The following is a 288,358-nucleotide window of genomic DNA, read 5'->3' on the forward strand; positions in this document are numbered from 1 at the left end:
CAGGACTTTCGCCAGGATTTTAGGCTCCGCATTGAGCAGTGAAATAGGCCGGTAGGAGGTACAGCGGTCACGAGGCTTGCCCTCCTTGGGAATAACGACTATAGTGGCCAAGCGCTGGTCGGCAGGAAGGGAACCCGCCGCAAGAGAGTCGCGGAACATGCGGCCGAGGAAGGGCGCAAGCTTCTCAGGACGCAATTTGTATAGTTCAATGGGCAGACCGTTAGGACCCATAGCCTTGCCCGAGCGAAGGGAACGAATCGCGGTCGCTATTTCATCCGACGATAAGGGGGCGTCCAACCGCTCCCGGTCCTCAACGGACAGGCCGGGCAGAGCAATATCTCTCAGTAGGAGGCGAGAGTCATCCTCGTCCCTGTCAGTCACCGGGGAGTACACCGCCCGGAGGTGATCAGCGAAGCATTCCACAATCTCATCCGGCTCAGTCACACACACACCATCCGTAGCACGCAACTCGGGGACCACACGATTCACTCTCTCTTTTTTGTCCAGCCACGCAATCAACTTACCCGCCTTGTCCCCCGCGTCATACAATCGGCCCTGCCGCTCCCTATACATAGTTTTGGCCGCGTCAGTGACCAGGGACCTATATTCGAACTGTTTCAGGCTAAGGGCATGTAGTCCGTCCGGAGTAACATTCGCCTCCAGGGCCGACTCCAGCCCCGAGATGTCAGTCTCCAGCTTTACCACCGCCTCGCTCCTAACCTTCTTGGCCACCACTATCTGGGCGAGGGCGTGTCCGCGTAGCACAGTTTTAAAGGCTTCCCAAAGGGACAACGCAGACGACACCGACCCCTCGTTTTCACTAAAGTATTGGTCCATGGCCTTAACCAGGCTGTCCCGAGTCACAGGGTCCCGCAGGTACCAGGGGTTAATGGGAGCTATCCGACCTGCGGACCGCGACCCGGTGTCAAAGAGAAGCCACAGCGGAGAATGGTCGGAGATACCACGCGCCAGGTGTCTGACCTCTCGAATCCGACCAGTCTGCGCCGCGGGCATGAGAAAGTAGTCTAACCTGGAGAGACTCCCATGCGCCCCTGAATGAAAGGTGAACTGGCACTGGGTCGGATGCAATAGTCTCCAACTATCCACCAAGCCGAAGGTCTCCAACATCCCACCCAGCCATGACTGGGCAGCGGGGAGGGTCCTAGGTGGGTGACGATCCAGTTCACCCGAAACCACAGAATTAAAGTCCCCGCCCATGAGCAGGAGGCCGTCCGGAAGGTCAAGCAGCATTCGACCCAAGTCAGTGAAGGTGGAGTTCTGGAGGCCCGGGGGGACGTAGACTGAAACCAGGGTAAGGGGCTGCCCCTCCCACCTCCCAGTCAAACACACATAGCGCCCCCTGTCATCAGAGACTATCCTCGTGATCTCCACCGGAAGGGAGGTTCGCAGGAGAATGCCCACCCCCCTGGAGCCAGTTGTGAAACCAGAATGGGCTACGAGGCGGTATCCCCCCCTGTTCATCGCATGGCAGACATTGCCGACCAAATGCGTCTCCTGGAGAAACACCACATCAGGAGTCAAACGACGCAAATATTGCAGTACAACACCCCGCTTAATACGGTCCCCCAACCCATTGACGTTCCATGACATAATCCTCAACCCGTCTCCCCCCATCCCATCCAATAGCTCAAGAAGCCCCCAGCCCGCAGCACCGCTCCCAAATATGGATAAAAATCAATACCTCGCCCTGTAAACAAAAAACACACAACTAAACAACCCCTATTCCCCCCCAACCCCACCCCAAGTCCAGCGCCCCCCACCCTGCACCCCTGCGGGCCAAAGACCCCCCCCAACTTGCAGTGTGCCTGTCGCCCCATTAACCCCATTCTACAAAAAGACCCCGGAGGAGGAAAGGGACCCGTACCCGCCCGCACCCCTCACGGGTCCTGGTAAAGCACAGTATGCAAAAGAAGTAAGACCCAACTGTACAGTGCCAAGCCGCAGAAAGTAAAGACCAAAGGTCAGTCTAAGGGGACCCGTCACCTGCGGTGCCCCCAGAGGGCCCGGGCCGGCCACCCCCGTCCGGCAGCGAGTCCAGCCAGTTACTTGCGGCCACAGGAGAGTCAAAAAAGGCTGTCCGCTCTCCATGCTCCACTCGAAGTTTCGCCGGGTAGATCATTGAGTACTTCAGGCCTAGCTCGCGGAGACGGCGCTTCACCCCTTGGAATCCCATCCGCTGTTTCTGGACCAGTTGCGTGAAGTCCGGATAAAAGTTGATGGTCGAGTTCTCGTAGCGGACCGGGCCACGGGTCCGTGAAGCCTGCAGAATAGCATCGCGGTCCCTGTAGTGGAACAGTTTAGCCACGATAGGCCTCGGGGGGGCCCCCGGCCGCGGCCGGCCGCCCGGAACTCGATGGGCCCGCTCCACAGCGAAGAATTTGCTTAGGCCAACCGGGGACAGCTGTTGCAGGATAAGTTCCTCGACCACGAGGTCCACCGGGCGGCTGTCGGAGGACTCCGGTACCCCAATGATGCGGATATTGTTGCGTCGGGCCCGTCCCTCGAAGTCCTCAAGTCGCCGGGCCATATGGTCGTTGACCACTCTAATGTCCCCAAGCGCGGCCCGCAGATCCGACACCTCCGCACCCAGGGTGGAGGTCCGTGCATCAAGGGCCTGGACCTTCTCGTTGGTTTTAGAGAGGTCGGCCCGAATCAAGGTGACGTCGATCGCGACAGTGTCGATCTTACGGGCCAGGGCCTCATATTGCGTCGCGATAGTTTCCCTGATGCCCTCGATGGCGCCCATAATGTCCTGCAGGGAAGGTTCCGCAGCAACGGTCGTGCCTCCCCCTGCAGCATCCGGGGAGAGGCCAGCAGCGCCAGGGGACCTCCTGCCCTGGGTATAGCGGTCCATGTTGTTGCTCTGGACCGCTCCCCCGCGCAGTGAAGCCTTGGTCTTGCGCCCCTCCGGACCCCCTTTGCCCGCCATATGAGCACAGTCACTTAATGGGACCTCCGATCAAGGGGTGCGCGGGTGCCAGCGAAAGGACCACAAACCGTCGGTGTAGGGGCCGGAGGCGTCAGACCCGCCAGTAGCAGATGAAAGCAAACCTCGGGCAGAGGCCCAGGAGGCACCTCGCCACCTTGAGCACGCACGCCAGCTGATCTCCTGAAGGCCAAAACCGAAACCGAAAGTGCTGAATCGGTAACTGGCACCGCGCTGAGGCCGCTGTTGTTCAATTGCAGCCCGGCCCCACGGGTCACCTTCACCCCGGCCACCTCCGTCGGGTGGGTCCCAAAAGTTCCGGCGACAATAACTCAGGAGCCCCAGGTCCGATTAGAGTTTTGAAAAGAGATATATGATCAGCTGGTCTTCATCTCCCAGATTCCATACACCAAATCAGGATAGTCTCAGGATATATTCCGAGGAGCAGAAAGGGTCCGGGGAGCCCTGTGCTCACGCGACCATCTTGGATGCGCGCTAAGCTCCTCCTTCTGTGCTGAGAAGTTTGATACCAAACTTCCCAGTCTTTAGTGTTGCCATTATGGTGCTGTGGAGCTCGTGTTTGACGAGCTCTCAGCACCACGTACTCTTAAATGGCAGCACTGCACTTACAGTGCCCAGGAATGGACCTGGGCACTGTAGGGGCACAGGGATCCTGCTCCTGTGCCCACACCATGGGCATAAGGCACCCAGCCAGAGGGGTGGCTGATATATGCCATGGCAGTGTAGGTGATGGGCATGGCACACAGAGATGTGTGTCATGTCGACTCTTCATTTTGTCCTGCACCCAGACACTCAGCCTGCAAAGGCAGTGTGTGTGTGTTAGGGTACAGGGCCTCTAAGGGTGGCACACGGAGTGCTGCAGCCCTCAGAGGCCTTCCCTGGTCACAAGGCCCTGGGTACCTAGGGTACCATTTACTAGGGGCTGACATGTGGCCAGGGTTTGCCAATTTGGAGTTTGTGTGGTTTAAGGAAGGAACATAGGCTCTGGGCACCTGGTTGGCAGGAGTCCAGCGTACACTCAGTAAAAGTACATTCAGCAATTTAGCAAAAAGTGGGGGCATACCATGCAAGAAAGATTGCACTTTCTCACACACACATAAGCTTAGCATAGTGTCCAGCCCGACTGGTATTTTGCTGCTTCTATCATTGCATCCAGATATATAAGACCACTAGTAACATTACACCTACAACATGCCTTAACTATTGGCTTTGTCAATGGTTGTTAGTTGCCTAAGATAAATAAACAACAACTATGGCTTCATTGTATAGAACATTGAAAATGCTTCAGTTTTGAAATGATGAGATTGAAAGAACTACAAAAAGTCTCTTTAAAGTAACCTCAGAGTCAGTGAAGGGTGGTACTGCTGCAGAGTTGAGATTTTGTTTTCCACCCTCAGGATGAGGGCAAAAATGAAGAGCCCGAAAGGGACCCGTCTGGGCACCTGCTTTTTAGAACTGCGGCGCTGAGCACTGGCAGGACCCGGGCCACTTAAAGCCCTGAGTCTATCTCAATACAAGAAGGAACTGGTTCAAGACAGCGGTGATAAAGAGATACAGCCGCTCCAAGGCTCTGCAGCGGCGCAATCCACTATTATCCCTACTATCACTCATGCAGTCTCTAACTCCATTGTGGCGACTTGTAGGTTTGATGCAGGAGTATGTTGGTACTTAAATAATGGGCTCGGTTATGTTTCTATTTTGTATAGGCCAGGTTTAAATAAGGCAAAACGGATTTTTCCCTAGTTTTGGGTTATGGTTTAATTAATGTTTTATCTGAAGGCGATTTATTTGTTTTACTCAATTGTTTCATATTGTGGCATTCCTGTATTAGTTTAACTTTTAATTTTTTTTTAATTTAAATTCTTCACATTTTTTTGTGCTCTTGTTAATGGTTTGACACCCGAAAAAGATTGAACCACCATTGACAAATCAAATTGGTTTGCATGGACGAAGAGGCACACAACGTGCATGCCCACATACATAAACATGCCAGAAATGTACTTCATAGCAGAACAATATACCTAGACACCCATGCACATCTAACAGCAGACACGTGCTCATGCACACAGACCAACATAGACAGACACGTATGTACACAAACCGACAAAAATAAAGGCACGCAGGTATAGGGAGGAACAAGTGTAAAGGCACTGATGATGCAGGGAGGCCAAAAGACAGACAGGCACTAATCCAATAAAGCAGACAATGGGCACACATTCACAAAGACTAAAACAAATAGATCTGGGTGAAATTCACATTCTCTCCTTTGCGGAAATTGCAGGAAATGCACAAACAACTACGGAAATTACACAGTATTATGCATTATGCCAGCTTTGTCACGTTGCACTATATTTTAAAGCAAAATGCATGTTTGTGATTATATATGGCATGAGGTTGGATTGTGCACTAAAAAATAGCACAAAAACATGCTTGATGCAAACAACAGCTACTCGCATTCGCTTTGTTTGGGTTCTTCCCATGCTCTCACAATAGGATTCATACCCGTCTCATTTAGACTACATGGCGTGAGCTCAGGTATTTTACATAACAATTGGAATGCACAATGGTGGAAATTAACGCCAGATTATGCCGGCTGGAAAGATTTTTTTACCCAAGCTGCCTAAAAGCACATACTCATGAAGGCACAGAAAATATAAATTCAAGGAACGGGAGTCCTAAGACAACACATGCTGTCAGTCTAAGGTTCCCACCGGTAGAGTCACAGAAGGCTCCACCAGCAGAAACATGATTGTTTGCATAACTCAAAATACAGCAGGTGAAATGAGAATTTGGTGGACAGGATTCTCCATATCCTATCTCCCATACTCAAATAAGACCATGGATGTTTTCTATCTGCCAACTGTAAGAAATTGGATTATTATTTGGGGGGGGGGGGGGGGGGAGGGTGTGACTACCTACCTCAAGGAATAATCACGACTCTTTTCAGGATGAGCCCTAAAAGTCACTGAATTATCCTCAGCTCACCCTCTGGATGCTATGGCACGGAGCAGACAGGCATATTTTTGAGCAATGTGTAAAGTATTTATGAAGTACCAAAACAGTAATAAAGTTGAAATGCAACACAATAAAAATCCAAAACCAAATTTGAAAAATAGAGTGCGATTTAACAAAGAATATGAAACCAGAATGACAAAAATCCAATGAGGGAAACCATAGATAAGAATGTTTTAAGTTCTAAGTAGGAATATCGCCAAGAAGCATACACTGCCAATGATGGCCAATGGTCACAGTAGACCGGGACCTAGGCGCAATTTGATGCTGGCCACAACGATTTTACCTTCTAACTTTAGCCTTTTAAGCCTCAATCTACCACAGGGCTTCACTTCTGAACCCCATCAGGACCTCAGGGAGGCACTTAGATACTGACAGTGTCCGGCAGAGGACAACAGCAGGGTCCAGTTAATCTCTAGTTGACACTGATCAGCTGGAGAGTTGCGTTGCAGAAAAGGCCTCTTATAGCTTGTTATCTTATAGCTTGTTGTATTCCTGTAGGTTGAACAGTAGGGAAGCCTTATGCCCCTTGGAATCCACTTCTTTGTCCTAGATACAAGAGAGAGCAGGTCCAGTCCTTCAGGGCTCTCCTCAGGCTGCAGAAAGCAGGTCCAGTCCTTCAGGGCTCTCGTCAGGCTGCAGAAAGCAGGTTCAGTCCTCTTCTGATCTTTTTCAGGTCCATGAATGTTCTGAAGTGGACGCCTGGAGATGCCATATTTATGCCTGGCACAAGCTAGTAGGTGAGAATGACAGCTGGGCACACCCTAATCACTTTGGTAAAGGTTTCCACGGCTAACCCTATCCACTTTGGGCATTTTCAAAATGGCAAAAGTCTTTGGCCACACTAAACTTGGGCTCTGGATATATATATATTCCATTGGTAAATCACGCTGTGTCCATAGCGTGACAGCAAGCCACTCCAACCAAATGATTTCAACCAGAAGATTTATTCCACAGGCAGAAAGACACAGCATAACGCGTTTCGATCCTGTTGGATCTTAATCATATGCAACAATGAGGGCGCATAGCACCTGAATGATTTTAAATACAGGTTATCAAAACAAATGAAGGACTACAACATATAAAGTTCTTTTTTAGTTCTTCTTTCAAAGTGCTGTACTTATTTTTCAACAGCACCAAACATATTTATATACATCAGATACTCTTGATAATATTGTGCAAATGTACTCCCGCAAAATGTCTGAGTTCTCAGTTAGGGTCTGCACTGTTTACCATTACTGGACTTCAATGTCCATCATGCATTGCAATAGTTCGTTAAAGTAAAGTCCTTCATTGTAAGTTATTTCAGACGTTATTCTTTTACAGCTTTAGTCAGTATAAACGAAACATTCACAGCCTCAGCACGCCTCAAAGGATCTAGTTATATATATATATATATATATATATATATATATATATATATATATATAATATTTATCACAGTCAAGCTACAATGGTAAAGCGTGAAGCCATGTTTTAACACTGTCGTGGATGCCACAATAGGTGCTGCACCCAGCTAGTGATGTTTAACTTCCAGGCCCCTGGTAGACCTTGTACCATGGGATATATAGGTTAGTTAAATGTACCAATTTGGAGTATGCCAATTCGAGCATGTTTAGAGAGGGAGCACAGGCATTTTATTACTGGTTAGCTAGGGTAATAAAAATATATGATACAGCTAAAGGTGAGAAATCCGGGGTGTCCACGCAAGAAAGGCTGGTTTTCTATATGAACCCTAGTTATAAAACACTCTGCAAGCCTTGGCACATTCTAAAATTACAGTCCCCGAGTTAATTCTCTGTGAAAATATAAATTAGCTTTTTATGATGTTGGTATATTTACTTATTTCAATTTTTCCTACTTTCAAAATAATTAAATGTTTCCTTTGTTATCATCTTGCAACAGAGTGAATAGAAAAAAACAAATGTGCAACATTGTTTGCCAGACTGCCTCAGTTTCATCACTGTGTTTACGTTTCCTTGGGAACATGAAGGATCCCTTGAGGTGTGAAGGCTCCCAAAGGAGAAACTATCTACCGAGGCCTAGTGGAATTTGTGACCTATTCCAGTCCTTCGGCACAGCGCAAACCATGTAAACAATTGGATCAAATGCCTGACCCTGAAATAGATTTCGTGAAACACAACAGTGATTTACCAAATTTACCAGCAGAGCCATAAAACAAAGCTCATGGCACGTTACATTGGTTCAAAGGGGATGTATGACGTTACAACGCACACTTTTACAACGCATGCACTTACAACGCATTTTTTACAACGCATAATCCATTACAACGCATGACATTACAACGCATGACACTACAACGCATTTTTAAAAACTACCTTTACAACACATTTCCATTACAACGCATACTACCTTTACAACGCATACCATTACAACGCATAATATTAAATTGCATTTAAGGTAAGTATTAGATAGTATAGGGGTAAAAGTTACTTTTCTAACTCCAGGGGGTGCAACAGTAGGGTAAGTGTGGGATAGTATAGGGGTAAAAATTACTATTCTAACTCCAGGGGGTGCAACAGTAGGGTAAGTGTTGGATAGTATAGGGGTAAAAATTACTATTCTAACTCCAGGGGGTGCAACAGTGGGGTAAGTGTTGGATAGTATAGGGGTAAAAATTACTATTCTAACTCCAGGGGGTGCATCAGTAGGGTAAGTGTTGGATAGTATAGGGGTAAAAATTACTATTCTAACTCCAGGGGTTGCAACAGTAGGGTAAGTGTTGGACAGTATAGGGGTAAAAATTACTATTCTAACTCCAGGGGGTGCAACAGTAGGGTAAGTGTTGGATAGTATAGGGGTAAAAATTACTATTCTAACTCCAGGGGGTGCAACAGTAGGGTAAGTGTTGGATAGTATAGGGGTAAAAATTACTATTCTAACTCCAGGGGGTGCAACAGTAGGGTAAGTGTTGGATAGTATAGGGGTAAAAATTACTATTCTAACTCCAGGGGGTGCAACAGTAGGGTAAGTGTTGGATAGAATAGGGGTAAAAATTACTATTCTAACTCCAGGGGGTGCAACAGTAGGGTAAGTGTTGGATAGTATAGGGGTAAAAATTACTATTCTAACTCCAGGGGGTGCAACAGTAGGGTAAGTGTTGGACAGTATAGGGGTAAAAATTACTATTCTAACTCCAGGGGGTGCAACAGTAGGGTAAGTGTTGGATAGTATAGGGGTAAAAATTACTATTCTAACTCCAGGGGGTGCAACAGTAGGGTAAGTGTTGGATAGTATAGGGGTAAAAATTACTATTCTAACTCCAGGGGGTGCAACAGTAGGGTAAGTGTTGGATAGTATAGGGGTAAAAATTACTATTCTAACTCCAGGGGGTGCAACAGTAGGGTAAGTGTTGGATAGAATAGGGGTAAAAATTACTATTCTAACTCCAGGGGGTGCAACAGTAGGGTAAGTGTTGGATAGTATAGGGGTAAAAATTACTATTCTAACTCCAGGGGGTGCAACAGTAGGGTAAGTGTTGGATAGTGTAGTGTAATATTATGCGTTGTAATGGTATGCGTTGTAATGGTAGTATGCGTTGTAATGGAATGCGTTGTAAAGGTAGTTTTTAAAAATGCGTTGTAGTGTCATGCGTTGTAATGTCATGCGTTGTAATGGATTATGCGTTGTAAAAAATGCGTTGTAAAGGTAGTGCGTTGTAAAAGTTGCGTTGTAAAGGTTGTTCCCCGTTCAAAGGCTAAACCTCACTCCCAAAGGATGACAGCGGCACATTTCTCTCGCAGAACCATCAACAAATGAAAGCCCACATGTGCACATACCAGACTCCGCTCCTTTCTTTTTCTTGCATATGCAGTGAATTTGTCATGGACGGTGCAAAAGCGCAGTAATCCTTAACTTTTAAATGCGCGCTGCTGCAGCATGGAGCTAAAGCTTTGCTGTATCAAATGCCTAAAATAATAAAATAGATTTAATTAGGTGCCCGGCACAGTCTGATGTGGGCGAGACAGTCTTACAAAAACAGAATGCTGATGGGAATAATATAACTGGGCAAGTTCCAGAGAACACTATACTGTTTTTTTTAAACGTATTTACTTTACACATTTACAGTTTGAGGCAGGAGGACACGAGACCTTTTTGGTCAAATGTTGAAGTCAGAATTAGACTCAGTTTGTTGGCTATGCCAGGGCTTAGCCACTCTATTGCTGCGCAGTGTGTTTTTGTTGCGTACAGCTTACTTTCGGACTTTTTTTTTTTTTTGGGTGCGTAGTTGGACAGTTTCATCCTTGCCATTCTTTTCGTCACTGAAAACCATTGCTCTGAAGCAGTTATGTTAGAGCATTACAAATACCCCCTTACATGGATGAGGGTGCTGAGTGATGAATCTAGAGAGGGGGGTGGGTGTATCGCATGAAGTATCTGGGGTTGGTTGACAGCTCTGGGTGATGTTTCTGGAGATGGGTGATGTAACTAGTGTTGGTGACTTATTGGTGTTGCTGTTTTTTCTTTGGTGGGACCGTTGAGCTGCTTCCTGCGCCGGTCTGCTGATCCTGACTACAAGCCCCAGGATACCCAGGGGCAGGACGCATCATCTCCCCGCACCAGGAGGCGCTTAAAGCCCGCCTGGTCCCTCGTCCCGCGAGGACGCGCGCGGGACGTGCTGGGCTAAGCCCGGGCAAAGGGCGGGCCATCAGTGGCCATCAGGGGCCAGAAGAGGCCAGGCTGGGCCAGCCCTTTGACATTTCCAGCAGGACTCAGGGCTTAAATATTCGCTAAGTGAGCCACAACGTATTGATTGACTCGACCAGTTGTCTAGTGCTAATAATTTGTTGACTATAGTGTGGCAGGATTCTCTTCCTACCAATAGTAACCTTCTTCCCGCCACATGGCCAAATGTATTGTTAATTCTAAAGGGGGGGGCGGGGCAGGGGGTGTTGGAACATTGGATGTTTTTCTTAAACGGGCAGAAACAGTTGTGGCCAAGGAGATAGAACTAGTAGAGAGGAGGTTATCACTTGATCCACTTGGCCACAACCCAAATCAGATACCTAATATAGAATTAATAGGGGGCATCCAGATTCCCCTCCAATCCCTACAAGTCCCAATTACACCCTCTAGTGATGTCTTGACATCAGTGTTACATACAACAAACATTTCCTGTTCATTTATATCCAGTCCCCCCCCCCCTTCACCTCCCAATACACGCACTAGGCAGTCACGGGCTGTACTTGACATTAGAGCTAAAGATCTGCTGGGGAAACGGAAGGCGAATAGTGCTTTAAAGGGAAGTAGGCAAAATGCGAAACAAGCTAGGAAAAAAAATCCTACATTTGGGCTGGGTAGTCAAACAGAAAGTTTAACGAATCAGGAAAACCACCCCAAGACTCAAGGAGGGGGTAATTTAATGACATCTGTAACAGATAAGTCTATGGAGGGTAATAAATTGTCAGAATTTATAGGGAATTTGGAGGAGCGCCTAAAGGCACTTATCAACCCAGTGATGGACAAACTCGACTCAATCGATTGTAGACTAAAAGTCCTTGAAAGACACGTATTAAGCCAACAGGGGCCCAGGATTGGGACAAAACTGACAGAAGCACGCTCCGCCAGTGCCCCCACGCCCATACTTACAGCCACTAGCTCAAGTGAATCCAAAGAACCTATAGTCGCTCAGGCGACACAACCACCAAACATTCCAACTTCAGTTAGTGGAGTAAAGTTTGGTTGTGGGGGTCCTAGGGGTAGTGTACATCATATAGATTACATTCCCCTGAAAGAAATAAGTCTCCACCTTCCCCCAGAGGCGTGCCCGTATTCCATCATTTTGGCAAATGTCCCCAAAACTTTTGATGGTAAAGAGGAACATTGGTCCACACTTAAAAATAAAGTACTCCATTTTTTGAACACAAGAACAGTGTTAGGTGAACATCTTTTTAACAACTTTAAGATGGTAAGAAGGGTGGACTGGGTGGGAAAGACTAGGAAGGGTATGGAGGGAGATTGTGTTGTTGTGAGTTTTGGTTCCCCCCAATTGGTAGATCACATTCTGAGGCAGGCAGGATTATTAAGGATACATCAAGATCGTATCAATATACTACCATTGGGGTATTTTTACCCACCTAGTAATACTGCCGCCATTAGCAGGAGAGACCATGTCATTCGGGTTGACCCTTATATTAGTTTTACACCAGTGAGTAATAGATTTGAGGTTCTTAGCTCACTGGACACTAATGACTGACTTTTACACGGACAAGATCAGGACCTACGAGGAATCAACACAGTTAACCCCCATAGTCTAGCTTCTGGAATAGGTCCACATGAAACAACTCCCCCTGTACTGACAGATAAAGCTCTGACAAGTGGACTAACCAATATCAATAGCCCGATGCAAGAGGTTTTCCAATTAGGGGGAAAAGTAAGTGGAGGCCCACAGGATGTTGAATTAAATGGTACCCAAAATAGGGATGTTGATTCTGCTTTCTCATTACTGGTCTCTTGGAATGTGGCAGGGTTTAGAAATAAGGCAGTGTCACCAGACTGGTCAACCTTTCTTGATAGCAGGGACCTAATACTATTCCAGGAAAACCTGGTTGAATGCACCAGAATTTAGACCAGGATACCTTAGTTTTAATGTTCCTGCTATTCCTAGCCTCCGTGGTAGAGCAAAGGGGGGACTCTTAACATGGGTGTGAGAAGTTGGCCTGGTATATGATGCTCACTAGTTAAAGTGATCACCTTGTACCATGCCAAGCAACCCTTATGGTGTGGTTGTAAGTCAACCTTTTCGGACTAGCTGCCCTAGTGGTAGCGTAGGCTAAGCAGTCTTTGAGGCTAAACTCGTGAAGCGTGTTAAGCCAGCTGTTTTACCAAATGTAACCCCCTTTTATACCAATGAAAGGACACCACACAGATATATATTCAAAATATATATATATTTATTTCTCAAAGTAACCCCTAGTCTCTTTATGAGCACAGGAGCACAAATCGTCAAACAAGATTATCACAGAATACACAGAAGTTGCACGTTATATGGATAGGCCCTGGTGGCCACTCAAACCATATACTAAAATAGTGGTATAAGTACCACGAACAGAAAAGGGAAAAGGCCTAGGGCCTCTAGAATCGCTGGGCCTACAAGGAGCTAACGTCAGTTAGTGACCAGGAGGTCCACGGGTGGCGTGTGCAGAGCAAATAGTCACACGCGTGCTCCCATAGGTTTCAATGGGTGCGTAAAAAGTACAAAGTTACTGCAAAGGAGATCTTCCGGGTTGACTAGGAACTTAAGATTTGGAACACAGGCACTAGAGATGTATTACTACACATGGGCACCGGAGTACCAGCTTTACCTCACCCACAGGAAGCGGGTGCATAGGCCTCAAAGTGCGTTGGGTTTCTTCTATCTGTTCCGTGGAGCTTGAAGACAAAGATGCTGCAGGCGGTCGGTCCGGGAGAGATGCAGTGGATCCAAGAGTGGATCGGAGATGTTGAAGACCTGTAAGCAGAGGGGACAGTGTTCACAGTCACTAGCCAGTGACCAGCGTGGCACCAGGTGGGTACCAGGCGAGGTCGGGTGCAAACAGGTGATGAGGGGTAGCTTGTCTCCGCAGCCACGTGGTCCCTGAAGGTCGACGACGTCCAGGAGTCGGCTCACGAGCTGTCCCACGCAGGCTCTCGCTGTCGGCGGTGTCGGCGACTTGATCGAAGCAAACAAGCCTTGGCAAAAGCAATTGCAGGAGGATTCGGAAATCAGCTGTTGGTTCTGACCAGCAAGGTCAGAGGGATTGCTCCTTTGGAGGGGAGCAAGGGCCAGTCTGGAGCAACCAGACCAGCGGTGTTTGTCGTAGATTTCGTCGCCAAGATGGCCACTAGCCAGCGGCCAGCAACCGGTTAGGCGCGTCGAGTGGCAAAATGCAGAAGGGCCCCACGCAGATCGTGGAGATGCTGGAGGGCTCACCTTTGGTGCAGATGCTGCTCGAGGGTTGGGCTTCTCAGGACCCAAAGCACAACTTGGAGGGAGCCTCGGTTGTTGCACTTGTCAGCTTGTTGTAGTCGTTCCAAGATGGCTGGCTCCACGTGTCTCGGTGCCTCCACGGGTCTCCTCTTTTCAGGGACTGTGGATCGGGCGGTGAGAGGTCTGGAGGTCCAGGTCTTGTCAGTCTCTGGGCTCGGGCTCCGGCGGGAGGCGGCGGCAAAGCGGACATTGATTCGCTGGATGGTGCTTGCGTTAGCAAGGTGGTCACTCCCTGACCACAGGGGAGATTTTCTTCAGTCTTCTGTGCAGCAGAATGTCGAAGTTCCCGTCTTCTTCTTAGTTTCAAGTTGATTCCAGGATGTCTGAAGTCTTAGGACACAGCTCCTACCTTTAAACGGATTCTAGGGGCCGGACTACCTGCTAGGTCCCTCCCTATGGGTGGGACCAGGAAGGGGGGTGGTTACACCCCCAATCCTTTGTCCAGCTTGCCCCAGGCCCGGGACTGGTGTGCCCCAGGACCGGTTTGAACTGGCATATGCACCGAGGCTCCTTGTGAGCCACAGGCATGTCTGGTTTCTTTCAAGCCCTACCTGACCAATACACAAAATCCTGTCTGGGGTGGTGCACGCACCTCCCCTGGCAGGAGACCCTTTGTCCACACCTCCCAAGCTGGAAGGACTCCCAGCAGCAGGAGGGCAGACTTGTGTCTGTGGTGGCAGCATCCATTTTGTGGAGCTGAGGCTATGTCTGATTTTACCCGGGTTTCAGGTACTGTACATGTCGTGTCCCTCTAGAAGGGTGGAATGCTAACCCCGTCGCCAGAATTGGCGAGGGGTTAGTATTCCAATTCGTATGACACCTTACTCGACATGTTTTGATAACGCCAAACCAAAGATAGCATTTAACCGCGAGGTTCATAATGCACTTAAGAGTATATGGTATGACGATATCTGGAAACAGTAGAAGGAAGTTGTTCCGACCACTGCAGACAGGCTCAGCTCATGCCAGAGCACCATCTCACATGGAACCAAGCACTCTGCCTTCAGGATTGTTAAGGCCTGCCATAGGAGTGACTTATAGGTTACCAGGTGTCCCATTTAAGGTTAGGTATAGGTATACTACACCTAAGTAAGAGGTGGTTACACCAACTTACCCCAGCTGAGTGATCAGCCAGTTGTGTCAGATTGTTAGGCCAAGCCTGGGGTGGCATAATACATGCTGCAGCCCTTGGCAGGCCTTGGGTACACCAATGCCCTGGGTACCTAGTGTACACTGGTACAGGGGCTGACAGGGTGATCCACTTCCAATTGGTTATGCACCTAGGGTGCATAGTTTTAATTTAGTAGAGAGAACAGCAGGCTGGGGGTCTGATTGGCAGGCCCACAGCCTCAATATGTCAAAAACCAGTGAAGCAAAAAGCAAAAATTTGGGGTGACCATAGGATAGCAGACCCTACTCTCCTACACAACCCCCCCCCCAAACGCTGGGACATTAAACTAGCCTTGACCAGTCTCGTCTTCATGTCCTAAGTGGAAGTACCTGGAGAGACCATCTGCATTCCCATGGTCAGTACCTGGCCGGTGCTCCACTGTAAAGTCCATCCCCTGTAGGGAAATGGACCACCTAAGCAGTTTGGGGTTTTCACCCTTCATCTGATTTAGCCACAAGAGGGGCTTATGGTCGGTCTGAATCTTGAAGTGAGTGCCAAACAAGTATGGCCTCAGCTTCTTCAGGGCCCACACCACAGCAAAGGCCTCCCTCTCAATAGCTGACCAATTCTTCTCTCTGGGGGTCAACCTTCTGCTAATAAAAGCAATGGGTTGGTCTTGACCATCTACATTAAGTTGTGACAGCACAGCTCCCACACCCAACTCAGAAGCATCTGTTTGGACAATAAACTCTTTGGAGTAGTCAGGACTTTTCAGGATAGGTGCAGAGCACATGGCCTTCTTCAGGTCATCAAATGCCTTTTGACAGCTTACTGTCCACTGAACCTTTTTGGGCATCTTCTTGGATGTCAGATCATTAAGAGGAGTCACAATGGACCCATAGTTCTTAACAAACTTCCTGTAGTACCCAGTCAAGCCCAAGAAAGCTCGAACTTGAGTCTGGGTGGTTGGAGGGGACCAGTCCTTGATGGATTGTATCTTACTCTCCAGTGGTTGAACTTGGCCTCCACCTACAAGGTGGCCCAAATATACAACCTTACTCTGCCCTATCTGGCACTTAGTAGCCTTGATAGTGAGGCCTGCCCTCTGCAGGGCCTCAAGAGCCTTCTTCAGGTGGATCAGGTGATCCTCCCAGGTGGAGCTAAAGACAGCAATGTCATCAAGATATGCTGCACAAAAGTCATCCAACCCAGTAAGGACTTGGTTCACCAGCCTTTGGAAGGTGGCAGGTGCATTCTTCAGACCAAAGGGCATCACCACAAACTGATAATGCCCACCTGGGGTTGAGAATGCTGTTTTGGCCTTAGACTCCTCAGCTAATCTGATTTGCCAATAGCCAGCTGTTAAGTCAAATGTGCTCAAAAACTTTGCAGAAGCTAGTTTGTCTATGAGCTCATCTGCCCTTGGAATAGGGTGTGCATCTGTCCTGGTGACAGCATTGAGTCCTCTGTAATCCACACAGAACCTCATCTCTCTCTTGCCATCTTTGGTGTGAGGTTTGGGGACCAGAACCACTGGGCTAGCCCAGGGGCTCTCTGAGGGTTCAATGACACCTAATTCCAGCATTTTATGTACCTCAGCCTTTATACAGTCCCTGACGTGGTCAGGTTGTCTGTAAAGTTTGTTCTTTACAGGCAGACTGTCACCAGTGTCCACAACATGGGTACACCAGTCAGTTTGACTAGGTATCAAGGAAAACATATGTGAAAATGATTGTAGAACCTGTCTACATTCAGTCTGCTGATGGGCAGTGAGGTTGCCTCCAAGGGTCACTCCTTCAACTGAGCCATCTTCAGGGTTCTGAGACAACAGGTCTGGGAGAGGGTCACTCTCTTCCTCCTGTCCCTCATCTGTAGCCATGAGCAAGCCCATGTCTGCCCTGTCAACATATGCTTTAAGCCTGTTAACATGGAGTACCCGGTGGGGACTCCTGGGAGTTCCTAGGTCCACCAAGTAGGTGACCTCTCCCTTCTTTTCCAGGATTGTATGGGGTCCAGACCATTTGTCTTGGAGTGCTGCTGGGGCCACTGGCTCCAACACCCATACCTTCTGTCCTGGCTGAAACTCAACCAAGACAGCCTTTTGGTCATGCCAAGCTTTCTGTAAGGCCTGGCTTGCCTCAAGGTTTTTGGATGCCTTCTCCATATACTCAGCCATCCTGGAGCGGAGACCAAGTACATAGTCCACTATGTCTAGCTTAGGCTTTTTGAGAGGTAACTCCCATCCTTCCTTCACCAAACACAGTGGGCCTCTCACAGGGTGCCCAAACAACAATTCAAAGGGGCTGTAGCCAACTCCTTTTTGTGGGACCTCTCTGTAAGCAAACAGAAGGCAGGGTAGAAGGATGTCCCATCTTCGCCTGAGCTTTTCAGGTAATCCTTTGATCATACCCTTTAGGGTCTTGTTGACTCTCTCAACAAGCCCATTGCATTGTGGGTGATAAGGGGTGGTGAACTTGTAGTTGACACCACATTCCTTCCACATAGCTGTCAAGTATCCTGACATAAAGTTGGTACCTCTGTCAGATACTACCTCCTTAGGAAACCCCACTCTGGAGAATACTCCCAGCAGGGCCCTGGCCACAACAGGAGCTGTAGTGGTCCTAAGGGGAATTGCCTCTGGATACCTGGTGGCATGATCCACTACCACCAGTATAAATCTGTGCCCAGATGCAGTGGGAGGATCCATGGGACCCACTATGTCTATTCCCACTCTTTCAAAGGGGACCCCCACCACAGGTAGTGGTATTAGGGGGGCCTTTGTTGTGCCACCTGATTTGCCACTGGCTTGGCAGGTGACACAGGAGCGACAAAACTCCTTTGTATCTTCATTCATATGAGGCCAGTGAAAGTGAGGGACAAGCCTGTCCCAAGTCTTGTTCTGGCCTAAGTGTCCTGCTAAAGGAATGTCATGGGCCAAGGTAAGAAGGAAGCCCCTAAATTGCAGAGGTATGACCAACCTCCTGGTTGCACCAGGCTTGGGGTCTCTAGCCTCTGAATAAAGGAGCCCTTCATCCCAATACACTTTATGGGTACCTTGAGCATTCCCAGCAGCCTCAGCAGCAGCCAGCTGTCTGAGGGGTTCAAGAGAGGGACAGGATAACTGAGCCTGCCTCAAGTCAGCCCTTGAAGGTCCCCCTGTCCCCAGAAACTCAACCTGATCAGGTTCAAGCTCTTCAGGGACAGTTCCTTCAGGGTCCTCTAGATCAGCTTCCTGGGAAGGCTGATCATCACTCTGAGGCAGGGGGGAAGGCACAGCCTTGACCCTCCTGTTCTTCTTCTTGGTAGGTGCTTGGTCCATTGTTCCAGGATCCAAGACCTGTGGTTCAGTGAGGCACTTTTTGGCCTGTGACCTGGTCACAGCAAGGACATGTGATGATATACCTAACATCTCTGCATGAGTCCTGTACTCCACTTCTGACCATAGAGAACTCTCTAGGTCATTGCCCAACAAACATTCTACTGGGAGGTCTGCACTAACCACAACCCTTTTGAGGCCAGTTACCCCTCCCCATGAGAAGTTAACAACTGCCACACTATGTGAAGTAGTGGCATTGCTGGCATTGGTCACCAGGTAGTTCTCACCTGGTATGTACTGTCCAGGGTCCACAAAGCCTGGTGTCACCATAGTGACACTGGCACATGTGTCCCTGTAGGCTTGAGCCACTTTGTCATTAATTAAAGGAGTCTGTCTGTACTTGCCCAGGTTACTGGGGCTCACAGTCAGGGACAAATCAATGTCCCCATCACAGATCAAGACTGCCTGTGTAAGGGTTCTGTCTAAGTCAGAATCTCCTTCAGTTCCCATAGTGATTCCCACTACACCCTTTGTCTGGGGACCAACCCTGCTAACAGTAGTACTGGGAGCAGGTGCCTTAGGGGCAACAGTGTTGGGGGCTCCACCCTTTTTGCAATCACTAGTCCAGTGAGTTGTATTTTTACAATGATTGCACCAGGGTTTCTTCTGACCTTCTTTCTTCTTCTTGGACTGTTGGGACCCACCCTCCTTAGCAGTAGTTTGGGGCCCTGTTGAAGACTTCTGGTCTTTAGGTTTCTGATCTCCACCCTTTTGGTCTGTTTTCTTCTGATCACCCCCTTGGCCCTGGTTCTGGTTCTTTTGCTTAACCCTGGTTCTGACCCATTTGTCTGCCTTCTTTCCCAATTCTTGGGGAGAGGTCAGATCAGAGTCAACCAAGTGTTGATGCAGTTGCTGGTTTTGACAGTTATTTAAAATCTGTTCTCTCATCATCAAATTATACAATCCTGTAAAATCAGATACCTTACTTCCCAGCAACCAACCCTCCAAAGCCTTAGTGGCACATTCAACATATTCAGACCAGTCCTGAGTCTGTGTCTTTTGGGTGTCTCTGAACATTAACCTGTACTGTTCAGTGGTTAAGCCTAACCCATCTACCAGAACACTCTTCAGGACTCTGTAGTTTCTGACATCCTCTTCCCTAACAGTGAGGAGTCTGTCTCTGCCTCTTCCTTCAAAGGAGAGCCAGAGGATTGCTGCCCACTGGTCTTCAGGAACCTGCTGTACTTTGCAGGCTCTCTCAAGAGCAGTTATCCATTTGTGGATGTCATCCCCACTTTTGTAGGGGGGCACAACCTTAGACAGGTTCCTATTGTCAAAGACCCTATCTTTGTCCTTAGGGACAATGCTGCCACCAGTGGGTATAGACCCACTCTCTCTAGGTTGCCTAGCCTTGTTCAGTTTTTCTTCCATCATGGCTACTTCTAGCTCCTGCTTCCTGATCCTCAGCTGGGCTTCCTGCATTCTGGCCTCATGTTCCCTCCTCTGAGGGGTGGTCATCCTTTTCCTGGAGTGACCTTGAGAGCCTCTAGAGCCATGAGAAGCATTGGAGTCACCTGAGCGATTCCTTTGCCTCCCAAACCCTGTGTTAAGTCCACTGGGGAGATCCAATGGGGTGAACCCATTGTCAGTCCCCAATAGCCTTAGTTTAGCTGGGCCAAGTATAATACTTGGCACTGGGCTAGTTCTCCCTTCATCATCACTACTTTCTGTATCCTCACCACTTTCCTCCCCTGTAGTATGGTTCTCATCTAAGGGATGGCTATTGGAACTGGGTACCTCTGTAGTATCTTCAGAAGGGGGGCCTCCTGTTCCTGACCCTAAGGGGGCTAACTGGGAAGCTTTCTTGAGTGCTCTCTGATTCTCATCATTCTGTAAGAGCTCTCTGAGCTCAGCAGAGTTTGGGTTCTTGGGCTGTTTAAGGCCTCTAAGAGTTGCCAAATGCCTGAGCTCATTCTGATTAAGGGTAGCAAAGCTGGATGGTGCCCTCTGGGGGTCACTCTCAACAGAGATGGGTACAGTGGACCCCTCTGCCCCGGCCATTGCTCTTAAGTGTGGGTGGATGTGTTGCAATCTACCTACACTTGTGTTTACCTACTAAACCTATCTAGTAGTTGTAGTCAGGGTGTGCTACTCCCTTTGCTCTACAACAACTAAGTTCAGTAGAACTTATGTATATCTAATCTTGTTTTATATGTACCTACAGGTACCTATGTGATCTTTCAATTGGTAACCAAGAGATTACAATGGTAAAACACAGCAAGCTCAAATCCAACCGCTGCTCACCAATGTGAGAAGTTGGCCTGGTATATGATGCTCACTAGTTAAAGTGATCACCTTGTACCATGCCAAGCAACCCTTATGGTGTGGTTGTAAGTCAACCTTTTCGGACTAGCTGCCCTAGTGGTAGCGTAGGCTAAGCAGTCTTTGAGGCTAAACTCGTGAAGCGTGTTAAGCCAGCTGTTTTACCAAATGTAACCCCCTTTTATACCAATGAAAGGACACCACACAGATATATATTCAAAATATATATATATTTATTTCTCAAAGTAACCCCTAGTCTCTTTATGAGCACAGGAGCACAAATCGTCAAACAAGATTATCACAGAATACACAGAAGTTGCACGTTATATGGATAGGCCCTGGTGGCCACTCAAACCATATACTAAAATAGTGGTATAAGTACCACGAACAGAAAAGGGAAAAGGCCTAGGGCCTCTAGAATCGCTGGGCCTACAAGGAGCTAACGTCAGTTAGTGACCAGGAGGTCCACGGGTGGCGTGTGCAGAGCAAATAGTCACACGCGTGCTCCCATAGGTTTCAATGGGTGCGTAAAAAGTACAAAGTTACTGCAAAGGAGATCTTCCGGGTTGACTAGGAACTTAAGATTTGGAACACAGGCACTAGAGATGTATTACTACACATGGGCACCGGAGTACCAGCTTTACCTCACCCACAGGAAGCGGGTGCATAGGCCTCAAAGTGCGTCGGGTTTCTTCTATCTGTTCCGTGGAGCTTGAAGACAAAGATGCTGCAGGCGGTCGGTCCGGGAGAGATGCAGTGGATCCAAGAGTGGATCGGAGATGTTGAAGACCTGTAAGCAGAGGGGACAGTGTTCACAGTCACTAGCCAGTGACCAGCGTGGCACCAGGTGGGTACCAGGCGAGGTCGGGTGCAAACAGGTGATGAGGGGTAGCTTGTCTCCGCAGCCACGTGGTCCCTGAAGGTCGACGACGTCCAGGAGTCGGCTCACGAGCTGTCCTACGCAGGCTCTCGCTGTCGGCTGTATCGGCGACTTGATCGAAGCAAACAAGCCTTGGCAAAAGCAATTGCAGGAGGATTCGGAAATCAGCTGTTGGTTCTGACCAGCAAGGTCAGAGGGATTGCTCCTTTGGAGGGGAGCAAGGGCCAGTCTGGAGCAACCAGACCAGCGGTGTTTGTCGTAGATTTCGTCGCCAAGATGGCCACTAGCCAGCGGCCAGCAACCGGTTAGGCGCGTCGAGTGGCAAAATGCAGAAGGGCCCCACGCAGATCATGGAGATGCTGGAGGGCTCACCTTTGGTGCAGATGCTGCTCGAGGGTTGGGCTTCTCAGGACCCAAAGCACAACTTGGAGGGAGCCTCGGTTGTTGCACTTGTCAGCTTGTCGTAGTCGTTCCAAGATGGCTGGCTCCACGTGTCTCGGTGCCTCCACGGGTCTCCTCTTTTCAGGGACTGTGGATCGGGCGGTGAGAGGTCTGGAGGTCCAGGTCTTGTCAGTCTCTGGGCTCGGGCTCCGGCGGGAGGCGGCGGCAAAGCGGACGTTGATTCGCTGGATGGTGCTTGCGTTAGCAAGGTGGTCACTCCCTGACCACAGGGGAGATTTTCTTCAGTCTTCTGTGCAGCAGAATGTCGAAGTTCCCGTCTTCTTCTTAGTTTCAAGTTGATTCCAGGATGTCTGAAGTCTTAGGACACAGCTCCTACCTTTAAACGGATTCTAGGGGCCGGACTACCTGCTAGGTCCCTCCCTATGGGTGGGACCAGGAAGGGGGGTGGTTACACCCCCAATCCTTTGTCCAGCTTGCCCCAGGCCCGGGACTGGTGTGCCCCAGGACCGGTTTGAACTGGCATATGCACCGAGGCTCCTTGTGAGCCACAGGCATGTCTGGTTTCTTTCAAGCCCTACCTGACCAATACACAAAATCCTGTCTGGGGTGGTGCACGCACCTCCCCTGGCAGGAGACCCTTTGTCCACACCTCCCAAGCTGGAAGGACTCCCAGCAGCAGGAGGGCAGACTTGTGTCTGTGGTGGCAGCATCCATTTTGTGGAGCTGAGGCTATGTCTGATTTTACCCGGGTTTCAGGTACTGTACATGTCGTGTCCCTCTAGAAGGGTGGAATGCTAACCCCGTCGCCAGAATTGGCGAGGGGTTAGTATTCCAATTCGTATGACACCTTACTCGACATGTTTTGATAACGCCAAACCAAAGATAGCATTTAACCGCGAGGTTCATAATGCACTTAAGAGTATATGGTATGACGATATCTGGAAACAGTAGAAGGAAGTTGTTCCGACCACTGCAGACAGGCTCAGCTCATGCCAGAGCACCATCTCACATGGAACCAAGCACTCTGCCTTCAGGATTGTTAAGGCCTGCCATAGGAGTGACTTATAGGTTACCAGGTGTCCCATTTAAGGTTAGGTATAGGTATACTACACCTAAGTAAGAGGTGGTTACACCAACTTACCCCAGCTGAGTGATCAGCCAGTTGTGTCAGATTGTTAGGCCAAGCCTGGGGTGGCATAATACATGCTGCAGCCCTTGGCAGGCCTTGGGTACACCAATGCCCTGGGTACCTAGTGTACACTGGTACAGGGGCTGACAGGGTGATCCACTTCCAATTGGTTATGCACCTAGGGTGCATAGTTTTAATTTAGTAGAGAGAACAGCAGGCTGGGGGTCTGATTGGCAGGCCCACAGCCTCAATATGTCAAAAACCAGTGAAGCAAAAAGCAAAAATTTGGGGTGACCATAGGATAGCAGACCCTACTCTCCTACAATGGGTCAGACAAGATAGCAGGTATAATGTTAATCAATTGGATTCAAAAAGCAGCGACATATTATTAATTCAAGTTCAGTGTCCTGGATCGAAGGACCTTTTTGTTTTTAATGTTTATGCAAGAGGGATGCCGGGGGGCAAGTCTTCAAACACTGTTGAAGAATTAGATGTACTCCTCGAGATATATTGCAAAAAAGGTAATATTATAGTTGCGGGCGATTTTAATTGCTGTTTCGAACCACTAGACAGTAATGATGTTGATCTTACCCTAGAAGAAGACCGTACATGGAATATTCCCCAGCTGACACTTTTGCCTATTAAAAAATGGACAGAGGCCGCACTCCAGTTAAAGGTCCTATGTGTCGGACAGGGGCTACGAGCAATCAATGGTAGATCTGCTTCTGATAAACATGGGGCTTTTACGTTTAATAATGGTCTACGAAAAAGCCGCATTGACTACATACTTGCCAATAAAGAGAACTGGCCCAGTATCAAGGACATGATGGTAGTGGAAAGGGTTGGAAGTGATCATGACCCCTTACTTCTATCATTTAAGTTATTTAAATCTCACTGTCAGGAGGATTCTCCTGTAAAGGTTGACATTGTCCTATCAAATGATACAAGACGTATTAAATGGGCAAACTGTTTAAGGAATGAGAGTCAGATAATAACCATGAGGGATTTGACCATCACGGCGACAATTGCCTTACAAAATTGTATTACTCAAGAGGAGGTTATTGCAAATGTAAACCCGATTCATACAATTTTTTTTAATCAACTTAGGGTCTTTTTTTTACGAAAAAGGCTTATACCAAACCTAAAAGGCCACTCAGAAAGGAGGATCAATGGAACTGGAAGTCGTGTACGGCTGCGTACCAGGCCTTGACCGAGGCAGTGAAAACTAAAGATAGAGACCGTGTCGCCTACAAAAAAGCCCAATACGATGCTAAACATGCTTGGGACAAGGATTATTGGAGGGACCTTCACTCTGCTAGCAAAGAACGAACAATGTGCACCTTTGGGATATGGTTAAGTGGGGCAGGGGGATACAAAGGGAAAAACCAATAAACTATGTCTCGCCTAACCTCTGGGTTTCGCATTACGCGTCCCAGTTTGCATCTTTTGAAACGGTTGGCGAGATTAGTAAAGATCCCACCCCTTTAATAAGGATATAATCCCCTTAAACTTCGAGATAATCGAGGTGAGAAAGGCACTGAATACCATCCCCAGGGGTAGGGCACCAGGACTGGACTCTGTCCCAGCTGATTTGTTTATGCACGATAAGGAGCTTTGGGCACCATACATTCAATGTCTGCCTAACGGTATCGCCAATGGATCACCTATACCGAATACCTGGAAGGGCGCTGAGATCATACCAATCTATAAAAAGGGGGAGCGCTCAGATCCAGGAAACTATAGGCCCATAAGTTTGATAGACTGCATACAGAAGGTGGTCGCAAGGCTTGTCCTGCAGAGAATCCAAGGGTGGATTGAGGAGGAGGAAGTATTGTCACCACTTCAGGCAGGATTCCGCAGTCACACAAGCACTATAGACCAAGTTTTTAGGTTTCTTTTAATTTATTGGCGGGTGGTTTTGTTGGGGGAGGGTACGTTATTTGCGGCTTTCGTTGACCTCAAATCAGCGTTTAATTTGGTTCCACGAGCAAAAATGTGGACAGTTTTCGAAGATCAAGGCATGCCACTTGACATCTTGACCTTTTTAATGAAGCTCCACGAGGACAACTTTGCCCAAGTTAGATGGAACCAATCGGGCAGTGTAACAGATAAGTTTCCCATCGCTAGGGGAGTACGCCAAGGGTGCGTACTAGCCCGACCCATTTCTCATTATACATCAACAGGGTGATCAACTACTTCGAGCAACACCCCACCGACGCTCCCAAGCTGGATGGTAAGTTGATCCCCCTGTTGATGTTTGCAGATGATTCTCTATTAATCTCAAAGACACAACAGGGTTTACAAAAAGCCATTGATGTATTCGAGGTTTTCTGCAAGGACCATGGGCTTATAGTAAATGTAAGTAAGACCAAGTTCATGGTCCTTCACAAGTCTAAATATATAAGAGGAAATGTGCAAATGAACGGGGTCAAATTAGAACAGACTAAGGTTTTTTCGTACCTGGGTATAACCCTTGCATCAAAGCTAGATTGGAAACCGCACACTACCCAGCTGGTTACAAAGCACACACAGCTAATTGGAGCACTAATAAAAGAGCTTCACCTCTCCTATACCAGGCCAATAATACCAGCACTCAAAATTTACGATGCAAAGATAGGAACAGCAATTCTTTACGGGGCGGAATTGTGGTGATTCAGTAACCTCACCCTGCTGACTTGGGCCCAAAATAAGTTTTTACGAGTAATCACAGGTCTTCCTGTATCAACCCCGCTGATCCCCCTTTTCTATGACCTAGGAGTCCAACGTTTGGAGGATATGGCCCGATACAGACCAGTGGCATACTGGAGCAGACTGTGGGTTACCCCAGATCTCGCACAGTATGCTCGGGCATTTATGGATGTCAGAGGAGCAGACAAGGCGCAAAAAATTCCCTGGATGCGGGAGGTTAAGGTAATTTACTCTGCCATGGGCCTAGCCAGTCTATGGGAAGACCCAACAGCACATACCTTCCCCCCTAGGAAAACCTTAAGAGATCTATACTGTCACGATTCCAAATTCTCCTCAGGATCTGGGCGATGCTCAAAGTGGTCCACCTCCTGACATCCCCAAACTCTGACTATATAATCTCCAGAGTGTTGAGGCGATCAAGCGAGGGAAGGGTAGAGTAGGTGCAGCGTGGGAAAGGGATACCTGAAATGAAGAGAACATATGATTAACATCCAATATCTCTCTAACTACTCTCATATATTCTCGCTTTTTCTTCTCCCATACCTGCCAAGGTATTCCCTGATGATAATTCCTCTATCAAGTAAGATGTGTCTCTCACTTCTCGGAATGCTGCGCAACCATCTACATAAAAGACCAACAAACACCGGTGGTTAGAGTATTCTCACCTTTCCATTCATACCCTACTCCCAACCAACCTCCTCGCCCTCATACGTACCGACACCACACACCCTTGAAAACATTAGAAAGAAACAAGAACAGCTCCAAACAGTTAGTGGGAGACTCCTCCTCTAGTGGGGTTCATAAAGTCACGAAGCTCAAGTGTCTTTAAACCCTTCCTTTCAGGGCCTCCACCTAGCACGATAATGTTCCCACTTCCACTTTAGAAACGAAAACTCCTTCCCTTGTTAGTTCCAAGCAAAAGCACCGAAGTTCCAAATAATAGCACAGAAAACGAGATGTGACCCTATCCGTCTGTTCACGGCCGGCTCCACCCAATGGCTGCCGAGTTGGCCTTTTTAGTCACATAACGAACATAGTACATACATGAAAGAAAACCCAGGCAGCCGTTTAGACTTCCACGGCTTACCTGACCGGACTCATTAGCCTCTGGGAAAGTTCTCCTTCCCTCTCCGTATCTCTGGTCCGCCTCCAGATCGGCTACCGGCAAAGTCTCGCACAGCGGTGACTGCGTGGTCTCGTCGCACCGCGTCCTTCAGAAACCTCCCAAGATTCCTCCCCAATGGCCTCTCGCCGGAGGACCAAAGGCGGTCAAGTGGAACGCGGTAACAGTCTAGAGGCACACCTCGGAACAGCCGCTGAGAAGCGGAGCAGCCTCTCTGCCTCCTGAAATCCTCCCGTTACCAGAATCACGTACAACGCCCCCTTACGTTGTACGTGGTTATATCAAGGTTGATTCCTCCCCTCGCCCGAGCTTTCTGGGAATTGTAGTTCCGTTGTGCTCCGTGTATGGAACTACGTAGGCGCACTGTAGGTTCAAACCCTGACAGTACGCCCCCCTCCCATGCGCCTCCTTGAACCCGGTTTCTCTGGATTGCGGGAATGAAATGGACGCACTGCCCGAGGGGCGTGAACACCCGTGCATGGCTCCCAAGAGTCGTCTTCGGACGGGTACCCCTTCCAGGAGATCAGATACCATAGTCGACCGTGGCAATATTGGGAGTCCAAGATGCTTTTTACCTCGTATTCCAGCTGGCCGTCTCTGACGACCGGTGGGATGGCTCTGCGCCTTGCGCTCTTTGCAGGCTTCATAAGTCCACAGTGAAACACTGGATAGATCCGTAGAGAAGCAGGTAATTTCAGTTTATATGCCACGGGGTTGATTCTGCGAATGATGGTGTAAGGATCTATGAACCGGGGGTGGAAGATGCTGCGCCAACGGAAGCGGATGTTCTTCGTGGATAGCCATACGCGATCCCCCACCTGGTACACTGGCCCTTCTTGTCGGTGTCGATCGGCCCATTTCTTGTATTGTCTTTTGGCTTGAACAAGGTTGGCTTGTATCCTTTTATGGATCTTCAAAAGGGTTCCGACCTGTGCCATCACTGTCGGATGGTTTTGCACTTCTCTTGGAATAACCAGGGGCAGCGTAGTGGCGCGAAAGCCGTGATTAGCTCTGAACGGCGTTTCCTTAATAGAGCTATGCCAAGTATTGTTGTAAGACAGCTCAGCCAACCACAACAAAGAGACCCAGGATTCGGTGGCTTCCTCCGAATAGCAGCGGAAGACTTTTTTCAGAGTTTGATTTAATCGCTCCGTTTGTCCATCGGTCTGCGGATGGAAGCTGGTGGACAGCACGGTGTTTACGTGGAGGGCCTTGCACCACATACGCCAGAATCGGGCAACGAATTGGGATCCCCTGTCGGAAACGATAACTCTCGGAAGTCCGTGCAACCTTACTACATGTGACAACAGCATCTAAGCAGTTTGCCCCGCCGTGGGAAGGTTCTTACACGGAATAAAATGTCCCATCTTCGTAAGGCTGTCTACGACAACCAGTATAGCGGAATACCCCTGGTCCTTGGGTAGTCCGAGGACGAAATCCAAACTGATTGTGTGCCATGGTTGGGAAGGTGTGGGCAAAGGCTGCAATCTTCCCCTCGCTTTGCCGTGTTCTCCTTTGGCCCTAGCACACGTCTCACATTGTGACACCCATTGTTCTACGTCCTTTGACATTCCATCCCACCAGAAATGTCGCCGAGCCAGATGGAGCGTTTTCTGGTTACCGGGGTGTCCGGCCAACACCGCATTATGACACCAATTGAAAGCCTGTAATCGAAGCTCATGGGTGGGCAGGTACAACTTGTTGTCGTGCAACGGAACTCCATGTTTGAGGACACGAAGGGGCTCTTGCTCTGCCCATCGCTGCCACCGTATTTGGGACCGATTGTGTCTGACCTGGTCTATGAACTATTCCACTGTAATCACACACAGGACCTTCTCGGGATTCACGATCGCCTCCAGTTGTTGTTGTTGAGTTGTTTCGCTCTCTCCGAGTCTCGACAAAGAATCGGCTTTCCTGTTGTCTGAGCCAGGACGGAAGGTGATGATAAAATCATATTCTGCGAAAAACAGCATCCATCGCATCTGTCTTTGCGAAAGGAACCGAGCTGTCTTCATGAATTGTAGATTCTTGTGGTCTGAGTACACAGTGATGGAATGGTGGGCCCCCCACAAGTAGTGTCTCCACTCCTGGAAGGCCTTCTTGATGGCCAACAATTCTTTTTCTGCAACGGAGTAGTTGATTTCGGCAGGGCTCAACTTTTTGGACAGGAAGGCCACTGGATGTAACTGTCCGGAAAGTTTGTCTCGTTGAGACAGCACCACCCCAATCGCGATATCGGAGGCATCTGCGTCTACGATGAACGGGACGTCGATTTGTGGGTGTCGTAGGATGGGAGCGGTACAGAAAGCCCTTTTAAGTTGTATGAATGCGTCCATTGCTTCGGGAGTCCAATGGAAAGGCGCTCCTTTTCTCAACAACCTAGTAATGGGAGCAGCTAATTGAGAAAAATGAGAGATGAATCTCCGATAGTAGTTGGAGAACCCCAGAAAGCACTGCACAGCTCACACAGCGTGGCACCGGCCATTCCTTTACTGCCTCCACTTTCCTCTCCTAAAACCCCGAGGACTCAAGATCACTCCCAGGAACTCAACCTCCGTGACACTAAACTCGCACTTACTGATCTTACAGTATAATCGATGTTCTTGCTGTTTTTTAAGGATCATTAGTACATGACTCACGTGTTGTTTCGTGGAGCCGGAAAAGACCAAGATGTCATCTATGTACACAATGACGAATTTGTCGATGTATTCTTTCAAGACATCATTCAGGAAATATTGGAACGCCGCCGGGGCGTTACATAACCCGAACGGCATAACCATGTATTCAAATAACCCGTATCGGGTCTTGAAAGCGGTTTTCCACTCATCCCCCTTGCGGATGCGAACCAAGTGATAGGCCCCTCGTAGATCGAGTCTGGTGTAAATGCTGGCCTCCCTCACTTGGTCCAGCAACACTGGGATGAGCGGCAATGGGTACCGATTTCTCACTGTGTTCTTATTTAGCATGCGATAATCGATACACATTCTGAGCGCGCCATTGGCCTTCGCTATAAAGAAGAGCGGAGAAGCGGCTGGAGAGCGGGAAGGACGTATAAATCCCAGGGCACAAATTTTTCCAGATAATCCCGCAGGTGTTTAGTTTCGGGTTCTGATAACGCGTAAACTCAGCAGGAGGGAATTACAGCTCCATCCACCAAGTCTATGCGACAATCGTATTAGCGATGAGGAGGCAGGGTCTCGGCCTTGATCTCACTGAATACCTCCCGATACAAGGTGTATTCTGGGGGCAGCTTGGTCTCCTTTTCGACTGCAGTGGCCACCTGATAAACCTGTGCTAAGGCAATGACGTGTGGAACTGAGACCCTATCTTTCATGCACTTCACCCGGCATTCTGTGGAGTTGAAACTAATCGTTTTGTCTCTCCAATCCATGGTAGGATTGTGTTGCCATAGCCAGGGCATTCCCAGAATAACTTCGTATTGAGGGGCGTCAATAATATTTAGCGTGATGTCCTCCACATGGTCTTGTGGATCGCCCTGGAGAACCAATTCCACTACCTCCGTATGTTCAGTGATGGGACCGTTAAAGGTGTGCCATCCACTGCTAATACTGTCTCGGGCTTGCTAATAGGTACCCGACGCAATCCCAAACGTTGGACCAAGCCGCAATCTATAAAGTTGTCTGTGGCTCCTGAATCAATCATGGTGCGAACCTGATGTGAGTGCAGTCCTGTCTTAAGAAACATGGACAGTACTATATGGGATTCTGTAGTTTTTCTCTCGAGGACCGCCAAAGACGGCAGCCTCCATTCATTCTCAGTCTTTTCTATCTCCTGTATTTCAGTATGGGGGCGTCTCCGCTATCCACGGTTTCTACTGTCGTGATAGCCACACGCTTCCCCGCAAAAAAGGTTGTTCTTTTCTTGGGTTTCAGTGGACACTCCCTCACGTAGTGTCCCTTCTTCCCACAGTACATACAGAGTCCCTGGGCCCTGCGACTCTCCCTCTCTGTCTTCGATAACGGGGGTCTAATTGCTCCCACGTCCATAGGCTCCGGACCAGTGTCTCTTGAAGAGTGCATGGCACGACTCTCTAGTTCTGCACCGACCATTGACCTCTCGCCCTTTTTTCGGTCCCCACCCCACTCCGTAAGTCTGTGGTGTAAACGTAACGTTAGGTTGATTAAGTCAGTGCAGGTTGTGGGTTGGGGATCTATCTGGGCCAGCACATCTTTGAGCTCATCCCTCAAACCTTGGTAATACAAGGACATTCTTTTTTCCTCGGGCCAAGCTGTCTCGACCACCAATCGGTTAAACGCTGTCATGTAGGTGACTAGATCTTTCTTTCCCTGTCGCAATTCCAGCAACTCTCTATCTGCACTGAGGGTGGTGGCCCTGCGGTCGAACACCCTTTCGAATTCTTTCCTAAATGCACTCCAATCGGTAAGCAATGGGTCGTCGTTTCTGACCAAAGGGACCGCCCAATTGGCGGCGTCCCCGGTTAGATAGGATATGGCGAAAGCCACCCTAGAAAGATTGGTAGGGAACGACGACGGGCGACAGGAAAAATGAAGAGTAATCTGGGTAAGAAATGTCTGGATTTTTAGGGGATCGCCAGCATATTTCTCGGGACTGGCCAACGGAATGGGTGGGGGAACCGTCACCTGTATCTGAGGAGGAACTGCAGCGGCGTCAAAAGGGTTCCTAGCCTGTCTATCCACTCTCTCTCGTAGCGCCGCCGTCTCTGCTCGAGACGCAACCAACTCTTGCTGAACAACAGCCAATGCCTGCAAAACATCGTCTAGTGTCGCCATCTTTGCGAAGGGCCCAGACCGGGAGGAGAGGCTTTCGTGGGTACGTGATTCTGTCACGATTCCAAATTCTCCTCAGGATCTGGGCGATGCTCAAAGTGGTCCACCTCCTGATATCCCCAAACTCTGACTATATAATCTCCAGAGTGTTGAGGCGATCAAGCGAGGGAAGGGTAGGGTAGGTGCAGCGTGGGAAAGGGATACCTGAAATGAAGAGAACATATGATTAACATCCAATATCTCTCTAACTACTCTCATATATTCTCGCTTTTTCTTCTCCCATACCTGCCAAGGTATTCCCTGATGATAATTCCTCTATCAAGTAAGATGCGTCTCTCACTTCTCGGAATGCTGCGCAACCATCTACATAAAAGAACAACAAGCACTGGTGGTTAGAGTATTCTCACCTTTCCATTCATACCCTACTACCAACCAACCTCCTCGCCCTCATATGTACCGACACCACACACCCTCGAAAACATTAGAAAGAAACAAGAACAGCTCCAAACAGTTGGTGGGAGACTCCTCCTCTAGTGGGGTTCATATAGTCACGAAGCTCAAGTGTCTTTAAACCCTTCCTTTCAGGGCCTCCACCTAGCACGATAATGTTCCCACTTCCACCTTAGAAATGAAAACTCCTTCCCTTGTTAGTTCCAAGCAAAAGCACCGAAGTTCCAAATAATAGCACAGAAATCGAGATGTGACCCTATCCGTCTGTTCATGGCCGACTCCACCCAATGACTGCCGAGTTGGCCTTTTTAGTCACATAACAAACATAGTACATACATGAAAGAAAACCCAGGCAGCCGTTTAGACTTCCACGGCTTACCTGACCGGACTCATTAGCCTCTGGGAAAGTTCTCCTTCCCTCTCCGTATCTCTGGTCCGCCTCCAGATCGGCTACCGGCAAAGTCTCGCACAGCGGTGACTGCGTGGTCTCGTCGCACCGCTTCCTTCGGAAACCTCCCAAGATTCCTCCCCAATGGCCTCTCGCCGGAGGACCAAAGGCGGTCAAGTGGAACGCGGTAAAAGTCTAGAGGCACACCTCGGAACAGCCGCTGAGAAGCGGAGCAGCCTCTCTGCCTCCCGAAATCCTCCCGTTACCAGAATCACGTACAACACCCCTTACGTTGTACGTGGTTATATCAAGGTTGATTCCTCCCCTCGCCCGAGCTTTCTGGGAATTGTCGTTCCGTTGTGCTCCGTGTATGGAACTACGTAGGCGCACTGTAGGTTCAAACCCTGACATATACTGGAGTATGGTCTCAGTGAAAAGATTTGGTTCATGTATTGGTCCATCACTAACTGCGGATTTTATAGAAATTAAAGACTCGCCTGTATTTGAAAGCTATTGGGACTGTATTACTGTTGTTGAGAACAGAAAGAGATACCATCAATTTAGGGTGGGCACACTACCTATTAATTCCTTTGTTGCCAAATGGAGAGAAGGCCTTGACCCTAGTTGTCCTTTCTGTCCTACACAACAGGAAAGTATTGGGCATATTTTATTTATTTGTCCAGAGTATAAAGATCCTAGGCGGTCCTGGCTTAAACCTATTTGTTTACAGCTGGGCCTTCGGGCAGGTGGTGAGGCTTTACGGTTTCTTAAAACTAACACCTCCCAACCTGTGACTATTGCTGTTGCAAAATTCCTTCATTGGATGTGGATAATCCGTGCACGTAAATTACGCTTTTTTTGAATATTTTAGATTCCATTTGTATAGCCCCTTTCTATATCATAAGCCTTTTAAACGTTTTACTTATAATGGGATGTGTACTTATAACTGAAGTTAATAAGCATGTTACACTCCATAATGGATTAAAAAAAAATGTATTTTTTTTTTCTTCTTATCATATGGGTCAGTTTAGAATTTTGTAATACAGTTCTGGTGTGGCTTTTAAACAATGTTATGAAATCTTTTATATTATATCCCTCCTGAAAGAACCCCTTTTTCTCCTTTAAAATTGTTAAATATTTTATTGATGTCTTTTATGATTGAAAATCGAAATAAAGACTTTGAATTGAATTGAACTATTGGATGATGTATATAGAGGTGGGTGCCCTCACTGTGTGAGGTATCTGGAGGTAGTGATTGAACTGTGGTGTGTGTGGTTTTGGTGACTTCACCAGGGGATGTATTTGTAATAGAGGTGACTGCACATTGTGATATATCTGGTGGTGGGTCACTGCGCTGGGTTATTCATCTGAAGATGGGTGATGTAACTTGTGTTGGTGACTTATTGGATGATGCATATACAAGTGGGAGCCCTCGTATGATGTATCTGGAGGTAGTGACTGAACTATGTGATGTATCTGGTGGTCGTGATTGAACTGTGTGATGTATCAGGTGTTGGTGCCTGCACTGTGTGATGCATCTGTAATGGAGGTGACTGTGCTGTGTGATATATCTGGAGGTGGGTCACTGCACTGGGTTATTTATCTGAAGATGGGTGATGTAACTGGCGTTGGTGACTTATTGGATGATGCATATACAAGTGAGAGCCCTCGTTGTGTGATGTATCTAGAGATAGATTGAATTGCCTAATGTATCTGCAGGTAGTGATTGGACTGTGTGATGTATCTGGTGTTGGTGCCTGCACTGTGTGATGTATCTGTAATGGAGGTGACTGTGCTGCGTAATATATCTGGAGGTGGGTCACTATGCTGGGTGATTTATCTGGAGATGGGTGATGTAACTGGTGTTGGTGGCTTATTGAATGACTTATTTGGAGATGGGTGGCTGCAATGGGTGATGTATCTACAGGTGGATTAATGCACTAGGGGTTATAACTGGTGTTGGTGACTTATTGGATTATGTATCTGGAAATGGGAGCCGTACTGTGTGATGTATCTGGAGGTAGTGATTGAACTGTATGATATGTCTGGTGTTGGTGACTGCACTGTGTGATGTACCTGTAATTGAGGTGACTGCTCTTTGTGATATATCTGGAGGTGGGTCACAGCGCTGGGTGATTTATCTGAAGATGGGAGATGTAACTGAGGTTGGTGGCTTATTGATGACTTATTTGGAGATGGGTGGTTGCAATGGTGATATTATACCGGTGGATTAATGCACTAGGGAATATAATTGGTGTTGGTGACTGGCCCTTTTGTTTACTTTTAACCTTAACAATATGGTGGCAATTAATGGGGCTTTAATTTATTGTGCACCAGGCCCAAGAGATAGCTTTGCAAAGTCCATTCAGACTTTCATGGAGTCTTGTATGGACTCTCCAAGTTTCACTTTGATGGGTGATTTTAATTGTTACCTGGACCTTAAGGAAAATATTGAAACTGAGCACTTGGTTGACTGCCTTAGCTGCTTTTATCTAAGGCATATAGTAAGTGAACCCAAGCGTAAGGCTAGTCATACCCTTGACAAAATGTTTACCAAAAACACAGAAATTAGTTTCGATAAAGTCCTTCCTCTGATTTGGATGGATCATAGTGCGATGTGTTTTAAGATAGCTGTCCCAGAGGAAAAACCAAGTCCTGAAAACCTGAGAAAATCCATTAAAACACGTCCCTGGCAAAAAATTAATAACTCTGAGCTGGAGCTTGCTCTACACAGTCACAGCCCACTAGTAGATGCTGATAATAATATTGCCGCCTCCAATTTCTCAAACGGGATTGACTCTGTGATTACTCAGCTCCCCCTGCAAAAAACAAGAATAAACTACAGGAAAAGTCCATCAGCCCCATGGCATTTAGCGGAACTAAGAAAACTTAAAATAAAATAAAGGGCGCAAGAAAGAAGGTGAAGGAAAAAACATAGTATAGAAGAGAAGAAGTACAAACTTATTCTTGTAGAATACAAAGCTGTGACTATTTCTGCAAAAAATAAAAATTGGTTTGGATGAAAATTCCACCAGGGAACTCTTTAAAATGGTCATCGTACTTTCCAATTTTGACCAGAGCAAACAGTTTATTTCAGATCAAGTATTTTGTAATAAAATTGCGGAGTTTTTCAATCGAAAGTAAACAGTGTCTATGAGGGATTCTCAGCTAATCAAAAGGTGAATCACATGTCTGATTTAGCTTGCCCTTCTTTTGCTAAGCCAGACTGTGGCGAAGCACAGTTTGCTGACCCATCCTCCTTTGCCCCGTTGTCCGATCAGATGCCGCCTTACCTATCGCCCTGTCCCCTCATTTATTTTCAGACTCCCGCTCCGGAGGCCCGCTGTCCCTTTAAATCTTCGCTTTTCCCGGCCTCTGGCTCTGATCATGTGACATGGTCAGGTGACCTGTTCCCCTTCAAGACGGAAGAGACACAGGGACTGGCGTTCTCGCCTTGGACTCGCCTGCCGGCATTGGAGGATCCAGAGCCTGAAGTCAGGACCTTCCTTGTGGCGCCAGGATTGGGAGGACTGCGTAGCCCTGCTGAGCCGGAATCCGAAGTCCAGCGGAAAAAAGGACCGTCGGTTGAGGAACCAGAAAAGAGGGAGCCGGACCCACTCCGGCAAAACACGGACACCCGCCACGGCCCAGGAGGGTCGTGGCTTTAAAAGGTACGGGGCCTGCTGGGGGCCGTGTGGGACAAGGGGAAGACGGGAGGAAAGGAAGCACCGCCCGCTAAACCAGTGTAGGTTGGGGTAGTAGCAGCAGCTAAATTTCACGGTGCGTAAACATTCTTACAGAGGAAGAAGCGCGTTACTGGTGTCGGACGGGTGCTCATTTCCTCACTCCCTTTCCCCGATGTTATTGGTCCACAAAACAACGTTCCCCTTACAAGGTCTTTCTTTTCTCTTCTTTTTTTTTTTGTCGCTTCTGGAATGGATCATGGAGTGGTGGAAGCTACCGGATGGAATCCCTCCCACATTTGATATGAAGCCAATAGAGCCTCCCACCTACATCAAACTCTCTGGTGAAAAGAGAGTGAGGACTGTGTTAAGGGACCGCGGCCTGCTATATGATTTATGACCTGTGCCTAGGGAATTTAACAAAGAAAATAAAACCCTTGTTTTTTTTGCCAATCAACTCCCTGTCTCCTTGGCTTCTTCTCCACTGCGCCACACTTGGTGTCAGAAGTGGGATTTGAGGCGCCTACTCCAGCTGTCAGGATGGAAAGCCTCATCCAACAGCTCATACGTGGCCAGGAGAAGCTTGAGTGGCCCGTAGAAAAACAGATGACTTCCACCCAGGCGGATAGGGATCTGTTCAGGGACACTATCACTAACCAAGGAGAAAGGCTGCAGGAAGACACGAATGACCACCTTCAGTTGACAAACCAATTACAAAACCGCGCTGGGGCAGACCCCAATGTCTCATTGCAAAAATATACAGCGGGGGAGGATCCCGATGTGTTCCTTCTAAATTTTGAAAGAGCAGCCCGAGCGTCTGGATGGCCAGAGGTCAAATGGCCATTCTTTTTGGCTCCTCTCCTTACTGGAGAGGCCCAAGCAGCCTACCAGGTGGCCAACGCAAATGGACATACCCCATACCAAGAAATAAAAATGATCATTTTGGACCATCTTGGTATGGACGCAGAGGCCTAGCGAGTCAGATTTTGAAAAGAGAGAGGAACGCCAGCAGATAATCCGAAAACCCTTTTTTTAAAACTCAAAACAGCACCAGATAAATGGCTCAAACCCCAAACAAGCACCAAGGAAGAGATTATGTTGCATATTTATTTAGAACGATACATAGAAGCACTACCTTATCCTATACAACGCTGGCTCAAACAACATAACCAATTAACAGTTGAACAAGCCGTTGAAATGGCAACATCCTTCTACAGGGCACAGCCTCATACATTGCCCTGGGATCCTGAAAAACCTGTGCACTCTTCGTTTTCTGCTGGAAAACCGGAAAGAAAGCCAATCAAGTCTCTTGTAGAGCCCCTGAAATCGCAACAGTATCGTCCAGAGCCCATATCCATAAAGGGGCCCCAGTGCTTCGAATGCAGAGACTGGGATCATATTGCCAGGAACTGTCACAGAAAGAAAGTTCCTGAAGAACCGATGGACATAGGTTGCGTTCCTCGATCCATATTATACTCAGAGGAAATGGGACCGAGCTTCCATGTAAGTGTACTTGTGGGTGGGGTCCCTGTGAAAGCCCTATTAGACTCTGGTTGCAGACAGACTGTCATTTGCCAATCCTTGGTGCAGCCCCCTTACCCTAAAACCAGACAAGAGGTTCATATCCGGTGTGTGCATGGGGATGTTAAGCTGTACACCTTGGTCTCACTTACGGTCTCTCTTCCAACTGGGGTGGTCCTCGAAGCCAAGCTCGGGGTTCTCCCTTCTGTTCCTGAAGAAGCAATCCTGGGCAGGGACTAAGGAACACTCTCACAGTTAGGGAAACACACACCTCACCACGCCCCTCCTTCCCTACCCAGGCTCTCTGGCTGTCTGATAAAAGCTTTCGCTATTCTCAGCATAATGACCCCACTCTCCAACCCGCATGGGATCAAGCCCGACGAACACCTCCTTCCCAGAACCCAACATACCCTTTATTTCGCATACAGAAGGAGCAACTCTGCAGGGTAGTGAAGGAGGGCAACACACCACAACTTGTAGTGCCCCAGGCTTTTAGAGAACAGGTTCTTTTTTTTTTTTGCGTATTCCCACCTGCTAGCGGCTCACAGGGGGGCCCAGAAAACCATAGAAATACTGTTACGCCACTTCTATTGGCCTGGAATATTCACTCATGTCACCCAGTTCTGCCAGGAGTGCGAGATATGCCAAAAGGGGATCCATACAAGCCACCTCCCGTCCCATTGCAACCCCTTCCCATTGTCGGGACACCGTTTGAGAGAATAGGCATGGACCTTATAGGTCCATTCCCACGAACCAAGAAGGGTAACCTGTATGCGCTAGTTGGGGTGGATTATGCCACACGCGACCCTGAAGCCTTCCCCCTACAGGCCCCCACCAGTCAAATCATCAGTGACAAACTCCTGGAACTGTTTTCTCGGGTCGGGCTCGCCAGAGAGAACCTCACGGATCAAGGGACTCCCTTCTTGTCTAAAATAATGCGAGATGTCTGTAAATCTCTTGACATCTCGCACATAAAACTTCTGTGTACCACCCCCAGACAGATGGCCTATGCGAGCGCTATAACGCCACCCTGAAACTAACCTTAAAGAAACTATTGGGCGTGGAGGGAAAAAAACAGGATGAGTTCCTCCCGTTAGCGCTATATGTGGTTCGAAGCCAGACTCAGTCCAGTCTGGTCTGTTCCCCCTTTCAACTCCTCTATGGCAGAGAACCCCGTAGCCTGCTAGAGATAACCAAGGAGTATTGGGAACAGGAAAAAGAGGAAGAAACAAAATCCTTTTTGGAATACACTCATGACCGACGCACTCGCCTACGGAAATTGAGGGAGTTCGCGGATGCGAATCTAGAGAAGGCCCAGACAGCAGACATTATACAACAAGGGCAAAAAATGGCGACATTTGAAAGTAGGTGATTGGGTGTTAGTCCTCACCCCCTCCAGTATACAGAAAATAAGATCAGGATGGCAGGATCCCTTTCGAATCGTGCAAAAGGTCGGACTCACTTCATACCAGATTCAAGTCACCCCCAAAAGAACCCAACTATACCACATAAATCTCTTAAAGAAATGGCTGGGTCCTGTCCCCAAAGATCTCCATGTGGTAGACACCAAAACAGAAAGTGAGAGTACACTACCCTTTCTCATAGTCAATCAGACCTCACAGAGGAGCAGAAAAGTACATTACAAGACGCTCTCTTGCCATATGCCTCTTTGTTTTCCGACCTTCCGGGCCGTACCACTATGGCCGAACATTCCATACAGACCCAACCCGGCAAGGTCGTCAAACAAAAACCATATTGTATCCCTGCTGCCTGACGAGAGGCCATAGACAAAGAAGTCAAAAGCATGCTGGCCTTAGGGGTGATACGACCGTCCCAGAGTGAGTGGTCCTCACCGATTGTATTAGTACCAAAACCGGACGGATCCGTCCGGTTTTGCATTGACTTTAGGGCTGTCAACGTGGTTTCCAAATGCGATTCCTACCCTCTCCCACGTGTGCACGAGCTGATTGAAAGGCTTGGTGACGCCCAGTACATCACAACCCTTGATCTTACAAAGGGATACTGGCAGGTGCCTCTGAAACCCCAAGATCAAGAAAAGATAGCCTTTTCCACTCCATCTGGCTTGTTTGAGTTTACTGTCTTACCTTTTGGGTTGCATGGGGCTCCTGCCACGTTTTAATGCCTCATGAATAGAGTACTGGCGGAACACCAAGCCTATTTATCGGCATACCTAGACAATATCGTCATCTATAGTCCCACGTGGGATTCCCATCTTCACCATTGTCAGTTAGTCTTCCAAGCCCTTCAGGCTGCTGGTTTACATATCAACGCCAAAAAAATAGAGGGCTGGGTTTCAGAAAGTCAAGTACCTGGGGTATGTCTTAGGGAACTGCCACATCGAACCTCAGGAGGAGAAAGTCAAAGCAATATCCCAGGCCCCTTTCCCCACCACCAAAAAGGAAATTAGGGCTTTCCTGGGCCTCCTCGGATATTATCGCCGTTTCATACCTCAATACTCTGAATTGTCCTTGCCTCTCACCGATCTCCTCAGAAAAAGCATAAAACCCAAAGACCTCCTCCAACCACCCCCTGAAGCCCTACAAGCCTACTAGAGGCTAAAAAAAAGCCATCACATCAGGTCCCATCCTTCGATCCCCTATTTATCCAGACCCTTTTTACCCCAGACCGATGCTTCTGAGAATGGGTTGGGGGCGGTTCTCTCCCAAGTGTCGTCTGAGGGATTAGAACACCTTATCCTCTTCCTTAGCCGTAAACTATTCCCCAGGGAGCATGGATACCCCATCATAGAGAAGGAATGCCTGGCTATCAAGTGGGCGGTGGACAAGTTACGGTATTACCTTAAGGGTTCCCATTTCCTCCTATAGACGGATCATGCCCGCTCCTTTGGATGTGCCGGAACAAGGGGAACAACCAGCGTGTCCTTCTCTGGTTCCTGGCTCTGCAGCCCTTCTCTTTTGAGGTTCGCCATCGTAGTGGTTCTCAGAACGGGAACGCGGACTTCCATTCCCAGCTCACCCTGCTCCCCGATTGGGAACAGGCTGGGGAGGGGGGGTGTGGCGAAGCGCAGCTTACTGACCAATCCTCCTTCGCCCCGTTGTCCAATCAGATGCCGCCTTACCTATCGCCCTGTCCCCTCCTTTATTTTCAGACTTCCGTTCCTGAGGCCCGCTGTCCCTTTAAATCTTCGCTTTCCCCAGCCTTTGGCTCCGATCATGTGACCTGGTCAGGTGACCTGTTCCTCTTCAAGACGGAAAAGACGCAGGAACTGGCGTTCTCGCCTTGGACTCGCCTGCCGGATTCGGAAGAACCAGTGCCTGAAGTCAGGACCTTCCTTGTGGCGCCAGGATTGGGAGGACTGCGAAGCCCTGCTGAGCCGGAATCCGAAGTCCAGCGGACAAAGGACCGTCGGTCGAGAAACCAGAAAAGAGGGAGCCGGTCCCACTCCGGCAAAACGCGGAAGCCCGCCACGGCTCAGGAGGGTCGTGGCTTCAAAAGGTATGGGGCCAGCAGGGGGCTGTGTGGGACAAGGGGACGACGGGAGGAAAGGAAGTGCCGCCCGCTAAACCAGTATAGGTTGGGGTCGTAGCAGCAGCTAAATCTCATGGCGCGTAAACATTCTTAGAGAGGAAGAAGCGCGTCACTGGTGTCGGACTGGTGCTCATTTCCTCACTCCCTTTCCCCGGTGTTATTGGTCCACAAAACAACGTTCCCCCTATAAGGTCTTTCTTTTCTCTTCTTTTTTTTCCGCTTCTGGAATGGATCACGGAGTGGTGGAAGCTACCGATGGAATCGCTCCCACATTTGATATGAAGCCATAGAGCCTCCCGCCTACATCAAACTCTCTGGTGAAAATCGAGTGAGGACTGTGTTAAGGGACCTCGGCCTGCTATATGATTTATGACCTGTGCCTGGGGAATTTAACAAAGAAAATAAAACCCTTGTTTTTTTTGCTAATCAACTCCCTGTCTCCTTGGCTTCTTTTCCACTGCTAACACACAGACAACAATCTGAATAACACATTTAATGGATTGGACAGTTTTCTTCCGCTAACGGAGAAAAGAGTAATAAGACTGTTGGAAACCATTAAAACTGGTTCCCCCACTGATCCATGCCCGCCATTTTTATTGCAAATGGTTCCTGACACAATTGCTGCTCATCTTGTTTAGATTTTAAATTGTGTGCTTATCTCAGGGCATTTTCCAATAGAATGTAAAAAAGCATTGGTGCAATCTATTTTAAAAAGAAGGCTTCCCAAGATCCTGCCGAGGTCAAGAATTATTGGCCTATATTTTGTCTACTGCTCCCTTCAAAGATCTTGGAAAAGGCCGTAAATGAAGATCTGATGGCCTTTGTGGAGACTAATGACCTTTTGGATCCTTCACAACAGGGATTCAGGCCGCAGTACTGCACAGAATCAGCTTTAGTCATTGCTGCTGAGGAGATTAGAATTCAGGTGGACAAGGGAGGGAGGGCTGCGCTCATCCTGCTGGATCTCTTAGTCGTGTTTGATACGGTTAACCCTCAAGTGCTAGTCAACCAGCTGGAGACAGTGGGAATAAGAGATGCATCTCTGACTCTACTCTCTACTTTTCTATCAAATAGAGAACAGACTGTGATGTTTGGAGGGTACACTTCTAATCCCTTTTCTCTTCCTTGTGGGGTGCCTCAAGGATCTTCATTATCCCCAATACTATTCAACATCTAGGTCACCCCCTTGGCAAAACTTATTTGATCTCATGGTTTTTCGGCAATATTCTACGCTGATGGTACGCAGATAGTCGTATCTATTACATCTGATGTGAATGATGTGGCCAAACAATTTAACTAAGAAAACTACCAGAAGGTGCAAAGTCCATTAATGGAGAACAGCAAACAATTTAACAACTATCTAGCACATATCACTAGCTGGATGCAGGAGAACTGCCTTAAGTTAAACATGGAGAAAACATAGGTGATACTGTTTGGAAACTGCATCTCTTTCTGGAATGATTCTTGGTGGCCTGTTGATTCCAGTCTTTGTCCATCCCCAGCCCGACAAGTGAAAAATCTTGGGGTCATGGTTGAAGACCAACTCTGTTTCTCTGAACAGATCAACCATATCAAATCTTCATGCTTCTACCTTTCGAAGATACTAAAAAGGTTTTTTCCATTCATCCCATTTGATACGCAATTGTAATAATTGCCTTGGTTCTGTTGAAGATAGACTATTGTTACTCTCTCTATTTAGGAATAGATAAATGTCTTCAATCAAAGTGTCAGTCTCTGCAGAACGCAGCAGCTAGGCTGCTTTTAAAAATACCAAAATGTGGCTCTATATTGAACAGCATTAGGGACCTCCACTGGTTCCATGTGCAGAACAGGGTGACATTTAAGGCATTGTGTACAAGGCACGGCATGGATTCGGATCTCTGGTCTTTCAGAAAATCTTTGCCTGGCACGCCCCTTAACGTGATTAAAGATCTTCCAATGCTCGGCTGGTGGTTATCCCTAGGGCAAAGAAAGCTACGTGGGGTGGCAGAAGTCTCTCCTGCTTGGCGGGAAAGCTATGGAACTCCTTGCCTTTTTCCCTTAGGTCTCAAATGAACATGCTGTTTTTCAGAAAATCTCTGAAGACCTGGCTTTTTGTCCCCCGTGTCAAGTAAGTTTCCTTATCTACCGGATCGGTGGCAGCATGTTAGCGCTAAGACCCCTCGGCATTCACACAGTTTAGAAATACATTACATACATATTGGATTATGTATCTGGAAATGGTGTTGGTGACTGCACTGAGTGATGTATCTGGAGATGGGTGCTATAACTGTTGTTGATAATAATCGGATGATCTATATACAGGTGGCTGCACCACTGTGTGATGTATTTGGGGATAGTGATTGGATTTGGAGGTAGTTTTTTAAATTTTAATTTAATCAGCGTTTCCTATAGCACGAATATGACCCAAAAACTTGGGTGTCAGAGCCCTTTACAATTCAACCGCATACAAGTTCAGATGATAACCCATTCTTTAACACATACTACAGGGGATAGGTAACTTATCCCAGTGGTGTATTCTGAAAGTTGCAATAGTACACGGTTAATAATGCAAGCCATCTGAAATACAATTGACTTCGCACTTAATTTCCCACCAAAACAACTACTGAAAATTACTAGTCCTCCACAATGGTGGAAGTATTGCATGACAAGACAAGAAAAGGAACCTGACATTAGTCCTCCGGATTGCCAAAAAGCCGCTGAATTGTTATGTGAGGAATTTACTAATCAGAAAGGACTTAGTCTCCTTCTTGAATCGAGTGATTTAGCTGTGTGATGTATCTGGAGGCAGTGATTGATCTGGAGGTAGTGATTGAAGTGTGTGATGTATCTGGAGGTAGCGACTGAACTGTGTGATGTGTCTGGTGTTGGTGACTGCACTGAGTGATGTTTCTGGAGATAGATGATGTCACTTCTGCTGATGGCTTATTGGATGATCTATATATAGGTGGGTGGCTGCACCACTGTGTGATGTATCTGGAGGTAGTAATTGGATATGGTGTTGGTGACTGCACTGTGTTGTATCTGTAGGGCTGACCTCTGTGTGAAATATATGGAGGTAAGTCACTGGGTGATTTATCTGGAGATAGGTAATGTAATTGGTGTTGGAGGCTTATTGGATGACTTTTTTGGAGATGGGTGGCTGTAATGGGTGATTAATCTATAGGTGGATTACTGCAGTAGGGGATATACCTGGTGTGGGTGACTTATTGGGCGATGTATCTAGTGATGGGTAGCTGTAACAGGTGATGTATCTGGTGTTGGTGGCTGAAATGGATGATATATCTGTAGGTGGTTGACTTATTGGGCAATGCCCGGAGATGGGCGTATCACCTGGGGGATGTATCTGAGCGTGGGTGGGTACACTAGGCTGTGGATCTGTAGATAGGGATGGTAGAGCTTCCAGCATTCCACAGAATTATGAAATGTGCATCTAATGCTCAAGTTCCCTCATCTATCACGCTGCCAGCCCTACGTCCCATAACATGGTCATTACACCTCAGTGATTTATTTATATAATCTGTTTATTGGCATTTATCAAGGTTTACAGCACACATTGAAGCCAGAGCAACTTAAAGCAATATCGATATCAACGGCATTAACCCAAGCAGATACACTTGAAGTATCGGAAGGTAGGCATATGTCCAGGTCTCATATCGATATTCAAGGCGTCTCAGCTGCGGGGGAACTATAAGGCCCCTGTCAAGTTCTTGCCGCCGAGAGACCTTCCTCCCATAGGGGCCTGTCAACGTTCCAGCCACCTTCCCCAGATGCCTTTCCATAAACAGTTAGCGAACCAAGACATAATGGGGTAGAACTTCAGATACCCAAGCAAAAACAACAACAGCCCCCGCAACATCTGGCGTATGTTCTAGCATCACTTAACTCAGTCCCCCGATCCGTCCCCCCCATCTCGATGCCCCTTATATAACTACTCTATTGGCAATGTCATATTCGCTTTGCGCCCCACCTGTGTGACTAGGCCCTCATCACAGCACTGTCCACCTCATCCCTGGGTTGGCCACTATCCGGCAGCTCTAGGGGGGTGCCCACCCCGCGCCCGTGACCGATCCCCATACACTCCCTGTCTAGTCTCACCATGGCCTGCAATAGTGCCTCCCACTGATGTGCTATAGGCATCTTCCTGAGGCCCAGTGTTTCCTCCCTTGAAAGGGCAATACCCTCCGCCTTGGCCCACACCAGGAATGATCACCGCCATGCCCGCGCATGAGGTGGGTCAGCTGCTTTCCATCGCTTAGTGAGCAGCCGCTTCGCTACCACCATCCCCAGATCGATAAACCGAGAGGCGGTCTTCGTGGAGGGAGTCCTGCGGAAAAGGTGCAGCAGGTAGGTATGCCATTCGAACGGGATGTTATGTCCTGTGCATGTGTAGAGTGCCTCGTGCACCACCTGCCAGTACGAGCACAGCGCGGTACAGCTCCATAACATGTGAACCAATCCGGCATCTAGTTCTGCACAGCGAGGACAATCCGCGTCCGCACGATGGAAATATCTGTTAATGGATTCGGGCGTAAGGTACGCTCTATGTAGAATACAAAATTGTATATGGCGGAAGCGCATGTTCCGGGGAATCTTCATCGGGCCCTGCAACACTCTGTCCCATTCTTTATCAGCCATGGGTCGGGCTAGATCCGCCTCCCACTTACAACGCAGTGGAGTCAGACTGATCGCTGCATGCGTGCGCAGGGAGGCCGCGAACCATCGGACCAGGTGCCTCCCTTGCCCCATCACATGAAGGTATTGCATCGTGAGATGCTGTTCTGGTTCCTCCCGAAGATCTCCCCATCGGCACGCGAGCGTCGCCACCAGAGACCGGTGGCGAAGGAAGTGGCCAGGCGGAAGCCCTGTCTCCTCCGCCAGAGAGGCGAACGGGAGGAGAACACCATCTCGGTAAAGGTCCCCCATCGTTTGTATATCTGCCGCAGTCCAGTCCGCCAGCTCTGAGGCACTAAGCACTCCCAGTCCGCTAGGGGAGCCCTCAATCGGGATAGCCGGGGCATAAGGGGTCCGAGCCCGAGTAAGGTAGAGAGCGCGACGGTAGCACTTGTAGGCCACCACCATAAGGAGGGGCACAGGTCTCACTACTTTCGCAGCTGGGTGGAATAGGTTGAGGAGACCAGCTAGGGGGACGGGGTGTGCCGTGGTCGCCGTCCCGCTCTCTGTCCGCCAACCAGCGGGCTAGCCATTGCAGCTGCGCGGCCAGGTAATAATGCTCGAAACACGGCATCGCAAGGCCTCCCTGGTCAGTGGGGAGATATAGCTTGGACAACGCGACTCTGTGACGGGCGTTACCCCATATAAAGTCCCGAAGGGACCGTGTAAGGGTTGTAAAAAAGGAGGCCGGGATATAGGTGGGCAAATTAGCGAAGTAGTACAGGAGCCGGGGTAGAATCACCATTTTGACTAAGGCGATTCGCCCCGTGACCGCCAAGGGGAGGGTGCCCCAGAACCGCATCTAGGTCCTGACCGCTGTCACAGCTCTGCCCAGGTTGCCCTCCACTAGGTCTGTTGGTTGTCTATATATCTGGATACCCAGATAACGGAAGGTGTCCGGCTGCCATTTGACCTGCACGCCTCCGAGTTGGTAGCTCAGGTCCTGGGTGTCTGCTCGAAAGGCGTAGAGGCATGACTTAGTAGCATTCACCCTGAGGCCCGAAAGAGCGGCAAAGTCGAGCAGAATGCGCTCCAGTTCAGGCGGGATGTGTGCCACATCCCTGACGAAGACCAGTAGATCGTCCGCATAAAGCGATACCTGGTGCGTCGCATCCCCCAATGGGATTCCATCAGCCAGCACCTTGCGAAGTGTGGCGGCAAGGGGTTCTATTGCCAGCGCGAACAGGAGGGGTGAGAGCGAGCACCCCTGCCTGGTGCCACGACATATCGGAATGGCGTCAGATATATATGGCCCTGTTCTTACCCTCACCGTGGAGTCCTTGTACAATAGGGCCGCCATTTGGAGAAACCCAAGGCCCAGCCCATATTGCGACAGCGCCGCTACCAAGTATCCCCACTCTAGGCAATCAAAGGCTTTCTCAAGATCTAGGACCAGACAGCCCGCCCTAGGCCATTGCTGCACACTGTCATAGGCCACCCGGAAAAACCGTCGCAGATTAAGAGAGGTACTAAGCTTGGGTACAAAACCGTTTTGGTCCCCATGTATTAGCACCGACACCGTTGGGGCCAGCCGCTCCGCTAGCACCTTAGCCAAAATGTTATAATCCGCATTAAGTAGAGCGAGAGGACGATATGACCCCAGGTTGGTGGGATCCCGTCCAGGTTTGAGCAGGGACACCAAGTGGGCCTCTCGCATAGAGGCGGGCAAGGTGCACTCCTCAAGGGCCGTAATGTAAAGAGCGTGCAACCTGGGCACAAGTGACTCCCGATAGGCCTTGTAGTATTCTGCTGATAGCCCGTCCTGCCCCGGCGCCTTCCCAGAGGCCAAAGAGGACACCGCGTCTCCGATCTCCTCCTCGGTGAGGGGGTATTCAAGCGTTTCCTGATGCTCCTCTGGGATCGTGGGCCAACAGGCAGCCTCCAAAAACCTATCCAGGTCCTGCGCCTGCCGGCGCCCTGTCGAACGATATAGGGCCGCATAATGTTCCGTCATTACCTGATGTATTTCCCACTGTGTGTGCACGAGCGACCCGTCGGGCCTACTAAGTGCGTCTATCGGCGCGTGAGCGGCTTCCCGTCTGAGCAGCCAGGCCAGCAACCGTCCTGCCCTGTCAGACGTGGCGTGAACGCGAGCTGAATGAGCCGCGTAATTGTGGCAGCGCAAGCGCTCCAGCAACTCAGCATGGCGTGCTCTAAGCCGCGTCAGCCGTACCGAGTCACGACCCCCACCCTCGCCATGAAGCTCACAAGAGAGAAGGCACGACTCCAGGCCCGCAAGCGACAGCGCGAGCCGCCTTCGTATATTCCACGTCGCACCCAGACAGTGTCCCCTGATAGTGGATTTATGAGCGTCCCACTCTACTAATTCATTACTTGCCATTCCCTCGTTCGGATCAAAGAATTGTTCGATCGCTGTGCCTAGGGAGGCGCGAAATTCAGCGTCCTCCAAAGCCGCCGGTTGAAGCCGCCACATAGGGACAGGGGGCCAACCGGAGTCCCATGCGAGACGCAACCTAAGAGGGTTGTGGTCTGAATGGGTCCGACCCAGATACTCCGCTTGGCCCAACAGGGGAGTCAAAGAGTGGGAGCCCACCACCCTGTCTATACGAACGTATAGGTCATGCACCACTGAATAATACGAGTAGATGCGATCGTCCGGGTGTAAAGTGCACCACAGATCGCATAATGCCCAACGCGACAGCCTGTCGGTGAGGGTCCGCGCATTAGAGACCGCCTGTGTGTTGCGGAGTGGCGGAAAGGACCTATCTAGTCATGTGTCAAGGACAGAGTTAAAGTCCCCACCCAGTAGCCAGGGAAGACCCGCATATGGCGCTAGCACTGTGGACAAGTGGGCCAAAAACGACGGTTGGTCGACATTCGGGGCGTATACTGAACCTAGTAACATATGTTGGCCGTTCAGTTTCCCACGAACCAGTGTGTATCGCCCTGCTGTGTCAGCTACTACCTCTGTGCATGCAAACGGAGTGCCCGCCCTCACCCAGATTAATGTACCACGGGCATGTGCAGAGTACGTGGTCCCAAATAGCTGGCCCCTCCAACGAGCGCGTAGCCTGTCGAGCTCAGGCTGCGTCATGTGAGTCTCTTGGAGAAGGGCGATGGCCGCCTTATGCCGCTGCAGGTAAGCGAAAATGGAGTATCGTCGTGCAGGCGTGTGCATTCCCCGTATATTCCATGTGATTACGTCAGTTGCAGCCATCTAGAGCGAATGAGATCTACAGCGGCCACTGGGGCAGGGGCGAATTGGTTGGAGGGGTGAATATAGACTCTGTATGTCATGCCAGTGTGTTGTAACAGAAACCCCCCTAACAAAAGAACATTTACGTACTGCTGAGTACATGTAATAAAGAACAATAACAGTGTAACTACCAGGGCAAACCCCCAACTAGGCCTTCGTCCAAACTGCAAGCTAAACGCTTATTGAGTAACGCTAAGCCAGGTAATGACTAACGGGTGCGCGATGTGGCTGTAGCTGACGCAACCTGCACTTTCCCTGCGCTACTCCTGTGGTAAATAATTTAATTACCGGAACTTAATTTGATGCGGAATATCTATAATAATAGCTCAGTAAAATAAGAGGCAGAATCCGTGGTATTAGAGGTTCGGAACGGGCTTTATTCCAAAATCAATTCGAATTGAGGACTCCATATTCCATCACCACGAAGGTTCAGGAAGTGAAGAACAAACTTTATTGATAAGTAATCATTTTTATACAATAGGCATTACAGTGAACCAGATGCAGGAGGCGTAACAGTTGATAACAAAGATAAGAACATACATGCGTAACTAAAGTGGGTGTAACTGGGCGTAACTTAAAAAACGTCATTGGATATGATGTCATAAATGGGTGGTTCCACGGAAGAATTTCGCAATGTCAGCAGAAATGCTTGGCATAGATGCGCGCGCAGCAGCATGACGTGTGATTGACGTGCAACTAGGGGGTGAAGGGGACTTGACATTTAGCTCTATATGTGGAGACAGAAGTCTGGGGTTATGTCAACCTAATCCCAAATCATATCTAATATCCTATGTTTAAAGAACTGTGTTATCCAAAAAGAAAGGTCTCTTAGGATAGAATCTTATTCTATACTGACTATACTGACTGTTAGTGCGTGTACAAGCGTCTAAGTGTCTACACTAGATGCGAGGGCAGAAATCTTCCCTAGTAACAGGGCTATGAATTACTTGCATAAAGACAGAGAAGACGGGCCTTTTTGCTCGGTAGCTGAAAGAATGTTTACTTAAACTACTAGACAGGAATGCATTGGATGAGGAACGGAGCGGAGCAGATAATCTTGAAGGTGAAATACAGTTTTTGGCAAGCAGACAAATCGAGTCAGGCACCGTTAGCCGCGCAGGGAGTAGGACAAAGTTCATGGGTACAGATGCGAGCTCAGACTGGAGCTTTCAGAGGCAGAAGGCAAAAAAAAAGGCTTGATGGCAGAATCAGGGCCTACTCGCCTGGACTGTAAAATGGCATAAATGAACCATATAAAGCCGGTGGCCTTTCATACTTAGGAATGGAATATCCAACCCATACATGGCGGATCTGAAAGAGGACATGTTGACAGTGGACACACATGTGTTTGCGTCTTCATAACTGGAACTGGAGGGAACATACATATACTTATGATTTATACATGAAACCGTTGGGGTCCAAGATAGGGGACATAACTGACCATAAAAATCCATATTTCCACACTCCTACATACGCCAGGTGTGCCTCTGATATCACAAGTGGTGCTAAGCATGCGCGGTGGTCCCACCGCACCTCCCTACACCGCCCGCCACCGAACCCCCCCAAAACTCAGGCCCCCCCCCCTCGAGCAGGGGCTCCCCCCTCCACCCCATCCACCTAGCAGGAGCCAGCAGACTTGTGCATGCCCATATCCGACACTGCACCACATCTTACAGGGGAATAGGGAGAGACCCCTCCAGCTGTCCTCGCAACATCTTGTCCAAGTCATGTCGGCCCTCGTTTCAGCAGTTGCCACAACCCCAAAACCCTGGGCTCATACAATGTGGTCAGCAGTTTGGGGCATCACCAGCGGGAGGACTTGATCATCTGAAAGTACGGTGGACGGGGAAGACGACCTGCTAGTTTCAGGGTCACTATGTTCATGAACAGCTGTTGCACCTTGGCTGCTCGTGGACCCCAGGGTTACCACCGCCTCCAGGGCTTCCTGACGCTCTTGCCGCATCCTTTCAGGGCTGGGCGGCACAGCAGGGCTCGGCCCCGCGGGCCTCCTTCCGTCGTCGCCGTCTCGGTCTCTTCTCCTGGCGTCCGTTAGCTCCCGGGTCCAGAGGTCTCCGGCCTCCGCTCAACCCTGCCTCCTCCAGCCAATCCCAGACGTCAGATGGGGCATCGAAGAACCGGGTCCCTTCCTTCGTAATCACTCTGAGGCGCGACGGGAACAGCAGGGAATATGGGATCCCCAGGTCCCGCAACTGGCGCTTCACCGCCAGATAGTTACTTCTCCGCTTTTGGACTGTAGCAGTATAATCCGGAGAAAGCATCACCTGTCCTCTGCCTACTGTGATGGTGTCCAGTTTCCTGGCCTCACGAAGCACCACATCCCTGTCTCGGAAGTTGAGGAGTCTGAAGAGAAAGGGGCGCGGTCGTGCCCCGGGCTGAGGCTTCCGCGCCGGGACCCGGTGCGCGCGCTCCACCACAAACTGCTGAGAGAGCATCCCCGGGGGGAGGAGGTCGCGAATCCACCCGTCAACAAACTGCTCCGGGTTCAGTCCCTCCTCACCTTCCGGTAGACCCACCACTCGGACGTTATTGCGCCGAGAGCGCTCTTCCGCGTCCTCAGCACGGTCCTCCAAGGCATGGACACGGTCGATCAGGTCATGCAGGGCCGCGGTGTGGTGGCGCACCACAGGGTGGACCTCCTGGAGCGTTTGGCGTTGCTGAGTGACAGAATCCGCCAACTTACGATGGTCCGCGTGAAGGAGGGTGAAGTCCACCGTGACTGTCTATCCGGGACTCCAAGGAGGCCTTAGTCTGTTCCAGTGTAGTACCCAGTCGCTCCACCGCCGCCAATACTGTGTCCATTTTCGCCTCGAGCGCTGTCGCCGGAAGTTCCATATGGCCATCATGACGCCCGGGTGTGGTGCCCAGCTTCTCCGTCTGTGACCGGCCCACAGGCAGCTTGTTCCGTAGCCGGCCCGTGGCCAGCTGCTGTGCGGAGGGCATTCGATGTCAACTCCCGTCCCTTACGTGCATTCCAGCCTCCCTTTTCTGCCTTGCCAAGTTGCGACAGAATGAACACCACGTTCTCCTTGCTGGCGTGGGGGAAGGAAAGGAGGGCGGGGGGAAGGCAGAGACCCCTCCTGGGACGGCGTGGGCACCTTCTATCCAAGGCCCACTGCTCGGTATCCACCGGGCTCCGGGGTCGCCGGTACCGTCTCACACTGCCCACACAATGTATTGGTGTTCCCGGCCTGGCACCGCTCCTCCACCACAGCGTCCGTGTCCCGCAACTGCCAGGCTAGACACTATGCCACCTCTGCCTCCAATACCCACTACGCCTGGGTCACTAGTGAACTGGCCACCCTTCCTTTGCCGCCGGTTGCGCATATATAGCGGTGCAGTCCGGCCAGGGCTTCGGGTGTTGTCCAAGGCCGGGTCCCCTACACAGTTGCCCCCAGCTGGAATGCCCCCTGTGCGCACTGGGTACACAGGGGCGCAAATCTCTCCTCAGTGTGCCAGCTTCGTAGGGGTGCACACCGAATACTGTCACTGGTCTCGTTTTGGGGCCGAGCAGCCCCCCTCTGCCTTCTCAGCCATGTACCACTTGGGCTGTGTGTAGTGGCCTGGGCACCAGTCACAAGTCCCGTAGGCCCCGGGTCCCCGATGGTGTGTCCGCTATGGGTGGGGCATTCCGACACTCCCCAACCAGTCGCAGCAGTCGCCACCAGGCCTCCCACGGTGCCGCAGCCTTCAGGGAGACCCACCTCGCTCCCGGGCCTCCCCGCCGCACCCTACGTCCACACTGGCGTGCTGGGGTCAGGTCCGCACAACTCACCCGGGCAGTTCTGGTGGGGGGGGCATCCAGGTCACTCCTCGAGGTCCTCTGGGCCAGGGTCGTGCATAGGACCTCAGGGGCAGCCTCACCAACTCGCTCCGTGGCGGCGCTTCGCCAGCGCGGGACCTGCTAGGCCGACAGTGAGCTGCCGCCTCTCTCGTGCTTGCACCACCTTCGTTGCCGTGTCAGCCCTGCAGTCTGGGTCCCCGTAACGGCAGGCAGTCACCAGGGTCGTCGCTGCCCACCTCCGCTGGCACCGGCCTCCGTGCCCCGGGCGGCCGGCCGCCGCCTCGTCTTCACTGCCGGAAGCACTGCCCCTGCGGCCCAGCTGCCTCGTGGCGAGCCGCGGGCAGGAGTAGTTCCCGCGGCCGGCCGAGGTCTAGGTCCCGCTCCGCACCTCCTGCCGGCTCCAGACTCAGCGCGGCTCGGCTTGGGGCTGCAGGCTATCTCCGGCTCTGAGTACCTCCGTGAGGTTGCGGGAGGTCCTTGGTCCGCGGCCGGCGACGTCTGCCTCGGCCACCCGCGCCACAGGCAAGAGAATTCCCAGGATTATGGCACCAGATGGCAGGAGCTTCACGCTCCGGCGTCCATCTTGTCAGCGCGCCACCTAGCGCCCCCATTACACCTCAGTGATGATCGAGCCTAATGAACACTTCCCACATCGGCTCAAAACAAAGACAACCACACACCCGGCCCAATGTTGTTTGCCACTCAGGCACCTAAGTAATTCAGTGCCCCACACAGGTGTAGTGAGAGCTACACCGATTTTGTAAAACCATACAGTAATTAAATCAGGGCTGCAAGTCCCAGAATTCAAAGAAAAATCAGCTGGATGAGCTGCACATGCATGGGTCTATGCGAGGTATTGAGAACTGTCCAGACAGGAACAAGTGGTTAGGAATGTCCCCGTACCATCTTCTCCTTCATGCTCAGTCCTCGGGTCTGAACATCTGCGGCTTCATTGTATCCATTAGTGCAGACGGTTCACTCTCGACCAGTGGTTAATTTGTAAAACAAAATAAGTGCCTGGGCTCTCAACAGGAGGCAGCTTGCAACAGCCCATTTCTCCTGTTAGCTCCGCCTAAAACAGAACCAACTACTAACCATGTAAGTGGGGAGATGTGGCGTAGCAGCCAGAGCTGCCGAATTAACGTCTCTTCAGCGCAACATCCTGTGATTCTGGGCTAATCACTTAGTCTTCCCGTAAATGAATGTGTCTTTAACTAGTGCTCATGAAAAGCACCTGTGTTGATGATTAAGAAACCACCGGCTCAAATTAAGCACTGCTTTCGACCTCTACTACACTATGCTTATAGAGTGATGAAGCATCTTTCCTTCAGATTAGCTCTAGTCAAAGGGGATCAAAGCCACATCATCATATGGACCCGAATTTATTTTGCTTTCCCTCAACAAACTAATGCATTCTGGGAGCTGTAGCTCTGGTTCACTTAATGTGATTCAACTGAAAGTACACACCTGAAGACCATTATCTGTAAAAGAAAGGTCCATGGCCAGTGCACCGTGTCATTGGTAAGTGGAGTCGTCTGGTCACCATACCTATAAATGAGATTCACTCTTGGAAACATTAAAGAGATTGCTCTCCAGAGGCTGAAGTGGATGAATTAGAACTGGGTAGGAAAGCTGGAGGCCATGATGGAACAGACTCACCTGGATAAGCTTATCTACAGAAGAGATTCTCAGCTGCATGGTCACAAGATAGTGACACATACATGTGACTAACATTCAAACCGACTCTTGGTGTCCACGCACTTGTGATCACGATGTGCTGACACACAGTGTGCTTCTGAGCAAGCAAGAGGGTTTTGCTTTTCCTCAGCCTGATTCAGAGCGCTCAATTCCATATGAAAATAACTTATCAAACCCAGTTTTATTTCTTTGCATGTTGAGTCTTGTAGCCTTTGTTGTACACTGGATAAAGCAGGACTAAACGTCCCACGAGGCAAAGTGAAAACCCTGGACAGGATAATGCATGGACCGGGGGAAAAACGAGAGCTCTGTAGGGTCTATTCACAAAGCCATCTTCAAGTGCGTCTATATTTTATGTACTTTTATATGCCTTTGTGAATTAGCACTAGAACATCTAAAATGGTAATATTTGGGGAAACATAATTACTACAGATTGAAAGGTCTGTGCCCCTTTGCACTTTTACTACTGGGGGTTTGAAGTTTGAGGCTGGTCCACAAAGAGTTGTAAGGAAATTTAGTTTTACTTTCCATACCGGTCAGGTTTCCCAAGGCCATGTGTAGCTAGGTAGTCCAGTCAAGCTTCCCTCGCTAGAGTACGTGCACTTGTAAGAACAAAAGTCCCAAATCCTCAGGGGTAAAACGGACTAGTCTAACGAGTCACGCATGGTCCTGGGAAACCTGTCAGACATGACTTTCTGTACTCGTAATGACTTTTGTGAACCTACCCGCGAGTCTTTACGGGTAACTGGGAGGTTTGCACTGAGTGGTGAATGTGCTGGGTGTCTGTTCTCGGACTGATACCCAGCTGTGAGTGTCGGGAGGCGCTTCACTCGTGAGATGTCATCAGCCAGCCCAGTGTGTTCTGGGAATTGTAGTCATAGCGGCTGCCATTTAACTAATTAACACACCTGCTGACTGCGAGCGGTTTAACTATTCGTGGCAGAAAGGCCCAGGGCTGGAGACGATTCCGATGTACAGTGAGTGGGGGTCTGGGGCGCACGGGGTGATGCTGGGTTTGGAGACAGGAAATACGAGTACCGGCTGCGGTGTGGAGAGAGCAGTACTTTGGGGACAGACTGGGCGCCATAAACAAATTATAGGAGCGAGTACACCCTGTTTGGCGCCAACTTCAAACCGAGTCCCACTCCCTTGTAATTGGTTCGATGAAATTCCGATTCGATTAATAGTGTGGTGCGACTGGCCGAGCCCTGCCCTACCCCGGGCAAACACCTCACCCTGCCCTCCGTAGCCGGTGCATGCCACTGCCCACCTCATACAGAGGTTGCCACTGTCCTCCGTAGCAGGTGCTTGACACTGCCCACCTCATGCAGAGGTTGCCACTGTCCTCTGTAGCCGGTGCTTGACACTGCCCACCTCATGCAGAGGTTGCCACTGTCCTCCGTAGCAGGTGCTTGACACTGCCCACCTCATGCAGAGGTTGCCACTGTCCTCCGTAGCCGGTGCTTGACACTGCCCACCTCATGCAGAGGTTGCCACTGTCCTCCGTAGCCGGCGCTTGACACTGCCCACCTCATACAGAGGTTGCCACTGTCCTCCGTAGCAGGTGCTTGACACTGCCCACATCATGCAGAGGTTGCCACTGTCCTCCGTAGCCGGTGCTTGACACTGCCCACCTCATGCAGAGGTTGCCACTGTCCTCCGTAGCCGGTGCTTGACACTGCCCACCTCATGCAGAGGTTGCCACTGTCCTCCGTAGCAGGTGCTTGACACTGCCCACCTCATACAGAGGTTGCCACTGTCCTCCGTAGCAGGTGCTTGACACTGCCCACATCATGCAGAGGTTGCCACTGTCCTCTGTAGCCGGTGCTTGACACTGCCCACCTCATGCAGAGGTTGCCACTGTCCTCCGTAGCAGGTGCTTGACACTGCCCACCTCATACAGAGTTTGCCACTGTCCTCCGTAGCCGGCGCTTGACACTGCCCACCTCATACAGAGGTTGCCACTGTCCTCCGTAGCCGGCGCTTGACATTGGCGCACTAGAGCGTGACTTTGCCAACCACTGTCCGAGACCGTCCTCAAACGTCAGCAGGCGGCACTGCCCTCTAGAGCCAGCCGCTAACTCTGCCCATCGACAAGACCACCCGACAGCGCCAACCAGTGCCTTTAACAGCCCACCGGATAGAGTAGCTCACACTACCCTGCAGAGCTAGCGTCGGATACTGCCCACCCGCGCCTGACTCTGTCCTACCCAGCCAGCACCCGATACTGCCCCCAGCGCTTGACTGCCCTGCTATGCGAGTGCCTGAGGTGTAAAATGCAGGGTTTAGGATAAGACGTGAGCACAGACAGGCGAAAGAGGGAAGTGAGACAAGTGGGGAGTGACTGCTGGGTGGGAGGTCAGAAGGAGGGTGTGTCTCTGCACCCTCAGGGCAGGGCAGGGCAGGCTCCTCTCGTTCTTCTTTCCTCAGCTGCTCTGGCGCCCAGACTTCTGCAGGGAGACGGGTGAGTGAGTGCCTGGCACGGGAGAGAGGAGACCCTGGGGGCTCTCAGTGACAGGCCGGTGGCGCCGGGGCAGAGTCACTCACATCAGGACAGCTCCTCTCCCCGGCGGCCCTGCGGGGGCATTCGAGAGGCCGGTAGGACTTTGAGAGAGGGTCACGTGCAGACCAGTGCCGGTGGAAAGTAGGTAGGGCGGGCCCTGGTATGTTCGCTCCTTTATATATGTGTATGTGTGCGTGATGTGAAGGATCATTGGAACACAATGCAAATTCCTGCCATTGGTATCTGGGGTACTGCTTTGTAAACCGAACAATTGGGTTCTGTGTGAAGGTCACGTGCCATTCCGTCATCTGCTCTGACTGTCTGTAGGTGAGCCCGCTACAATCTGCTCACTCAGCACGCGAGATATTTATTGCACAGGCTGTGGTGAGTTTGGGAGGGTGTTCTGAGGAGGTGTACAGTGGGTAAGGCTGTGAGTTTCTCCTTTATTGAAACAAATGGTCGTTACTTTTAGCCGTGGTGTGACCTTATTCTGCGGCAACCTTGATATCACAGTGGGTTTTTGTAGTGTATAGATTCCGTTTAGTTGACTTTGAGAGTTATGATGTAGTGACTGGTGCAGGGGCGTAACACAGGCCCCCGCAACCCCCGCGGTGCGGGGGGTCTCGGAACAGTACCTATGCTTGAGCGCTCCAGAATAAATCCGGAGATGGGGGCCCCCGTGTATATTGCAGGGGGTCCCCTTGAACATTCGTTTCGCTACTAGACTGGTGGTGAGCATGTCTACTTCTCTTGTGGCAAGCCTGTGAGCTTCTGATAAAGAGAACTAGCGAGCTTTTGCTGTGATGAAATTGCACGCTTGTACTTTGTAATTGCATTTATATAGCGCTTACTACCCCTGACGAGGCGTCAAAGTGCTTTTTTGTCGAGTAGCACGCTACTCCGGGACCCATAAAGGATTAGGGGTGAATTAGTACAGTGAAATATGAAAGTAATTTGAGTGGTGGAAATGTTATTCAGTTATTTGGATTGAGAAGGATAGTGGAGGGTTAGAAGAGGGGGGAAAAGGGTTTGCATGTATATAGTGCTTGCTACCCCTGACGAGGTGTTATAGTGAATTTCAGTGATGAGCTTGTGAATTCTGCAGCGGTGATCGTGTAAACTTCAACTGTCGTTGACTTGTAGGGTTTTTGCAATGACCGGCTTCTGCTGTTTTGTGTTTATAAACGTCTGTGGTGAGCTTCTATGTTTTTTAAGCCTGTAAGCTTGTTGTTTGGCAAACTTCTGCTATAATAAGTTACTGCTTACTGTGGTGAATTTGTGAACGTCTGTTGTGGCAAGCTTGTACTTCGGTAAGCATGTGAGCGAGCTTCTGATCTGCTGAGTTTCTGCTGTGATGAGCTTCTGCTCCATTTATCTCGTGAATTGTTGCCGTGGTGATCTTGTGGACGTTTGTTGTGGTGAGATTGTGAGCTTCTGCTGTAGAGACCTTTTCCTGTGGAGAGTTGGTCATCTCCTGAGATTCTGCAGTGGTGATCATGTGAGATTCTCCAGCAAAGACCTCACAAGCTTCTTGTACTATGAACTTGTGAGCTAATGCTCTGGTGAACCCAACATCTATTGACGAGCTTGGTAGAGCACCATGTATCTCAGAATGGGCTGAATGCTCTTAAGTCCACGACATTTGGCTCGCTTCTTCTGTGATCACCTTATGAGGCTTTTAAGAATTCAGTCAATGCAGCTGTCAACAAGAGGTGACATGCTGATGACCGGACTCATCCATATGAATATATGAAGATGTATATAATACTGCACCTTCTGTGAGGCTCCAAGGGATGGAATCATTTGATAGCACCTCTTCACGGGTGAAAGGAGTCTGGGATAATTACTGTATGAAATTCCACTTTTAGGTTAGAAACCTAGACACGTAATTCTATAGTAAATAACATGATAAACTCAATGACTAGCATGTGCTATATAACTTGTAAGGCAGATAGGACTTTTATTAGCATGCAAGTAAAAATATCAGTTAAATAAAGTATTTACATACCAAGCGGAGAGGGATAGTACTTGCTGAACCGGTTATTACAAAAGGCTTTCGTAGCCTTTGCATGCTAGGCTCTACCCTTTCTAGATAACATTGAGCCCTTCCGTCAGTCATCTTGTGGGAAGCTGTTCAAAGAAGAACCGGCAGTAGTGAAGAAGCTGTTGAGCGTTGAGGGCTTGTGAACTCTGGTCATGTTGGAATTTAGATGTTTTTCTACTGTGAGCCTTGCTTCTTCTGTGGCGAGCTTGTGGTCTTATGCTTTGAGTTATGAACGTCTGCTCTGGTAACCTTCACACTGTTCTTGTAGTGTGCTTGTGAGCTATGGTGCTATTGTGAACATCTTCTGTTTTAAGCTTCTGCAATAGTGAGTTGTGAGTTTCTGTGGTGTGGTGTTAGGTAAGGTTCTGCTGAAAGCTTGTGCTATGATGAGCCTCTGATCTTCTGCTTTGGTGGAATTAAGAGCCAGTGCGTCAGTGAGCTTGCGAGCCGCTATGCTGAGCTTATGGTATGGAGAGGTTTTTCTATGGTAAGGTTCTGTTCTGGTGAGCTTCTGTGCTCAGGAGTCTAAATGCTTGCACCATGTCGAGTTTGAGTGCTTCATCTCTGAACTTAATTTATGGTTGCTTCTGATCATCCACTACTTGTGATTTCCTTTAGGGTGAGGTTATAAACCTCTGCTCTGATGGGTTTCTGCTACCATAAGCCTGAGAACCTTTTCTGTTCTAAGCTTGATACCTGTTATGTTGAGCTTGAGAATGTCTGCTGCGTGGAAAATGTAAATAAATTAAATGTAAATTTGATACTTGTATAGTGCACTACTCACCCGCAAGGGTCTCAAGTCGCTTGTACGAATACCGCTGGAGTTTCTTACCGTGGAGTTTCTTATCTGCTGATACAGTTTAGATTATAAACTTCTGCTTTGATCCTATTGTGTGTTTGTGTTGTGGCGAGGTTAGCAGTGATAGCTGCTCTCTTGGGTAGTAGCCTACCACCCCAAGAGTCGTCCTAGTAACTGATTGTACACGCCGCACATAATGGTGGGCACTTTGTGTTGGTAAGAGAAGACTTTTGAGATTTCTACTGAATAGCTAGTAATCCTCTTGGGTGTAGCTGATCAATGTGAGGTGAAAGAGGACCTCCCTTCAGCCGTCTGATTACTGAGCTTTGAAGGCACAGCATGAGGGCGCCGGCGGCACAGTGTAGGAACTGGCACAGTGGACTGTACATTGGGGCTTGAATACTTGTACAGCTGCGCTGGAGCTAAACCGCTTGGGAGACCCACTCATGCGCTATTCGCATATTCCGCTCCAGGTATGATCAGAGTAATGCTGCCGGTGACGCGGGTAAAAGTCAGCACGGGTCCCATTTACCTGGTCAGCCTAAGAAGGAAAATAACTGTCTTAAAGGTGTGAGGAGTGAGGTCTTGTCCTGATTACTTTCTGGTAATCTTCATTACACTGTGTCTTAGATTTTGTAATCCCAGTCCTCACATACAGGTCAAAGGGAAGACGGATGAGGAGGTAAGAGATCTTCTTTGATGCGTAGCCCCAGGTTCCTGACCAGTTTGGCCAAAAGTGGACAATGACCCCACTAGCATGAAGAGATCGCCTAAAGTCAGGCGATAACAGCATTGGTGACCCGAAGTGAAGCTGGACTTCACCCACATGAAGAAGTTTTTAAAAACATCTCTAAGTTTAACTTTAAATAAGTAGTCTTTGCAGGAGAAATATACTCACAGCATCTATGTTTCGTAGCATAACTCTCCTGTAAATCATAAGATATGAGAGAATTCTACTGCAAAATTTTTTTTTTTTTGGCTGAAATATTGCCGGCGGGCAAAGTTATGCAAATTTGACAAATTCTGCAATTTCACAGAACTGCAACACTGTCAACCCTGAATAACTTTAGAGCGAGATTTTGGATGCTTTCTTCTCAAGCCAGTTTGTGGCTGTGTAGTGATCTGTGGCTGGACGGCAAAGTCAGATGAAGGACTTCATATGGAAATTAATTGGAAGTCAGTATTGTAACTGTACATTAACGTACAAGTTAGGCCGATGGGAGAAGATGAAAAATGAAAACACCGGTGAAAGGGCAGAGCCCAGGAGACGCTAAAAGCTCACTTAGCTCATGTAGGACACCTGAAATGGGATACCTCGAAATCCTCCTTGCTATTGGTCAAACAGTCCTCTAGCCAAGAGATACTCAGACTGGCATTTAGCCTGCATGCAGCAATTAAAGTTTGCCCCCCAAATTGTGGAACTCCTTACCTGCCTTGATGAGATCTTGAAAATCTCTTCATGCGTTTCGGTAACTCTTGAAGACCTGGCTTTTTTAACTTTCTCTGTATTGTCTTTGGTATTTATCTAGCACTGGGAAACCCTGTTGGGTAGCCATGCGCTTTATAAAACGATATAGTAATAATTAGGCGTTTAATAACACCTGTAACAGAGCACGAGTATTGTGTTCACCCTAAACGCCAGCATAAAACCATTCCGGCCATACCAACAATATACTGGTTGAATTGTGTTCCCGCAGCTCCCTGACTATACGAAGTGTCTCTAGGCAGGACCACTCAAATTATGCATGAGTGGAAGACCAAGTTATGCAGCAGGGTTGACTTTTTTATGGATCAAGAAAAGGCAAATTATGCAACCTAATGTAGCACTTTTTTATGGAAGTATTTGCTATTTTGTCATTTTAACACAAACTGGTACTGAGCAAAGGTTCGACCTTATTAGCACAGCATTTGGTAGCTACAAAGGGACCAATTAACCTTTGCTAAGGGGTCTGCTGCGGTGCTACACAGTACGTGGCACTTTTAAAATAACCTTTGATCCGTAACCTTTGAAACATTTTGTTGTTGTTGAAATTCGCACATTAATTTGCAGATTTAGAAATATGTGGCAAGTGTGATAACTCTATAAGTACGTGCAAAACACCAGTCACTGTCTATTAATACGCTGACAGTAACTATTGTAGAGTGGTACTAATGAGGTTAAGCCTTTGCCCAGATAGTGTTGACAGTGCAACAATGCCAAAATAATGCGGTTACACTTGCGCAAAATGTGCCGCTTTTTGCCGTTTCTTGCTCCATAATTTAGTCACCCTTCCGCATAATTTGGCCCACCCCTTCTACTTAATTTAAGTGCCATTGATTATAGTCCAGTTTGTGGGATTTATTTTCTTTTGCCTGGGTCCATAAGTGATGTGACCAAAGGTTTCGTGCAGAGCCTCTGAAGCTACCTGAGATGTGACACCCGTTGGGTGAGGTATGCTATGCAAGCTTGCTTATTCAGAACATTGGAACTAATTTTTTTTTATTTAAAAAAAAAAAAATATATATATATATGAGCAACACATCTCGTGTCTCTATCCTCCCCCAAAGCAAACACTCCCTTGAACTTGTCACTTCCTTTGTGTTTCGCGGAAAAGTGCTGTGCAACATGGAAGTCATTCACTGCAGTTCAATATACAGTTGATTTCATGATTTGGAAAAAAAAAGGCACCATCACTGTTAAGTCTCCCGAGAACTCGCGTGATTTTACAGCACACGGGGTAGAACTGCGAGATTTCGCTTCGAAGGCTTCAAAGCTGAAACGGGCGGCTGCTACTTCCGTTTCATTCATTCCTCATCTCCGATATGAAACCCCGGTACAGGCCGCACGCGCTTCTCGGCGCGGAGGCCTAACTGTCACTTCCGGCCATCCTGTGGTCCGAATATGTCGGGCGGACAACTTTTCGTGATCGCCTCGCAGGACTTTCTACGTCTGCGGACACACCAGAAGACTTCTGTTGGGGTCCATGGGTTAAGTCACGGGAGAGTTTTGAAGTTTCATTTTATAACCACCTCCTCTAGATTAGGCCTTTTGAAAGATATAAACCACCCCAGTGGTGATCTAGTGGGTTAGTTGGTAAGTGTGGAACGAGAAGACATGACTTTTAATCCCAGTCTCCCCGTTTGGCTAAACTGTGTGCTCTTCAGTGCTTAATTCGTAAAATAAGAAGTGCAGGTGCTCAAATGTTTTCGTAGGAGGCCAACACCCACTTTTCTGGCTCCACCCATATCCACCATTGGCTCCACCCACTTCCACCACTGGCTCCACCCACTTCCACCATTGGCTCCAGTGATATGTACCCCATAATGTGGCCTAGATATTGACTGATGGAGCAACATAGGCTAATAAGGCTAAGTCAAAGGCAAGAGAAATGTTTGTGCAGCGCACATCCTGAACTCATGTTTTTTGAAGGAGCGCTCAAAGTGAAACTGAACAAAAAGGTGTTTTGCTCCATGAAGTAAAGAATTTGCCTATGATTACAACATTTGGTCAAGCATGAAAGCCAGATTCTCCACTTTCAAGCTCTGCAATTCACCAATTATAATTAGATGTGTATTTTGCATTGACATCAAAGGTTAACACTTTGTCCTTAATCTATGGGGACATAAAATTAGCGCAGGGGGGAAAAGCCGAACCACATTTTATTTTTTGCAGGTTTACATGGTGCGAACCCTGACATGGACAGACAAAGGAGCACTTCACAACAGGCAGACGCAGTTTGCGTTACACTTTTTTTACCATGCACATCCAGATTTGCCAGAATTCAAAGCTGAGCCCATGGATTCGAACCTGCTTCCATATGTCTCATCCTTTGCCTTCGCCTCACGTGCAAGCTCCTCAGACTTTCAGCATCTCACCCACGTCTATCGCAAGCCCATGCACAAAAATAAGCAGCAAGAACCCAGCGCCGACAATGGTCTCTCTCTTTGCCTAAGATCACATGATTCGGTTTAGCAGGAAAGCTGGGAATCATCCCCAGAATGATTCTACTGTTTTGCACTATGCAATTCAGCCGGAATGACTAGATGGGCACATCTTTCGGACTTCAAGGGTTAATGCTTTGTCCTTAATTCATGGGGAAAGAGATTTGAAATGTAAAAGTGTTTAAGAGTTGTGCTGTGTTGGAAATCCTGAATTGATGAGCTGATGACCTCCATTTAAAAAAAAATTTGTGCCAGTAGAGACTTCTTACGCATAGTAATTCATGTGGGGGCGCGCTGCTATTGAGCATTCTATACATTAGCAGCAGCACAAATGAGGTCCACAAAAGGGCCATACAAGGAGACACTGGAGAATAGTGATTTCAACAACAAGACTGAGCTAAATATGCTATACAGACTCCGGCATATCATATAACAATTTGGGATCCAGTGCACAAAATTATCTTACATTAGGGGAGCAATCATTTAATCTCAGGGATCATTTTTTCAAGGTCTTCAAGTTCAAATAACTATATCTTTATTTTCGTAGTAAGCCCTTTACATGGGTCTTTGATGCTTGCGCTCCACATAATAAAGCCTGAAGACTAGAGCACCGAAAATGGCCCTGATGCAGGACTTAATGGATACCAATTTAAGTAATGAGAGTAATGAGAGGCATGGGAAGGCTGTTCACATACGCCCCAACCAGCTCCAGAAGAAATTAAGACGAAGCAACAAAAAATAATATCCTGCTTTTCTCTTCACCAGCAGAAAAGTTTGCCTACACCTCCCCGTATTTCGTCTTCTAGTGCTTAGTATAAAAGTGACATCACAGCTGAAGAATTCCATGTTAATAACAACTCAAATAAGTTCAGTTCAGTTTCAGTTAATGAACCAGTTTCCGGTAGGGAAGAAGTTTTGGAATACAACCTAACCTCCACTACCACCAGAAGCACCCACATAGACACAGGCAACTATTATGCAACCTCGATTTAATCAAAGAATTAAAGGCTATGGTTGTGACTTGGATTCGATTACTGACCCAGTCCAGATAAAGAGTTAGACTCAGTTTCAGACGCAGGCACAGCCCCTGGCATCAAAACCTAAAGTACTTTTACTAACACCATGCGTCTACACTAAATAATGTACATATTCACGTGCCTCCAACTTACCCAGTTCTTGCAGCAATAAGCAAAACATTAACTAAAATGTCAGACACATTGATTGAAAAATCTGTCATTGGTCAATCAGACAGCATTGATAAAATAATTTTCTCCTAGCATGCAGATAATAATCACTCGACTCTGTTACTGTTAGGCAGGCTGCTGCGCAGATTCATTAACTGATCAGGCCCTGGCCTGCCTGCCTAGCTCTCACACTGGTGCGTGCTGCTTAGGCTGCGCACCTTTATTTATTTTAACTCATGATTAGTCCTACCACCAGGCCGTGCCTCACCTGGTGGTGTGCTGCCTGTTGTAAGTAATTAGGTAGTGGTAACCAACGTCGTCAAGATCGCGCTCGCCCCTCACTAGCCAGAGCAGCCGGTTGAAGAACCCAGTCCACGATGAGTCGGTGAGGTGCTGTCCGTGCGGGTATGCTGGGGCGTGGTGGCAAAAAGCAGCGAATGCGCGCGCATTCCAACCTAAAAAATATCTGCGCACGCTGCCTGCTGCCGCGCACAGCCCCAACCCCCGCAGAGACCGTCACCAAAGCCCTGCCCAATTCAGTGTTCCGCCCACCGGGCCGGCAACACTGAGCCACAGCCGCTGCATTCAAGAGATTCAGATCAATGAGATCATACTAGAAAAACAAAGTAAGTGAGAACTAACTTGAACGTGTGACTCGTGTGGAGTGACTGAGTCGTGAAGCAGTACATAACAAACGTAACACTAACAGTAACAGCAACTTACGGTAGCGCAGCAGTGCAGCACTCACGCTGTGCCACGTAATTACTATAAAATCAATTACGTGCACTAAACGTGTGTAGACCCGGCCCTGATAATTAAGTGCCGGTGCTAAGCACCGGCAAGCACCGGCACAAATTAAGCACTGGTGCTCTTGGGCAATCACTTTTTGAATGTACTCCCCTACTGTAATTTTTGCTAAGCTTGGAAGTCTTTAGAATTTTTTTTTTAAAAAGCTGTTGCGGTTACAATAAAAACTGGCCTGGATATTTCCTTCGGGTGAAGTGGGGATGGGGCTAGGTTGTACCTGGTTTCAAGGTCTGTTCCCCAAAATGTAATACTGTGATAAAGTTATATCATTTCCAGAAAGCAGTACTGCTGTATGCGCGTGTGCCTTACTTTCACAAAATGTAAGATCTTAGTGTGACAATAGTGAGCATCCTGAATTAGCTGATGAAAGAAATAAACACCAAGGGTATATTTCCAGGACAGGAGAAACCCTCAGAAAACAAGATGGTGGCTACCCCACACATCTGCTGCGAGAGATGTTTGCCTCCATGCTTGTGGCGAGTCTTTGGCTTGGCTGTTATATTTCTCTCTCCTGTGGAAGTGACTGCTACCTCCACTCTTATTTCCCCAGCCCTGCTGTGAGATCACAAGGTCTCCTTCTTACCCCCAGCACCTCAGTGTGTGAGGCTCATTCACTTGCTTCTTATTCCATGGCTTTCCTTCCTCTTATTGTGGCTGTCGCTCTCCTGAAGCAAAGTTTGTTTGCAACATTTGATGGCTTGAACACTCCATAGAAGGGCATGTGTTTTCTTGCTCTCTCCCTCATAGTTTGTTCCCCACAGCACCCCCCCCCCCCCCCATCCCTGCTTTCTTTGTGTTTACCTCAACAACTCCCGGCACGTTCATGAAGTACAGCAACAGGTGTATATATATTTTTTTTGTTGCAAAGGTTTAATGTTTTTTTTATAACCCACTTTCTTTCGTTTATGGATACAGCGAGAGTCATCCATACGCTACAAATATTGAAACGGGAGAAAGAGAAACAATGTGGCTGTTCAGCTCTGCAATAAAATAGATAGCGGCCCATGCAAGGGTCAGCCCACTCATAGAGATAGACCGCGATAAGCCCACCGTATTCCCCATACCATCTCACGCTTTTGAGGATATCCTTGGCCCTTATAAATGGGCTTTTCTTGCTGTGCACACCAATCTACTCGAGTGCACCAGGTTGATAGTGAGGGAGGCGTAGACTGTTTTAACAAACAAGCTATGTCTCGTTTGGCCACTAAGCAGGCCATACCTATGAAAAGTTGTTCCACACGGGGGCCTCCCAGCTCCTCTACCAGTTTCAGCAAGGTTATCTTGGGGGTCAGTTCAATTGGGTGTCCCTGTACCACCGCAATCACCCATCCCAGAAGGGTCTGAGTCTGGGACAGTTCCACGCCATATGGAAAAGATCGGCAGCTGGTAGTCTACAGCGCAATCATAGAGGATGGGCATCAAGGAACATCTGCTGTATACATGAGGGGAATAAACAGGTCGCATGGAAGTAGTTCACCTCTAACATACGCAGCTATTGCAAGCTCCCTGGGGGCCACGCAGGCCTCTTTCCAGTCATCGTCGGCAAAGGTTACATTTAAGAGTGGATTTTTATCAACCTGTGTTTAAAAAAATAAATAAATAAATAAATCTTTCATCCCCTGTAAAAGCCCAAACTAATGGTACTGGGAGAAGGGGGCTGCTGCACTCTCCTCAGCTTGATGATTTTTTTTTTTAAAGCAAAAATGTGAATTTAGTGTGACTGGACAGGAGATGTCTCTTCTACTGCAGGCACATACATTTTCTCCCTGGGCTGCTATAGAGCGCCCAATAACTGGAACATTTATTCCAGTCCAAGTTGACAACTGAAAGCATTTTCTTATAAACTCTCACAACTACTCACAAACTTAAACAGCTCATATGTTCTTTTGAGCATCTGCATCTAATCCTCCTGGTTTAAGTCTGAATCGCTTACAATAGGTTGTTTACATTCTGTTTTATAATTTCCTGCATGAAAAGTGCTTGAAAAACAAACCTTGCAGTTTATAAAGATTCAAGATATTGAATTTGATGTTCAGTTTTAAGATACTTAAGATATGTATTTGTTTTTCTTCCAGCATTTAAAAGTGTATAGCGATAGAACACTTCTTGTACCCTATCTTTACTCTTTCTCTCCTATCTTCTCTCTTTTTACTATCCTGTCTCTAAATCTCCAGCAACTCAACGTAGAGGGGCTCAGCTGAACGTGTACATCACAGTACCTGTAATTTACTGCAACACCAACTACGTTTATCTGGAACCCCATAATGAAAATGCGAATGTACTTGTTTGTAAAAATTAATAAAATACTTTGAAATAAAAGTTTTTCTCTTTTACTTTTCTAAACAATGCTTTACAAACAACCACTGGCAAAGCCAATAGCTTGGCACTCGTGTAATAAAGGCGAAGGCTATTGGCTTCGCCAATGTTTCGCTGTCTTAAGGCACATCAAAACACCCATGTGTGGGAGATGAGGCTACTGCAGTCCTCATTGTGCTTGCTGTATTGATGACTTATCAGTTAGCACTCTTTGTCAGGTGTTATATTGAATAATACAAATTCATGGCACTTAGAGGAAGAGGGGCTGAAGATCAGCCGAGTCTCCATGAGCTGACCTCAGATAAGAAAGCAATATATACGAGTAGAAAAAGAAATGGCAGAAATTGCTAAAGATGCGCTGCATCCGGTCTTCGGAACAAGGAAGGAAATGAAGGTGTGTCATGAAGGCACAGTATATCTAATGCATTGTAGGTCTAGGTCAGTGGTCTTGAACCTTTTTAGGTTTTGACCTCAGACAGCCTGTGGCGGTCTGTTTGTGAATACCTCTTTTGGACCATAGAAAAGCTCATGTTGGGCTTTGTGCCAGCCCATTGCTTGCCCCTGTTTGGGTTTCTTGTCTCTGTCATTCGCTTGCTTGCCTATTCATTTGCATTCCTTCCTCCGCTTCTGTTTGTCCCTCCCCTGGAGAATAGCTTCTTTACCATTCTTTTGATTGGATGACTTGCATCCTACCAATGCACGTATTCGGGCAACAACTTTTTAGGTCTTGTCTTTGAGTACTGTGTTCTTAAAAAAAATAATGTAGAATATACATACGTGGAGAGGCGTTTCGTCAGCAGGCTTCATACACTGGTCTGTTAAATTGACATTTACTTTTTTTTCCTCACGCCGTAGCATGAAGAACGGAGCAATGGGTCAGCCCACTTTGCCCATAGGCTCTCTTCACTTTGAGTGACCACACAAAGTTGTTGTTGGTTATTCACATCTGTCTAAAAATAGTTCCTTTCTTCTCAGTGACAAAGCTGGTTCAAATTTTATTTTAATTAAGTCCTTTATTTTGCCTGCACTTTGGGTGCCAGGTTGGATGGTATTTATTTTCTGTGTGCCTTTTAAAGTTGCTGTTTGTGGCATTGCGAGATCATTTAGTTTCGTCTTCTTCACAAGAACAATATGAATAAAATACATGGCACAACTGAAACACTTTTGCTTAAGAAAAGAAAAATGTTAAAACAGCCACATCAACGAATATTTTTGTTAATTTACCAATTCAATAAAAAAAAAAAAAAGTGCTTTATTCGAGTGTTACTCATAAAAGCAAACATACAAACATATAATAAAAAACAATTAAATCTGAGATGTCATATTGACATACGCACTTTTCTAAAAAGAATACAAATTATTTTCAGAAAAGAAATATACATAATCACAGGAATAAAATTCATTAATATTGATAATGCAATTAAGTACAGTTTATAAAATCTTTGTACTAATAAAAGAACCATTTAGAATTTCATTTCACAGGTGTAAAGTTCATTGATGTTGATGATACAATTAAGTATAATTTGTAAAATCTTTATACTAAAAAAGAATCGTTTAAAATTTTTTCCAGATGACACGATAAATTACACTGAACAGAGAATAGACAGTACTCTAGCAGTCTCTGAGCGTCTAGGCAGAGAGTAGTCACCGGACTAGCAATCTCTGCCTGATTATCCATGCCCACCCCAGATACTTAGCGGTGGCAATTATGATCCAAGTTAATGTAGTCGATATAACTATGCGCAAAGCCACCATACTACTTTTAGTACCCAGGTTCCTACACATAGGTGCCAACCAAACACGCCTTGGAGTAGAGTATGGTTTGCAGGAGAACAAAAAATGTCCAAGTGTTTCATTACCTACCTCACAAGCTGGGCATGTTGCTGGACCTCCTTCCCTCCACTTAGATGTTAGGTTACGAAGAGGAAGAGAGCCCGCCCTTAGTTGAAAAAGCAGTTTCCTATCCAAAGGTTTGGATATATAATCCCAATACAGTTCATACATGGGGTACAGTTTAACCTCAAGAAAACTAGCAGTCATGGACCCACAGTTGATACTGAGCAAACTTTTATTAGCAACATTTTCCCCAAAAATATTTTTTAGGGTTGTCTTATTAGGAAATGATGCCCCAGCTGGGTCGGACCATAGTGCATTCAGGCCTAGTTCAGATAGTGCAAGTTTTAATAATTTGAACCATCTAATTCTATTAAAGCAATCTGCTTTAATAACGTCAGTGAACCCGGCCGCATAGTGAGTGAGCTCAGGTGTGGTCCATAACCTACGCCAATATAAAATTGGTCGTAGTTTGCCCATTTCCGAGATTTCTTTCCTGCCGAGCTCGTATCTCAGAGGCAATAACGGACTACTCTGTGGAGTACCCGTTAGTTTCCTAAAATTTTTAAATGTTAATTTACCATCTTTATTGCAATTATGTGGTGGCCATGTTTAGGAGAAAGCATGTTTTATTTTCTGTTTTCATTATAATTTTGTGGCTTACGTTTGAAATAACGCATTCAAAAAGTAACCATTGCAATGCTCGTCTTGGCCAGACCTATGGGTATATTAAAGTCTGGCGACTTCTATTGAAGACAAAGGTTCTTCCACGCAGGTCTCACTCGAGGTATTGCATTGCGTGACAGCATCCACGCTCACTAATGTGGGTCACTTTCATAGGCCCCCCTGCAGTTGATGCTGAATGGACTAGTGCTTCTTTCCTTCTCCCAATCGCCCCCACTTCTAGACGCTGTTCCTTGGGGTGTTTTATCTCTCCGCTATGATATGTAAAGAGTACCTTACTTTTTTCTTTAATACCAAATGTGTGCAGGTTCGTATCCTTGGTTGTCGATCACGTCTTTCTTTGAGATGAATGGAAAATCCTGCAAGTCAGAGATGGCCACTAAGTCAGAGATGGTAGCTATGTTCATCAATAGCTTTGCGCACTTTTGTCAACTGCCTGCCACATCAAAGCTTGCCTCACAAACCCTACAGACTACTACAGGAAACGACCTAAAAGACATTCACGTTGACAATGACAATAGCTCGGACATTGCCAAAACCTGTTGCTGTTGCCAATGCTTGTTCTTTTTCTTTGAACACGTGCTTTGAACACGTACTTTCTTGCCCTCCCACACTGTCTTTTCCTCCCTCACATCCGTGCCTCTGCGCTTTTTGTGTTTCTCCCAACCCATCCCAGCGCATTCATAAAAACACAGCTCTCTATCCTTCTCTCTCCCCCCCCCTCTCTCTCTCTCCTACTACTCTCTCCCCCGTTATTTTACTTGCAAATTGTACCTCAATTTTGCAGTTTACAAACAATATTAAAAGGTTTGTAAACTTGTACGTTCCACATTAGAATCTCAGCAAGATAACTCGGCGGGTTTATGCATGTTGTCATGACTTATTAGCTGGGCACAGAATCTAATCCTGAAAATTAATTGGCCTAAACGCCTGCGGTAAAGATGTGCTTGTGGCCTACTAAGTTTAAGATTAGACTTTTGCAGAGCAGCAATTTGTTAAGCGGCGGAAATGATTCAGTTGGTTTTGTGTGCTCTGAAAAATAGTTTTGGGGTATCCAAACCATCTACGTTATGCGATACACTGATTTACATGCATTTTGTTTTGCCTGACAAAGTAAGGATATAACTGCTGTTGCTTTTCACAACTTTTTCATTTACCTGTTGAACATGTGGTATGAAAGAGAGCACATCTTGATTTTTATGACGAAGCCCATCAGACAGTGCAGCTGTCTGGTTTGCCAATGACATTTTGGGTGCATTCGGAAAGCTTCCCTGGGAAAGCATTCCGCCCAATGCTTACCATTAGCTTTGTGGTTTGTAACTCATATTTACTAGCTCTATTTGTTTTAGGCTGTCCAGCTTGAGGTCACCTCTTCCCTTCCCCAAATCCCATGTAATGTATTCGTCCACTAGTACCTGAATTCTGTAAACAGGCCTTTAAATCTTGTTCTTATCTCATCACATTTGCTGTGCATTCAAAGTCAGAAGTCAAATATCCGACTGTCTTCCAGGGAGCTTGGTGTTTACTTCTTTCTCCTGAGTTCATAGTGAGAGGATTTATGTGACAATTATGCTGGTTGGGGGAGTGGGGGCTGGTGCTTGAAGAAGGCTGTACTATGTTATATTATTTTATAGTTCACAACAACATTTAAATATCTGTAAATGAATTGAGAAGTCACTTCAGAATATTTCAGAATTAGAAAAACACAAATGAGTCATATTTTTGGGTAATTCTTAAGTGTGGTGGAAACGAATATTTCAATAGTATCAAAAGAACTCAATACACTAAGTGCTGACATTTCAACACATTATCGTTTGTGCACTGTACAATTATTTTTATATCAGTAAATCTGTATGTCTGTGCAAATGTAATGGTCATTTCAATTGAAGATGTGTTGCCTGTAGTGGCAGTGTGCTACCACACCATGCAGATGCCACTCCACTCTTCACCACTCCACACTATGCCTCTCCACTCTACGTCACTGCACTCTACTCTGCACCACTCAACACTTTGCCACTTCACTCTACATCTCTCTATTCTGCACCACTCTACTCTATGCCAATGCACTCTAACCCACACTACTCTACTATGCACCACTGCACTCTACATTACTCCAGTCTGAGCCACTCCACTCTATGCATCTCTACTCTGCAACAATGCACTGTAGGCCAATGCACTATACGCCAATGCACTCTACTCTGTACCACTGCACTCTGTCAATCCACTCTATGCTACTCTAATCTACTCTGTACTCTACTCTGAAACAATCTACCCTACGCCACTGCACTCAGCGCTATTGCACTCTATGCCGCTCTACATCACTGCACTTTAGGCCGATGCACTCTACACTACTTTACTCAAAACCAATGCATTCTATGCCACTGCACTCTACGCCAATCTACTTTGCACCTCTACACTCTATGCCACTGTAATCTACTCTGCAATACTTTACTCCACTGCACTCTACGCCAATGCACTAACCACCACTTTACTGAAAATCAATGCACTCTACACTACTGCACTCTACGCCAACTACTCTGCACCACTGCACTTGATGCCACTATATTCTACTCTTCAATGCTACGCCACGACACAACACTGGTTTCTAAGCCACTCTAGACTACTATGCTCCGCTGCTCTATGCACCACTCTACTTTTCGCTACTCTACAACACTACTCTGCCACTGAACTTCATGCCACTCTACTCTGCACCACTGCACTTTACGCCACTGCACGCTATGCCAATCTCTACCACTGCGCTCTGCGCCACTCTGTGCCACTCTACGTCACTGCACTGTACTCTGCACAGTTCAACTCTGTGCCACTCTACACCCTGCATCACTACATGCCACTCTAATCTATTTTGCATCACTGCACTCCATGCTACTGCACTGTACACCACTCTACCCTGAACCACTCCACTCTACACTATAGCAATCTGCTCTACACCACTGCAGTCTACCCTGCACCATTCTACTCTGCCACTGCACTCTGCGTCACTCTACTTTGTCACTGCACTTTACACCAACGCCCTCTACACCACTTTACTCAACCAATTGAATGTCACTGCACTCTCCGCCAATTTACACTTTACTATATGCCACTTAACTCCAGGCCACACTACTCAACTCTACTCTATGGTGCTCCACTCTACGATGCTCCACTCTGATGCTGTACTCCACTGTGACACTCTACTTCACTCGGTCACTCTACATCGCTACTCCACGGTGCTCTACGCAACTACCTCTATGCCACTTCGTGCCACTTTACTCCACTCTATTCTACAAGACACTACTCTTCTCTGTGCCACTTCACTCCACTCTGCCTCTCCACTGTACGCCACTCAACTCTACAACCTCATCTCCACTCTAGGCCATTCCACTCTCCTACACTAGTCCATTCTATGCCAATGCTCGACAATCTACTACACTCTACTCCACTCATCACCCTCTACCCCACTATGCTCTACACCACCCCACAGCACTCCATACCCCTCCACTGTACATCCTTCCACCATACCACACTCTACTGACTCCACGCCACTCAACTTTACGCCACTCCATAACACTCCACTCTACACCACTTTACGACACTCCACCCCTTTCCACTATCCTTTAACCCTGCTAGCCTTTAGCCATGCGGAACAGCAGCCACACTGATGTACAACATGGCTAAAACATTTTGACAAAGCCAATAACTCTTGCATAAGCGAGACCTGTTGTCCTAGCTAATGCTTGTTAGTGGATGAGTGGCTGAACTTGAAGGTCACAGGCTGAACTCTCATTGAGGCTAGCGCATATTTTCAACCTTTGGCGGTTGAAAGATGGGCAATGAGACCTATTATTAACAGTACTCCTTTACCGTATGACTGTAGTAAGAAGTTCCATAAAAAAACAAGCATTAGCAAAGCCAATATGTCTGGCTTGCATTTGGAGCTCTGAATAAAGTATTTAAAAAAAAAAATGCTTTCTATACGCAGTGCATTTAGTAGATTGCAATTTAATGTGTGATAGTTCCATGCCCTTTTGAGATTTAAAATAGTCCACACACATCATAAGGGTTCAGCAACGATCACAAATATTGCCTTTAGTCTACACCGAGATCTCTCTGGGAAAAGCCGGGCCCTCACTGCCATCGAGACGTGGCATGCTTCATCATCGGGATTCCTACACCCTGGACGCGAATGAGTGCAGGGTGAGCTCTACCATACAGAGAGTGGGATCAAGGGTTTTAAGTTTTTTAGAAAATAATTTAAATTGAAGTATACTCCACGTCAACCAGAGATGTAGGAAAAAAAGAGGTTAAAACTACCTAGAGCTATCCTAACCTATTATTTTATTAATGGGTGCACTGATAGGATTAAAAAATAAACGGGGGATTTAAACCGGGGAAATTAGTAACCCTGTCATCCCATCATAGTCAGCATGTTTTGGCAGTCCTACATCTGCCTAACAAGGTCAGCGGTCTTCTTCAGGACCTAAAGTCTGTGGTCAATTAATTAACAAAACCCGCCACTAGGAGGTAATGTGCCAATCGTCCTGCTGTCCTCTATGCAACCCAATGGCACTGGCTGTTAAACCCTACATTTAAAAAAAATTAAACTTGCAAGATAATTACAACAGTTCCTCATGCATTGTAAAGCAAGCACTGCATAGGAGGTGGAATGATGCACCAAACTACCAAAAGCATTAGGTGGAGGAGGAATAGTCCTCTGGGAAGAGCCAAAGCCCATTCTATGTATAATATTAAATAATTAGGGAAAAACAGGACCAGCAGACAACTCTCCTGTCAAGCCAGACCTAATACAAGTATAAAATGGGCTGTGCATGCCTGTATTTACTGTGTTAATATGTGTGCTAGAAAGGGGCTAGTCGCTTGTTTACAGGACTAGTGCTTAGTGTCTGGATTCAAAGGTAATATGTAAATACTAGGTGTCCAGAATCTGAGCGCATTGTACTATTTAGAGTTTACACGTGAAATGGCAAAGGAATTGTTGTTATCGGCCCATGATAAGGATGCTATACAAGGAATTAAATATCTCATTTATTACTGATTTCAGTTATTCTCCTTGTGAAGGAATACTCTGTTTATAAACTCCTTGGGCAAACAAATCTAGTCCACATGTCTTAGGCTACACTCTTCGTTCCATAGGCCACACCTCATGTAAAGGATTCTTCAGTTTGCCTCTGATTTGCTCACGATTGCGTGTCTGTTAATGAGATTATTATGATTGTTAAAAAAATAAAAAACTATAATAACCTGGTGCTCCAGTGGTAACATAGGATCCAAGTTTACCACAGGTATGTTCTTGTTGGAATGGTGGAGAACTCGATTGTGAAACACATGTACATCAGAGAGTTTTTGGACCCAACTACATTCATTCAGTTGCATTTCCATTCAAAGCCAATCTATCACAGACCATCCAAGACTTGATTGATAGACATGGTCATTTAGGATTTCTGTATGTTTGGTGTAGTTAAATATGAAGATGAGTACTTGGCGATCAACCACTTACTAATGAAAACACACACCACTGTCCACCAGTAAATCATGTAGGTGAACTGTGGTGTGGGGGCATAGCCATCATAACCCACTACACCCAAGTGACTATTTTCTACTCTCAAACAAATGTATGAGGTACAGAATTACCTTGCCTGCAGTAGGACCCTTACTATGTCACCTTGGTGGCATCCCACAAGATGTAGGACACAGACATACTATCAAACTGTCCAACTTTAAATGGTCAATGGCAACCACTTTACGCTTTGTCTACAGTACCTATGGTCTCTCTAAATCTCTAAGGCAAAGTAACACGAGGCCGATGGGCCAATACAAGAAAGATTTGATTGGTCAGGTCTATCTCTGCCAATATCTGGTCTTTAACTTTGCCCGAGCAGTGTTGGTCCCTCCTAATGTGGACAGGACCACGATTGCTAATGTTTAACTCCATTCTTTTCCAAGATGAGCCAATTTGTGCTGATGCGGCTCCCTCCATTACTTTGGCAAGAAAGAGGATTTTGCAATGGGTCTATAGCAACCAAAGTTTGTTTTGCAGAGTACAATGTGCATTCCCCGAGTTTTTTAAATTTTAGTTTTTATTAAGGTTTTTGAATAATCTAAAATTAACAGATTACACAATGTACTAATGTACATAAATATAAACTGGAAGGTAGTGTAGATACATTCTTTAAATGTAGCTAAAATAAAGATCCAGTTGCTTAGGGCGGTAGGCTTGGTGAATGATTCATTTTATAACTTTTGCAATTATGGTGACTTTGTCAATGAGTATTTTAGCTGGAATGGAACCTCCTTTTCCACTGCAGGCTCAGTTCCTTTGATAATTGTTTTAGCTCATCCACCCCTCACCGCAGTTGAACGATTTTAAACTGAATCTGAAATCCCACAACAAGTTATTTTTTTAAACTGCGGTAGACTTACAATTGACCAGATTGATATTTAGCTATTATTCTTTTGTGTGACATGATGATCCACTGGATCACTGCATGGTTACTTCACTTTTGGTTAGTAATGTAAACAATAACCAGCATTGGCCAAGCCAATAGATTTAGTGAAGACTGCCAGCCTTTTGGCAATGTTTTTATTTGTTTTGTCATGGATTTTGCAAAAATGTATTGTTCAGGAAGCTGCTGGGCCCTCATTAAATCTAAAGAAAAACATTGGGTAAATGCAACCGTGTTATTCTGGTGTTACAAATGTACATATTACCATGTATACCATGCACTGAAGGGAACTACCATGTGTGTGAATGTACTTCTTTTGAAAAGGCAGCATGCCGTAACTCATAGTGAAGTCAGTCAATGCCTGAAGTGGGCTAACATTGCCCTTTAATGCATGCTGTAGTGGGTGGAAGAAAAGGTTGAATGACACAATCACAGACTAATGGATGAAATCTGGCTGAAAACCCCTATAATTAACTATTTTATACATACTTTCAGTAAAATCAAAATGTCTTGGCTAACATAGATCTAAAAAAGCCATTGGTCTGGAAGGAAGCCAGGGAAGGAAGGAAAAAAGCAGGGAAGGCAGACGAAGGAAGGAACGGAGGGAGGCAAAAAGGAAATGAAAGCAAAAGTGAAGAAAGGAGGGAAGTAAGCAAATAGGCAAAAATGAAGAATGAAAGAAGGCAAGCAAGAAAGGAAGACAGAAGGAAAACAAAACTGAACGAAACGGGGAAATGAACAAGGAAAGAAGGCAAAAACAAAGGAACAAGGGTAAGAAAGAAAAAAGGCAAATAGAAGGCAAGAAAGAAAGAAGAAAACAAGTAAAGCATAGAAATAAAGATACAAAGAAGGAATGACAAAAGGAAAGTAGCCAAAAAATAAAGTGGGGAAAAAGGAAAGCAGTCAGAAAAGGAAAGTAAGAAAAAATGGAGGAAAAAAGGAAATACAAAAAATAATGAAAGAATGACAATTGTATATTATTTTAGTAAAATCAAAATGTCTTGGCTGACGCCAAACCTGTTAGTATGCAGGTCAACTAGCAATCAGTCCTGTTAGTGGCAGTCACAGTGAGCACCCTAAAGTTTGTAGATGTTTAAGTATAATGTCTTGCTTTTTATAACGCCCCCCCGCATTAAAATCTCCTGAGATTGTGCTCTTATTAGATACCTCTAGCATCTTACTCCTAGCATAAGCACCAAACACTTGACCTTAAATTGCTGTTTTTAGGTCTTGCCCACTAGACAGCACTTGCGATGTTGGTTAAAAAATATATTGTTAGCTGAGAGTGGGCTTAGAGCCGCCAACTGCTTACCATTGATTGGCTTTATTGTCACTCTCATTTGCTTGCTTATCATTCTGCATCTTGTGTGGCCTTTCCATCCGCTTCTTGTTTGCCCCTCCCATGGAGCATAAGCACATTACTTGTGCCCTTAAACTGCTTGCTTTCCAAGCACTCCTTTTTACATTTTGTTTAAACTGTCCACGCAAGGTCATGTGTGTTCATGCTTTCTCCCATGTGTACACCCACTACCCGGTGTAGCGCTTAGTGTTCCCTATACCTCGCTTGGGTGCTTCTCCCCACCAGCTCCAATTTGCTTTCCTCCCACCCACACCCTATGGTTGTTTCTGCATCCTGTTGCTTTTTCTTTTGCTCCCACCCCCTCACCTCTACACTCAGTATTGCTTCTGCCCCCATCCAGGCCCCCATGTTGCTTCCAGCTCTGTTGCTTCTGACACTTCAGTGTTGCTCCCCACCACCCACTTAGACATGCTTTCACGTTTTTTTTTCTTTTTAGTTAACGATCTAACTTTAGTAACAAAAAGGTGCATTATTTTGTAGGCTCAGGCCTCTGGCTGGGTCAAATACTTTATTGTTTTCATTTATTATTATTATTATTATTATTATTATTATTTAGACATGCATCATGTATTTTGTGCAGCTTTGCTAAAAACCACTGTCAAAGATAATCGGTCCCAAATGTAAGGCAGGTTGGCTTTGCCAATGCTTGTTGATTTTAGGAAGCATATAGAATAACTGAAAAACAATCCTGGTAAAGATGGGAACTTTCACGGCACTGCAGGATGGGTTAGAAACCTGTTTTTATAGGTATAGTATTTGTTCTACCAAAGCTCTTTTACTGGAATGACCTTGAATATCAGTTATTCACGTTGTGGGGACACTACTGTAAAGCATTGTGGTTTTTGTAGTTCACGCCCAATACCAATGAGCTTCATTTATGGCAGGTGTATGCATATGATTTTCATGATGCATTTCATTTGTTGGCAATTCATTTTGTTAATGTGGATTTGTATGTATATTGTGAGATAATAGAGTTAACAAGATCTTGACATATCTAGGTGAAACAATGGTGTGTTGGTGGTTCACTGACATGAAACTTCTGCTGCAAACTTTATGCACTAAATAGCGGGTTACATCTGTCTTTGATATGCATTGATTACATTTTTTTTTACTTGGATCTTGGAGGAATAATGTTAGAATAATGTTTTTCCTTACACTGGTAGAAGAGCTGGGAGTGAAGCAGCTTTTTGTGATATATGTAAAGTTTTTGTGCCTGCATGGCGCTCCATTGCACTGTTAAGAATATGAATGAATGAATAAAGTGAGTACTTGTAGAGCGCACTGCCTCTAACACGGAGTATCCTGGCGCTAAAAGATACTGATAATCTCAAAGCTAAACTTAGATGAGGGACTGGGATAGTGCATCGGGGGCTAAGAAGAGCCAAGTCATTAACTGCTTCTTAACCCCTTGTGTGCCCCGCCCTTTCCCCGCCCTGTACCGGCCCTTTCATTAGCGGGCGGGGTTCATGACGAGATAGTCTCGTCATGGGCACAGCGCAACCGCGCTCCATGACGAGACTATCTCGTCATGGGCACTGAAGGAGTTAAAGAGAGCTTCAGATTCTATGAACCGAAGAGAAATTAGGACTGGATTCCATGCATTAGACCCCAGTACTGAAAAGGATTTGCACCACGCGTTTTGAGTCTAAATGAAGGGGCCTTAAGAACGTTCATGCGTGAGTATAATGTCCTGCCATTTTTATTATGATACCCCCACATGTTAAAATATCCCATGATATTTTTTTTAATATCTGTGGTATCTTTCTCCTGACATCTCAATGGTTTACCCCCAATTTGCTCATTTTGGTTTTCGGTAGCGTAATAGCTTTTTAGTTGAAATCAATGTAAGGGCGAGCTAGAGACCCTATTAATTTTTATGCGAAACATATAAATAAGGCTCCCTGTTTTCTGTTTTACCGATTTGTACAGATAAATACAGACAGAAAACCATTTATTTTCTTGTCTGTATTTATTTTTGAATGTGGGTAAAAACAGAAATTCTGTTTTTGAGTGATTCTAAATGCTGTCAATCATGACTGTCAGGTCAATAGCTGTGCAGATGGACAGGCAAGGGGATTACAGAAATATAGGGATTTTAGTAAAGAGCCTTAAACGGCAGTAGATTTGCACAACCTTGATATTAAATTTACAAATTTTCTTACAAGTGCATATTTTACCATGTGAGTGTGTATATATCATTGAAACCTGTCAGGCGTTCATAGACACAATTGCACATTAACTGGTTAAATAAACGCAGAAATATACACATTTCAGCTTCATTTTGTCACAAAACCTAAAATAGATATGGATAAATACAGGTAAAATTAGCAAAAAATAAATATGGATAAATACAGATGGAAATGACCAAAATATAAATACCATAAAACCGGGAGCCCTACTTATAAACAAGAGCAACTCTGTCTTCTGTCCTGTGTCCTTTATTTATATTAAGAATAAATAATGTTCTGGAAATTTCAATGAAATCCCTAGGCTACAGTAAAGCTCTAGCCTGATTTCTTTTACTGTAAGTACATCTTGGTTTAATATTTCCTATAAATTTAGTATGGGATATAGTGTAGCTTAAATTAAATTGTCAACGCAAACATGACTCCTTAATCATTAGTCATTCATAGACAATAGCTGCCAGACATTACACTCAGTACACCCTCATTATTAATATCTCCTAATATGTTTTAATTAGCCTAGTTCATGCTATTTCAATGATTTACCTTCTTAATTACTGTCTGAATCCGCCTGATATCGGCATGTGTGTTATTTGTATGACTGCTGAAATTGGCGGAATATTTACATCCAGTTAACCAAAAGCAGCTTGTACTTCAATTTCTCCGTACTGCATGGTTGTTGAACTTGTCAACAAATCAAAGCGGGCTCGAGGTCAGATCGAATTACTAATATGATTCCTAAAATAAATCCTAAATTGTGGGTGACTACCTCATATTTGAATCAGTTGTTAGTACCAAGTATATATCCAAGCTGGATATTATGTGATGCTTTGGATACAAGAAAGACAGTCAGTTGTATTAAAAACGTCTATAGATTTAAGGCTACTCTAGATTCTTAGTGGAAATGGTTTGAAATATTTTCTAAATCCTTCTTCACTAGGTGGAAGATCAAGCTTAGGGCTCCTCTGCTCACAAGTGTTGAAACTTGGCAGCATATTGTTTGTAAATAAATAACTTGGTCCAGGAGGCTAATGTTTTTCTTAGGAGCTCTGTCAGGGTTGCTGAATACCAAGATGGCCTACTTCTAATTCCACCTCATGTCTCTACCTTCCTCCACCATACGATTGCAGTCTCTAACTCACTCCTTTGATCATCCCTGTATTCTTGGTTTTATCACTGTTTGCCGATCTTTCCCCTTTGCCTTCTTTCTCTCTTTCGGTATCTTGCTCTGGATTAAAGTCCGATGATGAAAATAAGTCCCGGTCCCCAAACTTGAGTCTTAGCCCACCACCTGCGGCCACAAGCACAAATTTGGCACTATTTCTCAAACATCTGACTCGGTATGTGCATTGGTTGAGTGGGGTGGGAGCAGATAAACTCTAAGTAGCCTCCAACTCACTTGATAAGTGTATCCTTTGGCAGGAGTTAACAAAATGAGGCTTTGGCCCCTATTTGGATATTGCGCTCTGACATCTGGGTTCATTTTCATGGATCAGTCCGTGGCATAACGTAGAAAGGTTCGAACAAACAATATTAAGCAGAAGTGTAATCGGATGCCGCTTTCCTTTGTTTAATTTGTATTGAGCTATTGTGGCAGATGCTTTAAATCCTTCCAAAACTTCCTTACCAAATGTTGGGAAATTCCCTTTTCCTTTACTATTTTATGATGATAATTTGGGTTTTGAGTACTTTTACATTGGACCCCGATAATTTGGGTTATGAGTACTTTCATATTGGACCCCAGTAGGTTTGCAATAGGCAGTAACTGTCTTGCTGCTGCCTGCTAGCTGAAACTGAAATGTTTTTTTGCTAACATTCTAAAGCCTGGGTTGAACAGTGCAAAGAGCAAGACGGGGCTGCTATTGATCACAATTTCTTGTGGTTCTCATTAAATTCAACTATGTCTTGTAATCTCCTATTGCTCAGCTCTCTCTGGGAAAATTGATAACCGAGAAAGGGGCCTATTTAATTAGAAATGTATATTGTCGCAGTTTATAAAGTATATTTTTGCACAGGCTACTTCTTTGGTAGCTCTGATGTGGGGCTGTCGGTTCAAAAGAAACCTTTGGTTGTGGATGGAAAGTATTGGTCGAGGTCTTTTGCCCTAATAAATAAGAATGAGGTGCAGACCGTTTGGTTTGAATTAAAGCCTGTTCGTTATCATCAGAGGGTTAATTGTAAGCTGATGTTGTATTGGTCTCTTATTAGCACCTCTTTAAACTCATTTGGACCAGAGTTATTAAATGATCTGCCTCTGAATGCAAGGGCAGGTTTTGCAAAATTAGGAAACATGACTGATAAGCTTTTTCAAGTAAAACAATATACACGCGTAGAGGGACTTTTATTGAGCGGGTTTCAGCCATTGGTCTGTTAAATTGTCAATCACATTTTGCTTCCCCCCCCCCACCACTGTATACAGCATGGGGTAGTATCGGGTGCCTTGTAAAGAGTCATAAAGTAAAAGAAATCTTTTGGACCCGAACAAAACCTCATTTGCCTCCTCTGCAACTTTCAGTGGCCAAACCTTTGATAAAATGGATATCAACATAGAAGAGGAATCCTTCGTCCTGCAGATGAGGACTAGACTTGACAAGCTCCCAAATCATGTGGTCGTTGAAGTAGTGGTCACTGTACAAAAAGTTCAAGACTGACAAAGCATCTGAAAACAAAATGGGCCCCCTTGAAGGGTTCTTTGTATCGGAAATAAAACTAAGTTCTATATAATGTACCTGTGATTGACACATCAAACATTTAAAAAGAACCCAAACAGTCTCTCGTCCCAAACCCGAAACTCCTCTTTGGCTGTATCGCAACGTCGTGGAACAAAATGTCTTTCAAATGGAAATCATTTTGATAGGGAGCAGGAAAGATGATTTGATGCAACATCTGGAGTCTGCCGCAACACAAAAATGGCTCAAACAAGGAATAGCTGCCCAGAGCAATATTAAAGCGTGCATGGGCGAAGCCAATTGATCTGCCATTGGCAAGCAAGTGCTTAAATGTGGCTGCCATATACTTACAATGAAAACTTTTAAACAAAACTATAAATAAATTGCATGTAATTTTAATAGAAAAGTACGAGTTCTTTCAGCTGGCAGATTTTTACAGTTAATGCGTATTACAAGAAAATAGGCTTCTTATTGGTACAAAGCGAAGTAATATTGGGTTTTAGTTACTGCAACCTGAAGACTTTGTTTAAAGAAGAAAAACATAAAGAATGTGAAGAACAAAAAGACTAGCAAAGTAAAGTATTGGCAATCCGTCACTGGAACTGACACCATCTTCACTTTAGGCAGATGTGTACATTTGATCCGAAAAAATGCCATCTCTGAGAATTCTTGAGTAAATGGCTAAGGTGGATTGGAACAAAATGTGAATCACAGTTGAATACACCATTGGATAAAGGGAGCAAATTCATAGCCACAAAATGTATATCTGTCTGTATTTTCAATTTTGGTTTATTAGAGGAGCCTGGCAAACTGGATAAAGTGGCCACTAGGCGAGATCTAAAAAGATCCCTTCACTCCTTTCCATCAGGATCTAAGTCAATAAGAAACTTAGGAATCGGAGGAATGAGCTACTTACTGCTATGTCCAAGTGGGGAACAGGAAACCTCATTCAATGGAAATGGGATTTATCCTACCCCAAAAAAGGTACAAAATAAGTCTGATGTTAGGAAGTTCCCAAAGGATCAAGAGCTGTAGAGGAAAGTGAGTAGAGCAATGAACCTAGGATTGACAAAGATTTAAATTTCACCCTCAAAGTTGGCAAACTTCACTCTTTGCTCAGTATGCCAATTCGCCACATTTGTTGGTTTGAGAGGTTTTCATAAAGATTTTGCAAATTCATTTTTTTGCTAGACCTTACTGCGACACAATTGCTATGTTTTTTTTCAAACAAACCTTTATGGAGTTGGGGGAAGAGAAACCTTCAGCTTTGTAAGCTTAACTAAAACTAGTGAATTCAAGTAGGATCATGACCTCTCCCAAACAGGAGTGTGAATGGAGAGAGCATAGACCTAGAAACACGTTTGAACAAGCATTGGCGAAGCCATGAGGTTTCATACTTATACCCAGGTGCTGACAAAAGAAATGCCTGCTTCAATGTAAAGCAATTTAAGGAATGCTGTGTGTATAGCGGATGAGGAATAATTAAATGTTTGATGACAGAATGTACATTCCAGATGTTAAAATAATCCCTCCCACATTCCAGTGGAAGTGGTAGGATACACCCAAACAGACAACAAAAAGATGATGAGACTAAAGTACTCCTGTGGGCTCATCCATGATTTGATTGACAGAGTCCCAAGCCAATGGCTGAAGGTTCTCGAGCCAAAGAAGTCCATGGCTGAAGGAGGCTGAACCTGAGCCCCTTAGAGCTTTCTTAAAATCTAACGTGTTCACCTTGAATGGCACAAGTGACGTTAAACATCAAACTTAAAAAGGATTCTTTGCAAGCCAGTTTGGCCCCCTAGGGTAGTCTGCCCAAGCAAGGATTCGATATAAATTTAATAAAAGCAGAGGGAGTACACAAATAGGAGAGAGGAATCATGATGCCAATAATAGCACTTCTATTGAAGGTAAGGAAAATATACCCCAGGACCTCACCCCTTGTGACTCCACCTCTGTTCTCTACCATACCTTGACCCCCAATTTAAGGTTAACAGGTAAACAAACATGTGCTGCAGATTTGTGGTAAAATGGTGTGAAAGAGGGCCTCACTACACCATTTTGTATCGGCCTCTGCTGACGCCTGCTGGGCTCATATCGATCTACTGTGGTCTGGTCTTGTAATACACCGGTAGTACAAATGTCCCCGTGAGCACTTATATCACAACACCATACTGGGCAGATAGTAGTGCTGAGGGTCTCAATCTCCGTTGTTTTCTTTGTTCTCTTAAATGGTTACCAATCACACCTGTAAAACAGAAAATGCATCCAATCACCAAGACATGCACAGGAGGGACCCCGCAAGGCCGACTAGGTAATGATGAGGCCCATGAGGAGGATCCCTTGACAAAAAAAAGTCTCAGCCTAGAGACACTGAGTGCTTTCCATATTATTGTATCCTATTTTTTCTTGGACTGATCTTTTTATATAGAATTAGGACAACTTGTGGGCCGCTTGAAATCAGTTTGAAATTAGATGATACAGAAAGGCTATGAAGGGTATACAGCTGTGATAAAATTAAAGTCCTATGGGAAAGGCACAGTGCGAGTATAGGCGAGGGTTGTCCGAGAGGTGCGTCTTCAGTCTCTTCCTCAACTTGAGGAAACTTCCTTCAGAGGAGAGGGATACATGATGCAGGTTCCAAAGGAAGGATCTTTGAGAATGGAATGATCTCCCACCAAAGCGTTTGTAGCTTGCAGAATAAATGGTACAATGGTTTTTGATAGCTGGTCTTCGGCATCTGGTTGGTCAGCAGCAGATTTGTGAGTTGTGGTGGGTACTTGGCTATGGAAAGCCTTGTGAATGAGACCTAAGATTTCATGCTTTATTAGTATTACAAAATGTTCAGAGTAGGGTGTCTCTTTTTTTGTTTAGGTTTTAACGGAGAACCAGGCGAGGAACATAGGTCAGGACTCGATGGGGTCTCTAGAAGTGAATTTTAGGCGTGGGACACACTTTCAGATTTAGTACAGTGGAGTATCATTGTATGTGAGAACACAGTGCATGGTAGAGTGGCGAGTTATAGCTAGTATTGTCTGGTTCGTGAGCTGAAAAGAGTGTGTAACGAGGTGCGGTACTTATAATAATTTGAAGGTGATGGATAAATTGTAAGTGGAAGTTATAACTGTAACTTTTGAATTTTGTAAGTTTGTGTAGTTTCCGCCTAGTTTGTATAGAGGGAAAACTTTTCCTAACTATAACTAAGTTTAAACATTTGGTTTTATTTTCTTTCATTGAATTCTAATGTTTTTTTAATAAATATTTTATAAAAGTGTTTAAAATCTTAGAGTCCAGTGTTATGAGTGGAGAGTTATGTGCAGTATCGTACAGTACATTAGAGGAGAGTGTTGTAAATAAGTAGGTTTCGATCTAAATATTCCTTCTGCTTTTATTTTATACGGTTTTTCTGTTCTTTTCCTTCTGTAGTAGTAGCGCAAAGACTCCTCCGGGCATTAGCGTGCTTTACAAAATAAATTTTAATTTCAAATCTATTGTCAGAGTGAAGTATTGTAGAGCGTAGTGGCATATCGGACAGAGTAGTAATGCATTGTAGTGGCATTGTGTCTCTTATAGTGGAGTAAAGTATCGTAGACTGGAGCAGCAAGTTGTGCAGTGGACTGGTGTATCAAACAGTAGAGTAGGGTATCGTAGAATGTTGTAGAGTAATTTAGAGTGGAGTAGGGTGAAGTAGAGTGGAGTATCATCAAGTGGAGTGTCATAGAGTACTTTGGGGGAGAGTCGCGGAGTGGAGCGGTGTATCGTAGAGAAAAGTTGCGTTGCTTGTCGTCGAGTGTCATTCAGTGTAGTACAGTGGCATAGAGTCCAATACATTGTTGTAGAGTGGAGTTGCATACAGTGGAGTAGAGTGTCAGACCGTGGAGTGGCGTAGAATAAAGTATGTTACAGTGGCATAGACTGGGATAAAGTTTAGAAGAGTGAAGTACACTGGAGTGGGATAGTGTGGAGTGGAGTGTTGTAGCCTATAGTGGCTTCGAGTGAAGAGACATAGCATAAAGTTGAGTAAAGTGTCAAAAATTGGATTACCTTGTTGTACAGTAGAGTGTAGTGGCGTGTTGTACAGTATTGGGAAGTGATGTAGACTACAGTAGAATAGAGTGCACTACAGACTAGTTGAGTTTTGTTAAGTGGTGGACATTGTTTATAGAGTGTGGTAGGGTGGATTGGCATACAGTGTTCTAGAGGACAATGGCATAGAGTGGAGTAGTGTAGAGTGGAGTGGAGTAAAGTGGGTTGCAGTGGCATACAAAGAGCTGCGTGGAGTGTTGTATAGTGGACTAGAGTATCCTAGAGCAGCATAAAGTGAAGTAGAGTGTTGTACAGTGGTATACAGTGTTATGCAGTGAAGTGGTATAGACCGAAGTAAAGTGTCAGAGTGGCAAACAGTGTAGTAGAGTGGAGTTGCATAGAGTATAGTAGTGTGTCAAACAGTGGAGCTGTGTAGAGTGAGGTAAAGTCTCATACAGTGGAGTGGAGTAGAGTTGAGTGGCGTAAAGTAGTGTGGAATAAAGTACAATAGAATGTATTGGTGTGTCGTAGAGTGGCTTGGAGTGTAGTGTAGCATAGGAAGTAAACTGGTTTAAACTGGAGTGGAGTCTCGTAGAGTGGAGTGCTGTATCTTATGGAAAAGTGTTGAATTGGTGTAGCAGAGTGTTGTACAATGGTGTGTACGGGCATAGAGTGGAGTATAGAGATGGACAGTTGATTGTATGGGGATAGAGTGGAGTAGAATGTTGTACAGTGCCATAAAGTGCGGTAGACTTGTATATAGGGGAAGGAGAGTGTCGCACTGTGGAGTGTAGTACCGAAAGTGGAGTAGCGTACAGTGGAATACTGTATAGTGGAGTGTAGAAGAGTAGAGTGGCATAGGGTAATGAAGTGATGTAGAGTGGAGAAGGGTACAGTGGATTAGCATAGATGGGGGTGGCATACATTGAAGTGGCGTAATGTAGAGTTGAGGAAACTGTTCTAAATTGAAGTGACCTCTCATACAGTAGAGTGGTGTGCTGTGTCTTACAGTGTTAGAAACTGCTATAGAATGGAGTAGAGTGTTGTACAATAGAGTGTATGGGCATAGAGTTGAGTACAAATTTGGACAGTAAAGTTTACAGGGATAGAGTGGAGTAAAGTCTAGTACAGTGGCATAGAGTGTAGTAGAGTTTTATAGAGTGGAGGAGGGTACACCGGAAAGGCGTAAAGTGGAGTAATGTATGGTGGAGTGATGTACAGTGGAATACCATAGACTGGAGTGGCGTACAGTGTAAAAGCGTATAGTGAAGGAGGATGCAGTGGAGTGGTGTGCAGTAAAGTGGTGTAGACTAGAGTGGTGTATTGTGGGGTGGGGTAGAGAGTAATAGCAAACAGTGCAGTACAGTGGAGTGGAATACCATACAATAGAGAGGCAAAGTTTGAAGTGGCGTGCAGTGTAATAGCGTTGAGTGGAGTGGCGTATAGTGAAATAGCATAGAGTGAAGTACAGTGAAGTAGCGTAGAGTGGAATGGCGTAGAGTGGAGTGATGCAAACTGGTGTGGCGTACAGTGGAGTTGAGTGGATTAGCATATAGTGGAATGACATCCAATATACTAGCTAGAATGGAGTGGAGTGGGGTGGTGTGGTGCACCTTGGGAGTGGAGTGGCATACAGTGGAATAGCGTAGAGGGAGTGGTGCACAGTGGAGTGTTGTATAGTGAAATAGCGTATAATGGAGTAGTCTACAGTGCAGTGGCATATAGTGAATTGGTTTAGACTGGAGTAGCGTAGATTGTAATAGCGTGGAGTGGCGTACACTGAAATAGCATGGAGTGGCGTGGAGTGGAATACATTGGAGTGGAATACACTGGAGTGGCGTACAGTGGAGTAGCATACTTTGGAATAGCATAGAGCAGAGTCACGTATAGTGGAATAATGTAAAGTAGAATAGCCTAAACTGAAGTAGCGTATAGCGGAGTGGCATACACTGAAGTGGCGTAGAGTGGAGTTGTGTACATAGTAATAGCATAGAGTGGAGTTGTAATCATTTTTTTCAAACGTGTTGACAGGATAATTCTGATAATTATAGGCTTTATTTTGTAATTTTATTTGATTTTTACACATTGAAGATTTTAATGCCCATTTCTTTTACTATGTTATTAACAACAGAATAAATTTCCCCTATGACTCGGCTGGCGGTAACGCCTTGAAGTGCAGTTTGTAGATAGTCACACCTTCTTTTAATAGTCCTGTATAGGGATAGTTCTTGGGTAACCATCCTTTATAGGTGCCTTGCCAAATGTCTCGTAGAATACTGCTTCCCACCAAACATTTAGATCCTCTTGCGTTCCTTTTAGGCCCTCCTACCCGATGGAACAAGACTAGCGCTTTTGTGATTTTGATGCACTGGTCAGTTTACAGCAACGGGGGCTCATCCTAGTTCAGTTCAGAAATATGTTTATTTAGACCATAGTCTTTTAAACAGATTCTGAGAGACAATATAATGGTATGCTCATCCTAATAAGCAGAAGCTGGTAGTTGGTGCTCTTTATGCCTGCTGTGATCCACCCCTGGAAGGAGGGGGGGGAAGACTTTAAACCAGACTTGGACATCATAAGTTATCCTCACTGGTGGTGGGGCTGCTGCCAGTTACTCAATTGGGCCATTAACATGGTGTCCTTGTGAAGGCCCTGCTAGCAATACCTCATCCTTGGACCTTTCAAACATCAATCAGTGATTTTATTGAGTGCGCTACTCACCCGTGAGGGTCTCAAGGCGCGGGAGGGGGGAGCAGCTCCGGGTCAGTTGAAGAGCCAGGTCTTGAGGTCCTTCCTGAACGTGTGGAGGTTTGGGGAGCGTCTGATGTTGACCGGGAGCTCATTCCAGGATTTGGCTGCTATGTAGGAGAAAGATCTCCCGCCGGTTCTGTTTCTGCGGATGCGGGGGACCTCTGCCAGAGCGAGGTCAGCGGAGCGGAGGTTCCTCTTGGGTGCGTGGAAACAAACTCGGTTGTTGAGGTATTTGGGTCCGATGTTGTTGAAGGATTTGTAGGCGTGTGTGAGGAGTTTGAAAGTGATTCTCTTCTCGACGGGAAGCCAGTGGAGGCTTCGGAGGTGTTGGGTCATATGTTCGTGGAGTGGAGTCCCTAGGATGAGCCTAGCAGCGGCGTTCTGGATGGTTTGGAGTTTGTGTAGAAGAGTTTTGTTGATTCCGGCGTAGAGGGCATTGCCGTAGTCTAGTCTGCTGGTTATGAGAGCGTGGGTGACGGTCTTTCTGCAGTCGGGTGGGATCCATTTGAAGGTCTTACGGAGGACGCGGAGGCAGTTGAAGCTTCGTGGACGTGACGGCGTTGATCTGGCGGTTCATGGAGAGGGAGGAGTCAAGGATTATGCCAAGGTTCCGGGCGTGGTCTGTAGGGCTGGGTGGGCTCCCGAGGGCGGATGGCCACCAGGTGTTGTCCCAGGAGGAGGTGCAGGGTCCGAGGATGAGGACCTCGATCTTCTCGGAGTTGAAAACGTGTTGTTCCCATTCATTTAGAAGATAAACAGTCATGACCCAGTTTATTACAATATGTAACAACAAGAGGAGGGACAATAGGGCTTTTTTCAGGTCCAGCATACGTGCCCAGGGCAATGTGTATAAAGATGGGTATGCAGTTCCTAAGGGTGAGGAGACATATAAGGTCAGCGAGTACTAGGTTCGATATGTAGGTTCAATAAGTGAATCCTATTATTCAAAGTGAGAGGGGGAGACCCCTCTTCGGAACTGGAGCCCTCACACACCCAGCAAGCTAGGTGTCATGCTTCATCATCTAGGCTTGCTCCTCGTCGGGCCGGCGCTGCAATGCCTGACGGGCTCCCATAAATGGGGCACTTTGTCGGAGATCTTTTGTCCCTGCCGTTTGGTGCAGTGGGGGTGAGGGGCCCAGTAGTGATTCCGGCAGCGAGGGTAGGTGAGCCTGCACACAATCTCTGGATTTCCGGACACTAACTGTTGGTGTCCCTTTTATTCCGCCGGAAATTGATGAGGCCATACTATTTAGGCCCTTAGGTTCCGTGACATCAGTGGGACATTGCCCACTGTATTACGATGTGGGAGGTAGGTTTTCCCCTCTCATTTTGTGTAGATAGCATTTGATACCCTGGTCCTGATGAATTGCACATGATCTTACTGACAACAGAGGCAAAAAACATGTCAACTGAATGAGAGTAGGACGTAGGCATCTAGGCACTTAACCCCTAGCTTTCACCACTCTATTGACTTTTAATCAGGCAATTTACCTACCAGAATAAATACAATTCAAGGAATAATTGACCTGTTTTAACTCACTTACACTACATCTACACTACTGGGCCCCTCACCCCCATTGCACCAAACGGCAGGGACAAAAGATCTCCGACAAAGAGCCCCATTTATGGGAGCCCGTCAGGCATTGCAGCGACGGCCCGACGAGGAGCAAGCCCAGATGATGAAGCATGACACCTAGCTTGCTGGGTGTGTGAGGGCTCCAGTTCCGGAGAGGGGTCTCCCCCTCTCACTTTGAATAATAGGATTCACTTATTGAACCTACATATCGAACCTAGTACTCGCTAACCTTATGTCTCCTCACCCTTAGGAACTGCATACCCATCTTTATACACCAGTTTATTATAAGTCACATTTATGTCTGTACCTCTAGAACTCCTGTGGGCACTACACCCTCCTGCTCCAGTACAACTGGGCTACCCTAACAACATTGGGCCCAGTATTCTCTGGCAGAGGCATGAATTAGGCCCAGGTGCTGAATTACTTTATGGTGACCCTATAGATTCAGGTGTGCGATCACTGGCCGACATTACCCTGGTTATTGATATGTGCAGAAAACTCTCAAGTCCTCATGTGTGAGTCTTCAGGGTACATTTCAGTCTCTGTTCTGACCACCCGCATAGGCCCATTTTACTTGTTTTTCGGTTCACTGTGTGGTCGAGGAAGGTCGAGTATAGCCTGCATCTTTGGCAAGCGCAGCGCTCTCCTTTCAGTACAAGATTTGTCAGATTAATACAGAGCACTCGATCCTGTCATACTGGTTACAGTGTCTATGGTAGTTGTGACACTCCACTGGGTGAATGCTGATGAGTCCTACAGCAATGCAATTTCAGCCCCTACCAGGCTGATTGTCAGCAAGGATATGTTCTGACTGCGCTGCAACTTTTTCCTTCTTCTGCAACAACAGTACCAAATCATGACCTGAGCAGTTATTGAATTTGTGAAGTATTTTAGGTGTAGTTCTGTTTAGGAAGACCTGGAGTGCTTCTCACAGCATGGGTCACTCCTGGTTCCGCTTCCTCAAGTAGTCTGCTTTCTCTGGGTGTTTCTAATACCAGGAACACCCAGGGCATCTCGTCATTGACCATCTCTTCTTCTTCTGCAGGGTCAGGCAGACTTCTTCCTTCTCCCAGCAGGCAGGTAGGCTTTTAGGCACTAGGGAGATCCTCCGCTCTTCCAACAAAGTGCAGAGTTAGAGTGATGTCCCCTTACTTCTATGAGACTGGCTGTCATTCAAACACCAACTCTGGTAACTCAGCAACCCTTTGAGTACTCTGTGAAGTATTCCCTTATTGGTCATTGAAGAACTTGGAACAGGAATAAAGAGTGGTTTGGATCCCACTTGTATACACATTTTTCAGCCAGGATGTTGATTCATTGTTTATTGTTTCGGGACCGGTTTGGGTTAGTCCTGTTTCAAATGTAATTTCCAGGGTGCTCTCTAGATGCAGCTTTTGTGCAAAGTGATGCTTCTCACAGCAGGTAACAATGGGTCTGGCTGTACCCAAAACCTAGGCACATTGAAGTGTGAACTCTACATGTCTGGCGATCATCAACCTTCTGAAAGCAGTAGTCGGGGATAGACGAAAGGGCAGGCCTAACCTACAAACTTGCTTACCTTGAACAACTGAAATTACAGTCCCACCCCTTAGCCCTACCCCTACCATCAGCCACATGATGATGCCCAGGTAGAACTATTTAGCAGCCCCTTGCTAGCAAAGTTTTCCTGGAATTTCTAAAGCTAGCCCTGTCTCTGTTCTCCTCTCTTCAGTGTCTGGATGTCCATCCTCCAGGCACAGGAATACAGGCAACACACTTCCACTCTCTGGGGAAGTTGTCTTTCTACTCCATCTTTTGCCATTCCAAACCAGGGGCATCAAGGATGACCCTACTGGCTTTATTACTCAGACTCAAAGTCCTACTACTATACATTTATCACATGTCCACTTCTCACGTACATACACTCTCACCCTCACTCGACATGCACACTGGATGTCCGTGCAAGGTTCTGGGTCTTGCTTAGCAGCAGAATTTTCAGGGTCGAACTGGGAACCAAAAGCAGCCCTGGCAAACATGTTCAACCCAACTCATCCCCCTTACTCCTCGCTCTCTCATCCATCTCATTCCTCGCTCTCTCTCCGGCAGTACCCTCCCTCTGTGTCTTCTGTAATACCTGAGGAAGCTGTAGAAAGTGACAGAAGTAGTCCCTCGCCTTACAAAATGGCCTCCAAAGACTCCAGTCGACTGGGAAATGCCCAGGGGGAAAAAAACAGGCAGTCCGGGCCTGGGATCTTTCAATGACCGGGGTTATTGGCGCACAAAAAAGGTAGTCAAACTATAAATCACAAAGCATGGTATGGTGCCATCACCACATTAGGGGATACACCCAGGCCAGAGACCATTATCCACTGTCTCTAAGGACATACTTGATGCACCTCGCCAGGTCACAGAACAGGTCCTGGACCTCACACTGTCATGGACAAACCTAAGCCTCTGCACACAGGCTAGAGTAACATGACAACAGGTCCAAAATAAGTCAGGATACCAGTTTCACGTTCAGTCTCATGCTGGAAAGAGTTACATGCCTATTCACCTTGCAGGGGACATTCCCAAGCCAATATGTGTTAAGCACTCTTAATCCACTGACTTGCACCATATTTATAGGAGCCAAAAAACTGGTGTAACGTACGCAAGATAATGGGTCTCTTTTTGTGAATGTAATTTTAAAAAATGTATTTGAGGAGTAGGCATTGTTCCAGGAAAGCACTACCAATTCTTAAACGAAAAAGGGTTGTTTTCTTAAAAAATAATCACAGACATGGTGGTCTGCTGACGACCCCAGTAGGCCGCCATCCCTGTGATGGTGGCCTATTACAGTGAGTCACAATTTGTGACTGACTTTATTATTCATAATGTAGGTCAGATTTCCACCCACTGCATTTCATAATTTTAAGAACTGAATTATTAGTACATAGGTCGGTTCTTAAAATTCTTTATGGGTAACAAAAATACTAGTTGCAAAATGCAGCCAGTAAATAGTACATCTGGCCTCCATTTATTTATTGTATTGAAAAACTCACATTCCACCCAGTCAGGTTTCAGAAGGCTGTACAAAGGAAAGGTGTGACAACTGGCAAGTCAAACCGGCATTGACCAAAAGCATAATAAAAACCGATTGTTTACAGTACACCTTTAATCGGGCACTGTAGAGGATTACAGTCCCCAGAATATAAACAAAGGTAGCTGGAGATGTAGGAGTTAACTTGGTTACCAAACGTTCATCATCCTCGAGCCTAATTATATAGGTAGGAGATCAAAAATAGCATCTAGCAGATTGGTCCTATAAGCAGTAGTCCATGATCCATAGAAACAGAAGAAGGCTCAATACTATAGGTTAAGGTGCAAGTGGATGTCTCAGAAGTGAGGATGTTGGTAGTTAAGAAGTTTTTGAGCAGAGGAAGCATGGCTGTAGTGTTAAAACAGCAGAACCTGGTAATAAACGTGTATCGTTGGTCATGAATCACTGAGGTGGAGGGTGTTGCGATGAAAATATGCAAAGTAATTAAAGTTATTTGCCTTTATAACTGATGCATTCAGCCCTCTTGGGTGTCCGCGTACAGTGCATTAAAAGTGAGATACGAGCACAGTGACACCAACAGAGGAAGGAGCTGTATGAGTGAGCAGCCAGGTGCAGGTGTCAAACAAGGAGCAAGTTCCTGAGAAAGGGGCTTTGAAAAGGGTGGCCATTGCTGATGTGAGGAGGCAGGGCATTCCAGCTCTTGGAACATTCCCAGTGAAAGATCTGTGAAGTTTATATTTTTTATTATTTTTTTTCCCCCTGAAACGTGAAATAGGAAAACAATAACCTGTCTTTGCAGTAAAGGGAGCAAAAGCCACCAGAGAAGTAAAGTTCTGGGTGAGATATTTGAGCAGTTAAAGGGCATGGGTTGTGTGGGTGCAGTTCTCATAGTGCAGTGTGCATTAATTAGGAGCCATTTAAGGTGAGCAAGCTTGGGATACTGTGTTCCATTTTTAGTCTGTTGTTAGCCAAGACCATTTGATTTTAATTAAAAAAAAATATGTAGAAGGCACTTATAGGGGCTTTGAGACATCATTTATAATCTATTGGTCTATTATTGAGTCATTACATTTTTCTTCCATCCACAATAGCATACAGCATTGGAGCCTTGGGTCAACCCACTTCAGCCGTTAGCTAACTTCACCTTCCTTTCACAGAGAGCACAGCCACACACACAGTAGTACCCTTCCGTTCCAGGGACTATTATTACAATCTGGGCTTATTTACGACCAAAAATTATTTTTTTTTCTTTTTTCTTCTAATCTCTTTTTTCTTTTCTTTTTAGATTGACTAGCCCTGACACCCTCCCCAGCAATAAAGTTGCAAAACCCATGACAAAGCAAGCATGGACAAAGCCAAAGGGCTGTTCGCCACTGCCAGGCCTATCTGCTTGACAATGCTAGTTTTGCGTTCGCAAGGAACCTAGCTGATGCATGTAGGACTGCTCTCAGTGGGGCTAATCTATTTTTTGGTTATAGTTCTCTACCAAGCAGAGAAGAATGGAGAGTACCAGACCCACCACTGCCAACTTCAGAACATGGAAAGAGTGTTGCTTTAGCCAAGGCTTGGATGTAACTTTTCAGGTTAAAGTTACAGTCCAGTAGGAAACACAAGATTATGGCAGAAGCGTACAGTTATTTGGAGATATCTCCCGATTCTAGGGACTCGAGCAAGAGAAGGCTGTTACTGGGTTGGACTGGGTGTGTGTTCAGTCTTTATCATGCTGTATTTGAGGTGCTTTACCCCTCCAATTGTGGATGCCCAGAATGAGGATTATAATTTGGAGACCAAGTTAGGGGCGTCCAGTTTGATACACCAGGCGTCCTCTGCATATTGGTGGAGGGGGATGAAAAGATCTTTCAAGAGTTCACCCAGAGCGTCAACAGAGAGATTTAAAACAATGGGTGTACGTTCGGATGGAGAACTAAAGGACAGCACCCTGTATGGGGGATAGATCAGAGAACTTGCTGTCAATTTTGATCATTTGAGAGTTCTCTGATCGATAGGATTGGAACCGCTGAAGGACAATTCCCCTGAGGCCCATCCTGTTTTTCATCATCTAAAGAATAATTTAATATTCAACCGTATCAAAGACTGTGGTTGAATCCCCTATGATAAGTCAGGGTGGTATTTATTGAAAATGTGGAGAATATTATTGATCACTATGAGAATGATTTGGTAATATGACCTGTTCAAAACCAGATTGGACCAGACCTAGTGGGTGTTTTAACAATTGGGAGGATACACATTACTCAATAACCAGAGCCAGAAAAACTTGAGTAGAGGTGATATTTTTGTTTACATTTAAGGGGGAGCAAGGTTGGTTATATGTATTTTTTTAGGCAAGGTTTTTTTTCTCCCCAAGGGGCTTCACACGTGCAGCTTTGTCATTTGGGTACAACACTGTTTTGGAGAGATGAATCGATGAGGGCAAGCTAGTGAGGAAGAAAGACCTCAACAACGTATTTGGCAATAGCTGGAGGTATTGAATCCCTAGAGTAAGAGGATGCTTGATGTATAGCCCCTGTGCAGTGGCCTCCAGTAGGGTGCAAAATGCCCTGGCCTACTGCTATAGGTTGCTTACTTACGGATATTCAGTTGTGGTGAATGTGTCCATGCCATGCTGTTAGGTACGACATAATGCAGTCCATACCCGTAGCTGGGACATCATAAGGCTGCAGACTAAGAAGTTTAAAAAACAGAAAAAACAAGACAGCTGGCCCTTTCTATCTATCCTCCCTGGATCTGGAACAACATTATTGTATCCATCAGCACTGCCCCAACGCTGCTCCAATTTAGGAAAGAGTTGAAGACTCTCCTCTATAAATGAGCTCTACATCATAATGCATTAACCGTCCACACACCAGCCTCCTCTCCTATCACTTATTGCCTCTATGTTGGTCTATGACCTTTTACATGGTCCCCTGCATGGCTGGGCTAAGAACATGAGGCATCCAAACCCACTTTTAACACAATCAACCTGGCATGATGGGCTTAGGAAGTCCAAGGTCAATGGTAGGAGGGTGTCAGGGCCCCTTGATGGAATCTGATAGGCCCATCTGGCCTATGCATGTGAACACTCCATATCCAACGGGAAGACTGGTAAATTTGTTTTGCCTGAAAATGTTGCATGACATGCCCTAGTCCTACCAGCCTTCCAGACCAGGGGCGGCTCCTCCGTTGGAGCGGAGGAGCATCACCCCACCTAAGTTACCCCCCAAAGAATGCAAAATAAAATGTTAATACATTACCATTTTATTTTTCATCTTGCAGTCCTGATGCTAGTGTCAGGACTGGGGCAGGGCCACTTCTGAATGACTCTGCAGGGAGGAAGGTGGGCTGTTTGTGCACTTTTTGGCAGGCTGTCTTGTGAAGGTCAGCCACACATGCACACTTTGAAACCTCTAACCCAGCTGTCTTCTGACAGTTGGGTCAGAGTAAGTGCAGGGCGCCAGTGTCCTTGGAGCGGCAAATGAGGCTACTTCCTCCAATCAGGGTGCTGCTCTCACAGCATGAGAGCAGCGCCAGGATTGGTGGCCGCACTGCTGCATCCGATTGCGGTTGAAAAGAGGTTTGGAGCTGAAGAAGTCGGAGGATGTTGGTTAAAGTATTATTTTTTATTTTTATGTAAGTGTTTGTGCGCGCCTACTCACCCTCCCACTCTCCGTAGATGCCAGCCACCACTGTTCCAGACATTGACCTATACCCTGAAACCAGGCGTATCATATCCCTAACTACATTACATTCAGAATCAAATCAAACACCTATTGAAATCATACCCATGTCTGGCTCTCCCATGCCCTGTCTAGCTTCCCTTTTTCAGAGATCAGGGTATATGTAATTGTATTTACATATCGCTTACTACCCCAGACGAGGCGTTGAATCGCTTTTCTGTGAGTATCGCACTACTCTGGAAAGCAAAAAAAGATTTGTTGTGTGTTTTAGTATAGGGGAATGTGTGTTAATTTGAGTGGTGGACATATGAGTCTGTTAGTTGGATTGAATAGGATAATGGAGGGACAGAAGAGGGAAGAGTCTAGAAGGTGTTTTTTGGGAGATAATAGTAAGTCCCTTGATGAGGCATCAAAATGCTTTTCGGCGAGTAGCACACTGCTCCAGAACCCAAAGAGGATTATTGGTGGGTTAGTCTAGGGAAATATGTGTTAATTTGAGTGGTGGACACGAGTCTGTTAGTTGGATTGAATAGGATAGTGGAGGGATAGGAGAGGGAAGAGTCTAGAAAGTGTTATTTGGGAGATCATAGTAGAAAGATGAGGCTTGGGATGAGTAAAAGAAGAGATGGACGAGGGACGAGTCTCTAGAAAGGGATAAGGGAAATCATAGAAGTAAATTGAGGTTTTGGTTACATGAGGGATGCATTTAGAAATGGTTTCTTGGGAGATCATAATATTAAAATGAGGTTTGGGATGATCCAAGCAGGGATAGAGGGGGTAAGAGTCCAAAAAAATTTATTTTGGAGATCATAGTAGTAAAATGAGGTTTGAGGTGAGTGAGTATGGAGGTATAAGATATATTGAGAGAGGTATAGGGTGAGACAGTAGTGCATTGGAGAGTCAAGGTTTTTTTTCTTTTTCTCTTGTTCTTCTAAAGTAGGAGTAGAGCAATACATTGATAGATCCATAACTACATAGAAAAGATATACATGCCATTTGGTTTTGTTTTTGTATAGTAAGAATAATGTACAAAATATATAGATATATAACTACATAGAAAGGGTGTACATGCATAAGGAAGATATGTTGAGATTTTAAGTTGTATTGTACAAACTCACAAGTGTGGCGTACTTGAAGCGATTTTTTTTATTTTTTTATTTTTTTTATTTTATCCATTCCTCAATATTTCAATAGCTAAGCACTTGTTAAAATAGTTAAGATAATACTTGCGTATTCAGATAGATGAATAAAAACAAGGACCCATAAGCATCTAATCAAATAGCTTAGATGAAAACTATGCAGTGACTTTTAAACATGTTAATCATAAAATAATGTATATACATTTACCATAAACATTGTGCAAACTTGGACTTTCAAGTGTTGCTGTACTTGGATGGATACATATATATATATATATATATATATATAATCTACTGGCGGTCACCAGTAGATAGTTATAGTTAGGACCGTGTTTTCATAGGAAATCTGAAAATTCTATTTTTAATAACTTTGGCGCCGGTTGACGAATCCTCGCAAAATTTTCAAAACAAATGGGGCGCTCCGCTCAGCTCCTACCCTGAAAGTCTCGCGGTGATTCGTCAAGCGGGGGCCGAGGAAAAAAGGGGGGTCCCAAAACGCTTTTTCCCCATGCATTTTTCCATAGGACCTTTAGTCGAAGGTACAGCCCGAACGACTGAACAGAATTACTTGAAATTTGGCAGAGAGGTAGTCCCCAGGTCAGGAAAGTGCCTTTTGCAGGTCTGGTGTCAATCTGTTCAGTATTTCCTGAGAAAATAGCATTTAAAAGCATATAAATATCTATACGCGCGCACCGTGTGCGCACGGTACCGTGCGCAAGCGAAATTTTGATTGGTTGTTAGATGTCGGTAAACATTCGAATCGGTCAAAATCAGGAAGTGTCGGCCGCCATTTTGTCTCTCGCACTGAAAAGAAAAGGGGGAAAAAAGGTGGAAAACGTGAAAAGGGGGCACGGAAGAGAGGTCCTGATCCCCTATCCTTTGTCACGGGGTCATAGAAGGACCCCCAAGGGGAAAAAAATATATATTTTTTTTTTTTAAATTGCTGGGTGCGCGCAGTGCACCGTGCACCCAAAGTGCACGGTGCGCGCACGGTGAAAAACCTTGGGAAAAAAAAAAATTATAAATACATAACTTAGCATTTAAAAAAACGTACAAATTCACTTAAAAAACCATAGGTTTCACACAGGTTATAGTTGGGTGGATATTTCACTCGTAAAAGACCAATGAAATTCCCCTGTTATAGTTAGTTCAGATAACTATAACTCGCGCGACCGCCACTCTATCACAAGGATGATGTCATCAGTGATGTCATGAGTGATGCCACTGACCATGTCATGAGTAATATGTGACGCCATGAGCAGTGGATTGCGGGCGCGCGAGTTATAGTTATCTGAACTAACTATAACGGGGGAATTTCATTGGTCTTTTACGAGTGAAATATCCACCTAACTATAACCTGTGTGAAACCTATGGTTTTTTAAGTGAATATATAGTACGTTTTTTATCTCTTCCTTTAGATTTAAACAGTGAAGGACTTGTAAATCAATAGTTATATTTACATTTTTATAGATGCATAAAACAGGGACCCGTAGGCATCTAATAAATTACTTGTATAAAAACTATGCAGTGACATAAACATGTAAAGCATAGGAAATATTTATATATTTTTTTAACTATAAGTAATATATGCATTTCTTGAACAGACTCTATACATTTTAAAACCATAGTTATACGTATTTGTACAAAGAAATATATGTATATCTAGATATATACATATTTTCAAGTTATAAATGTTTACAAACATAGGGATATGTTTTACATTAAGTTTGAGTATGGTGGTCATGTAGGATAGAGCCAACTCTTGAATAGCCTCCTGAAGGTAAGATAGTCCTCTGTGGATCTTAGGTTTGGGGGTAATGAATTCCATAGTTTGGCTGCTTTAACAGAGAAAGATGTACCACCTATGGCAGTGGTTCCCAAACTTTTGATTCCTGAGGACCCCCATTGAGTCACCACTGGAAGCCGGGGGCCCCCAAGCAATTTGTAGGATTTAAATTTCAAACATTAAAACAGTAATTCGAAAAAAATAAACAAACGTGTGCACACAAAACAAATACTCAAATTACTAAGGATTTTAGGGGCATATTTACAAGTCCCCATCGCCACGAGAACGTCACTTTTTGCGATATTCCTGTGGCAATAGGGGCTTTGCCTTATTTACAAGGCAGTGTTAAGCCACTTATTGTGGCTTAACGCTGCCTTGTAAATAAGGACCCCTTTCACGCACTGCTTGGCATGAAAAAGGTGGGCAGTGGGAGTTGCAGTGGGCGTTTCACTCCAACACCCATTGATTTTGACGCTGCCCTCTATTTATAAGGTCAACTTAAATAGGAGACAGCACCAGAATTAAGACCATGAAAAACCTGGTCTTAACAACGGAAAAAGCAAAACACCTTTGTTTATGTTCAGGATGGTGACCCTTCCTGCACATAAACAATCTTTAATAAAAATGACGTTTTGTAACTTCCATTAGGCAGCACACATAGAAGTGACAAAAAGGCATTACAAAATTGTTCATGTGCAGGAAGTGGGAACATAACAGCATCAGGATAATGATAGACTGGGAATAAACATGTGTTGCTAACTTTTACCATGCAGTTTGCAAGCAGCTCTTTGAAAGTTTATAGGACACTGTGCTAGATTACGATTGTCCCTTATGAATTGCACAGTGACAAATAATCTCTGTGACAAAATCAGTAGCCCACTGACCTATGCACATAAAATACTGTTTTTTAAAATGCATTGTACACGTTCTTTGCAGTCGGCATATTAACCCTCACATTAGATTAGTCAAAGCTGCCACTAGACAAAACTTTCATCTCTCTCCAGCAGGTACATTAATCACTGGCATTTTCTTGACACTTTTATAGTTGCTCAAACTGCTAATTTTACAAGGAACTTTGCAGTGCTTTTAAAACTGCTGCCTGCGGACCCCCTGGGAATGTGCCACGGACCCCTGGGGATCCTCGGACCCCAGTTTGGGAAACACTGACCTATGGTGTTTTCTTGTATGGTGGGGTTATGAAGGGAGGTGCCAATCTTGTGCTGAGGTTCCTTTTATTGAATTTATTTGGTGATTATATTCCTGATGAAAAGTGGTCCCGTTCCATGTGTTGCTTTAGCAAAATTTACGTAACATGCACAGCAAGGCTTGGAGCATTGTGTGAGGGTTGATAAGTCCGATTAGGGCCAATTACCAGACCTATTAACTGGTTCCACAGTCAATAATGCTACATTATGGCCATGTGATAGGTATACATGTCTCACAGGTTGAAATTGGGGGTATTTGGAATTAGTGTAATTTGAGCTTGCATAAATATGCAACATTTTGGGAAAAGAATGATTACTTGGTATGCAAAACTGACATTTTGTGCTATAGTTTGGTACGAAATGCATCCTTGAGTCCATTTTGACACGAGGACGCATTTCACGCAAAAAAATGCCCCGAAAACACAAGCACTACAATAAATAAGCAGTCACTCAAGTACTGGTTGTTCCCATGCCCTTGCGCTAAATTTTTCCACAAAAGATGTCCAATTACGCCGCGTGGCGAAATGCTGGAACGTCGTGTAAAACTAAATTACGCCGAAGAAAACGAAAATTGTGTGGGCCTACTTGAAATAAGGTATGTCGCTCAATAGACCCAGGAATTTAATACTGTAACAGGTGCAAATAGAAATGTCTTTATTTTACCACTGAAATCTCACACCTCCCAGCCCTTGCGATCTCTGCCGAGAGTGTGGGATGGAATGAGACCCACCCTGTGACAGCGCCGCAACAGAAACAGGCCGGTCTCTCCTGTACTTCTCGTTGCAGGGCGGAGGGCTCCAGCTGCGCCTGACTCAGCACTTTTTACATATTTCATATGTTTTCTTTTATGTTACTTTCACTTGCATAACCCAGGCACGGTTGTCTCGAGGCGTTCCTTGGGAGCAATTCAATGCCTCTCTTAGCCGGAGGTAGCTGTGCTGAGTGATGTACTTTAAAGCTTCCGTCGGAGCACGCGGAAGCGTAGGAGTGACATCAGTCGCCAAACCATTTTTTGAATGTATTTGTTTTTTTACCAATCGCTATGGCAGCCACGGGATGGGACGGTGCAAGTAAAGGAGAGATGGTTGCAAGAAATTAGGAACAGTACGCAGAACACTAGGCGCACGTGTGCCAAAAATGTCAGTCTCTAGGTGTTTCCAGAATGTTCTGAGGTGTTCTGCGCCTGCGTAACTAATATTATCCGATCTACCGAAGGGAACAAACACTTCCTGGTGCACATTCCCAGTGACAAGTCACAGACACCCGTCCGCAGTGACCCCCGGTGATCAAATTGACATTAGCCAGGGGGGAGTCTCTCAAAGAGTCGTGGCCGATGCAATTAAGGGTGTGGCTTAAAATGACATAAGCTAAACATCTGTGCTTAGCATAGTGTGCAGCCCGACTGGTATTTTGCTGTTTCTGTTATTGCATCTCCAGATATATATATGATATAAGTAACATTATACCTACAAAAAGCCAGGACTATTGGCTTTGTCTATAGTTGTTAGTGGCATAAAAAAATAAGCAACAACTGTGGCTTTGTTGTATATAATATTGAAAGTGCTTCAGTTCTGAAATGGTGAGAACTAAAATGAGTCTCTTTGAAGCTACATCAACGGCTTTGAGCAGTGGTACTGCTGCAGAGTTAAGAATGTTTTTCACCCTTAGGGTGAGGACAAAAATGAGAGCCCGACAGGAACTCATCGCGGCACCTGCTTTTTTTGAACTGCTGGTGCTGAGCACCAGCAGGACCCGGCCCACTTAAAGCCCTGTCATTAGCTGATGTTGTTTTGAGAACAGACACATCCTAGTGCAGGCATCTAGTGTTAAGCCAAAGGGTAGCATTTGCTAGGCACCAGTCGGGAAGCAACCACTGACGCAGAAGGACAAGCTATGGACAGTGTCACAAGTGGCCGTGGCTGTGCTCCAGGGGGTGCTGCAGGGCCAAGTCGGAAGGAAAATATGGGGGGGGGCTAATTATCATATGCAAATCACAATGATGTCACATGTAGTGACGTTATGTTAGAATAAGTGATGTAATGCTCTTGCAATAATACTCACTTTAAAGGTGATGGGCCTATTTTTGAAAAACAACAAATAAGCATTGTCGCAAAAGAATCTGAAAAAGCTCTTGTTTTTACGTTTTATACATCACGCATTTTTTTTTCAACATATCTGAGGTCGATAAAATGAGTACCGTTGAGTTGGGTAACAAACATCTGTTATTCAGCGCCAAGATACCTACGGGTGAACGTGCGCTTTACAAATACATGTTATGTTGTGATGCAAGGCAACGCATCGCTTACAATTGCGATACTGTCTAACGCAAATCACAATTATCCCTTGAATATTAAATTCCACATGAACACTCTGCATCAAGTTAAGTTGGACAAGTAACACAAAACGTATGCAAAGCTTTTGTAACTCTAGGCCTATAGGTTAAAACAACTATTAGGGAATAAATAGAATGTGCTATTCATTTCGGTTTGTTTACTGATAGTGTTCTTTATCCAGCCCTAAAGCACAAAACCGCTTCATATATTCAGTGCATTAAGCAATAAAGGGTTAACTTTTTCAAGTCTCTGTTCCTCAGATAAGAGATTAAAAGATAGCCTGTCCTGGGCCATTCTCACAAATAAAGGGGATGCTGCCAGTGGGATTAACCTTTTAAAGAATTTTGAGGCCAGTGGTGTTAGCAAATGTAAGACACTGTAGTGCTGGGGCACAAGGAGACACCTCCAGCCTTAGGTTATGGGCAATAGAGTCTCCTTTCTAAAAAACATGGTGTGAGAATTCCATCAACCCCCGGCTTGTGCCCTGGGCGGCTGACATTCAAAGGGAAGGTTCATCCACAAGTGACTAGTCACAGAATGGTAAGCATTGAGGCCGGGACAAAGTAGACCTAGACTGCTGCAGCAGTGCCACCTAGTGGCCAGAGCATGCCACAGGCTGAGTTCCTCTTGGGAATGAGGTGCCTCTTAAACAGTGACACCCATTGGTGAGTTAAGGCATGACATTGGCTGGGAAGCTCAGAGACAGTAATGTAGCAGTGACACCTAGCGACCAATATTAATAGGGCATTGAGTATAGTCCCTGAGAAGCAATGTCGTAGCGAAAGTTGAAGGGGCCCCCCTCTGAGTCAGGAGATCCCAGGCCCGGTACTTTGCTCAGGAGCCCCTCTGTATCTCCTGCCCGCCTGCGCTGTGGGGTTCCTATGTTGCGCCTCTGCTAAGAAGAGCCGCAACCTATTGGCTGTAGGGTCACTGTCTGCCTTTAATATACACATTTTAAGGGAGTGTTTTCTGGTACATGTTATGGGCGCTGTCATGGTAAGACGGGAGATCTCATCTCTGCTGGAGTAGGGTGAGACCAAGGCGCTCTACGCATGGTGGATCTTGGTTCAAAGTATATCACCATTGGATCTGTTCTGTGAGCAGACTGCCTTTGGTTAGGAAAGCAGGGTGAACAAAATGTTTTACCCACACTGGGGTGTGTGTGGGGAGGGGGCGTGAAGAGACTAAACCCCCTCTATATTGAAAACGACTGGGTAGGATGTCCTTGACACCAAAGTCGTCTCTAGAAATGAATTTGGAGATGGCACACATTGGGCCACAGATACAGCTGCTGGGGCAATCTACGACGCACACACACTTACTTACTTACACACACACACACACACACACACACACACACACTCACTCACTCACTCACTCACTCACTCTCCATGCATGATGTGCTGCTCCAATTCAGTTTTTTTTCACTTGAATTCTGGGACTTTTAATCCTGGTTTTTAATAGATTAAACAAGACTACAAGTCCCAGAATTCAGAGAAATAACCTGGACTAGAGCAGCACATCACACATGAAAATAGGAAACTTGGCAGGGCTGAATTTAAACATTTTAAGCAGCCAACTCTGCATTGCAATGAAAAAAGAGGCAGGATAAATGTATGTCACTGGCAAGGTGCAGTGCAGCGCCCTGACATTGGCCCCACCTAGCCACCCTCTAGAGACGTCAGTGCTTGGTGCCAAGTAGGGTGGCATCTTTGGTTGTTGACGCCTGTCAGCAGGGGTGGAGCTGGGCCCAAAATCTTTGCAACGTGAGTCATACCTGTCGAGCAGAAAACGGCTCTTTAGCAGGCGTTAAACCTCACAGCGCTTGGACTCCTGGTGCCAAAGGATCCGTCCTCACCTCTCTCCCTCTCTCTCTCTTGTCCTCTGCAGACCGCGCCGTCTCCTCTGTTTGGGCCTACCTCCTGCACTGAAGCGGACTCTGCGCTGAGCTCTGGGCCATGGCGCGGACGGTGAACCTGACTGGTCAAGCACCATGGGGCTTCCGTATCACTGGAGGAAGGGACTTCAACACACCCATCACTGTGTCAAAGGTAGGAAGCTCCTGATCTCCCAACCCCTGCTTGTACCTCTATAGACTTTTGACCAACAAGACCATACCCGCTGGCCCTCCTCTTCCCCAAGGTCCTTTCCACTGCCTGCCTAATCTCTCTCCATGTGCCTCATCTTCTGGTGTTCTCTCCATTCCCACAACTTGGTTTTTCCCGGGTCGTTTCCCCCATGTGAACTGTCTTCGTTTGGCTTGGTTTGTTTATAGGCCTCCTTCATAGTATATCTTTGGTGTGGCCTCAACTATCTGCATGGCTTTAGTTTCACTTATCCTCGAGTGTCTTTCGTACACCTCTACTTAAGTATTGCCCGTGTGGTTGGTTCTCAGGCGGCCTCACCTCCTTGTTGTTGGTTTCTTCTAAAGTGATCTTTCTTCTTCCATCTCTTTGGCTCACTCGCTCTTAAGTGGTCTCTCTCCTTTGCATATATTATGCTTCTTTCCCCCGCCGCACTGTCTTTATTTCTCTCCCTGACAGAATCTCCCTCTCCCTGAGGTTGAATTTCTCCAGAGCTGTGTCTCCCACCCCCATCTTGTTTCCCTCACCCCCATCTTGTTTCCTCAGTTGGTCTCTCCTCTCATGTTGTTCTGTATTCTCCTTAAATGGCCAGTCTGCCCCACACCTACTTGATTTTGTTTTTTGTTTTTCTCACACTATTTTCTCCCCTCCACATTTATTTGGCTTGGTTTCTTCCCAGGAGCTCTCCCCCATTTAAAGTTGTATTACCTGGTTTCGCCACCTCATATCTTTACCTTGGTTTGTCAGGCAAGTTACTCCCTCGTTACCTTCTTTTAGAATGCGTTTCATGTGTCCCCTCTCCCTTCGGCTTACTACATGCTCAATGGGTCAAAGAAAATTACGCTGTTTTGGTTTCTTTTTAAGTCGTTTTTCTCCCTCATCTATCTGAGTTGGATTGTCGTTACGTGGCCTCTGATTACTTTCTGTGCTTGAAGTGAGATGAACGCCTGTTTGACGGGATAGCCTCGGGTAGTCTTTCCACCACCTCAGTTCTCTGGAACCCCCGCCCCGGTTTGTTTGCCCTTGTTTTGACTCTCGGCTGTTCCTGGGCGGCGGCCAGGGTGCCTTCGGCTAGTGGAGATGGCCATGTTGTACTCCACGCTCTGGGTGGGTACGACCCTGTCAGGTGGCGTCACAAGGCAGGCCGGGCACATTCCTCCTAGGGAGGTGGGGAGACAGGAGCGGTTGTGTGCCTGGTGCGCATCACAGATGCACACCAGATGTCTGCAGATACTAGTATGACACCTACCTGCGCACACTTCCGGTTGGGTCGAAGAGCAGGGACAGGAGCTGGGTTTTAGCTGTGGAGGCGAAATGAAAATGTGCAATCCCCCCCTTACTCTGCAGTTAAGAACCTAAGCGCTGTGTCCTCACACCAGTCACTGTGTCAGTAGTGCATTAAACCACATATAGGTAATTTGCAAGCATTTCTTAAGTGGATTTTATTTTTGCAGTTTTATATAGCGCGAACTTGTCCTAAGAGCATTGGAGTGCTTACAAGGCGACCAGAAACTACTTTTTTTCCTCAAAGGGAAGCATCAAAGTATGTTAAGCCGAGCCCGGGATTTGAACTTGGTTCCCCAAATCGAATGTTGTCGGCTCTTGCCACTAGGCTACATTGCCTTCCAATGCTTATGCTCACAGGCTGCTCAAGGGGGATTTTATCATATTTCACTCTCAGGAAGCGTTGCAAAGCCATATTGATGGCAGGTTGTTCCCTATATAAATGCAAATTAACGATATTTGAGAAACAAAGGAACTTTCACTACCGAACTCCTATTACCGTGGTAATAACGGTTACAAAAACGCCACGGTTCAAATATTGTTTGCATTTCAGGTCAGTTTTTGATGTAGATTATTGGTTTTAAAAGTAATGGGGAATAACATATGAAAACTTGTTTGGGGTCATTGTTGTCTAATATGCCGCCAGTGCATCGTTTTATCTCCTCAATTCGCTTCCAGGCAAGACCCGGCGGTCAGGCTCCGACTGGGACAGAAAATAGACCAGGGCATCAAAATAAAAGCTGCCCACATTAGTGAATTAAATAGCTGAAAAAAGTTGCCCATATTTGCAAATCGGGCTAGTTTTGTTCTCGTAAAACACGCTTTGCAAGGGTTTTTGCAAGGTGTAAACGACTTCGTGGATTTGAGTTTGCTGCAGGCCATGTTTTGTTTTAATATCAGGGAAATCGATAGAAAAAACCCGTCCCAGGGAACCACAAAACAGGCCCACAAACAGCCAAAAACCGCCCCACGCACTGACCTGTCAGACCAGCTTTCGGACACTGGCTGACTGCCCTATAGACCAGTCCAACGCTTCTGGAGGAATCTGACCAAGCAAGAACAACGATGGAGCCATTTGCGCTAATCCTGGAATGAGCGCTAAACCAGTAATGGGCGCTAAATGCTTGCACCTAATTTTACATTTACTGCCCAACTGAAAATGAAGCCCTCAGTGTACTTTAATCTGAATTATTCAAACAGTATTTAAAAAAAAAAAAAAAAAAACTTTTTTTTTTTACTTCATGCTTTTAGATTTATTTTCAAGAAATGGAGCAAAGAGTGCTGAACAAAACAAATTACAGCGAAACAGGTGATATTTGTTTTCTACTGCCAAAAACCGTCTCTTCTTGGATAAATACTGAAAATGTACCATTCCGGGATCACTTTGTGTTGAACAGAACTGGAATCGCACCAGATTTATCATTTGCATCTTTTATGTGAGCGTTATTGCTACAGTGTACACTTATGGAATGGATGTTAAAGGCTGTACATTTTCACTAATACCTCCTTGGAAGGAGATGTTGTCTAATGACACATTTGCAGTGTTTAAAACAAGCAGACCCGGGTTTGAATTCTGGCGTTACCACTTTATTTGACTTTATCCTGGTTATGTCACTTTATGCCTCTGATACATTTCCCTTTTTGAAAGATTTGGGAGTGCTCTGAAGCAATCTAATTTTCAGAGTGTTTTAGACAAGAAAATGTATTCATTCATTCATGTTATAATAGTATGACTTTCCTGTTTCTCCATTTTAAGAGAATGTCTGCCCGTAGGCCACGTCACAATGGCCCCCAAAACTCCCACATTTTCAGATCTGCAAACCAAGTTTTAGTTGATCAAAAGGCTGCCACAGCCTGAATGTTCCATTGAAATGTGCTAGACTAGTTTGAAATGGGGGTCATTGGTGGGCAGACACCCCTGAATTCAGGTAGCAGGGCAAATAGCAGCAAATCTCCCCGCTAAGGAGGTGGAATGGATGTGGTTCAATAAGTGGCACGCACGACCAGCATTTTTCTCTCATTTCCTTTAGTAAAGAAACCCTTTTTTATGCCCTCGAATGGTCTAGATGCACCACCTACATCTATTGCTGCATCCAGGGACCTGGTGCTCATTCTTTGACTGGAACCATGAGCGGCCATTTTATATATCTTTTTAACCACAGCGCCATTCTTGGTAATTCTCAACTTTGCCGCCTATATCTGGTCTTAAGGCTACATGCCTTTACCCTAAACAAGAAGGTAACTGATCTTAAACAGGAAGAAACGATGGGTGGGAGCTGATTGTTCATTTCATACTTGTTATGTTGCCTTTCATCTCAGCTGGGTCCTTCGTGACCCTAATATTGAGCACCTTTTTATTGCCACGCCTAATAAAAAGAATTAAACCATAAACAGGAAGAAATTTCAAAGTTGACTTCCATCTTCATGAACCCCACCTGCATTCCTTGTATTCACCTGAGTGATGCTGCTGTGTGCAGCAGGAGCTTATGAGACATTTGTTTTTCCACTACTTTTGAGACAATGGAGTAAGATTCAGTTGTGACATCTCACAGTGCTTTTAACATTCTTTTGTTCTGATGAAGGCTCAAAGGAAATAGCTCATGAGCCAAAACGTGCCCTTCCACTTAAAGACTGACTTTCGTATGAGTCACGTATTGGCTTTTGTTCTAAAGAATTCCTCACATACTCCAACATTTTAGTCTTAAGTAATTAAACAGTAGCCTTGTACATTTTCTGTAGTACTGGATGTTTATAATTGGTTCATATTTTCACTCTATCGGTCACCTATGGACGGCTATGCTTTTACTCTGGTTATCACCTCTTTATAATTATTGATGCACTATACAATTATGTATGTTTTGACATTAAAACCACATTGATATTAAAACAAAGACTGCGTTGGAAGCCTCTTTTTTTTTCCCAATAGATCCTTCAACAATCCACTTAATTCAATGCATTTCATTTGAAAGTTCAAGTTTGACCAGCAATTTAATGCTTTCAGTACAACTTCTCAGTGGTAAGAGATTTGGCGGCAGGCAGAGACATATGTGAGGAGTAGAGGGAGGATGAGTGTTTGGATGATGGGATAGGTGCCGTTCATTGGCCTGGTACTGGGCTAGCTCACAGCTAACCCAGGGATCAATGGCGTAGCCATAAAATAAAAATAACCCTTATTTAAACCATACCTCTAATCGCACTGAGCCTGAAAAAGTAATCTAACAAGATCACCGAAAGGAAAGTACCCTTCACCCATTCATCCTCCTTCCATCCACCCATCTATTCATTCATTAATTTGTCCTGTCCTTTTCTCCAACTTTCCATCCATTCTTCATCCTCCTTTCATAGATTCGCCCATTAATATCTGTGTATCCATGCTTCCACCCTTCCTTCTCTTTCTATTAGTCATCCTTCCGTCCAGCCTTTCACGCATCGATGGCTTCACTCTTCCATTCATCCTTTCACCCTTCTATCTACCCATATTTTCACCCTTCTATCTAGTCATTTTCACCCTTCCTTTCACCCGTATGTCCTGCCTTTCACCTTTTCTCCCTCATTTCATTTTGCAGCTCCTTTCATCTACCGTTCCTTCTCGTCCTGCTTTTTCTTTCCATCTACCCATCTTCGGCTTTCATCCATGCTTTTTCTTTCTCATCTTTCTTTCTCGTGCTCACTTTTTCTATTCATCTCCTTCATGTTTTTCCCCTATTTTGATAATTTAGTCGTATTTGTACAAATTCACCTCTTAGCAGCTCGATAAGTAAGTCATTTCATTCTTAGATGTCCAATATTCTGTAATGAGACCTAATTCTAAGTTTATGGTGGTGACAGTTGAAGCTGGAAATGCACTTTTCTCTTTAAGTGGGAAGGGTATGCCCATACTTTGGTCACTTGCTTGCTGTGCCACTGGATTCAAGCTAGTTTGGCTGATGAGGGGTGTTACCCCGAAACCGGTCCCAGGATGCTTGTTTCCAGTTCAGGGAGGGCCCAGCTTGGCAGTTCGGGATGGACTGCTCCCATGTGGGGCAGGGTCAAGACTGATTTGTATATGACCGGGTCCAAACTGTGGTGGCGTAGTGAGCAAAAGAACAATGGATTTAACTGAGATCTCTTGACTGGGGATGAATGTTTGATTCATGAAGCACTCCATCCATTATTTGTTGCTGCAGGAATGGGCCCGGGGGTGGGGGGGGGGGGGGGGGAGGTGTGTATTGGTGTGTGTGTGTACGTACAGCACCCTTGGGTGGGAGCCCTCCTTTGTGTGAGCTAGCTTCACTTGGAAAGTATTGAGTATTCTAGATGTGTGCGGCCAAGTATACTATTGCGCTTAGTCTTGGTTACTGGCAAAATTGATGCCGTTTGAGTTCTATTCTTTGTATAGAAAGATAATATTTGATTCCGATTCTGTCAGACGAAGCCACAAGACACTCCTCTATATTTGATATCCACTGCCTTAGTAACTAAGGCCAGATCCCATGGAAGCATTGTGTAGAACCTCACACTTCATGGGCCAGTGTTATGAAGAACAGTTTGTTAAAAATTATCAGAATTTGGATTAATTTAAAAGAGTTAATACTTGAACATAATAGATCCGTGATATCAGCTGAGGGAGCCTCGCTCACCAGCAACAATACTGCTGTACACGCTTGGAAGTGGAGGGGCATTCTGGGAAAATCATTGTTGCACAGGTATGGGTGTGAAGGTCCTTCAGTAGACCTCAGTTATGCACAGGTATAGGAGGCGAGTCACTCGGGAGAAATCACTTGTGCACAGGGATACAAATGAAGGTCACTCAGGTGATACCACTGGTAGACAGGTGTCGGTGTGAGGGTCCTTCAGGTGTCCTCCGTTGTGCATAGAAAAAGAGTCACACATATCACTTGTACACAGGTACACGTGTGAAGCTCAATCGGGAAATACCGCTGGGACACAAGTATGGGTGTGAGGTTCCTTCAGGTAACCCCAGTTGTGCATAGATAACGAAGGTAGAAGAGTCACACATCACTTGTGCACAGGTATGCGCATGAAGCTCACTCGGGTAATACCTCTGGAACACAGGTGTCGCTGTGAGGGTCCTTCAGGTGACCTCAGCTGTGCATAGGTATAGAAGGTACAAAAGTCAATGGGAGTGAAGCTCATTCGGGTAATACCTCTGGTACACAGGTATAGGTATGAGGGTCCTTAATGTGATCTCAGTTATGCACAGGTATGGAAAGTACTAGAGTCACACATATCATTTGTGTACAGGTATACAAATGAAGGTCGCTCAGGTGATACCACTGGTACACAGGTGTCAGTGTGAGGTTCCTTTAGGTGACCTTAGCTGTGCATAGGTATAGAAGGTACAAGAGTCACGAGGGAAGCTCACTCTGGTAATACCTCTGGTACACAGGTATATGTATGAGGGTCCTTAATGTGACCTCAGTTATGCACAGGTATGGAAAGTACGAGAGTCTCACACATCATTTGTGCACAGGTATACAAATGAAGGTCGCTCGGGTGATACCACTGGTACACAGGTGTCAGTGTGAGGTTCCTTCAGGTGACCTCAGTTATGCACAGGTATGGAAGATACAAGAGTCACACATATCATTTGTACACGAGTGAAGCTCACTCGAGTAATACTTGTGGTTCACAGGTATAGGTGTGAGGGTCCTCAAGGTGACCTCAGTTATGCACAAGTATGGATGTGAGGGTCCTTCAGGTGACCTAAGTTGTGCACAGGTATAGATGTGAGGGTCATTCAGGTGACCTCCGTTGTGCACAGGTATAGGTGTGAGGGTCCTCAATGTGACCTCAGTTATGCACAGTTATAGATGTGAGGGTCCTTCAGGTGACCTCAGTTGTGCACAGGTATAGATTTGAGGGTCGTTCAGGTGACCTCAGTTGTGATGCGAGGGTCCTTCAGGTGACCTCAGTTGTGCACAGGTATAGATGTGAGGGTCCTTCAGGTGACCTCAGTTGTGCACAGGTATAGATTTGAGGGTCGTTCAGGTGACCTCAGTTGTGATGCGAGGGTCCTTCAGGTGACCTCAGTTGTGGTGCGAGGGTCCTCCAGGTGACCTCAGTTGTGCACAGGTATAGATGTGAGGGTCCTTCAGGTGACCTCAGTTATGCACAGGTATAGATGTGAGGGTTCTTCAGGTGACCTCAGTTGTGCACAGGTATAGATGTGAGGGTCCTTCACGTGACCTCAGTTGTGATGCGAGGGTCCTTCAGGTGACCTCAGTTGTGCACAGGTATAGATGTGAGGGTCCTTCAGGTGACCTCAGTTGTGATGCGAGGGTCCTTCAGGTGACCTCAGTTGTGCACAGGTATGGATGTGAGGGTCCTTCAGGTGACCTCAGTTGTGCACAGGTATAGATGTGAGGGTCGTTCAGGTGACCTCAGTTGTGCACAGGTATAGATGTGAGGGTCCTTCAGGTGACCTCAGTTATGCACAGGTATAGATGTGAGGGTTCTTCAGGTGACCTCAGTTGTGCACAGGTATAGATGTGCGGGTCCTTCAGGTGACCTCAGTTGTGATGCGAGGGTCCTTCAGGTGACCTCAGTTGTGCACAGGTATAGATGTGAGGGTCCTTCAGGTGACCTCAGTTGTGATGCGAGGGTCCTTCAGGTGACCTCAGTTGTGCACAGGTATGGATGTGAGGGTCCTTCAGGTGACCTCAGTTTCAGGTATGCACAGGTATAGAAAGCACAAGAGTCACTCGGTCGATACCTCTTGTGCACAGGAACACGAATGGGACTCTGGTTTTGTACATGGTGCACAGATGCAGGAATGAAGCACCCTGTCTGCCCTTGTTGGTGCACAGGGGTAGACCGCGTGAGAACGGCTTCATTGGTATCCTGTGGGCAGCAGCCGAGCAGTGTGTGTGGAATGCCCTTCTCTTGGCGCTGGATCAGGGCCGGATGGCATGTGGCGGGCAGGGCCTGCAGTGCCATTGACATTCCTTCCGCTTCCTTCCTGTTCGGGCCTTTGTCGGCACTTTAATGAAATTTGGGAGCGTCTTGAAAACATGGCGATATGAAGAGCCATCCGTACACACTTGCACCCTTGTCCCCTCAGAGCGGGGTGATCAATTAATTTACTTCTGAGTTGTCGCGCTGGCATGCCATCTAATGGGCACTAAACAGTCCTGGTTTGCTTTTTTTTCCTGAACTGGCTTAGGGTATTGTGGTTAAAAGCAATTGTTTAGAAGCATTGGGGGATAATCCTGGGGCATAAAACGGGCCCCTACCCTTCAGGTGCCCTCCCATTTACCCGAATGCCTAAGAATATTCATGAGATATGGGAGACTCATAGCTGGTATATATGCGTGATGTTCTGTTCCAGTCAAGGTTTTTCCTTTGAATTCTGGCACTTTAGTCCTGTTTTATAATGCATAAACAAGACTACAACTCCCAGAATTCAAAGAAAAAAAGTGCATTGGAGCGGCACATCATGCATGGACCTTGAAAACTTGTCAGGGCCCCACACCTCGTTCTGCAAGGGAGTGGGCATTATTTTGCATTACTGGAATAATAATGCAGACCCAGGATGACCGGATCATTTCCTGCATATTATTTTCCAGGCCCGGACTGGGATAAAAAAGAGCCTGGGTAATAAAATAAATGTACTCCCCTACTTAGAAAATCAGCCCCCCGAAAAAGCAGCCCACGTTTGCAAATCGGGGCAGTTTTGAAGTTGTAAAAACACACTGTATAGGTGTTTTGCAAGGCATGGGTGTCTGCATACATTTCTGCTTGCTGCAGGCAATGTTTGCGTTAACATTAGGGAAATCGACAGTAAAAAATGATCTACCGGACCATAACAGGCCCTCAAACTGCGAATAAAAAAGTCCCAGAGACTGCCCCTTCAGACCATCCCTTCTGGCACCGCCATTCCGCCAGATTGCCCTGTAGGACAGTCACACTCTGGACTTTTCTCCGAGCTCAGAGTTTGGGGTCCTGGTGGGTCTTGCGTCGGGAGGGTGAGGAGATTGAGCAGGTTGTGTTGTGCAGGGTTGGATTGGGATAAAAAAAATTGGCCCGGGCACACCCAAAAAAAGTGGCCCACATTTGCATATTGCCTTCCCACAAAACACTGCTTCAGCGAAGTTTTATGAAAAGAAAGGGGTGGGGGTCATGTTTTATTAACTTAGATTTTTTTTAAAATGCACAGATTAGATCACACTGCTGAATCACACATGAATGTAAGTGAGATCACTTCTGCTCAGGCCCCCTGCCCCACCAGCATACATTAATGGGCAGGCCCAGCGAGAGAAAGGGAGTGATGCCCCCCCATCTGCCCCAAAAGGCCACTCAGGCACCCACTGGGCCGCTGGCGGCATCCTAACAGTTCAGACAGCCCCCAGGCTGCCCAAAAAAGCAGCCCACAGTCGGAACTCGGCTATGGGCCCTTTGGCCATTTCCCCGAGTGCCCGCCTTACCAATCCGACCCTGGTGCTGTGGCTGCGTGAAGCATCAGATGCTCCCTCTGTGCTGTTGGGTTGGGGGGGGGGGGGGGGAAGGGGGGGGGCAAACTGGCTTTACTCTGCTTGACCCGGATCCCCAATGGTTCTACCAGGTGCATTTCTGAACCCAGTTCCTGTAGAAGTGTTACAAAGTTAAAGATACTCTACAGTTCATCTCCAGTGTTGCTCTCAGGTATTGGTCTAGTTGCAGGACCTGTGTACATTATTGTGTGCACTATTAAAGCAGGTTTAAAGCAGTTATTGGTAGTTGTTTGAGTCTAATCTGGGTGCAGGGTGGACTCTGTCTCTTTTTACCAGTGCTTTCTGCGATCACAGGTTATGTCTTGGCCTGAGTGACATTTAAATTTCGCCGGTGAGTAATTTTGTGATATTCTTGTTACGCAAACTTCCCAACATTACACATTTACATCACGTAAATACGCTGCTGTTCACAGCAAAATTATTTTGTGGGAACAAAATGAACAACCAGAACGCGTGCAGCTGTTAGTAAAAATTGAGTTTTTTGCGCTGTTTTGTAACAGTAAAATTCATCCTTGCGTCAAAAAGTTACACAAGGACACGTTTTGTGCTAAAGTATAGCAGTAATTATTTATTTGCATTTCATATAATTATCCTGAAATTTTGCATAATGACTCGAAAGCAAGTCACGTGAATTTCACACACCCCTAGTTATGTCCTCCTTCCTAGATGCCCTCCTTCCTAGATGCATCTGGATTCTGGACCCCTGGTTAGGCCCCCTTTCTTAAGCGTATCCCCACATGTAACCTGCTTTTCGTGTGGGTTCAGTGTATAATCTGAGGCAATGGTCACTCCTAGGGATATGTTCCGGAGATGCGAGTTTCCCTCTCCGTGCACTTGCTGTGACCTGTGACGTCCATCCCTTAGCGCAAGATCCGAATCCTGCAATCTGGTTGTTTTCTCAATAGGTGGTGGTGGTTCCAATCTGACCCCAGCCCTGGACTGAGGCCTCTTCGAGCCTGCAGGTGGCAGGCCATGTGATTTTTGGCAGATCTCTTTCCCCTAGTTGGCAGTTATTGGAGACCTACCTTCTACAGATGAGGTTAAACCCAAACTCCACTAACCTCCAGGAGTCTTGCTCATCGAGGGTCTGCTTCAGGGCAGGCAGTGAGTGAATTGGCGGGGCAGAGCTGTGTGTGTGCCCCGTCACTATGGCGCATTGACAGAGCTGTTTGTGTGGGGTCCCGGCTGTGTAACAGCAGGAGAAGCTGCAGGCCAGGATTAAGATGCATCAGTAGATCGGTGTGTGGTTCTCGGTACTAGAATCGCTGGTACTAATGTATCTCAAGATGGAGGTGCGTCAGCAAAGCTGAGTGCCGGTGTCAGTATTGAAATACCATTGGGGGCTGCTGGTCAGCATTGAAGTCTTTTGGCGTCTGTGGGCACCCGTAGTAGTTGTGGAGGTGGCGATAGATCTCCAGGTCTCTTGCCGTGAATTCTCCTGGTCTTACTGTGTAGTAAAATAACCATATGTGCCCCAACCCAACTAGTAGGTGTACTAATTGCCACCTGTCTTTGTGGCAGTGCCATTAGGGTTCCTTTTTCCCTTTTTTTTGCACTACTTCTATTTTCTACTCTTCTGCAGGTGACTGAACGCAGTAAGGCTGCCGGTGCTGACCTTCGACCTGGTGACATCATCACCTCCATCAATGGGGAAAGCACGGAGGGGATGCTAAATGTGGAAGCACAGAACAAAATCAAGCAAAGCCGTTCTGGACTGCAACTCGACATGGACAGGTAGGAGAAGTCCTAAATTTGATTAAAAATAAATAAATACGGCAGGTGCCCAAAATATTTCTAAGGAGGCAGCAAGGCAATCCCACCATTAGCTAACATTGACCCTGGTCCCAGCTAAATGTAATTGACCTGACCTGAATGGCAACCAATGAGCAACTTGAGCGAGCTCCCCTTCCTCAAGGCAGGTTGGGAGGGCAGGGGTTAAACTGTGCACTTTACATGTATGTTTCTTATAATGGGCTCTGCGAGAGCACTCATGACATTTTCCCAGTACTTGCGTGACGTTGCAAGCACACTTTGCCCTTCCCAGGAGTGTGCAGGTCAATCCAGATTAATGGTAATTTTGAGAAAACTATACCCATTTTCAGTACAATTTCCATAAGAATGTCTGGCACGCCACATATGATACATGCTAGCTCTGAAAACGTACTTTCACATCTAGATGTTTTTACATGTCACTAATTCCCATTTTTGCATTTGCTCTTTCCAATTGGGTTCTCTAGCAACTGTTATGACTGATTCTCCCAGAAGGGGAAGGGTAGAAAAATGATAAATGACTCCAGTCTCACAATATGAAGTAGTCTATCAAACCTGCACATTCAGCAGTGTTGTCGCTCAGGTTATGGCGATATTACGGACTCATACAGCAGAAGAATTGCACAGATTTTACAGAGAGCGCTAGTGATGATCCCTGCAATATTTGACTGTTTACTTGGACGTACAATCCTATTGTTCCAAACATCCGCTTTTCAATTAAAAAATATGCATATTTTGTTGCCAAATATATGCTTTAGATTTGATGTTGTCTGAGTCACCCTCAGGGCCAGCTTTACGGCCGTGCGACCGGTGCAGCCGCACCTGGTGCTGACTTGGGGGGTGCTGCGTTTAAGAAATAACTTATGGGTTTAAAAACACCTGCTGCAGAGTTCTTTGTGTGACGAGCAGTTTTCAGGCAAAAATGAAAATGTCAAGATAACGCTGGTGATTCATGTTCTTGCTGGAGAGAGTTTGGGAGATAGGAATCTTGTCCAGTGGCAGTTTTTAATCTAAAATACAGTAGCGCAGAGGGTTAATGTGCCTGCTGTAAAGAACGTGCACTACGCAGATCCCAGAACTGTATTTAAAAATCGATTGCTCAGTGCGTTACTCCTTTTGTCACAGAGATCCTTTTGTTACTTGCGGTTCATAGGTCGCAATCCTAATATAACACAGTGAACTATGACCAAGCACTCTTAAAATATAATGCCTAGCCGTATGTATGACTAGTGACTCCTGCACGTTGTAATCCTCATTGTTTTTATGTAAGACTTCCTATATACTGATTTACAAACGGATGATTCATTGTCTCTGTATAATGCGTGTGTGATGTAAAGTGCTCCGATACCCTACACTGGTGTGAGTAGCGCTATAAAACAAATGAAATGCATGCCAGAGAGGTGCTATGGAGAGATGAGGAGCACCGTTGGAGGGTGGTAGAGAGGGAATCTGTGAAGAAGGTCGTTGGGGGTGGGCGCCAACAAAGGTTGTCGCACTGGGTTCACGTTTGTACATTATCCGCCTTCTCAGTGGCATCACAGCGCATTCTGTATTTAGGCTCACTTTCTTGTTGAGCTGGGAAAGCCACTAACCGGCTGTCAGATCTTTGTTGGAACTTGTCTGAGATTAGTAGATTACGTTCAGTGTTTAGTTGAGAAGTGGTTTGTGTAGATTAGTGTTGAAGGTAAATTGTTTCCACCTTGGGAAGGTGGGTTTGTCTTTTCCCTGCATTGTCCATGCGGTTGTCCTTTGCTCAGCTGGAGTGAGGAATTTTCATATGTGCATCTATGACGCACTGTTGTGTGCAGGATGGAATGGATGGTGTGTTTATGATGGATTTATGAGTTTTTCTCGTATATGTTACTGTGGTGCATGACTGTGCTGTTGGGTTGGCACGTCTTTTTCCAACTTAATGGCATTAATGCCAGATTGTGACCACGGTGGTGTACCTTTTTAAAAAAAAAAAAAGTTTTAGTATGACCATTTGAAGGTGCATCTGGAGTGATGGTGCACCACAATAGTTAGTGGAGACTGCTGTTTGATATCCGGCAGATCCAGAATATGGGATATCAGAAGAAACGTGGGTGTGTGTGGTATGTGCTCTCTATACTGCACGATGGGATGTAGTGCTCGATGATTGTGAGGTGTCGATGGTATCTGAAAGAGAGCTAATTTCTGAACCAGCGGTGCTGTGTATTTACGTGGTGTTAAGCACCACCTCCCAACGCATTGGTTAGTCCATCCAGTCGGAGAGGAGCAAGTGAAGTACTGCAAGCAGACACAATGCAACATTGCGCATATAGAATCCTCTGCAACTGGTTATGTGGGGAGATTTAGAAACTGCCTTGCATAGTCCAGTGAGTACTGCTGGTGTGTTGTATACTTGTGTCTGCAAATATAGAATAGGCAAACTTACTAGCACAGGTTGCCTCCTCGTGGCTGTAGTGCATTCAATGCAAGAAACCCCGGCATGTGGGACCAACCCCCAGGAAGGGGTGCCCCAGGCCCCAGCCTTTGGAGCGGTCGCTGCTTCATAGCTCCTCATCTCACTCGTCTCAAAGGAGTCTCCATGAAGGCGAAGCGCAGTCAAAGGGCTGGCATGAAATCTTGAATGAAAGGAGTGCATGGACCTGAAATCTAGGTTCGTCCATGATGCAACAAGGCCAACAGAAGCTTGGAAGCCCAGGCAAGGATGTACTTAGTAGCCTGCTCCCCACTCCAGCACCATGGCCTAGGAGGTGCAACCATCTCAACCAGCTCAGATGGGTGGCCAGGATGAGAAGTCCCAAACTGAGCAATGGGCCAATTTATGCAGGTGTAGCTAGAAAGTCACCAAACCCACAAAAAATGTCACTGATGAACATCATGATGGATGGCCCATACCCATTCCCACCAACCTCTCCTGGGGAAACGCATCAAAGCAGAAACTACACACGTGTGCATGTTGATATCAGTCACTCATGCAAACATCCATATACTCATGTATGCTGACACTCCTCTAGCTTCCAATCAAGCACACTTGCACGCACACTCTTGTGTTTTTACTAGTTTCTCTCACACTCGTAATTACCCCATTGCTTCTTTCATACTCACTCCTATCACTCCTCCTTCCACTCAGATTAGTCTTGCTTGCACTCCTTTCGCTTGCTTCCACTTGTCCCTGTGTCTGATTCTCTCACTGACATTCTCACTCCTGGCTCATGGTCCTTCATCGGTAAAGACTGCAGCAATCATCATCTCTGCCCTGCACTATGCGCTGATGAGCATAAGAGGGCTGCACTAAGGTCCCTACCACACCCAATCCTGTTCCCTCCAGTTCACCACATAATATCCTGCCACCATTAGCCCCTTTCTTTAGGATGAGGGGGGATAACTGGGAAGAGGCACCAAACATACTCTGAAACTGTGGTATTGTGTGTGTGTTTGTTGGCAGCTCTGGGCTAATGATATTATTTCCTCCTCCACCTCATCATCCGTGTCCGAGTCCTCACTAACATGAAGATGTTCACGAGTCAACATTGGCTTGGTCTAGCACACATTACCAAAAGAGACCACCAAAGATAAAAGCACATGGGACCCAAAGTCCATCCCCCTCACATCCGGTGAACAGTGTGAGAGGAAAAGAGGAGGGATGCCCAGTGTAAGAATCTGGATTATTATTCGGAGTGGGTGACTGCCCACCTCAAGGAATAATTACAACCCATATCAGGGTGAATGCTTATTCACTAAATTAACCTGGTAGCTATGGCATTGAGCAGAAAGGTTAATTTACAGCAATGTGTAAAGTATGTATGTCATGCCAAAATAGTAATAAAGTCAAAATACCACCCAATAAAAATCATAAACTGAATTAGAAAATAGAGTAAAATCCAATAAACAAAATGACATATCTAATAAAGGGAACCGGAGATAGGAATTTTTAAAATTGAAATGGTGCCAAATAGCACAAAGTACCAATGATAGTCTAGGTCGTGGTAACCGGGACTTGGGTGCAATTTCAGGCTGACCGCAACGGAGCACGAGTCTGGTACACCAACCAAGTTCATCCCGGTCAAAGATTTTACCTTTTGACTTAGACTTTTAAGTCCAAATCCACCTCGTAAGTATATTTCTAAAGCCCAGCAGGGCCTCAGAGGAGGCACTTGGAGCCTCACAGGGTGTCAGCCAGAGGCCAATAGCAGGGTCCATCCAGGTCCAGTTGCCACTGGTCATCTGTCTGTACTTCCAGGAAAAGGCCGCTTGCAGCATCTTGTCTCCCACTAGCCACACCAGAAGTCAGCTAACTGGTCCTTGTCATAATTACAAGCGGGAACAGGTCCTTCAGGGCACTTCTCATGGTCACATACAGAAGGTCCAGTCCTCTTCTGATCTTCTGCAGGTCCAGAAAATGTTCTTAAGTGGATATCTGTAGGGGCCGCATTTATTCTTAGAACCAGCTAATGGAAGGGGGCGACTCCAGGGCAGGCCCTAACCAATGGGGCTTAAAATGCTTGGGGACAAACCTGCTCACTTTTTCAGTCGCTTCTGTTTGCTTACTGCAAACCGGCCCAAAGTACCATGTGTCTAGGCATATTCAAGATGGCATATGTCTTCTGCCCCACTCAACATGGGCTCTGAGGGCTGGGGGTGTTTATGGAGATTGTGGGTACGGTGGCTGCCCCAAACTGGATTTTTGCACTTGATTTGGAAGTACACTAGGATTACCATGGTACACTCCCCACTCACACCCCCAGCCCTTCGAGCCCTGGTTTAGTGTGACCAAAGACTTTCACCATGTTGAAAATTCCCAAAGTGGGTAAAGTTTGCCCAAGGAACTTTTACCCCATTGGTTAGGGCATGCCCAGGAATCTTTCCCATCCACTAGCAAGTGCCAGGCATAAATGTGCAATAGTGGCTCCTCTAGGGAGTTCTCCGGGGCGGTGGGGCAGGGGAGGGGCAGGGTGGGGGGTAGTAAACTCCAGCATACGGCCAAACGGAGGCAAGTAAATAAATAAATAAATAAAACGAATTACTTTGCGCGCGCTGCATCGCCATTTGGCGTTGCAGCGTGCGCAATGACAAAAGAGTGGACGCCATGGACGCAGGACAAAAGAGTGGACTCCATGGGTCATAAGGCTGACTAAGTGTTTAAGCTACATTGATACAACAAGCTACAAGAGGCCTTTTCCTGGAAGTACCCAGCTGACTAGTGGCAACTGGACCGGGATTGGACCCTGCTATTGGCCTCTGTTTGACACCCTCTGAATCGTAAGTGCCTCCCCTAAGATTCTGCGGGGCTTTAGAAGTGTACTCCTGTGGTGGATTTGGGAATGAACAAACCAAGTCAGAAGGTAAAAAAAAAATAAAAAAAGACGACTTACCTTGTCGTCGCCAGTCACCCCAGACTCTTCTCTGTACTAGCTGTTCTGGCTCCCGGCAGCACCTAGGCTCCCCTAAGCCAATCACGACACTGCTGTCACCATGACAGCAGCGTCGTGATTGGTCTGAGCTCCGCGGTTCTGCGCTCAGACGGGGACTGTGAGGCTGTGCATGTTTTCCACCCAGACTGTATAATACAGCTGGCGGAGAACATGCAACATCGGCATCATAGTTTGGACGGTCCAAGACTTCTGGCCAAACCGCCATGCCAGCTTGGTGCAGCAGCAACCACTCCTCTGCCCTCTCCCTGTGACAAGCTCCGCCCTGCCCCGGCTCACTCCTTATAGAAGAAGAAAATGATTACAGTACATTATTAATGTTGCAATAGTATAATTTTCTTTTTACACTTAGTGGGGCTATGCTCTTCCGCCTTAGAGGTGGAGCCGCCCCTGGTGTAGTGTTACTGTCCATGGGGTGGAGGACCCTAGTCTGAGTACCCAGCCATTTGCTGTGAGTGGGCTGCAGGTGTAACTCGCCTGTGTGTAGTGTGTATGCCAGTGTGCATGTAACACGTACTGCTGCTGGCTATGCTGTATGTGTTTTTGGCTCCAGGGAAGCTTGAGTTGCTGCTCCACATTTGATACCCATTTTATGCCAGTAAAGCTTGCAACTGGTTAGTTGTGTAGTTCCTGTTGCTCGTGCAGTGCCTGTTATATAAGGGAGCCATGTCCTGTCGCTGCTCGTTCTGTACCGTTTGTGTGTGTTGGGGAAGCTTGCAACCAAGCACTCGCGTTCTACCTGTTTCTTATAAAACCTTGTCTGCATGTGGCAATGTCCAAGAGTAGAACGAAGGGACGTCAGGTGGTCACATTGAATGTCACCAGGCCCCATGCCAAAAGGACTCGAGTCCCATCTGACTAACGCATTTCAGAGACTGGAGCTAGAGGTCAACGAGGCCAGCAGGGGGCAGCAGCGTGCGCACTGAGCGCAGGCGCCGAGGTCCTCACATGCCAAGACATTGTTTTGAAGACCGCGACATGGTCTCCTGCCAGCCACTGCGTCTGTGTGTTATCTGATTCTATGTGCCTGGCTCCAGCGTCATTCGCCGGATTGAAGGCTGGAAAACCAAATCCGCTGTTGACGACAAGGAAGATACGAGAACGAGCAAGTCTGAACTTGAGGATGGATTTATTATGTAATCAAAGAGGCGGCGGCTGTGATTCTATTTAGAGCACACTTTATGGCCAAACCCCAAAGTTTGCTCTTGGGCTGCTGAGCAAAATATTCTGGTGACACTTTTCTTCCTCCTCACATCCCTTGCCCCCGTCTTCATCACCATGAGGTGTGCGCGTGTGCTCATATTTGACAGATATCCTGCAGCAGCAGGGCATTTTTTCCAGGCTCACGGAACATGTACAGGAGTGACAGCAGAGCATGCCCCCTGTACCCGCAGCACTGGTGCGGCCAGGACCGCGCAGGGTTCCCTCCGACAGAGAACGGGTGCAGCACACGGAGTGCGCGCTTTCCTCCCAGGTCGAGCTGGGCAACCAAGCAGGGCTCGAGCCCACGCCACGCCCAATGCTTGGCATTGGCTCACTCCTGTCCCACGTGCACGTGCGTGTCACAGCAGAGATGAGCCACGTGTCCCACTCACTACTTGTTCCCCACCAGCTTTTAAAGACAAAAAACACAAGATACGTGGCAGCTGAACGCACACATTTTAAGAAAGTGCTTTTCTCTGCTGTGTGTATCTGCTGCGAAGTTCTGCTCCAATTTGAACGTCTTACTGAGCGATCGAAGTGCATTTACAAAAAACAAGCATTAGCAAAGCCAATAGACCGTGCCTATGTGAGATTTATTGGCTTTGCTGATGTTTTTAGCTATGTTTCAAAGGGCTGAAAGTAATGTAAAAAAGCTGTGTGACACAGCCAGTATGTCCGCGTTATAGTACTTTCTTTTTTTCCTTTCAGTTATGCTGCACTAAAGCTAGCACTGCTGTATAATACGGCTAAAAAACATTGACAAGGCCAATCCTTCTTGCATATACGAGACCTACTGGCTTTGCCAATGCTTGGTATGGAAGGCCATATGGTAAGTTATGAGTATGTATATAGTGTTTACTATTCGCGTAACGAAAATTGAGGGGGCCTCCCTGCAAGGTACGTGGAGGGGCCCCCTCCGGGCTTAATCAGGAGCTCTCTGGCCAGAGTGCTGTGCTGAATGGGCCCCCTGGAGCTTGGGGGCCCCCCGCACCGCGAGGGCTGCAGGGGCCTTTGTTACGCCCCAGGTGTTTACAATGGCTGAAGGACTAATGTATTGAATGCAGAATGCCCTTGCCAACATGTTAGTGTGTCCAGATTCAGAAGCATTTAGGATGATACAAAAACGGTGAAAATGTGCCCTATAAATGTGCTGAATGTACCCTAAGTTGTAGGTAGTCAAAAAAGTCCAATGGGTTACAGCTTTTATTACAGTGATGCTTTAGGCTCTGTGTTACTTTTTGGGTGCAATGGTTACAAAAGAACCAATAAAGCACTCCTGACTGCGTGTTTAGTAGTAAAATATAGCAATAATCTGTGTTCAGTGAGTTGCTTAGACCTTTTGGCTCCTGTGCCACTGCACCTGCTGCACCATTCAAATCATGGCCCTAGAGCCTGCAAGGTAACTGCACTTAAAACAGCTTGTGTAGGCGTAAAATATATAGCAATTTAGAAAAAATCTGTGTTCAGTGTGTTTTCTGGAGCGTTTGACCCCTGTCCCACTGCACCTGCTGCACTAGTCAAATCATGACCGTAGTGCCTGTAAGGTAATTGCACTTGTGAGTGCTTGTTTAGTAGTAAAGTATAGCAATAATCGGTGTTCAGTGGGTTACCAAGAACTTCTGGCCCCTGTGCTACTGCACCTGCTGCACCATTCAAATCATGACCCTAGTGCCTGCAAGCTAACTGTAGTTGTGACCGGTTGTTTAGTAGTAAAATATAGCAAAAATCAGTGTTCAGTGTGTTTCCTAGACCTTGTGGCACCTGTGCCACTGCACCTGCTGCACCATAATAATCATGACTCAAGTAGCTTCAAGGACAAATGAGAAAATAGTTTATATCCAGTGATATAGGTGTTCCGAAAAAGGCACAGGTGCAGACGGAATGCGTAATTTTTGTGGAGCTAAACATAAAAAGCTGTCATAAAAAGTGCCTTTAAACTTATCTAACTCTCCAAAACGAGTTGCCGCAGATGTCCTAAATAAAGCAAATGTGTTATACATCAAAGTGAAAACCAAGAATTGTTAAATTGTGTTATAATGTGGCTGGCTTTTTCATGTGAAAAGATCTTAGCCTGTGCTCGGCAGTGAAGAGGCCATAAACAGTGTAAATTGCCCAAGATCATCATCATGTTACTGATGCTGAGACTGAAATGCGATTTTTTTACTTTGTTCTTAAAAAGGCAGTTTCACAAATTAAATGGACTCTCCAAAGAAGAGAAATTTTTGAAAAAAATGTGCAAATGTTTTGTACAGCTGAAGAACGAGATACCTTTTGTGATGGCTACGTCTAAAATAAAATTTAAAATAAGACTCCCATGAAAACGCAGCTTTACATTTGCCTAGCAAATGTGATGAGATAAGAACAAAATTTAAAGGCCTGTTTATTACAGAAAATGAGTTCATGGAAGAATACTGTAAAGACTGCTTTAGCATAGGGAGGTACAAACTCAAATTGTACAGTCTAAAACTAATGAAGCCAGCAAATGGAAAGCCAGGCAATGTGAGTTACAAACCACAAAGCCAATAGCAAGCCATGGGTGGAATGGATTCCCAGGTCAACTTTCTGAAAGTCCCCAAGATGTCTTTTCCATACCAGACAGCTGCTGTATGGAAACTGTGATACAGAGAGCAGTGGGGGCGGGGTCAGTGAACGTGGGGCCAGAGTAAAAGCCCTGGTTAAAAAAATAAAATATTCCATATGCTTTTGCACACGAGGAAAAGGAGGAAATGTGAATATTCTGTCACTAATTATGATCCCTGTAGTCTCACTTTCTTCAAGGGAAGGACGCCGCTCAATAGCACCTCTTGCTGCCCCGTGTACAACCTACATGGGGCAGCGAGAGGTGCTATTGAGGCAAGACGTGCTATTGAGCGGCGTCCTTCCCTTGAAGAAAGTGTGACTACGGGGCTTAGTGAAACTTGGTAGACCCGTTGTGTGTATACATAGACAGTAAGGTCATTATATCATGGATAAATATATCACCATTCCCTAACCCATAATTAGAACGGGTGGATAAGAGAGTGGGTTCTCTAGTCGTAAGGAAGGCCGAACGACCCCTTGAGGGTGATTGGTAACAGCCAAAACATGTTGACGAAAGAGCAGGAAGGGGCACCAATTAGCCCTTTTTCATGCCCCTTTTGTAAAATGTTTAATCCTATCCAGAGAATCCAAGAATAAAGATTGTTTAGGTCACCATTGAGATAGTTTTAAATCTCTTTTGTTGTTTTTCTGTTCTGCTGAGTAGATCCCTGTATACATGTATGTATTGTCTCCTCCATATCCCTATGCTCCATCCCAGACGTTGGTCTGCGCAGGGATGTTGTAGCAGCCTTATGATGAAGCATGCCACTACTAGTGGGTGAGTGAATTTGTAGAAAACCTTGCGTTTTTCCAATGTGATATTTCTGTTGTGACAGAATATTCACATTTTCTCCTTTTCCTCTTTTGTGTGTAAAAGATTTCATATATAGGGAGGATGGAAAAGGAGATGTGCCTCACTCCCTTTCTTTGTGCGTTGTTTTAAAATAATCCTCACATTAAATGGAAGTTCAACTAATTAGAGGGAAATGCGATACTACCTCTCAAAAAGAATAAGGGTCCGGTTTAGAGTTTGGCGGATGGGTTACTCCATCACAAACATGACAGACGCCTCATCTACCATATTACAAGTGCCATTGGATATAATGCACTCATAATACGGCAGACAGGGTATCTGTCTTGTTGGTTTAGTCAGGCCCTAAAACTTTGTCATCACAAAGCTTCCACTGACTTGATCAATCAAAGTCAGACCCTGCTATCGAGCTGCATTTACATTTGCAGATTACCAATTACACCCCTTTCCATTTTTTTTAGGCAGTAGGCACCCTGGCAAGAAGGCTGGTTTCTTGTTTAGTTGTCTGTTTCACCCTTGGCTTCACAGCACACAAGACTTCCTCCTTCCCACTTCGCTGGAGGCATTTCAGCTATCCAAATTAATTGTCCCGGAAAGTTAGCTTCTAATAAGAAGTAGTGGAACTCTTTTTGTTAAATAAAAAAAATATGGACAGTCGTGCCCCACAGATCTCGCCCACTTCGCCCTCCTGGTCTACCTGAAGACTGCAGGGAGTAGGTGTCCTCTTTGTTTTGCTTATGGGTGTAACTGCCATCATTGAGGTGCTAACCTGCTCTTTTTACATCAGTGGAAAGCTGTATATTGCCTTTTATTGCTGTCCAAGAAAGATATGTTGACATTGTGCCTACACATTGAGTCTGGTTCAGTTAACATGTGACGGACATTTATTAAACATGGTGGACTTATTTCGGTCAAGAAGTCATTAAAAACATTTCATTTGGTGGCAAATGGGACGGGACAGAGAAATGCATGTTCATCCAGTGGATGACCAGCCCGATGTGTCAACAGGAAAAAAAATGTTTAAGTCCCAGCTTGGCCACTTGGCAAAATTGTGCGATCCTACGCAAACCACTATACTTCACTGTGACCCATTGTAATTGACAGTCAAATTTGCAAACACCTTGAACAAAAATTAGACAAACCACTATACTTCACTGTGACCCATTGTCATTGACCGTCAAATTTGCAAACACCTTGAACAAAAATTAGCTAAGGGCATGTGGTATATAAAAAACTTACTTGGGTATGATTTAAAAGACAATGTTGTTCTCATGCAACAATATTGGTCAGATAAACAGGGCATATGTTAAACTTGCATCTCTTGGTTCACTGTTAACAGTATTTTTTAGAACATTGGCGGTTGACAAAATACATGTTTAAAAATAACTATGTTTATTAAATGTCAATGCAGTGATATGATCTAATATAGTAAAATGAAGAGGCGTTCAAGAAATTTAGAGTCTTTATCATGGGTTTACATGACTTTTGCTGCATCATATTCATGGCAAATCTTTAGATGGCTCAGCTCCTGCTTTTGGCTCTTGGAGTTCAGTCCGATTCCGGATTCGCCTGCCCATCTAAGTGTCCTCGCTTTCCCACATCTACTCACAAACATATTAACATGTAGCGCAGCTCGGAGAGCTCCCTCATTCACAGAAAAATGACGTCGCAGATTGCCGCATGCCAAGCATCATTCACTCACAATCTGGCAAAGGCATCAGGAGTGCAAGGCCCCCTCATTTATAAAACTGGGACATTGGCAGAGCAAGCTTCCCTCACTCACAAAACCCATGTAGCACGGGCGGCATAAGCGTGAGCTCGTAGGCCGGGCAAGTGGCAGCTGTGCAAGTCTCCCTCACTAGCGGAAGGAGTGCATGACCATAATGCTTCCAGGCCACTCTTGTTGGCCTCTGTGCTACATTGCTGAGAAATGATGTGCCGGCGTTATTGCTTGCCCAGCATCTGGAAGCTGTGCTAATCACCCCAAATTCCTCGTGGACCGCAGCAAATGGCGAAGGCCATGGTCGGATTGAGACCGCGGGCAGTCGGACATTTAGGTGATGGGCCGGTGGCTCCGGGTCATCTGTGGGTCGTTTTTTTAGGCCTCTGTAAACCGGCCCACAGAAACTTACTGTTTACCCCGGTCCTCGAAAGACCACTGTCAAGTGTCGCCAGTATCATGGGTACTCCCCTGCCATGCTGTCAAACAGATGGTGGGGGACAGGTGGAGGTCTGGCCCTTAGGGCATTCTCTCCTCTGGGAGTGAGGGGGGGGGGCAGTCTCACCCAAGCCCCCTGGAGTAGCAGCATCAGCCGGCGGCTTTTCTTGACACTCCTCCCCTGCCAGGTCAAACCCGGAGGCTATAATGGTATGGGGAGGAGTGAGTTGGAGAAGTGGCCTCGTCATGGGCCCGGTGTTGTCACCTCGGTCCCATAGGCATTGGTGGAGGGTTGGGTGAGTATTTGCATAGGCCTCGCTGTGAGGTCGCCCTTCCCGGAGGATAAACAAATATAGGATGTAGGGTTATGGTCGCAGAGCTGCTGCTGTTGAAACTGGGAAGTACATTCGAGTTCTGGCATCAGCTCAACATTCAGTGATTCTGGGAAATTCACTTAATCTTCCTGCCTAAAATAAATGAATTGGGGTGTGTGCAATGCAGCTGGTGCTTATGCTAATTGCTCCAATGCCCTTGAACCGCGTTCACGCTATGTAAAGCTACAACAGCAACACAAAATACTAACCGTTTGGGAATGTGGGCCACATTTTTGGGCCTAATTGTAATCCCAATCCGACCCTGGCAAAGGTGGTGCCACTATTGATCAGGTGGAACTAAACCACCGATCTCCAGGTGAGCGCTGTGCTGCAGGAACTAGGGCTGCATACAACTTGAAACAGTTTAACTGGAGAATGAACATTAAAGGGGCCCTTCACACGTTTTCTTCTGGCAGCATTGGTATTTCAAAAAAGGCTGTCATATATCCAAAATACCTTCAGCGAGGTGAATTTATTGGCAAGCACGAAAATGGTTCCAGCACCACGAGGTGAGAGGCTCCTTGGCCCTAATTCCCTCACCCCTCCTCATTTGCCCTCCACACGCTCCGTTTGAGCAGTCCATATCCTTCCTGTTTGCTCTTAACAGGTAGCCCAGCCTCAGCCAATGGAAGGCCGGGCCCTGCCCTCTTGCTGTCCTTGGAGCTGTGCCAGAGGGCGCGCGCGGTGTCAATCCCCGTCATTAGTTGTGCGCTGTTGCTGCACCTGGTCAATCCTCCCTCACTGGCCTTGGGGGCGAAGACCGGGGCCGCTTCTTCCTTATAGTGACGCGCCCTATTCAGGGAGCGTACATGCTGTTCTCCGAGGCGGGAGGGGCTAAACGGAAGGCTGCAGACGTGGAAGACCTAAGGGGCTGGAGCAGTGTCAGTTATAATGTGACTAGCACCTTGCCTGTAGGGCAATCTCACTTTCTGCTTATTGGGCACTCCCTTTGGCGGGTTTGTTGCACATGGGTTTGGTTCTGAGATTTTGCCCAATCGGTGGCTGCGCTGCAGTCTGGCAGTAAGAGAATCCTTTGAGCACAGGGAGGGCAGAAGGCGCTGTGTGGGTCATTAAAAGTGTCGGATTGGGAGCAGTTAGGCCCAGGTGCGCCTAAAAAAAAAGTGTCCCACATTCCAGAATCGTGTGAACTCTGCCTCTGGCAGGAAAAGGAGAACAACAGAGATTCATTTATGCACCCCTCCTTCCATGATGGGAAAGGTACACAAATACCTCCCAAAAAGATCACTGCGCTCTGAGAAGAACCATCTTGCAATTATTACAAGAGTTAACCGAGTGCATCTATTTTCTTTCATCACAGCGAAATGCTGGAATCAGCTACCGGATCATATCCGGTCTGAGACCAACCATCTCTCATTCCGCAAACTTCTGAAAATTCTGCTGTTCCCCTGAATCTCCTGATACACTCCGGTTGAGGGCTCTGTATCTAGCGCTGAGAGGCCTTTGGTAGCCATGCGCTTTATAAATGTATAGTCATTCATTCATTCATTCACCTGAGGAGCTCCCTCGGTGGCCCTAACCAGCCCCCACCACCCTAACTTTCCAGTCCTCCTCCCTACCCCAGTCCTCTGCAAAGCGAGTGCTAATGGCTTCCCATCCGCAGCTCCCTGAGGCCTCTGTCCACCTGGAGGGAGCTGGTCATTCTGCCTCTGACAATTAGCTGGCCTGAGGTGGGTCAGGCTCAGTATATGTATGCAAAGGATGTAATAACACTTGCAGTGGAGACAGGAAGGGCCCTGGCTGATTGGACTGCTTCGTCCACCAAAAGAAAACCAACTAGCCCACTAACTAGCTCCAACAAATGGCCCATCGGCCCATGTTCGATTGCCTGCCTTGCCAATCTGAGCCTGGTAATTAGGAATGAGTCTCATGGCAAATCCTGAATAGCCAGGCATTTTCCTTTTTGCATTTTATTCATATAGTCCCCCATATTAGACGTCACTTGGGAGCACATTCAAATTGTAGCAGAAAAAGTAAGTGAGGCTCTTTATGGCAACACCTTTTTGAAGAAATTGTGTTTTTAGGTCTCGCCTGGCTTAGGCTGCGCACATGCGCAGTCTCGTTGGCGTGATTTAATGATTTGGGGTATTTTGTGTAAAGGGCATTAAGCCCCGCCCCTCTTTTCCATTGGCTGGCGTCACAGTTTATGCTAAACGGTGGCCAGCCATTGCAAAAGAGCTGGTTGTGACGTTTTCGTTCGGCTTTTTCTGCCGTCCCACTTGGACGGCCTCGCCTGCTTTCCTTCTGAAGTAAAAGGTTTCTTCTCTTTATGGGGCCAAACACATGGCCCCATAAAGATAAGAAACCTTTTAGCAGGCGAGGCCGTCCAAGTGGGACGGCAGAAAAAGCCAAACGAAAACGTCATGACGAGTGCTTGTTTAGGACTTGTGCCCTGCATGTAAAGTGCTGCTTATGTAAAGCGGTCCACCACCTTCCGGGCATGCTGGCGCTACCTAATAGCACATACATTGGTGGCGGCGGGGGTACCACACACAAGCCTGCTTGCACGTTACACAGATTCAGCAGTGGCATTGTGGGCGGGCCTTGACAGTATCTGGGCCCGTGGCCTATAGCCTGGCTGCCTCCTTGTGAACGCACTTACCGTCTGCTTCCTGCAGGCCCAGCACGGCCAACCCTGCATGACACAGCACAGAGCCTCGTAGGTTGTAAACATGCCAAACATCCTGCGAGGGCACAACTTGGGCAGGGAGCTTTGGGGCCTGAAATAGACCCCATGTAATATAAATGGGCGGCTACAAGGTGTGATCCTGGGCATGGAGTCCTTCCGACTCTGGCAAGCGCAAGAGCTCTGCACCAGAACAGAGAGCATCATGGGAGAGAAGACATTATGTCGGGGGGGTCTGGGGGCAGATATCAATGTCTCCTTCTTGGGCTATACTTCAGGGTGACCTCGGCCGCGGCGTGTTGGGGGGGTGGCTAGTAGGGAGTTCGGAGGGCGAAGGTTTCAGTGGTTAGGATCTGATCCTCGAGGCATGGGGGAGGGGAGGGGGAAGTTAGGAACCTGCACTCATGGAGCGTCAGTCCCGTGCTGAAGGGGGGGGACAGGGGGTGCACCGGATCCTCCATTTACTGTAAACGATGCTGCTTCAGAGCCAGGAATCCCCCCCCCCTTCCTCCCCTTGACGTGCTCTTTCCTTCACTCCCTCCCCCCCCCCTCCACTCCCCTCCACTCCCCCCTCCACAACAGCAAACAAGACAACACTGAGGTCTGTGAAGGGAGAGTAAACCTGCCCCTCCCTTTTCTCTCTCGGGCTGGGGGGGTTGGGGGGGGGGAGAGAGGCCAGAGCCTACATGACACAGCACAGAGCCTCGTAGGTTGTAAACATGCCAAACATCCTGCGAGGGCCTAACTTGGGCAGGGAGCTTTGGGGCCTGAACTGGCCCCCATGTAATATAAATGGGCGGCTACAAGTTGTGATCCTGGGCATGGAGTCCTTGTGACTCTGGCAAGCGCAACAGCCCTGCATCAGAACAGAGTGCATCATGGGAGAGAAGACAGGATGTCGGGGGGGGGGTCCGGGGGCAGATATCAATGTCTTCTTCCTGGGCTATACTTCAGGGTGACCTCGGCCGCGGGGTGTTGGGGGGGGAATCGGGGGGGGGGCTAGTAGGGAGTTCAGAGGGCGAAGGTCTCAGTGGTTAGGATCTAATCCTCGAGGCGTGGGGGAGGGGGAAGTTAGGAACCTGCACTCATGGAGCGTCACAGTACCGTGCTGAAGGAGGGGACAGGGGGTGCACCGGATCCTCCATTTACTGTAAACGATGCTGCTTCAGAACCAGGAATCCCCCCCCCCTTCTCTCCCCTTGACGTGTCCTTTCCTTCACTCCCTCCCCCCTCCACTTCCCCCTCCGCATCAGCAAATGGGACCACGCTGAGGTCTGTGAAGGGAGAGTAAACCTGCCCCCTCCCTTTTCTCTCTCGGGCTGGGGGGCGGCGGGGGAGAGGCCAGAGCCTGAATGAGGGGGGGGGGCAGGTGTGGAATAGGTGGAGGGGAAAGGATGCCCGGGAAGTGGCATGGAGGGGGGCTTGGGAAATGTGGAGGGAGACCCATCTGCCAACCTGAAAATAAATTCCCCTTGTGGAAAGGGGCGTGGCCATGTAGGGGCGGGGCTTCATGATAAGAAATACCTTTTCAGGCCTGTCTTTCCCAGTGCCCTAACCCCCTTGACCTCTTTCCCTCCAGAAAAAAAACAAGCATTGGCATAGGCAATAGGTCTCGCTTTTGGGACCTTATAAGTTTTTAGTTATGCAGCGCAATATCCTTGGTGCAGCAACATTAACTGTTGCATGGTTAAACACTTCTAAGGCCCCAAAGGCGAGACCTATTGGCTATGCCAATGCTTGTTAGGTCTTGCCTACAGAAATCTTTTAGCTGTCTCTTGTTGGTCTATCGTGGCTAGTGCTTGATTTGTAAAAGAATAAGTGCCCGTGCCCAATGCTCGGCCCGCGGCCAATGCTATTAAATGACTGAGCCTGCTACCAAGGCTGTTTTTTTTTTTCCCTTCTGAGTTTTATACAGCACATACTTGATCCGAAGGTATCGGAGCACTTTACATGAGCACCAGTTGCAATACATAAGGATACATTAATTTTTGTTAGACACGGGGACATTAAATGATTTGCCCAGAATCACAGGATGTTAAGTGTTGTTGCTGAGACTCGAACTCTGTTCCCCAGATTTAAGGTCGACCGCCCTAGCCATTAGGCCACATCCTCTCTCTAACTGTGTAGTTTTGAATCCACCCCATGCTTCTTTAATCCACTACCAGTCACTCCCTGCCATTTTACTTCTCTTATGCAGATTCCCTTTTTCTCCCTTTATGACTGTGTTTCCGTCTTTCTATTACCGTCTTCCACTTTGTTTTCCCTCTCTTGCTTTGAGTAAATGTTGGATGCTGAAAAATAAGTGCTGGTCGCCAAAAATGAATGCCGGTGGCCTCCACCGGCTCAAATTAAGCACCGATTGTGGCCAGTATCAAAAATTACAATGGACCTTGGGTAAGCATATTACTTTCTGTAGCTTGGATTTCTTGTCAATTTCATTTGTTTGTTTCTTACTCTTCTAGGTTTTGTCCTTTCCCTGGAGCATAGCTTCTTTACAATCCTTTTGATTTGGTTAACTTTTATCCTTCCACTGCTCACATTCTGAGAATTACTTTTTTTTTTCTTTCAGCACTCCAGGGGTATGCATGTGCTTTCTTGGCCTCTCACCTGTGTGCTGCTCCCCTCCCCCCCCCAAATATCTCCAGCTCTCATCTTTGTTCCCTCCATCTCTTGCTTCCCCACTACTCCCCATCCCGCTTTTTTGTTATTGCTTTTTTTATTTCCTCCTCCCTCTCAAGCTCCTTTATTGCTCATGTACCCCACTTCTTCACTTTTGCTACTCCCCCACGCCCTCCAGTGTTGATTTCTCCCCCACTGGCCCTTCTGTTGTGCTCTTGCCGCACCTTTGGTGGTCGTCTTGTTTTGCCTTTTTTTTTTAACCTTTTTTGTTTTTAAGTTTTCTTTTTGGCAAGTCAGACCGCATCTATTCGCTATCGGGCCCCTACTTTTTGTTCTGATGAGCTTAAATAATTATAATTTTTTGATTTACCACTTCATAATTGGTGCCCGCTATTTTGGAAGGGTAAATTGAAAAATTAAATAATTGGAGAAAACAAATTCCCACTGCATGATGACGCACATGTACATAAGGATGGTGACAAAGGCTCTTGTATACATCACTGTCATGCAGATCTTTTTTTGGGCCGATGTTGCCCTGCATTGGCAAAGCCCTTTTTTGTTTTTTTGTTGCAGTACAACATTGGCTAAAAGCATTGCCAGAGCAAAAAGGTTGGGCAATGCCACTGAAAGCTCAGACCTATCATTTTTGCGGGTGCTAGTTATGTATGTTGAGACCTTAAATGGGCTATTTACTAACAAAGAGGTGCATGAAGCGAATAGCCAATTTTAGATATTCTATAACTCAAAATGTTTGCTGGAAGAAGTGATGAGTCTTTAGGCATTGGCTCTACTGTTTGTGATTGCTTTTTAAACAAAAAGAGCCAGGAGGATAACTCCATAGTTGTGGAGCCTCTACGGCAGGTATTCCCTACAACTATTGGAGTTTAACTCCCATGTTCTTGGTGTAAATTGGGTTTAGCAGAGGATCTCAGACACTTGACAGGATGGCGTCTTTGGATGAATCGAGCTGGTTGGGCCACAGTCGGTTATGAAGCCGAGCCTTGTGGATAAGACACTGTTAGTAAGTCAATGCTTTGGCAGGCCTGGATTCTATGCACTGGCTTCATGGCCCGGGCATTGAAGTTGAGTACTCCAGGTCAAAGGCCAGGTTGGCTGCATGAGTTTATCCCCTTGTATATTGGTGATTAACTTGCTGGGAAGCCCCTTCCAGAGATCCATGGGGATACCGACAAGGATCGTTGTAAATGGCCCCAAAGCTAACAAAGTGAGTTTTTACCACTACATTGATTTACAGTTGACGGGACGCCACTGAATGAAATATGGAGACCTCAATTTCTTTCTTAGTTGACAACTTTCGAAGCAGATTGCCTCATAAAAGGCTTGGGCAATGAGCAAGGATCCAGGATTCATAAGCATTCAAAGAACACTAGTTAGCCCTCACCGCGGCCTCGAGTTTGAGCATCCGCTGAGCAACAAGTGGGTGTTCACCGGGGGTGCCTTACATGGGGATCTGGGTGTCATTAACACGGCAATGCATATATAGGGACGTGTAGTTGAAGGCACTTGCTGTCTTCTTGTTTCTGGGTTAGAAGGCTGTGATCCATGAGGAACTCACATTTGTTGGGTATTTTCATGGAATGCCTCAAACTATCACTAGTTGCCTGTCTCCGTTTTCAGGCATCTAGGAAGGTCTGGGGGCCCATCGTATCAGAGCTGGCCTAGCAGCCGTAATGATCATGAAAAGGCTTGGCCACCGGCAAACTCTGGGAATTTTACCCTCGTGGTCTTCATAGTTTTCTACATGTCTCCATCAAAGAGGAGATTTGATTCAAGATTATTGGCCAATTGGATAATTCACAAAGCCATGTCCTCCTCTGTGCCATGTCCCCTTATGCTCATAAGGTAGACTAGAACCCACCCATAGTTGGTGAAGTCTTTTGATTTTAGTTATTATTGACAGTAGCAGTGCACTTATGCCATCTTGTAAGGAAGAAGCTAGCTTCCCTCACACAGATACCTGAACGTGAACGAAGTATAAAGTGTGTCAGTGGCACCTGCTTTCGTGACGTGTGTAGGAAGTCTACAGATCTACAGTAACTCTTATGACTTCCACGATGGTGAATAAACACTCAAGACCGATCCGCGTCAGCGAAGTGAGAGGCTTGGCAGCACATTCTAAGGAGCGGACATCAGAGGGTGGAGTGGCGAGCAGAAAGTGGATCATACTGAGGCTCTGGGTGTGTATTGGAGCGTTCTTCAGCGTGGGAGCGCCCATACCTTTCCTCATAATCATAAATTACCTCCCTGCAGGGACTGCGGCTTCAGTAGCACATGTTTAAATACTCTTATTTTTTTTAGCTTAGTGAATAGTTTTACTGGTAACTGCTATTATTTTTTTCCTGAGGTGGTTTGGTTTCCTCCACCTTTGCTCGAAGACTCCACCCTGTCATTTAAGGTCAAAGAGATCATTAAGACCACACTTTGTAATTACTACTTCCCCATGGGGATAGGGGGTATTCTGAGGCCGCCTTGAACGCTGGTCCAGTGACCGGAAGATCTTGTTGCATTGTATTTCAAACGGGAGGTGTTTTACAAGTTACCCAGTCAGTATTGTAAATACCTTTTCATTGGACTGGCTCTGTGGCTTGATTCATAAGAACTTGCCAGTGGAAGGAGAGCACGCCAGAGAGTGGTCAGATCAGGTAAAGAGGGAGTCACTCAGAGATGGTGATGTCTTCATTGTTCGAGAGTAAAGTTGAAGCAGTGATTCCGCTTCTTGCAGGGTGGTTCTAGTATCCCGTCGGCCTTGCTTGGTTCTGGATGAATGAATCTCCGGGTTCGTTCACCAAGGCATTACTACCCTCCAGTCAACAAGTGTGATTGGAAAGTGTAAGAAAATGTTGTGAGAGATCCAAGTTAGACCGGAAGGAAGGAATCCTTATGAGAAGTCAGTTCAGCGTATTGTTTTTTACATAGAATGGTTGATGACAAAGTGAGTTTGGGGAGACATTCCAAAGAGCGGGTGTGGCAGCAACCTCATCTGAAGCCCAGGACAAGCAGATGAGTGAATTACATCTTCATTGGGAGGCTTTTGGGACGAAAGTCCTCTGCATGGCTTGGTGAAACTCTTTCGGCCTTCTCTTGTACGTTTTTGGCCAGCTCTTGCCATTTTGTAGCCCCAGCCAGCTTGACAGTCTTGTGAGTTCACTGAAGGTTATTCCAATCACTGACTGTAAGATTTGAAAGCTGGGCTCTGATGTCAAGGAGGCACCCAAAGTGCACCCTTCTTCACACCCTCCCAGGACATTGGGCGTGGGGTGGCAACTTTTCCACAAAAATACAAAACTGTGTCCCACAGAATATACTTTTGCAGGATTTTTGCGCCATTATGTAAAGCATTTGTATGCACTAGAACACTTTTGTACATTCCCACTTAGGGTTCCAATGTACATGTCACCTCGGCATCAAGTTTGCATTTTGGGCATTACTTTGAGTGCTTTGTTAGTCCATTTCCTTTCATCGAAGAGCACCAAGACTGCAACCACCACAATGCAGTGGTTTCAGGCCTAAGGGGAGGGGCCTGGAAACATAGGTTCCCGGTAAAATAAAGGCACCCGGTAATTTAATTGCTGGCGTTTACTATACAAACATGCCAGTGGTCCGAGTCTCCAACCCTCAAGCATATAGGAGGTGTTCTGCCCGTACTCCACAGAAAACTCTAAGCCGGATATCCTGTCCCACTCCACACACCAACAACGCACACATACGTGGCATCTTGCCGTATCTCCCCTATAAATAATTAAGGTTACCAAATGACTGCGTCACCTAGCACATAATGATCTAGTCCATGCCTTTCCTATTACAAATAATTATGTTCCACATTGCTTTGAGTTAAAATAAAGCCCAAGGATAGAGTACTGCATCCTTGGCGACATGGAGGCATCTATATAAATATATATGTTAAGAAAGAATGTCATTATATTTTATTTAATATTAAAACAATTTGGTTCAAAATGATGGGCGGTCTGACTCCTCATTAGTGTAATCGGAGATATTTCTAAAATAAAAGCAACATATATTATAAAGTAGTTTTCTACTCACGCTAGTTGTTTGATGGACTCCAGTCTGAGCCATATCATGATGGCAGCGGGGTCGCCCCCCATAAACAGCAGCAAAGGAAAAATAAAACGGCACTCGTTTTATTTTTATTTTCCTTCCGAGTCTTGGGGGCGGGGCCTGGTAGTGACAGGCACTGATGGGAGCAGTAGTGCACTCCCATCTCTGCACATGAATGTTTGGCCGGCCATCTCAGACCAGCCAAAGCATCATGCGCAGTGAAATCTCTCTCCAGCCTAGCAACGGTCCAGGGGCGTGAATTGAGGGCCTCAGGCCAATCCTGAAGCTGCTCTCTGTGCGAGAGCAGCTTCCAGATTGGCCGCAGGGCATTCTGGGAGCCTGTGCCTTCCTGAAGAGGGGAAGAAGAGCGTGACAGGGATGGCTGCAGGTAAGTTTTTATTATTTGTTATATTTTGTATTCTCTCCTGCGCCCCCTAGTGCCCTTGACCCCCTCTCCCACCCGCCACCCCCCCTCCCTGTCCCCCACTCCTTCAGCATACCGGCCGTCCTGCATGATGGACTTTGCTTGGCAGGGACGAGCCGAGCGCCTGTCTTTATGTGACTGCAGTGCGTAAAGTCAATTAATTTAACCTGATAATTCTCAGAGTTAGAGCTTCATTTTCAGACCGTTCATTTCAGAAACACTGAGCAAGGTTTGCCTGTTCCTGACCTGTGCAGTCTAAAAGAATTTCACCTGACAGAGAAGCAATCATATAGAATCAAGAGAAGTACTAACCATAGTAGGTGGGAAAATCAATAGAGATCTTAATACTGCCCTCACACACCCGAAAGTGTCATGCTTCATCATAGGGCCGCATCATACACCCAGGTGCAGACCAACACCTTGGGTGGAGCGCAATTTTTTTAAAGAGGAAAAAGAGGTGGTATATGATGAAGTAGAGTGGTGAGGGTACAGTATAGATGACAAATAGACAGAATAAACACAGAAGTGAAATTCTGACAGAAATGAAACGAGTAGTCTCCTAGAGGAAGGGACCAAAGAAAAGTGCAGAGGAAAGAAAGTATAAAACTGTCTCGAGGTAAACCCTCAATTTTATTCCTGTTCACCTCGGGCAGAGTTAAAATAAATGACATGGGGTATCAAGGGCAGGTAACGACCCCGTAATCCCCACTGCTAAAACCAACATGTTTCTGCCAGTATTCTCTGTGCCCAACAGAGTCACTCTGGCATTCGTCAGGGTGTTGGTCCCTTGTTGTCTGGTCTATCCCACTATTTGGGTATATATTACCTTAGCACTCAGGGTATTGCCCCAGCGTTCCTCTCTAATGGGATTTCCAAGAGGATTTATACATCTACAAAAAAAGCAAGGAGAACGAATCGTAATTCACATGCTCGTGATTCTCAGACTTGAACATAGTTCTCACAGATAATCCCACACACTCATAAAAGTGAACGATAGTCTTCAGTGCAGCCTAACCTTAAAACACCGCCCTCGTCCTTGTGCAGGTGGGCACCACCTCTCACCACAAACATAAAACTGAGTGTTACGACTGTCTGATGATAGCCTCGTTTTATCTACAGGGTTCACACTTTAAAGCAGGTACTAGTGAGTCACCGTGCCACAAAATAAAATCCTCTAATGTCAATCACCCCAAACATTCCTGGTGTCCTAAGTAAAATAAAGCCTTGGATACTCACAAGAGTTTACAGTTCAAATTCTGAACCCGGAACGGCGGGGGAAGGTGCTCTTGTCGTCACACTGTCGGCAAAAACCACACAATCGTATTAATAAACAGGCGTGGTCACTCAATCAATGGAGCCCCCAGAGCGATCGTTGTGTAGTTAGCTCTCATCACAACTCCACTCTCATATGCCTTGTATCAGATCGTTACCCAACAACGGGTAACTCAGTTATGGCGTCTCCGCTGACTCAACCTTCAGTTCTCACGCATACATCCCCTTGTCACACCACCTATGTCAGACGGGTACTCACTACTCCAAAGAGACACTCTCTCTTGTTGCCCCACAACCGTCCTCCGACGATAGATGTGTCTCGTATTCTGCCCTTAAATAAAGAGATACGCTTGACTACAACGCAGCTCGCTGCACGCCACGTCCGTGTGTGTTCAGGACCGCCCTCTCCCCTGTACTATCATAGAGAAAGGACTACAGGACTATCAGTGACACTTGCAAGTACGTGGCGGCCATATTGCAGTTCCTAATCACCTCTATGTAAACTGTATAGAGGGGATAGACCCATTATAATTCCAATGGATAGGAGTACGTTGCTCTTATCTCCTTATATGCTTAATTCCAGGAACATCTTTCAAAGTATTTTGTATAAGGGACTAGTCTCGGAAAGACCAAAAAAAATTTTTTTTTATATGTGCGAGTCATGGGTCAGCCAAAGGGTTCTTTGTCTCTCTCTTAGTAGCAAAAAATTGATTCATGCACAGGATCATCGTTGCATTATACCATACAGTTGGAACCAAGGGATCCCGTAATTTAATCCCAACGTATGGCTCTTCAATCGTTCCACCCATCTCTGTTCACGTATGAGGAGGAGACTCGGAACATCACTAGTGTTAGGTGGTATGAATGGTTTATCTACCACCACCCATCTCAAATCCTTTTCGTTGTGTTTTTTTTCCAGGAAGTGGGCAGTCAGTCTCGTATTGGACTTCCCACAACGTATGGTGCTCATATGTTCCAGAATACGGACCTTGATTTTTCGGGTCGTCATGCCAACATATACCAAATGACACGGGCACTTTAATACATAGATCACATTTTCGGTATTGCACGTGGTGTGTTGTCTTAGTTCCCAGGGGCTATTCAAACCAATGTCAATGCTTTTCCCATTAATAGATAACGGGCAGGCTCTACAAGAGCCGCACGCATAATGCCCCATTATTGGTGGTAGGAGCTGCTGATCATTCCGTAGGTTCCCTGCGTGCCTCTCTGATCTCGGGCGAGTGTTCACAATCAGATTCTTAATACTCGCACTTTTCTTGAAAGAGAACAAAGGAGAAGGCTGATTCAAACCGTTAGAGTTTAAAATCTGCCATTTTTTATTGATAATTTTCTTTAGAAGATTGGAGGATGTGTTGTATGTCGTTACACATATACTCCTATCCACTGTCTCTCTCACATTGGTCTCTAAAAGAGCATCTCTGTTACAATTCCTCGCTCTTTTCTGGGCTCTCTTGATCACAGTATCGGGGTAGTCTCTCATCTTCAATTTAGCACTTAGCACCTCTGCTTCCTTCTTATAATCCCCCACCCCGGAACAGTTTCTGCGCAGACGCAGGAACTGTCCGTAGGGAAGGTTCTCCCTCAAGGATCTTGGATGGAAGCTCAGGAAGGATAATAGATTATTTCTATCAGTCTCTTTGTGGAACACATTACTTCTCAACATTCCGCCCTCAGCTATGATATTCAGGTCGAGGAAGGGAAGTGTGTTATTGGTGATGGTTCCAGTAAAGAACAAGAAAGGATTTCTCTGATTAAGCCAGGTGAGAAAGGCTTCAGCCGAAGTCCTATCTCCCCTCCAGATGATAAGGACGTCATCTATGTATCGATGCCAATCCCTGATGTTGGTGCGAAAGGGATTGGTAGGTTGGAAAATCACTTCCTCCTCAAATTTCGATACATAGAGACAGGCCAGGCTGGGGGCACACGAGCTCCCCATGGAAGTGCCATGTGTCTGTAAATAGAATTTTTCTCCGAACTTAAAGAAATTCTTAGTCAGTGCCAATTCCAAGAGGCAGAGTATAAATGCCCTCGGTGTTTGGAAATCCCAATCCTCTGAAAAGAGGATATTTTCAATCACCCTTAGAGTCTCCTGTTGAGGGATGTTAGTGTACAGAGACTCTATATCCAACCCGATAAGAAGATCTCTGTCCACATCGAACTCAATATCTTTGATAAGGTTCAATACCTCTCTGGTGTCCTTCAGGTATGCAGGCATCTTTTGTACGATCGGACGGAGGTAGAAATCGCAGAATTTGGATAGAGGTTCTAGGATTGAATCTACTCCAGAAACAATAGGGCGCCCCGGAGGGGGTCGCGTCGGTTTATGTACCTTGGGTAAGGTATAAAAGTAGGGTACAGTTGGATGTTGGTTACACAGAAAAGTTGCCTCATTTTGGCTGATCCAGTCGTTCGTAAGCGCTTCCTCTATTAGTGAGGCTATTTGGACCCTCAGTTCCTCTGTAGGATCCCTAGGTAGGATGGTGTAATTTCTACGGTCATCCAACAGTAGGAGACATTGGGCATTATAGGTATCAAGATCTTGGATAACTATAGCCCCGCCCTTATCAGCTGGTTTTATTACCACGGTTTTCTCATCCCTGAGATCCATAAGGGCTTTATTCTCCGCTGTAGAGAGATTAAAGAAAGGTTTTTTAGCTCTGGTTTCATTCGCGAGGTCTAGCTCTCTCAACACTGCCTGTTCAAACACCCCCACCTCTGGAGGTAGCTGATTCAGGGTAGGAAAAAATGTTGATTTCTTTCTGAATCCTGTATCATCCCCCTTCTCAGTTGGTTCTTTACCCTCGAAAAAGATTCTCGGGCGTATATTCCGAAAAAACCCGGCTAGTTCGCATTTGAGTTTGAAATTGTCGGGTTGGTTGGTAGGAACAAATCCTAAGCCCCTTGAAAGCACTTTCTCTTGTGTTGGTGTTAGAACTAATTTACTTAGGTTCATGATCAGGCTTGATCCCTGCTGGTACTCGGATCTCCTTCCCGGGCCATGCTGCGCGTTACCCGCTGGTTCAGATCTTCCCATTGGACTCTCTGGGTTCTCTGTGTTCTCTGTCTCCCCCTGCCTCTCCCCCTGCCTCTCTCTAAAAAAGGAGGGTACTCCTTCTGGAAAAATTGTGGAGGGCCCATCGGAGGATACATTGGAGGCCAACCAAATCCCATTTGTGGGCCCTGTTGGTACGGACGCGTATAGCCTCTAGACCACCCTCTCCCCCTATATCTGGGTCTGTAGTCACTGTCACTGCTCTCACTACCTGAGCTGGAATACTCAGTGTTCTGACGTGCCTGCTTTTTCTGTGTGATTATATTCTCTTTGTTCTTCACATATTCATCTGTGATGTATGGGTACACTTTTTCCCTTGAAAAATTTTTCAGATCTTTCTGAAGTTTTTGGACTTTGGAGTTGACCAAATAGTCTTTATATTCATTGACTACCTTATTGGTCTCCTCCAATTTCTTTTTGAACACAGAGATATGAACTAGTGTTCTAAGGTTATTTTCACTCGCTTGAATTTGTATTAAAAGCTCATCTGAAATCTTTTTGGCTGTCTCAATAATGAGTATCAGCCAATCTCTGGAGCATCTCCATGCTATCAATGACCAGTTCTTTCTGAATGTGGTATCTTCCAAGAAGATCAGAGGTTCATTAACAACTAGGAGACCCCCAGGGGCAGCATTTGCTCTCAGATATTCGGTGAGTATGGCACCATGTAAAATCGTTTTAACCTGTGTCCTTTTTAACTCAGTAAGTGCATCCCAACCCTCCACCTGTGAAAGTGCTTGTGTGAGTGTAGAGTCCCCTAACAAAGACGGACATGCTAAAATTCTGGCTGCAGCCTCATCACCATACGAGAGGCCTTGTTCATCCATTGTAGGTTCTACTCAAACCTTCTTGGGGATTAAATTAGGGCAATACCCCAAAACGTCTCTACGGCTCAACAGCCGTGCTAAACTCAAAACACAACGTAGGAGAGACGAGGGAAAGAAAGGGGGGCGGGGCTATCTCTGACTCCCTCATAAAACCTTATGGCTTGTTGGCATGACGACCCGAAAAATCAAGGTCCGTATTCTGGAACATATGAGCACCATACGTTGTGGGAAGTCCAATACGAGACTGACTGCCCACTTCCTGGAAAAAAAACACAACGAAAAGGATTTGAGATGGGTGGTGGTAGATAAACCATTCATACCACCTAACACTAGTGATGTTCCGAGTCTCCTCCTCATACGTGAACAGAGATGGGTGGAACGATTGAAGAGCCATACGTTGGGATTAAATGACGGGATCCCTTGGTTCCAACTGTATGGTATAATGCAACGATGATCCTGTGCATGAATCAATTTTTTGCTACTAAGAGAGAGACAAAGAACCCTTTGGCTGACCCATGACTCGCACATATAAAAAAAAATTTTTTGGGTCTTGCCGAGACTAGTCCCTTATACGAAATACTTTGAAAGATGTTCCTGGAATTAAGCATATAAGGAGATAAGAGCAACGTACTCCTATCCATTGGAATTATAATGGGTCTATCCCCTCTATACAGTTTACATAGAGGTGATTAGGAACTGCAATATGGCAGCCACGTACTTGCAAGTGTCACTGATAGTCCTGTAGTCCTTTCTCTATGATAGTACAGGGGAGAGGGCGGTCCTGAACACACACGGACGTGGCGTGCAGCGAGCTGCGTTGTAGTCAAGCGTATCTCTTTATTTAAGGGCAGAATACGAGACACATCTATCGTCGGAGGACGGTTGTGGGGCAACAAGAGAGAGTGTCTCTTTGGAGTAGTGAGTACCCGTCTGACATAGGTGGTGTGACAAGGGGATGTATGCGTGAGAACTGAAGGTTGAGTCAGCGGAGACGCCATAACTGAGTTACCCGTTGTTGGGTAACGATCTGATACAAGGCATATGAGAGTGGAGTTGTGATGAGAGCTAACTACACAACGATCGCTCTGGGGGCTCCATTGATTGAGTGACCACGCCTGTTTATTAATACGATTGTGTGGTTTTTGCCGACAGAGTGTGACGACAAGAGCACCTTCCCCCGCCGTTCCGGGTTCAGAATTTAAACTGTAAACTCTTGTGAGTATCCAAGGCTTTATTTTACTTAGGACACCAGGAATGTTTGGGGTGATTGACATTAGAGGATTTTATTTTGTGGCACGGTGACTCACTAGTACCTGCTTTAAAGTGTGAACCCTGTAGATAAAACGAGGCTATCATCAGACACTCGTAACACTCAGTTTTATGTTTGTGGTGAGAGGTGGTGCCCACCTGCACAAGGACGAGGGCGGTGTTTTAAGGTTAGGCTGCACTGAAGACTATCGTTCACTTTTATGAGTGTGTGGGATTATCTGTGAGAACTATGTTCAAGTCTGAGAATCACGAACATGTGAATTACGATTCGTTCTCCTTGCTTTTTTTGTAGATGTATAAATCCTCTTGGAAATCCCATTAGAGAGGAACGCTGGGGCAATACCCTGAGTGCTAAGGTAATATATACCCAAATAGTGGGATAGACCAGACAACAAGGGACCAACACCCTGACGAATGCCAGAGTGACTCTGTTGGGCACAGAGAATACTGGCAGAAACATGTTGGTTTTAGCAGTGGGGATTACGGGGTCGTTACCTGCCCTTGATACCCCATGTCATTTATTTTAACTCTGCCCGAGGTGAACAGGAATAAAATTGAGGGTTTACCTCGAGACAGTTTTATACTTTCTTTCCTCTGCACCTTTCTTTGGTCCCTTCCTCTAGGAGACTACTTGTTTCATTTCTGTCAGAATTTCACTTCTGTGTTTATTCTGTCTATTTGTCATCTATACTGTACCCTCACCACTCTACTTCATCATATACCACCTCTTTTTCCTCTTTAAAAAAATTGCGCTCCACCCAAGGTGTTGGTCTGCACCTGGGTGTATGATGCGGCCCTATGATGAAGCATGACACTTTCGGGTGTGTGAGGGCAGTATTAAGATCTCTATTGATTTTCCCACCTACTATGGTTAGTACTTCTCTTGATTCTATATGATTGCTTCTCTGTCAGGTGTGATTAAAGGTTTTATGAGGGAGTCAGAGATAGCCCCGCCCCCCTTTCTTTCCCTCGTCTCTCCTACGTTGTGTTTTCAGTCTAAAAGAATGCCTTTCACTTGATAAAGAATTAAAGGATTTGACTTTATGCACTGCAGGCGCCTAAAAACAGGAGCTCAACACTGAGCTAGCAGAGCTCATCATACGGTTGCTAGTACCTGAAGAACCTTGCAACCCCACCAATCCTCCTTAACAGCCTGCAACACCTATTCTCATGAGGCATGAGTAGAATTGTCCACCTCAAAAACGAGGTGATGAAATTCAGCATCTACCAAAGTTTTTAAACTTAAATTCATACAAATGACTGAGTGGAAGTGCCTGGTAGAATACTGTTTTCGGCCAGCATAAAAGTAACTAATTCTGAAACTCCATGGTACTCTTGGAATTGCCTGTTCGCTGCACCCATACCTCATTGACCTGTAAAGCTTCTACTAGTGTGTCGTTTGTATAAAAATAGGTACCAAGCCCAAGATATTTCTCAAGAGTTCACTGCATCCTTAGCCACCCACTCTTCCTGCCAGCTCTGTCAAATGCTAGTACCAATTCTACCTCCTTACCTTCACACTTGCAAATTACTATTACATTGAGCACTATTTCTGGCCACCCACAGCTATAAGAATGGCCTGAAGGTGCTGGTATTATTTTCCATGAATTTTGTGTTGTTAAATCACCTGCTGATGTTCAAAAGTAAACAAGCAATGGCACACTGTGGTGGACTGTCCTAAATATGTGCAAGTGTCAAGAAATAAGTGCCAGAACCAAACACCAGGAGACACCAGCATAAATTAAGCTCCAGCCCACACCTTCTTGCGTTGTAGTTAAAAAAAAAAAAAAAAAATTGCTGTCTGCAAGTGCTCTATTTTTTAGGGGGTTGGGGATGTGAGGTTAACCTATGCTTCAGTGGTCACTTTTATACTGGCTGACATTTGCACAAAAGCATCCTGTCTGTCCACCATTTAGGAGGCTTCATTTGATGTGTGCATCCTGTGGTCCTCGCACGACAACAGCTGCCTAATTGGGCATGCAACAGCAGCCATTAACATAAAACACTCATAGCAGTTGCCTGGCCAGCAGTGCTGTGCCCTTGATGCAGGAAGCGTGTCGGCTGCCTCATTTGATGTGTGCTTTTTTAGGTCTAGCCTGGCGTTAGCAGCGCGCGTGTGTTGCTCTCGCCTATCGAGGGCCTTTTGAAATCGATACGATTTCAGAAGGGGGCTTTAAGCCACGCCCTTCTTTTCAATTGGCTCGTGTTGTCGTTTGTTAAACGATGGCGCGTGATTTGCAGCCGGAGTTTTTGGTTTTCGCCTTATCCACTTTTAGGACGGCCCATTTCGACTGGCCGATGCCATGTTTGTTTCTGTGACGTAGGGGGGTGTGCTGCTAGCGTGTTTTGTCTTCTTTTTCTCGCCTGGGAACATGTCGAAGTGTGTGCGCGTGCACAACAGCCTCCGGGACGTGCTGCTGGAGATATCGGATGAGTGGCAGCTGTGGGCGCTCTCTGCCGACCCCTGTCTCAGACATTCTTTACTCCTCTAAAACCGCTTTTATCGTTTCCCATTCTCCTCTGTTTCCCAGGCTTCTTTATTTAAGGTGTACACCGCTCCGAGATAGCTCGGGGGTTGAGCGCGCACGGCATGCATCAGCGTGGACTTGCAGACATGGTTACCAGATACTGCACTCTCCCTCGGACAATGACTTTAGCTCGTCACTGCGCCCCTGGCTGTTTAAGGGCTGCTACATTGCCCCTACTGTGCTCCCTGTCCTAAGTCTGCCCCAGACCCTCCTCCGCCAAACAACGCACTGCCTTACCGCGGCCTCCTGGCTGCTCCCGCCGTGTTCTGCTGTATGTTTGCTGAAGGTGGCGCTTTTAGTGCTGCTACCAGGGACCTGACCTCCTCTGGCTATCACCGGGTTATCGTGCAGATACTGGGCACCGACAGCCAGGAGAGGCACTACTCATGGTGTCCTGGGTGCGGCTGAGGAGCTCCCTTCCTGGTGGCTGGGATGGTGCGTTTTGGGGGCCACTGGGGCTTTATAATGACATCATCTCTAAACGTTCACTGACCACAGAGCGATATTTGTAAAGGGTTTGTCCAAACGGCTGGATCAGCCTAAACTTTTGAATGCAGTTAACTAGCCAAACAAGGCAGGGCGCATCGGATTTGTACCGAAGCTTCGTCGACAGATGGTTAGCCCGGCGCTCGCCCCCCCCCAACCCCCCCAACCCCCCCTGGTTATGCCTGGGGGAATGGCATGTATCGATGAGGCCCAGGAGGGAGTGAAGGTGAAGACTGTGAGCAAGCAGCACCCTAAGACTGCCTCCGCGGAGAAGAAGCTTAGGGAGGACAAGCAGGCAAACACAAGCATCGACTCCAAGAAGCACAGCCATTCCTCCAGCACCCCCACTTCTGATGAGACAGGTGGGTGTCCCCCTGGTTTATCTGCAAACCACTGTATTTTAGGCTACTCCTTTCTGTGGACACTTGAGTGCGACACAGCTCCTCGCAGGGGTAAGTGCTGTAAAAGTGTAATTACAGTACAAAACACTTGCCCAGACTCCATAAACGCCATCTGATACGCATGATAGGTTTCGGCGTCAGTGGTCGTGTTCGGTTACTAAGAATTTTCATGTGTTTTGTCCCTACAAGAAACCTATTACCTAATTAGTTACCCATCATTTCAAAAATTATGAAATTGTGCTTTTTATACAGATTTTTTGATAACTGACCACTGTGGACTGAATCATTCCTAGGCAACCGCCCTCGGCAAGACACGCCAATGATCGGAGGCTGAGGACGGACGAGAGAGCAGTGCTTTAAATGCTTTTCCGGTCTATGCAGAGTGCCCATTTGCCCCTGAGAAGTGCTAGCACTTTCCCATTAAATGTATTGCAGCAGAGTTGAAAAGTGCCGGTACTAGTCTACCTTCCAAAATTAAGAAGTGCAAGTACTCACTACTGGACAATCCCTATTTATTTAAAGCTCTGCAAGAGAGGACTCAGAAAGATGTGGTAAAGGGCTCTGATGTGTGACAGAGGTCCCAGAGAGAGAGGACAGACCACTGTATGGTATCAAAAGGAATTTACTTTAACATGCACTCTTCCAAGTAAACGGGTGTGAGCCTCAGGCTTTTTAAGGAATGGGCAAAGTGGGCAATTGGCAAAGCCCCCCCTGGTTAGGGCTTTAGGGTAGTCGAAATTCTTTCCATAATAACTTTGATCATAGAAAAATACTTATTCTTCTAATTTGACACTCCAGCATACTAAACATAGGGCCAGATTTAATAATGGTTTGTGCCAGGGTAAATTAAAAAATTAGTCAAAGCAGTGCAAACTCGTGTAGGGGTATTTACTTTATACCGCAAAAAAATGCCCTTTTCGCAGTGCAAATAGCGCTTTGTACTGTTTTGCATCAAGAGAGCGTTACCTGGGTGTCACTTAGATTAGCGCAAGCATCCATAGTTTTTGACGTAAACTACAATCTACTAGGCTAGCCAGACCGAGGTTAGCGTAAAAAAATAACACTTCATTGAAGCAAGTGCTAGTATAGAAAATGTTGAAATTTTGCAAAACGTTCACCACTTTGCATGTGTAGTGCACACCACACATATAGGCCCATATTTTTCATAGTGTTGCGTCACTCAAGGGTCACGCAATACTAAAGGCAGATTTAGCAAGCCACACAAGGCCACCTTGCATGGCCCTGCTGGCTTGATAAATATGGAGTAACCCAAGGCAGCACAAATTGCCTTGCGTTACTCTGCCCCAGGGGGGCGTTCCATGGGTGGAGCGTGGGTGTTCCCATGCATCCACTCAATGGATTTTGGTGTATTCCCAGGTTTGCAATTAGTGGAAGACCTGGAAATGTGCAAAATGCTACACCTCCCCAGGGGAGGCATAACGAGGAGAAATATCTTTTTCTTCTCTTTTTTTAGGTTGAGTTTTCAAGACCTGGTGTGTCACACAGTTTGGTGCTTACTTCCTCTCCATGTTAAATAACAGTACATGTTTCAGCACCCAGGCTAAGGTGCTGCATAGCTAAATACATATAAGGTCCTAAGGCGAGACTGATTGCATTGCAAATGCTTGTCTTCTTGTGCTTTAATGCTGCAATTTTGTGGCCACTGTATATTTTGCGAGTTTTGCGCTTTTTATAACTATCGCAATATTGCAAAAAACTGGAGGCTCTGCTTCTTTGAGATAGTGACTACTCTACCCTCGTCCCAGGCTATGCAGAAACTGGTGGGGTGTTAAGCAGCATGATTAATAATCTGTGATGGGCCTTTTTCCCTGTACCCCTCGGAGGGGAGGCTGCAGACTATCTCCATGCAAAATATGCACAGTCGTCCATGAGTGGAGCCCCCTGCCTCCATCGTGTCAGGGACATGGATGGAGTTTGACTACATGTATGTAGGTGTATGCAGTTTCATGTGTGTGCCCAGATGAGTGAATGGCGAAGTCCACTGGACTACTGTGTGTGCATGTGTGTGGACTGCGTGTGTGGTCTGCAGACTGCCCATGGTCGACCCTTGGCCAGTGGCCAGGGAGCATGCTCATACACAATCTCTTGTCCCCTCCCTGAAACCATTTTTCTTGGCAAGCATACCAGGTACTACCTTTTCCCTCTCTATTGCAGTTTTAAAAGACACCAGCGCTGTGAAGTAGACACTTTTCCCCTGGTCAGGTGAAGACAAACGCTTCCACGTTTTCTGCTACAAATCTGCACTTTTTACGATATTGCTTCCTTTTTGGAATATCCATTTCACTGGAGTCACGTAAAGCTGGCTGGGAAGGGGTAGCAGTGCTGCCTGACCAGGGAATGAAATGATGAGACAGAGATGCCCATCCGGGATAAAGGGAACCCTAGAAATTCAAAAGCTGCAGGTAGCCCGACTGATGAGGCCTCATCTTTAGCAAAGGCCAATTGTTGGGTCTAGCATCCGCCACAGTGATCAGAGTTTGACTCTGCACCTAAGGAGGAGGTGTGCACCAATACAGATGAGGGGGAAAAATGGACAACCCATGAGCAGAATCTATAACTACTGTTAGGTTGCAAAAATAGGTCTTCTTTTTCTACCCATTTAATTAGCAAGCGGCATACAGATAACTGGAGATCCATACTATTAGGATTGGCGTACCTATGGTATGCCCATGGCAACTGTTTCATTTGCATCTTTCTTGGTAATCCTTTTAGGTGCAATCTTTTTCTCTAAGAGTTGTCTTGAAGACTTGTTGGCTATTTGGCCAAGGACTCAAAGGTCATCTTTGGAATTCATAAAAAGAAGAGAAATTTGTTTTCGAGTGTTGGAAGGGCACCATTTGTGAGACCATGGTCCCTGGATGGGACATGCTCTTGTTGGCTTTTGAAAGATGTCCTTCTGGTGTGACAGGGGCACCTCTGGAGAATGCAAACTATCTTTAAAGGTTTTTAAAAAGTGTGGTCATGTTTCTTGGGGCTGGCCATTAAAAAGATAACAAAGTGCCATATGGGATCCACAATGATGCCTCTCGATTATTGTTTTTTAGGCCTGATATTTTGACTCTGCAGACGACGGACGGATCTGCCTCTCCAAGTTTCCTGGCCACGCGGTTCCAGGTGAGACTTGGGGCAAGTGCTCGAGGGTAGCTGGGAATGAAGGGTTAGAGCAGGTTACGAGGCTTTGTGCCAAATTAGCACCCAGATGATACTATCTCTAGCTGATAGTTCCATGTAATGTGTTTGAAGGCTACAAAACTTGGAAGCATGTTGTGTTCAAACCAATATCTTGTAATGCTTAAGTTGTGAATATGGAACTATAGACTTTTATATCTAATTGTAATATCTAATTCAGAAATGTTACCATTTATTATATTTCCTTGCCCTACCGCCCTCCTATCTTTTCTAATTTATTAGGTACACAATCAAAATTATTTAATATGAGACAGCTGTACTATGAATTTTGGCAATGCCAAACTTTGTCAAAAAGGGATTGACGTATACATTGACCGTTACCTCCTTTCTTGACTATAATATAGATGCACATTTGTAAAAATTTGAAAGAGCTTCATCTTGAAAACATGATTTCCACTGATTTTGGGTGAACTGTAATCTATACCCTTGGTGGAAAAACGACCTAACCTTGTTCAGTTAGTTACTTGCAGAAATATTTGTAGTAATTATTATGCATGTCTACACCATATTATAGATCCCTATTCCAATAAATTGTGTTTAGTACGTGCTTGTCATTTCAAACTGTAACAAGTGCTTGTGATGCCTTACGCTTAACATTTCTGTAAAATTAAATATATCTCTAATCTCCAGTAATGATTAGGTACATGAAAATACATTCCTTAATTTGAGAATTTACTAGTGGTGACCTTCCCCATGGTTGCTCGTACTGGAACCGAAACCCCAAAAGTCAATTTCCTCTATTCTGTGATAGTCTCCACAGTTTTGTGTCCCTCTTAGATTTCTCCTGTTCCCAAATGAAACTAATAACAAAGGGATTTAAGTTGTTCACATGCTAGTTTGGACATACATTAGCATGGCTTTGTCTCCATAGAAGTTGTTACATAATTCTATAATTGCAAAAAGTTAGAAGATTCTGGTTTCAAACGGCAGAATTGAGTCCACGCTGAACTTTTTTACGCATAGTTTGCACTCTATATTTATGCTGTTAGCCACTTCGTATTTTAAGTTCAGTTGGGCATCTGCCCAACTTTGGTTTTGACAGCTTTTAATTTTTGCCCTGATAGTCAAAATCTTAGCAATCCTTATGATTGTGGAGAGGAAATTTACTACATCTTCTAGAAATGTATACGTTCTAAAGGTGTGCATAACTCTATGATAGGGTTAGAGTATAGATTTAACCTTGTGTGAATTAAAAGTACAGCAGTCTACAAAGAAATAGACTTGGAACGAGTGGGAAGCCATTGTGTGTTGATCTTTTGTTTCATCAAAGGAAGTCCCTCAGAGAATTGACCTACAGGGTCCAGTAAAGAGGTTTTTATCCTGTTGATAAATGTGAGATGAATAATTGACTACGTCCCACCTCTACCATATCAAAAATAATCAATTCTGTCTTGGTGTGTCACTATTTTTGGGACTCAGGAAACAGTGAAAATCGTGAGGGACGAGAATGCCAATAGCACAGAGGATTCATATTCAAGTGCTGGGAGTCTGAGCCCACGTTCCGGGAGCCCCTTCTCTCCGCCCTCTCCTCAGCCAGCACACCGACGCAATGGATATGGCGACCGTCAGAGGAGTGCTCTTGTCGCAGATGCTGAAGCTGTGGTGAGCAAGCAGAGGTAAGTTCCCTTTTCCTGTCATCGTTGGTGGTGGTGGTGGTGATGGTCTCTTGAATAATTTTGAGGTTTCTGACATTTCAAGGCCTTAAAACCAACAGTAAGCCTTGGGGGAAGAGTAAGTCATGTCCGGGGTACACCCAGCATATGGCTGACTTGAGCGCAACTGTGTAGTTTTCAAAGGCACAACCCTGTCAGGAATCTCTCAATTTCTCTGTAGGCCAAGCCCACCTCTGCTGTAAGTCCTAGTACTCTGTCTGACCCATTCTCTTCTTCTCTCCCAGTTTGCAGACCCAGGCCACTCCACCGAGCACATCACAGCCGAGATGGGTAAGAAGCAGCGGGGGTGGTGAATCGATGGGGCATTTCAAGTAATAAGATGGTCTTCATATTCTCGATTACTTCTTCTCAGCTCATACTGTTCGTCCTTCCCACTATTCAGCATTCAGACTTTCCCCTCCTTATTTCTGTTGCTTACGGCATCTTCATCCTGTGTGACCTGGACCTTGAGGCACATGTCCAGCATGCACGCCGACTCACCAAAAGGCCAGGGGTAACATAAGCGAGCGCAAGCCCTGTTTAATCCACCAATGACATCAGCGGGATAAAGCCTTGTGCCATCCTTAGACCTTTTTGCTGCTACAGAGCTTGGGGAAGGAAAAGGACTGGAAACCAACAAAAGTAAATATGACTCGTAAGAGCCAGGATCCAGAGGTGAGCATCTAAAGAAATTCTTTGGGAGAGCCGCACCAGGATTCTGGCTTCATTCTAAGATCCAACACATAAGTAGGAGCCATAGAGAGAACTCGCATGTAAATGCCAAAAGTCATGTAAAACCGTGATAAATACTCTTTCCGATTAAAACTAGGGTGTGTCTTGAAAATCTGTGGTTGACTTTAACTTAAACATAAACTCTTCCCTGACAACGCTACCAAGAGCTGTTAATTTGTACTGTGAATTGTATATGTGGCCAGTAGGGCTGTTGTACATGGAGCACAATTATTGTCTAGTAAACCATGTGTGTGTGAGGTTTTCATACAGTGCACATCCTGAAGTGCGTTTCTTCAAAGTGGTCTCAGATTTGACGCTTAAATGCGGCTCGGTGAAGTAAAGTGATTTGCGTAGGATCACAACACTGTTCAAGCGAGGAAGATGTAGCTGAACCAAGGTTTCCTGGTTGCACATTGTGCAATTCAGCCACTGGATGAATTTCTCCTGCCCACTCTATTTTCAAAACAAATGAAAATGTTTTGTGTCCAAATATTTCATGAACTAAATTAGCACACTATGCTTACTAAATACACCTATCGCATGTTAACCCAACCTGATATATGTATAAAATGTCAAAATCTCTTTCTCTGGAAAAAAAACACAACCTATAAGGGAAGGAAGAAAACTATGTGTATGTTAATGTCACTGCTTTCACTTGGCTTAACAAACAGTGAGGCAGGGGAGAAGTCCAACCCCTCCATGTCAGTAAATAAATGTATGAACTAAACAGAGTGGACACTGAAGTCTCCAGTAACACACGCGCAAATGGTATCTCAGCTTGACTGCAACGAACGCAGCAGAAAGTCACTTTTAAGACTATGTGCGCTCAGCTGCCATGCGTCTAGTGTTTTTGTCTTTTAAATTAAAGATGGACACAGTAGTACTTGGATGCCTGCCTCTATTTCTCAATGGAACAAGAGTCCAGGCAGAAATTCAACCCGAGCCAGGTTTAAGCCTGGTTATCTTGCCCACCTCCACCAGGAACACGTTCTGTTCCTGTAGCTACCTTAACCCCAAGACCAGTGGTGGCAAAGAGCGTGGCTACCAGAAGGCAGGTCAGGGGTAGCAGCTGCTTTTATTTTCTCTGAGTTTTATATAGCGTGAACTTGACCCGAAGGTATCAGAGCGCTTTACATGAGCAACAGTTGTGTTACAGACGGACACATCCATTTTTGTTAGGCACGTGGAGATTACGTGATTTGCCCAGAAGCTGCTGGTCCTACCATTGGATACTCATAACTGGCATATGTGATGTAAAGGCGTTTAATGATATGTGCTGAAGCCTGCGTGTAAAGGCGTTTAATGATATGTGCTGAAGCCTGCGTGTAATATGTGAACACAAAATCATTCGTTAAGCTTTCAAAGACCTACTCCGAGGAATTCTAGCTCTCACAGTGTCTCGGTCCTGAACCAGGGTAGCCATCACTGCAGTGTGTATTTGGTGCATGTAATGGTTAGGCGAACTCTGCAGTTTTTACTCTTAAATCTTACGCTGCACTGACTGCCACATGTGGGAATGACCTTAAGATTAAACAAGCATTGGCATAGCCAATAGGTCTCGCCTTTGGGACCTTATAAGTGTTTAGCCATGCAACAGTTGCATAACTAAATACTTATAAGTTCCCAAAAGCGAGACCTATTGGCTATGCCAAGCGGCCGCGAAAGTGAAAGTGATCGCGATCAAACATGAAAGCGGCCCTGCAGCCGCAAAAGTGAAAGTAATCGCGGTCAAGCGCAGCGTGCACGCCCACGCACATGCACTGTAGCTATAGGCTGGCCTGGTAGCACTTTTTGGAGCCCTCTCAATAAGTCACGTCAGACAAGCGCATGCGCTGGGTCAGGCGAGACCTAAAAAGAGACCCTTGCCTTGGAGGAGCCCCCCCCTCAGCCATTAAGCCATGCCATTGCATGCCTGGTAGAATGTGTGTGATGCCATGGAATAAGAAACATATAAATGCTCGGTAAAGCCACCCTGCTTCCCCAAATAGGAAAAAACTGAAAACCAACACTGTTTATTTAATATCCCTAGCAGACAGAGGCCCAGCAAAAGGTACCCCAGGTGTCTATGGCAGGGGTGTAATTCAGGCCCTTGCGGCATGGGGGGGCAGTTCTTCAGTGGGCCCTCATTGAGCCCATCATTTTGCGTTACACCGCTGCCATCTCACAGACCTGCGATGTCCTTTCCGGCATTGTTCTAGTATTCATATTTGTTTAGCACTAACTTCTGTTATGTATTCGTAGTGCATTTTCCATTAGATCACCATTTTGTGTTGATGTGGGTAGGCTTTCGGGCATATTGGAGTAACAGTGTTTGATCGTGTCTGTTGTTTTGTTGGTGTGTAGTTGTGTGTGGTTAGTAGAGAGATGTTCGGTGTTAAGTTTTGAATTAATTCGTAAAAATAAAATATTAGGACTAGGAAGTTAATTTTGGTGGTTTGTGTATGTTTCCTGTGGTCAAATAACCATCAGAAGGTGCCAAGTCCATAGAAACAAGAATAGCTAGCCAATAATTGCTATAAGGGAGTGCATGAGATCCTACAGGTGATCGGGACACCACCTAACAGGAGGTTAAGAGTCCATCAGCCCACCCTTATTGGCGGAGCATCGTCATCTGGAACTCTAAGGAATCACGGTCTGAGCCCAGAATCATGGGTCACAGAAGACTCTGCTTGGTGCACAGGCCAGTGATACCCAAAAGAGAAACAAACTCCTGTCAGGGTATGTACCCAAGACTTGAGGACTCAAGTGATGTGCAGTGCTTATATGTGATGTGAGATTAAAAATGAATACTTGGTCAAAAAATATGTTTAATGAGGATTAACCAGGTTTCATGTCTAAAAGAACCTATAGTCTTTTTTAAAAAAATTTTTTTAGACTAATTCTTGGTTCGATTATAGTGTTTCCTGTGGTCTCCATCCCCCATTGCGGCGCTTGAGTCCTGCCACTGTCCAAGCACTTGCAGTGTTTGCTATCAAGCCCAGAGTTTGCTACACGTCACCCGCTCCCTGCAGGTCCACCTTTCCACCTCTGCGTAAATCCTATTACCCTGATATCATTTTAATACATTTCACCTATTGTATATTGCCTGCACACCATTTCCCTGCACGTGGTTTATGTAAAGTTTGTCCCAGTTCCTACACCCCGTGGTTACTCCCACCCTTTTGTTACTCCACCGCCTTGTGGTTCCTGGCCACCTGCCAGTCTATGGCACCTGGTATTTCTCGCCCCACTGAAAACAGACTTGGCAGAAATGCAGAAAACCTCTTTATCTTTCCACAAAAAAGAATGAAAAACATTCCATATTTAGCCGAATCATTTTAACATTTTGTCCTCGTCTATGAAACCTTAAAAGGACTTAATTGTATCTGTGCGGGACCATTTGATTCTCTTTTTTTATCGAAACTTCATTGCTGGAAACAACCTACTACTTGCACTGTAAGACTGAATGCCAACGGGCTGGGAGCAGTGTGCACCCTAAGATGGGATGCCCACGATCTTGGACCAGCCTGTACCCTAATTGTGCCCTAAAATGGGATGCCCAGGGGCTGGGGCTGGGAGCAGTCTGTGCCGCAAGGTAATATAACCAGGAGCTAGGAGAAGTCTACACCCTGGGATAGGGTAGTGTGTACCGTGAGGTGGGGATGCCCAGGGCTGGCAGCAGTCTGTACCAGTAGGTAGGATGCCAAGGGACTGGGTACACTCTGTATCCTAAGGGCTGGCACCAGTCTATACCCCAAGGTAGGAAACAGAGGGCCGGAAGCAGTATGTCCCCTAATGTGGGATGCCCAGGGCTATGGGTAATCATATCCCTATGGTAGAGGCTGGGAGACGTCTGTATCCTAAGGTAGGGTGACCATGCCAGGGGGCGGCAGCAGTCTGTACTCTAAGGCAGGCTATCCAGGGACTGGAAGCAGTCTTGCCCTGACATGGCGCCCCTTAGGATCGGAGTCACTGCTGTAGTGGGGAGCTGACACACTGCCTACGCCATGGTGCGGCTACCCAGTTGGTCGTAGGCCCTGGAGAAGCAGGTGATTTACTCCTGTTGTCTATATAGCCATGAGCCGTGGGAGTGCCCGTACACTTGGTACAGTTTGTAATCACGACTGAGCCCGGAGCCCTCGCTGTCTGAACCGGCCGCTCTGGAAGCTCCATACTTTCTTAAAGATGTCAATCTGTCAAACAGACCGGATTTATATAGCGCTACTTATCACCCGTGAGGGTCTCCAGGCGCTAGGGATGGGGAGGTTCTGCTGCTCCGAGTTATTTGTTGTAGAGACAGGTTTTAAGTCTCATTATGAACTCCAGTACTGTTGGTGCTGATCGAAGAGGTGGGGGGGAGAAGAAGGATCGGCCGCTGCTGGGAGTGGGCGAGGTGGAGGGAGGAGTGTAGCGGTCTTGTTGGCTGGTGGAAGGGATCGTGCTGCTTTATTCCCCAACTGACTTTACTTGCAGAAATGGTGCTTATTGCTCGGGAATCCAGTCCAATTATATCCCAGACTTCATTAGGAAACTCCTCCCAGCACCGTCACCGTGATGTCACCTCTTCACTCCGTCAGCCATTTTTATGTGGCAGGCTGAGGAAGGCTATTGACACTCAGAACCGGGACAAAGCAGAATCCTTCCCGTGTTACAACATTCTAAGAAATCCGGAATTTTGTGATCACTTGCTAGCATAAAACAATGGCCCAGTTGGCCTGGCCGCTGCTCAGTAACTAATAAAGATCGCAAATCTAGGAAATACACAATTACAGCAGACAAAGGAATGCTTAATTGCCCTAGAGCCAGAATTTACTGAACGGGGTCTAGACACTTTGTGAGCCAGGCTTGTCAAATTGCGAGTTAAAGCAATAAATATTTTAGAAAAGGGCCAGCACAGTCTGTCTGTGCTGGGAGTTCTGCTGTGTTACACAATTTTTAACTCCGGCTTGGCAGCGCAGCTGCAGTTCTTTAAAATCTACACCGCGTGGGTTCTTTCACCTCATGTTATTGGCTATTTGGTGTATTATCCTGCCTTCCAAGAAATGTTTCCCTTGGATTTGGGAGGGACTGTTTTATATCTGGAAAGGACACTGAATCATCACGTTTTGTCCTATTAATTTGTTTGTCTCCTATGTGTATTTATTAAAGAAATTCATTGTGTTTTACTACTATCTTCCCTGCATTGGCAAAGACAATAGGGTAGGTTCTGTGTGAGGAACCGCATTTATGAATTCCTGTGTTTACATGTGTTGGCAATTAAAGGCAGGCCTATTGGCTTTGCCACTGCTTTTTTGTAGTGCAGGCTTCACTAATTCTGTGCTTTCGGTTCTTGGGCAGGCTAATGTCTAAGGTTGTGGGAGGCAAAGGGTTTCCTTAAAGTGTAGGTCGTGGGATTGAAAGGACCTCCCCTGGTCCATTTAAATAAGAGTAAAATGATTTTTAGAATAAGGACTTTCCCCTATCTTGATACTCCGTAGGGCCCAGCGGACGATTGTTCGTGCTTGAATCCTGAGATCCATGGGCACAATATGTCAAGTTATCCCAGAAAGGGTGCCTGTGAGGGAAAGGTAACAAATATCTGGAGATACGCAGTTGTCCTAACCAGTGTCCTCTGTGTGAGTCCTATAACGGGCTAGGGGACTTATATCCTTAATGTATCTATGGGAGTCTTATCAGTTTTTATAGTGTGACTTTTTGTCCCTCTTTTGTTTTTTTTGAGGTGCTTGTTATATAGCTAGACTTGTACTCTCCAACAGTCAAAATATAGGAGACCACAAAGCTCCTCTACTTACTTTCAAATCTGTATAACTCATAAAAGAATCAGCATCATCAATCAGACATACTAAAATAAAAAATAAAATTATTCATGGGCTCCCTATCCTGCTACAATGATCTTAAAAATCATGCTCTTACATCAAAACATCCAGACACATTCGTTCAAAAAGACGCAAATCCACCCTGTTCACTAAAAACAATGCTTAGAATCCCATGTTGGCAATACTCTGATTCCTTAATCAATTATATATAGCCCAAGAATCAATTGGCATTCCGCAGAATACATACAAAATGTGTCTAAATTGATCTTTTTAATACACATCCATATACATCAATAATATGTATATTATTAGCATAAAGAGAATTGCGCTGACGCGCGTTGAAATGAGACAGATGCATTTTACATCTGACCGTGAAATAAATGGAGGACCCCTCGCTCACCATATCAGGAACTTTTTCCAATATAGTAAAGGAGAGAGAATTACTTCTAATTCTTATCGATTTCTGGGGGACACATATATCTTGATATACTCTAGCCTGTCTTGTTCTTCCCCATATATTCATTCTGTCTGAATTATCTCTAAGGAAAGGACCTTTTTGATTGAATACCTAGACTGGAATTTGCAATATAGTTGTCAAGACTACAGTAGCAGTAACTCAATTAATAGGTATGACCAAGAAAAAGAACCAACATTTGAGAAACATAACCGGGTACCCACAATGGAGAAAAAGACACTTAGTCACAAAACTCATTGTAAGACAGTGTATAAGAACATTAAAAGACTCTCACAGGGAAATGGCCGCCATCGGCGAAATGCGTTCAAACTCAGGTTCGCGGTCTAGTGTCTTTGAACGCGCAACCGGGAGAGAGCCAATGCGCATGTTCTGAGAAGGAACTGCGCACTTCAACTGAAATTCTATGGAATACGGAGAGTTTCCCCACTGTGCATGGTATATTCTGTGAGGAAACGAGTTTCAGCAATGCAAGTAGCGTCTTAGTTTAGATTTGAGTTAGAGTTCAAGTGTCTCAGGCAAAACGCATGCGCAACGAGGGAGATTTGACAACAGTAAGATTTATGCCGAACCGAAACATGAAGAATTGAGGTAACGCGTTGGGCTTCTCCCTTCGTGACTCAACTTTCAGTGTCAATATTAACTGCTCCAAGGAGTTCATGACTAGCGGTAAGCCGTATTGAGAATGTTTATTTTAGAAACATTAAGTACCGCGCAATTTACCCATTAACCAATTTGACTGCAAGAAACGTTTGTGAAATCTGGTAGAAGAAGCGAGATAAAAATTGGAATTTTCCATTGAACAAAACGAAATGACAAGAGAGCATTAAATGCCGAATACGGAGTACAAAGTAAATGAACATTGAGTTGTCAGACAGAAAGGTAAATGAGGTGTAGTATTAATCAAATACAACAGTTAGGTTGAGTTTAAAGGTAGTTTAATAAGACCTTATATGTTACAGATGCTGAATGGAAGCAAGTTCATGACAACTCATACTAATACGAGAGGAACAATAGTCTAGAATCAGGAAGGAATTGTATGTTCATGATTTTTGTCTCCCTTTACAGATACAGTTGTAGAACACGTCGAATCCATTGGCCCTGAAACTAGAGAGGACTCTAATTCACATCACGAAGGCTGTCTCCCTCTCTTTTCCACTTCCCCTCCCCCCCCCCCCTGCTTTAGCAGCGACCCTGAAAGTCTTTTCGGGTCGCGGTTGAGATGGTGGGGTGCTGGGACCATCGTCGGCTCCTGTGGATTTGGTCTTGGTATCTGACAGTCCGGCTGAAGTGTACTGCTTAACCTATTAGTATTATCATCTTGAAGAAGAGCTGAGTAACTCTTTGCTACAGTAGACCTTATTCTAATTGGAACGGGCTTCCCGAAAGGTCTGTCTCTCTAACTTGGATGGCCCCAACCACCATCCATATACTTTGTCCAGTGCCCTGATGAAGGTGGAATAACTAATTCTTAACTGTGTCTCACCGAAACACGCGTTGGGGCAATTCTCTTTATGCTAATATTATACATATTATTGATGTATATGGATATGTGTTAAAAAGATATTAATTGAGACACATTTTGTATGTATTCTGTGAAATGCAAATTTATCTACAATGTACAGTAGAAAATAAATTAATATTATGTAATAAAATATATTTTTTAATATCGGATTCATGATACTGATCATTTTTTTAGTTATACATATTAGAAAGTACGTGGAGGAGCATTGTTGTCACTTGTATTTTGACAGCTGATTTTTCACTGTTGTTGTATCCTCCTATTCTTAAGCCAACAGGGTCCCTCTTGTGTTTGACTTGTACTCTACATACATCTATGGGAGTCTGTCAGTCTTTGTAGTGTGACTTTTAGTCCCTCTTTTGTTTCTTCTCTGAGGTGTTTGTTATATAGCTAGGGTACGTGGACTCTTAATACATCTATGGTAGTGTGTCAGTCTTTGTAGTGTGACTTTTAGTCCCTCTTTTGTTTCTTTTCTGAGGTGCCTGTTATAGAAGTAGGTTCTGATATAACCAATGTTGACTAAACTACTTGTTCCCTGGTTCTTCGATCTGTTGTCTTCTTGCACCGTTTCTCTTGTTGTATAGCTCCTTCTCCTTGCATTTTTTTGCATGGCATGTCCTAAATGTGTTTAGCGTGTCCACATCCCCTTGATTCACACTCTCCAGGGTCTTTGCATCTGTCTCCTGTTTTATCATCTTTTATGTTGCATAATTTTTGTACATCACAGCCCATGCTTGTGCCACAGCCTTTTGACACTGTTGGTTGTTTCAGGCAGGGGCATAGCTACAAATAGTGCAGCAGGTAGAGTGGCACTGGGGCTCATTGAACCGTGATAATTGCTGTATTTACTACCCCGGCAGCAGTCATAGGGTTCTTTTCATTGCTTGCACCCGGGTTCATGGCAAACTTGCTGCGCTACTGGTTTCGGCAGGCTGTTAGCTGCTGGCCATGGTTTATCACACAGAAAGGCGCTTTGGGTCAGTCTCCTTCAGCCACTGCTTTGTTGGAATGTCATCTTAATTCAGTTCAGTCCTCACGACAGCACAGGAATGGGAGACGGGGACGGCCCCTTCACTTATTGCTTTGTAGGCCATGTCAGTCACATTTTGTCTGCTCACAGGGATAACCATTCAGTGTTTGGCTTGGCAGGCAGCGTCAGTGATTCCATTTTGTCTGCGTACAGTCTAGTTCCACATCGGAAAGGGAAGCCACTGACCGGCAAAGGGGTTTATGTCAATCTGTGATCTTCTGCTGTGTCCTGCCCTCCTTGTCACTTCACTGCAGCTCATGTCATCCCGGCTCCTGCTATACCCCGCTTCTTCTGTTTTTTCCATGGTGGTAAAAGGAAGACCCGGCTTCTGCTCTGCCCTCGTTGACGCTGCTCATTTCTTTTTAATGACTATTTCCCAGCAGCTCCTTTGACATGCATGCGGGGAAGCTCGTCTGGTATTCAGCAGTCCTAGATCGGCTCTGCCCTTCTGTCCTTCATAGCTCTACTCTGCACTTCACTGCGGCTTCATTACTGCCACTGTTCCCAACATCACCACCGCTACCAACTAGCACGCCAACCATGATGTCCTTGTGCGGCTGTGTCTGTAAGAATGTGTGTGTGTGCATAATAAATACGGTGATGTGAGCTTGTGCGTCCGAGACATTGAGTGCTATCCATAATAATACAAGCATTAGCAAAGCCTAATATCTTGGTTTGCCAATGCCGGTTTACTTGTATTGGTTTTGCCAATGCTTGTACTTTTTTGGTGCAAGCAGCATTTCTTTAAAGGATCTGAGGGGGCCTAGACACAGCGAAGGGGGGAAAGATGACACAGGGAAGCCCCATACTGGCCTGCAAAGCCACTGGAAGGGGAAGAAGACGAAGGTTACATTTGCCGTATAACCTTCCACAAAATGCCATGGCCTTTACCTACAGCCCACCCAACCAACCTCAACTCTTTAAAACTGCAAGAGAGCCAATGTCTAAAAGGGGCAGACCAAAAGCCCGCTCTCTGAATGATATATTGTAAGGTATACACTATTACAAAGTATTCGTAACAGGCCGGGGGGGGGGGAACCCTCCAGTGCCCCCCCATTCAACCCAAGACCAATAAATATCTTTGAGACATGGGGGAACTCTGTGGCCCCTCATCACATTTTGCATGGCGGGGGCATCGTTTTGTGTTACGCCATCCGGGCCGGCTCTAGGGCGGTGCGATCGGTGCCATCACACCGGGGCGCTGACTTGGGGTGGGGGCGCCATGTTCATTGTTTTAAAAGCACCTTATGCCGCGTACATTGTCCCAGCAATTTTCCACCATCAATAAAAATTACAACTCCGGTGATTAATGTTCTTCCTGGAGAGAGACCGCAGCTTTGTCTAGTGAAAGTTTTGACTCATCATAGCGCAGAGGGTTAATATGCCTGCTGCAAAGAACTTGTCCCATGCACATCACAAAGTGCATATAATATAAATAGATCAATGAGTTACAGCTTTTGTCAGAGATCCTTTTGTTATTTACAGTTTATAACTTAAAATCCTGACAGTGAGCTATTAACTGCCATCAAAAAGCTGCTTGCACACTGCAAGGAAAATATTAGAGCTATATATATTTTTTGCCCAGTCTTTCATTGTCCTAATATTGCAAAAGGGGTTCATTTGGGTAGAAATCAATTCTAATTATTAAAGAAAACCCCTAAAAATGGTGTTACATTTTAAATCCAGAATTTGTGCTTTTCCAGTCCAATCCCTCTTAAACTATACTGCCTACCAGTATGGACGAAATATGACTCTTATTCCTTGTAGGCCTCTGTCTTATGTAACATTTCCTATATACTGATTAGCACACTGATGATTGATTGTCTCTGTGCAATGCGTGTGTAATGTAAAGTGTTCTGACATCTTAAACTAGTTTGCGTGGCGCTATAAAACTAAATGAATCTAAGAGACGGTGGTTATGGAACTTGAGGGACACTGTCAAATGGTGGTGGTGAGGGAATCTGTGGCGTAGGTGGTCATTGGGGGGGGGGGGGGGGGGAGCGCCAACAAACATTGTCGAACTGGGCGCCATTGGTGCTAAAGCCGGCCCTGTACGCCATTGATAACATGAGGTCTCCGACAGAAAGCTAAAGAGGTGTATGAACAAGGCCTAAAAAGTACCAACCCTATTGGTTTTACTGATGCCCGTTGGTTACATGAAGTCAGTCTTCAAATTATGCAGGAGCGGTTCTTTGGAGTCGCGCGTGTTTCTGGGTTGAATAAACTCTCTCGTCATCCACCCCTCTCTGATGTTTTTGGACATCTGTCGGGCCTGCGTGCCCTGCAGATGGGCCGCCTGCCCGGGGCACGTGCTCTCGCTTAGGGCGGCTTCTAGTTATACTTTCTTGTGTTTCCATAAAAATATAACTAACAGCAGATGGGGCGATTGGGGTAGGGGGCGTGCGAAGGGGTCCGGTTTCGTATAGCAAGGAGTACACTGCTAAAGGAAACTGACACAGCCCGGACGCTATAGCGCCGACAAGGCACTGACGGAGGAAGCTGGAGGTCACTCCGCTTCATTCCCATAACATTGACAGACTGGCTGACTGACTGGGCTCTGTCCGGCGGAGAACGAGTTCAGTATGAAAGTGTTGTCTATCATCCGCCGGAGTATGGCGCCCCTGTGTGGCCACGGCCAATATTTCAAGGTGTTTGGAGGCCTGCGGGACCGGAAAGGCCCGGGATGACGATATCTGTGTTAAAAACTACATGAACGATGCACCCTTATGCTGCTTCAGTGTCTACGAATTACAGAGCAGTTAATGTGTGCACCGCTGCGAGATAGGTCGGGGGTTAAGCGCGCACTGCATGCGTCAGGGTGGACTTGCAGGCATGGTTACCAGATAGTACAGCTGCATGCCATCAAGGACGCAGTGCTTCGTTCCTGGGTTTAGTTTAACAATCTAATGAATCCTGGGACTTGTAGTCCAATTGAAATACAAATGAAACAAGGATGTGTAAAACAAAAAAAAGCACCGGGATGGAGCATTGGGTCCTTGGTGACATGGTACCACCTGGGATCCATGCCTTCAGGCCACAACATTGCATTTCGTGGCAACCAGCCCTCTTTCTACGAGGTCATTAACAGAGTACCATCCGTTTGTGTAGTGATGGCACCTATGGTTAAAGCTGATAAGTGCAATGATACCGTTAAATCTAGGTTTACCACGTCACTCTGTCACCATAGACACTCACTGTCGCCAGTCATTAGCTTTTAAACTGCAAATCACTCATGCCTGGTCTATTTATCATTTTTTTGCTCAAAGCAAACCAAACCCAAGACATGCAGAGTGCATTAGATTGTCATTCGAAAGCCCAACTTTGTAAAATGGTGCCCATGGTCACATGGCGTGAGCTAACCACGGTATTTAAATCTCGGTCCGGCAATTTACAGCAACGTTGTTACACATGTTTCCTTTAGAAATGAGAGCTACAATAAAGTATGCTGCCCTAGCTGTGTGGCACTCCATTGTTCGGCCAGGGATTGGTAATTGGTCTAACTCTGCCGTTGATTTGCTCATAGGTTTGCAGAAATTAACTGCTCAGTTAATAAAATCAGATGACTCTGTCACCAAGAACTCCATGCACAAGTCTTGGGATTTTCTATTGCAAATCATTGTTTTTAGACCTATTAGTTCAATGGGCTCAACTATTGGGAATCTGGACTACAACTTCCAGAATGCATTACACGGTTATAGAAAAACCCAAATCCTTGGTAGAGGTTGACAAGTCACTGAAAGCTCGAACCAGGCTTGAGCCTGAAGCCTGGCTCTGGCTCAGCTCGAGGTCCTGTTGGAAACACAAGCCCATAACAAGCCGAACTTTCCTGTGGCTTCTGTCCACCACCCTTCCTCCGTCCAGGATGTGGCATTATGGGCAGAGCTGCAGACTGTGCGATTGGGGAACTAGGTTCAAGTCTCGGTGGCTGATTCTGGGGAAGTCACTTAATCTCCCCAGTGCCTATAAACAATGCATGTGACCTTGTGTAATGTAATTGGTGCTCATGTAAAGCACTTCAGTGCCTTCCGGCCGAGTTCACGTTATCAAAAAACTGCAGAAAAGTGCATTAAGAGATAAAAACAAAACTTTAGCAGTAGGAAAGATAGATACCATTTTCCTGGCTGATTTGTGCAACGGGAAACCAGAAAACCCAGATGAATCACAGCTTCCTCACTTAAATTGTGTGTTTTTAGGCAAATATTTTATTTTGCCAAAACTCTTTTTCCTTCGGTATCTTGTATGAAAACACTTTGAAATATGTGAGTTCAGAATACCAGTTGTACAAGAACCTACTGTGCTTGACTTAATGGACTATAATTGCTCTATAATATTCTGGGCCAGTACAGGATTTACATGGCAATTATCTTGCCTCTTAGTGCACTAATGGTTTGTTTAAAAAAATATCATTTTTAATAAGTACTTCTCAGTGCTATAATGGGACATTAATGTCAAAGTTTCACATGTTAAAGAAATACACTTTTTTGAAATTTAAATTTACTTTAATATATTTTAAGTGATGTTTGCTATGTAAATAATACAACAAACATTTTCCCGTCTAAACTTGTGCACAAGCCCTAAAAGCTAAGCCAGACTCTTGGCTTGGCTCGGTTCTCCCTGTAAATTTGCTGACTAGCCCACCTCTAGTCCTTGGTGACACTTAGTCATCTAGAGGCCTTACCGCAAGAGATACCCTTTATACTGTCTCAGTCACTGGTAATCGGGTGGTTTGTCTGTTCGAGGGGGTCTCTGACAACGCCGGGGACCCCACCCTTCTCCGGTGGTAGAGAAAGAGTCAAAGATTCACTTTTTAGGTGACGACTCTGCTGTTGGGAAAAAGTGCACTTTTAGTTGAAACAAATAATTGTCCTTTTCCCCAAATTTTAAAATATTGATAGCTGTTTTTCTTGCCATTCTGGCCACACCATTATCGATCAGGACAGTTCACAGGTGGGTGCATCAGCCATTGATATGTCAAGTGTTGTGAATAAGCCAGAAACGAGATTGATGCATGAGCGCAATTTCTTTATTTAACGCTGGTCAGTTTGACAACTTTAAGGTGTCAATCTTTTATTCTCCTCAAAGAGCAAACAATGAGAAAAAAACTGATGGGGAAATAAATGTAGGGACAACTTCGGTTAGATGATGTTTTTTATTTTTTATTTTTCTCTTGACTCTTGGGCTCTCTACTTCTCATTATACCCCCCTTCCGAGCTTTCTCCTTCCTCCTTGTGGTAACTCTCCGCTTCTCTCAGGACTGTCTCCTCCACTCCATCAGATCTCTCTCTCACCTTCTCATGTTCTTTATTTGTTTTCAGGAACGGGGAAGCTATTCAGGAAGAAGTGCTTCTCCAGTCGGTGTTTACTCTCCAGGAAAGAGGCCGCAGTCGCCCTTGCACCCTGGGGCACCCCCTGTCCAGACCTCACCACAGATTGTGCGCTCGAGCAGCCCCAGGAAGAGGTAGGTGGGTGATGGGGTTCCTCAGATATTCGGACCTGCTCAGCATGGGGAGAAGGGAGCAAGTGTTGTCTGTATCACCTGGGAGCATTGGACCTCCTGAGACGCCGTAGCCACTCCAGCTTTGCACCTCGAGAGACACTGGTTATCCATGTTGAGGAGTGGGGAGACTAATCCATGAGGGGGAGGGGGGTGGGGGGGGTGGGGGTTACACTCCAGGGTGGAGCTTCTGCTGTGAGGTACATTGGGTTGAGGAGCACGACCTGCAGCAAGAATTCACTGAAAGCAAGCGAGCGCTCGTGGGAAAGGTCTCCTGGAAGGGGAGAAGCACAGCTAGATATGCTAGGAGAGTGGCAGCGCTTAATTTGTGCCAGTGTGTGTCTGTGCTTGGCACCGGCAGCTATTTCTAAACACCTCCACTGTTGTCTGTCTATTATTCAGCAGAGCTCATCAACAAACTGTTCAATGTTGTTCAAAAGAGTAATAAAACCAGCGAATTCCAGCCGCCCTTACTGGTTGAGTTGAACCCAAAGTTCAACTCAACCCACTTCTTTTGTATATGTTCAGGTTGGGCAGTGCTGACAGGGGCGGTGTGTGGTGCCAGCCACAGTGGCCCAGGCACTTAAATTTTTACAAATTAATCAGCAGAGAGGGGTAGAGCTCTGGTGATATTACACTATACATCCTGGCCATAGAGGGGTCTGCGCAAGTGTCGTCCTGTACAAATGTACTTGCTAGGCGGGGAAAACAAACACTTGGACACTGCAGGCATGTGGTGGATTCGCTCAGCAAGGAAGGGCTTCTGACATTAGCCGCCTGTCCCTTTGCAGACTCAATCTCACCGCACCAGTGTTCTCTCACTGGTGCAATATTGTAGAGGCTCATAAGCACGTATGTTCTCTGCCAGCTGGCCAAGCCTGAATCCTGTGTGCTGGCCCCATCTCTGCACCCACCTACCCTTAACTCTGCCTCAGAGACAGTAGGTGAGCACGGAGAGGCATCAGCAGGACGCAGGCTCCTCGATCCTAGGTATGCAAACTTGGAAGCAAACAACCCTGCCAAGAAGGCATTGATGGAAGGTAGACCTCTGGTAGACACACATGGCCAAAATCAGGTAGCTCGGCTGGTCTTCGTTCAGCCTCCACACTAAGCCTCTAATGAAAAAGCTTCACTGGCTTCCAGTAGCTCAGAGAACTAGAGATGCTAGTTGTGACATGCAATTAACACTAACCCAAATATGCCCCGGATTTTGTTAAAAATAAAATAAAAAATGAATAAAAATATAAATTATGAATTTAAATACATCAATTATGACCCTAATTTATAGTGAAAACGAAATCAAATTTGAACAATCCTGACGTATTGAAAAATATATTAATGTTCAATAAATCTTAATTGTCGCCGTCCTCAGATGTCGCAATATTCTGGCGTCAGCTGATTATTCTCAGTCTGCCAAATCGGGAGTAAAAGCATAATCTCAGTGCTGCTAACGCAATGGGCTTTTTTCACTTCCAAAAATGTTCACACAGGGTGCAAGCTGACCGAGGGATGGGAAAAATATTATGTATTCAAGAAATGGCAGGATGCACGCCAATTGTAATCTAGCAATTTCTATCAGCGTTGCTCAAACTCATAGACAAGGAGTTTGGTGTGCAACCCCGGTATCACGCTCCGTCCATGCACAGGTAAGAACAAAATGCACAAGAAGCTGGAACCTCATCAGGTTAACCAGTCCCGGGGTGCACTAGTGTGAAAACAAACTTTAGTGAACATAAACAATCTTAAACAATGTCTCGCATTTTCATCCATATATTTAATCCAATGTATTCATCCACTTAGTCTTCCAATTTCAACCAGAGCAAAGTTCACAAAATTCTTCTCCATTTCATAAAGTATTAGAAAACAAAGTTTGTACAGTCCTCCCATTTTTCGTGGATCTTAACTCCTAATGTCCCGCTATTCATTCCTTACCTAATCCAGATTAAACACAATCTCATATTTAAAAAAAAAACATGCAGTGAAAGTGGCAATGGAAAATTAACATTGCGCAGTTCATCACTTTTTACAATCATTCACCAATGTAAAGGTGTTCGGCATATGCCCACCTACCCCAAATTTTACAATAAACTGATACTTTATCTATATTAGCATGATGACAAAAAACTTGTTGGCTGACTTTCTCTATTTTATTTGTTAGGTCAGGGCCCCTTATAAATCCATATAAGAGATGAGCTAAAGCTTTCCAAGTTGGCAAAAACAATAGATTCCAGTTTACAAGATATGGTAAAATAAATAGGAGAATGGACATCTCAATAAGCGCGATTCTTCCTATTAACAATGGGAGAAAAAATGTCCCATATTGTCTCCATTAAGGGTATATAGTTAATTGTTCTCTATCTGGCTTCCCTTTTTGTAAACAAAAATTATTATTCCTTTCTTTTAAAGAAGGCCGAATCAATCCACCCTTTGTATTCAAATCAAGAGAATTGTCAAAGGTTTTATTGATTTTGTCGTGAAATGTTTATGAAATTCGTTGCTAAAGCCATCCACCCCAGGAGTTCAACTAGTCAGTTGTTTTATTGCGCCATTTATTTCAGCCCCTGAAATGTGATTAATTAAAGGATTCTGTGTTTTTTGGATCCGAGCTGGAAGGGCTACTTCTTGTAAAAATGTATCCGATTTAGGAATCAGAATGTGGGTTCTCCATGGATTGTTCATAACGTGTAGAGTAGTAATCTAAAGAAATTGTACTAATCTTACTAGAGTCTTTAGTAAGATATCCAGGTTTTGGATTTCTTAAACAAGTTGCTGAATTTAGATTTACCTTTTTGTTTACAAGGAGAAAATCAAACAAAACCTTTCACCCTATTCATATACCCGGCAGTTAAGTGTGTAACTATTAACAATCTTTCTTTAAAGTTGAAATACACTAAGGAGTGGTCGGAAAAAGCTTCATAGTGATATTGCATTGTCATCTCAGAAAGTGACAGGAGAACTGTAAAAGGCAATCCTGGACGCTGACTTAACTGACATGAAAAATAATATTATACCTTGTTGTTTGACTATATGACTCCAGACATATTGTAAACCTGCGACCAAATAAAGTTGTAAATCTGACTGAATAAAGTTGATTTGACATTGAAAAATCATTGGAAAATATTTGCCTACATTTTTTTATGTTGGCCGTGATTAGAATTGGAGAATCAATACTTGATAAGGGTAAATAATTCAAATATCTGAACTATATTATCGTACGGTAAATTGCACAATTCCTATGCTAAGATCTGCAAAGGCTTAATATTTTCATGTATTGGACCATAAGGAATACTACATTGAATTGTTAGCAGTAGAATTACCCAAATGTCTCCTTTATCCAAAATTGAGGTTCTATAACTGATATAAAATGTTCTATTAGTCTCTAGTGTTGGCCCACTTTGTACAGCAGTTGCCTATGAGAAAAGCAATCTTTAATTCAAGGATCTTAACTTATCTTTTTCCTTTCTGCTAAAAAGAAATTAGTTTCCTGTAAAAGAATAATAGCAGGGTTGTTTTCTTTTGGGGGGGGGGGGGGGGGGGGGGGAGTTTTATAAAGCCCAAAGTCAACCAGAAGATATCAGAGCGCTTTACATGAGCACCAGTTTTGTTAAAGATGGACACATTCATTTTGTTAGGCACAGGGAGATAAAGTGATTTGCCTAGAATCAGAATCACAGGATGTTGAACGTCCCTGCCGATGCTCGAACCCGGTTCCCCAGCTTCAAGGTCGAGGGTTGAATTTAAACTGCCATGTGAAGATGGCATTCCTCTTTTGTTTCTTATTTAACCTGTTAGCATTATAGCTACTGATTGATAATTTCATCATTCTACGATGAATAGCTTATAATGACTGGGTTATAAAGAAAAAAAGGACATGGGAAGTTCTTCTGTCGAACAGAAGTCATGACCTCAACATACCACTATAACTGTTTCTGAAAATGATCTTAATAATTTTTGCTAGAATTGTCTGTATCGGAGTCAAATTTGCCTTAAATTTCTCAGATATTTACTTGAATTTCCAGCCATGTCGTGAAGTCCTTTATGAGACATAAGGTAAAATTCTGAAAGAAATATAATTCTTCATGTTAATAGTTTTAAGCTGGATTGCATTTCTTAAAACTTTTTCGCAAGTTTTGAACTTTTGGAAATAAACCACAATCATCCGAGGTCTTGTCTCCTTTCTCTGAAAGCTAAATGGAACGCTATGAGATCTAGCAATTGATAAATTGGTCAGAGGCTCTGTGAGAACATGAGTTGAAATCAGTTTTGAGACTGCCTATGTAATTTCCATGTTTTTTTCAAATTTCTCTGGCACGCCAACCAATCTTAAATTAAACTGCAAGATCAATTTTTAAGTTGTTTCAACTGGGGGATTTAGCATTGTTCGTTTCTTTCTGAAGTTTGTAACAGATTCTGAGTGAGTCGCCTCAATGCCCCTCTCTAGAGAAACCCTCTGCTCAACTTCCTCACATTTTGTGTTTAAATCTTGAAGTCTTCTGTCTATAGTTTCCAATTTAAATGTGGCTTGCCTGCAATCTCTGCATGCGTGGTCATCTCCTGCACCCATGTAAAGAATAAGCTGAAGCAGACGAAAAACCGTATTTAAAAATGTGCCAGAATTCTCCAGCTAATCCTCCAAAATCAGTCTTGCTTCTTCAATATTGGTATTGGCTATCTTGCCCGGCGGCGTTTCAGTGATGGCCAGTGACGGAATATTGTTAGGTTTTCCTGCTTTAACTATTCCATTGTTTATGCAAGTTGTTACGTCTTGTGCTTCATCCAAACTGGAAGTCGCCTCTTGTACGTGGTCCAGAATGTCCATTCACATCGTTTGTCATCCTTTGGGTTGCGGGTGGTCTGTCGATTTTGGGTCAGGGACTGTGGGGAATCGACGTGTCTGACTTCTCCCTAATCATTAGAAAGGGATGTTGCTGCGTCACCTATAGAGTGGTTACTCCCATTTAGTACAGTTATATTATGAGTTTCTATGCCTTCCTCTCCCCTCGACAAAGTCATTGAGTGCGGAGCGGTGGTGATCGAGACAACTGGCCCCAATGCCAATGTAGATTCCAATCCTAGTCTACTAGTAGAATCTGAAGAGTTTGAATTTTCAGTCACTGTTTTGTGTATTGGAGGTGTTAGATCTTCTACTTGATTGTCTGTGAAGGGTGCAGTGGAGAGGCAGAATTCTTAGGCCCTACAGCATTTTTTATACTATGTAAGAAGATTGCTGTGATTTTAGATATGGTATTATCTCGAGTTGTTACCCCTTCCATAGTCCAATGGTTTATTTTAACTGGCGAATTACAGGCTCGCCAACTTCAGCAATTTTAAAAAGAAAAAAGATGGTAGCGTAGGCTGAGGGTTCTGTTTGCCTTTGTAGATAATTTAGTGCCTTGCTGCCCCATGGCTTTTCGGATCAGATATGGATTCCTTAGCTCCTGAAAGGATTGCCCCTTAGTAATTGGGATACAAAACTCATACGGGGCTTGTAGACGACAGCAGCATCCGTTCGTTGAGCACAGGGTTCTAGATTGCACAAGGATCGTACTGTCTCTTGCGCTCTTTGAGGACGGTGGAGGTGGCTTATCAAGTGGCAAACTTGGCAGGAAGAAGAGGGGGACTTTGGCCATCTATGCAAAGTTCTGCACCAGCAATGAGGGCTGTGCAATTTCAGATGCTCTTGTGACACTTGAAAAACAGATGGCAGTAGAGTGTACCACTGCAGTATCAGAGTCTGGGATGATTTTGGGACGTCCCTAGGGAGGCACCGTCTCCTCTGAATCAATGCCGTTTTTTAGTAGGTGGTGGGTCTGGAGAGTATTGCTAATCGGGTGCAGTGGATCAGTATTTGTTAGGCCCCAATGAAATCACACGCACCAGCAATCGGTCACTGTAAGTGAGTGTCTAAAGTGACGGTCACTCATGCCAGCCTGAAGGCTGAAAAGATTCTGGTTCTCGAGCACGCTGCTTAGGACGATTGGTTTCTTCGGGTCGAGCTGAGCTTTGGTGTGGAGTCTCCCCTCCTCCTAGTACTTGGGACCTCGGAGTACCTCACACCATTACAGTGAGCAACTGGATCTCTGGCCGCGGGGTACAGGGCAGGCTCACAGTGCTCAAGGCAGTCCAGCTCCTTCTTCATCAAGGCCCAGCAGTTCTAATCGTATGCTTGGTCCTAGGGCTGTGGTCCATTTCCCTCGAGGGAGACAGACAAGGGTTCTGCCTCCAGTCCCTGCCTTCCTCCGCTCAAGATGTGCTGGGCAGATCTTTCTTTAAGTATAAAGTGAACATTGGCGAGGAGGCCGGGCTCACCTTCTATGCTGTCCTGAGTCAGTTGCCCCAACTGCAGTTGTCCAATAAAATTCGAAGTTGGACCCAAATTTTGGTGGAGAACCAAGCCGAGCGAAGTGCATTTTCCTTTCAGGTGTGCCTACAGTGAGACACTCTGGAGGGCTTCCGGGACATCCACTTGATGCTGTTTGGGGACCTCTCTCCCCAGCAGTACAGAGCACAACTGTGACGTTAGGACAAGGAGCCTATGTCCTTTGTATAACGTGACCAGCTTGGACCCTGCATTTGGGCCAATACATTGGTCCGGTGTGTTGCTCTTGTCACGCCGCAGGCTGACCTGCAGGAACTGGTCCAGGTTTGGGGCCATAAATGGCCCTACCTGCTCCTTTCTCTTGCTTGTTGATTGCACTAGAGTTGAACTTCGCTTTACAAAACATTTTATGGCGAGGGTGGAACCAGAGAAGCAGCGCAGGAGGATGTCAAGAAAAGGTAAGGCAGTGGTGCCGACGAGTACTAAACCCAGTGGAGCATGCTACAACCCTAAGGAGAGAGAGATGTATAGGGTGGTGCCCTCCTGAGCAACCCATGATCTTTGGGAAGAAAGTTATCACCAACCCAGCAAAACGGATGTGCACATTTGTAAAGTTTTACTCATGCACATTTCCCAATAGTCTAGTGAGGATTAACCCACAGTTCATGGAGTGTGCTGTGCGTATGTTTTCAAAGTAAAATTGGGACTCCCGCATCCCTTTTACATGTTGTTGAGAGCAAAAAAAAATAGCCAAAATCCCTCTGCCTCAAATTCGCATAAAAACAATTCTAAAGTTAACTCCTGAGGAAATGTACCCCTATTTAATTGCCAACCCACAGGGAAATATTGTCAGGTTTTATTAAAAATCTATGCAAGGGTGTAACTTCACAACATTTGGGAAACCCCATTAAGTAGAGGTAGGCCGCTAATCTGGATCTACTAGCAACTTTGCTTGAATAACAAAACCTTTGCACACGTGGCAACAAATGCACCCCGGCTCCCTTCTTCACAATCCAGGAGAGGGGATGCTACAAATAGACGATCAAGTGCATGAGCTGTAAGAGGGGCACTTACACCTCTGACATGCAAGTAGGTGACCAAGCATTTATCTGAGACCGAAACGTTGACAAGCGACCATTCTTCAGTGCAACGGACACTGAGACCAAAACGTCACCATAGCATAACCTTACGCAAAAAGTTATGTAGAAGCCTATGGTGGATTCTGAGATCTTTGGAACTCTGGAGCACCAGCTGAATATCCGAAAAGGGGACGAGGTGCAACTGCTGCAATCACTATCGCGGTCATTGCCATATCCACCCACATGACCCTCTGCTGCCAGCCTGAATGTGATGTACGTGCAAGTAAAGGTGCAACTGTCCATCCGCCTGGTTTTGCTTGAGTCTGTGTGGCACAGGCTCCCAGTGTCATCTGGGTCACAGCCTCAACTCCCTACGCAACCAAGAGACTTGCGCAACCCTATTTCAGTGGCATTCGATCAGTTTACCCTTGTTTTGGGGTGGTGGGAATTTAACGCACCATGATATTTCGCCTGCTACCCCATTAAGGTAGCTTGGTGCTCAGATCTATGCAGGCGTCTAGGTCGTAAAAGTTGCACCCAGAAAAATCCAGTGCTTCAGCAGACAGACAGACAGACAGACGGACCAACAACCATCCACACGGGCGTCAGTCCTCTCTGTTGTATGCAATAAGACCCATAATAGACTACAGCTAGACTGAGAGGCTTGCAACTGACAGAATTAGAGGCCACGGTGGGCAAGTGCCTTTTGTTAGAGAAATGTGACCCCCCCCCCCCCCCCCCCCCAATCTCTGGGTGATCTGGTAACCTATCAAACAGGGGTTCGGGAGACACACTATGGGACTCCAGGGGCTCTTGTTATTGCCCTCTGGACAGCGAAAGACCTTTGTTCTTCCCAGGGAAATAGGAGTGGTAGGATCCATAGTCCCTGTGGGCAGTGGGAGGTCCGAAGAAGGCATTTAGGTACAGAAAATGGAATTTTGGTGTCAACAGGATGGACATCAGTAGTCCTGAGTGTAGACATTTAGGGTCAGAACAGTGGCTCTATGGCATCAGATGGCAGGGTATTTCAGGGCTGGTGATTGGGCATTTTGGTTTGAAGGACATGCAACATTCTAAAGATGGGCTGTTATGTTAAAATGCTATTTGGGGCAAGGAAGAGAGAAGTTTGAGGTGCAGAGACCATATTCTGCAGTTGGAATGAAGGACGATTAACATTGGAAGAGGGGGCTTTTGGGGTCAGTAGGCTTGGTTTCTAGGGTCAGAAAAAGATGGGAATTTGGAGACCGAATTGTGCATTAGTGAGCCAGAAGATAATGCCTTGAGTAGGGAGGTTGGTAATGGATGCTGTGAGGGCCATTCTGGAATGGAAGCTGGGACGCAGGTGTTCTCCAGTGGGGCAGTTGTGGTGGAAAGAGGGTCATTTATAGTCGGTGATGGAGATTTGTAGTTGGGGCATTTGAAGCTAAAGGCGGGGGCACTTGGGCCTTGGGAGCAACGGGGTCGCAATGAGTCAGATGGACCAAAAAGGAAATACACTGACAAAGGGGGTCTGTTCTGAGCCTTGGAGGGGAGATGGAAAGGGTTAACCTCAAAATGACACACTGTGGTGAACTCGAGGAGCCGTGGAGCTTGGAAGAGAGGGGTAAATAGAGGAGGGGGCCCACGGGGGAGAGACGGGGGGAAGGAGTACTCCAGGGCGGTGGCGAGGGGGGCAGGATGAGGAGGAAAGAGCAGGATAGAGAGATGCGTTAAAGACTGGGAGAGGAAGATGCAGAGGGGAGAGCAAGGTAAATAAGGAGTGAGCGAAGGGGTTTAGGGCATAAATAAGACCGGGAGGCAGCCAGGGGATAGCGATGAAGGGGAGGTCTGTGGGGACAAGAGACGTATATAGTGGAGCGGTGCTGTAAATGGCAATATAAAAGTGCGGGCACCCACTCTTTAGAGTACATGTTTGCTCCTGAGAATTGTCTGTACTCTCCCACCAAATGTATTGCTGCAATGCTGAGAAGTGTTGCTACTCTCCCTTTCAAATTGATGAAGTGCAGGTACTCCGTACCAGACAGCACCTGCCCATTTAAATCACTGAGTGGAAGAGAAATTGAGAATGCCATCAAGTAAGCTGAGAAAGAAGAAGCAGGGAAGGATAAAATTGGGGGAGAGGGGGCAGGTGGTGAAGACTGAGGTAAGTGGGTGAGGCCGAGATGGATTAGAAGAGAAGCGGGTGCAGTGGTCGAAGTGCATTAAAAAAAAAATTGAGATCTGTGATGTTGCTTACAAGGGGGCGTGGTAGGGGGCGGGGCAAGTGAGCATGTGGGCGTGGCTAAGTAACAAAATATTCTATAACTTTTTTCGGTTTTTTCTTCCAGTAACTACATATAATGTAACGCACAGCTTGAATGAAAACCATATACAAGTTATGTTAATCAATGGTAACTGCACTATCGTACATAATGAAACCTCTATTAGTTAATGCACCCCACCAAATCCTGGTTGGTATAGTGGGGAATAGTGATGTATGTGTCTTTAGTGCTACAAGGTCCCAGTTTGTGACCGAAAGCACTACGAACATATGTCATTATTTTAAACTCGTATTTCACACAGTGTAAGATAGGCTGCTACAGAATGTGCAACAAGGTTTAAGATAAAAAGTGCTTCCAAAATCTAGAATTTTTGCAAGCTGTAGATGGTGCATTTTTTTATAACTATCTTTAAAAAGCTCACCCTTCACAGCTTAGCTGGTGGCTCCTTACGATACCCCTCCCCAAAAATAAATGTGTCATCAGGAAGCAATTTTTTTTCTACGTGTCTTTTAAAAGCACACACTTCACATCTTAGCTGTCAGCTTCCTTGCAATAACTCTCAAAAAGAATATATGGATGTCATGGGGAAGCTTCAAGTGATTCCATCAATTCAAGCCAGATGTCCCTACAGCTGCAGATGGGCGAGTTGTGCACATTTACACTTCTTTCAGGCAGCGCCACCCTGGCAGGAAGGCTTGTTCGGCTATCTGCCTCTCCCTCGGTATCACAGGAGGCTTCCTCAAGGACACCTCGGCTGAAGTATTTCAGCAGTCAGGATTATTGGTCCGGGGCAGTTGTCTTTTGACAAAAAGTGGGGGAACTGTTTTCCTAATATTAAAAAAGTATGGGCACGCCGTGCCCCTCCGATCCCCTCCACTTTGACCACTGAGCGGGTGGGACAGGGCAGGGGCGGTCCGAACTCGAGAGAGGAGTAGTTCACGTAAGAGTGAACTGGCCATCTCAGAGAGGCCAAAGTGGCAGCCCTGGCAGAGGAAGGAGCTGTCAGGGCAGGGAAACAATGCAGCAACTTTCAGGGGTGTAGGGGCAGACCCCTGCTGGAAAATGGAGGAGTGTGCGTGGAGGAGGTCGAGGGCAGAAATGGGCAGCTTTGAGGACGAGGTGTCGCTAGCATTAATAAGTACTTTGTGAGTGACACCGCATAAATGGAGAAATGCGAGTGCCCGGGAACAGGGAAGTAGGTGTGTCGAGGGGAGGGAGAGGAAGAGAGCAAAGAGGGGGGCGGAATAAAAGAGGGAGGGAAGGAAAGAGGAGGAGAAAAACTGAGAGACGGATGGAGGGGTGAGCGGAGGAGGGGGCAGCTCGCACTTCAGAGACGAGGGGAGACGAGGAACAACAGGCGAGTTTGGGATCTGGGGGACCGGATCAGTCCTTGCACCCGAACCTTGTTTTTAAGCCATAGACGCCCAGGGGTTCTAGGAAAACAGCAGCTGCAGGTAATATATTGGTATTTGTATAGCGCTTTCTTACCCCTTGCGATCCCCAAAGCGCTTCAGGTACAAACCCGCGCGCATCTGGGGGGGGGGGGGGGGTCGGAGGGGTTGGACTGGAAGAGGTAGTGGGGTCTCTGCGTGTCGAGCCCGTTGGGGGGGGGGGGAGGCGGGGGGGTCCCTGCGTCGTGGAGGTGCAGGGGGCGGTCAGTAAAATAATAAGAGGGGTCGTTCACGTGGAGAACAGGGAAGGGGACGGCGGAATTACTACATTGTTTTGAGAACTTTTCATGTAAGTGGTTTATTTACTTTGGCGAAAACACGCCAGACCCGTCTAGCCAGTATGGGGGGGGGGGGGGGGGGGGGGGAGGGAGAGTGAAAGAATGGGGAGGGGTGGGTGGGAGGACTGCGACGACCAGAGTGGAAGTGAGGGGCGAGCTGGGAGAGGAGTACGGCTGTGAGGGAAGGGCACAGAAGAGATGAGCGCGGAGAGAACAACAGAGGCGGGAGACGAGTGAGACTGTGAGGGAAGGGCACAGAAGGGGAGAGTGTAGTGTGTTGATAGAGAACAGAGGCGGGAATTTGAAGGCGGCGAGTGGCGGGAGCAGGGAGAGAGAATGAAGACTTGGAAGAAGGGGCATGAAGAATGGGGGGCGAGAGGAAAGTGGGCACGGTGGAGGTAGAATGAAAGCAAAGGGGGGGGGGGTAGAGGGCACGGAAATGAAGGTGCTACTGAAGCGAGAAGAGAAACTTGTGCTTGGGAATTTAAGGGGCTGAAGAAATGAAGTGTGAAGTTTTGGGGAGCATGGGCACAGCAGCCTCCTCGACTGATGGAGATGGGGCAAAGATGTTACCTTTTGTGCTCTACATCATAAAGCAGTGGGTCGCGCCCGTCATCTGCTCCTTCTCCCCGCTTCCCTGTTGTGCTCTGAGGGTTCATAGGCCGCTCTTTCCTAATGTCAACCTTCCTTTCCTCCCTGACTGCTTTATATTCCTCTTCCCTCGCCTGTCCTTGCGCTCCTCCTTTTCTGACAATCCTTCTCTTATCTTGGTATCCCTTTCATTACCCCCTCGTCCTTACCGCCTGCAGCCCCTCTCCCAACTACCCGCCAGCTGATAAGCTGTGCTGCTCTCGTCTCTAACTTTCGTCTCTTTTGGCTCTCCTTTTCCTCTCCTTTTCATTCTCCTCCTTCCCCACTCTTCTCCTTTACTAACTACCCTTCCCCTCTCCCTGTATTCTTTTCCCTCGTCCCCCTTGCTTCTTCATTCCCTTCGTTCCTTCTTTAAATGTATCGTTTTCTCTCCCCACTTCCTCTCTTGAGTCTTCTCTCCTTCTTTCCTCCAATCAACTCATCCTTCCTCCTCATTTCCCCTTTGCCATCCTCGCCCCTCCTTTCTCTATTTCCTCGTTCCCTGTTCATTTCTAAGGGAGAACCCTCTCCATCACATTTCTTTCTTTGTCCCTCTTTCCAACTCCGGTCACTCCCTTTATCCCGCTGCCCCCTAACCTTCTTTCTCTCTTTTGCCGCTTTCCTCCTTTCCGGTCACCCTTCCCCTGCCCACTCCCATTAAAGGCCCGGTAACACCCATGAGTGCTATCACTTAAGGGCAGATCACTCAGTTTTTCCTTAAATCCTCTCAGGGTCACCTATGTAAATCCAGGCTTACCATGGGTTCCCCATGCGACTGCAGATGGATCACCTTGGCGCCCCGGAGTGCAGTCTGACAGAGGATCACAGGATCCTGATCTTCCTTGAGTGTACACTGTCTAGAGTGCCTGCTACCACATAGGCGCAGCGGAGAGGGGGGGGGGGGGGGGGGGGTTCATAACCCTCCCAACCAGGGCTGGCCCTAGCACTGGTCACACATGGTACAACAGTCTTTTTCGGCGCCCCCTGCCCCATTGCCTCCTTCTCCATGAATTCCCTCACTACCACTCGCCAACAATGCACCTCCTCTCTATGGCCCCTTTCTCACAAACATTTTTTATAGCGCTACTCGTAGTTTACTCACACTCAGTTCTGTGGACTGCATGGTACACGTTCTTTGTTGCAGGCACATTAACCCTCTACACTGTGTGGGTGGAAGGAGTGCCCATGAGAGTGCACGGTGAGCGATGCAACAGTGTGAGAGTAGGGTGAAAGGAGTGACTGCAGGGTGAGTGAGGTGACCATATGAATTTCGGTGTGGATGGAAGTGCAGAGTGGGACGCATGAACGTATGGTTAGTGATGGGCTTGTTCGAGTGAGATTGCAGAGTGAGCAGTGAGGGGGACAGGTGAGTAGAGTGCCGCATGAGTGCAGCAGTGGCGGCTCCTCTGCTAAGGCGGATGAACGTTGCCCCACTGCTCAAAAGGAAAAATAAAATAAGAACGTATCGTTATCATTTCATTTTCTCTTTTGAAGTCAGTGGTGGGGCAGGGCTGGCCAGAGCATGGGAGGAGTGGTGTTAACTCCCTAAGTGCGCATGAACTGTTTGGCCTGCCCTCTTGGGCCGACCAAACAGTTCACGCGCGCTAGCATGTTCCTATGAGGCTGCATTATACGGCTTGGTGGAACAGGCACAGGCTCCCTCTTCCAGTCTGAGCGCCGATCCACGGCGCTCAGACCAATCACAATGCTGCATTGCAGCATTGTGATTGGCTCGGGGGAGCCTGTGTGCCCGGGTACTTCCTGCTGCCGGCCGGGACAGAAAGATGAAGAGGACAGACGAGAGGCTGCTCCAACCGGCCGTTAAAGGGAAGTCTTTTTATTTTTATTAGATTCCTCTCCTCCCCGACTCCCCACCCCTATCTGGTAGCAGCCGCTACTGGAGTGCAGGGTGAGTAGTGTGCTAGTGTGACTGCAGGGTGAGGTACAGGGTGAACAGCACAAGTGCATTATGAGTGCAAAGTGATCACTGTGAGTGCAGAGTGAGCGGTGTGATCATGTGACTGCAGGGTAAGTGGAGGGAGAACGGTGTGAGCTTATGGCATGTGGCATAAGTGCAGTGTGGTCACTGTGAGTGCATGGTGATCACTGTGAGTGCTTTGTGAGCGCTGTGAGTGCAGGGTGAGTGTGAAAGTGAAGGGCGAGAATGAGGAGTGAGTTGTCTTGATGCAGGGTGCATTCCCAGACACTTGAAGTAACTCAGCACGTTATTGAGGGCTGGTGTAGGGTTTCAGATATAAGTTAAACTATTGCTATTATGGCATTATTCAGGGTCAGGGCCGGACTGGCCGTAGCAGGTGTCAAGTGCTTTCTCGGTGGGTCGGTTTTGGTAAAGAGGACCGGTTTTGCAGCAGCCCTGCAATATCGGTCCCCTGTACCACAAGCTGCTGCAGTGTTTTCCACGTGCCTCCTACCCCCGCAGCGGCCTGTCCCACTCAATTGCCTTGGCCGGGTTGCTTTCCCAGTCCGGCCCGGTTCAGGGATTGAGGGTGGAGGAAATAAAAATTGTGCTCATCCTGCAACAAACTTCCAGTCTTGTGATTAGGGTTGCCAGCTCATTATATTGATGTCCGAGGCTGTATGAAAATAAGCAATCATCTAAGGCCTATTTTCAGCACTTATCTGTGCACTTATCTGTGCATGCTTGGAACAGCAAATATAAATAGAAAGCATTTTTAATTGTGTTCTAGGGCTGCCTGAATGCCATGACTGATAATTAAAGGGAACAAAGACAGAAAAGTTGCATTACAAATGAATACATACTATTTTGTTTATACCCTTATCATTGTCAAGACTAGGCCTTTGCAGGCTCTTTAAACAACAAATGGCTGGTATTTTTCTTTTGGTAAACCTACTTTATATTCCTATTCATTAAATACATTCTCACACTACGGCAGTAAATGTTCAAAACAAGTGTTGTAAAGAATAGGCAGCGTGGGGGCCCAGGGGGGTACTGGAACCAGAAAAAACTAAGCCTTGTTAACCAGTTTACAAAGGTATGGAAATATGCAAATGGTCTGTAAAGACCTGTGAAAAACTTGGGTGTGCCAGAGATAAGACCCTGCCCAGTCGAGCCCACAGCAGCTCGAGCTGCAGCAGCCCGGGCTGAGACACACGACGGGGGGCCTGAAGCCCTTCAGTCCTATGCGCGTTGCGCGCCTGCTACCAAAACATCTCTGGAACTCCCTTGTGCCTTCTTTTCTCTGTTGAGGTGTCGCCTGAGCTCCCTAAAGTGCACTTGCCTGGTTTCTCTCCAGCCCTTGCAGCCTCGGGGGTAACTACAAACCAAGACAGCAGGTACTCTGAGGTGGGACGCTGCTCTCCCAAGCCCCTGTGGCTCTCTGAGTGGACATGGAGGACCAATGGCGGCTCATCTCCCATCAGGTGGTTTAGGGTTGACTTTCGCTATAATGCACCATATTTACCACAGTTGCAATAAAAATGTGACTGTCCAGCCAGTACTGCGAGTTTATTGTGATGATACAAAACGAAAAATCTTAAAATATATAAATAAGTGGAGAGTAAAATATGAAAACCAAATATTAAAAATCAGGCAATAAAATGGTATGGTAAAATTGATTGATAAATCGGAGTGGCAGACAGTAAATGCCTGTCTATCTTTAGTTTTCACAAACATCAGAACACTCCTGATAAGGGAGAAAACAAAACACAGAATAAGCATGGTTCCCGTAAACGGTTAGATGGTGTGTACAGCGTTTGCAAACTTGTAACATTTGCGATCAGCAATACCTTACTTGAACGTGGAGGAAGACAATGCTCGTACGAAAACGGAGTTACTTTGTTACAGAGTTGCAAACGTAAGCACTCACTAGCCAACTGATCAAGAACACTGAAGACAGACCACAACAAGAACAAACGCAGTGAAATACAGCGCAGTTGAAACTGAACAACCAAATAGGGAGAGTCTTGGCGTTTGGCAATGTGGAGTAACATGTCAGGGAAGATCTACCCAGCACCTGGTGCAGGATTATGTGGTCCCTAAAACTTCGAACAAAAATGGGGATGGAGGGTGATCTGTGGACTCTTAGCAGCCCCACACTGAGGGGGACCAGCTTTGATGTGGACAGGGGTCAGTTCGCAGAGTGATGCAGAATAAAACACATAGGGCATAAGGGCCTCACACTGGGCCGCTGAGGCCTTTCTCTATTCCACTAGAGTGTAGGTGAACCTTGTGTTCAGCCTATGCACCCTCCAAGAAGAGTCTAAAAATTCACAAAGCAATGAAAGTGGGTTTGAGGTTGGTGTGTGCTGTCCAGGTAGAGCCACAACTGTGCTCACCTCTGCGTGCAGCTGTTGGTTCTTGAGAATGTCCTCCTCTGACCTCTTGAGAGGCAGAGGGAGCTTCTAGACACTGTGTCCTAATTTCTGGCCTTTTTGGACTGGTTGAGGGCTTCAAAAGAGGCAAGGTTAGCAGGAGCAAGGCAGAAATTCAGCATTCTTTCAGGCTCATTCCCAGCTAAGGGAAAACAGGAACCACTCGGGTCCTTGTTCTGGAAGCACCTAGGCAGCAGCGCCCATGCAGGTATACAGGTGCAATACAGGAGTCGGATATAATAGCTAATATCATTTAAAATGGGGTAGGAATTAGATATTCCCCACTCTTTGAGGACGTTCTGGAGTCCCCGTAGGAATACGGAAATGTACACTTTACTCGTATGTAATTCTTTCCCTAACTAGTCATGAATTAAGAGCTATTTGCTATTGAGTGGCACTGCTCCCATTGTAAGTTTTATCAGGTTTTTATTGTGCTTTGTATTGTTCTTATGGTTGCACTTTTTGTATTATTTGTATTTTTACTGTGGCGTCTTTTATGGCTATATTAGCTAACTAAAGTATATTGATGATGAAGAGGTATAGAGGTGGGCGAGCCACTGAAGGCTCATTCATGCCTGAAGCCTGGCTCCGGCTCAGCTCGAGGTCCTGTTGGAACCTCGAGCCCATAACGAGCCGAGCTTTAATGTGGCATGTGCCATCAACCTTCACTCCAGCCCTGTTCACAAAGAGGTCAAAACAAAGCATTAACATTGTAGGTATAAAGCAGAGACAATTGGATAGCCACCGAGAGGTTGATTTGTACAATGTGAACCAGAAAACCCTGGTGCTGCTCACTCTGTTAATTTGTTGGCTCGCCCACCTCTATGCAGGGCTGTCTGAAAGATAGTGTTCAATAGGATGGAGGCGGGGTTTCTCAAACTTGCATTTCCATGCTGTGTCTTTAAGGTAGAAACCACCGACAGTCCGAGTGAGTCAATCCTTTAACGTTGAAACTTCCAACCAACCGGTTGGGGGGGGAGGGGGAAGGGGGAAGGGTTTTGCCTCTCCATAAGGGCATCTCATTTTTTTGTGGTTAAAGTGTGTTGCACGACTATTTTTTTACCACACTAATATGTTTCCGTTTCCTATGAACAACAAGTGTTATTACCGACCACTTGTGCTAGCTACCTCACTGAGCCATACTGCATGCTTATTGCAGACAGTAAACATTGTATCTACTTCGTTTGCGATGGCATGCAGTGCACAGAAAAGGCAATTTTTAGTACTTTGGAAAATCGCAAAGAAACTTAGATTCCACTCAGAAATGTCCTATAACTACCCCACGTGTGTAAGGAATGCACGGAAGAAGACGCAGCCGCCACTAAGCTAGTCGGGTTCTCTGTGGCGGATGCGCATTTTGTCCAAAGGGGGCAGCCAGAACTCGAAGGGGTCGAGCATGTGCTGGTATGATAAGATTGCGCAGCACGCATTCGGTCTGGCAAGGAACTTGCGTCGGAACGTGAACCGCGTCGTTTTGCCAGAGGGGCCCACGGCGAGGTCACGCTAACTCAGCCCAGCTGCACGACCTCGTCACCGCAGCACGCGGCTGCTCTCTCCAGGGGGTGCTGGGCTAGGAAAGCTGCAGGCTCGAGCGGCCTACATCTGCCACGCGCCCCCACACGACCAGGCCCGTCACTGGAACTGTTCTGTGGTGATCCGAGTTCAGTACTTCACTGCCTCGCCCCCCTCGAGGCACCCAATGCACTGAAGTTAAAACACGATTTGCACTTGTCTTTTTTTAAATTTTTTTTTATATGGAACCGCGATTTGCTCATTTTCTTTCTGTACTTTTATGTGAGCTGGTATTTGTTTTATTCTGTTTTGTTTGTTCGCTTTTCATTAGCAATCTATGGAGAGTCGTAAACTATCCTTTTAGAACAGTAACCTCCGCCTGACCGTCGAGTCCCTGGTCAGGCGGAACTGCTGAGTGAAGCACGGAGCTATGCCTCCTGCTCAGTGCTTTAAATGGGCAAGTACTGGCCGGTACGGAGTACCTGTTACCCTCCTTTCCTGGGCACAAGTTCTATAAAAAGAAGTGGGGGACTAACTTAGTTAATCAGAATGCCAATGGTATCCCGGCGTATGACACCGCGTGACATCAAAGAAAGTGGCATCTTAAGAAGTGACATCCGATCCTAAGCCCTCACATAAATGTTTAACATGTCTATCATGAGTACATTGGAGCACATATTGAGTAAACAGGGAAGCCCGCCTGATGCAGGCAGAAGATTCACACTTTTGTAAGTTACACATAAAACAATGTTGCCTTTTGTCAGCGTAAACTTCCTCTACCCCTAGTGCTTTAAAAGAAAAAATAGTAGTACTTAATTATTTCAGCGCCTCCTCAGGGGTAGTAAGCACTATATAAATTACATTTATTTTGTGTAAATACTGGGAAAGACCAACAATCATTAGATTCTTACAGTGAATGCATATCTTGTAAACGGGGACTGAACAAAGTGAAAAGCTGCCTCTCAAGTATGCGTGAAGTGCTTACAAGGTGTGAGCCTTTGTTTCCCCTCTGCTGCATTTGCTTCTAGGTGTGTGGCTCCTGACTGCTCCCAGCCCAGAGACTTGAACAAAAGGAGGCCTGATGACCGTCAGAATCGGCCTTTGTTATGGGAGTCTGAAATAAGAAAGCCCTGTCCGGCCCCGCCTGCACGGTGTTGTACATCGAATGCAGACAACAACGTGCAGGCGCTGCTGAATGTGTCCCGGTGCTTGCAAATTACACCAAGACGAATTCAGCATATTTTTCAGTGGGGCCCAACTTCATGGCAGGGTGACCGGCGTCCACCCTGTGAAAAAAAGTGGGTGGACACCGTCCACCCGCGTGCACCGTCCACCCACGTGCACCCCCGACTCGTGCCCTGCTTCTTTCATTTGAAAGGAAGAGTATCTTCACTTCTCAACACCGCTGCAATACATTTAAAGGGAGAGTACCGGCACTTCTCAGGAACAAACAAGTACTCTGGATAGGGAGCAGCAGCACTTCTGTATTTCCATTTAAAGCCCTAGTCCTGCTTCTTGATCGCTGACAGTCTGTTGAATCACTCTGGTGGCAGAATGCTTAATCGCTTTGCAATATGAGACCCTCTTATTTTACAGTGCTCGTCTGCAAGTTTTACAGAACGTTCCACCAACTAACACGCACACACACGTTCTCGACTTAACAAAAACATTTACTACTTCCCATCTCAAATCTATTCCCATCATTCTATCCGTGCTCTAATCTCAACGAAACATACAGGAAACCAAGAGCACAAACTTAATAGAACTAATGCAGAAAGGAAAGGGAAATAAATGACTAATCTACTAACTAATAACCACTAATCTTGGCTTCCGGAGTAGCATGCTAGTTGCCGAAAAGCGCCTTGTTAGGATAGTAAGCGCTATATAAATACAATTTACAATTACAACACCGTCGCAAGTCGCAGTTCATGCTCTCCTCACTGAGCCCGCCTTCTCCTGCCCCATTCCAATGCACCATTAGATTTACATGGGCCTCTTGTAGATTCAATGTAGTACTTCTGCGCCTGCATCACCGTAGCTGTGCAGTTTGTAAAGCCTGTGCCAGTGTTCTTGCGTTGTCTTTAATAATCTGCACCACTGAATCGGTCTGGTGCGGTGTGCTTGGCATTGCCATCCTTAACCCATATTACTGTAGCTTTACTGTTTTTAAACATTCAGTGCTGATGTGCCGGTGCTTCCCCGAGCTCCACATTTCTATTCTCTTTTCCTCCTGGCCCCATGCACCCTTCAAGGCGATCCTAAACTTCCCATTATCTTGCGTCGCTTATTCTCCATCACTCCCACCTTTCATTAAAGCTGTCCATTTACACCCTATGCCACAGACGCATGCCGCTGGACTCTGTTCTTTGACACTGGTCACCCACACATCCATGACCTAGCGGGTCGAGGCTTGGCCAGCAATCCCACCAATCATGCTTGCCTTCGTCAACTTATGGGTTGTCTTTGAGCCCATCCAAGCTATACGTCTACCCACTTGGTCATTGACAATCCTCACTTTACCCTCCCACTGCACTGCCTCACAATTTACCCACCCACATCCAGCAGAAGATAAATCTTCTTGTGACCTGTGTAGGAAGGGTGACCAAGACAACATTCTACGACATTCAACCTAACTCAAAACAATCATGTTTTACTCACCTTCCAAACTCACTACTGGGAGGCACTTTCATCATTGTCTCACTGGACAACACATCTTCAGCTGTGGCCTTCCATACCTTCAGCCAGACAGACTTCTGCATGCTTCAGCTGCATGCACTGACATTAATAAGTGTGTGGATCACCACTCCTGGGGTCCATTCCTCCCATTTGTATGAGCTTATTCTATGGGGGTCTCCGCTCCTGTCTGTGATTTTCTCACTGTCTCCTTCTCATTCCATGGGTGGAAGTGTACTCTGTCACCACCAACTCTGTGCTTTCTGGCTTTTCTTTTACTATTTCTGGAGGCGGATCACATTGAAAAAAATAACAGCATCTACAGGGTGGACCTGACCTGGCATTTTGGCATTTTCCTGGTGGTCTTTAGGCTTGGGGGCTGCTTTCAGATCAGTATCCGCTGCCCTGTCCCGCCCTCAGTAGCGGCTGCTACGGGACCCGGGTGGTGTGGAGAAAGAGACTACGCATAAAAACAAAAAAAAAACCACTTACTTGTAACGGCCGGCCGCCGTATCTCCTCCGACCTCCATTCCTCCTTCTCTTCCTGCAGTCCCGGCCGGCAGCAGGAAGCGCCGGGGCTCCGAAGCTCCCCGAGACAATCACAACGCTGCAATGCAGCATTGTGATTGGTCTGAGTGCCGTGGTTCGGCGCTCAGACAGGGAATCGGAGGCTCTGCATGTTCCTCACCAGGCTGTGTAATGCAGCCTGATGAGGAAGATTCAAAGTGCGCTGGACTAATTGGCCGGCCCCGAGAGGACCGGCCAAGCAGTCGTGTGCACTTGGAGTGTAAACCACTCCTCCCCCTGCTGTGGCCAGCCCCACCCCGCCAGCCACTGATGAAAAGGAAAACTAAAATGATATGAACAATAATTATCATTTTATTTTTCCTTTTGTTCAGTGGGGCAACGCTCCTCCTCCTTAGCGGAGGAGCCGCCACTGATGGCCCGTTCTAGGTATGGACAGCAGTGCGCGGCTAGCTTGAACATTTTTGTGAGGGTTGATTTTAGGTTTCCAGTCCGGCCCTGCCAACAGGTGAGTAGTGAGTCTTTGCCTGCCAACAGAAAGAACTTGAAGCTAGACTGACTTGTGGCACTGCAACCGGCTTGACCCTTCGTGCGCCACATAGTCAAGACTGAAGCAGACCAACCTGCAAGTGAAGCCCCAGAAAGACTTCTTTGTTGGACGCTACTTGACGCAAGAAGTAAAAAGAGCCCACATTGGGACTGAGGGGGGAGGGGAAGCTAAGACCGCATCGTCCAATATACCACATGGACATGAGACGAACTGTCGCAAGAGAGCAAAGGCTTGGCAGTGCTTGAAAGGGACTCCGTAAACTTCTAAATTAATGGCTGGGTCTAATTTAAAGGCTAAAGAGACATAAAAGGCGCATCCCTCTCATCTCTCAAAGCTCTTCTATTAAGGAGCAGATTGTACAGGCTCCACACTACTGAATAACTCTTAAAAAGCAGCTGGTAGATTCAGAACCTAACACTAGAATACTCTATGAGAAAATCACTGCATGTAGCAGCGAGTTGGACGTGCCTTGTGGCTAAATGAAAGGAACCCTGTATTAGGACCTTTTGTCAGAAGCCTTTGCGAAATCTACATGTCATACGAATTCGAACAACATATTAACTTTGGATGCCAAGGGCTAATCGACTCCTGTTACATGCAGCTGCTTCCTTGACACCAGCTATAGGTCCACCTTGGGGCGTTCTGACAAGCAGACCATGTGGAACAAGATTCAACTTGACAATACAACAGTGAGTCTGCTCCTGGAAATTCTTCATGGAGGGCAACCATGGACCGCTTGGAGAGGGTGGGCTGGGGGTCTAGCGAAGTGCGGAGGATGGATGAGATACAAGATTTTATGAACAGGAGATAACTTAATGGTTTCGTGTGAACATAAACTACTTAAAACAAAATATTGCAGCAGAGCCATTATAGGCAGTAAACATGTTTTCGTGCTATTCCTGATGTGTCCATGAAGAAAAATGTATTTTGAAAACCAAGACTGCATACCTTTAAAAAAAAAAAAAAAAAGCATATCAAACAAAAAAAGTACATTTTGTGCATGATTGTAGGTGGGCCTGCGTGTCTTGGTATTGCAAAAGCAACTACCAAAGTAGTAGTATCAGCAGGAGGCCTGGATTCCTTCTGATTTTCCTCACGGTGGCCTTCCCAGGGCACCAACCGCTAGTCAGTGTCTTCCCTATGCTCTTCCACGAACTACGGCAATGTAGGGCATTGCTTTGGGTGAGTAGTACAGAGGCTTTGTATTCAAAGCAAGAGAACTTCCCAACCCAAGAGTACTCCTAGGACTTTGAGCTTCAGAGATTCCTAAAATGGAGTCCTGTCAGTATTGGTCACCTGGCAAACTGCTAAAAGGAACAAATGATGGACGGAATGCTGAACAAAGCAAACATTCACCCCCGTCTCAAAGATCCAAGTTTAATCCATCGTTCTTTCGCTCACCACGCCACCCCAGTGTGGACCCAGCCATATGCAAATCAGTCCTGACCCTGCCCCTCATGGGAACAGTCCAGCCAGAACTGCCAAGCCAGGTCACCCCTAGAACAGAAACAAACATCCTGCCAAACAGCTGGCGTTGTGGCCAGAGCCTAACTATGACATTAGTAGGAGGATGCCTGGTGCCCAGATCAGTTGATGGCAATAAATGGTGATCCACAATGCCTGTCCACTTACTGCTGTCATTCTGGAGTTGGAAGCATCATATGACCATCGGGTCCAGAGCCACCCGTCAGTCACAGTGGTTGGGACGTCAGACTGCCATTCAGCAGTTTAGGATGGGCCTAGTTTCCAGCGGTTATGGTACCAGGCTATCCATGACTCCTAACAAAGATCCACTGATGGATTCCCCAAGGACTTCTCACAGGTCGTCTTGTCCAAGGCAACATCCCTGGATCTGTCCGAAGAGTTTTCCTCCCTTTGCAGATTCTCTCTTCCAAACTGACTTCCACATAATTCTGAGGAAGACGTTGCTCAGACATGCCTATCCATCTGCCAGGCCAACCACACACCTGCTGTGTGCCTAATGACCGACACGCCCTGTCCATCCAATCATTTACTCCATTCTGGTCACTGGAGAAAAGCAGGAGTAACCATGCCCTGCTGGACCATGTATGTATTGCCAACTATGGGGATCAATGGAAACAGGCACACAGAGTGCGCTCACTGATGCCTTTCACTATTGTGGCCTAGTCAGTGTATCTGTCACTTCCCTTTCTAGGGAAGGACTCCCACCATGAGATTGTTTTTAATGTGATGACCTGCCTTACGTGCTATAAAGTGTCCACAAGGTAATATATTGCTGCTTTCCAAATCACCCAAATTAATACCTATTGACCTTCTGCAGAGAAGGATAACTACATTTCATGTGCCATATTTCACTAGAACAATCATCCATATAAGGCTGACCTCAGTAATGCATGTTTAGTGCAGCGTGTGTGAAGCTCAGAAGACTACCACAGTATTCAACTTTAGATCTACTTGTGAGTCGATCTAGTCAACGTATATGTTCTTTGGCATTACATATTAAACATCCGTCATTTTCTAAAACCTTTAAAATCCCTCCAAGCTTGCATGCATATTTTCAAGATGGAATCATTGGCTCTTCTCGTCCGCCACTCCTCCTTGCTCATCATGTACAACCACCATCTTAGTGCTGGTAGGCGAGTAGGTCTGCTGTTCTTTGCCTGATCTTCTGTGCCATCTTAGTGAGGGCTGGCTACTGTTTTTTTCAGAGATATCACTAGAGGCCAGCGGCTTTTTTGCATGAGTAACTGCAAGGACCACTGACAATAGCATACATACTTTGACAGACCTCAAGCCTCTTGCCTGTCGAGGACTTATGTTTAATGTCTCGGAATAGGTGGCTGGGAAAGGAGTTGGGTTGCCTTTCCTGTTGCCATTTCCCAAGCACATCTTGTGGCCAACTTTGCTGCTGTTTGCCACAAGACCCCATTATCCGATCGCAGCATGATAGCCATCTGTGTCCTACATATACAGGAGGGATCAAGGCTGGTAGTCGGGGACAAGTGATCTTTAAACAAAACCGTGGAATGCCAAAGGTGCATCACCCTATCAAGAATAAAACGTACTTGATCACTCGATATTGGGTTTGCGAATGCCGAATTCCAGGAAACAGCTGTCCACCATAGATGGAACCCACATCATGTCCCTAAAATCGAACTGTCATGAAAAGTGGGTGAATTTAAATGAACATAGATTTTCATTATCTGTAATATATAAATCTATAAACAAACATTCATTGTGATTTTGCCTTTTTACATGTTACCCAGAATGAGCAGCTAAGTTTAGTAAAGAATGTCCGATTTTTTGGGAGGGAAGGTAGAACAACCCTGGATTCTATCCCATAAAAGTACTAGAAAGCTTGAAAGATCCAATACTGAGACCGCAGAATGTAGTCCTTGTTCTGTAGTGGCTACTCTTTTAGGGTTATTTCCTTTGATTAAATGCTAGGATTGATTATCTTAAAAAATCTCAAGGATGTTGGAGAGTTTCAAGTGGTTGACCCTGTAATCCTATCTAGCTGAAGCTCATCTCCAATACAATGGGGAGTTTGGTAGTTGTTGGATGTTCGGATCCCTGGAACCCAGTGTTTAAGGTATGCCGTGGACCACTACTCCGAGCCTGGTCACCATAATTCAACATCTTGCAATAGAAATGGATTTTGCCATTCAGTAAAAAGAGCAGGTTTTTGCTGTAGTCTTTGCCTCAGATTTCGAACTGCATTAACTCTTTAAAATCATACTTTTTTTTCTAAATCTGTAAGACAGCCAGGCTGCTCTATTGGCCCTCGTATGTTCTAAATTAGATTATGGCAAAGTGGCTTACTGCAGCATTTCTAAATCTTGTTTGGGATGCTTCAAATAGTTCGAAAGAACACACCACACATGATGATAAACGGACCCACATGTAGCCATGCCCCTCCAGTTCTGAAGAAACTATACTGATTTTCAATCTATCCCTGATTTTATGTATACTGTGCAAACCCGTTTTTGCACACACCCCTCCTTACCTTCAAAATGTTGTATTTGGACCCAAATTAGTTGGCAAATGATTTTCTATGAAGGGACAGACTATGTAGAGTTCACATCATTACACCGAAGAAAGCTTCCATTTGGTTTCTTTTAGAAAATAATGAAAAACATTGTTCTTCCAAATCTTTCCAATACCAAGAGACTCTAAGGGTGGATAAAGGCTTTCTCAGTTTCCAAAGGTGGAGCAATAGCACTGCGGATGGTGAATGTTGCCTTCCTGCCAAGTCACGTGTAGAATTGGACAAGGCCATTTATAGTGGAGTTCTTTGCTAATAATCTCCATGGTGATGTGCTATCTGGTACTGTGTAGGATGACCAAGTTCCACTCCGGATGGTCTGATGGAGAGATGTTGTACCTTTGCACTCTATTCCTCTAAGCTCGAAACAGAAAAGCAGTCTATCCGTATAAGCCAGTTAAATATAGTGCATGCACGTATTACAACGTGGGCCTCTATTTCGTAAGCATCACCCTTGTGACGCCATTTCCACCGCTCATCGTCTGTTGGGTGGAACACAATGGTGGGACATATGTTTAACTCGCACATAGCAGACGTCTTGAGCCATGGCCTTACCCTTTCTGTCCTAACACGCAAGCTGTGGTCCACTTCGCGCGGTACCACACCTCACCTCTCATGTCATGCTGTGGAGCCTCTCCCGCGTGCCACACCTCTTATTCCTTGGCTCACCCTTGAACGCTCCCAACTTCTCACATTATTTATGATGAGGTACACGTTACGTTTCTCTTCTTCTGATAATTCATTATTTCCCATTCTGTGGCCCACGTGTGTGAGAGTCTGGCTGAGGGACCCTGCTATGAGGAGGAGCAGGTGAAAATATTAACCCTGCGTCATCGAGGCGCGTTGGGTTCAAGAGTCTCAAGGTTCTGTGACCCACAGTGTTTTGAAGTAGGATGTGGGAGGGAATAGCCTATGAGTGGGGGTGTGGAGTGCACATTTATGTCGTTACAACCCTACGGACCTATGAACAGCCTTCCCGTTCCTTGGGAGTGGACTGTCAGAAGTGCATGCTAGTGCAGCGCAACAAGGAGTCTTGGCAGTTGCAGGCCCCCTGGATCACTGTCCTTATTCTCCCATGCAATTATGTACATTGAGGCGCAAGGATTTGGAATAGACCCGATTAGCTGTACAGAGCTGTGGCCCAATAGCCCCCCAGCCAGAGAGCCACGCGCAGGCTTCAGGAAGTGGGATTTGAATGGCTTATTCCAGTTTAGGCGGAAGTTGTGCTGTATCTCACAGGAATCATTCCTGGCGCGCTGCCCCTGCAAGAAACTCGAAGACTTTCTTTAAAACCCAATCCACGGCTATTGTAAAGCTTGTAAAAACCTATATTTAAAGCGGTTTACTCTGCAGAGGTTTATTCAGTATTGACTTCCGGTTTCTGACTTGATACTGTGCTTTGAAAAGTTTCTTAATGTGATTTAATATATCAACAAATAGACAATAGCACTGTTTGTTGGTCTGACACAGTCGCCTTCTGCCGCACACTGTCTCCACTGGACTCTAGGTGAATCCGCTTTGTGCTGGTGAGTGCTTACTCTTACGGAGACCTACAGGACCCTGAAGCTCATCTACGTAACTTGGCACGAGAGACCGCAAGCCGAATGCATTGAGTGCCCCACCTCAGTTTGTCCCTCAGCTCATGCACCATCTCTCTCATCATGCCACTGTTGCATCACATGCCTTCCTGCACCATGCCCACTCTGCAAACCCTGCCCTCTTCAGCCCGTGTTCTTCCCAACAGTATATTTGTCCCCTTCACACCAGCCTTAGAAGCTTATCAGCTGTTTGTAGTCACAAAGGTCGCTTTCGCGCATGTCAATTATTAACATCTGCTTAACCCTGTCTGTGTTTTACTGCCTCATCTTACTCTCCGCGTCACAGCTGTTTTCTTTCTAGAGCATCTCTGGGTCTGAATTGGTGCCTGCCTGCAGTACCTGCGTTGGTTCTGTCCAGATTCTTGTCTCCCTGCCTGTGCTCTGGTCTGCACCATGCTTCTGCAGTGGCTGGAATTCTTACTGGCTCTGTATTTCCTGCTGTCTTTCTGATCTAGTTCATGTCCATATTTCTGTCTCTAGCTGTGACTCAGTTCACACATGTATAGTCCCTTTTCCAGTTCTGGCCTTGTCCGTGTGCCTGCGGTATCTGCTCCGGCTTTGACACAGTTTCTTTCTTTCTTGCTCCATGTCCACCATTTTGTTATCTCTGTGAGGATTGCTCTTGTGCTCACCTGGTTCCTTTGTCTCCGCAGTGTTGATTTGGACCAGAGGATGAATCGCTTTGAGGAAGACTCTGAGGTGTACAAGATGATTCAGGAGAACCAGGAGACCCGTGCTCCTCCGCGACAGTCCAGCTCCTTCCGCCTGTTGCAGGCTGCTCTGGACACAGACTCTGGTACGACAGCTCATTGACCGGGGTCCTTAATGTCTAGTGCCTAAGAAAGGATGCCTGGGCCTTTGTGATGGATGCCAGAGAGCGGGTGTTCATAGGGTTGGTTCCAAGGATGAGTTGTTGCAATGATGGATGCCATGAGACTGGGCAACGAAGGATGGATGGCAATGCTCGTGATGTTAGACTGCTAGGGTTCCATATGCATGTCCACAGTACTGGTGTCCTGTGGAAAGATACTATGTTAATAGGGTCTAATGGCTGGAAACCAAGGTACTGGGGTCCCAGTGATACTAACCATGGTAAAGGGACTCAAGGAGTGTATACAATCTAGACCTCTAGAAATGGTTCCAATATTACAGAAGTGGAGGTCCCAGAGGGGCTAGGCCAGGTGCTTGGATATGCAGACAATGAATTAGAGAGGTGTGGCTCACTGGTTAGAGGCGGCAGATCCGCAAGCAGAGAATCGGCCAGGGACCAGGGTTCAATTCCCGACGCGGCAGGGTTGTGGACCAGGGTCAAAACGGACTCGATAATTCTCGCCTCGGTACCTACTCTAACCAGGAACACACTCGGCAACTCTGGGCATTAGCTTGCCTCATCTCCACAACGGCCCCCCACATTCGCCGGGGATGCCTGGTTTCACCTTGGAGATACCCAGGAGGGACCATCTCACAGGGATAGCCAGGACGGGTTCCCCAGCGGTCTACAGCGCCACGACGCCTCAGGGCAGCAGTGCGCTTTACAAGACACATACATTTACATTTACATTTACCTGGAAAATTAGTTCTGTGGTTATCTACTAAGATATTTACACATTTTTAGCAATTAACACCGATTTGAAAATGTATCGTTTTCTGATCTTCCCTTTGATATCTGCAAGGGAGCTGACATTTTAAAGATACAGTTATCTCAGTGTGGTAGAGCTATAGTATAGTAATTTGTGAAGTGTATAAAAGCAAGAAAAACTACCTAAATATAAGTTTGGCACTAGAACACACAGATGTGATGCCAAATTATCCCTATTACTTGGAAAACGTAAAAAAATTTAAATGAGTCTACAGGGTAGGGCCCCCATTACATCAACTACTGACCATCATTTTGACTGTGAGCAGAGGATCTTGTTAGGCTGCAGGGCCCTAATTGGGAGGACTGAACTTGGAATACTGAATGCGCCCAGCCTCCTCAGTAGCCATCTTGTGTGTGGCTATAGTATCCTTAATGGTCAAGGTCGAGGCAATGGTGGTCGAAGTGATGACATATGTCTGCCCACTGTGGCTAAACCCCTGTGTTGGTTAAATCTGGTTTTATAGGGGGTTAGTTTTATGTTCTGGGCCCTCCTACGTAGAGCTTTTTGGATAGCAGCTGTATCAGTCCTTGACCACGTACCCTCCCTACACTATCATTAATTTTAGCTGGTGGTGGTGTTCCACATCTCTCATCACGAGGCACCTCTTTGTTTGACTGGGGATGGATACCCTGAAACTGAGGTGTTCTGGTTGGCTACATAGAAGCAGGTCTCCTAGTTAAGAATAGCGAGGAACTGTGGTTCTGTGTATAGAGGCCAATATAACAAAGGGGTTCCCCAAAAATATCAAAGTACTAAGGTCCACAGAGAAATGTGTTGTTGAGGAAGGGTAAATCAAAGACCTACATCTGAGGTCCATTTCTTTCATCTTTGCAGCTCCAGCTCCGTATCTCCCCAGCCGGCTATCACCCAATGCACCGAATGCAATCCGCAGCTCCGTGGCAACAGTCCAGAACCTGCGCACGTGCGAGAAGTGCGGCACCAGCATCATGTAAGCAAGCAGCATCATGTGGGAGGAGCAATGCTATGCATCAGCCAGGTCTGAAGGGAAGCGGGTATTATACACAAATCATATAAGCAAGCAGCATCACGTGGGAGGCGCCCTGCTTCACATCAGCCAGGTCTGTTATGGAAGAGGCATTATACATGCATCATATAAGTAAGCAGCATGATGTAGGAGGCGCCCTGCTGCACATCAGGCAGGTCTGTCGGGGAAGCAGGCATTATACACGCATCATATAAGCAAGCAGCATGATGTGGGAGGTGCCTTGCTGTGCATCAAGGCGGTCTGAAGGGAAGCAGGCTTAATACACCCATCGTGTAAGCGAGCAGCATGATGTGGGCTTTATACATGCATCATGTAAGCAAGTATGGCCGTGCATACAAGCTATGTGAGGACGATGCATTACCGTCCACTCAAATATCTAAGTTGACTATGTAATGTCAACATTACAGTGATGTATTATTGCACAAATCACGAATAATGTTTTTATATAACTGTTTTAATGGTACAACATGGTATTCTATGAAGATAATATTGAATATAATATTTCTAAGAGTTGGTGATTTATGTTATGGAATATAAAAGACATTTTTACAATAAACAGGATTCAGTGCTCAGATGTTGTTTTGGTATACCAGAATTGTTACATTACAATACTTTGGTTCAAGCATGTGCCATTTGAAGGGCCACTTGGCGCTGATGTGTAATGATCACTGTCAGACGTAACAGTTAAGGTAGTCTTTATTGAAGATTGCCCTGGCACCCGAAAGTGTGTCCTCTTGTCAAAGAAGTCAGCCTCAACTATCTTCCCAACCGCTGCCCATGCCCAAGGTTCTATTCCAGAATGGATGGATGTCATAGAACCCATGGCATGTGCACGCAGCCAGAAAGACGGCGCAAGGCAAAGTACAACACAACATGATGGCGTGTCTCATCGGAGTGCCATCTGATAGATGTGGCTGGGTTGCTCTACATAAGAACCCACATGAAGGGCCTGCTTCTCGCCACCTTCCCCAGGCTTGTGGGACAACTGTGTCTGAAACCGCATGACAAATAGTAACTGCGCGCGCATAATTCTCTAATGTTGCAAGCATCCCACAAAGTAGCGTGCTAACCGTCTGCTGGGGGTTGAAAGTGATCTATAAACACACCTACAATAAAGTACAACACAATATAATATAATTGTGTTGTTTTGAGCCGCATGCTTAGTATTTGTTTCCTTTTGTGGGGGATATTCGAAGTGAGGCGAGGGCTTGTAGCTTCCATAACCAGTTGGTGACATGTAAAATGGGACACCATATTTAGTGTACTGATGCATGTGTCCCTTTAGGGCGCCACCTCAGGCGGTCTTCCCACGCACCTGTGTGTGCTTACAAGCTGTGCACTGAAGGAGGCCTGAGCGTACGCCGAAATAATATGAAGATGGGATAGGCGCTTTATCCGTTCCAGGCGCAGATCAGCATAGTGGTGCATCAGCTGAGTGTATGGGCAGGAGGAAGCTGCCACTTTCGTGTGTATAGGACAGTTTTGGGCACAATCGCAGTGCAAGGAGGGAATGATCTGTTCACCAGCATGACACTAAGAAGATAAGGGATCATTTTAAGAAGGGTAGGGCCGCCGGCGCGCTAGTATCATTCATTTAAGGAAATAGCTGTGCATGAACATAATGGGGGCTTTGAAGCACTATTGTGAACGGGCGTGAGCGTGTTGTGCATTGATTTCGTTTGAGATGGAGGGGCTGTATTAACTAAGTACAGGGGTGCACAGACACAGACCGAGTCAAGGAAAGGCTGTGTGCACCAGTGTAGGTTGTCACAGGACGTCTGTGTGCAAGACCTAAAGGGGACTTGTCGTGATAGAAGGACATTCCTTAAGGAGACCTGGCAGGAATGCAGTCTAAACATTCGTAAACATTGTTTAATTGCAACAGCAAATGGGATCAAAGAAGACCCTACTGGGGGCAAATGACAAAAGCTGAAAGTCCCACTCACGGAGGAAGGTTGTCAGGCAAATGTAGCTCCTCCCACTCAACAACGAAGCAAAACATATCCAAGAAGGCAGCCAAAATGAAACCGAAAAACCCAGTTGTTTACTACGTAAAGCAAAACCACCTGGACATGAATGTTTATGCATGAGCCCCACCCAGGTGTTGCTTAACTGGTAATTACTAAATTACAGGTTGAAGCCTGGGATCCAAACACCGCAGACATCCGTGTACCCAGTGTCAGAGGCATGCCTCCAAGACCTGGAAAGGGCGGCTGGTGTGGCGAGCCTGCTTTGGTGGATGCCATGGAGAAGATTCTAGAATTCACTAAACTCCTCAATAGTGTGTGAGACCTGCCCATGTGGTCCTGTGCTTGTCCGTGTCCCTGTGGGTGCTATCATTGACCACTGCAGATGCATAACCTACTTTTGATAACTGACTCTCTGTAAGGAGGGTGAATACTTAAGACTTACTGTAGGAGGGGTTAGTAGTGAGAAACTCAATGTAACACTGTAAATACCACTCTGGTACATCAATGTGCTGTCAGTGCTTTAACGCTGAAGCAGGAAGTTGGCTTTTATTTACAGGTATCTAAACCAAACAATTAAAATGAATATCTGTAATGAAAACTAGAAGGCGACAACACCTTCTGAGGTCGAAATACTTGGCCAAACGATTTATAGCTCCTACACATTAGGAACTAGATTTGGCTAATGGTATCCAATGGGTGTACAGTCACGTCTACTCCGTGATCTTTGGAACTTGCTGAGTGACTTGTTAGTTTCAATACCAGTTCCGCACATATGATTCATGGTTTGTGTAAGGGTTAGAGATCTAGAGACTCGGCCGACCTCTTGTAGTGGTCCAACTTTGGGCACCACTCTGGACAACTCAGTGGGCTCATGTCTCAGGAGATGATTTTCCAGTACCCCCAAAAAATAATGTCCCCCAAAAAAACCTAAAACTAAAAAGCCACCACCCAAGCACAGACCCCATTCCAATGAAGTCACTGCACTAGTTATCAGCATCAGTGTTGCGGTCAATGTTGAACCATGGTTGGGTCACTTGTGTCCAGTTAGGATACAGTTCAAGACACTGGTATTTCAGATGCCAGTTTAAGACCCAGCATGTTTCTATCTTAGTCATTTGACAGATGTAGTAGCAGGGCCAGTACCTACTACGGATTCCCTCGTTATAGCTAATGCTTATGGGACTTCTGTCTTAGAGGACACTGATTGAAGTTGAGATTTTCCAGTGGTAAACACACTTGAGGGACCAGCTGCACACTTGCTGTAGTTGCTGGCTTCACCAATTATGACTAGGTTCTGGACTTAGGGTCACATTTGCAACTTAAAAAGTCAATATCTCTGAAGCCATACAAACTTGAAAGGGTTTCAGATGGTTCCATTGGTATCCATACTGATACCACTGATACTGTGACCTCCTCTCGTCCAACAGAGCCACACCCCATGCAGAGGGTTGTAATAGGGACTGTCTCCAGATGCTTTTGCAACTTTGAAGTTGGCAATGCAGGCACATTATAGGTTTAGGACAAGACCGAGATGGTGTAAGCTCACCAGACAAGCAACACGATCAGGATCATGCTGTACTGCTATCCATGCTTAATGTGTGAAAAAAATAAGGTCCAGGGCTCTCGTCAAGAGGCCACAGCAGCATGCACCACCAATTGGCGCTGCCAATGACCGTACCAACACAACTGCTATCGGACCCCTACAAATGCAACAATTCAGACTATTTCAGGCCCCCCAAAGCTATAAGAAAGGCTTAAGTGGCAGATATTGGTCATTTTTTATATATATTCAATCGATAAATAACTGTTGTTGTGCTCATCTCTAAAGTTAGATAAATAGTGTCACCGTGTGGCACACTGTCATAATTGCTGGTGTTGACCATGAGGGGCCGGTGACAAGCACGGAAAACCACAGGCTCAAATTAAGCACTCACTTGAATCTTGCTTTTATATGTCTTGTGCAGACATTTCTGGAAAAAACTCCCCTTCTCCTTGGGTCATATAGGCGCAAGGGTTTCAGGTAGGATTTCCAGGTTTGGATTCCGGCTTGAGGTATATTTGCTACCCAGCAGCGGTTCCACTTCTTTTGAGATGTCTTATCCTGTGCTGCTGCGCAGGCCTCACCAGAGTTGATATTGTTTACCAAATACTGGCTCAAGAGTGCCAGTAATCATCATCCTCCTTATGACCAGCGTGGGTAACCAGAGTCAACTGCAATGTTCGCTGGACGTTTCCACCGAACAGTTCCATTAATAGTATGTTTCCATGGTTTTACCTGGACCCAACGCTCGACCCAACGCTCAACCCAACATCAACTATCCCAGACAGTCCAGACCCACAACAGTTCTACTAGTCCTTTCATAGGAGAGGTGTACATAAAGGACGGCAGCTCCAACCTCCCTCATCATCTGTTGGATCTGTTTGATCTGCCACCTCAAAATTGCTTTGATTCCTCATCCCTCCACCACCAGCTCCTGATTGCTGGATGCTTCAGCTTTACCACAATTGCTACGCCCTTCCCTTTCTGTCCACCACCAAGATAGCCCACCTTCTACAAGGAAGTGATCTCGAATGCAAACATTGATCTTGGAGGCAGAAATTCCTGCCCTGTTGCAAAAGGGGGCTGTTGAAGTCTGACTGTCGTGGAGTGCGGCATGGGGTGTTACTCCCTTTACTATTTGATTCCCAAAAAGATTTGAGGGGGCTGAGGCTCCTAAATCTCATCATTTGAGGAAGTTCAAAATGCTTTTTTTGAGCTAGGTCCAGGTGTACGGCAATGCCAGTAAGCGAAATTTCACCCTCAAGAACAAGGGAGGAGAATGTCACCTGCCACCTGATAATAGAGGAGCGTAGCCACATCTCCAAATGATAACAACCACAACCTTAAATATCGATCAGGGGAGAATACAATACATAACAAAGTACATATAAACAAAAATATAATACAAATACAATATTTATTTGCCTTGCATTGAATGATGTCTCTTGATCTTCAGGACACCTATTTGCATCTTCCATTCTTCTCTGCATATAGGCGTTGGCTTCGCTTTACAGTGGGGTCTGAGTACCACTAACGTGCAGTGCTACCTTTTGGTCTCACAACCACCCTCTTGAGTCTTCACCCCAGTGCTAGCTGTGTTAGCGGTTTCTCTCAGGACTCCATGTATTTCTGTACGTGGCTGAATGGCTGGTGAAGGCAGGGCCCTCTGGCTGGTCAAGGACCATCTGCAGCCCACTGTTACTCTCATTCATGACCTGTGCTTCTCCATCAACCTCCAGAAGTCCCACTCATCCCCTCAGAGGCTGGGCTTCTTTGATTTGGTGCTGGACACACCCTTCATGAGATCTTCTTCTCTTCCTCAGAGGATTAGAGATATTCAGGGTATGAATCTGATGTTTTTGAGCCAGACTGATCTTGGTGCTGCCCCTCTGCCTATTGTAATTGGATTTATATAGTGCTTACTATCCCTGATGAGGTGTTGAGGCTCTTTATGTCGAGTAGCACATCGTTCTGAAATCCAGGGTTAGTAGTTGATCTAGTGGTTATTGTTGGTTATAGAGATTAATCATGTACTCTAAAGAATAAATTGCATGTGTTTACTCCAGTTATTGTGATATATTAATACCAGGTAGGTGTAGCCATTAGTGGGGTCTATGTGGTTTCAGGTGGATGGTTGGTGAGGTAGGCTGGTGGAAATTAGGAAATGTTAGATTAGATGGATATGGTTTTAAAGAGGAGAGGTTGTGATCTATTAAATGAGGTATCATCTGAGTGCAGAATTTTCAAACAGAAGGATTGAGGCAGGCATGAGACTTGAGGAGGCTATTAAATAAAAGTTATGCAGAGAATAGAAGTTAAAAAGAGGGTCACTCTGAGGAAAGGAGAGGAATCAAGCGGGAGTACGTCAAGGTCAATTTTCCAATTAGGAGTACAGTGGGAGAATACTTTCGTAGTTGGCAAGCAATAGGGGATTGTATGCTGTAAAAAAAAAAAAAAAAAGTTATACATAGTGCTCTGTATCCGGGTATGTCAGTTGTGTTATATAGCTGGATGCAATAACAGAAAGCTCAGAAAGGCTCCAAAATACCAGCCGAGTGGTACCCAATGGGAATTACAAAAATTGTTTACATGTTAAAGCCACGCCCTTAATTACATAGAACATGCCCATTTTAGAACCCCCCACGTTTTACATTCCACTTAAAGCCCTGACCCTGGCAGTTAGCACTTCCTTGTCTGCAGCTGCAGAGTGGCCCAAATGTCCTGTTCGCCACTCTGAGCCAGGAGTATGTTTACCCAAAAGCATGTTTCACTGTAACAACGTGTAGTTTTGCATTAACTGGGCCTGAAATATTCCAGCATGGAAAGGACTGTCGGCTGAAAGGCCAGGACTGACTTCATGTTTTAAGTACGATACGAAGTTACCAAACAGCAAGGCTTACAGTCAGAACTGTCATTCCTTTCTTTAGCCACCTTCAAGGCCCTTACAAATTAACCTTTAAAATGAGATGCTGGGATTTTTAGCCCCATATTTGTAAAGTGGTCTGGGCTGAAAAGAAGGCCGCGCTTGCAAGTGCCGTGCAAGATACAGAAATGGCAATTCACCTGCAATTCGCACTAATCAGGTCAATAGAACAATTCCAAGACTACAATACCCACAATGTATTAGGATAGCAAATGACAGCCCAGGACTGGAAAGTGTGTGATGACATGGAGTGTTGGTGGTCGTCCTACATGGGGCAACTTGTCAGCAAAGGGCTCCCAGGGGCAACACTTGTTCACACTTCCAGCCAGCTCCCTCTTATTACAGCAGCATTCTGGGACATGCAGAGTTCCATTAATGGAGCAACTATGAGGCTGAAATCCCAGCACCTGAAGTGTTGTGGGGTTGAAAATCCAACACTGGCTGCAGATGTCACACAAGTCACCCAAGAGTGCCTGCCCTGAGCATAGCCCTGGACAGCACAGAGTGTGCAGAGGTGACAGCGGAGCCCTGTGGCCCGAAGGGCTCACACTCGCCAACCGGTATTTTCCTGGTACAGCCCGTGCAGAACTACAGCAGTAGAGAACGCCCAGGGGCCCCTATGTCCACGGTGGTGACGGTGCTGACAGATGCCTGGGCCTTGCGCCAAACCTCAGTTTTCTGGAAAATCCTTTGATATTTGGCTCTACGCACACGCTCTGGCTCTCTGCTATTGAGGATCCTGCAGAAGGTGCGAGAAGATTGAGGATACCGATTCTTCTCGTACCAGATTGGGGATGGAGGATTTGCTAGGCCGGTCTGTCAGGGCTCTGCATTCTGCCTCCTCTTTCCCTCCCATACTGAATTGATCTGCTTTTGCAGCAGAATGCCAGAGCTCATACTCCTTTTGTTCCTGTGTCTGGTACACCTCTGGGAGCTGCACAGACATGTCTACTTCATACCGCACTGGAATCGCAATCACCTTTGGTTTGACACAGCTTAGGGCTCAGCACCTGTTTGAAGCCATAGGCTTTCAAGCTCTTGGCCTACCCTAAAACTCCAGAGTTCACCTCATTGAGTTGTTGGCAGCGAGAAAGGGGAAGCATATCAATACTGGGGGGGACTCTGTGTTTAGCTTTGGGAGGAGATAGTTACATCGGTCATCTGTGGGTTTTTACTTAGTACTGAAGAGCACCAGGTCTCGGGGGCATAAGAGACACATTGTTGGTCGGACCTCATTGGTTGGATCTATGACTGTGAAAGACAGATGGTCTGTTGACCTTTCACGACTGTCAATGACCTGGAGGCGAATTAGGTATGTTGATTCGTATGGTGCTGTAATGGACTTTGAGAGGCATGAGGCCTATCTATAGAAATGGTTTGTGACATTGGATTTAAGAAGTGCGTCAGTCCTTAGACTGTATTCATGAAATTGAGAGGTCTGCCAGTCTTAAGGAGCCTATTCATAGGTCTAAGTAACCTCTTCTGATGGTCCTATTGGATGGTGCCATTTGTGTTGCAAGGCTGGAGGTCTGTTGAGCTTCAGGGGCTCTGTCCATGACATATGGGAAGTGTGTTGATGTCCCTGTGGCTTTGACACCGAGATGTGGTCGTCATCAGGCAGCATCTATGCGTTCTTGAGGACGGTTGATTCTTAGATACTATATCTACAGCTGTACAACACCGAGCTGCCGTTCCTCAAGAAGTGCTTCACTAGTTGGCAATGAGTCAAGGTCTGTAGCTTGTTAGGGGCTGTATCCATAGGTGTGAAAGACCTGTTTTGTTTACCCTAAGAGACTCTGGGTAAGTTAGAATTCAGTCGATGGGAGACACCTGCCCTATTTGAACTGTATGTATGTATATATGTATATATGTATATATATTTATATATATATATATATATATATATATATTATCTACTGGCGGTCGCCAGTAGATAGTTATAGTTAGGACCGTGTTTCCATAGGAAATCTCAAAATTCTATTTTGAATAACTTTGGCGCCGGTTGACGAATCTTCGCAAAATTTTCAAAACTAATGGGGCGCTCCGCTCAGCTCCTACCCTGAAAGTCTCGGGGGGGATTCGTCAAGCGGGGGCTGAGAAAAAAGGGGGGTCCCAAAACGCGTTTTCCCCATGCATTTTCCCATAGGACCTTTAGTCGAAGGTACAGCCCGGACGGCTGAACAGAATTACTTGAAATTTGGCAAACAGGTAGTCCTCAGGTCAGGGAAGTGCCTTTTGCATATATGGAGTCAATCTGTTCAGTAGTCCCAGAGAAAATTGCAGTAAAAAGCACAAACATATCTATAGCCGCGCACCGTGCGCGCACCCTTACGTGCGCGAGCGTAATTCTGATTGGTTGTTACATGTCAGTCAACGGTCGAAATCAGGAAGTGTCGGCCGCCATTTGGTTTGTTTTCAGTGCGAGAGTGGAAAAGGAAGGTGGCGAACGTGAAAAGGGGGCAGGGTAGAGAGTTCCTGACTCCCTAGCCTTGGTCAGGGGGTCCCTGAAGGACCCCGAAGGCAGAAAAAAAACATTTTTTTTTTTTTTTTTTTTTTTAATCGCGGGGTTGCGCGCACGGTGAAAAACCATTAAAAAAAAATATATATATTTTAATACGTAGTTTATTTGAAAAAAATATATAAAAAAAATAATACATACATAACGTAGCATTTAAAAAACCTTGCAAATTCACTGAAAAAACCATAGGTTTCACACATGTTATAGTTAGGTGGATATTTCACTCGTAAAAAACCAATGAAATTCCCCCGTTATAGTTAGTTAAGATAACTATAATTCGCGCGACCGCCACTCTATCACAAGGATGATGTCATCAGTGATGTTATGAGTGATGCCACTGACGTTGTCATGAGTGATGTAATATGTGACGTCCTGAGCAGAGGATTGCGGGCGCGCGAGTTATAGTTATCGCAACTAACTATAACGGGGGAATTTCATTGGTTTTTTACGAGTGAAATATCCACCTAACTATAACATGTGTGAAACCTATGGTTTTTTAAATGAGTGTGTATATATATATATATATATATATATATATATATATATATATATATATATATATACACGTGTGTTATATATAGGTTTACCCTCTAAATAGAGTGGATCGGAAATTCACAATTTTTTGCAGATGTCCTGCATCCTGAGATGGGGGGCTCTGTTGAGCTCGGAGTCTGTGTCAAAATATTAAATTAGGAGGAGTGACATTTGCTTCGAGATGAATGAGCTCTACAAACCCTCTGGCTGCATACGTAGCTGTGAGTGACTCGAGGTGTCTGGATATGCAGGAACTGTATCTGCGGCACTGAGATAAAAGGGGATTTTTTCCCCCAGGAGCTGTATTTGTTGGTGTGAGAGAGAGGTAGATAAGCCCCAAGGACTGTGTCCCTAGCAGGGAGTGATGTGAGACCCATTGAATCTGGGGTGCGAGATTCATAGGTTTGAGGGATGAATTGACATGGCTCCCTAGTGGTCCCAACTTAGATGTGCCTGCTTCAGCTCAACCCAGACCTTTAGCTATCAACATATTTCATTCTGTGACTTGTAGCTTTGCCGGCAAGGTTAGCATCGAGCAGTCGTTCAAAGAGCTCTTAACTATGAATGTTAGGATTGTTTCAAGGGCAATGATGATAGAGGGCCCAATTTTTTAAAATTAATTTTAAAAGCCTAACTGTTTACCTTTTGAGAATTGATTTGCAGACGATATATCATCAGCAATGAGAGCTAGTGTCTGTAGATTCTCAGAGGGAGTTTTTTTCCTGATAAGAACTCGAGGTATGTGTTGATTGCTATGAAAGAGTCAAGGTGATCTTCAGGTTGTACCCATAGCTCTTAGAGTTCTCATATTCACTGACCATCAGCGGCTGTGCTCTGTGGCTCCATAGAGAGTCAGACAGGTTGATCTCATTGCAGTTCCAAATCCTAGCTCAAGGGAATTGAGTCCTCATCTTATTGTGCAGGATTTTGTGCCATTTTATCAAGATTCAGCTTGTGTCAAAATCTGTGTGACTATAAAGTTCCTACCTCCAGTCAAATTCTTCTTATTTTATGGCCTGTGTCCAAGTCTTCTATGTATCTATGGCTGTAGGTATAATTTGACTAGCAAGCTCCTAAACAATCTTTGTTGATCCTCCTCATCTGAGGCACTTGTTCTTTAAGTTTACAAGTTAGCCAACTCCTCAGCTCCAAGCTATCTCATGGTTGCGTCTATCCAACAAATAAACCACTTCTTAATAGATGGCTCTTTGTAAATTCTTTTAGTCAACACCTCTGAGGCATTCTTAATTTAAGACAGTAGCATCAAGCAAGTCCTTCTTTGAGACTAGAACCAACCACAGGTTTTCCTGTAATCAACCCTTCTTTTTTTTCCCCACAGGAACCAGGCGGTTCGGATCCAAGAAGACTTCTATCGGCACCCAGCCTGCTATGTCTGTACAGATTGCGGCTTGAACCTGAAGATGCGTGGACACTTCTGGGCAGGAAACCTGATGTACTGCGAGAAACATGCAAAAGAGCGCAACCAGGCCGCTGCTGCCAAATCCTCTCCCGCCCTGCATTCTTGAAAAGTGGAAGAGCCATATCTCTGTACCACTCTCTATGCGCATCTGCAAATTATTTCCAGCAGGGACCCCGGACTGCTGTCGCCTCTTCTTTTAAGGACAAGCTATTGTGGGACTTTGCCTGCGTACTGCAGATACATTGTCCTGTGTCCCTCATATCAATCTCTTCATTGGTTTTCGTGGATATTCAGCTGGCTCAATGTGACACGTGTCAGAACCTTCCAGGAGATGATGTATCCATTCTTGGACAACCAAGAGAAGTGTTGGAGAATGCTGGGCACACCAAAGAATATTCATCTGCCACCTGCATCCTTACCCTGGTGAACTGGTCCCTTACACATCTATCCCTGTAATACTGGGCCACATTTTATGGTATCCATATCCTGGCACCCCTGTTTCTGAAACTGTGCCCTGCCAGCTTCAGCCACTAGTAAACTGGAAATTCTTCAACAATGAATATATATTGTGTATGTATATTACTGAGAAGTGTCTGCTGTTCTCTTACTTTAACTTTATGGGATGAAACATATTACTCTTTGAATGCTTAGATGCATGTTTGGAATATGCCTTCAAACTAATGTTCTAAAATATCCCATTGAATCACGTAGAAGATGTTCCCTCATCTTCCAGCCTTCATCCTTTTAGGCAGATTTTACTTATTTGCTGAGAACAAATATGCAGAGGGCAAAGTAACATTCAAATGTTGAATCCTGTGGCACATGCCTAGCCTCATTGAATGCACCAAGGTCCTTGATGTGTGCCCGGGAGTCAGTCCATACACCAGGGAACATCAGATCATTGCACACCTAAAAATGCAGGCTTGGTTGGCATTTTCAAGGTGACATCGAGCTAGTAAAAGTTAAACAAACTTACAAGACATGTATGTGCACAATCAGTTTTTGTTAGCTATTTATAACATGCAACTGTAACCTAGAAGGGCATCCTGGTGCTGATAACAGCCATACGGAAAAAAGAACTGACTGAGCTTACATCATTAAGGGGTATAAACCCAGGATTTCAGTGATTTGCGAAAAATTTAGTAGATTGGAGATGGGCTGAAGAAAGGGAAGAAAATTATTTCACAGCCAAGAGGCATGGACTGTAAAGGACCTACCCTGATGTGCATGCACTTGTACTAAGGAAGACCAAAAGACTTGTGTTTGCGGAGCATATTGGTCAGGCAGGGTGGTAATGAAGACATTTGTCTTAGAGGTTATGTAGTGCCAACCCCTGGCCTTGTGCACCAGATGGAGATTTAAAAGCAACTTTTCTGAGTAGAGAGAACCAGTGTAATATGTTCAAGGTGGCAATAGCCAAAGTCTTATGATGAAGAGTTAAGGTCAAGTGGGCTGTCAGTCTGTATTCTGCTGAGGAATTTGAGCAGGTAGTCTGTGGCCTGCAGAAACAATGTGTTTCTGTACTCTAGTCTAGTCATGATTGTCGCTTGGACAACTAGTGGCCGTAAAATGTTGTGGTAGTAAGGCTAATATCTTGTGTAGGGTTCTCAGCATTTCAAAACAAGAGGAGGATAATTTATTAACCTATGAGGTCAGAGAAACCTCTGAATAAAAAACGTTGCCCACATTTCTAACAGAATCTGAAACAGCGGGTGCCTCCTGAGACCAAGGGCAAAACTCAGCTGGCAGTGGTCTGGGTATCTTGGCAATGGAGCAGCACATCACTTGTCTTGTCTCCATTGAATTTCAGAGATTTTAGTGTGAGCTAGGTAGTGATGTTGTGCATATAAGAGTGGAATGACTTGAAGGATGCAGGAGAGGATCTGGTCATGGAGATAAGCTGGGTATCATCTGGTCAGTTCATGAACAATAGAAGAGTCCTGAGCACTCAAAAAAGTCAATCATCAAATTTCCGAAGTATTAGGGATTCAAGTTTTTCTTTATTCCATTTTCATCGTGTGGTTCATCAGCCGTAGATACAAGTACAAGCAGTCAAGAACAAAACAGCCAACACATGTTTCGTCATACAGCGTATATGCTGCCGACTTCCTCAGGGCTGCTGATTTGTACTGTGCGGAGTAAAGTCAAGGGAGGCCAGTAGCCAATCGTAACTACAATCACTAGTCATTTCCTGCAATTTCCATCAGAATCTCTAATACTTCGAAAATTTTATGATTTACTCTTTTGAGTGCTCAGAACTCTTCTTTTGTTCATGATTACATTTACCCCTATGTGGGGGTTATGTTTTGAGGTTGCTTGGTAGCCAACCTTTGTTTTAGAGCACCCCCAGATATTATTAGTTGCATATTACCGGTCCCCAACACTCTGTGAGCACCCTTCTTAGCCTGGCTACCTTCTCTCTTGTTTTTAAGTTCATAAACAAAACCCCTTGGCTGCAAATCATCTGGGCCAATGGTCTGAGGTAGATGTTGAATAAAATGAGACTCCAAGATGGGCCCAGGGGTACCCCTCGACTGGTGGCCCTGAAATCTGATCATAATAGTGGTAAATGTATCGCTTGCCATCAGCTTTAAATATAGAAACTGCACAATCTCACTGAGGAGGCGCTGAAACCAATTTCTGCCAGTTTATATATCAAGATCTCGTGACTATCAAAAGCAGCCAACAGATCAAATGGGACAAAGTTCCGGCGGCGTAGGGATAGGTCCACATCTAAAATCCTGTGGATATCAGGACACTGCACTATGTGTGTCCTTAAGCCGCCAGAAACTGTTGAGGCATGCCTTTTACATATTTTAGGTCGTCCTCCATATCTGTGGGTACTTTTCCCCGCAGTTCAATTATATGGACACTGCACTATGTGTGTCCTTAAGCCGCCAGAAACTGTTGAGGCATGCCTTTTACATATTTTAGGTCGTCCTCCATATCTGTGGGTACTTTTCCCCGCAGTTCAATTATATGGTAGGTAGTAGACTCACCCTACCATAGTGTGTGGATAGTTTTAATTTGGTCCTGAAGAATTGCCATTGATCCCCCTGACTACCAGGCAAGAAACATGTTGACCAGAAAAGTAAAAGTAGAGCGTTATGTCTTGATTCATTATAGCCAGATATCCGCCACTTCTTTTCTATTTTTAATCAGATAGGGAGCCTACCAGAATAAAGGTTTCTTATTGGACTTCCGCACCTGTTTTAGTTTTAGCACTCACCAGCACATCACATCCACACCTATTAGGCCCCTCACCCCCACGGCACCATACGGCGAGGAACAAAAGATCTCCGCTAAAGAGCCCCTCATTGGGTGCCCGTCGGGTATTGCAGCGCCGACCCGACGAGGAGCAGGCCCAATGATGAAGCATGACACCTAGCGGGCTGGGTGTGTGAGGGCCCTAGTTCCAAAGGGAGGATTTTTCCTCCCTTTTTCATAGTACGACCATTCACTACAGTGGATGTTTCACTAAGCTCTCTCACCTCTTTTTTAGACCCACAATAAGGAACTACGTACCCTTTCTTTGTATGACTGTTGGGCATGTACGTTGGACCTTTCAAAGCCCTTTTGTCCCTCCCTCTTGATATATACAAAGTTGCCCTTGTCAATCACTATTCAAAGATCAATATCAAAGCAGATTTTGTGCCATATAATGGTTAAAAACCTGATTGATTGGGATCAAGCAACAGATTATTCTCTTAGCAGTCCAATATTAGCCTGTTAATGTTTTGCCAGGATTTTCACCTGAAAAAATAAGATATTGGGATGAACTTACTAGGGACCATTGGATTTGGACCTTCTGTAGGGTTTTTTTTTTTTGTAAGGGGATGATCATTGCTTTTTTTTCACTCGAGTGGCACCATCCCAGTGGGCAGGGATAGATTGCAGAATGAAAGTAGTGAATCAGTTAGTGAGTCTATTTGTGGTCATATCTTAGGGAATGTATGACGTTACAACACATACATTTACAACGCAGTTTTTACATCTTAACATCCTTTACAACGCATTCTTTTACATCGCATGCCATTATATCGCATTTTCAGAAACTACCTTCACGATGCATTCCATTACATTGCATTACACCTTTACAACGCATACCATAACAATGCATACCATTACATCGCATTTAAGGTAAGTGTTGGATAGTATAGGGGTAATAATTACTATTCCAACTCCAGTGAGTGCAACAGTAGGGTAAGTGTTGGATAGTGTAAGGGTACTATGCGTTGTAATGGTATGCGTTGTAGTGACATGCGATGTAATGGCTGCGTTGTAATGACATGCGATGTAAAGGATGTTGTGATGTAATGACTGCGTTGTAAAGGTTGTTTCCCTATCTTAGGAGGTATGGGGTTTAGTGCAGAGCCCGAAGAAATGGAAGCGGTCAATTTCCCTAAACTAACCTGATCAATCTGGCCTGAATCAGAGAGCACAGTTAAGAATTCACTAGATTCACAATGAGAAACTGTTAAATCAAATGCTCCCACATCAAAAGTGTCAGAAAGAGGACAGATATCTCCTGTTTAATGCAAACTACTCGCAATATTGACAATTTTCTCCTCAAAGACTGAGGTCAGGTTTTCACAGGGTTGATGGGTATGTGCAAAAGATTGTGACATACACGGTGGATTTGTCAGTGAGAAGACAATGGAAAAGACTCTTTCACCGAGGTTAACAGCCAGCAGAATTTCACTGGCAAAAAATCAGAATCTTAAACAAAAAAAACATGTGCAATGCCAGTAGGTTTGGCTGATGAATGAAAATGCCTTTTGTGTCACTGATGTGTCTAGGCACTCATTAACACAAAATCAAGTGCCCCACATGGCCAAGAATTAAAAAAAAAAGTTAAAGAAGCACAACTTACACATGAATTTAAGGTGCTTGAGACTTTCTCTCATTTTATCAATGTATATTATTTTTTCACGATTTTCCATTTTATGATAGTCTTATCCATTTGGTATAACCAGAAAACAGGCAAACAACTAATTTACATGGGTCAGCACCAAACATAACACAAGATGAACAAAAACATTTAAAAACACAGACAAATGAAAATACGTAGGTTGTTGGCAATAGGTCCAAAGTAGCCCACAAGTGTCTTTTGAAAGCCCCTTATCCAAAAGAGTCTGGGGTTATATGGTTAATGTTTCCTTCCCACACTCTGCTTATTCCAAAATCAATTTATAGTCATTTTTTGACTATTGGAATCTTGTCAGGCATAGCCACTGTTCTAATATTGAGGTGGTACTCCTCCATAAATACCAAGAAGAAAATGCCAGCGCGTTTCGACCTTATGAAAAATTTGGGCAAATTACTAGCTTTTATAAGAAGTCCTCATCAGGGCAAACAAAGACTCGTTCCTTCAAAAAAAAAAAAAAAAAAAGCTAAATGAAGGTAATTATTCAAATAATTCTTTGAGGCGCAAACATGGTGTCTAAAATCCTATTCACCAAGTGCAGCCCAAAGAAGAAAAATATCAATCGTGAGTTTGATCATTATATTTACACAGTCCAGTGTTATACTACCCTCGTATATACCCACACTCATATGTGAGATTTCAAAATCTAGTGAAAAAAAGCCAATTACCATCAAGTCACTCTGAAAGTCTTTGGAGGTGGCACCAATCTTTAAAAATAATATATACTATGATCATTGGACTGAACGGTGTATGCCCGCATCCTGTGTTGCTGCCATCACAGAACTAATATGTAGTACAGATACGTCCAAATATGAATCTTATCTACCGGAAAAAATGGTAGTTGAAGGAGACTGAAAAAGTTCATGTGGTTTAGAAAAACCACATATTGCTAAAGGACACTTACTTTTTTACTTATCAGGTGGTCAAAAAATGGATTTCAAGAACCTGCTTCAGTTTGCGGTCTCCGTAGACGCCATGTGTCAGAGCGCGATTTCCCTGAAAAGTTCAGGAGCCTGCTTCAGTCAGCCATATGCGTTGCCGCAGTGAGTCGGAATGCGATTACCCGGAAGTCATCATCAGATGAAGCTCTGGTTTGAAGACCTCCTTCAAAAGGGTTATCATGGGAAATGTGGGTATTATCAGAATGCCCGAAGGAGTTGCCTAAATACTATCGATTGTTTATATTTACTGGGAGTGTGTTGTGGAAAGGCATGAAACTGTGTATGTGGGGAAAACAAAAAAGGCACAAAAGCATTTCTTGTCAGAATTCAATGTCAAGATGAGATATCTACAAAGAGACCACGTGAAAGAGGGAACCAATCAGCGAGGCTCTCCTATATAAATTCCATAGCCAGTTATTATAATGGCCTCATGCAAAAATGTTTGTAGGGGTTCTTCGGCTTAATGGATAGGGCCTTGATGGAGTGTAGATAATCTAGTGTAACCCTCTGGTTCTCAACATAACGTTTACACAATAACCATTACTAAAAGACATTTGTAATCTCTGACAACTCATTGAGGCCTGTTTCAGCAGTGCGTAGCTTCATAATTAATAGGGCTTATTGTTGTACCAGCCTGGAATCATCACCATAAATTGGTTTCACTTGGCGTAGTACGGTCCATTTTATATCACCAACATTGTGGTTCTTCTCCAAGAAAGGCACTAGTGTGGCTTGTGAATCCACAATTGAACGGACAGTTTTTGTGTACAATAATATTTCCATTCAACATACAGAATTCACTAATTACAAATTAAAAAATGGGTTTATGGGATTTTGTGTCCATGTGAAAAAATGTATGTTGGCCAAACGAACCAAGTCTTGGATACAGTGTCACAACCTGGTTGCACCCCTGGTGCAACATTTCTTGGAGAAGAGAAACAACGTTTTTCTACCCTTAATTATTACAATAATGTGCTATAGCCTAAGGAGGCTATGGCACATTATTGTAATAATCCATTGTTAACAGCATGCTGTTTTTAACACGTGCTTTTCACAATAGGTTGTTCAGGCCTCCTAGCTTTGTCACAATAGTTCATAATAAACCGATAAAGCCCTTGAAATCTGGTATGATTTCCCTTCACCCTTTAACATTGGCTTTACACCTTACCCAACAAGTGCACTTAAACTGGCAACTGTCATACATTGATAAAGTCACAAATATGCAGAAAAATCCAGTTTGTAAAACAATTTACAGCCCCTCTCAACATGCCTAACAAGAGATATCACAGTGAAAACACGGAGGGCTTGTCAGAGTGGGTAGCCAATGCCAAATCCCTGCCCACTATGGTAATATGTAAGAGTGCATGTAACAAAATACCTTTCTACTGTAACACAATGTGATAACAACCCGCTATTAAAGTTTTACTGGCTTTAACAAAGGCTTTTCACAATTAATAAGCTCAACCAACTGCCTATGTCATGACATTTCATAAAGAGCAGATCTATGGCATCGGAAATAACGTTTCTCAGTGCACCACTCAGGCCTATAGCTCGTCGCTATAACCAACTCAGGCCTACAGTTTTGAGCATAAGCTTTTCCACAAGGCAAAGATGTAACACACAGTCATAAAATTATAAAAGTAAACAAAATTACTGTTGGATAAGCAATGTATTCTCTCCTAAGAGTGCCTAACAGAGATTCTTGCAGAGAAAACCTTCTATATCCACAGTTTGTCAGACTGAGTAACTAAAACTATTGGCAAGTTCGGTATCCTGTGAAATTCCAGGTAACAAAATACCTATCTTTAGGCTTTAATATAGAGTAATAAGAATCCACTCTTAAGTACCTGTTAACTTTAACATATGCTTTTCACAATAAATAGGTCGGGCCTAGTGCCTTTTTCATAACATTTCATAACATGCAGATCAGACCGATAGCAATGATCATTGGCTTGGTGCTATAACAAACTCACACGTGCTATGTCAAATATATGCTTTTCCACAAGCCAAAAAGTGAAGTACAAGCAGTATTTTTAGTAGAAGCACACAAATTTGGCCCAATCAATTCACATACTCCGCGAACTAATGTGGGTGTATTTGTTGCTCCCATAAGGTCATGTGGCAGCTGTGCTTTCAAGCCAGACCTACAAATCTATGTAGATTAGTGTAGCTTGGGCATCCCATAATACTCTCAAATACAAAACTGCGCTCTTAAGCCTAAAGTTAATGATGAAAGGGGACAGTGCGGGCACTGCAATATATAGCTCATGACTGCTTACCTCCCATCTGTGTTGCTGCCAGAGAAAAACAAACACTGTAAATTATCTGGTTATCTAAGACACTTTAAAAACATTACAATATCGTGTGTGCTCCTGAAAGTTTAGGCTCGGGCAGCCATACTGATTCTGGATCAGGTACTTCTGACTACCAGTATGCGGGCAGAACTAACATCCCTCTCTGTAGTTCTCCTGAAAGCTCTTTTAAAGTTGATCATGTTACGTCTGTCAACAGTTGCACTGTTGCGGAGAACCTCAAAATTAATTTACATGTCCTTTATGCATATTTAGTTCCTGGCAAGTGAACATTAAATTGCCCGACGTCTAATATCCCCTCAATTCTGTACAGATAAGGCACTCCTCGAGGTGCATAATGCAACCATGTGACATACATGCTGTATAACCTTAAGTTACACAAATGCTGAGGCACAAAAAGAAGTCCACTATAGTGTAGCTGGCTATTAGCCACTCAAGTAGACAAGAAGTCCATATAGCAATCTTGATTTTTCTTTATGTATCCTTTATTCCAAAAGTATGATTTTCATAACATCAGAAACATTATGGAAAAAAAGGGTTCTCTGTCCATATGAAACGTGACCCACCTTCATTGACGGTGTAACACCTGCAGTATAACCTTTGCTGTGAGAACCAAAGCAACTTTCCCTTCCCTGCATGGAATGGTGTGCCTCACAGACAGAGCAGAATGGCTCTCACATAGAATCAGGTGTGGCACAATAGATCATTCAGTCCAGTCCCTCATTTTAACTTTGATACTTGAGTTTGTAACTTTCTTTTCTCGTTTTAAAGCAGGACATCAAGTGCCAGAATGCAAAGTAATAAGTAGAACTGTTAATTTTCTTTATTTACATTCACCGTAAGCGCATGCTAAAAACATACCCTGTAAGCAAAACAAGCATTTGCAAAGTCAGTAGGTTTTGCTAATGTTTTTCTTTTAGAAATGTTGCACATGAGAACGGGCTTCTGTGCAACATGGACTAGAGTAAAGAAAAACAGCACTATAGTGTTTTTCCGCCTTTAAGCCAGATTGCACAGGAGACCACTATACATACAATAGGTCTAAAAAAATAAATATTAAACAGAGAAGTAGCACTCTCATCTGCACAAGTTATTTGGCTTTAATTGTTTTTGTGACGGAGGGGGCAGCAACACAATGGACATAGGGAGAAAGGTAAGTAACACAAGGGAGGTGTGAGGGGTGGGAGGGCAATCCAAATGAAGGAGGTATGGTGGAGGAGAGAGTGAGCAGCACACAACGGAGAATGGGTGGAGGGAAGGGGGTGGGGGGGCAAGAGCATGGCGCTGGGAGGAGGGAGGGATTGGAGGAACATGCACACTTAGAGAGTGCATGTATAAAAAAAAAAGTAGTTGCAGGAGCCTGCAGCCAATGGGACACTGGCCGCAGACCAGAAGCAGTACTAGATGCATGCTTCATATCAGTGCCGCACATTGAAGCCCAATGGAGGAAGTAGGAGGCGGTGACCAATAAGAAGCAATGAAACAAGTGTGATATCGAAGCCAACCAATGGCAAGAAATGGGCAGGGTTTTAGCCCGTTTTAAGCTTTTTTTTAACAAAAGATTTCGCCAACTGTGCATGCGTAGCCTTAGGCAAAACTTTAACAGCATAAATTCTTCTCCAATTTTATTGTGCAAAATATATCCAAATCCAGCACTTTATTTGATGTGCCCTCATCATGGAACATCAATCAGAATTGGTTATCACCAAAGAGGAGTTTATGTACAATTACACTATTTCTATTTCTTGCTCTTGTTAACCGCACTTTCCAGGCTTAACTTGGCAATATTTAAAACAGTTCCATTCTCCAACAAATGACGTTTGATTCTTCGACTAAGCAAAGTTGAATTGCTTCATTAGATAAAGGTTTGATGTTTTTTTAAAAAAAAATATTTCAAATTATAAAGTTTTAATGTGCTGCCTGACATATATCTGCAGTCTTGGATCATTGCCTCAATTTCACAATGCGCACTTACTGCTCGTCTTCTCATTCCCAAACCACCTACCACTGATATCCCAAATTTATTTATGTGATCATCTAAACATTTGTGAATCTCGGTCCAGATTAATGAAACTATTTATGAAACAACTTCTTAGTCAAAGTTAAAAAACACATAGTTCAGCTACTATGGTGTGCTTGGAAATGGGCAACCTTTGAATTCCAAATGAATTAAGATTTGTGGAGTAGACATCCTTATTTTACAGATTTTTCAAAATTTGACACACTCTAGATTGCTTTTTGTATATTAGTAGGACCTAATTACGGGCTTGGGAAAAAGTCAAGACCATTAGAACAGTTACATTATGAAAATGAGCAGTACAGGTCTCCATCAAGAACCCATGTAGACAGCTGAAGTGCATGTTTCCCTTGCACAGATTACATGCTCAGCAAGGACTGAGGTGCACTACAAGGTTCTATCACACAGATCACGTACAGCACGTGCAGAAGCACAGCGAGCTCGATGTGCACGGAGAGAGGCTGGCACAAGCGCCCTCTGCATGCCTCAGAACCCTCAGGCTAGTTGGCACTGAGGATACGGTCTATTCTATGAAGGGGTCTCTAAGTATTAGTGCTTACTCTCTCTTTACTGGACTGAGTGCTACCCACAAACTTCTATGTGTTCTCCTTATTGCTCTTGTTGGTAATCCATGACCTGGCTCTAGCATGTAGTCCATCTGGCTAATCTAGATACCTATGGCAAGGAAAAAGATGTAATGGATGTAACATGGAAGAGCCTCTGTGTGACCAGAAAAAGAGGCCTGCATTACGGAAAAGGCCCTGCAAGCCTCTGATCTCTCTCTCCTAGCCAAGAGTTGGTGTAAAGACAGTGGGCCACCGCTCCCCCGCCTCAAAACGTGAAAAATAAAATGATAATAAAACCGGTTTATTATCAATATATTTTTTGGGTTCTGAGGGCTGGGCGAGTCTTGGGGGTGGGTCCATTGCGAGGGCAGTGGCAAAGGGAGTGGTTGCATTGTTGTGAGTGAGCATGTTGTCAGGCTGGCCAAATCGACATGCGCACTGAGCTGTCTCCAACCCAGCTGCACAGGTTCCAAATTTCTCCAGGAGTGCGCATTTCCAGTGTTCAGGCCAATCCTGACGCTGCTTTCAAACTTGAGAGCAGCATCAGGCTGCAGGGGAGTCAGGGAACCTTTGCTGCAGCGAGGGTACGGAAAAGAGTGTTGGGGGGTATGCCGAAGGTAAGTTCTTTTTTAATGTTTGATTGTTGTCCATTTCCCCTCTCCTCCCACGCCTTTCTGTCGTTCCCCCCCGCCACTCCGCCCGCACAACAGCCGCTACTGCGATCCCAGTCCATTTTTGAATGGCCTCTGCTGCAATGCTACCCAATGAACATCCAAGCCCGATGTACTCAGACTAATGTGCGTGCAGGCCTCAGGCGGTGAGCCACGCACAAGTGGTCTCACCAGGTGAAAAAGTACTGCTCAAGGACCGCCAACCGGGATGGAATTTTTGGACACCCTTTGAGCTGGGTGTATGGACTGTCACCCAAGTCAACAGGGCCATGATCACCGCCTGTAAGGGTAATGAACTGGTAAAAAGGAACATATCGTTCCTGTTGGGGGACTTCCCTGGTTCAGCTGAACCAGAAGAAGTGGAAAATGATGCAATGTGGGAAAGCCCTCCAAGATCGGAAAGTCAAGTGGAGGTAGAAGCTGCCCGCGGTGATAAGACCCCCAACCAAGTCAGCACCGGGCCCAACACCGACTTCCGATGCAACCAGAACCGTGGGGAGGCGATAGGACATCCTCGGCAGTACCACCTTCGGCTTTACCCACCAGCGAGCCAGAGGCTCGGAGAATTTGCATGCTGAGTTAATTACCAAGTAGGGAAGTGATGTAACAGCCAGCTAGCCCCACACCTTGGCAACAACTGTCCCGGAAATGCAGCATGTACATCCTCTGGCCAGGTGTGGCCAGAGGCTATATAATAAACAGGCAGAGGCCACTCATGGTCTTCCATCCCACACCAAAACCAAGTGTGTCACTTTATTTTGACGGACCTGCCAGACCTGTGGGTTTGCCCAGCGGGCCCCACTATCACCTGTGCGGCCCCCAGCACACAGAAAATTAAAGAGAACTACAGTGAAAGGGACCTTTGCTAGGGGTGGGAGTGGTGGTTTGTTGGGACCTCTGGGCAGACGGCAGAAGGTGCTGTCAATGGGACGGCTGATTTGTCTCACCAAACAGGTTCCCTACAAAGGTACGTTCAGTGAGCAGACATGTTTCAGCAGGCCTGATTTCTCAGCAGCGATGCCTTCGCCCTCCTGTACGGTTACATTTTTTTTTTTTTAAACTTTCTTTTTAAAATGTCATCCATCCCACAGTACAGTAAAGTATCTAGAGGGGGATCCAGATTGGTCATACATCATTTCCATTGTTTTGGACCCCGCCACCACAGCTGTCGAATTTGCTGGGAGTCATCACAGAAAAAGCAACCGCTACTGTGCCTTGCAACACACAGTTTGTCCAGATAGCATTCACTGAGAAGCAGTGATTGTTTGAAGCAATACATGAGCCAACATTTTCTTAAAATGTAACTTTGAATGTACATATGTGTGTGTATATGTATATATAATACACACATGTACACGCGCACACACACATATATAGATATTGTAACGTTGTGGGTCCTAGGCCCACATATTAGAATGAAAGGACGATGGGGGTGTAGCTTGGATGGCACTCTAGATGAGGAGTTCCATGCCTCACCGGAATCGCAATTTGAACAAAACTGTGGCTCTCACATTTTTCAACATGGAAATTTCCTTCCTATAAGCAGCATACCTTACTATCTACAGTGCAGCCCTCATTTGAAACTGAGTACGACGCTCTGTAATGCGCAGCCGCCATCTTAGATATTTACCGAGCTGTTCGGGGGGGGCACTGCATGCATATCTAATTCCTGTCATGCAATGTTTCCTATAACTCTTTCTTCATAAATGGTGGCTTTTTTCTTTTTCATTCCTGCCCCTCCTTCTAGAACGTACTTGGCGCCTCTCACTTAACCCATTAGATAAAAATCAATTCAAAAGTACATCAGCGGCTTACCATAAAAACTTGAAACCTGCTCGCAAATCACACATTACTCAACAGATCAATAAAGCAAAAAATTCCTCCCGTACGCTATTCCAGATACTAAACTATTCCTAGAGCATGTAATACCGAAGAAGCTTCATCGCAATGTCTCTGTGACAACATTGCGAATCACCTCTCCCAGAAAATTGAAAAAATATACCAAAAAATCTCCTCTCCTTCCGCTCGTCACTCCGACCCCCACATAGATCTGCCACCCACTGATGCGGATTTATACACCCTAGAAGCCTTCCCAGCTCTCACTATCACCGAAGTAGACTCTCTCTTAAAAAGCGCCAAATCTGGTTCGCCATTACACCCTCTGCCGGCCAAGATCTCCGCCACTCTGTCCAACACTCTGGCTAGGCCTATATGCTCAATTCTTAACAGTTCTATGGACGAAGGCACCCTCCCTTCCGAGTGGAAAGCAGCTCAGATTATTCCTATAAGGAAAAATCCGAAGATCCCACCAGAGGATGTCACTAACTACCGCCCCATCTCCCTGCTTCCCCTATACAGTAAACTTTTAGAAAAACATATAAACAAACACCTATCTGAGTTTATTGAATCCACCCATCGCCTCGACCAATCACAGTCCGGCTTTCGCCCAAAGCATAGTACAGAGTCAACACTGGTGGAGGATACTGATAACATCCGAATGGCAGCGGACAATAGTCGGGCAGTGCTTTTGGTGCTGCTCGACCTGTCGGCTGCCTTCGACACCATATCCCACCAGGTCTTGCTCACACGCCTTAAGGATATAGGTATCAGGGGTAAAGCCCTGAGCTGGCTAACTGATTTTTTTAACCAACAGGACACAAACTATCAACCTCGCCCCATATCGCTCACAGACCACCACCATCACCAAGGGGGTCCCACAGGGCTCCTGTTTGAGCCCCACATTATTCAATATCTATGTCACCCCCCTGGCAGGGCTACTAAGAAAACTAGGCTTCACTCCCATTTCATACGCCGATGACATGCAACTCCTTCTGTCCTTCGACAAATCAAATACACACATTCAAGACATTTTTTCGGAAGGAAAGAAAGGCATCGCACAATGGATGAGGGATAATTTCCTACAATTGAACACTGATAAATCAGAAATCATGCTATTCGGGGACGCAAAATTAAGATGGTCTCCCAATTGGTGGCCAGAGGAATTAGGACCGGCCCGACCCCAAAGCAGTCTGTAAAAAATCTGGGAGTGCGAATTGATCAGGATTTAACACTAGAGGAACACGTAAACATCACAGCTAGGACTTGCTTTCATACTCTTAGCACTCTTCGAAGGGTTTTTCCTTTACTCCCTTCAGCTACCCGAAAAACACTAACCCAGGCTTTGATTATCAGTCACCTGGATTACTGTAACGCCCTACTAATCTCTGCAAAAGAAAAATCCATAAATAAACTTCAGATAGTCCAGAATACTGCTGCCCGCCTAGTAAGCAACGCACCTCCCAGAACACCCTCTGCTCCTCTTCTCCGTAGACTCCACTGGCTCCCAATAAAAAAGAGAGTCAAGTTTAAGATCTGCTGCATGGTGTATAAATCGTTACACAACATGGGCCCCAGCTATCTATCCCAAAAGTTGGTCAGATATACACCGACCAGGCCACTGAGATCTAGCCATCAAGCACTTCTCTATACTCCCCGCATCAAACTGGCGCGCATGGGAGGAAAAGCCTTCTCTCACCTGGCCCCTCGGTACTGGAATTTACTCCCTATACAGATCCGCCTGTGTACAAATTTCCCAGCCTTCAGAAAACTTCTGAAAACTGAACTGTTCTAATCCTCTCTGGAGTGGCCACAAGCAGTCTCAGCGCAGAGATACCCCGTACGGGGTGATTCAGGCGCTATATAAGACATAAATACAATAAATAAGAAACCTCCAGGTAGAGGCGTGATGCCCCTTAGTGAATTTGCTGCCAGAAGTGTCGCCAGTGATATCGCAGTTGCAATTCAAATTCCATTTGCTGATTTCTTTGAGAGACTTCACATTAAATTAGTATATGGGCAGGCTAAAGAAGACCCATTAGACCACCCCTGGGAGTAAGGAACTGATGCATCGCTTTGCTTTTCGGCACCTCACCTCCCCAGCGCCTGTTTCATCTTTGTATTTTGGACGCATCCAAGGTACTTTGTGTTAAATGATGCATCCATAGATTTCTATGGGCTAAACTTACTTAACCTTTGAAAAATGATATCTTTACTTGTGTATGTTGGATTTTTGTTGTTTTGGTCTTGTTTTGTTCAGATAAATATTAGCTATTTTCCTAAACTAGTGTGGACTCATTTTGGAGTGTTTTCACTGTTACTGTATATGTATGTACAGATGCTTTACACATTGCCTCTGAGATAAACCTTATGCCAAGCTACCAAGGGGGTGAGCAGGGGTTATCTTAGCTTTCTGACTACATTTCTCTGGCTAGAGTGAGGGTCCCTACTTTGACAGGGTGCATACTGATTGCTACTAGAGATCCCATTTCTAACATTGGTGGTCAGCCGTGAGGGTAGGACTTGTGTTTGTTCTTTGTATACAGTGATTGGTGTACACTACTTCCATATTGCAGACCATTACATGGCCACATACTGTTTTTGATTTCTTCTTCATTGCAACTCCTGAGCTTTTGATCCACAATCATGTCTCAGTCTGGTGAGCCAGAAGTTGAAGCAACAGAGTTGGTGTTTGAGCTTCTTGCTGAATTTTGTGAGCTGAGGCACCATGTACGTCTCCAGCCTCTCTTGCTCCAATTTTCCCAAACTGGGGCACCTGCCCGAGCCGACCCATTGGCAGCAGAAAAGGGGTCTCACCAGGGAGGAATTCTGTGCGGCGCAGAAAGAGTGCCATACTCTTGTGGGCCTTTGTCAGCAGGCCTCGGGCCAGGCAGCTGTGAAGGAGCCTAGATCTCACCTGATCTATTGGAAGTATGATCTCCTCTATAGTGAGCCTAAGGTTGCTGAGCCTGGGGCAGCCCATGTGCTGGTGGTGCCCCTGCACTTCAGAACCTTCCAACTGGGTTTGGCTCATGATGTGCCTCTGACAGGACATTTGGGACAAGGCAAGACCACTGACTCATTGTCAGTGAAATTGCTCTCCCTCCCTCGCAGCTCCACCATTAAGTGAGGCCTTCCCCCAAGCTCCTGCACTCTCGAGTGTTGGTGTTTGAGGCCCTCCTCCACCCACAGGTTTCACCTGCGCCTCATCCCTGGTGGTCCAGTGGACCTCTGTCTCCATTCTCATGCTCCACTTTTTCTCTCCTTTTTCACTCGTTTTTTCCCTCACTTCTATCTCTCCCTTCACTCTCCTTCTGGATCTTTCCTCCATTTTCTATTGTTTTCCCCTCATTTCAAGCTCCCCCCTTCACTCTCCTCCTGTGCCTTTCCTCCGTTTTTCACTCGTTTTTTACCCTCATCTCAATCTCCCTCTTTCACTCTCCTCTGTCCTGTGTCTTTCCTCCACACTTTCTTGTACTTTTGCTGCCTTATTTGCACTTTTCTCTCTCTTTTTGCCTTTTTCAGCCCGTTTTTCCCCGCCGCTGCTGCCCCTGCGGCCCCTCCCCCCCGCACGATCAGTGCGACCGGCCCAATCCAGCTCCCCTCCCCACACCCGCCTCCCAGCTGTCCAGCCCTCCCCGACCCCTACTTAATGGCGGCCGCTGCGGGGACAGGCGAGCAAGACCACTGACTCCTTGTCAGTGAAATTGCTCTCCCTCCCTCGCAGCGCCACCATTAAGCGAGGCCTTCCCCCAAGCCCCTGCACTCTCGAGTGTTGGTGTTTGAGGCCCTCCTCCACCTTCAGGTTTCACATGCGCCTCATCCCTGGTGGTCCAGTGGACCTCTGTCTCCATTCTCTTGCTCCACTTTTTCTCTCCTTTTTCACTCGTTTTTTCCCTCACTTCTATCTCCCCCCTTCACTCTCCTTCTGGGTCTTTCCTCCATTTTCTGTCATTTTCCCCTCCTTTCAAGCTCCCCCTTCACTCTCCTTCTGTATTTCCTCCATTTTTCACTCGTTTTTTACCCTCATCCCAATCTCCCCCTTTCACTCTCCTGTGTCTTTCCTCCACTCTTTCTTGCACTTTTGCTGCCTTATTTGCACTTTTCTCTCTCTTTTTGCCTTTTTCCTTTTGCCTTTTTCAGCCTGTTTTTCCCTGCCGCTGCTGCCCCCGCGGCCTTCCCCCCCCCCCCCCGGCATGACCAGTGCGACCGGTCCAATCCAGCTCCCCTCCCCGCTCCCACCTCCCATCTGTCCAGCCCTCCCCGGCCCCTTCTTAATGGCGGCCACTGCGCCGCTGGGGCGCCAAAGGCAAGCTTGTCTGCGCTCGTCTGCGATTGGACTGCGACCAGCGCCAGGAACCCTGGATCTCTGCACCGCCAACGCTACGACCCAGCGGCACTCCACGCTCTCAACCCAGGTCGCAACAACAACTGCAAGCTAGCATCAACAGCCGACACACACGGACCCTTCAGCTGTCACCGCTGCCGGCACACCTGCAGTACCGCCAAGACCACTGACCCAGCGCAATCCGCCCGCAACAACACAACCGAACTGAAGACCCTGCAATGCATCCTGCTCAACATCCGATCCCTCCACAAACACGCCACGGAAATCTGGGACCTCCTTGATAGCACTACGCCGGACGTAGCATTCTTTACCGAAACCTGGACCAACACCACCTCGGGACCGGACATCGCCATTGCCATTCCCCAAGGATACAAGATCTCCAGGAAGGACCGCCCCACCCGCCCGGGAGGAGGAATCGCCATCGTCCAGAAATCCACTCTCCGCCTGAGCACACTCCCCGACGAGCCCACAGACCTGATGGAACAACTTCACTTCAAGATACTGGCCAGCCCTACCTTCACCCTCCGAGGAACCCTCATCTACCGACCCCCTGGACCCCGCGGACTTTTCGCCAACTCCATCACGGACATCATCTCCCCGCATGCCATCGCGTCCACCAACTACACCCTACTGGGAGAAATCAACTTGCACCTCGACAACCAACTGAACCCCAGCACGAGCGACATCCCTCCTGGACAAACTCCACAACATTGGACTCCGCCAGATCGTGACCGAACCCACGCACTCAGCAGGACACACCCTCGACCCCCTCTTCACAACAGGAACCTACATCACCTTCAGCCACACCACCGAACTCTCATGGACTGACCATCGATGCGTCCACTTCACCTTCAGAACATCCACAGACACCAGCACCTGCTCCCACGAAGAAACTGGACCAGAATCACCGATGACCAGCTAACCTCATCACTCAGCAACTCCACCCCAACCATCGCAGAAAACGACGACGCCAACTCCGCAGCCCAAACCATGCACTGATGGATCTCCGACATCGCCAACACCATAGCCGCCCTCAAGAAAAACAACACCCACGCCAAGAAAGCTAGATGGTTCACCACCGAACTTCGAGAGTCCAGACGCACTTGCCGCCGCCTCGAAAAGGCCTGGAGGAACACCAAATCCACAGACACCCACAACAACTTCAGAGCCGCCACTAACGCCCACCACCAACTCATCAGAAAAACGAGGAAAAAAGCGATTGAAGACAGAATCTCAACTCATGCACACAACAGCAAAGAACTCTTCAACATCAAGGAGTTCGCCCAATCCACCAGCGAGTCCACCGACATCCCTCCCTCACAAGACCTCTGTGACAAACTCAGCACATTTTCCACCACAAAATCAAGAGCATCTACGACAACTTCGATGAAAACAACCAACACACTGAACCCTCACCAACCACCCCTGACACCCTGAAGCCAGCGATCGACAACTGGACAGCCCTCACCACCGAAGACACACTGAAGACGATGAAGTCAATCCACTCCGGGGTCCCCATGGACCCCTGCCCCCACCACATTTTCAACAGAGCCGCCGACACCATCGCACCCATGCTCTGCCACACCGTCAACCACTCCCTGGCAACCGCCTCGTTCCCTGACGACTGGAAATGCGCTGATATCAACCCCCTCCTGAAGAAACCCTCGGCGGACCCCACCGACTTAAAAAACTACAGACCCATCTCCCAGCTCCCGTTCCCAGCGAAAGTCATCGAGAAAGACGACAACAGCCAACTCGCCACATTCATCGAAGAGCACAACATCCTCGACTCCTCCCAATCTGGCTTCAGAAAAAACCACAGTACGGAAACCGCCCTCCTCGCCGCCACAGACGACATCCGTACCTTACTGGACGAAGGAGAAACAGCAGCCCTCATCCTCCTCGACCTCTCAGCGGCGTTCGACACAGTCTCTCACCGCACCCTAATATGCACACTCCACGATGCTGGGATCCAAGACAAGGCCCTCAACTGGATCTGCTCCTTCCTCTCCAGCAGAACACAGCGGGTCAGACTTCCCCCCCCCCCCCCCTCTTTCCTCTCGGACCCTACACCTACCACCTGCGGAGTCCCCCAGGGGTCCTCCCTCAGCCCTACACTCTTCAACGTCTACATGGCTCCGCTCACCCCCATCGTCAGAACCTACAGACTCAACATTGTGTCATACGCAGACGACACCCAACTCATCCTCTCACTATCCAAAGAACCCAACACCGCCAGACACAACTTTCAAGAAGGCATGGAAGCTGTCGCCAAATGGATAAAAAACAGCTGCCTACAACTAAACACCAACAAAACGGAAGTAGTACTCATCATGGGCCCAAACCCAGATGCCTGGAACGACACCTGGTGGCCCCCCACCCTCGGAAGCCCGCCCACCCCAACGGACCACGCACGCAACCTGGGAATCATCCTGGACTCAGAGCTCAAAATGGACCGTCTCGTCCTCCTGCTTCCACACCCTCCGCCTCCTACGTAAGACCTTCAAATGGATCCCCCTCGAACACAGAAAGACCGTCACTCATGCCACGATCACCAGCCGACTCGACTACGGCAACGCACTCTATGCCAGAATAAACAAAAACCTACAGAACATCCAAAACGCCGCCGCGAAACTGGTCCGCAACCTGCCAAGACACTGCCACATCTCCCAGCACCTGCGCACACTTCACTGGCTCCCCATTGAAGCTAGAGTCACCTTCAAGATGCTAACCCACGCTCACAAGGCCCTCCACGACACCGGACCAGCATACCTGAATAGCCGACTCAAATCCCACGCACCCCAAAGGACCCTACGATCGTCCCAGCTCTCCTATGCCGTGGTCCCCCGCACCAGAAAGACCAGATCGGGAGGCCGCTCCTTCTACTTTTGCGCGGCCAGAGCCTGGAACGACCTTCAGCTCCACCTCAGACAGATAACATTGCCTCCCATCTTCGCAAGAAATCTCAAAATCTGGCTCTTCGACAGACCCCCTTCTTGATGGACTGGAACCTGCGAACCCCCCCCCCACACCCTCCAGCGCCTTGAGACCCTTACGGGTGAGTAGTCGCGCTTAACAAACACCTGATTGATTTGATCTTTAGCAGGCTTGTCACCCACTTTTTCTGGCCCCAAATGAGAAAACACTCAGATACGTTTGGTGGGTCCTGCCAGACTTGCCAAGTAAGTGGCAATAGTAGGGGGAGATGTAAGGTGCCCATGCAACCATTACCTGTCGTGAGCACCCCTTTCGAGCTGGTGGCATTGACATTGTGGGGCCTCTGGATCCCAAGACAGCCATGGGAAACAGGTTCATCCTGGTCATGGTGGACCATGCCACCTGGAAGCTATCCCTCTGAGCACAGTGACGGCGCCCACCGTGGCCCAGGCACTGATCTGGATCTTTACCCACATGGGTTTCCCCAAGGAGGTGGTATCTGACTGGGGTACCAACTTCATGTCGCTGTACATGAAGGTCCTGTGGAAGAAGGGTGGAGCGAACTACACATTCACAAACCCTTACCACCCCGAAAGTAATGGATTGGTTGAGGGATTCAACCAAACCCAGAAGGGCATGATTAGGGGCCGGTTTGAAACCCATGAGGTGTAAGTGGGATGTCCCTTTGCCATGCCTGCTCTTTGCTTACAGGGATGTAGAACAGAAGGGGTTGGCTTAACCCCCTTTGAACTGCTATATGGGCACCCTGCGAGAGGACCTCTCAGTTTGGTGAAGCAGGGCTGGGAGCACGTTCGTAGGGAGCCACCCCAGGATGTATTCAGCTACATCCTGGACCTCCCAAACCAGACAGCATGCTTCAGGATACTCACCCAAGAGAACCTAAAAGCAAGCCAGGAGGACTTGAAACACTGTTATGACCAGAATACCACTCTGGTTGAGATTCCGCTTGGTCAAGAAGTGTGGGTGATGGAGCTAGTTGAGCTTTGCTCTACAATACAAGTCTGGCCCCGATGAGGTAAAGGAGTGCAAGAGTGATGTGACCTACCTGGTTGACTTGCAGACCCCTTGAGGGTCCTGCACATGAAGCACCTCAAGCCCACTTCAAGAGATCGGAGTTGACCATGCTCTTAGCTACTGATGGTGGCATGGAAGAGGAGAGTGAACCTCTCTCTGACCTCCTGTCTACTCAAGAGCAGGATGGGTCAGTGGAGGGTGTGATCCTCACCCCTACACTGACCCTAGAGCAGCAGAGTGACTGTCGCCAGTTGCTGTGACAGTTTGCCACTCTGTTTACTCATCCCAGGAGTCACCCATGGTGTACTCATGACATTGATACTGGGGATGGTCCACCTGTGAAGCACAAGATTTACAGGCTGGCTGACTGACAGAGTGAAGGCTAGTGTTAAGGAAGAGGTTTCCAAGATGGATGCCCTTGGTGTGATCTAGCCCTCCAGTCTTCCTTGGTCCAGCACAGGATTCTTTGTATCAAAGGCTGTACCGCCCGGTGTCACTCTGAACTGCGGTTCTGCGTGGACTATCATGGCCTCAATGCCGTCACTAAGACAGACGCACACCCCATCCTCTGTGTTGATGAGCTTATTGATTGGCTGGGAGCTGCCAAGTTCTTCAGTACATTTGATTTAACGTCTGGGTACTGGCAGATTGCCTTGACCGAGGGGGCACAAGACAGGTCAGTGTTCTTAACACCAGAAGGACACTACCAGTTCTGTGTTAAGCCCTTTGGGTGGAAGAATGCCCCAGCCACATTCCAGAGACTGGTCAACAAGGTCTGGGCTGGATTGAAGAACTTCAGTGCTGTCTACCTAGACGACATTGGGGTGACTGACTACTTGTACCACCTCCAGGAGATGTTGAAGGCTCTGCAGAGCACAGGCCTCACTATCAAGGCCAGTAAGTGCCAGATAGTGCAGGGGTCTTTGGTGTACTTGTAGCACCAGGTAGAAAGCGGCCAGGTGGCGCCTCCACAACCCAAGATTGACACCATTCTGGCTTGGGCACCCCCCAAGACCCAGGCAGAGGTGAGAACCTTCTTTTTTTTATTTTATTTTTTTACGAATCTTTTTATTAAACAAACATCGGTGAATGGTACATTACAGAGGACCAGGTAGTTGACACTTCACAATACGCATGAATGGAAGGATATACAGACCGTACATATGAGAGGAACATCACGGAGACATAGGGTCATCATGCTCTACATTTCGAGGTGGTGTACAGATCTCTCCTCTATAGACATTCCATGGGTTCCAGATACGGGACCACTTCTGAGGGCACCCCCTTGCCAAATACACTGTCTTTTCTCTGAACATGCACCAATCGAGGTTTCTTTCCCAGGCTTCTAATGTGGGTGGATGTGCTGCCCCCCCAGAGTTGAGCGATGTTTCTTTTTGCCAACATGAACCCTAGTATGGCCCATTGTGTCCGAGTAGTGTTTAAGTCCGTGGGCTCCCAGATGTTTAGGAGGCATCGTCTCGCCTCGGGACGGAGGGAGACATGTAACACCGCGTTGATCGTGTCATGCACTTGGCGCCAGTAAGAGCTGATATGTGTGCATTCCCAGATAATGTGCATAAACGTTCCGGTAAGGCCGCACCGCCTTTTGCATTACCCTGTATCAGACCCCCCCCATGTGCACTAACCTGGGTCCCGTTATGTAGATCCTTTGAAGGATCTTAAGCTGAACCAGCCGCAAGCGTGCCGGGATAACCACCACTTTAGGGGAGGACACTGCTGCCTGCCAATCCTCATCGTCTAGCTCTAACCCATCATGCACCCACTTATCTCGCAGTATCAGGAGAGGGTTTGTCATATGATTAATTAGCTTTTTGTATATTAATGATATAGTTTTTTCAGGGAGGTGACCGTCTAAGATTCTGTCCTCCAGGGGAGAAGCCTCCGGGGGATCGGCTCCTTTAGGCAATGAAGACTGGAGTGAGTGTAGGACCTGCATATAATGAAAGAGTTCTGTTTCTGCCAATTCATATTCGCTCTGAAGCGTGCTGAAGGACTTGAACCCCCCCCTTTCCCCAAATATCTTTAATGGCTGAAATCCCAATAAGGTCCCACTTGCCCTTCGTTTTCCACAGGTCGCCCAATTTCTCTGAATCCCAAAGAGGGGTGGCCAATGTTAATTTGTGTCTCCAACCAAGAGAGATAGTGGCGTCGTGCCAAATTTGAACTGAGTGCTTTGTGGGGCCTGTTAGTTTGAATCGTTTAGGTCGGGAGTATAACGCCCTACCATAAGTGCCACCCGGAAGGAGCCATCTGTCCATGGCGTAGCCCGAGACATCCGCACGACCATATGTGCCAGGATTAATGGCTGCCAACTGGGAAGCCCAATAGTATTTCTTGATATCAGGGAGGCTGATGCCTCCATCATACCAGTGTAGTGTTAGTTTGTTCAAGGCGATTCGAGGTTTGCTGTCTCATAATAAGTCCCTTTGCAGGCCCTCAAGCTCCTTAAAATAATGTGCTGGAACTAAATTCAATGTGTTTTGCAGGGCATATAGGAATCGTGGTAAAGCCATCATTTTAAATAGAGTAGCCCTACCTAAGAGTGAAATAGGGAGAGTCTTCCAGCTGGTGATATCACTTTTAAGTTTACGTAGAGGGGGAAGGAGATTTTGGGTATAGCGGACCGAGGGGTCCAGTGAGACAAAAATCCCCAAATATTTAAATCCAATCAAGTTGATTTGGATTGGGCAGTTCCAGGGTGGGACGGGAGGGTCCCCCTTCAGTACAATTAATAAGGATTTTCCCCAATTGATGGTAAGTCCAGAGAATCTACTGAAGACTGTAAGAATGTCCAGCACCACTATAAGCGATGTCTTAGGGGAGGCCAAGTAAAGTAATTTGTCATCTGCGTACAAGGATATGCGGTCCTCCCATCCGGGGGACCACCGCAGACCCCTTATCATTGGATCCCAACGTATCCAAGCGGCAAGGGGTTCCAAGGCCAGGGAGAAAAGAAGGGGGGACAGTGGGCAATCCTGACAAGTTCCTCAACTGAGTAAAAATGAGGCTGATACTTTATTGTTTACCACCACTTGAGCTAGTGGTTCAGAATATAGAAGACAAACCCACTGAATGTACTCCGGTCCTAATTTTTGACCAAAACTGCCCATAATTAGGGCCATTCAATAGTATCAAAAGCCATAGTCACGTCTAACGACACAATCACAGCTGGCTCTCGAAGGGTGTGGGCTCTGTCTATTACCCTGTGTAGGTTTAGGGCTGTATTTCTATGGGGCATAAAACCGGATTGATCCGGGTGCACTAAGCCGCTGATCAATTTCACCAAGTGAATAGCTAAAAGCTTGGCCAAAATCTTAGGTTCTGCGTTCAAAAGAGGAATGGGCCTGTATGAGGCACAGTCTATTTTGGCCTTTCCTTCTTTGTGGATGGTGACAATGGTAGCTATTCTCTATTCCCGGGGCAGCGTTTCCACTTCCCTAAATTCTTCAAACATAGATTTCAAATAGGGGGCTAGTTTATCTAGTCTCAGCTTGTAGAGCTCAATGGGGAGTCCTTTCTGGCCCAAAGCTTTCCCAGAATTTAAGGAGCGGATCGCTTGTGCAATCTCATCAGTTGTAAGAGGACTATCCATATATTCCGATCTTCAAGGGAGAGACAGGGAAGCTTAATATCGCGCAGTAGCTCCTGAGAGTCCGCTTCTGTGTGTGAGGTTACTGCCGTATAGAGTGGAAATGGTCAGCGAACCTGTCTACTATTTCCTGCGGTTCCGTAATTGAGACGCCTCCCTGAACTTTGAGATCCGGGACTAGCCGACTTGCCCATTCCCTTTTGTCCGGCCACGCTATGAGCTTTCCGGCGTTATCTCCCAGATCATAAATCCTACCCTGCTGCTGTCTACTCAGGGCCTTGGCCCTGTCCGAGACCAGTGCTTTATAGTCATGCTGCTTCAGACTCAATAGATGGAGCTTCTCCGGCATTACCCCGGACTCCACTTCCCCTTCCAGTCTATATATGTCTGCCTCAAGCTCAAGGACTTCTTTTTGTTTGTCTCTCTTGGAGCCTGATATCAACGACCGGGCTTGTCCCCGAATTACAGTTTTAAATGCTTCCCACAAGGTCTGGGAAGCGGACACTGACCCCACATTGTCGGAAAAATATTCGTCAATAGCCTTAATAAGATCTTTACGGATCTTGGGGTTATGAAGGTACCAAGGGTTGATTGGGGCCAACCTTCCCACTCCACCCACACTTACGAGCAGGTGAACCCAAATGGGCGAGTGATCAGAGATACCTCTGGCTAAATGTTTAATTTCATTTATATATGTGGCTTGTGCAGCTGGTACGAGGCAATAGTTTAGGTGGGAGAGACTGTTATGCTCCCCTGAGTGGAAGGTGTGCTGTACTTGGTCCGGATGATATACTCTCCAGCCATCGACCAGTCCCATCGCCTCAAGGAAATCTGGCAACCAACGGGCAGATGGTCTCACTTCCCGAGGAGGATATCTATCCAATGTACCCGAGACCACTGCATTAAAGTCCCCTCTAGGACCAAGAGCCCATCCGGAATGGTGAGTATGGCCACACCTAGGTCAGTGAATGTTGTACCCTGTAGGCCTGGGAGAACATAGACGGACATAAAGGTAATGAGCCGGCCCTCCCACATCCCAGATACACCAACATATCTGCCTCTATCATCCACCCATGTGGAACTAACTGCCAGTGGGAAAGTGTTTCTCGTCATGATACGCACACCCCTGGAGCTCGAGGTAAAACCAGAATGCGCAATTAACTTATACCCCCCGTGCATTGCCTTACATAAATTCCCAACCAAATGTGGCTCCTGGAGCAGGACTATGTCAGGTGAATGCCTCTTAATGTATTGGAGAACCACACTTTGTTTGATTTTGTCTCCTAATCCTTTAAAATTCCACCTCAAAATTTCAATGTTTTTATCCCCCATCACGCTTGTCATGCAAATTGTAGGTCCAGAAATCCCCGGCTAGCATACTTTCAGTAACTCTTCTGTGGGTGTACCCATACATTGCACCGGTGGAACAAATGCAGCAACTAACAAATAAACAAAATACTCCAATCCAACAACCCTCCACCCCGCTGCCCTGCACTCTGGGCTTAGAACTGCCCATCGGAAACTTGCAGAGTGCCTGTCGCCCTAGAAAGAAATTCAAAGGAAGAGAGGAAGGGGAAATAGTGTGCTTCGTGTCCCCGCCCCTATTCATGTCAAGTGTAGCACCCCTAGTAAACCAGTGACTTAAGGCATATATAAAATCACCAGCCCCCGCAATGAAACTCAGATACCCCACCCACCCTGGCCCACCCCACAGCAGATTCCCAGTTACTCAGTTCAAGGCAGCTGTCCTCAAAGTCTATATTTCAAGCAGGTCGGATGTCCGTATGTTCCCCAGCGCCGCGATCCGTTGGGCTCTTTGCTCCGTGATATTCGATCCACTCTGCCACTGCTTCAGGCTGGTCGAAGAACCACGCTCTTCTCTCCGCTTCAACCCGAAGGCATGCCGGGAACAGCATTGAGTATTTCAGGCCCCTTTCTCTCAGGTCACGTTTCACAGAAAGGAAGGACCTCCTTTGCTTCTGTACTCTCTGTGTGAAGTCCGGAAAGAAGGAAATGTCAGCATTTTTGTAGCGAAGGGGAGCCCCCGCTCTGGAGTTCTGGAGAATAACATCCCTGTCCCGATAATTCAAGACCTGAGCCAGCATGGGCTGCGGGGGAGCGCCCGGTTTGGGACGGCCGCCCGGGACCCTGTGAGCACGTTCGATAACAAAAAAAGGCGTGCTCTGCAACTCCTCTGCTAACTTGCGCCCCCCCGCCTTACCGGAGTACAGGCTTGGATAGTCAATCACCGCCGCTGCCGTGGGTCTCCGATGCTTCCTCACAGCTCCGCCTCAGGAGATCTCGGCGGCACCGTGGAAACGCGGCGCCACCGCGCGGTGCGGTCAAATCTATCGGTACTCTCCCCTGATGCCTCCCTAGGGGGGACGCACCAGTGCCCTGGTGTGCAAAGAAACTGACCCAAGCGTGCGGCAGATATCAGCCCCGATCCGGGCGTGCGGCACACTTCGGCCCCGAAGGGGCAGGCAGCAGGAAAGCTCTTGCTGTTAGGAGCGCGCCGCCGCCATTAACCAACTCCCGATGGGCGCGCTCTGTATCGTCTCTGCTGGTTGGTAGTCTTGCCTCACTGGATTAGGGACTCAGGTGAAAGTCGTCACCGTGGGTCTTGGATGCCTCCCCACAGCTCCGCTCCAAAATATTGCGGCGGCACCTTAAGAGCGCGGCGCCACCACGCGATGCAGTTAGCCAGGTCGGAGCTCTCTTCCGGCGCCTCTTTCCACTGTGGGTCCCGGTCTTGGGCTTTCAGCAGGCCTCAAATCTCCAGGGATGGTATCTCCCCCGTCTGACCAGCTCGGCGAACTGGGGTAAGCGGGCTGGGAACCGCCACTACTCTGACCTCAGGAGCTGTCGTCGGGTGACACGGATGTGTCTTCAGGATAGACGTGGGGCAGGGACAATCGGTGGAGCTAATACACTACACGGCCATCTTCGATCCGCGCTTGGCCACGCCCGAGGTGAGAACCTTCTTAGGCCTCACCGCATACTACAGCAGGTTAGTCAAGGGGTATGACACCTTTGTTGCCCCCTTGACTGAGCTGATTTCAAGGAAGCAGCCACGTCAGCTGATCTGGACTGAGGCATACCAGACCGCTTTTGATTCCCTGAAGAAGGCCATGTGCATGCCACCCGTGCTCAAGGCTCCTGACTTCCCCAAGGAATTTGTGGTACAGACTGATGCATCAGAGCATAGTGTGGGAGCTGTACTTTCACAGGTAAACAAAGAAGGCCTAGATCAAGCCATAGCTTTCATTAGTAGGAGTTCCCTGGGAACAGAGGTGGAGTACAATTGAAAGGGAACCTTTTGCTGTGATTTGGGCCCTGAAGAAGCTATGACCCTACTTGTCTGAGACTCACTTCCAAGTCCAGACATACCACAGGCCCCTCAGATGGTCAATGCAGATGAGGGTTGAGAACCCTAAACTGTTGTGGTGGTCGATCGCCCTACAGGGAATGGACTTTACGCTGGTACGCTGCCCTGGCACAGAACACCCCAATACTGATTGGTTGTACAGTTTCTTCCACCTTAGTGAAGAAAAATCCCATAAGGTTGAGTAGCTTTCCCCACTTTCAGCTGGGGGGGGATACGTGTTAGACCTGGCATCTTTGGTGTGTTTTTTCCCTGTCGTTTTTCTTCTGACCTCCTGTTTTTAACTTTATGCTGCAATTCATTTGTGCTGGTTTTAGAGCTTTGCGCACTTTGCCACAGCTGATCAGTGCAAAAGTACAAGTAATCCCTGTGTAAATTGTGATTGGTTATCCACGATTGGCATATTTGATATACTGGTAAGTCCCTAGTGAAGTGCCCTACATGTGTCCAGGGCCTGTAAATTAAATGCTACTAGTGGGCCTGTAGCACTGATTGTCCCGCTCACATGAGTAGCCCTGCAAACATATCTTAGGCCTGTCACTGCAGTGTCTGTGAGTACAGTTTTTAAACTGCCATGTCACTTGCCAGGGCCAAACCTTCCCTTGTTCTACATGTAAGGCACCCCTAAGGTAGGCCCAAGGTAGCCCCATGGGCATGGTGCAGTGTATGTCAAAGGTAGGTATTGTACTTGCTTGTTTTATATGTTCTGATAGTGAAATACCAATACATTCGTTTTTCACTATGGCAAGGACTATTTCTCCTATAGCTTATAATTGGAGCTGCCTTGTAAACTCCTACAAGTGTAACTTTCAATTGGGAAGAGATAGAGATTTGGAGTTTGGATTCCCTGACTCAGAATTTAAAAACACTATTTACTGTGAAGATGGTTTTTAAATTGTTTGTTTGAAAAGGACACTTTTAGAAAGTGGCCATTTTCTTGCTTTACCATCCTGTGCCTCTACCGGACTGTGGAATCCACTTCTGGTTTAGACTGACAGTTGGGCTGTTTGTGCATTCACTGTAGAGCGTCACACAAAGGAAGCTCAGCTGTGCCCTGCATATCCTGATTGCCCATCACCAGGCTGATGGGCCTTCCTAAGCTAGAGTGGTGGGAAGAGTTGTCACTGACACCTGAGTAGGGATATGCCTGTCCTCTCACAATGCTGTCACCACTCCCCTGTAGTGTATCTGGAGCCAGCTTAGGGCATGGCAGCATCTATGAACTACAGAGACTATCCTTTGAAGTATGCCTACTTTAAAGGCCACAAGGGGTAGAAGTATTGGACCCATAACCCCAGATTTTCAGAACAATTCTGGACAAAGAAGAGATTCTGCCAAGAAGAAGAGCTGGAGAAACTGTAGGAGGGAAACTGCCACTCTGCTTGTTGCTGTGTTAGTCTGGACTGCTGTTTGCTGCTTCTGTCTTGGAGAGTGAAGGGACTGGACTTTGCTTTCTGTATCCTGCTTGCCAAGGTTCTCCAAGGACTTGTGTGCGCTTGCCTCCTGTTAAGATGTTTCAAGGCCATCAAAGACTTCACCAGCATGTTGCTAACCGCACCTGAGATTCTCTGCTGGGAATCCTGATTGGTGCCAACTCTAGTTCCTGGGCCCTTGGAATCGTGTGGTTGGTGCTGCAACTCAAGAAAAGCAACATTGATGCAGTCAGCGATGTCGCTGCCTGCACTGGACCAGAGGGCATCGCTCGTGAAGAGCACAATGCACTGCCCTGACTTACAACACAGCCCTGACGCCTGCAACTTATCGATACCGACTTTATCATCAAGCCCACTGCCTGCATCGGAGCCAACGGCACCGCTCGTAAGGAAAAAATGCACTGCCCAACTTGCACCACAGCCCTGATGCTTGTCAATGCCAGTGCCTCACATGCATCATCACGGAGTTGATAACCGACATGGGTACCCTCCCGAACTTGACACCGCACTGTCGTAAGGAACCGATGCACTACCGCCGATGCCGCTTCACCTCCTCTGCACCAGTAAGGAACTGATACCTCGCCTCCCCTGCAACAGTAAGAAACTGACACCTCACCTCCCCTACGCAGCAGTAAGGAACCAACGCCTCCCCTGCACAGCAATAAGGAACCAATGCCTCACCTCCCCTGAGGCAGTAAGGAACCGTCGTCTCACCTCCCTGACGCTGTGTAACGTCACTGTTTTCATCACCGTAAAGGTACTCTTACTTTGGGGGTCTGTGTGACTTTGTGGCCAGCCTGCGCACCTCGCAGTCGGTGCCGTACTGAGGATTTGTACCTGTCACAATGTTGAGATAGCCCTGGTTGGAGCTTTCTAAAGTGACATCTCGAATTGTGTATGTTGGATTTTTGTCTTTTTGTTTTGGTCGTGATTTACTTATATAAATATTGGTTATTTTTCTAAACTGGTGTGGTGTCCATTTGTAGCGTTTTCACTGTGTTACTGTGTGTGTTGGTACAAATGCTTTGCACATTGCCTCTGAAATAAGCCTGATGCTCGTGCCAAGCTACCAAGGGGGTAAGCCGGGGTTATCTTAGCTGGGTAAGCCCCTTACCCTGACTAGAATAAGGGTCCCTACTTGGACAGGGTACAAGTCACTGCTGAAAGCATGTGAGGACGTACATGCATGCGTACACAAGTGGCCATCTGCAAAGGGATTTTCTAATAAAAGAAAAGCTTTGTTTTACATTACTTCATTGATCACTTTGATAAGTATTACTTTCATTTACAAGTCATTGATGACAATGGGCAATATCTGTGAAAGGTATTTGTGTAATACCCATTTTATGTTCACAATATTTTAGAACAGCCTGTTACTCAGGTTCGATTTACCTTAAAATATAGAAGACAAGAGTGTTTAGCAAAACAGGAACAGTTTGTTTAATTAAACAATGTGGCCGGGAGAACTGTTACAGGCTCAAACTCTGAGAACCGGCTTGATTTACATTGGGTTCACGTACATCTTATATACATTTCTACAACAAGCAATACATGTTTTGTCATACCATCTATGGTGAGGAATGTTAGTAGCAGCCTTAGAGTCCTTAACTAATGGTCAAATGGTTACTGCAGGTGGGTCTTGACCTTGTGTGGACAAGGTGTTTGCAATGGAGTATGTGTTCAGATGTCTGGCATCTTAAACGCATTCTCACTAAGTGTGCTAGGTACTGATTGGCTATGTGTTCCTAATGCATGTGGCATCCGACTTTATGGTGTCTTTAGAAGTGTGTATAGCCCCTCAGGCCATGTGTGCTTTATTGGGGGCAATCTCTCCTGACCATTGTAGTGATGCTGCGCCTATCTGGCATCGATCAAGAGTTTCCTGCCCAGGGACCACTGCCTGCCCTTAGAAAATGAAACTAAAACGTTTGATTTTTTTTAAAAATGGATGCTGCTTTATTTAAAAGCGGTCCCAGACATGGTGTTCTGCTGAGCCCAGCAGGCCACTATCCCTGGGAGGGCTAGCCATTCCAAATGGGGTTGCAAAATGCGAGTGGCTCATTAATATTCATGAGCCTTGCATTTTGCGACCATATTAGGAATCGCAAACGGTGTCCAAGACACTGTTGTACATGCCAAATAGCGAGTCGCAAAAGCGCTGCAATTTGCGAGTCGCTATTTGGCTGGTCGTACATCTGGCCCCCTGTATTGCAGCATCGGAGGACTGCGTGTGCCTCACAGTTACACAACAGACAAGACCAGAGACCACCACTTGTTATAGCCGCACTGAGTGCCCGTGCCTCCTGCTCCAGACCACCGCAGGTTTGCTTCACTGTAACAGGTCATGGAGGTGGATAGTGTTAGTGAGTGTGGCACTGATGGGGGGATAAGGGATGTTCTTGGGGTGGCAGAATGGCCTAGTCAAGGTTATGATAAAGTTTAGGGGAGTCACGCTTTGCGGCTCAGAACCGATGAAACCTCAAAAAAGAGTTTCAGTAAAGAGCTGTTATTAAATGCAACCAAACTTGACTCATCACTGAAAGAAAACCAGATATAAAATAACTTGGTTAAACTATTGTGCTAAAATTGCATGCCTGCTGGGGTACAGAGAGCCAAATAAAAGCTTGCCCTACTTCTATGGAAACTACAAAAAAGATGATTTGTTCTCCAGGATGAATCTGTTTGAATGATTCAGAAACGATGTAGGGGCTTATTTACAAAGGCCTTTGCGCTGCCGGGGCATAGCTTTTATGTGGTAAAAAGTGACGCACCTACTGCGCAAGGTGCTTGTAAATAAGCTCCTATATTTCTTGTTATATCCCTAGTGCACGTTTGCCCTGACTCATTACATCCCCTGCTGCTGTCAAGCCAGGACCTTTACCCGGTCGCAGCCTTACCAGAAATTCGCCCCCCCCATATCGAGCACAAAAAATAATTTAACATAAGGTCCTACTTTACTAGCTTAGCCTCAACTGAGCCACTCCGGAGAAAAACTATTTCACCCACCGTCAGCCCAGCAATAAATTTGTCAGTAAAAAGACAGCAGTAAATTTGTACATCTATCACATCCTTAGCTGAACCGTTCAAATCAAAATATCCACTCTTCCAGAGCCAGAAGGTATCGGCTAACCCGCTAGTACCTCACCTCAGGAGCCTAGAAAATGAGATAGAATTTTGAAGTCAGACTGAGGCCACTACCAAAACTGCACAACAAGCAGAGACTTAATTCCACAAGTCCTCTGGAATTAATCCTAATCAACCATAAAATGATCTATTTGCACCCGGGTCCAAGCAAAGAGTACTTAAATGCACATCATTGGGAGCAAACAGGGTCATCAGTGCAAGGTCCAGCCTCCCAGCAACAACTCCACCTCTCAGCCAACATCCCCACCTCTCAGCCAACATCCCCACAAGCTACCACCATATGGAGCAACCTGCTAACTGAATTGCAGACATTACCAGGAGACTTTATGGGATTTAATGAGGTTTTTCGGTAAGAGTCTCTGTTTTTCAGATCAGGCGAAGATGTCCACACTGCTTAGCAGGAGTCAAACTGTCACAAATTCCGCTACTTCAGAATGGGGGTCACACTCCATGTTGGCCGCCGCAAAAGTTGCTAGTCAAGAAAGCATGGGTCTCATACTTCTCAAGAAGTGACCAGTGTATTCCATCAATGCAAGAATTTGAATCTCCTCTGTCTCCGAAGGGTTCCCATCCAAAAGATGGCAAAGGTGGGGCCAAAGGCAAATCCAACGAGATCTTAGTTCTCAAGCACATTCTTTCAGAAATACAAGGATTGTAAGCTGCACAGAAGAACTTAGCAACTATATTAGAATAAAAGATGGAGACTATGGATCATAAACGAGAGATTACAGATCAGAAATTACAAGCTTTTTTGAACCATGTTGGTCAATTGAAGCAGAGAGTTTCAGATATTGAGGATTCAATGTAAATATTGATATCTAGTTTACACAATTTGATCAAGATCTGTTAGCAGTTAAAACCAAACATAATACTCTTAGGACTGCTCAGTAATTTTTGTAGAGAATGCTTTCTCCTTTAACTCATCTGAGTGATGCTGATAATGAATCCTTTCTCCTCTTAAGGGACTGCCTTGCAGCAGAGGTTAGAGTTATGGTGCCTGAACCATGGACCTCTTCTGATTTAATAAGTATCAATAAACAATTCCCCAATATTCAAGAGAATCCCACTCAATTCTGAGAAGAACTACGGAGTGTTTTCGAGGTATACAGACCCAACTGGGCAGAGGTGAATTAGTTATTGTGATTGCTGATTCCGAGTGGGGTAATAGAAATACTGGTGGAGAAAGCGCCATGGCCGAGAGTCGACACTGGGACTAATGGGCAACTGAGTCCTGTGAAGGATGCATTCTTGAATGTGATTTCAGAGACAAGCCCGGTGAAAACTGATTGGACTAAGATCTTGAATTACAAACAAAATAAGGGTGAGTCTACAGCTGGGTATTTGGTCAGACTTAAGAATGTATTTGAAAGGTATTAGGGTATCGCCTGTCCGACAGAAATGGCTCTGGAAGTTGTAGGTGCTGCTTTTGTGCAGGGACTATTACCATATGTTAAGAGCCAGTTAACAACCATATGTAATGAATAGCAGTGTAAGAAGTCAACTTCATTTTTGACAGTCTCCAACCACAGCGTACCATCGCAGGAGAAGACGAAAGAAAATGCAGAACCAAAGTTAATGTCTATGAAATTGCAGACTATGCAAAGGACAGTTAAAGGGACGGGAGCCCCTCAAAGGGGGGGATGCAAAGGACGGCTGGGTATGCTGTATGTACTGTGTACCAAATTGTGAAGAGTTACCATTCACCAACTGTAACACCAGCTCAAGTCGCAAAGCTTGTCTTTCTCATTTCATCCCTGCGTCCTAGCCAAGAACAAGCATTTGCAATGCAATAAGTATCGCATTTACGGAACCCTTGTAAATGCGACACCTATTGTATTGCAAATGCTTGTTTGTAAAAGTGCCCATGTGGCCGCCGTGTTCGGTGCCACAAATAAACCAAAGGCACGGGCGCCACTGTATAAGCGTGCCGTGCTATGAGAAAAAAAAAATTAAAGCAATGGGGGAGAGTGTGTCCTTCCAGCAGGTAGGAGAAAACCATTTAAGAAAATTGTGCTTGGAGGCTGTAATTAAAGCCTACTGAGTAACAACTCCTGTAACAGGGTGTGTCCTTATGGGAGGTTGAAAAATGAGACAAGGTGGCACTAAGGAGGGACCACTAAGGCTATTGACCAATTAAGAGGCACAGTTTCCAAAGGACAATGACACAAGCCAATGAAAAATATGGGCGGAGATTCAAGTCCATACCTGAATACAGCATGCCTCGCAGAGCAGAGCCTGCACTGCCCAAGTCTAACCTAAAAAGGCTGTTTCTGTATACACAGACTCAAAGTATGTGTTTAGATTGATGGACAACTTCAGGCTCTTCTGGATCCAAAGCGATTTCATAACCTCACTGAGAACTCCTATTAACAATAGGCTATATGTTCAAAACCTTTTAAGTGCCTTGCAATTACCAGAGGAGGGGGTAGTGGTGAAATACATTTCACACCACCGCCCTCATGAGGGAATGCCTTAGCTAATTCAGCTGCTAAGACTGGTGCATTGTCTAAAAGTGCTGATGTTGCTATGCATGTTATGAGATGGTGGTGATTTTGATTAACTGGTCTGCCGGCTATATGTTTCTGAATCAAAATATTTAAACTATAAATCCCTGTGACTCACCAAAATAAACATAGATTTGCTTTAAATAATAGATGTATGGACAAACATATTAAGTTCATTCTGACCAACGTAGAACTTAGCCCATCAAAGGGCATTTGGCCTACAAAGGTACACTAACACCACCAGTTAGTGCCCTTTTGCAGAAACAAATATGTAGTGGCAGTTTATTGCCCTCTCTATTTTCTGCCTCTGGTTTTGCTGTTTGTTACTGGCAGTTCCCAGTGCTGGAAAAGAGGGGCAATCCCACCAGATTCCTGAACTGGCACCAGCTATTGAGCCAGAACCAAAAGAGACCCAATGCAATGTGCTAACTCTATCCCAGAGTAACTCATCAACCCTGGGAAGCATTCAGTGGCACCCACACTTTGTGTGGTTTGTGTGATCAGTTGCAGCTAGGCTCCCCATAAATGCCTCACTCGAATTGCCATCAAAGCTCCTTTTGTTCGCGTGGCATCCAGACTGGAAGCTTGCTGGAGCCCAACACTTTGATGCCAGTGCCAACAAAGAAACAAAGGCACTCTGCTTCTTGTCACTTCATAAACTGTGATTTGGAGCAGTCTTTTCTTTACTTTTCCTTAGTTCAGTATGCCAGAGATGCATGCGCTGTTAGAATGTCAGATGGATCTGTCTATGTAAGTAATTACACTAAGAGATTTTACCCCATATTTGCTTCACAAAAGTGACACAAATCGGTGCAAAATCTTTTTTTCCGAGGAGGATTGGAGGGAGGCGCTGGCCGCCCGCGGGGTGCTGCTATAGCCATGAGGACTTAAAATACACAATTGTCTATTGCCTGTATGTACCATGTATGAAGAATATGGCAGATGTCTCTGGGTTACAGGGCTCTGCATGGTGATGGCTATATTGACACAATAAAATCTGTTGTTAAAAAAAAATAATTCTTTTTTCCGATTTAGTTTCCAGCACTATACTTGTTTAGCGTTGGAAATAATGTGAAAGTAACGCATTACTTAGCACCAAGGAGGCACCCTTCTAGTACAAAACCTATGCTAAACTCAAGGAGACACCCTTGATCTACAGTGCAAAGGTGTCTCCGTGACACACAGCAGATGATTTCAGCGCTAGTGAAAGGGAAGGAAAGTGCCAGATTTCTGTAAATAAGGCGCTCTAATGCTCCCTCCTTTGTACGTAGCGCAGTGCAGCATTTGCGGCTGCTGCACTGCGCTGCATGAGTACGTGGTAAATCTGGCCCTAAGAATCATTTATTCAGTACTGAGTAATATGTGTTTATTGCTACTCAAAGGAGCCTTTTAGCAACCTGGGAATGACAAAATATTAAGAAAGACAGCACGGCTCTTAACATATACCTTGCGATTTGTTTGCAGCTCTCTTTTGCTGATTCATAATTTACTTATTTATAGGATCGTAGCGTGTGCCCAGCAGGTAATACATACAAGGATTTTTGCAGGAAAACAGTAACCTGTAAAGGTATCTCCATAAAGTACAAAACTGTGACCTGCACTTTATGCACTACTTTGCAGCAGGCACCTTATGAGTCAAACATATGATGCAACAGCACACAGATCTCTAAAGCAAATGCACCAACTATCATTGTTCTGTTACCTCTGTTATATCCATAAAGGTGCTCGGTCGGTACACTCTCTGGTATTTTAAATTGCAGCCAGTTTGTGTGTGTTTGTGAATAATTAAGTAAGCCAGAACAGATTTACTATCACATTTGTTCTTACTTTCAGTCTCTTTTGGGCAGTGTTTTTAAAAAAGAATTATACATTCAGACTTCACTCCTGATGAACCTGTCCCTTGTGACTCCACCTGCATTTAAGTTGCCACCATTGAAATCCTGTTTGTGGGATCCCATCCCAGAGTATTTTTTCCAGTTCCATTACTGGTACCAATAGTAAAACAGATGCTGATAGTCTGGCTGTCCTGACTGAGTGTCTGCCGTTCTGTTAGACAGCAGTCATAACTTAGGATCTGGTAGGCATATTTTATGTGCTGACACACTTCTGCCAGTCTTCAGAGTCAACATTTGCCGGGCTGATGATTAGGTCTGGGCGGTGAAATCCACTCCGCTCACAGGGTTGGCGGAGTTTTCCGCACTCCGCATTACGCGGAGCTCCCGGAGTGCCGAAAAACTCAGCTTCGCGGAGCAGAGGTTTTTTCCTCGCTCGCGTTCGTCAACGTCAAGTTGGCAAGCGCGAGCGAGGAAAATCCACCACCTGGTGAGATTTTTCCTCATTTGCAATCGTCAACATCAAGTTGGCGATCGCGAGCGTGGAAAATAAACCTCCCGGTGAGATTTCTCAAAGCGGGAAGTCAGATTTCTCATTGCGAATGGTCGCGTATGCTCGCGTTGAGAAACTGTCCGTTCGTGTTGAGAAAGCTGCTGCTTGAGTAAAAATCTACTCGAGCGGCAGATAGGAAGCAGCACCTGCTTGCTCTGCCGTTCGCGATGATTGCACAGTGCAGACAAGCACCTGGCACTAAAAATCACAGCAAACAGCATTTTTCTAACACACTCTACTAGCTCACTGAAGATTTCAAAGCCCCGGACTTCTTTGCTGTAAGGTCCCTCATAGATGATATTGTTGATAAAGTCAGCCGTGGCCACTTAAGGTTTTAATCCTGACGTGCCCAAAGCTGTACATCAATCAGGGAAACTTCAACCCGCTCATTCCCAACTTGTCACAGGGCAGGACTCACTGACCACACCCCACCCTGTAGTGATCAGGTCTGGTTCTAGAGGGCAGTGTCAGAAGGGCCTGCCCCCTCCAAGAGAGACCCTTTGCCCATCCTAGGCCCATCCAGAAGTGGAAGAGCATCTGGGCCGGACTGGGAACCCAAAGCAGCTCTGGCAATTTTGTTGGACCAGCCCCTGGGGGATGGAGTGGGGGGGTGGTGGAAGTGTGAAGAACTGCTGCTTTTGTTACTGGGGGCTGATACTGCAACACAGCGGCACAACTGGCCTCCGTTAACAAAACCGCCCCCACCGCTGCAAAACCAGACCCCACCCTTCCAGCCTTCTGGGGAAATACCTGATTCCCGCTGCAGCCAGTTCGCCCTGAAGAGCATCCTTTTTTGTTTTTAGGTCGAGGCCTGGGCAGCGCATGTGCTGCTCTGCGAAGCATGCTGTATTGAGGTTAGGCATAGAAGCTCCACCCATTTCCCTCCCATCTTTTCAATTGGCTCCTGTTACTGTCCTTGCGAAATCATTGCTTTTAATTTGTGAATAGGCGTAATCGTGCCTCTTTGGTACCGCCTTGTCTGCATTTGTAACCTCCCATAATGACTGGGCTTTTTTATAATAATAATAATAATAATAATAATAATAGTCACATTTGTAAAGCGCATGGTTACACTAGGCTAGTGTGTCCCCGTGCTGCGGTACATTCTGAAAGCACATCTCAACGGGAACCCTCAAAGCTGGACAGTAGCGGGGGAGAGTCTAAACATAGGGAAAAAGGTGAGTTTTCAGCTCTTGTCTTTTTACACGGTCTGCGTTATGTAGGTGGTGAGCACAATTTTTTTAATGATCTTCCCCTATTCCACCCACGACTTTGCAGAACCCGCCTGATTTTTTATTATTAGTAATGTATTTATTGAAATTACAGTGTGGTCCGCTTTAACTATAGCGGATGCGCTTATTTAATTATTTAATTTACTGCGTGGTCCACTTTCCCTTTAGCAGCTGCGCTTATTTAATTATTTAATTTGCAGCACAGGCCCCTTTCACGTTAGCGGCCTCGCTGTTTAATTATTCAATTAACAGCACGGACCGCTTTCACTTTAGCGGCCGCGCTACAGAAGTTTCTCATTAATTTATTTTTTATTGCTTTGGGTGAAAGCACCCCATACGAGCTTTTACTTTAATGTTGCTCGCGCCACTTTCTTTAGACACTGCTCACTGTAACCTTAATATGGCGAGCAGTGTCTAAAGAAAGGGACACAGCCACCATTAAAGTGATCTCACATTTGCAAGCGATAGAGCTATTGGCTTTAGAAATAAAAATGCTGTGAACTGGTCTAGAACGGTTAACATAAAATGAGTCTATTTTAGCGTAACTCGTTGTCCTTCTATTTTGTGGTCTCCAAAAAAATATACAAAGAAAACAAGGACTAGAAGTCCACTTTTACAAAATGTCTTCTTTTCTTCTTCAAGGTCTTTGGAACTCCTGTCCGGCGCTACCCTCGACAGAAAGAAGAAATCAGGTAAGTCACTGTTTATTTTATTTCTAGTGATAAGTGAGTTAAAGTAGTGCTCTCTCGCTCTCTTTTTCCCGTCCTTCGTTTTAGTGAGGTTAATCGAATCAGATTTCACCTTATGAGTGGAATCAGGTAGCAAGACTAGAACACAGCCTCCTTGTTGGTATATCCTTTACTTCTTCCCCCATCAAAGGTTTGTTTTTGATTTATTTGGCTTTTCTCCAAGTTTTTATACGCCAGTTCTCGGAGTTGGGCTATACTGGCATTTAATTATTGTGTAGACTCTAGAAGGTTATCTGCTTCAGGCTTCATATCTTTCTCCCAAGCCTCCCGGGTTATCTCTAAAAGTGTTCGGGGTTTCCGCCCATAAAGTAATTCGAAGGAAGAACATCCTAAGCTGCTCTGTACCTGACTTCTTAGCACAAAGAGGGCTAAGGGGAGGAATTGGTCCCAGTTGTTTCCTTCTCCTGCAAGCATTTGCTTTAAGATGATTTTGAGAGATCCATTATATCTCTCGACCAAACCATCGGTTTCAAGGTGATACACCGAAGTTTTGATATGTTTGATGTTTAGTTGTTTGCATATCTGGGCCATAAGTCGCAATACAAAGGGAGTACCCTGAACTGTGAGAATTTCTCTTGGGAACCCGACCCGAGAAAAAAACTCATTCAGATTCTAAGCAATAGTCTTGGTAACCGGGCTGGAGATGGAAAAGGCTTCTGGGTAGCAGTTAGCATAATCTACTAAAATAGGAGCATATTGACACCCCTTCGAGGACTTTGGTAAGGAGCCTATTAAATCCATCCCAATTCTCTCAAATGGGGTTCCAATTAAGGGCAAAGGTTGGAGAGGCGCTTGAGGGGGAAGGTACAGATTCTTTTTTTGGCAAACCTCACACTCTTGACATTTTTTTTTATATGTGTGAAAATACAAGTCCAGTAAAAATTTCGAAGAATTTCTTTAGTTGTTTTCTCGGATCCTGAGTGCCCTGCTAGTAAATGTGAATGTGCATAAAACATAATTTGATCCTGAAAGTCTTTAGGTACCAACAACTGAGGTGGGTCGGTGGATCCTGGTATCTGGTATAAAAGCCCATTTCTTATTTGGAAATGAGGAAAAGTATGGGTATTATCTTGTTGGGCCTTATCCCAAATAGGGTGGAGAAGAGCATCGTTCATCTGTGTGAAGCGAAAATTGCGGTCTATCATCCCAGGTTCTGGAGTACATAAGGCATTTTTGGGTGTTGGGACCTTGACTTGATCATTGCACCCCCTTGACCAGGTTAAGCGCAGTCTTATAGAACAGTACTACAAAATGTGGATTATCAGTTCCTAAGATAACATCTTCAGGTAAATTAGTAAGGACACTGACTTCCACCTCTTCTTTTTATTAATTTGTAGAAACCAACAACTTTGCTACAGGATAGGTTTTAATGTCCCCATGTACACACCAAATTTCCCAGGTATAATTTGTGAGGGGAGGATTAATTCAGCATGTACAACTGATTGGTTACAACCAGAGTCCAGCAAGGCAGTTGTACATTTTTGATTATTTGAACACTTACAAAAAAAACAAGACCCATTTGTTGAGTAAAATAAACAGAGCTCGGGGCGTAATTGACTTCCATTGATTCCTCTGTGGACTTTTTGTTCTTACAGGCTCGGTGGCCCCATTCACCACACTCAAAACGCTGGGGTCCAGAAGGAACCTGAAACGCTGGTCTCGTCTGATACATTCTCTTGGTTTTACTAGTAGTCTTCTGAAGATTTCTAACATTATGAGACTTCAATGGCTTAGAGGGGTTCTTTACATTCCTGTCAGACTCTAGGGAAGAAGGGCGAAGTTGAACTTGTGAGAAAGTGGTAGCCATCTTGATAGCTTGTTCGCTGTTAAGCCCTGAATGTTGTAGTAGTGATCTTTGTGTTTGAGGGGGTGAAGCCTCTATTAACAGCTCTAAACATATTTTGTCCATTATTTCCTCCTTGGTATGGTCGTGAGCTTTTAACCATTTCTCAGCTGCTGCTTTCAATTTAGAAGAGAGCACTTTTAGGGTATCACCCGGCTTTTCCCTTTCTTGTCTGAATCTTAGGCAGTAGGCTTCCTTATCTAGACCAGCTCTGTCCAATATTACTCTCTTCACATGTGGCCTCTCCTTTGGGATTAGCTGTTTGGTACGCAGCTTGTGCATCGCCTGTCAATAGAGGAGCTAGATAAAAAGGCCATCTCTCTATGGGCCAGGCACTTGCCCTTGCAGCCCGTTAAAAATTTGTCAAAAAGGCATCAAGGTAATCTCCTGGTAGGAGTTTTTGTAGAGGTATCATAGGGACGCGAACTCCTGCCCGCCAGTACCCTCGACAGAAAGAAGAAATCAGGTAAGTCGCTGTTTATTTTATTTCTAGTGATAAGAGAGTTAAAGTAGTACTCTCTCTCTCTCTTTTCCCCTTCCTTCCTTTTAGTGAGGTTAATAGAAGGGTGGGAGTAAAGTAAAGGCCTGTGATTACGGTGAAATAAAGAAAGAAAAAAAAACCTTTTGAGTCAAAATAGGATTCTTGGCTTTACTCCGAATAGTCTTGCTGCAACGTGCACCATGCCTCCCGTTCTTTAATCCAGGTTCCCATGACTTCTCTCCAACCCGTATCCTTCCCAATTGTCTTTTTTCTTTCTGTCCCTCCTGCTTATAAGCTCTGCTTAGGAGCCTCTCACGCCCCTGGTTAAGCCACGTCCCTCCGTGGATGTGGCTAGGAGTGGGAAATGACTTGCAGGCAGTGCTTTAAATGGGCCGGTACTGTCCAGTACGGAGTACCAGCCCTTTTTTATTTTGAGAGGGAGAGTACCAGCACTTCTCAAGAGAAATGCAATACTTTTAATTGGAGAGTACCGGCACTTCTCAGAAACAAGCAGGTACTCAGCTACAGAGTACCTCCACTTCTATTTTGCCATTTCAAGCACTGCTGGCAGGCAGGGTATGTCCTCTCTTCCCCAGGCATCCCCAGGTTTCTCCTTGACTCCGGTTCTTCTAGCTTTTCTTCCGCCGGCTCCCCGTGATCCTCTTTCATGACGCTGACTGGACTTCTGCTCTCCTTGATGAACTCCTCGGTCCCGCGCAATCCGCTTCTCCACCTTCTCCCTCTTCTGTGGTCGTCTCGTCTCCTCCTCTTGACGTGCTGGTGTTCCGCAGAAGTTCCTGTCCCTTCCTGGCTGCCTGACTTCCATTTTCGTCTGAGTGGGTCGGTAAAAGAAGAAGGGTGCAGTCGGCTCCGGGATTCTCATCTGCAGGTTTGTGACAAATGCCTTTTATATATATTTGTTGCTTTTAAAAAAACATAAATAAAAGGCATTGTCATTCACAGCGCCAATCGCTTAAATGCTTGCAAATGCGAGATCCAGGCCCGGTTCTAGCGGGTGGGCCGGGTGGGCCAGGCCCACTCAAACATGAGCCTGGCCTACCCAAACATGAGCCTGGCCTCCCCAAACATAAGCCTGGCCTCCCCAAACATAAGCCTAGGCCCTCGCAGGGAATCTGCCACCGATGTACAACAACAATAAGAAATGTTCAGATAACTGGTGATTCATGATCCTGCTGCAGAGAAACCATTTGTCTGTTGGTAGTTTTTAAATGCAGATAAACTGAATGTTATGGGGATAGCTCAGTGGGTTACTGCCTTTGTCACAGATATCCTTGTGTTACTTGCAGTTCAGAAATTACTATCCTAACATAGGACAGTGACCTATGAACTGCCATCAAAGAGCTGCATACAAACTTTGCTTTTTTGTGTTGTGATATGGTTAGAACTTCTCCAGTCTTTCATTGTTCTAATGTTGCTAAAAAGAGTTTGTTTGGGCAGTTATAAATTTTTATCAGTAAAGCCAACCCACAACCACTGGAGTACTCTTTAAATCCTGAGTTTGTGCTTCTCCAGACCAAACCCTCGTAAAATATATTGCCCACCAGGAAGGATGACATGTGATTTCTACACCTTGTAATCCTCATTGGCTTATGTGACGTTCCCCGTAGACTGATTTATTGTCTCTGTATAATGTGTGCTGTGATGTAAAGTACCTTGACACCCTACACTGATATGAGTAGCGTTATACAACAAATGAAATGGATATGCGAGTGGGGCAACGGAGAGATGAGGGGCGCTGGTGGAGTGTGGCAGTGAAGGAATCTGAGGAGGAGGTCACAGGGTTGGGGTGGAGCTACAGAGAGATGAGGGGTGCTGGTGGAGGGTGGCAGTGAGGGAAGCCAAGGAGGCAGTGAGGGAAGCCAAGGAGGAGGTCATGGGGTGGGGGGACTACAGAGAGATGAGGGGCACTAGTGGAGGGTGGCAGTGAGGGAATCCGAGGAGGAGGTCATGGGGTGGGGGGTAACTACAGAGAGATTAGGGGCACTGGTGGAGGGTGGCAGTGAGGAAAGCCAAGGAGGAGGTCATGGGGTGGGGGGGAACTACAGAGAGATGAGGGCACTGGTGGAGGGCGGCAGTGAGGGGATCCGAGGAAGAGGTCATGGGGTGGGGGGGAGCTACGGAGAGATGAGGGACACTGGTGGAGGGTGGCAGTGAGGCAATCTGAGGAGGAGGTCACAGGGTGGGGGGAACTACAGAGAGATGAGGGGAACTAGTGGAGGGTGGCAGTGAGGGAAGCCGAGGAGGAGGTCATGGGGTGGGGGGAGCACAGGGAGATGAGGGGCACTAGTGGAGGGTGGCAGCGAGGGAAGCTGAGGAGGTGGTCAAGGGGTGGGAGGGGGGAACTACAGAGAGATGAGGGGCACTAGTGGAGGGTGGCAGTGAGGGAATTCGAGGAGGGGGTCATGGGGTGGGGAGTAACTACGGAGAGATGAGGGGCACTGGTGGAGGGTGGCAGTGAGGGAATCCGAGGAGGAGGTTATGGGGTGGGGGGAACTATGGAGAGATGAGGGGCACTGGTGGAGGGTGGTAGTTAGAGTGTCTGAGTAGGAGGTCATGAAGGGGGAGGGGCTAGGGAGAGATGAAGGGCAATGTTGGAGGGTGGTAGTAAAGTTATCTACAGAGAAAGAAGTCATTGGTGGGGCGCCACAAAAGACTTGCGCACTAGCACTAAAGCCGGCTCTGTCATGGCCTTTCTGTTTTCGTTTATTTAATTAACAGTCGGGTGATTAGGACAACTGTGGAGCATACTTTAAAGTGCATGCTAATTATATTTACTGCTATATTCAATGTTTCAAGTTTGAAGGTGATTTTACCATTGTTTTTTACTGGGAATAATGAAAGTGGGACTGAATGGTGGCTGATATGGGGCTGGAGCCCAAGGTCAGCTATGAGATATGGTGCAATGGAGAGGGGTGGTAGAAAAGTGGATAATCAAGCCTGTAAGGGAGTGCGCTGCAGATTCAGGGGTCAGGTGGAGGTAGTAATGAAGAGGGTTTCTCCCTGAAGGCTCGCACAGAGGGAGCCCGAATAGTGTCACTTGCCTGATACTCCCACCTTAGAAACCTCCTCTTCCCATCAAAGGGACAATACATGGAAAAAAAGCACTTTTTGAGAGTGATAACATTTAGAAAGAGACTTGCAAAAGAGTGCTTTTTACTGTACCTTGTAGGACTAAGGAGAGATGAAGGATGGCCCAGAAGCAGGTCTGGCTAGATATATAAGCGACAAATCGGGCCAGCAGTGGCCCACCTGAATGCACCCTTGGCCATCTCAAACAAAAATTCCTAGAGCCGGGCCTGGCGGGATCTATTACATTGAAAATGCTTGTTTTTAATTTAATGTTTCACGTGTCCCTATAGCAAAAACTTTTTGCTTAATTGGTTTGCTTGCATGATATTCAGGAAGGGCTTGGACTACTTAAAGTGTCTTTGTGACAATGGGGTTGCAGCTGCTTCTGTCATTCCCAGGCCCAGCTTTAAGGGGCCTTGCAAGCAGGGTGCTACATTATAAGGAAAGCCAAGCCTGAGTTTACTCTGTTGACTACTGATTTATGATTAATGCGAAGGTTTCTTTATAGGTTGTGTCTTAGAAAAGCTGGTACAGCTGGGTCAGAGCTAATTATGTCAAGGAATACCTCAATAATGTTGTTGCTCAGCACCTAATTAAATTCATCCTGGCTCTTCCTCCACCACCAAACTGTCATAATGTCTCCTGATTCCCATGTCTGTTTTTAAAGTCAATCTCTTTTGTGATTTTTTTCCTCAAACTTTATCGTGCCTGAGGGCTTTAATGACTTTTTTAAGTAATCCTAGGAGACAAACCACAAGTACCATGTAAAATATAGGTCTCAATCCTATTCTACTTTCAGCAGCGCTGCTGGCCCACTAAGCGGCAGAATGCACAATTCAACACTTTCTCCAAAATTCTGTGGGGGAACCCATCACCCCCATAACTATAAAAGATTTTGTTTGATAAAGACTATTTGTCCATGCTGCTTTAAAAAACGCTATTTGTCATTCGTGTTCCCAAAATCCACCCAAAAGAACGTTTAACTCTGTGCCTAAGCAGCAGATCTCCCACTACCCATTTGTTGATTTTTGCTCCTCCCTGTATACATCTGCTTGGTCCACCCAGGCCTCTTCACAGTCCTCCCAGACTTGGAATCTTGGAGCCATTCTTGGTGGAGAGTTGGGAAAAGGTGGGGTAGGAAATCTGCCTTTTCTGCATGATCACCCATATTTTTTCACCTCTTGCTGGACCCTATGAAATTTTCACCCAGTGCAGCAAGTCCCCATGCTGCGCTGCATGATAGGGAAAGGGCAGGAATGCGCTGTACTTAACAATACATGGTGCAGTCCTGCAATTTCCAAGCCCTGGTGCACAATATGCAGCCTAGCGCCAGAGCAGGCACCCTTGCACCATGGTGCAAGGGTGCCTGCGGTGTAAGCAGAATTGCTTTTGTGTAGGAAGGGACAACTTTCTTCTTTCTATGTGTGCTGCAGAGTGTACCGAGGAGAAATAAAGATATTTCGCCTTGTTACGCCTTCCCTGGGGAGGTAAAGCATTTTGAGGCATTCCCAGGATTGCCAGTGTTGGCAAATCTGGGAATGAGTCAAAATCCATTGGTAGATGTGTGGGAACACGCACGCTACACCCGTGGAATGCCTTCCCAGGACAGAGTAACGCAACAAAGCAAATTACGCTGTATTGTGTTACTGTCAAGAATTCCTGTCATGCGAGGGGAGGAAAACGGTAACCAGCGAAAACGGACTACATCTCCCAGGATGCTTAGCGGTTGAGAGGTTATGTAAACAGGAGAGCTGTTACATAACTCAAGGAAAACACGCCCTTATGTAAACAGGAGAGCTGTTACATAACTCAAGGAAAACACGCCCTTATGTAAACAGGAGAGCTGTTACATAACTCAAGGAAAACACGCCCTTATGTAAACAGGAGAGCTGTTACATAACTCAAGGAAAACACGCCCTATAAAGGGAGGAACCGGGAGGTACAACGCTGTCGGATATTGTGTTTACACCGACGTACCTGCTTAGTGAAGAGCAGTGTTCCGGAGTGGTGCTCCAGTAAGGCAAGAACGGAGGTAGGTCGAGTCGTTACTCCCTGGGCCGTGTCTTGCCCCATCGTCACCTGTGAAGGACCCGGAAGCTCTACCGGATAACCATTGAGCTTCGCTTTTTGACTCGGCTGAGTCAAAGCGCAGTGGCGCTTTTGCTGGTTGGAGTCGTAACTCCCAGCCCGACCAGAGATACAGGGACTGCCAGCTGTAACGCACACCAGGAGGTGTTTGCCGCGTTACAGACTCGGAAGTCCACAGGATCGATCGAGCGGCTGCTCTCGGTTCAGTCTTCTTTGCTTGTGATTGGGGTATCGGTGACGCATCACCAGGAGGTGACTCCGCGTCCCGGTGCAGTCTGAGGAAGAGGTTGAGCGGCTGCTCCCTTCAGGTAGAGACCCCGGCTGGGTGTTTCCCTGACTCCTCGATTCTCCCCTACACTCTTCGTGCCCCTCACAGCCTACCGATTGGCATTGTCGGCCATTTCATTTCTGCCCTCTGTTGGCATACGCCGGGATCGGCGTATATGCAGAGGACGGTTAGGACCATCCGTGCTGTGGGCTGGTAACGTACTTAGCCTGGAGGATTCCAGTGACTATAACCTTTGTTTATTCCTTGTATTATTTTTGCCTTCATTAAAATAACTAAACCTTCACAAGTGGTTGCGTTCTCATTATCGTGTCTGTTAAACGATCCTGAGACGTTCAGGGCGTTACAAAATATCCGACCTTAATAACACTAACTGTCTCCCGGTCGATAACAGACATGGCAACACTTGATGATGTGCTGGCTGCTTTAGCGACCGTGCAAATTGAATTGGCTGCCTCCAGGCAAGAAACAGCCGATGTAAAAGCCAGACTGGATGCTATCCAATTGGACCCGCTCACGCCCAGCACCTCCCTCACGAACCAGACCCCTGCGGTAGTAGTGGAAATGCCGGTAGCCGTCCCCTTGGCAACACCAGAGAGGTACAGTGGGGATCCTAACACAGTGCAGGTATTCCTCACACAAGTGGCGCTACATTTATCGTGCAAACCAAGGGCGTTCCCCACGAGTCAGGCTCGTGTGGCTTTCCTTATATCCTATTTGGCTGGAAACGCGGCACAATGAGCCGTACCTCTGGTGAGCAGGGACGACCCCATCTTATGTGATTGGGGTGCTTTTCGCGAGGAATTCCTGAAGGTCTTCGACAGAAGGGCTGACTCGTACACGGCGGACCGTGAAATGCTTGAGTTGAGACAGGGATCCAACGACCTGGTGCAGTATCTCAACGCGTTCCGAAGGCTGGTTGCGGAAACCAAGTGGCCTGTTGCTAAACAGACGGCGCTCTTCCATCACGGGCTGTGCGATGAGCTCAAGGACGCCGTGGCTCATATTGACCCACAACCCAAGACATGTGAGGGCCTTATCAACCTGGTATTACGGCTGGAACATAGGCTAAGTGAAAGAAAGGGGGATCATGGGAGAAAAGGAAAATCCCTTCCATCCTATGTGACAGTGGGAAGTCCTGAAACTTCCACCGCATCCAAGGGAGAACCCATGGACATCGGCGCAATACGAGCGAGCCTCACAGCCACGGAGAAAGAGTCACGCCGTAAACAAGGATTGTGCCTATATTGTGGCAAAAAAGGCCACTACGTACGTGAATGCCCTGCCAAACCGAAGACGTCACTTTATCGGGCCAACCGGTCGGTAAGAGCCGTGGTGGACGTACCGGCGGAAAACTAGAGGACTCCCAGACCAAAGAAGGGGCATCTCGGAGTCACTCATCCATCCCTTCACTTTCCAACTCGGTCACTAAGGGACAACGACACCTGTTTCTCACGGTGCACGTGGGAGTGCATGACCAGTGGATACCCGTTGTGGCCATGGTGGATTCAGGGGCCACTGGCATGTTTATGGACCACAACGAGGCATGCAGGCTAGGGCTAGTGCTTCTTCCCAAAGCTGTACCCGAAGACGTCTATGCTGTAGACGGAAGGCGATTGGTGACGGGGCCCATCGGGCAGCACACGGGGGTCCTTCCGATGAAATGTGGGAGGAACCATTTGGAACAAATCGATTTTAACATCATCCGAGCGCCCCAATATGGCGTCATATTGGGATTGCCGTGGCTACAGAAACACAACCCCTCTGTGGATTGGCCAACACATCGCATCGAACTGACGTCACCGTATTGCATCCTGCATTGTGGAATAAGAACGGAATCCCTTGACGCAGATGAGAGCGGGAGTCAGACGGTGGCTACAGCGGCAGAAAAAGATGTGGCTCTCCCCCAGGCTTATCACAGTTTTGAGGATGTCTTTGATGAGGTGAAGGCGGAAGTGCTACCACCACATAGACAGTTTGACTGCCAGATCGACCTGGTGCCAGGGGCCACCGTTCCCAGCGGCAGGCTGTATGCCCTGACGGAGCCTGAAAACGTGCATCTCCGGGGGTACCTGGATAAACTCCTCAAGCTAGGATTCATCCGCCCGTCCAAGTCTCCGGCCGCCTCGCCACTCTTCTTCATCCCGAAGGCTAATGGGGAGCTGAGAGCCTGTGTGGACTTTAGGGCATTGAATGCGATAACCGTAAAGAATCGGTACCCCTTGCCTCTCATCAGTGTACTCCTGGAACAGGTCAAGAAAGCTCGTATCTACACCAAGTTGGATTTGAAAGGGGCATACCATCTGGTGCGCATGAGGGACGGAGACGAGTGGAAGACCGCCTTTAAGACCAGGTTCGGCCTTTTTGAGTACCTCGTCATGCCGTTCGGTCTGTGCAACGCCCCGGCAGCCTTTCAGTACTTTTTGAATGAGGTATTCAGAGAGGAGTTGGATATCTACGTGGTCGTATATATCGACGACATCCTCATCTATTCGTCCAGTGTGGAGGAGCACGTACACCACGTCAAAGCTGTGCTCCAAAAGCTGAGGGAAAACATGCTGTTTTGTAAACTCAGCAAGTGTGACTTCCACGTCACATCCGTGGAATTCCTCGGAGTGATGCTGAGTCCAGAGGGACAGGAGATGGCAGAACGAAAGATCAAGGCGGTGAAAGAATGGCCGGTGCCCCAAAGCGTGAAGGACGTCCAAAGTTTCATTGGCTTCGCCAACTTTTACAGGCGGTTTATAGATGGATTTTCAGGATTGGTGGCCCCAATCACACAGCTACTGAGGAAGCCCAAGGAGTTTGTCTGGTCCCCTGAAGCGAACAAAGCCTTTGAGGCCCTGAAAAGCGCCTTTGGTAAGGCGCCGGTGTTGGCTCACCCCGATCCGGATCTCCCCTACGTGGTGGAAGCGGACGCATCGGATGTGGCGCTGGGGGCTATCTTGTCCCAACGCAACCACGACACAGGGGTGCTTCATCCCGTTGCGTACATGTCCCGCAAACTCAACGACGCCGAACGCAACTACCATATTGCGGAGAAGGAGCTTCTCGCAATCAAGGACGCCTTCACCGAATGGAGGCATTGGTTGATGGGGGCAAGACATGTGGTATCGGTGTACACGGACCATCGGAACCTACAGTTCACGACGGCCACAAGACACCTTTCTCCCAGACAGCTGCGGTGGATGATCTTCTTTGCGGGGTTCAACTTCCGCATCACATATCGGCCGGGGACGGAAAACCGGAAGGCGGACGCCCTGTCCCGTCAATCTGCAGTTAAGGAACCATTGCCTGCGACCGAGCATTCCATCATTTCCCCGAGGATGGTATTGGGGGTTATCCAACCGGATACTTTCCTGAGGGGAATAAAGAGAGGGATCAGGTCATTCGCATGGCGGAGGTGGCTCCTCAGTCACAGAGAATGGCAGCTGAAGGACGGGATACCCCTGAAGGGCAGGTGCCTATTGATACCCACGCCTAGGCTAAGGAAACAAGCATTCATCTGGTGCCATGACTCTCCATGCGCAGGTCATTTGGGCTTTGAAAAAACGGTGGCTAGCATGGGACGGCATTTCTGGTGGCCAACCATGAGAGTGGATGTCAGGAGGTGGGGACAGGAGTGTCCTACGTGTGCTACCATGAAGGCCGACCATGGCCGAACCCAAGGGCTCTTACATCCACTTCCGACCCCGGATAGACCATGGGATAGCATATCACTGGACTTCGTGGTGGGCCTACCGGTAGACCAGGGGATGACGGCAATACTGGTGGTGGTGGATTACTTGACGAAAATGGGGCACTTCATCCCCTGCAAGAGAGTCCCTACGGCCGGGGAATTGGCGTCACTACTCCTAAAGAATGTGGTACGACTGCATGGATTACCTGGGGTGATCGTGTCGGACCGGGGGTCGCAGTTTACTGCGCAGTTCTGGAAGACTTGGTGCACTGCGCTGCATGTTAAGACCGCCCTGTCCACCAGCTACCACCCTCAAACGGACGGCCAAACCGAGCACCTGAACCAAACGCTCAAACAGTATCTGCGATGTTTTGTGGACCAGGCAGGGAAGAATGGGTCGACTTGCTATGGGTTGCAGAGATCGCCTATAACAACGCCACTCACAGCTCCACACAGTCATCTCCGTTCTATAGCAACTATGGCCAACATCCCAGGTTCTTGCCATTTCTACATCCGTTCAGAGAGGACAGGATTCCCGCCACAGCGGACAGGGTGGCACACATAAAAGACACGTTGATGCGCTCAAGGGCTGTCCTAATAGAGGCCAAGAGAAGATACAAGGCTGCGGCAGACAGGAAGAGAAGGCCCGGGCCACTGTACCGCACTGGAGACTACGTCTGGATATCCACAAGAAACATGAGGTTTCGAAAGAACAGTGTGTTCCATCCCAAGTACATGGGCCCCTATCGAATTACCAAGTGTATGGGTCCCGTGAACGTGAAGGTGTGCTTGCCCCAGTCATTGCGGATACACCCTGTCTTTCATGTATCATTGCTCAAACCAGCACCCTCCAAGCCGTCTGGGACACCTAGGCCGGTATGCGTGGAGTCGGAGGTGGAGTATGAAGTGTCGGGCATACGGGCGTCCCAATGGCGCAGGGGGAAGCTGTGGTACCTGGTTGCGTGGAAAGGCTATGGCCCGGAGGAGCAGTCATGGGAACCGGCTGAAGGGGTTCATGCTCCGCGCTTGGTCTCCTTGTTCCATCAGCGTTTTCCTGCCAGCGCTGGACCCGTGGGGAGCCGCTGAGAGGGAGGATGTACTGTCAAGAATTCCTGTCATGCGAGGGGAGGAAAACGGTAACCAGCGAAAACGGACTACATCTCCCAGGATGCTTAGCGGTTGAGAGGTTATGTAAACAGGAGAGCTGTTACATAACTCAAGGAAAACACGCCCTTATGTAAACAGGAGAGCTGTTACATAACTCAAGGAAAACACGCCCTTATGTAAACAGGAGAGCTGTTACATAACTCAAGGAAAACACGCCCTTATGTAAACAGGAGAGCTGTTACATAACTCAAGGAAAACACGCCCTATAAAGGGAGGAACCGGGAGGTACAACGCTGTCGGATATTGTGTTTACACCGACGTACCTGCTTAGTGAAGAGCAGTGTTCCGGAGTGGTGCTCCAGTAAGGCAAAAACGGAGGTAGGTCGAGTCGTTACTCCCTGGGCCGTGTCTTGCCCCATCGTCACCTGTGAAGGACCCGGAAGCTCTACCGGATAACCATTGAGCTTCGCTTTTTGACTCGGCTGAGTCAAAGCGCAGTGGCGCTTTTGCTGGTTGGAGTCGTAATTCCCAGCCCGACCAGAGATACAGGGACTGCCAGCTGTAACGCACACCAGGAGGTGTTTGCCGCGTTACAGACTCGGAAGTCCACAGGATCGATCGAGCGGCTGCTCTCGGTTCAGTCTTCTTTGCTTGTGATTGGGGTATCGGTGACGCATCACCAGGAGGTGACTCCGCGTCCCGGTGCAGTCTGAGGAAGAGGTTGAGCGGCTGCTCCCTTCAGGTAGAGACCCCGGCTGGGTGTTTCCCTGACTCCTCGATTCTCCCCTACACTCTTCGTGCCCCTCACAGCCTACCGATTGGCATTGTCGGCCATTTCATTTCTGCCCTCTGTTGGCATACGCCGGGATCGGCGTATATGCAGAGGACGGTTAGGACCATCCGTGCTGTGGGCTGGTAACGTACTTAGCCTGGAGGATTCCAGTGACTATAACCTTTGTTTATTCCTTGTATTATTTTTGCCTTCATTAAAATAACTAAACCTTCACAAGTGGTTGCGTTCTCATTATCGTGTCTGTTAAACGATCCTGAGACGTTCAGGGCGTTACAGTTACTCTGGATTAATCAAGCCATGCAGGTTCACGCAAGGTGGCCTTTAGTGGCTCGATAAATCTGACTTAGGTTTTGCATCGCACTTGCGTCCCCTTGCATGGGGCAAGGGCGACACAAAGCCTTCATAACTATGCCCCTATAGTTTTGCTGATTTTAGAACTCTGTGCATCTTGCACATGTTGAAAAGTAAAGTGACTGTGCGCCCCTTTAAAAGTGGCCGAATTGGCATACTACTAATTGGTATATTTCACTTACCTATACATCCCAAGTATATGGTACAAAATATAGCCAAGTCCTAGAAGTTAAATGCCACTAGTGGACTGCAGCACCTATTATGCCATCCACTACAGTGGCAGTGCAAACATGGTTTCAGACCTACCAGTGTAGCCTGACTGTAGCAGTGTAAAAGCTCCAATTTTACCTATCAAAATAGTCCCTTTTGACAGGTCAAAAACCTCCTTTATAAATATTGAAATGTCGCTCCTATGTAGGCCTTGTAGCCCACAAGGAAGGTTGAATTGTATTTAAAACTAGGACATGTAGAAATGTAATGTTAATGTGTCCTTACAGTGACTGCTGCCGAAAAGCTTTTTTTTTTACTGTTGCAGACCTAGCTGTCCTATGTAAAAGACCAGAGTATAGATGAAAGTTCAAATAATTATCTTGTGAAAGGGACTTCCTTGAAAAATAATTAAACAGCTATTATTAACAGTTGAAACATCCAATTCATTGGTGGAGTCAGACTTTTAATACTATTAAGCAAAAGTTACTTTTTAGAAAGTTACCTTTTCCCTCTCTGAAGTTCCTGGAATCTCATTTGCATTTTCTCTCCAACTTATCCCTGCCAGAGATATATTCCTCCTATGAGATACACAATAGGCCAATGTGATTGACAATTTGACCTGTAGGGGCAGGTATGATTTCTTTCAGCTTAGCAGAATGGTAGGGGCTGTGAGCTACCTTTTTAGGTCTCGCCTAGCTATTGCGTAGCAATCGCTATGCGAGACTATAGTAAGGGGCTCCCAAAAATGCTCCCAAAAGTGGATTGCATAGCGAGCACGCGCACAATCACGTGCATCGTGCTGCCATGCAATCCGTTTGGCATCGTACTTCAAAGAGTCCGCTCCCCCGCCTGAAATGCGCTCCCCCGCCAAGCGCGCGCGCCACGCTCCGCCGGGCTTGTCTTGTTTCTCTTGAAATATTCTTTCCGTCTCCTCTTGCTCTCACCCCCTCTCACTGTGCAATCTCGAGAAATAGCAGCCTTTCGCTTGTTGTAATTGTCATTTATATATTCCACAAACCTCTGCGTCCTTGCACGCGCTCTTGGCTTTATTCACTTAAAAGGACTGTACCTAGAAGAGTCTTGGGAAGAAGGGTTAACGGTTGGCACGGTTTCTCCTCCACTTTGTCTTTTTTTGCTTTGTCAAAGATTTGGGGAGTTCAGTTCAAGTGGCCATGAACTTTTAAAACTTTCATATTCCCTTTAGATAATATTCGTTTTGCTTTTGAAATATAATTACTGCCTGTATTCGAAGAAAACAATGTATTTCTCTGTACCCTGTAGATCTTAATTTTTTCAATTACAGTAAAAAAAAATAGCATGTTACCATGCGACGGATAGTTTATATATAGATAGTCCTCGATTGCAATGCCTCGGTCCCCAGCAAGCCAAGCTCCATGCAGGCCACGGCACTTTTACTTGGCATGGATTCTGCTAAGTTTGTATCTTTACAGATAGCTGTACACTGCCTACCTGGACAGGCACGGAGTTATTATTTACCTGTTATTTTAAGTATGCCGTATGCGCCTATAGGTACAACCGCGAGCATGTCTTAAGTAAATCGGTTTTTATTTCTGAAATGCTCTAGTGCTTCAGTTCAAGTCGCACATTGCCTCCAGCAATGGATGTAAACCAGTCTTCCAAATGCAGTTCTATTGATTTTATCTACAGTAAGCACAAAAAAATGATTGCATATAGAAACTGATTGAGAACCCCCTCTGTGCTAGTTTCGGAAGCACTCTAATTCCAGCGCCTTTGTGTCAAGGTGGCCATCCGCCATCGATCGCTGTGTCAGAGGCGGTGTGCCCAGGGCAGTTCTTCAAGTCAGCCTCTGCACGGAGAATGTCCGGGACCCTGCCCGTGCTCGGGGTGTTGAGATTACATGTGTTCAGGCGCCGTGTGCTTTACTTGATGCTGCTCCAGGATTTGGACATGGTTCATGTTCACATCTGGTGATTGAGAGGAGCGTGTGCGGGTTCAGCATGTTGGAACCTGTCCTGAGGCGTTAAGCTGGTAGTAACTACCAGTCCTCTTTAAAGTTTTACATTTTCTACAAGTAGATAAGTCAGCCTGTGCTCCCTCGTAAACATAGTCCGCCACCATTTTGTTTTCCTTTCTTAACCTTTGACTAATGGCACCCATTACTCAAAATATAATTAAAAGTTGAAAGATTTTACTCAGTTAATTCGCGAACTGTGCCAGTTGCAAACGCTAATGTGCATTCTAAAGACGAGCACGTAGCCTGTCCTCGCGATAGAGACGAAGTGCTCTGCTAGTGGATCAATGCTGAACACAGAGGGTGTGGCTTAATGGCTAGAGCGGCCGACCTGAAAGCTTGGGACCCCAGGTTCGAGACTGGCAGGAAGGCCCAAAACATCCTGTGATTCTGGGTAAATCTCTGAATCTCCCCATGGCTAAAAAAATTTTTTTTAAAGTGATCTATCTATCGTATCTATCTATCTATATAGATCAGTTTTATAATGCTCGAACTCGACCCGATGGTATCAGAGCACTTTACATTGCGGTCACATTTTTTTTTAGCCATGGGGAAATTAAGTGATTTACCCAGAATCACAGGATGTTTGAGCCTATGTAAAGCGCTCTGATACCATCCGGTCGAGTTCGCGCTTTATAAAACTGCTATGTATATATATCAGTCACAGGTAGACGTTTCCCCCGTTGTTGAACCACGCAGACACGCGCTCGCTCCTGCCCCACTCCAAATGGACCAGAAAGCGTGCAGTATAGACCACTCTCAGGCCAGCCCTGATCTGAGCGGAGTTTGGTTTGCACGTGGACCCCTGTGTGCCTTTGAGCTGTTCTTACGTAAGGAGTTTTGTATATATGCTGTGACTAACAGTAAACCGACCATGGCAAGGTGACTTTGTTCAGACTTGAGTGGAGCTAACCCACATCGAAGCTAACTTAATAAAAACAAGCATTGGCATAGCCAATAGGTCTCGCTTTTGGGACCTTATAAGTGTTTACCCATGCAACAGTTGATGTTGTTGCACCATGGATATTGTGCTGCATAACTAAATACTTATAAGGTCCCAAAAGCGAGACCTATTGGCTATGCCAATGCTTGCTTGTTGACATTGCAGTGTTGAATCCTGTTTGAGTTTCAAATCCTGCTTAACAGGTCTGCTGGGTTCACACATAACGCTTGGGGAGTACTTGAAAGAAAGAGAACAGGATGCCAAGAAAAGCCTTGTATATCCACTGTCTGGTTGATGAAGAATACTGTGTTTGTCGCACCATATCTCTGGCCCTGGGTTTGTTCTGGGTACATTGGCTGTCTTAAACTTGATTTTAGTGTTAAATGTGGGAGGACACTAGGGTTACCATAGTACACTTCCCAGCACACACACCCAGCCCTCAGACCCCAGTGGAATGTGGCCTAAGACATTTGCTATCTTGAAAATGCCAAAGTGGGTAGGGTTGGCCCAGGGAACTTGCAGCCTATTTGCACCCTATTTGGTTAGGGCATGACCAGAAGTCATTCCAACCCATTAGCTGGTTAATACAACTCTTGGACCTGAGTAAGAACAGTGGAGGGCAAGGCCCAGCCATTTGTGCCTTGAGAGGAGCCCTGAAGGGTGGTGCCTGCTCCTTCTTGTGCCCAGGACAAAGAAGTGGACTTCAAGGGTCATAATGTCCTGTTCAAATTACAGGGGTAAAATATATTGATATTTCTCAAAATTAGATCCATTCCCCCATATTTTTCCATGTTTCTGCAGACAGCCCTTGGTTTCGTATGTAGGTTTTACGAGCATACAGCATTTATCCATGCTATTTCTCCAACCCTGGATCACAAGGGGATCCGGAGCTCTCCATTGTTGCGCTATAGCCCTTTTACAAATAGTAAGACCAATGTGAAGCAGTGTCTTTTCCCCATCAGAGAATCCTTCATCAGCCACAATATTTAATAGTTTAATAGGGCAATTTTCTGGGTAAGTTGTAAGACGCGATGTGGGACATTTTACATAACTAGTCGAATTCTATTCCAAAAAGGCTGAAAATGTCCACATGCCTAAACAGTATGCATAAAATCCCCTACTTTGTCTTGACACCTAACACAATTTGGATTCTGGCTTCTCCCCATTGGCCATAATCTTTGGGGTGTGCAATAAATGCATGGAGACAGTTTAATTATAATAACCATTATCTTGTAAAGATAGGTGCCTCTTTAGGGGCCATAGGTGCAAATCTCCATACTTCATCATCAAGATCACATATATATAATATCCATTGTGTTTTAAGCATGTGACATGTGTCAGCAATGTTGATTTTGATTGATCGATAAAGAAAATATACCTTATATATATATATATATATATATATATATATATACATACATATACGCACACACACACACACACACATGCACGGGCGCACAAACACACATATATATATAATTTCCAGTGTTTTAGGGACATCCCTCCAATCATTAGTTTAGCCTCTAGGGTCAATTCAGGACATTCCAGCATTTGGGTTATATTTGTTCGAAGAGCATGTCTTAATTGTAATTAACTATATCATTTAAATCTTTCTAGCCCAAACCCTTCCCTCATTTCATCCAAGTATTTCATGGTCTTCTAACCTGATTCTTTTTTAAGACGGAGCGCGTCTACATTTGGCTCGAGGTCCTTCCATATTGTGTACATAAGGACCTTTTCCTGAAGCCTTTGAATACGAGCATTTCCATTTTCCCCTGTGTGACTTTACTTATCTGAAATCAGCACAAATGCTGCACTCCATCTGAACTCCTTATGCGACACAATCTACGTACCTTGCCCCATGGGGACTCCCAGAAGTAAAGATTCATTCTTTTTTACATCTTTCTTTCATGATGCCTTTTTGAAGACAAGCTGGCTATAACACGTATGAGAGGATTGAACGGGAGCATATTCCCAATGGAGTACACACCAATTTGAAAAATTACTGAAGCCGGAAGCTTGTTACTGACATCAAGTTGATCTGACACGCCCTGAGGAAGTTCTGAAAATTATTTTTCCTCAACGAAACACGTTGGCTGGATGACTTTTGTGTATATATGTTTATAACAATGGAGAAAATAAAGGGATGAATTTGTTACTACGATGATACATCGTCTTGAATCTTATTGGAAAGTGAAATATCTTCCCGGTGCTTTATTCTATTCAAATACTATTTCATGGTACTGCCTGATATTATGTGCTCTTGGTGCAATATACCTAGTGTGTCCAAAACTTAAAACCTTGAAGATTGTTAACATGGGGGAATTAGATGTTGTACCACAGAAGTATCTTGTCGGCCCAACACATTACTTAAAGGGCCTTTCGTCAACAATGCCCCACACTGGGTCTCTGGGGGTGCGTCATCTGGCATTTTCCCTCCGTGCATAGAACAGGTGTTGGAGATTGACTCCTCATTGTCCACATTTCCCCTTGTATGCAGGGGTGTTAGTCACTCCATAGATCCAATCATTAATCACTAGCAGCTGTGTCGCCAAATAGTAGGACTCAGGGACCATCCGGTTTTTGTCATCTTGTTTATTATATTTTACTCTATTTTTCTAGTTTGGTTTAAGGTTTTTATTATTATGCATTTTGACTTTATGACCGGTTTTGGGACTGCATAAATACTTTACACATTGCCCTCAGTTAAGCCTGTCTGCTCTGTGCCATTGCTACCAGTGGTCTGAGCTCAGGATAGTGTAGTGAGTTTGAGGGTTCACCCTGACTCAGGTTGTAAATTCTTTCTAGGAGGAAGAGGTGAGGTGCAGCGGCCAGGGCAGCTGACTCTGGAACACGGGACTCACCGTTCGATTGCCCCCCATGTGACTCTGGGCAATAGCTCTCTTAATCTCCCCGACAGCCCCCATCGCCTTGAGATCCTTAGGGGTGATTAGTTCGCGTTTTACAAATACCGGGTTATTATTTCTTGAGTTGAGTAGGCACCCACTCCAAACATTTCTTACAGCTGGGCTTAAACACGCAACTAATAGATCACATCTATAACGTTGTGCGCACCCTAAAAGGTAAAATAGTGTAAAATAGTGTTTCTCTGACATCCAGCTGTCGCCACATAGCACAAACCTGCCAAACATGGCCGAAGACGCCATTTTGGGACTGCGCAGTTCAGCCCAGCCTTTACCAAGCGTACACACCGTCCAAGTATGGGCTTGTGAGGGCATCAAAGACCAGCGTTTTTCTTCTGGGTGGTCCAGGCTTAGCTATTCTTGAATTAAGTACATAAAGCTCGAGTTGGTCCCCATGTCTGTCCCGGCTCCTTCTCCTCGTGTGGTCTGTTGATGTCAGTCACGAGCTGTGAATCCGTGGCTTGTTTCTTCCTATTCTCTTCTCGTGCTCAGTTCACTTGTGAAAATCAGCACTAAGCTGTTCCAGTAAACAGCAGATGGTTTAAGTAATTCCTTATGATTGCGATGACACCCTACTACCAGATTGTTAACGTTTCAAGAGTGATGATCTGTCTGTTCGAGACGTTTCTTCAGGCCAGGCTAGTCGCTAACTAAATCCCTTCTCCCTTGCACCCATTTTCGATGCGTCCCGAGGTAGCTGACTGTTCTGAAGTATTCACCGTCTCCATGGATTGACTCACTTCGGTGAGAAGTGCCCCCTACATGGCACAGTGGCCATAGAGCTCACAGTTTCAATGCACCTTCTGCAGAAAACATGCGATGTGCTGCAGGTCAAACGTGCGTTTTCCAAAGGGGCCTACACCGCCTTTCATCCTACCGACATTGATAAAGAATGTTACCAGTGAGTAAGCTAATAGCATTGTTGTATGCAGCGACGTGTAGCCTCGGTAACAATAAACATTTCTAATTCAGCTCCAAGATGCAAATATTGCTAAAATCAAAAATATTTTATGTCTCAAAAAGCAAAAAACAGAATCCTAGTCAATGGAACTACTTTGTGTGTGGATGTGCTACTTGTGAATGGGTGTGGTCGAGATTAAGTGGGGGCCAGTTGTGTGGAGGTGCATAATTTAACTTAAACACGCAATGGCAAAGCTAATAGACGTGACTTCTATAGAGTGACAAAGTTTCCTCAAACTTCTGCACAGAGAAAAGGTACAGCATTAGCAGCAGGGTATGAAGTGTGTATTTTCTATTCTAACTCCACGAGCGCTTTGATAGTACGGTAGGTTATGAATGCGAACGAGGCAGATAGAACTGCACTGTTAGTTTTTTGATGCTCTCACTTGAAAGTGCCTAAGCACTCTACCGGGATTTGTCCTCCTTAAAGCAGGGCCGGCTTTAGCACTGGTGGCGCCCTGTGCGACAATGTTTGTTGGCGCCCCCCAATGGCCACATGTACCACAGATTCCCTCACAACCACCATTTAACAGTGCTCCTCAATTCTCTATAACCACTCTCTCTCAGACTGCCACTCCAGTGTAGGGTGTCAGAGCACTTTAAATCACACACAAATCGGCACAGAGACAATCATGTGTGTTTAAATCAGTGTATAGGAAATGTTACATAAGAAGACTACAAGGTGTAGGTGATCCAGTGCAAAGGGGTACATTTACATATTCTCCTTATGTCACAGATTCGTATTCACAAAAGGTTTATTCATTGGTGGGGCCCATAACACCAATTCACTCTACATTCATTTGCTCTAACGTGAATCTGTTCACAGGAGAAAGTGGCTGCTGGACAAGTGGGTACCTCATTACCTATCAGGATTAACTTCTTACTACTTTAAGTACACACTTTATACAATTTCCAGAATCCTGACTTTATCATCAAGGCACTCCACTGTTTGGCCGATGGACCAACTAGTTGGACTGGTTGATGGTGAATTAGAACCAGCTAAAACACATCTAAAGCCTAGGAAACATTTGATATTTTCAATTAATTTAATTTAAGAACCACAAACTCATTTCTTATTATTTCAATATTGTTTATCTAAACATTAATCAAACTCTTTAATCTTGCATTTACTGATTACAGCCCATTATTTAAATTTTAGATTTATTAAAAAGAAAATAAACATTTAGGAATTACTCTTAGACATAGATTTAAGAAAAATGCAGTAAATGATTTACCCATAGACAGGTGACGATAGCTTCAGATCAAATAGGGCGTTATCTGCATTCTCTGGTGAAGACTCCCTCGAAAAGGCAGTCTGAACCTCATCAAAGGATCAAACGGTCGTGCAAAATACAGGATGCGGCGTAATAAAGTTCAGAAATTCAGCAAAGTCCATACATCAATCCGGAGTACGGATCAATCCCACACTCAGACTGACAGCATAGAATAAAATTTGGATTCTTGAAAGAGCAACAACCACCCAACAAGAATGCCTTCTTAAAGAAAATTTAACCCAAAGACAAACGCATCCGCAAAGTTATTTCCTAAATTCAACGCCAACTGTGACACTAACTGCAACCACAACCGCAACTCCAACTCCAACACAAGCACACTCACTAATGGGCGATGAGGGGTTCTTTATACCCTTTTTCCGCCTTACTTCATACAAGATATGGCAACTTTAGGGGCAGACCAAATGTTGTGATTGGACAGTTCGGGGTTATCAATAGTTCATAACGCTTTTCCCAGTGCAGTCTGGTTCTCTATGGTGACTTGGCACAAGGGGTCACAAATTTAAAGTTATTTTTCCGTTTTCTCAGGCGAGAACGGCAAATGTATCTTTTCAAGGCAAAAGGCTCCTATTGACAGGTTCATCCTTTGTCTTCTCCCAAGTTCCCGTTCGAACATCTTCTGGCTTGCGGTCAAGTCCCCAACACATTGTCCTTGGCAGGGAACACGATGTCAGGAGTTCAGGTCACCACATGATCTCAAGAGCCGTCTGGGCATGCGCAGAAATCATCACACGCACATGGTGGCATCTGCTTCAGAGAACGCCATCTTGGGTACTGCGGCCTAGTAGGCCCGAATGTTAACTTAAGCAAAAATAAACATAACAGCAATTAAAATGTAGAAATGAAAGTTCTAATGTTTAAAACCCACCCTAATTCCAATAAATATTAGTATTTTCCTAGCTGCAGCAACATTTAAAGCGATAATACTTACCATAGGATAACTTTAAGCCACAATACAATCACAAAGCAATATAAACCATGCATTTTCACTATTTTAACACAATCTAAGGTTAGTTAGTTTACCATTGTTAATTATTTAACTTTGCCATGCAATTAGCAATTTAGTCCCACGTGTATTTATGTTTATTAAGGTGTAAAGGTTGATTAATAACACTTCCACTTCAAACAGGTTATGTAAATTAATTTTTAGTATGATTATGTAATTAATTCCATGCAAATTAGAGGAGGTATACAACATTTTGTTTTAACTGCTCCATCATAGGAGTCACATGTCATCAGAGCTCTAATATATATCTTAGAGTTTGCATGAAGCTCTTTGATGACAGTTAATAGCTCACCATGCTATATTAGGATTTTAACTCATAAACTGCAAGTAACTAAAGGATCCATGGGACACAAGCAAGCAGTAACCCACTGACCTATTTACATTATTTGTACTTTGTCATCTGCATGTTACACATTGTTTGCAACAGGCATATTAACCCACTGCGCTACCTTATGATGAGTTAACACTTCCACTAGAGAAACTGCCTATCTCTCTCCAGCAGGAACATTAATCACTGGAGTGATCTTGACGTTTTTATTGATGGCTGAAAATTGCTGGAAGCCAGGAACGTGGCAGCAGCAGCAGGTGCTTTTAAAACAAAAATATACTTACAAACAGGGTGCCCCACCCCAAGTCGGTGCCCGTTGCGGTGGCACCGATCGCACCGCCCTAGAGCCGGCCCTGCCTTAAAGCATCGGTCCTCACAAAGACATTGTTTATCTGGTTCTGCCAGGGATTACCCAGGCTATGAGTCCTCACAGAGTGGATTTTACACATGCACACATATACACACATACATACATACCCACAAGGCGTGCAACGCTCATAGTGTTCGAAGGGCTTCAGCCCCCCATCCCCCGTTGTGTGTGTCAGCCCGGGCTGAGACAGCTTCCTGGGCACACACCTGAGTACTTCACAGGTCTTTAAAATACCATTTACTTGTTAACGAGGCTTTGTTGTTTTTTCACCCCTTCTTAGAGCCCCTACATCTCCACTCTGCCTATTGCTGGAAGAATTAGCCCCCCCCCAAATTTGTATTAGCCCCCCCCCCTGAAATTTGGCTCTAGTTGTGCCTCTGATACACACAAACACAGACGCACCCAAACACAGACACCCCCCCTCATTATTATGAGGATAGGCTATTGATGGTAATGACGTGTGTACTTACTATTTTTAGTCCACACGGGCTAGGATAGTAGGGCAGGTTATTATAAAGTGGGCCAAGGCAAATATAAGTGCACTTTTAGGTTTTTTGATACACTCACTCAAAAGAACCTAAACACACTACAGGGACTGGTCCTGCTAATGCACCAATCCTCACAAAGATAGTGTTTGTCTGGTTCTGTCAGGGTTTACACACACACACATATAGCACACTATAAGTCGCAGTGCAAGTCAGGGTCACATGGAGAATATGTGCAGCACAGGCAGCAGCACTGGAAGTCCTCCCACACAATCAACACACACAGGCACGTCATTAGCAGCAGAAGTGCAAGGTTCCCTAAAAAATCCAGAACAGGCAATTTACAGGAAGCAGCAGTGCAAGTCAATCATCACTCACGCTCAACAGGTTCAGTGTGGGAAGCAGCAGTTAAACCTTCCATACACAAAAACAGACACAAAAACTGTCTCTCTCTTCCGACTAAATGATGAACTCCTATGCGGTTCTGTGTTAAAGAGTGTCCGCTTGAGGTTTGTGAAAGTGTCTGATAAAGAATAAGCAAAATGCTGAATGCTGCATGGTCTCCCTTCAGACCTCCAATCCTACCTCCTGGAAAATCCCAACAAGCAGAAAGAAACATAACTTGCACACACACATTCATGTAGTCAATAGATAAATGCCTATTTGCAGACAATGCAAACACAAGGAGATGATGGATTGCTGAAACTTTTCAGACACTCACACCCAGTCACAAATCTGTGTTGAATCCATCATTGTTCTTTAGCTCACATCGCCACCCCAGTTCAGACCCAGCTATATGCATATCAGTCTTGACCCTGTGCCTCATGGGAACAGTCCAGCCTGAACTGCCAAGCCAGGTCTTCCCTGAACCGAAAACAAGCATCCTGGCATCAGTTTTGGGGTAACAGCCCTCATCGGCCAGGCTAGCTTGAATCCAGTAGCAAAGTGAGCAAGGGACTCACATCTGGGAATACCATGCCAACTTAGGGCAAACAAAGCAAACACATATGCCCAGAAGTGGGTCCCTTGCTCACTTCGCCACTGAATTCAAACTAGCCTGGCTGATGAGGGGTGTTACCCCGAAACCGGTCCCGGGATTCTTTTTTCCGGTCCAGGGAAGACCTGGATTGGCAGTTCAGGCTGGACTGTTCAGATGAGGCACAGGATCAAGACTGATTTGCATATGGCTGGGTCTGAACTGGGGTGGTGAAGTGAGCTAAAGAACAATGATGGATTCAATCCAGATCGGTGACTGGGGGTGAGTGTTTGAAAAGTTTTAGTGCTCCGTCCATCATTTCCTCGTGTTTGCTTTATATGCAGACACTGACATACCTACAGACATCCATACACTCACAGGCCAAAACACATATGTCCATTCACATGCCTTGATGAGCAGATAAACAGGAGCCCAAGCACAAAGAACTACTGCCACCAAAAACAGACAATCTGACACACACACACAGAAACATATATTATATTGTGTTGGCTGTATGCATAGCACCTTATGCTGAAATAAAACCATCTCAAAGTTCTGGACGTGACAGGAGAGTGGATAGGAGAAAACAAAAGAAAGGAAATTAGGATGGAGCCTTGTGAATACCCAAAGGAGAGCGGGAAGCGGTATGCGACCTTAGGTGTCTGGTTGGCAGAGAGGAAGCAGAAAATAGGCAGCAGAAGAAGGAAGGAGGGATCAGGAGAGGGTAGTATGCATAAACTAAGGGGGCACAAAGTGAAGGATTGGTGAATAACATAAAACGAGGAATGGTAGGATTTTGTAAAGATGACAGGGTGTCCAACCCAGTTTGGGAGTGGCGCAGGGCAGATAGGGGATACTGGGCCTCCTCCATGGTGGAGGTTCTTTGCCAATCGTATTCTGGGATTTGTCCTACTAGTGCTCTGCACACGGGCCATGTTCACCTTTCCTAGCCTGACTCTCAGAGAAATGAGGACGAGCAGTCACAAGCTTCAGTCGGTGCTTAATTTGTAAAAAAAAAACATAAGTGCCAGGGCCCTCCTCAGGAAGCCACTACAGCTTGCACTACCTATTGCCACTGCCAGCACTGATAATGACAGTACCCACACAACTACTAACCATCACACAAGTGTGACATTTCCGACTGTTTGAGGCCCCCAGAGCTATAAGAATGGCTTGGGGGCAGGTATTAGTTACTTTTAATATATATTGAATTAATAAACAACTGTGTCCTGCTCATCTTTTATTTGCACAAACAGCACCACCATGTGGAGCTGTCATAAATGCCAGTGTTGACAACTAAGTGCAGGTCCCGAGCACCAGAAAACACTGGCTCAAATTAAAAACGGAAGCTTCTCAGGGAGGTAGTGTGGGGGGGGGGAGACTCAGAGCTCAAAAATCAACCAACAGACCCAATAAATCACTGTCTAGGCGAGTGCTTGTCTTTATAGAAACTAAAGTAATTTTAATATATCTACAGTGCAAAATACTACACAATTGGACAGATATCACATTTAAGGTTTGTCAGGGAATCGGTTGGGATTAGGGTTTATCTCCAAAAGTAAGGCGATAGAGACCAGAATGGAATCTCGTTTCCCTTGGTTTTTTATTTAATTACAACAACAAAAGGAAATGTCCAGTGTTCCTCCGCTTGGTTGGTGTTGCTCCCGTCTTCACCACGGGGCTGGTTTAGGCTCCCGTTGTTCGTCCACCGGTCCGGACCCCATAGAAACAAATAAAAATGAAGAGAGAAAAAAACAGGGTCAGTATACAGGAAGATATAGCTTCCTCCTACAGGGAATGGGGGCGTGAGGGAAGTATCACCCGGATACCATCACCAAGTATTATTTTTCCGTGTCCTCCCTCAATGATGCTTCCCTCCCCTTCCCGTGCCCTGAAAATCCCCAGATTCTCGCCCGTACCTTGTACAGCCACCCTCCTCCTGGAGTGTGTTGGGGCGATGCGTGGTCCTGTTGGCCTCCTGGCGTCTCGTTCCCCTTAAGGACGGCGTCGCTCCACGGCTCCTCTGTCTCGGTGATACTTGTCTGCTTTGGCGTCTTCGTCTCCCCTCCCTCTGTCCTTGCCTCGTCTTCTGCCTTCGTCACGGTTCCCGGGGTTCTTCTTCCGTCCTGCTCATCTCCTGATAGGACCATTGAGAGGAAGCGTCACTGGCCACGCCCCTTGGGGCTCGTCTTGGTGGCTGCTGATCCTTCCCTTAAAGCTCCTCCACAGCCTGTATACGGAGGGACAGTACATCAGTGAAGGTGTCGGAAGGACAATACGGCACTATAGTCTGATGCCAGTCATCCGTCCCCTGACACATGCCCCCCATAGGATTTCCCCGATCGGGGGAAAGAGGAAATCGGGATAGAAAGTCCGCATTACCCTAATCCATGCCCTTCAGGTGGCGGACCTCGAACTGGAACGGTTGAAGGGCCAAGAACCAGTGAAGGACCCGTTCGTTGCAGCCCTTATTCCATTGGAGCCAGGTAAGGGGAGCGTGGTCAGTGTACAGAATAAAAGACCGTCCCTCTAAATAGTACCTTAATTTCTCTATACCCCACTTCAAGGCCAGGAACTCTTTTTCTATCGTGGGATAAGCCTGTTCTCTAGGGAAGAGTTTCCGACTTATATAAAGAATCGGCCACTCAAGTCTGTCAGCGTCCAATTGAGAGAGCACGGCTCCTATGCCAACCCCAGAAGCATCAGTTTGCAGGATGAAGGGTTTGAGGAAATTAGGAGTGAGCAACACTGGGGATGTGGTAAGTATCGTTTTTAATTTCTGGAAGGCCATGCTCTCTTGGTCAGATGGGGTTCTAAGGCGAGAAGGCAGAGTAGACTTCTTCAATAGGTCGGTGAAGGGTGCAGCAATGTCAGAGAAGAGGGTATAAACCGTCAGTAATAACCGACTAACCCCCGGAAGGCCCGTAGTTCCTTTTTGGTGGTGGGAAGGGGGTGTCCTGAATGGCCCTGACCTTTTCGGTTTGTGGTTCGATCAGTCCTTTTCCCAACAATTACCCCAGATATTTCACTTTATGAAATGCAAACTTCGATTTCCTTGCATTCATATGCAAGTTAGCCCTTCTTAGTTCTGACAAAATGGCGGCAAGATGGGTCTGATGTTCCGCCCATGTTTTGCTGTATACTATTATGTCATCTAGATATGCTGATGAGTACCCTAGATGTTGTTTTAATAGGGTATGCATGAGTCCTTGGAAACTGGTGGGGGCCCCATGTAGGGCAAACGGTAGTACAGTGAACTGAAACAACCCGTCAGGAGTAGAAAAAGCTGTTTTCTCCTGGTCGCTAGGGTATAATGGGATCTGCCAATAGGCCTTGGTGAGGTCGATGGTAGTGATATATCGAGCCTCACCCAGGCACTCGATCAACTCGTCCACTCTTGGAAGGGGGTACCCGTCTTGTTTAGATATGCGGTTTGCTGCTCTGAAATCAATACAAAAATGGGTACTCCCGTCCGGTTTTGGCACCAGGACTATAGGGGAACACCAGTTGCTCATTGAGGGTATTATGACTATTGCTATTGCTATTGCTCACCCCTGAGGCGGAAGCCGGGGGCTCTTTCCCTGTGTATTTTTTAAGCTTTTTGGCATCAATACTTTATTTAAAAGAAGCGTTTTTAAAACTTGTATAATATTTTAATCTGCTCATTTTTACCTGTTGGTGTTGTTGTACATTCTCTCGCTGCTCCGAGACCCCTCGCTGCTGTTTCCTGACCGGCGCAGCTGAGTTGGCTGCTGGCGCCGGCAGGCTAGGACGGTAGACATCTTGGGGGAACGATTCGAGAGCGGTCCAGTAGTTGGACGCTTTCGTCACGGCAGGTTAGGTATTTGTACCTCACATAAGTTGGGCTCAGTCTTGCTATTGCTCACCCCTGAGGCGGAAGCCGGGGGCTCTTTCCCTGTGTATTTTTTAAGCTTTTTGGCATCAATACTTTATTTAAAAGAAGCGTTTTTAAAACTTGTATAATATTTTAATCTGCTCATTTTTACCTGTTGGTGTTGTACATTCTCTCGCTGCTCCGAGACCCCTCGCTGCTGTTTCCTGACCGGCGCAGCTGAGTTGGCTGCTGGCGCCGGCAGGCTAGGACGGTAGACATCTTGGGGGAACGATTCGAGAGCGGTCCAGTAGTTGGACGCTTTCGTCACGCACTTTACAGTATTTAAGGATGTCACTTCCCCGTCCGCGCAGCGGGCGGGCGCAGCGGGCGCGCCGACGGCGCGCCGAAGGCGCGCCAAAGGCAAGCCCGTCTGCGCCCGTCCGCGGCCGACCGGGGCTCGGGGCCAGTACCCCTGCTTCTTCTGTTTATAATGACAGGAATAACTCAACACACATTAGGTACACTATTGATGACTTACTTGCCCTTCGCCCCAGTATACAAGACAGCTGCCGCCACATTCTTTCTGTGGTTTCTCCTATGCTTCAATGCGCGACTTGCGGCTTCTCCGTGTCGAATGATCGAAAAGAGGAGTTGGGGATACTAAACATGAAGCTGACTCTATTAAATTGTAGATCCCTTAAAAAACACAAATTAGAAATACACGATTTGGTGCTTGAAGGTAATCTTGACGTTCTCTTCTTAACAGAGACATGGCTAGATGAAGCCTCAGCACCCGATACCTTGGAAGCTGTCCCCGTAGGATATAATCTGCTTAGAATTGACAGGGAAAGGCAGAAAGGTGGAGGATTGGCAATGATTTATAAAAACGACCTACACTGTACTTTGGAGAAAGCCATTCTACCTAACAGTGAGGGAGGCTTCTTCTCGATCAAAGCCAACCCTAAAAATGTCATCAATGGATTTCTTATATACCGGCCCCCTGGTAAGACTTCCGAGTTCTGTAATAATCTAACAGAGCTAATATCTCAGCATGCTCTTCGCTATAAAAAATTTCTCATTTTGGGTGACATTAATTTTCACTTTGAGGACCCCAATTGTAGGGAGGCTCATGCTGTGATAGAGGCCTTGAAATCACAGTCGCTCATACTGCAATCCACTCTCCCATCTCATCAACTGGGACATCTTCTTGACCCCATCTTTTCGAACTGGGAAGGGGTTAAGGTTGCCACGCCATTACAAATTACATGGTCAGACCATTTTGTTATTCCTTTTGAGATTGAAATGGCCCACAGGAGGATAGCATGATCAAACCTAAACCTCAGAAGCGCAGAGACTGGAAGAAGTTCACGAAGGAAAGCTATAAAATTGCTTTACTTAAAGAACCCCCGTCACCAGGTAACACTCTGCTCAAAGCCTGGGCCGACTATGAAATATGGATGTCTAGGGCTTTGGATGAGGTAGCACCATGGACACTAAAGCCCCCCGCCAGGAAAATTAAGACTGCCCCCTGGTTCTCTAAAGAACTTAAAGAAGCCAAAGCCAAATGTAAAATCACAGAACGTAACTGGAGGAAAAACTACAAATCCGAGGATAAACTGATTTACAAAAAAGAACTTAAAGCCTATCACAAACTTATAAGAGCAGCCAAAGGCGTTCATTTCAAAGAACGTATAGAATCGGCAAAAAATCCTACTAAGGAACTTTTTTCAATCTACAAAGAGCTTACGGTTCCTACTAGGTTAGAGGCCCAAGACATCTTCTCCAATGAATTATGTGAAGAGATTGCTGACTTTTTTACAAGCAAAGTGGACTTAATACACGCTTCCTTCACTGATAACTTGCCAACTAAACTTCCGGTAGTGACAAACGTCACCTCCACCATACCCTGTTTGACACGTTTCAGAGTCCCAGAGAGGTCAGATTTACTCACTATTGTTAATAGCATTCAGTCCGGCTCTCCTTTGGATGTGATATCTCCCAATCGTTGCAAGGGAATATTTGACTGCATGATTGAACAGATTTCTCATTTGATTTCCCTATCCTTCCAGGAGTGCCACGTGCCTGACACTTGGAAAACAGCACAGGTCATACCCCTGAAAAAGAAACCTAATATCCACATCTCCCAGTTAAAAAATCTGCGCCCCATCTCTCTCCTCCCATTTTGTGGGAAAGTTGTGGAGAAGGTAGTCAATACTCAACTTATGAAGTTCATTGAAGAAAATTCGCTTCTCCACCCCACTCAGTCAGGTTTTAGAGCGGGCCACTCTACAGAGTCGGCGTTGCTCTTCTCCACCGAATGTCTGAGACTAGCTGCAGACGAGGGGCAGACGGCAGCGCTGGTTCTACTAGATCTCAGTGCAGCATTTGACACCGTGCTGCACTCGACGCTGCTGTCTCGCCTCTCAGACTTAGGAGTTGAAGGTCCTGCTCTGAAGTGGGTAGAATCTTTTCTAGATAACAGGAGCTTTCAGATTTTCTATCCTCCCTATAAATCTACTCTTCGCAAACTAAGACATGGGGTCCCACAGGGCTCAAGTCTGAGTCCTACGCTATTTAATTTATACATGGAGCCCTTAGCACATATTGTGGATACTTTTGGTGTGGATATCGTCTCATATGCGGACGATACCCAACTAATAATTAAACTCACCAACAATCAGACAGAGGATGCTAAAAAAAATTCCAACTGCATGAGAGCTGTGGCAGACTGGATGAACAACAACTGCCTTCGCCTCAATGGCGATAAAACAGAAGTGCTGGTGGTTGGCAAATCCCCCTCGGCCTGGTCCCAAGCTTGGTGGCCACCAGAATTAGGTGCTCTTCCCATCCCGGCAGATTCCGTTAGAAATCTGGGAGTATTGCTGGATGGGGAGCTCTCTTTTAAACAACAGATTAACAAAACTACAGGAAAATGCTTTGGAATATTAAAAACTCTTCGGAAAGTTCTCACCTTGCTCCCCATTAGTGCCAGGAAAACACTGATTCATGCCCTAGTCACTCCTCATCTTGACTACGGCAATGCCCTCCTCCTTGGTCTAAGTAGAAAGGGCATACATCAATTGCAGTGCGTCCAAAATGCAGCCGCCCGCCTGGTTCTCAATCTTCCCCGCAGGGCCTCAGGTAAAACTGCATTACGGAAACTCCACTGGCTCCCTATCGAGGAGCGCATCAAGTTCAAAGCACTTTGCTTTGCCCATCGCATTGCCCAGGGGAAAGGACCTGGTTACTTACGCAATCTCCTTACCATCCATCGACCTACTCGCAATCTGAGATCGGCTGGCGCGATGTTATTCCAGCTCCCCCGCGTACGTAGGACCAGGATGGGAGGTAGCTCCTTTCGCCTTCTAGCTAGTAGACACTGGAACCATCTCCCTCTTGACTTGCGAATGGAACCTTCCGAAGCCAGATTTAGACTTAAGCTGAAAACGTACCTTTTCCCTAGTGAATAATGGTCTTCTCTTCCCTTGGATTGCGTTGGCCTCGGACTTCGGCCTTTCTGGGTGGACATCAGCATTTCTCTAGCGCGGGGACACACCGTTTTGAGTGTAACCAGGCGCTCTATAAGTGGTTTTATTATTATTATGACCCCTAGGTTTAGCATATCTGTCACTTCATTTTTTAGAGCGGCCCTACGTGCTTCGGGAACCCGGTAAGGTTTCTGTTTGATAGTGACCCCTTCTGTGGTTGGTATGGAATGAGTTGCTAAGTGGGTTTTACCGGGTTGGTCTGAAAAGATATCAGAGAAGGAGTGTAGGATGGTCACTAACTCCGGTTTTTCCTTACTGTTAAGGTCAGGGCTAATAAGAGTGGCATCAACCATGGTCGAGCAAGCGGTCGCCACAGAGACTGTACAGGTCTTGCTAGGGGCTGGACCCAACCATTTGTTTAGTAAATTGACGTGGTACATTTGGGTTTTTCCTACTGACAGGCGTAACACGTAGGTGGTCTTCCCTATCTTCCTGAGTATTTCGTATGAACCCTGTCATTATTACTTTAGTTTGTGAGTGGAGGTAGGAAGGAGGATCAGAACCCATTCACCGATTTGGAACTCTCTCCATCGCGTGCCTTTGTCATAATGATATTTTTGCTGGCTTTGTGCCCTCTCTAGATTGTCATGGGTGAGGGTTCTTAACTTGTGCAGGTGCACTTTGACCTGGTTGACATAATCATTTAGGGCCTGAGCTTCTGTTGCTCCCTACTCCTCCCAACTTTCTTTTGTGATTTCCAGTAGGTTGCGTGGTCTTCTTCCGAACAGTAGCTCAAACGGAGAGACGCCCAAGCTGCTGTGGACCGTACTGCGAATCACAAACAGGGCAAGAGGGAGGAGTTGATCCCAATTCCTTCCGTCCCCGGTTAACAGTGTTTTTAATGTGAGCTTTAGGTTGCCGTTGTACCTCTCCACAAGGCCATCTGTTTGGGGATGGTACACAGACATTTTGATATGCTTGATATCCAACTGTTTACAGACCCCCTTCATTAGCCAGGACATGAACGGTGTCCCCTGGTCGGTGATATGCTCGCGGGGAAACCACACTCTGGAAAAGACATCGATCAGCCTCTGTGCTATGGTCGTGGTAGTAGCTGCTCTTAAGGGAAGAGCCTCAGTGTACTTGGTGGCGTAGTCTATGATCATTAGGACGTGCTGGTAACCCTTGGTGGATTTAGGGAGAGGGCCTATGAGGTCCATTCCTATACTCTCGAATGGACGACCGATGAAGGACAGAGGCTGTAGGGGTATCTTTGGAGGGACATATGGATTACGTTTTAGGCATATGGTGCACTCTTGACAATATTTTTTTATCTGGAGGTATATTCCTGGCCAGTAAAAACAGTTCAGGGTTGCCTGACTGTTTTTTTCTGCACCACAGTGGCCCGCCAGGAAGTGGGAGTGGCCGAAGAACAAGATTTGGTCCCTGAAAGCGCCTGGGACCAACAACTGGGACTCCGCCCCTTCTTTAGCGATGCGACAGAGGAGGCCCTTACGCTCCGAAAAACAAGGATAGGCTCTTCTAGGATCGTTTTTTGTCTCCCTTGCGTTTTGCCAGGCGTTGCTAAGGGAGCTGTCATTTAGCGGAGCTACCCTAAAATGATTGTCCATAGCCCATGGTTCAGAAGTCAGCAAGTTGTTGTGCGTGCTTTGGCCTAAAGAACAGTCTTTCGGTGTCTTGGCTAAGAGAGCAGGAAAACAAGGATTATCCACCCCTAGTATAAGCTCTTCAGGGAGTAACGGAAGAACCCCCACGTCTTATATGGTTTTTACCCCGGTTTCAGTACAAAGAGTCAACCGGGCTACCGGATAATCCTTAATGTTCCCATGAACGCAACGTATAATAACAGTGCGCTTGGGTATAATACATGACACTGGGACTATCTCCTCTCTGGCTACTGAGTGCTTACATCCCGAGTCAAGAAAGGCTGTCACCGGTTGTTGGTTCACGGTGAGACTTACATAATAAACAGGCCCCATTTCTTGTGCATAGAGGACGGTTGGAGCATAGCTGACATCCATGGGTTCGTCTTCTGGTTTGTCTCTTTTTCTTCCGGCAGAACCGGGCGATGTGGCCCCACTCGCCACATTCAAAGCACTGGGGACCGGAGGTAGGGAAGACTTTGGATCTTCCTGCTCAGGGTCTGAAAGGCTCCATGGCTGGTTTTGATGGTTTTCTTTCAGTTCTTGGCAGAGGGAGCCCCTTTTGTGGTTTTTCTGGTTCCCTCTTCGTGTTGCGGTATTGGGCCCGTGTGAAGGAGGTGGCCATCCACTGCATGCTCTAGTGTTAGGATTGCATGTTGGTGGAGCCACCTCTGAGTTCCATAAGGAAGGGCCTCAAGGTATTGTTCGAGGTAAATCTTGTTCATTATGTCCTCTTTTCTAGACTCCAAATGTTTCAGCCACCGATCTGCTACTTCCTTCATTTTATAAAAAAGGGTCTTTGGGGTGTCCCCTGGTGCTCCCCTCTCTTGTCAGAATTTCAGGCGATGCGTCTCATCATCCACACCTAGGCGGTTTAGGATGTACTGTTTTACCAGGCCATAGACTGTCGTCCTGTCCTTACTGATGACCTGGTAGGCGGCCTGTGCTTCGTCTGTAAGTAAGGGGGCCAAATAAAAGGGCCATCGATCCGTAGGCCAGCCGCTAGCTCTTGCGGCTCTTTCAAAGTTCAAAAAGAAGGAGATGGGGTTTTCTCCTCTCCCGATACGTCTTTATGAAGGGGAACCACTGTCCCAGGGGGTGCAGGGCCTTTCCCTTGTCCCATTCCCATGAGGAGTTGTGTCTGCCCTTCTGCTATCTTGACCATATGATCGTCTTGGGTCTGGATGTCCGAAGTAAAAACGGCCCGATCCAACTCGGCTTGGTTCGCGTTCTTCTCCATGGCCCATTTTAACCTGGACTGTCCTTCTTTTAGCTGATAAACCAAATTCTCCATCCTATATCGGTATGGGTCTATGCCCGCATTCTCCACCACTTTGTCAGAGAATCATTGGGATTAGGGTTTATCTCCAAAAGTAAGGTGATAGAGACCAGAATGGAATCTCATTTCCCTTGGTTTTTATTTAATTACAACAACAAAAGAAAATGTCCAGTGTTCCTCCGCTTGGTTGGGGTTTCTCCCGTCTTCACCAAGGGGCTGGTCTAGGCTTCCGTTGTTTGCCCACTGGTCCAGACCCAATAAAAACAAATAAAAACGAGGAAAAAAACAGGGTCAGAATAGAGGAAGCTATAGCTTCCTTCTACAGGGAATGGGGGCGTGAGGGAAGTATCACCCGGATACCGTCACCAAGTGTTATTTTTCCGTTTCCTCCCTCTATGATGCTTCCCTCCCCTTCCTATACCCTGAAAATCCCCAGATTCTCGCCCGTACCTTGTACAGCCACCCTCCTCCTGGAGAGTGGTGGGGCGATGCGTGGTCCCGTTGGCCTCCTGGCGTCTTGTTCCCCTTGAGGACGGCGTCTCTACCCGCGTCTCTCCACGGCTCCTCTGTCTCGGTGATACTCGTCTGCTTTGGCATCTTCGTCTCCTCTCCCTCTGTCCTTGCCTCGTCTTCTGCCTTCGTCACGGTTCCTGGGGTTCTTCTTCCATCCTGCTCATCTCCTGATAGGACCATTGAGAGGAAGCGTCACTGACCACGCCCCTTGGGGCTCGTCCTGGTGCTGCTGATCCTTCCCTTATAGGGCTTCTCCACAGCCTGTATACGGAGGGACAGTACATTGGTGAAGGTGTCGGAAGGACAATACGGCACTATAGTCTGATGCCTGTCATCCGTCTCCTGACAACGTTATACGATCTCTCCTCTGGGCGTTTACTGAAATGCTATACCCACCCTGGAGCCCTACTCCCCGCTCTACGGTGCCCCTACGTGTCTACTATGGCTCCCTTGTGTAAGTTGAATGTAGGCAAAATGAGGCACATATAATTTTCACCAAGTGGTTGCCCCAGGGCAACTAGTGGATCCGTTTATGTAGAGTTTTAGCCTTCAAAATTCATATTGATTAGAATATATACTCATTGCGAATTGGCTTTGCTCCTGCTTACAGTTTCTTGTTCTCTGATGACTGTGTCTTGTTGTTACCTCGGGGGAAAGAAAATCTGGGTGCAGGAACATCGGTCCATTTGTAAGCAAGTAGAGCGGCAGCTCCCCTGAAGATACCGCTCCCTCTGACTCGTCATTGGAGCCTTAATATTTGCACCTTTGGCTGACTAAATCAAAGTTTAGTTAGAGGAAAGATTGGTGTCGATATCTAATCAATTACTGCCCTCACTTTAGATAAATCACTTCTACTGGGGGATGGAATGCTTCATTCTCATCTCTATGCCCATTCAGTCTCTAACCTCT

General features: G+C 46.3%; 1 protein-coding gene across 7 annotated transcripts; it reads left to right on the forward strand.

Moving 5' to 3' along the window:
- Positions 1 to 35,959: 35,959 nt before the first annotated feature.
- Positions 35,960 to 212,015, forward strand: PDLIM2 (PDZ and LIM domain 2). Of its 7 annotated transcripts, none has more exons than XM_085633995.1 (10): positions 35,960 to 36,219; positions 106,817 to 106,977; positions 118,369 to 118,520; positions 153,785 to 153,854; positions 155,349 to 155,545; positions 155,827 to 155,872; positions 170,448 to 170,590; positions 198,536 to 198,678; positions 200,357 to 200,471; positions 211,353 to 212,015. In XM_085633995.1, the coding sequence occupies exons 2-10, from the start codon at positions 106,885 to 106,887 to the stop codon at positions 211,537 to 211,539; spliced, it is 1,146 nt and encodes a 381-aa protein (XP_085490121.1). In that variant the 5' UTR covers positions 35,960 to 36,219; positions 106,817 to 106,884; the 3' UTR covers positions 211,540 to 212,015. The 7 variants fall into 7 exon arrangements, with proteins under 7 accessions (XP_085490121.1, XP_085490120.1, XP_085490118.1 ...); XM_085633994.1 differs by lacking the exon at positions 35,960 to 36,219 and adding an exon at positions 55,510 to 55,630; XM_085633992.1 differs by lacking the exon at positions 35,960 to 36,219 and adding an exon at positions 57,011 to 57,117.
- Positions 212,016 to 288,358: the final 76,343 nt, after the last annotated feature.

Source organism: Triturus cristatus, chromosome 11 (genome assembly GCF_964204655.1).
Source record: "Triturus cristatus chromosome 11, aTriCri1.1, whole genome shotgun sequence".
In the NCBI taxonomy this organism is placed as follows: Eukaryota; Metazoa; Chordata; class Amphibia; order Caudata; family Salamandridae; genus Triturus; species Triturus cristatus.

Excerpts from the sequence above, each read along its gene's own strand:
- PDLIM2 (XM_085633995.1), top strand. The coding sequence starts at position 106,885 with ATGGCGCGGACGGTGAACCTGACTGGTCAAGCACCATGGGGCTTCCGT. Across the intron at positions 155,546-155,826 it reads GCTGTGGTGAGCAAGCAGAG|TTTGCAGACCCAGGCCACTC; the intron begins GTAAGTTCCCTT and ends CTTCTCTCCCAG. Across the intron at positions 198,679-200,356 it reads TGCTCTGGACACAGACTCTG|CTCCAGCTCCGTATCTCCCC; the intron begins GTACGACAGCTC and ends TCATCTTTGCAG.